Source organism: Gorilla gorilla, chromosome 3 (genome assembly GCF_029281585.2).
Source record: "Gorilla gorilla gorilla isolate KB3781 chromosome 3, NHGRI_mGorGor1-v2.1_pri, whole genome shotgun sequence".
Classification (NCBI taxonomy): Eukaryota; Metazoa; Chordata; class Mammalia; order Primates; family Hominidae; genus Gorilla; species Gorilla gorilla.
Genome location: NC_073227.2, coordinates 131,818,536 through 132,106,893, shown reverse-complemented (window position 1 = coordinate 132,106,893; position 288,358 = coordinate 131,818,536). Strand labels below are relative to the sequence as shown.

The 288,358-nt window shown below is 35.1% G+C and overlaps 1 long non-coding RNA gene across 1 annotated transcript; it reads right to left on the bottom strand.

Moving 5' to 3' along the window:
* Positions 1–107,399: 107,399 nt before the first annotated feature.
* On the bottom strand, positions 107,400–255,422 carry LOC134758259 (uncharacterized). Its single transcript, XR_010133241.1, has 3 exons — positions 255,238–255,422; positions 209,087–209,165; positions 107,400–107,428 (listed from the first exon to the last, which is right to left on the bottom strand). It is a non-coding gene; the product is annotated as an uncharacterized lncRNA (long non-coding RNA).
* Between the last annotated feature and the right edge of the window lie 32,936 nt (positions 255,423–288,358).

Below are 288,358 nucleotides of genomic sequence, written 5' to 3'. Positions count from 1 at the left end.
ACAAAATATCAGATTATAATAAATATGCTTTTAGTAAAATAATGTTCAGGAAGATGCTTGGGCAGTTGGAATTTTTTTGCTATTTAACTGCAAAAAGTGTTCTATTTTATGTTGCCTTTCATTGCTGTACTGTTTAAGAAATTTTTTTTTTACTAAAAATGAACCAAAATTTAGCATAAAAAGTGTCCCTGGCCAGCCACGGTGGCTCACCCCTGTAATCCCAGAACTTTGGGAAGCCGAGGCAGGAGGATCCCTTGAGCCAGGGAGTTTGAAACCAGCCTGGCAAACATGGCAAAACCTAATCTCTACAAAAAATACAAAAATTAGCTGAGTGTGGTGGTGTGCACCTATAATCCCAGCTACTGGGAGGATCGCTTGATCCTGGGAGACAGAGGTTGCGGTGAGCCGAGATCGCACCATTGCACTCCAGCCTGGGTGACAGAGAGAGAGAGAGAGACCCTGTCTCAAAAAAAAAAAAAAAAAAAAAAAAGCAACTCCAAAGAAAACTATCCCTAAAGCTCCTTAATTGATATGAAATTTTTGTCAACTATTTCTGTCTTCTGGGCAATAGCTTAAGGGTATACATTTTACTCAGAAACAACTGTATCAAAATCAGTTGTTTGGTTGAGCCAATTTGTACTTACAGCTGTGTGATAGGTAAACCCAAGCTACAAATTCCTCCTCTCTCAGCTAGTCCAGTGGACCAGTGGTCTCCAAAGTGGATGAGCATCCCTAGGTGTCATAAGCACACGACTCATAAGGGTGGAAGAGGATAAGATTATAAATTCTATTTATCTCAATTTTTACCTAAAATGGGAACGAATTAAAGTTAATAGTGTTTCGTATATGTTCTGACACTTTGACTGCCTATGTTTGATTTTCACATACACGGTGTGTTTTCAAGAAAGGGTGGGAGTGTGTGACAGTAGCACATTCATTCACATGTTGATTTGCTCTCAGCTTATTGTGAGGCATTGTAGTTTATGGGTTACAAGGTGTTATTGATTTTGTTATGATAAAACCAAGATTTTTAAATAGTGGTGTCTTTAGTACTATGTGTAATGGCCATAAAAATCTTTTGTGAGATTTATGGGTTATCTTGTGAATAACCATATCTTGTGAATTGTCAAAGATGAGTTACACACATTCTTTCTTAAAACAAAAATAAAAGTGATCTAATTTTCCTGACAGTTTCTGTGATATCAAGTGGGTGATAATACTATGCTGCACAATAGGTGTTATTAAAATGTTATATAAGTTAAAGTTAATGATTGAAACAGTGCTTGAGAGATTAAGTGGTGTTCAAAATAAACTTATAATTTTGGAGAAAGTATTTTGAAAATTTGACTTGGAAAATTTCCAATCATGTGATTTTTATTGTTAAAATAGTTTATCATCCATAAAAACCTTCAGAGTTGAACACTTTTTAATTTTTTTCATTTTGGAAGTAGGAATTTTTAACTTCTTTAAAAGTCTCTCAAATAACGAATTTAAGCAGGTTTTGAGTCATGTGTTTAAAAATATAAATGGGCAAAATCTTCCACATAGTTTTTAAGAATAACTCATTGACTTAAGAAAGAGAAATTTCCTAGCAAAATAATTTTTCTAAATTATATATAATCAACTATAATATTGTCCATATTATTCATAATGTTATGGATTAATATGTAATATATGTATTTTATTATACTGTAGATTATATAAAGGGGTTACAAAAATAAACATCATGATTTAGTAAATGTAGTCTATGTACTTTGGTACATGCCTTTCCTTTTGTATCAACTTATCTCTATGAGATAATCCTTCTAGCTGTGATTGCCTCTAAAATAAAATAGCTATTAAACTTAATTATAAAAAACATATTCAATGATGCTTCTATTTAAAAACACTATCATTAATCAAGATTTTTGTGAGAGCAAAAGCTTAGTACTGTGAGTTAACATAAAATGCTGTTTATTTCACCTTTGCTCATTATTTTAATTTCTATTTTATTTATGTTTAAATATGCATATTCATACAGTTTAAATGAGTATAGCTAAAATTTTCAATATTTTTAAAGGTGAAATTCATATAACACAAAACTAACCATTTCAAAGTGAACAATTCAGTGGCATTTAATACATCCACAATGTTGTGCAAACAGTACTTCTATCTGGCTCCAAACCATTTCCATCACTCCAAAGTAAAACCACCCATTAAGCAGTTTCTCCCCATTCCTCCTACCATCCAGCCCCTGGCAACCACCAGGCTGTGTTCTGTCTCTCTGGATTTATTTATTCTGGATATTTCACATAAATGGAATCATATAACATGGGACTATGCCTGGCTCCTTTCTGCATTATGTTTGTGGAAGTTCATCGATGTTGTAGTGTGTGCCGGTACTTTGTTCCTTTTTATGGCTGAACAATACTCCATTGCATATATAAACCACAATTTATTTCTTAATGGACACTTGGGCCATTTCTACTTTTTGGCTATTGTGAATAGAGCTGCTGTGAACACTCACATGCCAGTATTTGAGCATCTGTTTTAAACTCTTTTGGTCATTTATCTAGGAGTGGGATTATGGGCTTGTATGGTAACTCTATGTTGAGCTTTCTGAGGATGGCCACACTGTTTTTTCCAGTGACTGTACCATTTTACTTTCCTGTCAGTACTGTATAAGGGCTCTGATTTCAATGAGCATACTTTAATAAATATTCTTGTAGGATTGTGTCTGCCCAATGTGCTTTACTGACTAGGAATAAAAAATCTGGAAAGTCTGGAGCCTACCCCGGGAGAGTACTTTGACCCCATGTAAGGTAAGGTAAGTGCATGATCAGGTGTGTTTTGGGGATGGGATAGGGCTGAACCACTGTACTAATGGGAATCTGGGTCTGACTTCCGTTTGCCTAAGCTTCTCTATCTGTAAATGAGAAATTTCTGCAATGAGATTGTAGGGTAGCCTTCAGTAGGCCACTGGTCATTCATTATCCCTCAGGATCTGCTTGCTTAAATTTTATACCTTAGAGAAATGGAAACAAGTTACAATCTGACTTCTTATAAACTATAAGAAAATCATATGCACCATTTGCTTCCCTCCTTCTCAGCACACTGGTCTGTGTTGTGATTATCTTACTGCAGGTGCCTTTGTTGCTAATGCAATCTGTTTTTTAAAAAGTTGTCATGCAGTAACAACAATAAAAATGATATAGAGAAATTACCTTGTATAATGCACATAATGCATTATTTGCAAACATAATGTCACTTAAACCACATTAGAATCCTAAGTATGTAGACATTATGATCTCTTCTTTACAAAGAAGGGATCTAAGGTTAATAGAAGTGAACAAACTTACCTAAAGAATAAAGTGAAAGAGCTTGGATGGGGACTCAGATTCATACAAACTTAGGATAATTGCTCTTTTCATTGAGCTTTGGCTGGAAAGAAAAATAGTTTTACTGTTTTCTCTGAATGTCTCACCCAATCATTTACCCAGCAACTCTGACCTTGGCTTGATTTACCTTTATTACTCATAGGACACTTGAATTGTAAAACAGCATTAGCCGCATGACCAGGAAATTATTTTCCAAAGTTCATTAATAACAACGACTAAATTGGTTTAGGTAGGTGAAGGAGATCTAATCCCTCTGTACTCCTTCTCCCATGAGGCAGGTAGGTGAGGATTTGTTTATTGATTTCATTTAAACCTATGCTTACGTAACTTAGTACATTTACTTCTGGTCCAGGAAAACAGAATGATTTAAGCCGGTAAATCTCAGGAGCCTAAACCAAAATCCCAAGACTAATCATTCTATATTATATATATATATATATATATAAAAGCCACATTCCTAGCATAAAGCCATTCTACATTTCCTGTGCTACATTGAATCAAGATTTACAAAGATGAGGAAGTCCTATGGGGACTTTAGAAATACAAATTGAGGGAAAGAACAGTAAAACCCTGCTGCAAAATCATCTTGATAAAGAAAGGTGTCAAAGCGGTGAGAATCCCACTACTAGCTCCAGCTTTGGAATTCTAAGCACCAAGTTTTCGTATTACGGCTATATAGAACAAATATATATTGTACTTATAATAAATGTCACTATCCAAGCACTGTGTTTATTGTTTACAATATTCAAAACTAACAGAAATAAGGAGAAAATGCAAGAAGTCATGCAAGAAGTCGAGCAATGGGCTTTCAACCCATGGAACTCACTTATCTAGTAGTGGTTGTAGTAATCTACCTATTTTGCTATTGTCTCCAATTGAGTATGACAGTTCATGAAAACAAAGACCATTCTTTCTAGTCTTGTCATTTCTGATGCCCAGCGCTATACCTAGCAGATATGAATCACTCAATATAAGTATGAGGAAGTAATTGGTAAAAGAAGCAAAGATAAAATTGTCTCTTAAAGCAAAATGTTTTTGTTATATATGTTTTAATGATTTTGCCTTAGATTCTGGATTTTTAATACATAGGGAAAATTTCCAGAATGGTACAAATACGTCTACATACTTTTAACTCTAAGAAGAAGGAGGTTCTAGAAAAATAGAAGACACACATAGATGACACTTCTCCTGTCTACCTCTCTTATGTTTGTTTCTCAGGTTCACTCTGAAGCTCTCCTCCCTGCTGTCCACCTAAATTGCTGACAAAGAATGAACTGTGTTAATGGGTTCCCGGCAGGATGTGGTGGCTTACACTTGTAATCCAAACACTTTGGGAGGCTGACGGAGAATGGCTTGAGCACAGGAGTTTGAGGTTGCAGTGAGCTAAGATTGCACCACTGCACTCCAGCCTGGGTGACAGAACGAGAATGTGTCTCAAAAAATAAAAAATAAAAACAAAACAAGAATGGGTTCCCTTGCCTCTGGCTGCTGGTTGAGTCACAGGCAAGAGGAGAGTGAGGTCACGCTGCTCATTCCCTTCACGTCCTCCCTGCCTTTTTCAGGTGGATTTCATCAGACCCAGCTCTGTCTCTGGGTTTCCAAAACTGCTCGGTCTATTCACCCCTTAGGCCTAGAGGTTTTATGAGCCATGGAGGATGCATGGCTATTGTGTCTATTGTGTGTATGCCTGCTTTATCAATTTCATTAAAAATATGTCTTATTTTTGAAACATAATTCACTAGTGGCCTTTAAAATTTATTATTTGCATCTCACAGGAAAAATAACATGGTTCCTACGAATCTGAAACTCTTAAATTCACATTTCACTTTCATATTTTTACATGTCTTTACAAGGCAATTTTTAAATGTAAATTTTCTTTGGAATACAATAATCTGTTAATAGGACAAACTGCATTATTTCTTACATAACTCTGTAGTTCTGTTGTCCAAGTAAAGTGGATACATAATATAATTAGTATGAAGTCAAAGTTCATTTTAGTCAAAGATTCAAGGCAAGGAGTTCTCTAGTCAAATTGCCTGGGTTCCAAATCCTAACTCTATCACTTAGTTGAAATTTTTAGAAGTTTACTTAACTGCCTCAGTTTTCTCATCCATTGTATGTAAATTACAAAAGTGTATTTATTACTGAGTGTTGGGAAGCCAAGTGTAAAGGACTTAGCCCACTGCCTGGCCAGGGGAAAACACCAGCACATGTTCCCTGCTATTACTATTACTGTGAGTGCAGCATCCCTGATGCTATCAGGAAGTGTCAGTTATCTCTAATTTATTAAGAGCCCCAATTTTCAAAAAATTAATTATTTTAAAGGAAATCTTTCTGAAATACACCTTATTGTTCTGTTTTTTTTTAAGATAAAGACTATCTTGTCTTGGTGACCAGTCTCATCTTAATAGGCATTAATTATTATGGATTTATGATATTGTTAGTAGATATTAAGATATTCAAGAGAGAAATTGCTCTATAATCAAGACGGTGTTAAATACAAATTCTAAAAATATTTCCAGGTTGTCTGTGAATTATACAGACAATAAGTACCATGGGATTGCTATGGATTTGAATGATTAAAGGCTTCATAAATGGAATTTCAGCTGGACCTGAAAAAAATGGACTTGTTTTTACTCATCCTCCAAAGCAGTGAATCCATTGACCCGGTGGGCTCAGGCAGTTTCAGGTGAATGCTCCCCAACAGTCACCTGGGGACAAGCCTATCATTGTCGGAGAAATGGAGGATAGGAGAGCTTCCTAACAATATCGAGCACACATTATATGGCCCCAGAACTCATCTTTGGGACTTGGATAGAGTACTCTAGGTGCTATGTCCCTGTTATCAAACTTCCCCTCTGAAGAAAGCAAATCTTTTTCTCTTCTTCTATCTTGGAGGGCAGTGCTCTGATGAACCAGAGAAGGAAGCGGGGAACCCACAAAAGAAACTAATACATATTGATGTTTCAGGGATGTCAAGCCTTAAGATTAACTCACAGGATGATGTCCGAATTCTGTACTTTTTCAGAGTTTGCTGGAAGTGGATCATATGTTTAAGAGTGAACAGATGTTAAGACGACTCTGCTTTGTTAAAAACTTCTGTTTTGCAGTGAGCAGAAACAGGTTGGGCTAAAAGACTGAACATGAAATAAGCTTCACAAAGAATTTAATGACTGTTGAAGAAGGAGAGGGTACAAAAAAATAGAAGAGAGGAGAGGCCAGTGAAAGATCATTGTGGAAAGGGGAAGCAAAGAGCTGGAAGAGCAAAGGCTTCTCTTTCAATTGTTTGCATGTGCAGCCAAACAGCTCTGTACCTTGATGATGGGGGTAGTGCTAGTGCGTAAGCATTAGAAGGCTCCTGTGGTGTTTTTGGAGAAACTCTAAAAATCGTTTTTCTAAATTCAGGTTGACTGTAAGAGGATTTAACTGTGTCTGTATCAAAAAGGCTTTCAGGGATATAAGGATTTTAGAGCACTTGAAATAATCCCTGCAGAGCAGGCAAGAAAATAATATCTTTAGTAGATCTTGATCCAGTAAAAGAGATCATTAAGGAATCACATATAATAGATACAGTTCAATTTACTGCATTTATACTGAAATTATTTGCTTAGCAAAATTAAGCAATACTTCATGGAATCAGCCTTATTTACATGAATTTTTTCAAGTATTGATTTATCATTTGTCTCAGCATATTTGTTACCTTTTTTTAGAATGTAATTCTATTTTTTAAATAATCTCTCTCTTCTCCTCTCTCTCTCTCTTTTCCCTCCCTCCCTCCCTCCCCCCCTCTGGCTGTGTCTAGAAGTGGGAAAAAAATGAGTTAATAGCTTGGTCTGACAGTCTGACAGACTTAGATTCACATTTAACCTCGGGCTAATTGATTGTTCCATACGTATCTTTTGGCACACTACTAAGCTTCTTTGAGCCTCAGTTTCCTGATTAGTAAGCTGAGAATACTCACACATACCTCATAGTTTTATATGTGGTAATATATGTAAGGTGCTTAGTATATAGATATTGTGGAATATCTAAAAGCTGGTACTTTTTCATTCTCCAAATGACATTTTTATGATAATGTTGACAGTTTATATTACATATTAATTGTACAAGCAATGTTACTTTTATTTTCTCATTTCTGACCTTGCAGTTTGGTAGGACTTATTATTGTTATTCCCTGTGTACAGATAATAAAGTTTAGCCTCAGAGATTTTCAGTCATTTGCAACTACTAACTAGAATAATTGAATTGAAATTAGATCATCTAATTGTAAGTAACTGAGAATATTTCTGTCTCAGTGGTGTATAGAATGCTCATTATGGGGAATGAGAAGGAAAAGAATGACTTTTTAAAAAAAATTTACAGTGATATCTTCTTTTTTAGCTCATTCCCCTGATCCTGTAGTTCTATGGCTAAAACATCTTGTCCTCACCTCGAAAGGCTCACTGACAGCAGCAGGGAGAAATATTCGTGCATGAAGAGTGTTGGCAAGCACACCAGGGAAATGAGCCAGCCTTTTCATTGCTGTCCTACCTTAAGGAATGAGACTTTACTGTTGCTCAGATAGTTTTTAAAACTCAGGGACATACCATATAAAATATAATTTAAAGGAGCTATCCAGTCCCCCTGAGATAAGCTAATGGCTATAGGGACTTTAGCCAGCTTAGAAAATAAGGCCAGGACATCTTCAGCCTCATTTATATCCTTGAAGGAAACTGTAGGATGGGGTATTTTATTTGGCTTCCTTTCTACTGGCAGGATGAAAAAAAGAAACATTATCAGCTCAGAAGGATTTTTTCAGGTCTTAAGGATTAACCACTGAAAGGAAAGACAATTTTATTAAAAGTTCTTCACTTTAACCATCTATAAAGGATTGATTTGAACTATGGATTCCAAAAGGTTTTAAATTAGGTGACAGAATCATTTTTCTTTAAAAAATCCACCAGTCAGGGCATGAAACTGAATTCCTTGGGAAAAATAATGCCATATTACTTTTGGTTGAGTATTTTCATACTGAGAACAAGAGTAAAAGTTATACCATCACTTAGAAGAAATAAATGCCATTTTTTTTACTTCAAGCACAAAATGTCACCTATTCTTTATTTTCCCTACATCTACCTTGAGTATTTTTATTTTTTAGAAAATATAAGATAAATGCTTGATTTTAAAAAATTTAGCAGTTTTCAAAATGAGTTAGTTCCCTAGCATTCTCTGAAAGCAACCAATGCATATGAATTTAAACAGGCAATCTATTGCAGTTACTATAATTATGGATACTCACATTGTCCCATTTTTGGCCAGTGGGATCCTCTTTTGTCACCTGAGTTCTTTGAACATGTCCTCAATTGTTTTTGATAGCTTTCTGATCTTCTACCATGCCCATCCTATACATTTCCCGCTTCAGAGTTGGAATCAGCTCTTTCTTCAAGGTGTTCTGCTTCTTTCTAGCGTTCAACCATTTTACAGACTACAATCGGATGTGAGAGAAACCAACCATTTTCAACTGACCTGTCATTATAGCTTATATCAAAATTATTTAGACTATTGCAATTGATTATACTTCAAGATCAAACCAAAGTAATTTAGACCAGTGGTTTTCAATTATTTTTGTTATGTGCACTTGTAAGTAAAATGTTTTCATGATACTCTTTCATTGTAGGTACTTTATTATTATATTAATGTACATGATTGAAAGTTAGTAAGAAATAGAAATGAGATTTTATAATTTTTTTGTCATGCACCTATATTGTGTTGTAGGGTGTGAGAGGTGCGGGTGTACCCTCCAGGCCAGAGAACACTGATCTAGACTAAGAAGGTCAAACATTACATGTTTTAATTTATGAAATATCTCAATCCTTTCACCTACTTAAGATTGGTGAACAATTTCCTCTTGCCCGTTTTGAAAATTAAGTCAAGATTTAGTGATGATTCATTATGTGTTTGATAAAATTGAGAAGTACTTGAGATTTAGAAGTAGCAAATTCTGAATGTGCTTTTTCAATGTTTTCTTTTGACTCATAGGTCCATTTAAACTCTTTAGCTGTTGATTTAACTGTTTGGCTCAAGTACTTGTGGGCAAGTAATAAGAAGCTATTATCTGTTAGTCTCCATTTAATTAGTGCTGATTAATATATAAATAAAATCCTCTCATTCCTTCAAACACTAGTGCTTATGTTAAACTGAAATCAGTAGTTTTTTTATACTCCTAGGAGTTTAATAAAATGTTACTTGATCTAAATTAAATTTTGATTTTGGAGAATACTGATTTTTCACTTGTAATGATGGATAGAAGGCCTGTAGAAAATAGTTCTTGGGATTTTATTTTAAATTGGGATCCATTCCACTATAAAAATAATAATATTTAACTAATTTCATTACCTAGGTGTGTACTATACACTATTAGAGAATAAAAAACCTTTTTTCTTTACTAGATTTTGAAGCACACTAACGTATCTTAGTTCAAAACAGTATGCTCTTTATTTTGTTACTGTAGTTTTAAAGTAATTAAGTTTATGTAGTTCAAGGGTGTATACTCTGTCTCAAATATAAGACATAGTTATGGTGAAAAATTATCTTTACTGTATTTTGAAATACGAAGTATATTAGATTAATGTGCTAATAAGCATCACTCACATTTTGTCCTTGAGGTTTTGTTTTGTTTGCTCTGTAATCCATGGTTGGCAAACTGTGAAGAACAAGATAATAAATATTTTATGTTAGGCTTTGTGGACCATACGGTATCTATTTCAACTATTAAACTTTGCTGTTAAAGCATGAAAGTAGCCATAGACAATATATAAATGAATGACTTTTGTTGTGTTCAAATGAAGCTTTATCTGTGGAAACTGAAATTTGAATTTTATATAATTTTCACTATCACTAAATATTTTTCTTCTTGTAATCTTTTTCTCCAACCATTTAGAAATATAAAAACCATTCCTAGCCTGCAGGCCATAGATAAACATTTGGTGGGCTAGATTTGACCTGGGGACCATAGTTTGCCCATGCGTTGGATAGTCTACAGAACACAGTCCACAGATTGAGTTTATATTTGGTTATTACTTTAAGAGAACTCAGAGAAGTTGAAAATTTAAGTCGTTGAGAGTGAAGGAGATTGTCTCAATAGCGATCACTGATGGTCAATTTCAATTATCTAAAGATTTTAGGAAATAAGTATAAATTTGAATCCCTTCTAGCCTCAACTATAGTGTTAGTCTTTTCTCTATACTTTTCTTGTTTTTTTATTTTTATTTATTTATTTTTGAAGCAGGGTCTTGCTCTGTCACCAGGGCTAGAGTGGAGTGGTGGAACACAGCTCGCTGAAGCCTCGACTTGCCAGACTCAAGCAATGCTCCTGCTTCAGCCTCCAGAGTAGCTGGGACCCCAGGCAGGTGCCACCACGCCTGGCTAATTTTTTGTATTTTTTGTAGAGATGGGGTTTTGCCATGTTGCCCAGGCTGGTCTTGAATTCCTGGGCTCAAGCGATCTGCCCACCTTGGCCTCCCAAAGTGTGGGGATTACAGGCGTTAGCCACCCCGTCCAGCCAATTTTCTTGTTTTAAAGAGGTTATTTTTCTCTACTCACATGCATGAAGTGAATTATAAGATTAGGATTATACATGGAAATCAGCTGAAATGGTCGGCAAGACTAATTTTATTTTATTTTATTTTTTACTCCTGCAGAAAAAAACTTACACAGATAATTCCTTGGAATTTAGAGTAATAACTAACAATATACTAACACTTTGATTTTTGCTGACTTTAATTTGCCCTTGACAGCAGCTTGTGAGGCAGGTGTGATTATTATCTCATTCTAAAAAAAATTAGTGGTTAAGAAGTTCGAATCAGGGCTTGAACTACTTTGAATTCCAAAGCTTGGTCTCTGCCACTGTAAATGTATTTTATATATATATATATATGCGGGGTTATATATCTATATATATGCGGGGTTATATATAAAATATATATATTTTATATATATATGTGGGGTTGTGTGTTCATGTACATATGCACATATTAATACATATCCACGTACACATTACCAACATATGTAACAGATTTAAAATTACCTCTTATTACTCATTTGAAAATAAATTGGGAAACATTGCAGATAATTTATTATACAAGCATGAAATAGGAAATTTAAGATAGCTCCTTTCTTTAGTAATTTTTAAGAACACTTTCTCCTAAATTTATATAATTGAGAATCTTAAGCCAATATCTGAATCATCATCAATGCTGAAACTAGGATCCTCAGAGTTTACCTTAAAAAAAAGAAAGCTTTTATTTATCTTTTCTCTCCTCCTACTTTAGAAGATATTTATCTAGAGGATAATCGAGGAAAGTTGAGATAGAGACAATCAGATCAGATGAAAGGGACATCAGGAAAGGTGAGTTAAAAATATCTGATTATTTCCCTTAGGAATTCAATGGAAACACTCTAGAAAATTATTTGTTAGGGCCCAGATTCTAATTTTATATTGATTTAAGAGAATTCTGTTGAACTTTATGCTGCTATGTAATTTAATAGCACCCTTATGATGTATGCTTTATGGCAATATTTTTCAAACTGTGAGCCATGACACATAAGTGGGTCATGAAATCAATATGGCAACTGTGGTCAGCTTAAAAATGATAGAATAAAAAATGTGAGCGTGCATTGCACTAAATAAGGATAAGTATTGTTTCAAAGATGTTTGTTAAGCTGCGGATGTTTAGTTGTATTTATGTGAATGTGCTTTCAAGCTTTAATGTAAAATGGATTTCTTACTGTGGGTGGTGGGCCGGACCCTTAGAAGCCCCTGCTTTATGGTGGGGGTAACCCCCTTTTCCATCCCTGAATGCAGTTTGTTCTTTCAGTTCAAACTTAGACTACAGCTCTATTTACGGAGTAGTAAGTGATCAAGAACTTGATTTAGAGGGCATTTGATTTAAAATGTTTGCCTTCTTTTGTCATTTACATTTAGCTATACTGAGCAAGAAGATCCCAGATTCAGACGTTTGGACAGAGCTGTTTTAATGATAGTTTATGCAAATATGGGCAGATGCTTAGAAGAGTCACAGGGAGAAAAAAATGGAAATAGAGACAAAAACATATATGGATACACACAGTTAGAAACTCACAAAAAACACACTTTAGGGCTTATATACTAATGAAGGATATATAGGATGACAGAAAAAATTCTATATTTACTAAAATAATAATCTGGATTAACTATACTTTTCCATAGGCAACATGTTTATTTCCATATGAAACTTTAAACCAGTTTTTCCAAGACTTTTAGCTTTCTGAGATCAATAAAAATAAAACTGGGAAGACAGGCAGCATAGCTTCAAAATTTTCATTTTGTCAAGATAAAAAATCAAATGATTTCTTTTAATTAGCCTCTTTTATTTGTATAAAGCACATTTTTTATGTTAACTTAATTTTTATTTTTTTTTATTTTAGGGGGTACATATGCAGGATGGTTACATGGATATATTGTGTGATGATGAGGTTTGGGCTTCCACTGAACCTGTCACCCAAATAGTGAACACAGCACACAATAGATTCAACCTTTGCCCCCTACGATCCCTCCCCCTTTATGGAATCCCCAGAGTCTATTGTTCCCACCTTATAAAGGGTATTTTAAAAGTGAAAAAGTACAACTTACAAAAAAAAAATACAGTTGATTTTATTTAAAGTTCACTATGTTGTCCTTTTTTTCTTTTTTCTCGTTTCACCAAACACTGAAAGAAACTCAAGTTTCATCTGGTAATCACTGCTTTAAATTTTGTTCCAACATTGTGGAAAGGGTGTGTCTGCCAGCCTGTCTATCTAGGTTTCTATTCAAAAGAGGAAACACAAGACCTTGGGAACATGTGGAAACGTTAAATTAAAACTATACATTAACTGGCTTCCAGCATCTGAGGGAAAGGGTGGTTCTCAAGTAGATTAGCATTTGCAGAGAGAAGCACACGGTTAGTCAAACATGGTGATGGATAGCTGGTTGATTCTCTGTGTTCTTTGCTGCTCTATTCTTTTCTCCGAATTACTGCCTAGAATTTCCCAGTATCTCTCTGTTTATTGGACTATGCTTTCATTGAAATGTTAAACTCTAAAAATGACATAAATCACAGAAGGTAGCTAAAAAGGTTTAATTGATGACATATTTTATGTCCTATTAACTCCTCTATAAATTTGTCTGTCATCACCTTGAGATAACTGACATAATTGGGATTATCATCTCAACACTTTGGAAATTCTTTTTTCTAAATCATTTTTATAATCATCTTGATTACCACTCTTACATATACAAGAGGGTATAGTTCTAGAATTAGGTAATTTAAATTATTATTTGCTTTGGTATATTAAATCATTCAAAACATTTTCTTTGGTCTGCCTTCTTTCTTTACCCAATTATCTGTGGAGCCAATACCTCACACAGGGTTTTAGATCTTTCTCTTTCTATCTGGAACTTAGAATATAAGATTCTATTTAAAAAATCAAAATGCAATTCACATTCAATTATTATTGTTAAAAACAGTACATAAAACATACAACAACCACTTGTCAGCAGTAGCACTATTATTTTTCAAGTCTTTTAAGTTTTTGGATTCTATGGAAAACTGACGAGGGGGCTTACTTGACTAATATCCCGGTTTTCAGCAAAATCACATGTGTATTTTCTATAAAGATTGCATACGGATTTCATAAAACTGTGTAACTGCCTAAGGAGGACAAGGCTGTCCTTGTCAATCTGTCTCAGATATGTTGATGGATGTGCACTGAGTTCTGCTAGCATGCTAAAAATGTCCTTGTTCCAGCACTCACTGACTCACTAGATCATCCATGAGTTGGTGAGTATCTCCTCCTAGATCCTTCAAAGAACTGTACAGATCACGCAGTCAATACAGGACTTGGGGATTAGATTGGGAAAGTTTGTGTTGCAGATATTTCAATGCGACTGTCATTCTAAGAAAATCCTGCCCTAGACTTTCAGCAATTGTTCAAAACCTGTCTCAGTCATTGGTAAATTGTCACTGTCACACTGTTCTTACAATGTTGGCTTCACTGTCAGTGGCAGATTAGGAAGAAAGCCCTGGGAAGCAAACCACAGATGCATTTGTCTTTAAGCTTTAAGAGTGAATTTTAACACATAGTGTATCTTAATTTAAATCCAAGTGGGATCAGTGGCGGATCAAATTTCTTTTGCTTTCACATTCATCTTACAAAGCTGTTTTTAGAAGGAAAATGATTAGATCTAGACCTCTTCACTGGCCATCTTATGGTATTTGAAGTTGAAAAGTCACTCAGTGATTATGAATGGAAGAGCACCTGATAACCTCAGCAACTGAAAGGAAAGAGTAGTTGATGAAAGCTTATGGCTACATGCTCTTTCTTCCTCCATCCCAATTGGATAGTTGATCAATTTTCACTTATTTTTCTCATATACAATTACAGACACCATTTCTATTCTCTAAGGAATCAATATGGTCTCAATGGAGTACAGGAGTTTTGGGATATTTTAATGACTAGAAGTCTTAAATAATAAAACCATATTTAAAAATCATTATAAACACCTTGCAAAAATAATCTTTAAGATTGTTTTGAAAACATAAAGGTTAAGAATGTTAAGATGATGGGCTGGGTACAGTGGCTCATGCCTATGATCCCAGCACTTTGAGAGGCTGAGGTGGGAGGATCACTTGAGGCCAGGAGTTCCAGACCAGCCTGGCCAACATAGACTCCTATCTCTAAAAATATTAAATAATAATATAAAGAAAAAGCTGTAATATATCTACCTTAGGCAGCCACATTAACTATCCTGGCTATGTTGGCCAGGGAGATTAATGTCTTTAACTGAAGAATTTTTATTATCTAAAAATATTAAAAATAAAAAGAATATAATTAATTTACTAACTAAGCATCAAGAATTTATTGAGTGCCTATATTTACCAGATTTAATCCTTGTGATACACACAGGTGAGTAAGAAGTAGTCCCTTCTTCAAGGCCAGTAACTTCAGTGATAGAGATTGATATTAGACATTACAAAAGCATTTGATATGAAGACATAACCTGATCAAGGGAGTTCAACAATTAAGGAAGTTTATTTTACTTTTGAAATTTCCTGGGATTGCTTCCCTTTGTCAATAGCTACTCTCTATTCTTTTTTTCCAAAGTGTAGATCAAATTTTCTGCATTAAGTGTGATGAGGTACTAGTCTCAACACTACCAGAAAATCTCATCTTGTGCAAAATATAGTAGGGCAAAAAATGTACTACAGTGTAATGCAAAATACTGGCCTATGTGCCAGTCACTTAATCTTTCTATGCCAAGCTACCCATAAAATAGAGATAATACTTTCCTAATTATCAGAATTATTGTGGACATATTATATGAAAACAAATGCTATGTAGTATACAAAAAGGATTTTAAGACTATTAAGCAAGATTGTAAGAAAAATCTTAGAAAACAGAGAAGTTGGTTTGTAAAATTTTAATACTGCCAGAAAGTCATTGTTTTTCCCTTTTACTTCGAAAACAGTGTTCATGCCTATGAATTAGAAAATTGTAGCATTATTTTCGCTGTTTAAAAATCTCTCTGCTATGCATTTATCATTTAGTTCTATATGGAAAGATAGTCTAATTTTTATGCACAAGTACTGTTGACATGTAAGTGAAAGGAATTATTCTTCCAGTATATAAAATTTATCATTGCACAGCCATTCTGACATAGTGAAAGTAACACTGGACTAAGAATTTAAAACTTGGCTTAGAGTTCTTAATCCATGATTGTTTGTGTTACCCTGCCTGAGTTTTGGTTTACTCTTCTAGAGAGAATAGGGATAATAATTATTTTTCTATTTACCTTATTAACTAGTTGGGAAGAATAATTGAACAAAGCCTGAAATGCCATATAAGTTGTGTCTGGAATTGCAATAGCAGGGCATATGTTGAATTAAAATGTATGTGGTAAATGCAACTTTTCTAGAATGTGCAATTACTTCTAATAATAGAAGCTTCCCTGGCATTTTCTACACGTGAAATATTTGTGCAGGAATAAGAGCCATAATTTTCATTGCCTTTTCATGAGTCCTAGGAGGCAAGAGTCTCTCTGCAAAGTTCATAGATATGTCTGCCTGAGGACAGAACTGCTGCCAAAGAAGTTAGTATTTAGCCTTGTCCTTGGAGATGTTCAAGCTGCACAGCCCTCCATTCCTCAGAGGTCATTTATTTTAAATATATTAAATGTGAGCATGATATATTCACATGTTCTGGACAGAAACAAATGGACCTTTTTTAGCATCAAGGAAAGTTGATGAATCTAGATCATAACAATCTGACAGTCTAGAAAGTTACAGAATCTAGATATTAGGGAAGATACTTGAACAATATTTTATGAGGATCAGGAAAAGAAGAAAGCAGAAATGATCATCTATAACTAAAGCTAAGCTCCTTGCTGTGAAATAATTGCATGATGTACTTTAAGGGAAGCATCTTAGCTTATATTATAACAATGCCATAAATGTGATTAGGTAGAAGAAAGAGGCTTTGAATGGCTGATCCCTATTAAATATAAACCAAAACAATTTCTGCTCACACAGAGGGTGGTAGCTCTTAATTATCCACCAGTTCCATAGCTCTCCACAATAGGACAATAAGCTACTCTCTAGTTCTATATCTTAGTAGCACTCTTTGAAATTATTGATTGTACTTATTATTATTTGAAATAATCCTGTGAAGTTATTTATTCATTCATTGTTAGTCTTGTTCTCTCTATCCATCATACCTAGAAGAGTGGCAGGCACTTAAGAGGCAATCCTTTATTACTGTTGAATGACTGAGTGAAAAATGACCTCTGTAACAATATCAACCTCATCTATGGCAGACTTAAGTCTGTAAGCTGTGATATTTACTTGTGTGTACAGCTTCCCTGTTTGTTATGAAGTTTTTAAGGAAAGAAATGGTAATTTTATTCATCCTTATATTGCTACACAGCCTTAACCTAATGCCTTGTACTGGTAAAGCCATAAATACATGAATATAAATATATTTGTTTAAACATAATTCTGGCATTACTTTGGTATACGAACATATAAAAGAGTAATAAAATATTTTAGTAAATACAGTTTTTGGCCGGGCATGGTGGCTTACACCTGTAATCCTAGCACTCTGGGAGGCTGAGGCTGGCAGGTCCTTTGAGGTCAGGAGTTCGAGACCAGGCCGACCAACATGGTGAAAGCCTGTCTCTACTAAAAATACAAAAAATTAGCCAGGTGTGGTGGTGGGCACCTCTAGTCCCTGCCACTCAGGAGACTGAGGCCTGAGAATCACTTGAACCTGGCAGGCAGAGGTTGCAGTGAACCGAGATTGCACCACTGCACTCCAGCCTGGGCAACAGAGTGGACTCTGTCTCAAAAAAAAAAATTAATAATTAAAAAACATAAATAAATACAGTTTTTCATTATTCCTTTTTAGAAAACTCTTCTCTAAGCAAAATTCAATTTTAAATGATTTGTATTAAAATTATGTAAGTTATTTTGAGTCTCATTTTTACAAATTTAGTTCTTTTTATGAATACTTTAATATAAACATTTGCCCTTAACATCATTTAAGTTTATGAGATACTTTAAACACAGTTTAGGAGTAGATAATCTGCTGTCAGGTGACAGATAATGAAAATGATAGTCTATGACTTAGCTGGGGGTTGTACATTTCATATTCTGATTTTCCATATTTCTGCTCAGATTTCTTTAACAGTCCAGTTTCAGTTTCACATGTTCTCACACTGTCATTTGGTACTTATTGGGCATGACAGACTTTGTTGAAATGAATAATCTCAAAGGACGTCCAAATATTTCTTTTACTCTATGTAACTATCAGCTTAAATCTAAATTATTTTCTTTTTATAGGCATGTTATTCAACAAACAATTTAGTGGTCACATTTTTCCTATGATATATTTTCTAGTTTATAAGTATTTAAGCAGTGTGTATATGATTTTTAGTTTGATGGTGGTGTTTTACCACCATGATGCTATGACATAGGATAGTTAAGAGAAAAATCAACAATTCTAAATTATATCAAATGACTACATAATGGAAGAAATTATAGATTTTTAAGGCCTCCACCAGAAAAGTTGTGAAATATCAAGAGTTAGAATACTCACTTTAATGGATAACAGGGAAACTGTATGTAAATTGTGGGAAAAATACCTTTAGAATCAGAAAAATTTTAAATGTGTAGGGTAAGTATGTGTGTATATTCCTCTATGGGGGACAAAGAAGAAGCAAACAAAGAATGTGGTTAAATTTTGTAATAAATATATATACATATATATATATACAGTTGTCAACTTAAAATTTTATCTTTACTGATTTATAATTTTAAAAATTGCATTGTAAATCTAAGTGATTTTAAGCTTAGCTAACACTCTACCACTTGTGACCACTTCTTTTGAGAAGGGAAAGATGTTTCAAAATTAGAAGAATGTCATTAAATAGGTCTAAGTCCTTTAAGTGGCCAAACTTCAGAAAATTCTGTTCTAACTCTTCATATAAAGCTCAGCAGTTAAACAAAAGGTATTTTCTCTCTTACTCTCCTTTTGCTAATTCCTTATCCATTTAAGTTTTCTCTAGAAGATGGAAGATTTTACTGTTTTCTTTGGATAACTTAGAATTATCGGTATTATATACGGTAAAAGATAATAAATTACCTTGTTAAGTGACCTTTTTGATAAATTAACCCAATGTCAGTAAGTAAACACTGGGTCTTTTTTTTTTTCTTTTGAAGGCATTGTGATATGGAAGACCCCAACAAGCCCAATATCATAATTAATTTCAAAGACTGTGAGAGAGTGGTAAAACTACCAGGCAATTGATTCAGCAGGGCTGCCACACTGATGTAGCTTCTTGGCTTTATTCCAACCCTGAACATTTTTTTTCCCCCTAAACTAGAAAATAGTTCAGAAAACTTACATATATTGTATCCCTGCTTTTGCATTTACTCTAGAGAAGACTACCATTTTGTTCTACATAGCACTTATATTTCTATGTTATGTATGTTTCTATGTAATTTCTATGAAGTGAGTATTTCATTCATGATTAGTTTTTCCACTGTTTCGTTTGCACTAATTTTTTTTCTGTCTTCTTCAACCTACCGTTCATTTATTAAGTAATCTCGACTGTCTGTGTCATCTTTAGTCCTTCTTCAGTCCTACAACTTCTTTTCAATACTGCAGTCATGATGATCCTTAAAATTGAGAGGATCATATCACTCCTAAGTTAAAACTCCCTAGTGGCTTCCCTTGAGAATTCTACAAGATTCTATTTTTTCCCACTGATAAAACATTAAGCTTCCTTTATTGATTGCTACAGGATCAATTTTGAAAATAATTCATATATATTTTAAAAAATGCACGTTCTCTATTTGTTAGGTAATGGTTCTACATATATCTGTTAAATCAAGATTGTTAATTGTGTTGTTTTAACCTACATCCCTACTAATATTCTATGTATTTTCGGAAAGAAGTATATGGAAATCCAAGGTGTTACCTATTTTTTATTTTCTTCTTGTTATTTTTGTCAGGTTTTGGCCTTGATGTTTGAGACTTTATTTTAAGAAATATTCATACTTATGATTGTTATATCTTTTTAGACCATTGTTTCCTTTATGAATGAATAAGATCATGTTTTATCCTTATTCATATTTTTTGTCTTTTATTTCTATCAAAGCATTGTTTTGGTAAATATTTGCCTGGTCTTATTCCCCATCATTTTATGTTAACATTTCTGTCTCATTGTGTTATAAACTTGTCTTTGGTAAATATAGTGATGTTGTAGGTAATCCAGTATCAGAATTTTGACTTTAATGTTTAATTGATTTTCATATATTCTAATTGTTAATGTGTTTCATTATAATTCTATTACCTTATGCTATGTTTTTCCTGGATTTTTATTTGTTATTGTTGTTTAATTGTTTTATCTCTCTTTCTGTGAATTGGTCTCCTCCACTTCATGCCTGTGATTTGGAAGTTTAAAAGGTCTCTCTGTATATATCTATATCTATATCTATATATCTATATATCATTATATATAATGCATATTATAAATATAAACTGTATAAAGTATTTTCTGTATATACTGTATCTACATATATATTTAATTGAACAATGTATAAACTTCATCCTCAGTCTTCCTCCTGATTTTGTTACTTTGTTTATTCATTTAAACATTTTATTGACACTTATTTTAAAGTCATTTTTAGATTGCTTTTCTATTTTGGGTGTGAGACTTCTTGGTTTTTGAATGTATTGACTCTCTCGTGATATATTTCTGCCTCTTGCTATTACAAATTTTAATTGTATATTCTTCGGTGAAAATTGCCAAGTTGTGGGAGTCCTGTGCATGACCTAAGTTGTAGAGGCAGCAATTATCCCCCCAAGTTTATTTCTGTCTTATCCATACGGGTTTAATTGATTCTTGATCAGCTATTTTGTTTTTCTTCTTGATAAGGGGTTTATTGGGTTTCTTTACCTTATAGATAAGTGTGTACTTAGGTTCTACGCTTTCTGTGCAGGGCAGTCATTTTTTTGAACTCATGGCCCATAGTATGTGGCCTACATCTGTGCTACATCTCCATGCCAGTGTACAGATTTATTTATTTTTTTCTAATTTACTTACTCTAGTTCCCATTTCACGGAAGAGACAGCTCATTCTGGTCCCTAGATTTGTGGATAGACATTGGCTTGTAAGTTCTAGCTTCTTACCTGGTGCAAGATCTCTAGTGTTGGCTCTTACCCTCAGTTATTCATGAAAATCCCAGCCTCTGCTTGTATGTGTGGTCCTGAAACCCTGGGTGCTTAATCATATTTTGGAATGGAAATGTCTGTGTATCTATCTATAGATCTATCTTGAAAATTGTTAGAATTTTATCCTTATATATGCCAAAATACATTTTGGCCTTTTATAGCATTTTGTCAGCACAACTAAAAATCCTGATTTCCTTATTTGACTCAGATGAATACATTTTAGTTCCCATTATTTACATTTAAACTTTTTTTCTATCTATATCTCATTAAATGTTTCTTAAAAATGAAATATTACAATTTTTGTTTTTGAACTTTGCTTAAGACGCCTGTACTTATTTGTAGAGGGTGTTGATAGCTACTAATGTGGCAGGTTTTAAAATTTATAGCTGCAAGAATCGTGAGTTCCAGGTGACCAGGAAGAGATAGAGACATGCACATGTATACATACACACAGAAAGTATGAGGGTAAAAGAGTTCCCAAGTCATTTAGGTAAATATGTAAATCCTTATTGGTAGTAACAAGTTCATACAAGGTAGGAACTCATCTCAGCTGAGCTTCCCTTAACTAACACAACAATGACCGTGACTTATACGTGTCAGATCCCAGGTGCTCAGTGTTTGGCTCTTTATACTCACCAGTTGGAGTGCCTTCCACCAAAAATCCAGGTGGGTCTATTTAAGGGAATGCTTACAAACAGGATTGTCTCAATTCTTGAACCAGTGTGAGCAAGGCCACATACTCATTTCGGAAGGTGAAAAATCCGTGCACAGGTGTTTTGAATAATTTATCAGTCTTCTGCTCACTACTGTTCCAGAAAGGCAGTTTCTCCGCAGATCACCCTCTTCCTCTGAGTAACACAATTCCTTTCTGGATAGTTCTGATAATGTGTTTGGTCCAAATACATTACCGTAGTAGAATTCATTAGCAAACATTTATTGAGCACTATCTCCCAGGAAGAATGCAGATGCTAAGAAAGCAGTTGAATCAGACATCATTCCTATCTCAGGTGGAGCTCATGAACTGGTGAGTTTGCAGAATTGTGTGTTTCTTCCCTTTAGATGATGATAATGATGATGATTGTTAATGTTCTATAAATAGTTGCCATGACACTTGCTTTAATTTAAAAGAAAAAGTCATACAAAGCTTGGTAGTTTGGTATTAGACCCATTATCCTGCAACAATCACATCATGCTTAAATCATGATGCTCAATTTGGGACATTATATTTCAAAGAAGATATACACTCATTTATTCAGGAATGACCGTAATGTTGGGGAGATTTGAAAGCATGTTATGTGAAAAATGTATAAGGGGATTGGAAAAATAAAATTGCTCATAATTAAGTTGAGAAGACTTATATACACCAATCCCTACATCCCTTTTTCATGTAATATGATGTCATTCAGAATAAAAAGTCTGTAATTTCCTATTCCTATCAATGTGAAAGTCATAGTAACTATTTCATCAGAGCCATGAGATGTCGACCTAGTATATTTGCTTATTGTCACAGGCTCCCAATGCCTGGTAGAAGGAATCAAGCCCTTCTACTGTTGATTATTCAATAAACACCAATGTCAATGGCTGGCTCAAGTTTTATTTACATAAAAGAATGCTGAAGCTATCATTGTAGACTAGAGAGGGCTCTTCACATTTGTTTCTGGTCAAATCCAAAATGTGAATGGTCTTTAATTTATTTATTTACCAAGAAATAAATTATAGCTTTTCACATGGAGAATAAACTCTTTCCATCTGTCTCTTTTCAAAATTGTGTTGTGCCATGCATGGGGCTTTTGTAAGCCACAGATAGAGTCACATTTCTGTCTACTAACTGAAACAAGCTTGTATAGAGTTAACCATCAGAAAGTTAAATATTTGTTATGGGTTTTACAAATGGAAAATATGAACAGCAAATTAGTTTTTCTTTTTCTTGAAAATATGATCTATCTGTAAAATGGTAGGATAGCAATATAAAAATGATTTTGGTGCATGATAAATTCATAACTCTCTACATCAATTTTGGGAAAGGGGGTAAAAATGTTGGAACTCTGGCTTTTTATCAAATTTAAATCATTACCAGACAAGATCATGCTAAAGCCCAAATACTGTGGTTTGGAACTATCTGAATCCATTCCAAATTACTCTTGGACAACATCAGACAGGTTTAAATTCATTGACTTATATAAGAAATTACTTTTTGCCTATACTGGTTCCATCTGTTCTAAGTTGCAATGAACATATCCCAATTGTGTCTGCAGTTCCAGTAAAGGTGTCTCACAGGTGCACATGGGGCCATTTGCTGGTAAAAGGTCACTGAAATTCCTTTCTAGCTCTAATTTTAGGTTTAACTCCTTTCTCAGAGAATTGAGGAGAGAATCAGAGTGGAAAGGAAAGAATGCTTTATTTCTCAAAGTCAAAAAAAATCTTATTCATATTTCTTGTTCCCTTTTTCCCATAAAGGATTTAGACTTGCAGAGACCATTTATATTCAAGTGCTGTAGTTCAACAATAAGTTCCAGACATCTCTAGCTACATCTTGTTTTATGTCCTTCTGGCCATGTCATTTCAATAAGGTAATGTTTATGCCAGTTCTAGTGAGGAAGATGGAGAGGGGGTTTTGCACGCCAGCTGTTAAGATGGAAAGTCTGAGATTCTCCAGCATATTTTTTGGAAATTATTTCATTCAATAAAAAAATTTTCATTTTTCAATGAAAAATGTATTGAGTGAGTAGGGCACAGAATAATGTAATTGATGTTTTAAAAATTTTAAAAATGCTCATTATTCCTCAGAATCATCTCCTGGTAGGCAAATGTACTTTTACATCACTGAAAAAATCAGAATATCTTTTAAAATTTTTTATGAATTTATGTGAACGTACATTTTATTGCATGATTGTCTATTTTGCACAAAAATTTTTATTTTCAATAAGCCTCCTTTTATTGATTCATAGTCCAAGCAAAATAGGACAAATCTTCCCCCAATTTTTAAATCTCATTTGCTTTGTTGTCTTTCTCACAACAGCAGCTTCATTTCATTTTTTTCCCCTATTTTCCGTCATTTCTTTCTTCCTGTATTGACCTATGGCTTGACGGAACATAGAATGCAATTCCTGGCTTTTCTTCCAGGGAGATATGAGCATGTGGATGTTAAATGCACTGCGTAATGGGCTGCAAGCAGCATGTTCTATGGCACTTTCTAGGAAATTTTGCGAAGAGAGAAATGGACATACGCTCTGTCCTCTTATTTTCTTTTCTCATTTTGCTGTCTGAAGCACACGTGTGGATCCTCTTGGACCATAAGCATGAGGCCACACCCAAGAGTGTTGGAGTGGTGGCTGGAGGAACCCCAGAGGGCTGCACTGTTGTGCAATTCCAGTGGGCAACAATCTACATGACCTCTATGAGTAGTGCCCCACTGGAGTTTGTAATGCAGTAGCCATAGGAGATGGCTTCCTAAGGACTTTGTAGGACAGAGCCACTGCACCATGGCCTCTCTCCCTGGAATTCATATATGTGAGAAACGAACTTCTTTCTTGCTCTGACCATTGTGAATTTGGATTCTACTATTAATTGTAGTTGAATCTAATACCATCTTATGGCTCATATAAAATATGTATACTGTATATGAAATACACATAAATACACTATATATGAAATAAGTTTACAGTTAAGTTAGGAAGTGAGTATGCATACATGAGATGACATGAAACAGTTACCAGGTTATTTGACAACAAGTATAAATATTAAACTAAATTATATATTAGTGGAGGCTATCAAATCTTTCTCCGCTTAGTAAATACACACAAGGCGAGAATTTCATAACAAATGACACAAAGCTAGAAACCCAAACATGTTGGTGATGAAAAGCAGATGACGATGCTAAAATAAAAAATAGCATTGGACTAAACAAGCCACGAAGGGAGGTGACATGTGGGAAATCGTGCTACAAATGCCAGCGGTGGAAGTGACTATAATAAGAAAGTTCATAGGACTAGTATTTTGCACTGTGACGAAATGAGGTGTTATTTCATTTATATTTCAAGAGTTATTATTATATATGTCTTCTCACGATATAAGTTAAAATCACTAGCTTGTAGATGATAGGGATTTTGTCTTTTATTGTTTTATAATTTCCCAACATGGCCCTGTGTTATTTTTATAGTAAAAAGTAAATAAATAGCCCTAAAATGTCATCTTTTTTAGTGAAATTTCAAACCCATTTAGATCATGAAGAATTTAAATAATTTAGTTTGAGTCTTCAAAGAGATTTAACTTTCAGAGATTATATTATAGCCTCATAATTTCCTGTATTAATTCACGGCCACATTTTGAAGTTTTCACTGTTGGAAAGCTCTTCCATATGCTTTAGTTAAATCATGTGATTTAAGCCAACTTTCCTTGTCTCTTATTATAGATGCAGTTTCATGCCCTGTCCAAGCATCATTTTAGAAAGAAATTCAATTGCACAATAGTAAAAATACATCTTTATATTATAAAGCTTTATATATTTTAATAGACAATAGTATGTTTATTTTATTTATTTTCACAATATTATAGAGTTATGTTTATTATAACTTAATGTTATCTCTCTTGGAAATTACTGAACAGAGAATTAAATCCAGCTCCTATAATTTCAAGTCCAGAAGGCTCTGTGTATGAATCTAGATTTTATGCCATGTGAAACCTATTTGTGCAATTTTAGGGACTGTCCTTATCAAAAGTAATCCAACATTAAAAATTAAAATATAGGTTCAGAAGTGAGAATTAGAATAAGTAATCACAAAAAAGTAAAAATGTGAAAAAGCCAAAATATCTAAAAAATATTTAAAATCCATTTAAAAGTGTAGAATTTTAATTAACTGCTTACACATCCATAAGATATTTATTTTAATTTTTTCATAGGAAATATCCTGTGTACTATTTGATTATCTTCTCATATGACAATGATTTTGTAATTTCTTTAAATAGAAAGGTAATTCAATCTTTTTTATTGGCAATCTTTTTTTGTTGACAGATCTGAAAACTGTTAGATTCATGATTCATTTTAGTAATGTCAAATACATTTTTAGTCTTATTCTCAAATTTGGCAAAATTGTTAACTTTCTTTCATGTTTGGGCTATAAGATTTCATGGCTTTTGAAGGCCATTTATGCAACAATTAATTTTAAATACTCCTTGCATTAACCAGTTTTTTCTCTACTGTGTCCTAATTGTAAAGGCTAATTGTGAGATTTGTAGTTATTTTTTTCATGTCAGCATTTTGTGTCCAATCAGCAAAAAAGTCTTTACTAATATAAGATTTACTTTTCTTCATTTATTGGATTTTCAAATAATCTAAAAGTCTTTTCATTACTGCTTTTCAAAATGTATCTCTTAAGGAATTATTACTGATAGCATGGTCTAATTTTTTGTCATAATTTACTTTTCAATGTCAAGGTAAATTCCACTGCTTCCCTTGCTTTTTTATTATATTGTTTTTTATTCTACTAATTTTAATCAGAATTTTCTTAGTTTTTTCCATAAATAAATTTAATAATGACTAAAAGTTACCCTTCATTTGTTCCAAATTGGGAGTACTGAGCTTCATGATGGTGTACTCAAGCACTGATACTACATGCATTGTTTGATCAATTAATATGTGAAGAATTTCGGTGCTGAATGTTTATTTCTTCATATTGACTTGCTAGATCTGTAGCAGTTTGCATGCCTTTTATTCTGAAACCCTTAGACTTCATCAGGCCACAAGGAGTCAGATATACTTAGACATGATCCAATATGTTGGCATGGAGAAAGCAGGTGATTTTACTCACAAATTTTTAGGTGAAGCAGTACTGCTGGGTTTCTGTTCTACAAACAGGATTTCTGATCACATTCCAGTGCAATTCCCATAAATAAATAAAATGTTTAATGTGTGTATAGTTATTATGATGAACTACTGATTCTAATCCTTTACTGATGAGAGTGAATTTATGTTTTATCTAGGTATTGATGAAAAGCAAATCCCCCACTCATAACTTTACGTGTCTGTTGATTAGAAAATTATCCAAAGGCTACATTCAAGCTTCATTCATTTTCCTTCCTTCCTTCCTTCCTTCCTTTCTTCCTTCCTTCCTTTCTTCCTTCCTTTCTTCCTTTCTTCCTTCCCTCCCTGCTTCCCTCCCTGCTTCCCTCCCTCCCCCCTTCCCCACTTCCCCCTTCCCCACGTCCCCCCTCTCTCCTTCCTTCCCCCTCCCTCCTTCCTCCCCCCTCCCTCCTTTCTCCCCCCTCCCTCCCACTTCCCCCCTTCTTCCCCTTCCCTTCCCTTCCCTTCCCTTCCCTTCCCTTCCCTTCCCTTCCCTTCCCTTCCCTTCCCTTCCCTTTCCTTTTCCTGCTCCACTATGCACATACTTCCATTTCTAGGTCTTCAAGGACATATTCATATCATGGTATTATCTCTGGCTCTGCAAATGGTTGGTAGGAAGATTAGTAGGAACTATTCTTTTGACTGACAATACCTAAACTATACACAGAAATCACTGCCAGTCCCTAAAATATATTCCAGTAAATCTAAACTAAACATTTCTCCAAATAATTTCCCCTTAGCTGGATCTCAAAAATGTATTTGGCCACTCTACTGTTAGTCAAAATTAGGGGATAAATATAGAGGGAAGTTGGAGTCAAAGGAGAGAGATTTCTTAACCAAATTAAGAAAGCATATCTTACTTTAGAGTATTCTGCAAAACTATATAAACTTCAGAGTCCAGGAAGGGGTTGGTGAAAGTGAGAAATGCTTAAGTTTCAATAGCTTTGCAGTAAACATGCCTCAGTATGCAGTGGTATCATTTTAAAGACATAGATTTTGTATTTAACATGGAAATACTTGACTGTTTACTGTTAGATAGAGGAGTAAAATCAGAATTTTTACTGAGGTTATATTTAACTACAAATTTCATCTGCAATTTGTCAGCTGGTTAGCCATTTTTATGGGTGTTCTTTATGTATTCAGTTCTGTTTTGTTTCATCATGGTTGGCATGACACACACAGTTTGCTGTGCATTTGGATGATCTGTTGGTTGCTAATACTTTCCAATAGTTAATGACCATGCCATGGTGCTTAAAAGACCTCCCATAAAATTTTAGTAACTTATCCCTGCCCATCTTATTAAGTGTGCCAGAAGGGAATCTTAGTTATTTGTTTTTCTTCTTTTTGTCTCTTTGTTCTACTGAAGTTAGATTATTTTTCAGAGGGCAAACAAAAATGTCAGTGAGTGGCCTGCCTATAGTACACATTTCTATTGGTGAGTCTTCTTTAGTGTTAAAAGTATCATATAACACATTAGGGTGCACTGAAGCTGAACATGTTATATGTTGCAAGTCAATACATGCCCCTACTATATTTATGTTTTCTTTTGTCTCAAACAATGCTGCATATTTTGTCGGCAAAATTCCAAAAGAACTAATCTTGCATTCTTGATATCATGTCTTACTTATTTGTTTATTGGAGATACCAGCTGTATTACTTTTCTTAGATAGCATAGTATATGAATAAACACATATTTTCTTGATTAAGCTTTTTTTCTCAATATTTATTGCAGTCTGTGTTTAACAAGAGTATCAGTAGGTTAAAAATTCTCCTCAAAAGGCTGGTATCATGACCCGAAATTTTGCACTTTTTTTTAATGTTGGAAAAACACATGGTTTTCCTAAGGATAGTTTATAATACTTGGTGATGATATATGACAAGGACTGGGTGTTTATATTACCTCTGTCAGGATTCCCTTAGGTCTATTAATGTGCTCACCAAGCACTATAGAGTTCCCTGATGAATGTACGCAGCCTTTTAACTGAGTGACCCAAGGATATGTTGTATTTTAATCTCCACCTTCTACATTCACTTTTCCCAAACATTTTATTTGGCATTTATCACATTCAGTGCCCTCCTATTCTTTTCATCCTTCTTGTTTTATTGATGAATAATGAGAATGTTAACACTGCTTATCTTGACTTGGGCAAATGAAGAGTGACTTGCCTAAGAGCCTCTAGCCTGAATCAACTGGATGATTTCTGTGTGTTTGCTTCCAGTTTTAAGCTATGATTGCTTACACCTAACAGTAGCTATAAAATACACATTTGTGGGGAAGGCTCTAATCTCACAGTCAACGAAAGTAATCTTATTTTGTGATATGACTGTAAATGAAACCATACTTTACAATGGCTAGTCTGATGCCCGTGTAAAACCAAAAGGGTTTAAGACACAAGAAAATTGAAAGGAGATAGCTCAATAGGTGTTTTAACTGTGCTAGCCATTTTTTCCATTCAAATAACTGCTATGATGAATATTTTAAAAATATGTTCATTCTCACAATTTTAGTAGGTTAACTATCTTTGTGAAAGAATTTATTTTTTCACAGAGAGACAGATTATATGACAAAATTGGAAACATGGAAATTGAAATCATAATGATAAGATAAACCACATAAACACAGGAAAAAGGTGAGTTAGGGACGTCTCCAAATGAGTTGCGAAAAATGTTGATGTTACAAGAAGATGCCATGCACATACACAGAAGTGCCTGAGTCACTTAAAGATTTATGCTAACAACATCACGTGTGTGTGTACACACACATTCCTGCATACTATATGTATGTATGTATAGGTATACATAGAAACATTAGAATAGCATATGCGATTCTAAAGTAATTTCTATATGAAATAAACAGCCAATATTTGTTCTTTAGTTCAAACCAGCCATTATAGTCTCTTAATATGCATATACATATGGGTATATATAATATACATATGTAAGTATATATATCATATGTTACATATATATGCAAATAGTCTTCTTTCAGCAACAAAAGCCAAATTTTTATAACATGTTGTGCTGACCAAGCATAAACTCTGGCAACTTCAGCCTTTTAACGCTTTTTACGTCCAGCACATTTCTCAAATTGCTGAATTCATCTCTTACAAGAAAAATGGATTGTTCTTGCATCTTGCTTTTTTAATCTTCTTGCTGCTTTGGTTCTTCCTGAATTATATTACAGCTAAGATGCATATTTTGAGTTTTATCTTCTATTTACAGAATCAAAACTCTGTCGGTCTGCTTAGTCACATTGGATTGTGTTTTGTGATCATCAAAGATTTTACTGGAGGAGATTCAGCCACACATTCCTCTTTTCCCTTATTGCTTATAGCAGTTCACAGTAGAAGTGCTCATTGAAATGGGAAGGCATTTTTGTTTGTGAATTCATTTCCTCTTATCTTTAATACTATGTACCTTGTACTCTGCAACTGGTTTGTGTGACATTTTTTGCTTTACTATAATATTTTTATATGGGATAGAATACATATTTATGTATAAAGTTAAGAAACATTAAGAATAAATAACTGAGTAAGTGAGAAGAAGCTTCACAGTTTCCAAGAGACAATAGCTAGCTTCGGGTATGCATTTTTTGAATAACATACTTGCTCCTTGTATACTCTTGAGATCTTTCAAAGGATACCACTATAAGTAAGCAGAAGTTAGTACAACACAACTTGGGCACTATTTGTTTGTTAAAGTGGTACAATGTGTAGGGTTGGAGAGAAAATCAGCCCTCCTCCAGAAATGAAACTTTCTTATTATCTCTGGAAGCTCTGGCTGTGGCCTATGAGATTGATTTTAATCAAAGGATCTGTGTCTATCTGACATAAAGATGTCTGTAAGTGCATGAGCCCTTCTTCAATATGCAAAATCTTGAGATACTGTGTTCTTACCTTTAGATCCAATAAAAACAGTGTTTTGAGTTTAAAACAATGGAAATATCATTTCATAAAACCTTTGTGATTCTTTTAAACAAAGTTTAGTTCTTTTAAATTTTATTTCAATTAATGTTTTTGCAAAATTACAAAGTAATTTTGGTACTTCTGTGGAGGCAATTGAATTGTCATTAATTACATGAATTTCTTAAACTGCTTTTAAGTAACTGTTTTTAAAAGGTTTAAAAATTTTTATGTGTACCTTCTGAGTCTTGGTCAATGTTATAAATTGAGCTTGGGCTCAAAATTAGGATTTGTACCGTGAAAACATATGCAATCAAAATACATGGGTTGGAGTCTAGGGTTTATGACTTCCTAGCTGTTTGACTTCAGTGAGGAGTTAATTGGCTCACTGAACTTGAGCTTTTCTCAAGCTGAAAATAGATATAATAGTGTCTGATTCACAGGATGTGTGAGAAAATAAAATGATATGTGTCTATTATATACGTAACATTTCTGTTTTCCTATAGTCATATGATATTTAAGGCATCATCATTATTATAGTCAATAATTAGGTAATAACCCACATCTGGCTTCTATCTCATGTCTCTAAGAAAGTGAATCTATGTAACTGTGTGAGCAAATATCCTCCTGGACCCTGTATAAAAGAGACTGTTAACACAATGGGGAGATGTGATTATTACAGTCCAAGGAGCACCTCACATGTATTAGTGCTCACAGCTGCTGAAGAAAACAGTACTAGCAGTACCAGCACTGACAGAGATGAAGTTAAAGCTGTTATTTTAAGGGATTAAACTTGAACAGAGGTACTATGCATTTACCTCAGAAAAGGCATGCCTGCTGGAGAGGTCACAACAATCACAAATCTGGTTTTATCAGTTCATGTTGAAAATTATTATTAGTGCTAATAGGTCCATAAAAATTGTTCAAAATATTTCAAAGAGAGCAAGTGCAGCTGTTTGGCATGCCTAAGGTATTGATAATAAATATGCCTGACAGTGACTTACATAAAACAGCAGTACTGCGTTGAGCTTAAGCAGCCCACCTTACTATGTCAAGGCTGTAAATTCTCTCCTGGAAGTCATGTTATGTAACATCATGTGAAATCAAACACCAGCCACTTTTGAAAGTAATAAACTTAAAGGGTAAGTAGGTTACTTTTTTCACCTTTGTATCTCTCAGCCTAGAGCTTGTGTGATAATCTAAAATACAGAGAGACTGGCAGAATCTTTAAAATCAAATCATAATTTCAGAACAGAAACTATATAATTAATCCTATAAGTAGTACAACTTCTTGGATAACTTTGAAATATCTTTCACTTCAAAAAAATAAAAATAAAAAGAATATGACAAAAGAAAAAACACACAGAAAAAATAGTTTCATTTATTTATATGATTATGTACAGGATGATAAAATATTTCATTGAATGTTACAACTGAGGTAAAATATACACATTTAATGTTTGAAAATTTTCTTAAGGTATGTCTGTAAAAATGACAAAATGTGTTAAAACTTTTAAGTTAATTCTATCATAGAGTGATTTAAATCTATTTATAAATTTGACAAATTGTCTACTAACATTTGCTTCTTGCTTCTGATGTCCTTTACAGATACTCATTAATTATCAGACATTACACAAACAGATTCCTTTGGAAGGGATGGTGTTTTTTTTTCTTTCCACAGTATAGTATAGTATCTTTAGAGCTTGTTAGTCAATCATTTCTTCTCCCCTCCATGCTTATTCAAAGATAAGCAAATACCCTATAAGAAAAACAAGCAAAACTGTATTCCAAAAAATATTCTTGCTGATATTTATTTATATCAATAATTGCACTATTAAACAAAATTTCTTTACAAATCATTGCCTTTGGAGCTACAAGAAACATAAGTATAGATGACCATGAGCTTTATCTAGTAGAGGGATGTCACAAATATTTGGTTAAAGACAACTCTCATCTTCTGGATGCTTATAGATAGAGGGTAATTTGAAAGCTTTAGGCATGAAAAGCTTTGACATCTTTTATTTGTCTGAATATTTTAGCATGGCTCATATGGAAATCCCCATGTGTTCTAGAACAGTGATCTCCAACATTTTTGGCACTAGGGACCGGTTTCATGGAAGACAGTTTTTCAACAGACGGGAGTTGGGGATGGGAGGGGATGGTTTGGGATGAAACTGTTCCACCTCAGATTATCAGGCATTAGTTAGGTTCTCATAAGGAGCATGCAACCTAGATCACGTTCCTATGAAAATCTGTTGCCACTGCTGATCTGACAGGAGGTGGAGCTCAGGTGGTAATGCTTGCTCACCCATCACTCACCTTCTGCTGTGTGGCCCTGTTCCTAACAGGCTACAGACCAGCCCAGGGGGTTGGAGATCCCTGTCCTAGAATACTTTTCAAAAACTTTCATGTGATAAATGGCAAAAGAAAGGCAGAAAGTTTATGAGAGCTCAGAGAATCCAAAGATCACACTTTGTGGTTGATGGGGAGGGACTTAGAAATACCTCATGGCTAGAGGCTGACCTGCAGACTTCTCCATTTTACCTACTTGATGCCTTCAACTGAATGTCCATTAGTAATTTCTAACATGTTTAAAATGGAAGTCTTGGATTTTTCTCTCAAATACAGTTTTCCATCTGATGATAAATGGTACCAGTGTCTTCCTAGTTGTTGAAGCCCTAAACATAGGCGATATCCTTTACTTTTCCCTTCCCCTCTCTCCCGATTTTCACATCACCCATATCATCCAAGTCACTCCAGTTTTCATTGTCTTCACTGCTACACGTCATCCATACCAACATCATCTCACTTCCAGAGCACATATAGTCACTCACATGCTTAACATCCTTTTCTCTCATAATGCCCTTTCCTGGGCTAACTGCATGGATAGTCCTTTTTCATCCTTTAGCTGAAATGCCATCTGATGAGAGAAGTTTTTTGCCTAGTCACTCTCTCCCTGACACTACTCTATATCCTTCTTTATAGCCTTGTTTGAAACCTGTATTTATATAATGCATCTGGTTTGACACTGGACTAACAACTCCACTGAGAATAAAGAACTTGCCTGCCTTTTTTACCATTTGATATGGTTTGGCTCTATATCCCCACCCAAATCTCATCTTGTAGCTCCCATAATTCCCACATGTTGTGGGAGGGACCTGGTGGGAGATGACTGAATCATGGGGATGTGTCTTTCCCGTGCTGTTCTCATGATAGTGAATGGGTCTCATGAGATCTTACAGTTTTAAAAATGGGTGTTTCTCTGCACAAGTTCTCTTTTTGCCTGCTGCCATCAATGTAAGACATGACTTGCTCCTCCTTGCCTTCCATCATGATTGTGAGTCCAGTGAAACCACTTTCTTTTGTAAATTTCCCAGTCTGAGGTATGTCTTTATCAGCAGTGTGAAAATGGACTAATACACCATTATATGTCTAGCGACTGAATGTTGGGCATATGTTAGGTGCTGAATAATTATTGAGTGATAGAATACCTGTACATGTTTTGGGGGTTCTGGTGTTTCTAAAGGAAAACTACAGCACAGAGCATATCACGAATATATAAAAAGGAGGCCTCTTCAATTCATAAAGTATATGAAGAGACAGTAGGGCACAATGGCAAAACTTACCATCTGAGGAGCCAGAGTTTCTAGGGTGGAATCCTAACTCTGCTTCTTCATTGTCATGTGGCCTTGAAACATCACTTTATCTTTCTCTGCCTCATTTTCTTCATATGTAGAATGGAAACCATAATTTTAATATTTCATAAAGTTTTTATGAAGGTTAAATAAATTAATATGCATAAAACACTCAAAATTGTACCTCGTTTTTATTAAATATTAGTCTTATTTCACATTTAGCCACAGGCAAAAGTTCATGTGTTTTGTCCTGCGCACGTGTAAAATATCCCAACTTACAGAATAAAATAATAGAGAAAAATATAACTTGGCCAAGTTTGGTATCTTAAAGAATTTCTTTCAGTTGACAATACAGTAGTCTTTTTGGTAAACTTTGTTGTCAATGTTAATGTTGTTTATAAGTAACCAGTTTTACAGGGTTTCATCCTCATCCTTCCAACTGCCTACCCCAAGGGAAGATGCAGGTCTGATATCTGTGAAAAAAGAGAGAGAAGGAGAAATCTCAGACTGGCCAGGCCAATCAGGAGTCCTTAAGCCATTGAAAGAGTCCTGAATTTCACCGGAAAGTCCACTTTTGTGCCTCCACTATTCTTAGTCATTTGCTAGAAGTAGCCTGTAGGAAGTGTGGCCTCCATGGAAACACAGGGGGTGGATCTAGGGGCAGACCCAGCAGTGGAGGCTCTCCATCCACTGCGTTCCACACTGCAGGAGATCTGAGTGGTGCATTTTCATGACTGCCACACTAACAAAATACATATCTCTGACTTCTTCCCCTCATAACCACAGTCAAATTATTTCGGCTGAGTGCGGCAGAAGGTGGCTAAGGCTTGGGAATGATTGCAAAACTTAGTGCTATGCCAAAATCTGGAAGGTGAGGGTATGCACAGGGCTTTGTCTCCCTGTAAGCTGCACATGGTGACTTGAGGTAGCACAAAGGCTTGAGAGAGCACCAGAACACTGATGATTTTAAACAGAGCATTGCCTATGTGATCTTTGAAATGCTTGTGGAAGGCTTGTCCCTGTACTCATGGAAGGTCCTGCTAGGACCTGGGAGACACTACTGCCTATGAATGGAGAGTAGAGAATCTGCACTAATTAGCTGATATTCTTCTTATCCAGGGACTGGGAGGGGGCTAATTGTCTTCAGTTTTTTTTTTTTTTTCCTTCTTGGTGTTTTAGCATAAAACTGATGGCATGCAAATCATCAAACTTCTGGCTAATGGAGGTCAAGACAGCAACAAGTCCCATTAATAATATATTTATTGTGCCCTAAAGTACTGTAACAGCTTATTCGTAGCTTCCCTGGTGGACATTCTCATGAACAGACAGCTCTTAGAGAAGCCTATGTCAGGTGATTCTGCAGTGAAGGGGAGATGGAAACTTTTGGATTCCTTCTGTGCTGTATAAAAGATGAAGGAAACTTGATAGTGACTCAGATCTACTCTGTCTAACCACAGCCATTTAAACTTTACTGTAAGTTTCCAAACAGAAAACGCAATTCACCTAGAAGTGCACTTTATGGGTGCTCAGCATGCAGAGAAAGAATAAGAAAAATCTTTAGAAGAAAACCAGGAAGGCCTTATTTTCTCTGTGGTAACAACATTCAGTGCCAGAAAACAGGTAGAGATAGATAATTTTGACAGCAACAACAGAAAAAAAATAAGAGAATCTATGAAGATTTGAATGCAGCATTAAAAAAGACCAGGAATTAGAGTTAAAAATTTGTTTTTAAATTGTAAATTTCAGTAGATACATTCAGTGATGATTAATCACTCTTGAGCTTCCTTTCTTAAATGATTAGGTTTTGCCATTGAGTCTTTTGAAGTTTTATCCATTGATTTATGGCTGCTGCATTTCCTGAGTTTTTTTCGTGTTTAAAAATATCTGTCTCTTGCCTTTTTACTTGGATAACTTCTTGGCTGGGCATTATATTCTTGCATCACATTTGTCAACATTGTGCAACTGTTTTCTGGCACTGCCTAGTTCTGTGGAGTAGCCTGAGATGTGCTTGATTTTTCCATCCATGTAGGTGAACTGCTTTATCTAGATGCCTAAGTAATCCTTTATCCTTGAAGTTTTATGGCTAACCTAGGACCGAACATTCTGCTTCAATTTTTTCATGTGGTCTTTAATTGCAAATTCAGTTTTTTATTTCAAGTAACTTTGTGCAAAGAACATTACAGAGATATGGTCTATTTGTTGGGATTTCTATTCCATCTCATTCCATCTCATTTTGATCTATCTTTTATGTATATTTTCTTCTCTTTAGTTTCTTTAAGATTTTGGTCTTCCCCATCTGCATTTATGTGGAACATCTTAAACCTTTTATTTATGCCCATTAACTTTTGAGCAACATCTATTTTGGTCATTTCTTATTCTACAACAAATTTTTGTCTTCAGTTTGTTTTTTTTTTTTTCAATATTAAATATCTCTCTCCGGCCTATTCAGGGTTTTAATATCTCAAATCTGAGAACCTATTTGACTTATTTCATATTTTTACTATGTATTTTATAGTATAAAGAAGTTGTGAGTAATAATCTTCTGTTCTTTGATTTACATTTTTTTCCAGGTTGGGTTATCTTTGAATGATCTTGATCTTTTCCTTGTACTAACGAGAAGTGAAAAACATTGCTGGAGGGAAACTGGAAAGTAAACCATAAGGAGCTAACTCTCTCAGATTAAAATGAAGGCTCTGGGGCTACATATTTACTTAAAGAAATGTTATGAGACCTGTATTAGTCCGTTTGAGCTTCTGTAACAAAACACCCTAGACTGGGTAATTCATAAACAACAGAAATTTACTGCTTACAGTTTTGGAGGCTGGGAAGTTTAAGATCAAGATATCAGCACATTTGGTATCTAGAGAGGGTCTACCCTCTGCTCCAAAGATGGAGCTATGCGTATTATTGACAGGGTTTTTAAAAGGCTAATGAAATTAACCAGAAAATTGTGAATAGACATATAATATATTTTAAAGTGATAAAATGAGAATTGAATAAATGAAAGAACAAAATTTCTATTGAGTAGAAAACAATATCATAATTATTACCTCCATAATTAACATAGACATAAATGCAATTGAATTAGAATCAGGATGGTTATTTTGTTTGGAATTGGCCAAAATAATATCGAATTTACGGATAGGATTAGATATATGAAATTAGCTAAAAGTTATTTAAAAATTGATAGGGAACTTATTTTAAAGGAATTAAAATATAACAAAGCTAGTATGATTGTTCTAGTATAGTATTGGAATAAAATAAATCAGATGAACAAAAATTTGATATCTTATATATAAAAACTTATAATAAATGTATTTTTTGAATTCAGTGGTTTATTGAATCAGTTTAATTATGGCGTATTTAATAGTGCCTATACAACTGGTTCTCCATGTGGAAGAAAATAAAATGGAGGACCTATGTGATATTATACACAAAAATAAATTCCTAATAGATTAAAGTATTTATGTAAAAATTAAACAAGAAACAAAGTGAATATTTATATTATCCAGGTGCTTTAAAGACTTAAAACAGGTAATCTGAAATTAATGAAAAAAATTTGCATTCATACTTCTTTGAATTTATGGAAAAATATAACCTCAAAAGATGTTCTATAAAATGAAAAATAACTTCTGAATTCATGATGGGTAAAGATTTAATGTCTAGATTTTCAAAAGCTCTTCAACTTGAAAATTAACAAACTCATAACTATACTAAAACGGGCAAAAATGTTATTTTGTTGTTAGTTGATGGGCAAATCCAGATGGCTAACGAATGTATGAAAATATGTCAAGCTTCATCACTCTTCACAGAATTTTATTTTGAATTCTTCTAATGAGGTTTCTTATGATATCCATAATTTCCAACATTGCCCATAAAATATCTAGAAACAAAGACTATTGTTTTCTATCAATAGTATGATACACTGATAGAAAAAAAAAATCCAAACACTGGGTTTGAGTTTTTTTAGACAAATTCTCCACATTGATTAATTTGCTATAGTTTTATTCAAACTTTTAGGACATAGGTCGTGTGTTTCTAGTGAAGCTCTTCATGCCACATCAAAACTCCTATCAGGACTGGAGTGACCAGTCCTTTGTGGTAAAAACAATTTTTTTCTTATTTTGTTGCATTTTGTTGTTGGTATTTTTCTTATAAAATTTGATTTACCTGTTCTTTCTCTTCTTCATGAGTTTTGCTTCACTTTTTTACCTAAAGCAGTAATCCTAAGAAATAATTCAAGAGCGTATGGAAGAGGACAGAAGGATGCAGAATAAGAGGAACTTGCTCTTTGGGTCTGTCACTGCTCTTTGCGCCTGAGCAAGGCTCTTAGTGCCTTTCTGCTGTGAAGCCTCGGTCTGATGAAAGGCTGTGTGAGGGTTGTGAGGGTCCACTGTTTGCACTACAGCAGTCTTCAGTGAAGCGAACCCTTAATCTACTGACAAGGGAAATGGAGTGCAGAGGTAGTCTGAGAACTCAGATTTCCCAATTTCAGCACAGTGATTTTTTTCTATACTAGCAATATCTAAGTGTATATTTTCTTTTTTTTTCCTACTAGCAATCTATTTATACCACTACAGATTATCTTAAAAAATAAATAGGGATTTTGGAAAAAAAATTCCATGTTACATGATAAGAAACAATTTTAAGTAAACAAAAATCTTTTGGTCAGTGCATTATTAAAGATTTTATTATAGGGCTTATTTATAATTCAATTTTTAGTAGTGTTTATTATATGAAATATGTTTTTTAACAAATTAAAAAGCATTAAACTTACTTTAAATAAATTATGTAAGTAAAATATGATTGCTAACTAATACATTTGAAAATAACCTAATATTTTACATTTGGTTTGGGATCATTTAAAATAAAATGTTTACATAAAATTTAAGTATGTTATACAGAATCAAAATAGAAAAAAATTCTTAGTGGAAAGATATTAGTCTTTTTATTTGCACTTTTTGCTTAACAAAACAGGTAATTATTTCTATAATTTTTTTATATTGATAAGATAAAACATTTAGGTTTCTTTTCTTGTAAGCTTTTCTCTAATTGCATGGCATTACTGATGGGGTAAATTTTTTTTCCCATAATTGGGAATAGTTGTCACAAATATTTTAAACAGTGAATTTATTTTATAGTATAAAAGTGGCATTATTATGTATAATATAGGATTGTTGATTATAGGAAGCTAGTAAAGGTTATTCTGAAGTGAATTTGCAGTGTCATCACCTCAGGCTCTGTGTCAGAATTTTCCATTGGTTCTCTTACATTTCTTAGCCTCCTTGTAGTTAGGGAAGACATAAAACTAATTTTTGCCAGTGGACATTTTGTGAGGAGAAATGACACATGCCATTCTGGCCCAAAGCTGTGAAAAGTCCATTGTCCAGTCTTTTCTCTTCCCTTGCCGTGGTTACAAAGAAGGCCACATCTCTAGACGGTATAGTTACAAGATGGTAACACCATCATCTCCACTATCCTGGTCGTTGAGTGACTGCATTTAATGGAGTACCTCTGTCCCCTGCAACCCCACGAATCCCACATTGGGTATATCCTATAAATAAGAAAGACAAATTATTTCTGAGAATTTGGGATTGTTTGTTGCTATAGCATAACTTAGCCAACCTAAACAAATATAAGCTCTTTATTACTTTATAATCATGTTCAACTAAAGGCCCAATATGGATACAAAAAATCATTTATAGCATAATAGTCAAAAACATCACAGTGGTGACTGTTGCTCAGTTGAGCGACTAAGACATTGAATGAATGAGGCTAAACATACTCGTTTGATCTTCATTTACCCCCATACTTAGTGTGCCTGAGAAAATTTCACGTTCTAACTTATAAAGATGGAAATTGAGAAAACATGATATTTACCACTTTTAATGCCATGAATCTTTGAAACAAGTTAAGGTTCTGTAAAAAATGCTGAGAAGACAATTACAAAAATTCAGCTTCAAGGGCATTTTTGAATCAGTAGTGCTATTGGAATATGTGTATAGCATCTTAATAGTTGTAAAGGGGAAAATATAAGTTATGTAAGTAGATCAAAGTTAGTTTCATGACTTGTTGCATCTCATATTTATGTCTGAAGTTCAAAAGAATTACTTAATTTTGGTGCATTATCAAAAATATATAATACCCACTTTGATAATATACAAAGACACTATATTTGTTCAGAGTCACCTCAAACTAACTTAAAAATTAAATTTAGCAAAATTACATGAAAGTGCCAAGCTTCTGGAAAAGCATGGATGTATCTCAGCCTCAGAAATTAACAAAACAGAACATAATTTGAATGCTGACAAAACTGTCTCTGTTCTCTGTGTTTCTCTGAGTGCCCATTTTCTTTTTTCATATTGTAGATTTATTGTTTTTTCCACATAGCAAACAAAACAAAAAACACAGGAAACAAAAAGTCTGGATTTTACATAGATTTGTCTTAAGTGACTAAGGATAAACTGAACCAATTCTCTTGGTCTTATGTTCAAAAATCCCAGGAAAGGGGCTAATTTGCCCAGCTTGGGACAGGAACTTCTCCCCTCTCCTATCAATTGAAGTTCTTCAAATTGATTTGCCCATATGTCTTGTGGTTTTTGGTTGTCTGCTCATGTTTGAAAATGATGGACAAACTAATTATTTCTGCTAGCTCTTGTGAATTTTCTCCAGATGCGCTCTTCCATGATTGAGAAGTTTGACTGGGGACAAGGGTGTAATTGTCTGGCTGACAGGCTTCACTGTGTGATATAGGGTGGGGAACAAAGGAGTTGATTGAAGGACCCATAAAAAGCAGAATTGTTAAAGTTTGTGTTGAGACTCCAACATTCCGACTTAGGACTGCCCACGCAGATTAATCACTTTTTCAATTGAGATGATCACTGGGTTTCTTTTTTCTTTTCTTCTTTTCTCTTCTTCTCTCTTCTCCTCTCCTCTTCTCCTTTCCTTTTCTTTTCTTTCTTTTTTGGTTAATAAAAGCTATATGAGAGGGGATGGGCAAAAAGGCCAATTGGTACAACTATTTCATAAGTAGAGCTTCCTTGAGCCTCATGTTCCAGCCGTAATTCTTACACATGATTTTCTTTTGTTCTTTCTTTCTCTTTCTTTTTCTTTTTTTTTTTTTTTCTCCTGCAAAATGGATCCCTGGGCCTGTCTAAGATTTTTCTTGAAAGAGTAACTTAAAACATATCTACTGTCCATAAATTTCATCTAGGGTTGATTCAAAATATTTAAAACCCATAGAGCATAGGGAAACTGAGGCAAGGAACTGCTATCAGTAGGAAACAACTGTAACTGAATAAATAACAGCCTATGTCCTTACTGATGTAAAGGAGACTTGGAAGAGAGGAAGTAGGGGAAAGGTATGCTAATTTAGCTTTTGAATCATGTATATATTATTTTTTAGTCACCTTCTTCATATTTGCATTGTGAGGCAAAAACAAACAAATAAACAACAAAAGAAAACAAAACCAACCCCTGTACAATTAAAATTAGAGATGGAATTACAACAGCAAGCTTCTGGCCCTTGGTCCCATTTTCACATTAGTCCTTTCTAAATTTTTATTTTTATTTTATTTATTTATTAATTTTTGAGATGGAGTCCCGCTCTGTCACCCAGGCTGGAGTGCAGTGGCAAGATCTTGGCTCACTGCAACTTCTGCCTCCCTGGGAGGCGATTCTCCTGCCTCAGCCTCCCTAGTAGCTGGGATTACAGGCACTCACCACCATGCTTGGCTAATTTTTGTATTTTTAGTAGAGATGGGGTTTTGCCATCATGTTGGCTAGGTTGGTCTTAATCTCCTGACCTCAGATGATCTGCCTGCCTCAGCCTCCCAAAGTGCTGGGATTACAGGTGTGAGCCACCATGGCTGGCTGCCTTTTCTAAGGTTTTTAATCAGATGTAGCTGATGGAAAAAAAATAGTTTAGACTAAAGTGGCTTTAATAAAATTACAATGTAGACATGGCTAAAACTGAGGGAGGTCATTCATTACATGATGCACTGTAAGTTGTGAAGCTCATTTTTTTCATGAAAGTACATTTTAAAGGAAAATTAGTACGTATGTTTTAGACTCATTTATATTTAAATCACTGAATTAGTTTCATTTAGAAGCTCTTAGATTCTACACACATATTTACTTCGCCTCTTTCACTGTCTCTCTTAAGAGCTAGCAAATGTCTTTATACAAAAGATTCACATCCAGGGAACAATTCCAAACATATACGATTGGGCTATGACACAAACCAAAAGTAACTTCTTTTTTCCTTTGTATTGTGTTTTACCAAAATAGAATCAATTTTTTCTTTGTGTTATGATGCTTTTCTTCCCTCAGTTTATATTCTATATAAGTATATATTCTATATACTCACTGTAAGGTTATAGTTTTAAAATATAAGATAATTCAGGTGCCAAATTATGTAATTAATTGAATAATTTAGCTTAAATACATTCTTTTTTAGAATAAATTAATACTGTCTTGACTTGCCTATGGAAGAACACACAGTGATTATGATTATAGAGAACTAAAGGAGAAGTAGTAACTCATTTGACTTTTAAAAACTGTCTTCAACAAATGTTGAACATTTCTTGCTACTCTACATGCTACCAGTGATGTGGCAAAGAAATCAGTGAATTTACTCTTTCCCTCAATAGTTAGTTCTGATTAAATTGTCCTCAGCTTTTATGCCTTTTGGCCTATTTTTTTATATGCATTGTCTCATTTAAAGATGTCTTTTAGGACTCTGCTTACCTTATTACACAGTATCTTTTGAATGAAGAAATAGGAGGCATTTATTGATTGTAATACTATGGATAGTTGAGTTTCCTTGAAATATTTTATTTTTAAACTTATGGCTACAGAATCATGAACTTGATTAGGTTTCTGCTTTGAAATGGTTATGACAAAATTCAGAGTTGGTTATCTTTGTTAATTACCTTGCAGTAGACATTTTATGTACTAATCTTATTCCTGGCTTCTTCTAAGTTATACTTATCATATTTTCTTTTTACTTATTTTATATTAGCAGCTATAGCTATAACTTCTATTAGCAGTTATAACTAGCATTTTTCCTTGTGGAGAGAAATGTTTTTATTTTAGCAAAGACATTCATTAGCCTTCATGGCTAGGTGACAATCTAAAATCTTTAGTAATATTGTTACCAGAAAGGGCTCCCAATTCAGACCCCAAGAGAAGGTTCTTGGATCTTGGGCAAGAAAGAATTCAGGGTGAGTCCACAGAGTAGCGTGAAAGCAAGTTTATTAAAGAAGTAAAGGAACAAAAGAATGGCTACTCCATAAGCAGAGCAGCCCCAAGGGCTGCTGGTTGGCTATTTTTAGGGTTATTTCTTGATCTTATGCTAAACAAGGGGCGGATTGTTCATGAGTTTTCCGGGAAAGGGGTGGGGATTTCTCGGAACTGAGGGTTCCTCTTGCTTTTAAACTATATAGAGCAGGACATTGCCATGGCATTTGTAAAAGTCATGGCTCTGGTGGGAGTGTCTTTTAGCATGCTAATACATTATAGTTAGCATGTAATGAGCAGTGAAGAAGACCAGAGGTCACTTTCGTCACCATCTTGATTTTGGTGGGTTTTGACCAGCTTCTTTATTGCATTCTGTTTTATCAGTGAGGTATTTGTGACCTGAATCTTGTGACCTCCAATCTTATCCTGTGGCTAAGAATGTCTAACCTCCTGGGGGATGCAGCCCAGCAGGTGTCAGCCTCATTTTATCCAGCCCCTATTCAAGATGGAGTTGCTCTGGTTCAGATCCCTCTGACAATATCAAAAGGGATTGTTTCCTTGTTTACAAGGAGACTTTCGTGCAATGCTGGTCAGAGAGCTGGTCAGAAGGCACAAGGCCAAAGGCTGAGGACAAAAGGAACTGAGTTAATTATCAGTTAATTTCTGATAATTAACTGAAATTTGGAGAAGGACTTAGAGCTTCCATAGGTCAAAGAAAGCTGTCAAAATGCTAGCAGAGTCCCCCAGTTTATATCTCAGCTATATTTGTGTATGAAATACTTAAATGAAAATACTTTTGAAGTATACTGTGCAAGTATCTTATAGCCCCTCAGGTTATGTTATTTTATGTGTAACTCAATATTGCACATTTTAAGTTTTTAGTATTCCATATTTGTTTCAATTTATTATGTATGTCATTACAATTTTTAATTTTTTCTTCCTCAGTTTATACACATTTTATAAAACAGATGAAGTACACATAGAAATTCTAACGTTTGGGAATATTTAGCCTGCTGTATATATAGCAGTTATGTTTACAAAAATGTAGATTCTTTATTTTTCTTTAACAAAATCAATAGATTATCATCATTTTGACAGAGATTAAATAAAATCATATTTTACTTTATCTCAGGTTTTATTCCATTATTAATAATTCTATTCCAATCCAGAAAACATACCATGCCAACAAGCCAAACACAGACGACATACTCAATGACATGCAGTAGATACACATTTAGCACCACCCCCCCACCCACGTATTTATTGGGGACCTCTATGCTCCATGCACTTTCTAAGTACTAAGAATAATGCAGAAAACAAAACAGGTCAACATACCTATCCTCGTGGAACTTATATTCCAGTAAGGGGAGATAGGCAATAAACACAGTCAATAAGAAAATAGATTGTACGACAGATTGTGAAATGTTGTAAGGAGAAAAACGGAAACAGAGAAAGGGGATAGGGAGATACGTGAGGCTTAAAATTTTAAGCAGGTCATAGAAAGCATCCCAGAGAAGGCGATATTTTAATAGAGACCTGAAAAAGGTCAAGGGTGACCCAGGTGGATATTCGGCATACCAGCAAACAGCAAGTGCCAATAAATAAAATTGGATTTTCCTTTTTCTCATGTTTTATTCCATTGTTAATAATTCTAGTCCAATCAAAAAAAAGTACTGTGCCAATGAGCCAAACACAAATGACATACTCAATGATGTGTAATAGATACAGAACATTTAAACATTCCATACATATTTACCAAATAGCTCTATGCTCCAGGCACTTTCTAAGTTCCCCATGAAGTGGGGAGCATGGCCTCTGTGTTAGAGCAGTGGGAAAGTGACTTGTGTCTGTGGAGTGAGTGGGAAAAGCCTAGGGTAGGTAGGAAATGATGACCAGATTTTGCAGAGCCTGAAAGACCAGTATAATGGGTAAGGTTTTTTTTTTGTTTGTTTTTTCTCTGAGTAGGGAGGGACACCATTGGAAAGTTTTGAGTATAAAATTGCTGTAATCTAAAATACTTTAACAAGAATCACTGGCTACTCTGTTAAGAAAAGACTTAAAGAAGGAGAAGGATGAAAGCTTAAAGGCTAGTTAAGATGCTAATGCAAAAACTCATGTAAGAGCATATAGTGGCCAAAACCAGAGGAAAAGTCATGGTGAGGAGTGGTTGGATTTGAGAGTTAAACCCACGATTTGTAGAATGATTGGATGTAGAGTGAAAGAGAATCAATGAAGACCTTGGGATTGTTGTCTAAACAACTGGAAGGATGGAGTTGCTAGGAACTAGGTTGAAGAATCCTGCCAAAAGAATGAATTTTCTGGGATGATGTGAAGTTCACTTTTGCTCCTTTTGAGATGTTTATGAGATACCCAAGTGGAGATGACAAGCAGATTCAAGGTTGCCCAGTGTTTTGTGTGTGAGCAATTATGTGTTTATAAAACTCCAATGATCCGGGAAGCTTGGAAAGTCCTATTTTCAGCTGACAAGAGGTGTTTTTCTCATCACATATCTCTAGATATTTCTGCTGCCGTCATTGTCTACTGTTGTAAGAGTATTGGCTTTTACCTGATTTTAAAGTGCTTAATTCACTGTTTATACTAGAAATGCACATACGTAATGTTTTAAGGGGAAAAATAAAGCTGTGAATAAGAACAAATAATTCTTCATATCTTCACATGGCTTTCAGGAGGTCAATAAGAAATCTAAACAGAGAATGAGAGAGGTATTTGACATTAGCATATGTACACACACACACACACACACACACAAATCAAAGTAGACTGACCCTTCCACGTGAAAAAGAAATCAAGAGTAAATAAATGTTTATAACTATTAAGGGTCTTTTGTATTAAAGGAGGCCAAAACAAGCTGGCTGTATCTGGCTATATCTGACTGTATCTGGTGGCTGTATTCGCAGGACATTTCCTCTAAGGGAGCCTTGCTAGTTAAGACTGTAGAAGGAGCAACAGATAAGGTGGAGAGCTCACAACTTAGCAACAACTTGGAAAGTATTGTCAATAAATGCTCCAGGTTGAAATGGGGCCAAGTGATAGGATGTGATAATATTGTACAATTGAAGCAGCACTTCAGTATCTAATCTTGGGATTAGAGAAAAATCTGGCGTTCACACCAGGGAAACCATGTCAGTTTGGAATTCATAGCTCTTCTCCATTTATATTAAGAACAGCCACAGATTACTGGAGGCAAACTGTGATACAGCTTACTGCAACATGTCTATGATAAAGCATGGAAACTTGCTTTTTATACCAGAAAAAACAAAACAAAAAACACCCCCCAAAAGTGTTGTAATAGAAACCAAAGCATCTGGTTCCCACTATCACCATGTTTTGTATAAATGTTTCCTAAGATCTAGTTTCTTGATAACGGCCTTTGGTAAACCCATTTAAGAAAAATTTGGCCCCATGTCAACGTTTCACTAAACAACAATGACTTTACATGTGAGCTGTCCTCTAACCTGGTCTTTCACAGTTAGCATAATGTTGAGACAATTTGCATTTAGTTCATAATAGGCAAACAGGAAATCCCATGGAAGTGTGTCAGGACTTCACAAATAGCTGGCCAAGAAGCCTAGAGGAGAAGCAAGAAGGTGACTAGAGGAGGAAAAAGAGGCTGAGTTAGAAAAGGGAGTAAGGAGAGAAATGGAGTGTGAGAGAGAATACAAATTGGAAACAGAAGCTTGAATGGGAAAATGCCATTTTAGAAAGTAATCGTTTAAATTCTGTTTTTAAAGTCATGCCTAGAAGCTGTCCAAACTACAGCCAAATAATAAGATTATGTCTGATTCCCGATCCTAGCACTGTCAGGCTTGGTTAGTGTGACGCCTCTAATGTATTTGGTGTGATTACTTTTTGTTTTGTAGCAGCAGCAGAAATCCTCTACATTAGAGAAAAATTGTTTACAGGTTAAAAAATGTTTTTATTGCAAAATTTGCGTGCAAATTTCAAAGTGAACATTTTTACTTTATAATTTTTTTGGCCAACTAACAGATATAGCTACTTCAACAGAAATGAAAATCACTACACACAATCAAAAATTCTCTTTCCTGAGAATAGAGGAGACTTCATATTTTATAGTAATTTTACATAAACATGAGAGAAATCTTGTTCATTTTCCTGTTAGAAGTAAATCCCTGCATCATTTTAATGATGTTAATAATGAACAATATTGATAACAATAAAACCAATACCAAAAAGAGAATAAGATTATACTTGGAAAGTTTTATTTGATGCCTTCCTTATTTTTAAGACTATCTTTTGTCCTTTATCTTATCTCAGGAAATGTTTATTGATGGGCTCAAAATAATATTTATTAGAAGAAAAGAACAGATTTAGGACTAAAATATGTGATGTTGATATTAATTATTGAGCTAAAGATTTTGCCAATTTTACATGTTTTTCATTGTAAAAAAACTTTTGTATCTTTCCATTTCCCAGTAATTCTTACAGGACTAGTTAGCAAATGCTGTTGATTTACAAATCGTATACACTTTAAAATACTGATATTATTAATACCTCTAACAGTTGTTAGCTTGATAGGCTCACAAAGGAATGAATGATTAGCTTATTTTATGGGCATTATTCTTAGAAATGGAAATGAAGTTTAAGTCACATTTTGAACACAGTTGGATAACATCAAGTTCACACTTCTGAACTGAGAGAAGTTTTCAGATATTTGCTTTGATCTGTATCATAGGTCCTTAAGCAATTTCACTTTTAAAATTTTTCTTTAAAAATTTACACTCACATTTGGGTAAAGAGATGGCTTGCACTGCCTAACATCAGATGATGTGCCAAACAGTAGTAACGTCAGTTATTTTTGTTGTTATCCTTACTGTTGTATAGAGTACATTTGATGAAAACAGTGAGAAAAATAAAAGAATCCGGAGCTCAAAACTTCATGAGATTATTGTACTTGGTCACTCTTTTCAACACAAATTCTGATTATTGTCTGGTGAGTTCTGACAGGATTTTGTAACAAGTTAGCTTCAAATATTTAACTTTTCTGGGACAAAGACTCTTGGAACTTCGGTCTTCTTGCCCTGTAAATCTGCAGCATTTCTTATTTTTGTCAACAGGCATGCGGAAAGCCTTAAAAAGACACATTTATTTCATTTATGAGAAACTGAATCCAGATATAAAGCTCTTCTCTCACCCACTACTGTTGGCTTTCTTTAGAATGACTCCGTGGTGGTGCTGGGCCCCAGGAAGCATTGTAACATGTGTTGGCAATCTTGCAAACCAAATTTAGAGTCTCTTAGATTCAATATCAAGATATTTATTAGGAGTAAAGCTTGCCTTGAGCTCTTTCTGTAGTTGATGTTAAGCCACTGGCAGTGCTTCTAGAGTGAGTTTTCTTGTTTATCCCTGGTGATGTTTAATGCAAAGCTAATTCACTTCCTGGGACATCCTACTGGGGACAAGTCACTCTATTAATAGCTAGCAGTCTTGATTGTGATTTCCAGCTAGGTTTGGAATTAGGGTTTATAGCTTCTGGGTAGCTTTCATTTATATAAATCAAAATTATCTTGAGACAACAGGAAAAGATGACATGAAAGAGTGGAAGTTTTGTTACTTGTGACATCTCACTGCACATTGTTTTAAGTGTAACTAATTTGTTTTAAATTACTCTTTGAAACAATTCCTACTGTTTTTAGCATGGAGCCAATCATAATTCAAAAGCAGAAGACCTTTGTTGTTTAACAGTATTGGTTTACTTACCCCACTCAAGGAAGACTAGTGGTGTGCTGATAAATGTTTAAAAACTGGCTTTCCAAAGGCGAACAAAACAAAATAAAACTCAAAAACAAAAGCATTATGTGTAGCATTTGAAAAGGTATAGGGTACAAATGATCCCAGCATGATCAGTTCTAACTTCATAGCCTAACGTCAACAGGCTTTCGATACTTCTAAAAATTTAACAGTAGGCTGCACCTATGTCTGGCTCCCACATGCCACTGGAAAAATACTGTGTTACTTATATGTATTTTATGTAGGTAAGTGAATATGTAAGTAAGTGAAATTACGTAAGTAATTGAAACCGGAAAGGTTCCCTTGTCCCCCGCAGGCATGTGACAGGGGGAGTGGCTGGCCTCTTCAGTGCCCCCCTGCTCAAACCTCTAGGGGGAGCATACAGGCGAGCAGAATGAGGGGGTCTGACCCCACAGCAGTGTCTAGGGGTGAATGGTTACAGCTCCTGAAGCCCCAGTGGGCGTGTGTTACAGGGTGCTCTTTTAGTTTAACTGTCCATAGGCGGCTTGTGTTAGCTCAATTAGACCCTCTGCCTTATCGCAAAAACAGAGGGCTTTCTGTATGCTAGGGTTCTTGCCTTGGTGTACTGGAAGAATCAGATCACACGTGGGCTTGGAGAATGAGTGCAAGGTTTTATTGAATGGTAGAAGCTTTCAGCAAGGTGGATGGGGAGGACAGAAGCGGCAGGGAGTGGGAAGGTGGTTTTCCCCCGGAGTTGGGCCACTTAGCGGTCCGGGCTCCCTTCTGTCTGCCTTGACCAATCTCCACGTCATTCCGCCAGTGGATGGCCTGGTGGCCTTCCGGCCTGCCGGCCTGCCAGCGTCTATCAGTGTGTTCTTTCGCTGGCATGCTACCCTAGACGTCCTTTCGATGTCCAGCCGCTTGTGTGTTCTTCCGCTGATGTGTTTCTCTCGACGTCCAGCCTCATGTGTGTCTGCCCACTAGGGTCTCGGGGTTTTTATAGGCACAGGATGGGGTTGTGGCAGGACAGGGTGGTCTTGGGAGATGTAACATTTTGGTGTGAAGGGAGGAGTGCCTGTCCTGACCTAGGTCCTTAGGCACAGGCCCGAGGGTGGAGCCCTAGCCAGGGACCCGCCTTTCTCTACCCAGCATTTCCCTGCCCTCCTCCCATATCAGAAGAGCTGAAAATGATGCTAACCTTCAAGAGAACATAACAATTCTCTCTACAAGAGTGGATGGTTTGGAATGGCTTTTTTTTTTTTTTTTTTTGAGACGGAGTCTCGCTCTGTCGCCCAGGCTGGAGTGCAGTGGCGCGATCTCCGCTCACTGCAAGCTCCGCCTGGCGGGTTCACGCCATTCTCCTGCCTCAGCCTTCCCAGCAGCTGGGACTACAGACGCCCACCACCACGCCTGGCTAATTTTTTTGTATTTTTAGTAGAGACGGCGTTTCACAGTGTTAGCCAGAATGGTCTCAATCTCCTGACCTTGTGATCCGCCCTCCTCCGCCGCCCAAAGTGCTGGGATTACAGGTGTGAGCTACCGCACCCTGTTGGCTGGAATGGCTCTTTGAGTTATGTAATAGAATTCTGGAATTTGGGAGTTAGGAGGACTTTTTTTTTTTTTTTTTTTTTTACATTTCTAAACTTTTATTTACAGTGGACACATAATGACATATTAATGGGGTGCAGTGTGGTGTTTCAATGCATATGTGCATTGTATAATGATGAAATTGGGGTAATTAGCATATCTATCACTTTAAACATTTACCATTTCTTTGTGGTGATAAATTAAAAATTCTCTTCTAGTTATATTACTATTAATTATTTATTATTATTTGAGACTGAGTCTTGTTCTGTTGCCCAGGCTGGAGTGCAGTGACACAATCTGGACTCACTGCAACCTCCACCTCCCAGGTTTAAGTGATTCTCATGCCTCAGCCTCCTGAGTAGCAGAGATTACAGGCATGCGCCACCACGCCCAGCTAATTTTTGCATTTTTAGTGGAGACAGGATTTCATCATGTTGGCCAGGCTGGTCTTGAACTCCTGATCTCAGGTGATCTGCCCACCTTGGCCTCCCAAAGTGCTGGGATTATAGGCGTGAGCCACCGTGCCCAGCCTTCTTCTAGCTATCTTGTAGTGTATAATATACTGTGCTAAAAGAAAATACTTCAGCGAAATTAAATTTAAAAGAGTTTAATTGAACAATGAATGATTCGTGAATTGGAAAGTCTTTCGAACCAGAATAGGTCCAGAGACTCCAGTGCAGGCACGTGGTGGGAGAAGATTTATGGACAGAAAAAGGAAAGACATGCAGAACACGGAAGTGAGGTACAGAAACAACTGGATTGATTACAGCTCAGCATTTGCCTTATTCGAACATGGTTGGAGCAGTTGACCAACATGGTTGGAGTTTTGTTTGGCCAAAACTTGGTGATTGGCACAAGTGTAGGCTACCCAGTCTGTTTATACCTGCATGTGTTATATAGTTCACAATGTACAGAAAAACCTTTAGGCCGAACTTAAGTAGGTAAGAAGGCAGCTTTAGGCTAAACTTGATTTAACAACTGTTATTAGCTATAGTCACCCTAGTGTGTGAAAGAACACCAGAATTTCTTCTTCCTCTCGAACTGTAACTTTGTACCTGTTGACCACCCTCTTCCCATCTTCCCCTATCCCCCAGCCTCTGGTAACCACTATCCTATTTTCTACTTCTATGAGATCAACTAAGGAGGACTTTTGAAAACCCTGGGTTCTGTATCTTCATGTGGAAGACATTAAGACCCAGAAAAGAGTGATTTTTTTTTTCAAGGAGGCAATGGCAGCAGTAAGACTCAGACCAGATTTACTGAGCTTCCAGCTCTGTGTTCTTTCCATTAACTTATTCTTTTTTCTTATTTAATGGCTCACACAAATTGTTTTGATTTGCCTGGTTTATTCTTGCTTTTGATAGAAGTAGTTTGCTGCTCGGTTGTTATAATCAACTGTCCAATCTCAGGAGAATTAAGACATAAGTCAGTAAATGGTTTCTTATTTCTTTAGTGCATATAGATAATGACTATGAAGTCTAAAAAGCAAAAAAGGTAAAATTCCACAGGAGGAGTATGTGCCCTTTTAACTGTGATGTTCCTCTCCATTTTACTACTTCAGATCTCAGGCAAACATGCAAATGATGGGCATTCCTTTGGATCCACAGTTTTGATCTTTTATCACTCTTAACTAGAAAGTCATTCTAACATTTCTGCTATAAAGCCCCTTGTTGGTATTACCTTTAGCTGTCGCTACCCTATACAAATATTCCACTACAAGGCTAGTGAATTATTTACCTCCAAGTCAGTTTTCATCTCAATACTTCTCTGTTTAAAACCAATAAAAAGGGGCTGCCTTTCACCCAACAGATTAAATCCCAAACTTCTTAACCTAAACCCCTGAAAACAGGAATTGAATGTGCTTTGCTCCCCTATATCTTTAGTGCTCCCTTATATCACAGTGCCTGGCTCAGGCCAGTATTATTAATCATGTATTGTCTTGTGTACCCACATGTGCCTTGCGAATGGGTACTATTGGAATTCCCACTTTATACCTGAAGAAATAAGTGCAAGAAACTTCCCCCAAACTCATAGTTGATTGGCAACATCACCTAGACTTGAACCCAGCTTTTCAGATTATACTTTAAGCGGCATGCCATACTACCCTCTTGAATATTCTGATGCCCTGTCCTAGTATGAAGTGCTCTCCATAGTTTCGTACCAGCACATCTACCTAGGTTCTCTCTCTCTCAGTCTCTGAGTGAAGTCTTGATTTCAGGCACCCTGGTCCTCTCAGGATGACCTAAATAGGCTCTAGGAATCCTCTATGCCTTTTCTACAACTGTCTCTCTTGCCCTTGTCATTGGAATTCCCCTTCTTTACTTTGAAGAGCATCTTAACCTTCCTTCAAAGCTGTTCTTTAACCACTTTGACCTCAGCCTCTCCTCTTCAGACTGCTGACTTCTCCTCGGCTCCATACACTGCTTGTGTTTCTGGACTTCAGGCCTCCCCAGGCAGTTTACCACTTTGAATGAGGACAAGCATTAGGTGTCCTTCTGTTATCCATTGCAATCTGTACACTATCATAACCATTTCATAATACTTAGTATATGTTGATGATAATTTTATTTGCCAATCATTCAGGCCTTTGTAGGTATTTTGACTGTACCTCAAAAGTGAGATTCTGGAGAGGGGCATTGCATTTCAAGATGCCTTTGATGAGTGATAATTTGATAGAGACAATAAAGAACAATTCACCTGTGAAGAGAAAACTATCCTGAGGACACAAGACTGAACCTTCCAGAGTGAGGCAACAGTAGCAGAAAAATAATGGGATTAGAGTGGATAACAAGCTAAATGGGAATCAGCAGCATGTCTTTATGAACCACACATAAATAAAAGCATAGCAGGCCAGAAGTCTGTGCTAATCCTCTTATTAGATTTAGCATAGGTCTGACTTTCTTAGAAAAAAATTCACTAGCTTCTGAGTTGCTCTCTTTCTACTGAAGTGATTAGGAAAGGACTGTAACAGTAGAAATTTAGACGATATATTGGAAGGATATTTGAAAAAAGGAGCATAAAATTAATTCAACTTTCTGCCTTTTGAAAATCATCTAATCTACAGTTACGATTTTGCAAAGGCTACTATCAAAGCCAACCAGAAGAGGTTTTAGTCTTGTCTACAGTTTCCAGGCTCCTTGTCAACAATGTTTTGCCTGCGAAAATCTGATTATCAGGAACTTCTACACAAGACTCAATCTCAAACTGTATGGCTGTGATCTATGTACAGACATTCTTGCTCCATTCTCTGCAAGGGCCAGCCCTGAAGGCCAATGAAGCTCCTAATTTAAAATTCATATTTACATATTACCTTATTACATATTACCTTATGAAAATCCTTGTATCCTTACCTTTGAATTGCTAAATCAAATTTGTTTCTAGCTGCTTGAAGCTGGTACACTTAACGAAAAAGGCTTCCTATGGGAATGGTGAAGTCTTTAGTCCTATGAGGGAGCCTGTTTGGGTTACATGGTGGTGATTAATGTTAATAAATATTTTGGATGTGTTAGGAATTTCTTTACTTTCACTTGTTCAAATATGACTTGTTCCTTCATATGGTTTTATTTATTTTTATTTTTATTTTTTTTTGGGGGGGACAGAATCTCCACTGCCCAGGCTGGAGTGCAGTGGCGCTATCTTGGCTCACTGCAACAACTTCCACCTGCTGGGTTCAAGTGATTCTCCTGTCTCAGCCTCCCAAGTAGCTGGGATTACAGGTGCCTGTCACCATGTCCAGCTAATTTTTGTATTTTTAGTGGAGACAGGGTTTCGTCATGTTGGCCAGGCTGGTCTTGAACTCCTGACCTCAGGTGATCCGGCTGCCTTGGCCTCCCAAAGTGCTGGGATTACAGGCGTGAGCAACCATGCCTGGCCTTTCATATGGCTTTATAAGAAATAGACATATAATTAACCTTCAGTGATTTGGCAATGTATGAGGTATTTCACACTCATTCCATCTGATAACGTTTTGAAGTGATATTATTAGACTTTCCTTAATAGATGAGGAAGCAGAAGTTAAATATCTATTCAATGAGAAACAGCTAATAACTGCTTGACTTTATGATCTTTCTACTGTATTATGGAGCCACATGTAATCTTCTCTTTGACCAGGTCAGTGAATTTGATCTTAAGTGTTCCGATTTTTCCATAAGAGTTATAGTAGAAGTCTTCAGCAAAGAAATTTGTGTCACATGTTTACGTTGGAAAGTAGGAAGAGTCTTACTGGTCAAAAATAAAACAACTACAGTGTATCTTGTATTTTTATAACATAGAAAATGCTTGATATTAATAAAAATATGCTAAAGAAATATCTGTATTATAAAGGTGCTTATTAGGGACAAATGGTATAATGTTATAGCGAGGAATCTTTTTGGGAATTACATATAGTAACTCAGATTTGTAACCCTTTGAGTACTGTCAGCATTGTTTTTATTATTAGAATCATTACTACTGCAGGTTGTATTTTTACAATTAGCCTTGTTGCCATCATTTCCTTTCCCACTCTGGAGCTTCCAGGAAGTGTTGGTCATTTCACTCCAATAGGCTTAATGGTGGAGTAACTTTAACCCTCCTTAAATGGCTATACCTTGATGTACTAATTTTTCACAGGCTAAAACTGTAGCCTGTTAAAAGTAAATGCATTCCTTCCAGGCTCCAATGGTGAATTCATTCTCAGATGACCCCTTGACATTTCACAGGCATTGATGAGGTGCTGTCCCCTCTCTGGAAATAATCTAAACACTGATCCCAATGAATGGAAGAGAGCCCTAGATAAGCAGAGGGAAATGTGTTTATGGACATGTTCAGGTCATCCCCACTGTATTACTGAAGGCTAAATAGTTATACTTCTAGAGAGAAGGTAGAGGGTGGGAAAGGAAGCACTTCTACCTAGCCAATTAAATTTTTTTTTTTATTCTTCACATGTAAATGATCTCTTGGATACTTTATTAGGTTAGTAAAATGCAAGGCATATTTGTATTCTGTTAGGTGGTGAAAAAGCTCATACTGACAGAGGTGAGATAATGTTAGATGGTACCAAATAATATTCTTTTTTTCACTTTCTAAATATTTTGGCAAATTTTAACAAAATAAGCATTAGTTTAAAACATGTCAGAGAACATAGACTGCACTGGACATTTGCTTCGGATTTGCTTAAGAATTTTAAATCATTTTTTAAAGAGCCCTGATGATTCTTGGTGTGAATACAATGACTTAATGCTTTACAACTCATGCACTAGGAGGTATGGTTAACATTTTACGTGTCTGGCAAACTGCAGTTCTTAATCTCAGCGTCAGTGGGGGTATTTGCTTATTTTTGATAGTATTGCATGTTCAAAATTTGAGGTAAAATGTATGTTTTCTAATACAAAGAAGCAATATCTATATACATATAAGCATATATTTGTTTTATGTAATTTATTTTAAGGAGTCAAAATTTATTTAAATTTATTTTAGTAAGCCAGAAACTTTTCCTAAAATGTAACCTACACTGGGGTAAGGATTTTTGTTTGTTTAGGTTGTTGCTTTATCCCTAATGCTTGACACATGGTAAATGCTTAGCAAATATTTTAGTAAATATTTATAAATGTTTTAAATATTAATACATGTTTGAAACTAATGCTTATTTTGTCAAAATTTGCAAAACTATCTAGAAAGTAAAAAGAGAATTTTATCTGGTTCAATCTAATGTTATCCCACCTCTGTCAGTGTGAGCTTTTTCACCACCTAACAGGGTACAAATATGCTTTGCATTTTACTAACCTAATAAAGTATCCAAGACATTATTTATATGTGATGATTTAAAAGATATTTAACTGATTAGGTAGAAGTGCTTTCCACCCCTGCCCCAATAAAATTCATTTGAGGAGAATTTATTCAACACAATCTAGGACTTGCTGGGCTAGGCAGTGGATATAACCTTATTGTGCATGTGGGCTTATAAGACTCTCTTCGATTAATGTCATCAGGCACTCACATCATATAAGTAACATTTCACCCTCATCAGGCAAACTTTTGACGATAATTTGTCTGTGGCCTAGAGGTTAAAATTTCCATAATGTAAGGAAACTATTGTCTATCGTTCAGTGACCTTGCAAATAGCTGTTTTTATTATAAATTAATGAACTCATATTGATAATTTTAGTTATTTCTAGAGTTCGGTAATATTAGTCTGTCCCTGAGAGACAGTTTATATATGGAGCAGTGCCTTATACTAAACACTGCATGGGGATAGGAAACAAATTACTTCTACTCTTCAAAGAGAAAGTTTGATTGAGGCACAAATGACACAATCTTAAACCATATAAAATCAATGCATTTATGTGGTACAAAATATGTACATGTGAGCCAAGGAAGAATACAAGTAAAATTAAGGAAGGCATTCTAGAATAAGAAAATAAAAATAGATTGACCTCTAATAAAGATGATATTATCACTGGTAGTGAAAATGCTATGGATAAGAGATATAAAAATGGAAGGAAGCTTATGTAAAGGATAGGTTAAGCAGATTTGCTTAAACAAAATAGTTTGTGTTAGGAAAAATTAAGCATGAGGCAGATGTGACAGATAAACAAAAACTTATTATCAAAGGTGGAGGCAATGGGGAAATGGCCTTAAGTTTCATCAATGGTTTTGAAGATTAACATATAGTTTTGCAACTAATACTAGGTGTTTTGGTTCTCTATTGCTGCATAATGAGCCATCCCACCATTAAGTGACTTAAAATAGCAACATATAATTATTCCCTAGGTTTCTGTTGATTGACTGGCGCTCAGCTGGATGGTACTTTTGCTGTTCTAACTTGGTGTCACTCATGTAGCTGTCATCAAATGGTGGCCAATACTATAACATCCAAGATGGCTTCCAGTGTCTTGGCAGGATGGCTGCAAGGTTGGGCTGAACTTGGGTGGTAGGATGGGCAGGCCTCTTCATTTCTATCTAGTCTCCAAGGTCTCACCCTCTCTTTGTGTTCTTCCTACATCTTCTCTCTACATGATATCTCTGTATCATGTCAGCTGGACTTCTTATATGAAAACACAAGGGCTCTCAAAAGCTCAGGAGAAGCTGTCAGGCCTAAAAAGGCTTAGGCTTAAAACTGGAATGGTGTCACTACATTTCACTGGTTGAAGCCAGTCAGTCCAATGTAGAAGCAGATTACACAAAGGCATAAATACTAGGAGGTTCATTGCTAACTGGGGACCATCTTTGGAAACTCTCATAGTCAGTGATTTGAAGTCATTATCAAGTCAAGCCTCATCAACATCATCACAACTGCAGCAACAACAACAACAACAAAAACCAGCTAATATTTCTGGGGCCCTTAGTATTTACCAAGCATGATTATTAGTACTTTACATTTATTAATGTATTTAAATCTAGAGAGAAGCAATATTATTATTCAAATTTTACAGTTGTGGTAACTGAGGTCTGAGAGATTAAGTAATTTGCTCAACATTGTGTAGTTTATATTTTGAACCCAAGCAGCTGTCAGAGTTTGTGCTAGTGAGCACAATGTTATGCTGCTTCACTTGTGGAATGTAAAATTCCATGAATATCTCTCTATATCACACCTGACCATCTCTAGTAAACGAAGAATGTCAAAAATATTTTAAAATGATGTGCTGTTTCTCATTATTTGTACCATTCTCAAAATACTTCAAAATAGTGCAAAAGATTCAGCTTTATTTATTATGCAAAGGATTTGATGTGAGTCTTAGTTGAGTTTGCCAGCTGAAGGGCTGTGGTATTGTGTTCCTTGTACATGATTCAGGGTCAAGAGTTCCAGACTCTGTGCCACAGGAACGGGGCTTAAGCCTGAGAGGCCTTGTTATTAGTTGTGCTACCATACATTATCACATAATTTCTCTAAATTTAAATATAGCAGTGTTACTTTAATAACTCATCCGGTGACATAAACATACTTTCCTATCTATAGAATAGGGATGATAACCTTTAGTTCTCAGAGTTTTCTGAGCTGAAATGAATGTGCACAGTTGTGTATGCTAAAATAGTTTCATATAATTCAATTTATACAAACTACAAGGTATTATTAATGACAATTGAGATAAAAATAGAGCTGAATTTATGTTTTACAGTTATTGTTAGAAACCACTTTAATAATTCAACTGACCAGCCTAATATTCTTTCTGGTGTGGTACCTATATTAAGATATCCCCAAAAGTTTAAGATTGACTGAGACAAAGCCTTTGAATATGTAAAAAGTGAAACAAAAATTGTTTTCTCTAAAAACAAACTTTACTCATTTCATCTTGGATACTCAAAATGTCTTCACTGTTTTCTTTAATTTTCATTGGTGCCTATTACATGCCAGGCATGTATACTGGCTCAGCTCAGGCCAATTTCTGCAACAATGGAAATGCTTTGTATATGCACTATCCAGTGCAGCAGCCACTTGCCACATGTGGCTTTTCAGCACTTGAAATATGGCTATTGCAACTGATCAACAGAATCTTTAATTTAATTTTATTTAAATTAATTTGAACTTAAATTTAAGCAACCATATGTGGGTGGCAGCCACCATATTGGATGCTGCAGAATGAGACACTATCAATGTGTCCTACTGTCTTTCATATCCTGGTTCACTTTTGGGAAGCGATGCTCTTGGAGTCTTTCATCTTTTGATGGTGATTGGTATTATTCATCCATACCCTTTAACCTTGCCCTGCTTTAGTTAAAGGTATACATTTTCAAGGAAACTGACAAATGCTAAGGAGGCCATCTGGCTTAAAGAAGTGTTGGTAACTGCCTTCTCTAGGCATGTGGAGCTCATGAGTTTGAGACAGATTTTCCTTAAACATCAAACAACTTTAAAAAGCTAGAAAAACCTAACCATATGCCCATTCCCCTTATAGTTTTAGGAAAAGAAATAACATGGGCAGTAAAGGAGCCATTTTAACTAATATATACTCAGCATTAGAGTGGGAAAACTCAGTAACTTCTTAAATCCACAGTGTCTTACATGATTTAATTGTTTAGCTTTTGCAAAATTCAAAAATCATTGTTATGTTCCTGTCATTTAATTTTTAAATCTTAGAAAAATTCGTTTCATATGTTTCTGATAAATGTAGATAGAACTCATCGAAATGCGTTTGGTAAGAGTTGTTTTTAGAAGATTCCAGATATCCCGTGAATCTTTGGAATAATGAGAACGACTTCATTAGTTTTGCATAAAATTCCCATTTAGTCAGAGATCATTAAACTGAAAGCCCAGCCATCTACCACGTCAGTCGAGTGCTGAAACTATTCCCCCTTCTATAGCTGGCTGAGTATTAGTATTTAGGAATAAGTTATGTCTATACAAACAATATAGGACTAAAAATCACCTACCAATTTCCTGTCTATGTTTAGGATAAAGAAGCTATGGCTCAGAGAATAAAAGTAAGTTGTTCAAAATCTTTAATGTGGCTTAAGACAGATAAGAAATTTGAACTCAGGCTACCTGGTCGTTGGTCATTAATATTTTTCAACGGAGTACACAGTCTCATCTTCATTCTTTAAGTCAATGTAGTGATAGGTTAGAAAAATACTTTGGTGTTTTTAAGAGCATACAAGAATACCTTTAATTTTATTTAATTTTTCCTCTGATAGCACATAATTAACAATTCAATTAAATATATATGCCAAAATTACTGCCAAAAGAATATATCTTTTAATTGCCATAAACATGAAGACATTTCTTATGCAGAATATCTAATGGGAAATTCCTCTCGGTAGCTAGCTGTTTTTTGATCAAAGAAAATAAAAAGAAGATAAAAGATTTTGCCTGATTGCTTTCCAGAGAAAAATAGATGGAGTCATATTCTATATGATTTGCGAATGTAAAAGCTTGTAGAATTGTATGATATAATTCAAGGGATGAATTGTGTGTCAGTTCACACCTGATGCCCTGAGATCCCATGGCTTTTTTAGGTTTTTGTTCTAGGGATTTTAGAGAAGAGGTGTCACTTAAACTCTTAAGTGCTCTCAGTTCCTTTGGGGAATGTCTGTCTGAAGGAATCTTGGTGTCTCTAAATTCTTGTCTGTTGCTATCATCAATTCAACAGCATTGTAGCTCCCCTCTAAAAATTTATAAGCTAGCAAATGGCTGAAGCTGGGAAGATAAAAAATGCCCACTGTGCTATCTATCATTTGACTCTTTCAGAGATGTTTACACACAAAGGCTTTTTGGACAGACACTATTCAGCTCCTGACAATTTACAAATGCCTTCCTAGATAGATTTAAAAATTAATCTTAAGGAGACCAAAGGTTTGGAGCATGGAGATGGGATGTTCAGGGTATAGCCTTCTTTGTGTGCTTGATTCATGGGAAGTCTGAGGTAAAATTTTGAGTGTCTGGAGATCTTGGATCCAGTCCACAATCTTTTCCTAGTCGCTCTGCAACGCTGAACAAGTTAATTAACCTTCTTGTGCTCATTCTAGGCTCTCAGTTTAAAAAAAGGGAGATCAATTCCATGAAAATTAAGGTGCTATTAATAGTTATACAAGGTAATACATTAAAAACTCTCTATATCATTCATTAAAAATCAGATTGTTATTTAAACAGTTGGAATTTAATCTCATCTAAAAAAGCTTAGTTATTGAAAATTAAAGGACAAAGGTTTTAAATACTTTTGGAAGAGAAAAGTAGAAGAAAACAAATACTCTACAGATAGAATTAAGTTTACAAAATAGCCTCACAATGGAAATATTGAATCAGAAAGGCTATCAATAAGAAAAAAAAAAGTTAAAATAATGAAAAGCATTATTTTCTAGAATTTACAAAAATATGACATTTAAGGGAGGAAGAAAAGGCCACTATTAACATAAATATTATAGATCCTTATAGTAAATGATTACTGAACAGAATTTTCATCAAGGTACTATTTTAAGTAAAGTTTCTTTGTGATGATTACGATGAGATGTAAAAATTTTAAAAGAAATGTGCCTTTTTAGCCAGGTGCAGTGGCTCACACCTGTAATCCCAGCACTTTGGGAGCCTGAGTTGGGCAGATCACAAGGTCAGGAGTTCGAGACCAGCCTGGCCAATATGGTGAAACCCCATCTCTACTAAAAATACAAAAATTACTCGGGCGTGGTGGCGGGCGCCTGTAGTCCCAGCTACTCAGGAGGCTGAGGCAGGAGAATTGCTTGAACCTGGGAGGCAGAGGTTGCAGTGAGCTGAGATTATACCACTGCACTCCAGCCTGGCGACAGAGCAAGACTCCATCTCAAATAAAAAAAAAGGTGTCTTTTTAATTTTAATATTTTTCATCTATATTTACTACTAATCATATAATTATATTTACTACTAATAATATAATCAAACATTAGACACCAAATATGTATTTTTGTGGTTGCAATAAATCACATGCTAGAATTAATTCACAGGTTAGCAGTCCAGCTTTAATTCATATGTCTCCTTGTTTATGCATATTGCCAAATATTCATGTTTTGTTAAACACTAGAGAACTGCTTTTTCACCTCTGATAATTTTATGGCCATGATTGGATTTACTATAACCTCAATTCTAAGCAAGAGAATAAAGACTTCAATAATGTCAAATAAAATAGCATGCATAAGTGGTCTTGTAACATACTATTATTGTTTCATAGTCAACATTTAACAATAATTATTCTTTGGAGAACTTTGTGTTATGTGGTTTTTGTAGAACTACATGTGATTTAGTGACAATAGCTTTCTTTAGTGATTACAGATTTAAAGGATTACTGAACTCTTCAGATTTTAAAACAACAGAATTTCCAAGAGGATTTTATTTTCAATTCTTGTTTACTTCCTAAATCATGCATTAATGTGATGTTTGGAAAATGAACTAAATTTCTAGTGCTGAACCAAAGCCATCTAGAATGTGAATTAGAAAACTGAAAACAAATTGCTAATGTGTATTAGAAATGATGTATTATATGCAAATGCATTTACAAATAAAGCACAGTGTAAGTAGAAGTATGAGTGTGGAATGTGCACCTAGTTAGGAAATAAACCTATTTTTTGCATGCATGGTATGACCCCCCCATGGATTAAAAGGGTTTATATATGTCAAAACTGTAGATCGGTGCCTAGCACGCAGTAAGAGCAACAGTGTTTGCCTCCTGCCTCTCCTCCCCCTCCCCCTCCCCTCTCCATCCTCCTCCCCCCTCCCTCCTCCTCCCCCCTCCCCCCTCCTCCCCCCTCCCCCTCCTCCCCCCTCCCCCCTCCTCCCCCCTCCCCCCTCCCCCCTTCTCCTCCTCCTCCTTCTTCTTCTACATCATCATCATCATCATCATCATCACTGTTGTTCACCCTCTCTCTTTCTGGCTTCTTTGACTTGTATATGAGATTACATTCCTGGCTCAATTATTTTAGTTCTTTTATCCTTTTGCTATTCCACCTGAGCCAATTCCCAGCCTTGAGACAATTGAACCATTTTCTTCCTCCAGAATTTCACTTGTGCCATTTGGAGTACCAGCATTTGAAATTGAGCCTTGACATCGCTCTGCAATCCTCTTATTTAGCTCTAGTCAACTAATTTCTCTCTCTCAAACAGGAAATTTCAAACTTAAAAAAAATTGTGAAGTTTTATTTTAAATTGACACATAATAATTGTACATATTTATAAAGTATGGTGTTATCTTTTGATCCATATATACAGTGTGTAATGATCAAATTAGGGCAATTAGCATATTCATCATCTTGAACATTTATTCATTATTTCTTTGCGGTGAGAACAATAAAAATCCTTTCTTTTAGCTATTTTGAAAGAGACAATATATTATGGTTAATTACAGACACCCTACTGTGCAAGGTAACACTAAAACTTATTTCTCCTTTCTAACTATATCTTTGTACCTGTTTATCAACCTTTCCCTCACCTCTCCTCCCCTCTCTACTTCCCAGCCTCTTGTTACTATTCTACTCTTTACTTCTATGAGATCAACTTCTTTAGCTTCCACATATGCGTGAGATAGTGCAGTGTTTGTCTCTCTGAACCTGGCTTATATCACTTAACATAATGTTATCCAGGCTCATCCATGTAGCTGCAAATGACAGTATTTAATTATTTGTTATGGCTGAATAGTCTTCCATTGTCTAAATAGACCACATTTTCTTTATCCATTCATTTCTTGATGAACACTTAGGTTGATTTCATATCTTATAAAACCTTTATTGCTTCCTTGAAACCTTCACTGCAACTTGCTTTTCTCGCTCTCCTTTAGCAAATGATCTCATCTCATTCTTTGTTATAAAAGAAGCAAAGTGATTAAAATCACACCACACATACATACACACACACATATTTTAAAAACCCTTCAACTTCTCTCTTCAATGGCTCAAAATAACTCCCAGTGTCACCCAGTTTTTTTCCTTTCTTTTTTCTGCCTTGGTGATGGGGGGTTCAGATTATTTTCTGGTCTTTCTCCTGCTATTCTTTTGATCAAGGCTTATTTCATTTTCCCACAAACCTTGGTCTGTCACCTCCTATCTAAGATATTTTGAAATATAGCCTTCTTCCTTTTGCTTCCTTCTTCTTAGACATAAAAATTCTATCCTTCTCTTAGGAAAAAAAATTTCTTTAACCAATTAGTATTCTTCTTCACTGTGAACTTTTTCACAAAACATTAAAAGTCTTGATTGTGCTACTTTACCTACCATTGATCCTCAACTCACTGATTCTAAAAGACTAATGATACAGAAGAACTTTTCTAATTGCCTCATCAATGACCTGTTTTTCTTGATCATTATCCTGACTGGGGAACATCTATCGTTTCTGACTCTGTTCTCTGGAATTACAACATGAATTTCTAAACACTTGCTGACAACATGATCCGAGTCTCTTAAAGACTTCTTTCTTTACCTTACTATTGTGTTTTCACTGATGGCTGCTTCTGCTTTGTTAGAGTCTTCTCCTTAAGATTCCCTGATATTCTTTCTTGCCATGTCTCCTCCCCTCTTCTTGATTTCTCTGTTTTAATATCCTTATCTCCTTTAGTATTTCCTTTTCTTGTGTCTGTCCCTCCTATAAAGCCAATTTCCCAAAGGTCTATCTTTGGCTTTCTCTTACTACTCCATGGTCCCTTCCATTAAAGATCTTGCTTCCTTCACTTACTTATGTGGCTTTAAATTTCACACATTGTCATATGGGAAGAATATATAATTCTTCTATCTTACATACACTATGTACACTTACAACATATATCATAAATACATGATGAAAGTACTGTGAACTCTTTCCATCTTTCTGTTAATGATCTATCATCTCTCCATCCTCTATCATTATTTCTGGCTCTGTTTTCTCTCTTGAACTATAGCGCACATTCTTGAATACTTGCTGGCAACATGACTTGAATATCTTTAAGACTGCCCTCTTGACCTTAGTATTGATATTCATTTATTTGCCAAATTCTGAGTATGTCATTTCTAAGGGCCTCTTATATCTACCTCTCCTAGATCCATTCATACTCCCAGTTTAATAGTTCAAGCTTCTTCCATTTCTTACTTAAAATATTTGATTAATCTCATTGTATTAGGGTTCTCCAGAGGGACAGAACTAATAGGAGATATATATATATGAGTGTACTAGGGAGAATTGGCTCACATGATCACAAGATGAACTCCCACGATAGGCATCTGCAAGCTGAGGAAGAAAGAAGCCAGTAGTGGCTCATTATGAGTCAAAAAGCCTCAAAAGCAGGGAAGCCAACAGTGCATCTTTCATTCTGTTGCCAACGGCCCGAGAATCCCCGGCAAACCACTGTTGTATGTCCAAGAGTCGAAAACTGAAGAAGCTGGAGCCCGCTGTCCAGGGGCGGGAGGAATGGAAAGAAGAATCCAGCACGGGAGAAAGATGAAAGCCAGAAGACTCACCAAGCCAGCTTATTCCACCTTCTTCTATCTGCTTTGTTATAGCCACACTGGCAGCCAATTGGAGAGTGCTCACCCACACTGAGAGCAGGTCTTCCTCTCCCAAACCATTGACTCAAATATTAACCTCCTCTGGCAACATCCTCACAGAAACCCCTAGAAACAACACTTTACCAGCTATCTCAGCATCTTTCAATCCAATCAAGTTGACATGTGGTATTAACCATCACATTCATGTTTTTGTTTTTATTTTTGTTTACATTTAATTAGAAATCATCTCCTCCAATCCATCTTTTACCCATATAACATACATATTTTTCTAAAAATTCAAATATGATCATATAACTCCTTTGCTAAAATATCCAACCTGATAGTCTATTTTTTTCTCTAGGATAAAGTCCAAATTTCTTAGTCTCCAAAGAGTTCCCCATAAACTGCATTTCTAGTTTTATCACCATCATTCCATCAATGTACCAAACACTGGGTAGACAGGACTATTTGGAGCTTTCTTTATTGGTTCTCAATTCTGAATCAAGTCTGCTCATCCAGCCAAAACACACCCTCCCATCCTTATCTGAAAGTTGAACACATAAAGCTTTAATAATGCACCTAGTAATCATTTTTAATAGTGCATATGGATATTTTATTATCACTTGGTGATATTTTCTCTTATATTTTAATATGCGACTCCAGTGCCACCTCTTCTATTTTGCTTGATCCGATTCTGCCAAGTAGGAATTCATCACTCACTCCTCAATCTCTCATAGTACTTAATACATTCTATATTGCCTTATGAGTAGTTTGGTTTGCCTTTCTCCTTGAAGAATATGGTCTGAAGTCAAAAGAACTTTAGTTTAAATTTTACCTTTACCTTTTGCCAGCTTGGCAACTTCTCAATCTATTTGGCTAAGGCATAACGTTTAAAATACCAAGCATAATGCCTGACATCTATTTAATATTTAACAAATGTCATTTCTTGTTATTTATTTCCCTTTTCTCCCTCTCTACTTATTCTCTAATACCTAGCACAGAGCAAATAGTAAATACAATTTTTTTCTGCTGTTCAATTAAATTCAAAGAAAGTTATAGGAGGACTAACTCAGATATCTTGTCCAGTGAATTTTTAAGGTTTAAGAAATCAAAATACCCACCTGGCAGCATCTGGAATTATTAGCTCTGTCCTTACTATCACATGACAACTTCACATTGTTAACTATAATGACAAAATTTGGAGGTACTGTCAGGCACTGTGCCAAGCACTTTTTATACATTATTTCATCCCTACATTAACCTCAGGAAGCAGAGGTTATCATCACATCCAGGACTCCACAGACAGGAAGTAATAAAGTTGGAATAAAAGACTAAGTAGTCTGATTGAGTTTAATTCTTACCACTATTACATTAACTTTACTTCTGTTTCTGGCCTCAGTTCTCCTACTTTCTGTATATCAATTGATTAATTGAAAAATATTAGAGTGCTGAGATTGGGTGTTTTGCAAGACAGGAAAGAGATCCAAAGAGTTGAAGTTTGAATATTGGAATAAGTAGTTGATGGTAGAATTTGAAGGAATAATGGTATCAGAGTATAATAATAAAAAAAAAGATTTGGGTCAATGAAATGATAAACCAAATAAAACAGGAAAACTATTCAAATGACCTATATAAATACTACTCAATCAATCCAGTAGAAAGTTCCTTCATATGGTTTATGAAGAAGATACAACTCACCAGAGTTATATACCACTGTATATGACTTGATTCAGGCACTCTGAGTAGATAACCACATACAGTGATGCTAACATGCAAGAAATGTGTATCCTGTATACTCTGCCCTGAGAAGACATATATGTTCCCTTTCTTTATGCATGTAAAATGTGGTTAAATACAATTATGCACAACAATGTTTTGGTTAACAACAGACTGCATATACAATGGTGGGCCATAAGATTATAATACTGCATTTTTACTCTGCCTTTTCTATGTTTAGATATGTTTAGATACACAAATGTTCTTCATTGTGTTACAGTTGCCAACAGTATTCAATCCAGTAACACGCTGTAAAGGTTTGTAGCCTAGGATCATATAGCCTAGGTGTGCAGTAGGCTATACCATCTAGGTTTGCGTAAGTACACTCTATGATGTTCACACAATGCCAAAATCACCTGGCAACACATTTCTCTGAAAGTAAGCCCATTGTTAAGCAACACGACTGTAATTATAAAACAATTCCTAATTTTAGTATTAGTTTTTTTGAGGCTTTATTGTGTACAGTTGCACATTTATAAATTTCAGAATAACAAAAATTATTAGAAAAGCATGATCTAGGAATATGCAAACATGTCTTTGCTGAGTTCCAATAAAATGAGATTTCAGAAACAATATTTTTAATGTGATTTATTTATAATGAGAATTATATGTGCCATTTTGAAAACTAGTGTGCATTCAAAACAATTTACACTTATGTAATTTCTTGATTGCTGTGTAATTTTCCCCTAAATGAGATGTTGAGCTTAATCTACCAATAGAGTAGGTCATTCATGCTCAAAAGCCCATCTCTAGATAGTGAAGTGGAATACTTATTTAAGCACTAAAAGCACAGCACATGAAGGATCATAGGGCAAAGAAAAGATTATGAAGGCTTTAAAATGTTTGTAGGAAGAAAATAGAAGACAAAGCTTATCTCAAAATTTCAGAAAACCAGGAAGATGCCACTACATTAAAAGCTTCTGCACATAGGGTGTTTTTTGTTTCTTGGATTATATATGAAATAATTACTTTGGGATTTTAAGCATTAGTAGAGCCTTAGGATCTTTCAGTGTACTTTTATTAAATAACATTTTGCTAACTGTCCTTTGTGACTATAGGATGCCAGGTGTAACTTGAAATGATAAGTCCACTTTACTTCGCCTTTCAAGGGTTTTTCCTCTCCTGACAAAGACAGTTGGCTAATAGTTATGTGCTCTTGTTGTAAGGCATGCTAACTTACCCTTCTTTCTGAGATAAACAAGTTTAAATGTGAAAGTTTTTGTTGTTAGCATACACCTCCTACCCCAAAAAGATAAATGTGACATGAGCTGGCATTTCTCCATAAGAAAACAGATTTAGGATGATGATCAGGTTACATCAGAGAAATTAGGGAGAGGCATGACTACCTACCAAGAAATCTGTAAGTGATAATTGTTACTCGTCATTTTCTCTATCATAAAATTGTCCTATTTGGGAGAAGACTGAAAAGAGCTCTTCATATTCTTCAATTAAACTGGAGATAAGTATAGTTTGGGTTTTCTTTAAAAAATTTGTAACCATCTTTCCTTTAGTTTGTGAGGTGTGTGAAGTGACTATGATTCTATAGCTACATTTGTGTGGGTGCTACAGCTACTGCCTTGAGATCTAAAGCTAAACTTACATGCTTTGAATGCCAGGAAAATGAAGGTGTTTATGGGATTTAAAGTTTCTGAAACAAATGTTGTAAGTTTGAAATTTTAAAAAACTGCTAGATTTCCCCAGATCTCCTATTGAAATCTGTTGATTGTCTTCTACACCTTGGTTGGAAAAGTTTACAAAATATTGCACTAAGGAAATGCCACTGACACTGAGACCTTTTAGAAGACAGCCAGATAGCCCACCCTGCTGTCACAGCCTTCAGTGCCGTGATGGACCAGGGCACCATTCTGCCTGTTTGAAACGTGCACAATTAAAAATGTGTCCTTGCTGTTTTTCACATAAGCAGATTAAATTGAACAGACTTTAACAATAATATTTTGATAAAAACCAAACAGTAAACAATATCTGGCCATCTGTAATACAGTTTAATACATATTTACTATACTGATGTCTCATTTATCCAGCAGTAAAAGATGAGGTATTTCATGCACATTTTCCAAATAATTCAACCTTACCCCTTTGTGTGCCAAACCATTTTATTTATTTTTATTCTGTATTAAAATTTTATAAAATCTATTTCCATGCCATCCAACACACAAACTATAGCATTATAATTCACCTTTTCTTGATGACACAAGAGCATCATTTTGAATGAACACCCCTTCCTGTGGAGCAATTCATCTCAATGTGTGCTTTTTTCTATAACCTTTCTTGATATCAATTGTCACTTCATTGCTGTCAGAGTAACTGCCTCTCAATTTTTATTCCTACCACCCAAACTTTCATTCTGTTATTATTATAATCTTTTGAGTGTTAGGAAGTCAGGTAATCAAACTTTAAAAAATTTCTGTGTATACAATTATACATGTTCATAATAATAGAAATAAAAATAACAGTGATGGAAGTAGGAAATAGCTAAAGTTTTATTGTTAGCATTTGCTCTAATAATATCCTTTGATCCTTTCGCTATAAACACACACACACACACACACATATATGTGTGTGTGTGTGTGTGTGTATATATATATATAGTTTGCTTAAAAATAACCAAATTTGGCCGGGCGCGATGACTCACGCCTGTAATCCCAGCACTTTAGGAGGCTGAGGCGGGCGGATCACAAGGTCAGGAGATCGAGACCATCCTGGCTAACACGGTGAAACCTCGTCTCTACTAAAAATACAAAAAATTAGCCAGGCGTGGTGGCAGGCGCCTGTAGTCCCAGCTGTTGGGGCGGCTGAGGCAGGAGCATGGCGTGAACCCAGGAGGCGGAGCTTGCAGTGAGAGGAGATCGCGCCACTGCACTCCAGCCTGGGCGACAGCGAGACTCCGTCTAAAAAAAAAAAAAAAAATTTATATGTCTCTGAATGAAGGTAAGAAGAGCCAGCTGAGTGGGACCATCACTTTGACTTGGGCCAGGTTGCCAGAGTTGAGGCTGGTCTGTAGAGTGGGTAAGGCCAAACCAAGGACATTTTTAGTTTTACCCAGGAGTGTGAGCATCTTTGAGAATGAAGGTACAGTCTGGAATCAACAGCAGTAGGCAGAGAGAGAGAACTACAGCTAAATGCAAGAGTCAGGCAAAAGTAGTTTGTTTTCTTCATCATTGGAGCCAGAGATAAACACAGTAAAGAATAAAGCGTAAAATGATTTTTTTCTTTTTAAAATGCTATGTAATTTATAATTTATAATTCTTAGGAGCTGTCAGTTTTGAGGGAAAAAAGTAGATGCTTTATCCAGTGTGTAAAGGCATGAAAGTCCTATTTTTGACAGAAATAAAGCTACTAAATTTGTAAGAACATAACTCATTTGGAGAACTATATTAATGTGTCATTTTTGACAGTGTAGAATATCAGTGATAAATAGAGATCAGAAATAGAGTTTGGAATAATATATATTTCTGGATTCAAAGGCAACATTTAACAACGATAATCACATTTCTGTGCCTTTATTACTGTTAAAAAAAGATAAATACACAAATAAGATGATGTAATTAAGCCTGATAAAATTCTGGAGTTGGAAGAGTCGTTAGAAATCTCCCTGTCTAGTATTTTTATAGTTCCCTGGAACACTATTCTTCAAGATGGTATGTACACACACACACACACGCACACACACACACACAATGTTCCTTTGTTAAATAACTTAGGAAATACTGCAAACTATATCTCTCTTGCTGGAGATTCATGGTGCAAATCAGTGTTGTAAAAATTCTAAGTCCTGCGATAAACAAAATCTGTTTAACTGTGTTTAAACAAACATTGCCCAAGTATATTTGAACACAGGACACTTTGTTTGCTTCGTGTAAGTTTTAAAATCTTACGTGGAACAACTTGTGGGAAATGCTGATCTCATCCTAAACCCTTATTTTACATACAAAAAATTATGTCCAGGGAAGGTTCATGAAATTTAAAAATAGTAAATCCGGAACCCAAATCAACACACCATGTTACCTTTCCCTGCGGTCGCTCTTTCTCTGACTTGCCTAATTCTGCACTCTTATTTTACATTGCATCCAGCATCTTATTTTTCCCTGCTCCTCCAGCATCTCTACCCTGTAAAAGTTCCTCTGTATTCAGTTTTGGGACTACTCACCCACTCATAGCCTCATATATATCACCTTTACCTTTGACGCCATATTCAGCTCCAGCCCTGATTTCTCATGGAAGTATCACTGTGAAATTACTGGCAGCTGTTAGATTTATTTGTATATTTTGTCTTTATTTCAAACCGAGAATGTCTAAAATCAAATTTATCTTCCTAGCAAATTGTCTGTTTAAACTTCTCTATTTCTGGTAACAAAATCATTCAGTTTTGAAGGCCTTTGTTTTTGCAGTCAGTTTTGAAGTATTTATGCCTCACATTATTTAGATCCAGTCATATTCTAATTTCTCAGGTTATTTTTCACTTAAAGATCAGCCTAATTCACCCCCTCTCCTCCCTTCCCTATTTTAGATTTGCATTTATAGCTGCAATACTAAAAATTTCATAGCTCCTGTCTCTTAAACCAGTCTTTTTCCATTTTATTATTATTAATTTATTTAATTAAAAATGTATTTATTTAATTTAAAAGATTGTGGGTTCATAGTAGGTGTATATATTTATGGGGTACATGAGATATTTTGGTAAAGGCAATGTGTAATAATCACATCATGGAAAATTAGGTATTCATCCCCTGAAGCATCTATCTTTTGTGTTACAAATAATCCAGTTACACCCTTTGTTATTTTAAAGTGTACAGTTAAATTGTCATTGACCATAGTCCCCCCGTTGTGCTGTCAAATACTAGATCTTACTTATTCTTTTCAAGTACTTTTTGTACCCATTATTGTATTATAATTTAAATATGACTCTTAGGTTATTCACTGAAAAGCAAGTTTTATCTTGTTAATTCCCTGTGCGGGAACTCTTAATGTGTATCCATTTCCTGATGTCCCTGTCTATTTTCCAACATCCAAAACCTGGCCACACATCATTGGCTGGTAGAAATGACCTTAGGCTCCACATTCTCTTCAAAGTCACCACTCTGCTCACTGAGATAAATGCATATCTGATTGCCTCCTTTGGAAAGGCTTATCAGAAACTCAAAAGAATGCAACCATTTGTCTCTCACCTACCTGTGACCTGGAAGCCCCCTCCCTGCTTTGAGTTGTCCCCACCTTTCTGGACTGAACCAATGTTCTTGGTTCTTACATATACTGATTGATGTTTCATGTCTCCCTAAAATGTGTAAAACCAAGCTGTGCCCCAACCACCTTGGGCACATGTCATCAAGACGTCCTGAGGCTGTGTCATGGGTGTGCGTCCTCAACCTTGGCAAAATAAACTTTCTAAATTAACTGAGGCCTGTCTCAAATTTTGGGGGTTCACACCAGTTAAGGTCAGTGAGAAGTAAGGGGGTAAATAAAGGGAGAATAGATAATGTTTATTGTTTCTTTTGAGAAAACATAAGAAAATAGAGTCTGTTCAATTGACGAACAGATGAGCTGTAAGTCAGGATATGATGAGAATGAACAGCATGGCTAGATCCACACTTGGGGGTCGTCTCCTATGGTGTTCTTTCAAAGATCACTAGTGCTCCAAATGACATTATACATTACAGTCATATTAGCTCACTACAGCCCATCACTTCATTAAAATAGTCATGTGACTCATCCAAGTCTAAGAAGGAAAAAAATTCTATTTCAAGCACTTAGCTGAGGTGCAGAAATACTGCCTGAGGGAACCGTTACCCTTCACAGGGCTACCCAGGCTCGCTCTCCCTGAGGATTAAATGCCTGCTAAGAAAGTAAGCCTTAGTTCCAGAATCCTTTCTCATTGGATTTGTAATATTAGGATGTTCTATAGAACTTTTCTGTGTTTCTTGGATACACAAATTGGTTTGGCATGCTAATTGAATAAAGTATGAAATATAGAAGAATGATCAAGTACATGGGGTGCAATAACATGATGTAACTATATGGAAAGAGATTTTTCAGTATGTGAAAGAAGTGTAGAAAACCATATTGAGCTCTTTTTCTTTGTTCAGAGGCCAATACCAGAAATTCAAGAGACTCTTAGAGATCCTGTTCTGAAATATGTCAGTTGGTCCAGTTAGTCATGCTGAGATGTGAGAACAGATGATTACATCCTTTCAACCCCTTTGATTTGGGTATTCAGTTCAGTTTGATTAATTTTTCTATATGGAGATGATTTCCTTATTTAAAGAAGTTATCTCACTTTATATATTTTGATCTTTTTCTGCTATCATATTTTTTAAAAAGTCAATGAGTGCTTGATGAAAAACAGATTTCTTCTTTATGCAGTCGAGACTGAAAAGAAACCATAAACATCATTCCCTTGCTGATACAGATAACAAAAAATTGATGGTGGGAGTGGAGAAGAGACTATTTGACTCCATTTTGTGGATTTTCTGGAAAGAAGCACTTTTAAATAAATCACTTTATCAGTATTTGAGCAAAATTGTCAGACTCTAGGTTTCACGAATTTAAAAAGAGCATTTATGAAGTTATTCAGTAACAGGATTTCAGGTAAAGGCATCTGAGCTCTCAACATTTCATCCCAAATGCCAACCTTTCTCTTTTCTCCCTATCCTTCCTTCAGACTTCACTCCCTTTCTCTCTCCTTCACTTCCCTTCACGTCTTCCTTCTCACATATGCATTCAATAGATACTAGCTTTTGTGTTTTATTTTCAGTGTTTTGTGTTTGCAGAACTATCTGGGGAAAATGAAAAATGACTCTCTAAAGATTTTCTCTAAACCAGCAGTGCACACTGTCTGCACAGCAGCCCTCCCCTTACTCCCTCCAAAAAGGAGATAAAAACCAGTCCTACGTTTCTTATTGTTGGGAGTTGACACTCTAATCCACACTTATGTTAAATTGTTGCATGAAGAAAAAAGTCAGATATCGTTTGACAATAATAAAAGAAAGTTAGATGCCAGTGCAAACTATGTGTGTAAATTAAAAAAGCCTGCACAAGTTGAGACAAGAGACTGGGCTGTTGTGTGCCACCTAAATGTCCAATTAGGAGGAGAGCAAATTGCCCATAAAAGGTAGCGTGCTGTGAGAATGGGAGGGGCTGTTGGCTCCATGTGCAATAGTATAAGATTCTCTGCTGTGATAATTACTATTTTTGGCCTCCCAAGTGTAGCTGAGAGTGAAGCAGCTGATATTGGCCTGTATGCATTTAGACAGTTGGTGATACCAAATCCAATTATCCTCAGCTGCATGACCACTGAAGCTGTTTTCATCTGTGAGTGATTCCTCACAGCAAGGAGAGGGAGACAACACTAATACTCTTCTATAAGGCATGGGGTGGGGTGTGGGGAGAGACCATAACAAGAGGGCTAACATAAAGCAAAACAAAAAAGATTAGGAGGGAAGAGAACAAGGCTGATGGTGAGCTAGCATTGAATGAAAGGATTTCTAAGCTGCTATCATTTGCAAATACCTTTTACAAAAGGCCGTACCACAGCCTACCAGGCTGATCAAAAGCTTCTAGTTATCAGCTAAACATTTTCATTGGCCTCAAAATGTATTCCCACAATTTGTTTTTACATTTGTGATTCTCACCCTGACAGCACTAGAATTGCATGAGAACTTTTCGAAATGCTGATACTCAGGTCCCAGCCCAAATCAAATAAGTCGGATACTCTTTTTATGTTTAAAAAGACCCCCAGGGGAATTCTAGTGTGCAGCCAGACTTGAGGACCACTTAGTGAAGGAACACTAAAGACAATGCAGACGTCCTTAGTATGCAGGAATTCCCAGGCATTTACATTTGCAAAATTAGGGCTAAAATATGTGAGGAGCTCTCTTCTATTAAGGTGACTTCTAAGCAGTGTGGCACATTTTGCCCTGCTTTTTGTTGACATAAAGTCGTATGTGGCTCCCATAGACCAAACTGCAATCTTTAACAGCAATGCTTCCAAATATATCAACAAAGCCACTGGACAGAATTGTTTGGGAAATGCCATATTTTGGGGAGTTTTCAGAACCTTTTTTTTGAGTATTGTCACATGTGTACTTACTGTATGCTAATGTGTATTTTTAATCTCCAAAGTTTCTTAAACTTATTTGATCAAAAATGTTTTGCAGAGAGAGAGAGTATCCGTATATAGTTTCCTGTTCCACAAAATACACTTTGGAGAAGATCTGTTTAGTCTCCACACCCTTCACCTCCTACCCTCAACACTCTCCCTTCCTCATTCCTATCCCATAACTTCTGACACTGACAAGAGTTATGCTGGTTCTGATTAGAATTCTGAATATCAGTAAAACATTGCCACAATTGAGATGTATGTAAATATATATCTTTCACAGTACCTCAATGGACATGGTCCTTGCCCAGTGAGCTATTGATAAAGACCTGTCAAGCCATAGAAAAAACACCTGTTTTTTTTTATCATTAATTTCCAAAAAGTCACAAAACTGGACCACTGCTAGCTCTTTAGTGGGAGTCAGCATTTCTATTTATACTAATGTTTTGTAAGTGTCAAAAAATTGCTATCAATGTACTGTTACACCCTACTTTCTACCGAGGGAGTCTGCAATGCCTTCATTGCACTGCAGATGTCAACCTCAAAACTGGGGAAAAGTATCTGGGGACTCCCAGACCATTTCCTGTTTACTCTCTTCTCAGGCAGATTAAGCTACAGCAAAGAGGAGTTAGGATAGCATTTGTTTATTTCCAGAGAGGTCAAAATTGTTCATTGAGTAGATTAAATCCTATGAAGAAAAATACCTATGGTTAGAGAGGTTCACTCACTCCATTTCTCCGTCAATGTCTGCCTTCTTTCCTTCCTGAGGTGCTTACCAACTACTTCCCCATTTCTCTCTTTCTTCAACCGCTTTCCTTTACTCTTCTTGTTGTGTTTTTTTTTCTTTGGTTGTCATGTCATTCTCTTTTCCATTTAAATCTTTATGATTTAGTTTCATTTAATGATCCGAAAAGTTGTGTAGACATAATAGCCAAATAATTGCCTATTAATTTATCAGCACTACTCAGTGAGATAGGTTTTCTGAAATAAAACTGTATGGGTTTAAACTTAATTAAATAAGCTCAAATATTTCAAATATATGAGAGATATTTTTTCTACAAAGCAACCTAAGATGTTTAGTACATTATAATTATGTTTTAACTAGTTGTTAGGATATTTTATTAGGTTATGTTAATAATGTAGAACAAATCTGTAAACAATAACATTCTAATTCTAGATGGATTTTTCCCATGTAAAAGGATGGGCAAAGATACTTTCACTGAAGGCAAAAGAATAAAAAACAGTGGCATTTTAAGATGTATTTGGTTATTTTCCTTGGACAATATTTAAAGTTTTCTTTGAGATTACAGATCCTTTTCCAACGACCAAGATTGATAAGATAGCTTCTTGAGGCCCTCCCCCAAATGGCTCAGGGCGTTTTCATCCTTTCATCTTTGTAAGGTGAATAAATTGTTTTCTATGCAATATTCAATCTGTAGATCTTTTCTATTGAGATGCAAATCTTCTTTTGCTCTTTGCAGCTATATTTTTCAAATCTTATGATATTTTCCAGAAGAGTAGAGCTTCGAATATATCAATGGACTCAAATGTTAAGAATCTAAATGAAAATCAGGAAAAATCAAGATCTTTGCCAATCTCATTGGTTCATTGTTTGAGAGGATATTTTCTTAATATACTGCCTTGAATTCATAAAGTCCTTTATATTTCTAAAATAAGTTTTAGATTAATCATCTCATGAGACTTTTTCCTTGTGGCAAGGACATAACCACTTCTGCCAACTATTACGTACAAAGAAGGAAAACATTGTTTACGAGAGTCACACGACATAACTCCAGTCACACGGAGGATTAGGAGAGAATCACAACCAGAACCCGTATCCTGAATACTAGTTTCTTGTATTCAGATCTCCACTCTTATCCCTAGCCTAGGGGTAAAATATAAAAGAACAAAAAAGGAATAATAGTAGTAAGAAATGACAGTGGAGAAGCATCCTTGTATCTTAACCTTAGAATAAATAAACCGGTTTTTGAAAATGGAAATGTTTTGTTAATAAATAAAAAAAATATTTTAAGATAAGAAATAATAATATAAAGAAGTTCGTAATGAAATGTTTTTCAGTGATAACTCTCACAAACAATTATACTTCAGACCTATGTTTCTCTTTTTCATTTTCCTTTTCCTTCTTCTTATCCCTTCCCATTCCTTTCCCGTTTTCTTTCCTTCTTACTTTTTTTTTTTTTTTTTTTTTTCCCCGAGACAGAGTCTTGCTCTGTCACCCAGGCTGGAGTGCCTGGTGTGTTTTTAGTAGAAATGGGGTTTCACCATGGTGGCCAGGCTGGTCTCAAACTCCTCACCTCATGATCTGCCTGCCTTGGCCTCCCAAAATGCTGGGATTACTGGTGTGAGCCACCGCTCCCGGCCTCCTTCTTACTTTTTCATAATATATATATGATGTGAAGTTGGTCAAGGCAAAGTTTCAAATTGCTATTTTGATTGAGAATTAATACATTTTTAAGCCAAAATGAGGATTATTGGATCAACTTTTTACTTAACGCTATATCTTGTCAAAAAGGAATCAAGAAAGATTGTTTTTCTCTCTCTTATGTAACATTCCATAATGTCAGCAATAAGTTCAATAACCATTAGCGATTATTAGAGGATCATTCAAGAAGAAATTGACAAGTACCTAATAATTTTCCTGGGTAGCAAACTCTGTCTTCCTGTTTTGCCCTCTGGGCTGAAATAAAAGATTTTTCAAGTTCCAGACAAATGAAATAAGTAGAAAATGTCTATACTTTATTCTTGTAGACTGCAGCATGTTCCAAGGCCTCAATATCTAATTACACTTACTAGAGAGTTTTGAAATAAAGAGATAACCCCTTTGGCTATTAGGTGTTTTAAAAATTATGGGAAGAATCCCAGAGAAATTTTCCTCCCTCCTGACACACTCTCCTTCTCCTCCCCGCCCAAGCCCGTTACATCTATTAATCACAGAAGCCATATTAATCCGTGTATGTACATTTCCTCATGGTATCCAAAAATCCTTGGGTTAATTTGAGTATGGGAGAGAATGTAATTTAATCGCATAGAGTTATTTTGTTGATATTGCTGTGTCTGCTGATACTCACATCAGTGATGAAGCAGGCTTGGGTGCTTTACTTATATGAATACATTAGCAGGGATAAATTTAATGAAGCAATAAGCATAATATTTGGCAAATATGATATTTGGGACAACCTCTTTACCTCTCTCGGCAGAAAGGACTAAGTGATTTTTCATAATTTACTGACCACATCTGGATGATTCTATTCATCACATGCAGAGTGGGGATTTTAAATTACTCAATGTAGGCGTACATTTTGAGTTTAGATAGAAAGCTCCATGTCAGGACTCAAAGATTCATAGACTTAAAGAATCTCATGTTTGGGATGTTCTACCTCAGCCTGCTCTTTAATGCTTAAATCAACTCAAATTCCAACAGCTATCATCTGCTGGCTCTGTAATATGTGTCTTAAGCACATGCTCACATTTAGTGTTCCTATGAGGCATGGATTGTTGGCAAAGAAACTGCAGCCCTCGGAGGTTAAATAATTTGCCCAAAAATATGCAATTAGCTTTGTATATAGTAAGTGGTGGATTCAAGATTTGAACTTCTACCTGTATGACTTTATAACTGATGTTCTTTAAATTGCCACCAGGTTATCTAAGGCCATAACACAACTTACACGGAAGAATTCGAGAACACTGTGTTTTTGGTTAGCCAAATTCAGATATTGCATTAATCTGGTCCCTGACTATAGCTGAGAGCATTTTTTGTTTTGACATCTGCAACTGTCAAGGCCAAACCTCTATAAATACTCTCTTCTACAGATAGATGACACTGATGAGGCTAGAACTTATATCTGAATATATGTATTTGTGTATATATACACAAAAACACACAAAAATATTTGTAGATCTAAACGCACATTTCTTTCTCCCACTAAAGAAGGGGAATGAGTGGGTGGATCACGAGGTCAGGAGATCGAGACCATCCTGGCTAACACGGTGAAACCCCATCTCTACTAAAAATACAAAAAATTAGCCGGGCATGGTGGTGGGTGCCTGTAGTCCCAGCTACTCGGGAGGCTGAGGCAGGAGAATGGTGTGAACCCGGGAGGCAGAGCTTGCAGTGAGCTGAGACCACACCACTGCACTCCAGCCCGGGCGACAGAGCAAGACTCTGTCTCAAAAAAAAAAAAAAAAAAAAAAAGGAATGATTTCCACATAAGGTAATATTATCTGAATAAGGAAAAATATCAAATTATTTTTAAAAATATGGACAACTGAAGACATAGCATGTATCTCTCTCATCAAATAAAGAAAAAAAATCATTCTTTGGAAATACCCCCTAATTAGTCTGTACCTGTTGCTGGTCGTCCATAGGCCTCTACTCCCATACTGCCCAAAGTAGTATGTCCTGCCAATTACTTTGAACTTCAGTTTCTTCACCAATACAATGGAACAAGAACAAATTCTACGTCTGAAAATTTTTTTTAAAAGTTTGTATTAATATATGGATTTTTTAATTACACTGCAAATCTTGGTTCTTCCAATTTTAAAACATATTTAATATTTATTGAGTGAGCATTGCTAAATGCTGAAAACTATTTTAAGCATTTTACATGTCTACCTCACTTGACCCTTATAATAACTTTATCAAATATATACTGTTTCTACCTTTAATGTATAGATGAGGAAGCTGTTATAGGGATAGGGAGAAATTAAATACTTTCTTATGCTCATAGAACTAGTAAGTGAGAGATCCAGGATTCAAGACTGAGCAATCAGAAGCTAGAGAAAAAACTAAAGAGGTAAGCAGGAATTAGAACGTCGGTTTCATGAAAAGTCATTTGCAAAAATATTAGTGGTCTCTCCACTTTGCACTAGCCTTGGGGGAAGATTTCAAAGCAGAAATATTACTGAAAAGAAAAAAAAATAGTTTTGGAAAGAGTTAACCTGACTTAGAACTATCCAGGCCTTTCCCCTAATGGGCTGTTTCTCTCAAGTAGACTGTGGAGTTTTCCACCTTGCCCTACCTCCAAGTCCCAAGGAAAAAAACTACATGACTCACGACGGTGCAAGAGGAAAAGAGTGGCTTTATTTTCAGATTCCAGGTGAAGTTTATGATGTTGTCAGAAAGAAAGCCATTTGACTTATAGCCTCAGTAGTCTCAGTATAGATTCTTTTTTGAGACATACACTAGCTGTGGAATGCTACAGCATAAATTAGGTTTTACTATAATTTATTTACTGTGTTTTATAATTCAGAAGTTTTGAGATTAAAACTTCAATAATAGGCACTTCTTAAAAATAATTATGATGATGAAATCATAATAGAGCAAGAGCTCTAGAGTCAGACTTGGGCTTGAATACTAGTTTAGGTTATTCAACATGGCCATTTTAAAAAAAATTTGTACTTTAGTTGTCTTATCTGGAAAAAACGGGGTAATAATGGCCTTCAGGATTGTTTGGGGGTTAAATTAATTAATAAAACTAAAGCATTTAAACTGCTCAGAACATAGGAGGTAATTCAAATTAGCTCATAAATTTCTGATTTTTGTGTGTTTTTTTTTGTTTGTTTGTTGTTTTTTTTTTTTTTTTTTTTTTTTTTGAGAAGGAGTTTTGCTCTTGTTGCCCAGGCTGGAGTGCAGTGGCGCAATCTTGGCTCACTGCAACCTCTGCCTCTTGGGTTCAGGCGATTCTCCTGCCTCAGCCTCCCAAGTAGCTGGGATTACAGGCATTAACTACCATGCCCAGCTAATTTTGTATTTTTTTTTTTTTTTTTTTTTTTTAGTAGAAATGGGGTTTCACCATGTTGGTCAGGCTGGTCTTGAACTCCTGACCTCATGTGATCCACTCGTCTCAGCCTCCTAAAGTGCTGAGATTACAGGCATGAGCCACTGCTCCCGGCCAACCTCAAAAATTTTCTTTGGGTGATGCTAGGTTGGATGAAGATGAACACTGGCTTCTCTCCCTCTTTTTAAAAATGTATGGTGACTATGCTGAAATTTTTCCCATTAACTGGTCACAACTGCTGTGTTTGGTTACAGTTGTGTGTTGTATATGCCACTCCTTTGAATTTAATGTAAGATTCATTCTTTAGATAGTTCCTTTTGTTACATAAAACAATACTCCTTTCAAGGTGGGGAACTTTTTCAAATGATATATTCAAAATCAAATTAATTATTTTCTAATGGAATTAACTGTAATGGACATTTCTGTAAAATAAATTATTTCCCCACTCCTTTCAGTTGTAATGTTTGGATGTGGAAGATTTAGAAAGCAAACTCTAGTGTCAGAATGAGTTTTATCCTTGCTTACTCACAGTTAATTTGTCCTTGGCAAATTAACCATGGTTACCAAATTTTAATTCCTCATCTTTATAATCTGTACATACTATTTAATGTACATCAAAAATAAGTCTTCAATTAAAGTGGATTGTGTGATATTATTATATAATTTTATGTATTTTGCATTAATTCTTAGTTTATTGGTATTTTAACTGTTAGAAAAAGCTAAGGGTAATAAGAGGAATATAGTAATTAGATTAAATTTCTGCCCTATAATTTACAATATAAGAATCATGAAGTTTGCGAAGTATTATAAAATAAGTAGACTTTTAAATATAAATTTCAAAAATTTATAATTTATATTCTTAATATAAATTTCACAAAGCACAGAGTAATGTATGCCTAGACAAGCTCTTCTTTCTGAAATTTGAAAGAAATGTCATAAATTTAGGCTAAAAATGCTTAATACCAAAATGACCAGTCTAGTCAAAACTGGAAGCAAAATATCACATAAATTATTTGCTGCTAAATATCTGGTTTATTTCATATAAACTGATCATTTTAATAGTCATAAGATCATCATAAAATATTAATGAACAACATTATTTTTCAAGATAATTATAGTTTTAAATCAAAGTACACTAATACTTTCCTACATGGTATTTAAACGTAACAGACAGAATTAACTGACAAGCGGTTGGCAAAAGTGGACTTATTTGCAAACACATCCAACACAATATTATAAAAAGCATCTAGAAATTTGTTGGTTCTCAGTGCAAATTACAATAGATAATTTCTTATTTATAATTAGTAATTATATATTTACAGTGAAATTTAAAGTAATTTTATTACCAATCACTCTAAAATAAAAGATACTTACTTTCGAATGGTTCTTCAAAGGAATTGAAAAGCAAGTAGAAATTGAAATAATATTCAGTAATGGGATTATTGCTGAACTATCACAAGGAAAATACATTTTTTAACTGTGTCATTCAGTACAACCCTTGATTTAGAACTCTCTTAAATGAATTATTTCACTCCCTGCAAAATTATTTCACATTACAATGCTACACTTACATTATTGTCGCATGAATGGCATGGTTTGTACAGTTCATATTAGGATTCTAAATATATAGGAGTTATATAGTCATGGAGAGAAACTGATGTGACAATTCAGAATGATAGAAATTTTGGAAAAGTGGAATTTCCACAGAAATTTGATTTCTCAACCCCAAACTTCATGTAAGAAATGTAAGGCCTATATTTATTTTTAAAATCAAAAGTAATTAAAATCAATTTTATTTTGAACATACTGCTACACCCCTTATGATGACTGGTAGTAAAGTATGCTGTGATCAAGTTTGGAATTCAGTGCTTACGAATTCTTTTGAAATCAAAACTCTTTACCAGTGACTCCAGTAGAGGGCACCATGCGTAACTTCGCACCCTGAAAAGTCTCTGTTCTGCCTGCCTTCGGTTTTCTTAAGTCATGCAGGGGCTCCCTCTGCTGTCCTTTTAGACCAGAAAACAGATGTCAATGCGTTGACCCCAAATGTCACAATTGTTGTGCAATTACATCCTAATTATTATTGCATAATATTGCAGCTCCAGATCTACTTAACTTCACTACCCACAAGATTACAAGAAAAGATAGCAAACAAGTTGAGCAAGCCTTAAATGCTTCTATAGGTAGTTTCTAACAAATGTTACTTCTAAAATGTCCAGGTAGGCAAATAAAATCAAATAGTACCTGCGCATTGTACAGTAATAGGCGAGAATGACACATAGCTATTGAAACTGTAAACAATGGTGATTAGTTTAAAGAATCAAAATACTTGGGATATGAGTGCATGTGTTTTTGTGCGTGTGGGTGTGCGTGTGAGTGTGTGTACACTAGATGGGAAAGAGGGAAGGAAGAGGAAGACACTACTTGCTTGGCTTCTACAACTATCTTTCATCCAAGTTATTTTCATTATACTTTTTTTACTTCATTTTAAATGAAGACAGAGAATAGGTTTTGGCAAACTCTTAAGAGTTTGCTTAGTTATCTAACAGAATAAAAATAAATGAGGTCATGTGTTTCTGCACATGCAGAGATACATATTGAGGCAATTATCTTGATAATTATTTTTTCTAAAATTACTTTTATATTAAATAGCAGGGTAATTGCCAAAAAAGTATTTTTAGCTTGCTATGTATCTTGCTGCATACCGAATATTGTCCAATTTCTGTAGCAAAGCAGTTAGCAAATTATACAACTAGTATGCATTTTAATTTCTGGTAAATATTCTCATTCTTTACTTTCCTACCAGGGTTTGCCCTAATGCCACATATTAACAAATTGTGTTGGCCTTTATACCTTCAAGCCAAACACAAACCACAATTTCAAACAAAATTTTGGAAATTCTTGAAATGTTAAAATTTATCAGCTCCATTTTAGTAGAGTGAATATTACTAAATGGGATATTCAAGCTTTTGTAACAACAATAATAGAGCTGTTTTTATTAATTGACCAAGTGAGTTTTCTAAGTGTTAATAACTAATGATTAACTATGGAATTTTAGTTAATGGGTAAATGATGATGAGGCAGAAAAAAGAAATGTTCTATGCAGTATATACATTAAATGGATATGTTGTCTGATCCTTTGGGTTACTCCTAACATTATCAGTGGTGGGGTTTTCGTGGGAGAAAACCAATGTTCTAAGCTCTTTTTGTAACATGAGGTTTTGAATATAAGCATTCTTTGTACCACCGACATTGCTATATTTGTAAAATAGTCTGGGACCAAAATTTGGAAAAAAAATTATAAAACTATTACATTGATTTGCTTACCATTAAAACGTTATAATCCATGACCCCATAGTCAGAGAACGTTTCCAAACAAATACAATAAAAACACAATGTGAAAAAAAATAGGGCTTAAAATTTGGAGAATTAACTTTTTAATTAAGTTGGTTCATTTGCCTGATGCCTGCTCTAGACTTTGAGGGTTACTTGGCATGCAGAAGACAAAATGGTAAACTTCAGTGAGTAACGCAATTTTAGACATAGCAGACAAAAATCTTCACTAATATTTTAGAACAGATTTTTTGTTTTGGTAGATTTCAAAGGAGGGATTTTATTCCCCCAAGTTGGAATAATATTAATTAGAAACATATTTTTGAAAATTAATTTTTATTTCACACACAGTTCAGTTACAAAGCCTGTAGAAAATTTAGATCACAACATCACCTTTAACATCCTCTTAGTTGTTCTTGAAACTGATAGGACAGCCTTCTTGTCTTGGTTGCTTAATTTCTACTTCCAGTCCTTACAAATTGCTTACCTCTAAAAACAATTGACACCATAGTGAGAAAGCACAAAGCCCAAATCAAACTAAATATTTTATGTAATATTATGACTAAAATCACATTTTATTCAGAAATAAAAAAATCCTGTGTCTATAGAGTCCAATAAAGCATTGCCATACAATGATAATTACAAAAAGTTGCAAATGATTTTTAGGTGATTTTATGTTAAAATCACCTAAAGTTTTGACCAGATATAGGTATCATAAAGATAGGATTGGGCACGCTTAGTTTGTGTGAATTTTTCTTTGGAATTGCTATAAAAGAAAAAAAAAGTGACTCAGATTCACACAACAGCCTTCTTGCTGTAACTAATCCCTCTAGATCTGGCTGAGTCGCTCAGGCTGTACTTCCTGCCTGAACCCGCCTATTGAACTGAAGACAGAACAAAAACAAAATAAAATTTCGGCAAAGATCCTTTTCATTATTTTTTAAGAATGCCAAAACTTGTCGAATTATTTGAACATCAAAGTGTCTTCCTGTCTCTCGCTCATTGTCTGTGGTATAAAATTCCTACTCATTCATTGTCTTCATAAAAAGAGGGCACAGATCTTTTCAAGGAGCTTTGCAAGTAACCTGTGCATATTCCAGCAATGAAAAGGCCTTGCAGGTTCATAAAACTAGAGCAAATCAAACTCTCTTTAGAAAAGAGTTACTTACAGAAATATCTTGAAATCTCAAAGGACATTTTCTTTCTTTCTTTCTTTTTTTTTTTTTGAGAAAAGCCTCTATAAAATAATCTGCTTAAAATATGAGGATTTTTTCTTCCCCATTTTTTAAAGATAAGGATAAAGACTGTAGATAATTCATGTGGATCAAAGCGTGTTGGTTTAGTTATCTGTTGTAAGGTTTTACTTGAATCTTTTACAAAAGATTTTTGGTTAAGTCTTGTTAGGTCTCTGTTTTGCAACTCTAAGCTCTACGTTATTTATAATATTTTAACAAGGATTAGTGGAAGTGAGGTAAAGTGATGAACTTCCACATTTAAATAGTATTTCTTCTGGCAAATTTTAGTTAAAATATGATAAATTATATTTGCACAGACAAAATACACTGATAAAGCATCCGTCTGCCAGTGACTCACAAGGCCAAGTCTCCCTTGTGTACATTAGTCCATGGAAGACATTTCACAATAGAAACCCTTCTAGAAAATGGACTCATTTGGTCTGAAATGAGTGAGAAATTCAGTCTGAAATATTGGTGAGAAACAATCCTAGTTCTCACCTCACTATCATGATTTCACCACTGGTTTGATTAGAACTTTTAGAAAGTTGAACCCCAACTAATTTTATGTGGGGTTGGTTGAATCCCAACCCCACATAAAATTATGTGATTCCATCATTTAATGATTCTAAATCCCCTGGAAGACACATTATCAAACAATACATTGCTCAGGGTAATATATTACCTTTGAAGCCTTTCATTCCAGAGAGATGGGCTGAAGGGCTTACTCCCTGAATATAACCTGATTTTCGGTTCTATAATAAGCACACATATTCTGAACAACATAAATGTATTCTACATACATTTTTCCTCTCTAGCCCTCTCTAAGGAGAGTTTCTGAATTATTGAATTTTCCCTTTAATTTACCTTTCTACCTACATGTGGGTGGTACTCAAATTACTTAATTTCTAGTAAAAATTTAGGTCTTATTTTCTCTAATTTAGGAAGCTGACCCTGCTTCTTTCTGTAAGTAGTGCAGCCTGGATAGTTTTTGTTTCCCATAGAAGAATGTAATCTGTTGCTCACCTAGTGGGTTCTGATCTAGGAGAATTGGCAAAGCTCTGCAGTTTGTGAGTAGCCAGGAACCCATAATAACATAAGTCTCTTCACACTACCCACTAGCTGTCTATATATCCATGTATCCATATGCATGTCTTGATAGAATATGCTTTAATTGTTCACCCATTCACCACCCCAACCATCTTTGTATTATTTATACTTGATATTGCTCCACAAATAATTTGATTGACAAATATGGACATCTGAAAAATATGCACATACATACCAATGTTTCAGGGACTAAAGGAAAAGCGAAAATAAGAGGTGTGACATCCTGACCAAGAGCCACATCTTGGCTAGCACACAAAATGTGTTCAATAACTATTTGTTAAATCAGTGAGAAAAATTATAAGGGCAAATGCATCATTTGTATCTTGGATTCTGAGTAGCCAGCACACAGAAAATGGTAAACCTAGTAACATCTGCTTTTTAAAAAATTCTTTGAAATCTTCTCTTTAGATGAGCAACATGGTAACTGAGAGGAGAATATGAAGCAAGTTGTTCCACTTGTGCTTGGGGACATATTTTTTCTTTATTCCTGAGAAGCTACATGAATAGTACTTTCCAGAACTCAAGTGGGAGAATGTAACTATTGTGAATAATGGTTACATTATTAATTGTGAATAATAATAAATATAGTGAATAACTATTGTGAAATAGTATTGCTTACTAGTTTTCTAATGACCCAGTATATCAAATAATGTGCCAACTGTGACGTTCCTAATAATAATCTCCTATAAATGAAATATCCAGAACTTGGAAAATATTCAATTTCTGGATTGAAAATTACAAAATCCTTGACTTATGTATCATTTTAGATGTATGTGAGAATTGTCACAGTAGGTCAATCAGCACAACATTCTTCAGGTTAAAAAGGTTTGCTGTGTAGAGCAAAAGGCTGTTCATCTTCTCTGATATCAACCTCAAAATATAAAGGTAGAAGAAAGAAGACACCCTACCTTCTGTGTTTGTTATTCAGTTATTCATGAATTAATACAAACTTTAAGATTTTTACTTTCAGGACAGATATTTTTAAATACATTTGTCTTTTCAAGCCCTAGAAGAGGACTAAGATATCCCATTTGTATATATGCACTCACACACACATCAACACATAATGGATTGTGTCTCTGCTTATACATTCATATATTATTATGCCTCTTGGCATATCCAGATTAACTGAATGTATTTCTGCATGTATGTGCATGAACTCACAGGTGTATACTATCGCAGCCACACCCACACACACACTTTCCCAATTGTTATCTTCTGCTTTGCACATTACTATTTCCCAACTTCCATGGCCTCCAGCATAAACATACCTTTCCTCCCCTGTTTACTGATTTACTCTTCACCAGATAAACATTATCTTGTGACCATGACCTCCTTGCTCATCTGTCAGCCTTTGCAAACCAGGGGAACTGTGACTGCCCAAGATCCCTTACCAGGGGAAAATATTAATCAGTTGTAAAGTTTAGGACTTGCACAACGGAAGCTGACACTTCTGAGAAGTCCCCCAAATAGCTGTACCCAGCAGATGTTACACTGCATATTTTAGGCTTAACGACCTCTCCCACCATGTAAAGATTATAATGTTTCATTTCTCAGTAAATGTAAAGGAAACCTATTTAAGAAAGAATATCATTTATCCAGGGAAAACAAATCAATATCAGTTCTCTAGTTTCAATACTTACAGTAAGTGAATATTTCTCATGTTTTACTCATAAAGGCATCCCTTTAACCAATAGGTTTTGACGCTCTCTAAAATTCAGCAGGGGCAGCCTGAATCTGTAAGAACATTGAGAAGTCAAAGTTTTCACACAAGGATCATATGCACATTTTGCTTGCATTATATTAAATTAATAATCAAGAAATATGGGTTGAAAATATACCATTGATGACCACAAGTGTCTGTATTACAGCTTATGTGGTCGGCCTAAAAGTTATTGCATGCAAAGAATGCCGGGCACCAGCTTGCTTTATCTGACACCATGACAGTAGGAATTATCATATATCTATAGCAAAAAATAAAACTGTAGAATTGAAAAGGATAAATTTTACCCTTGCAATCTAAGAAATGTGTGACATGACTTTCACACCAACGACTAGAAAAAAAAATAACCATTGGCACTAGCCATATTTTCAACTTTTCTCACTAGCAGGATGTCTTCCTTGTCAGTTTGAGTTTATTCAGGACACGGTTTTATACTCCATTCTTTTGAGTATAAAACTCTCATTCATTTTTAAAAATTTTTAGTATGAATTTCTAGTGTGAAAACTCCATTGTTTCTCCAAGTTATAGTTTTTAATGTGAAACTGGTTTTTGTGCTGTAGTTATTGAAACTTGTAACAATCAACAAAAGAAAAAATTTTCAGTATCGATTTCTTTAACACCAGGGTCTCAAAACGAGTTAGATACATCATTTTTATACATAGTCTAACAAAGAGTGGCAAACCAAGGAAAGGTCACAGAGATTTCTTTTACAGAGCAGATCTGTTTGTTGTCCACATTATTAGCTTCTAGTATTGCATAGTAAAACCCCCCAAGTGGATTCCGAATATGCAGCAAATTTATATAAACTTACCATATTTTTTTTCCAGGCTGTGTTTTCCACTTCTTTCCCTTCCTGCCTGACAATATGTTGCCATGCTATAAAAGCCCTAATGCCCATTTTCAACGATTAGCTGTACATCAGCATTACCACCACAAATCCACAAGTTTCACATCAAGCATTAAATGGGATGAATATTGATCTGCTAAAGAGGATTTATTTATTTCTAGCTCTATCCAAAGATCAACTGCTAGCAGCTTTTGGGGGATCTGTGAAGCTCTCACAGCACAAAGCTACTGCATACATGACACTGGACTTGACATTTCAGTTCTGGAAGAAAACCAAACAGTAAATTCAGTGCAATAATCCTAGATAAATGAGATGATCACTGGAAAAGCTGAGATAGTTAAGTGGTCTATCAGAGAAGTCCAACGGATGGTATTGAACAGTTGCTACTTAGAATCCTCACTCATGTCAATATGGTCCAAAGCACTATCATATCAGATGCCAATATAATCACATTAAAACAATCTCTACCTCCTGCTTTCATTTCTCCGCGTGTGTATTTCTCTGGATTTACAAGTGATTGTAAATAATGCACACTGTGACAAAGCTGTAGCCTAACAATTGTTTTGAATATGTGTAAGCTGCATTGTAATATAGTATAAAATACAGACAATGCATTAAATCACCTTATGCTATGTAGCTTGTGGGGTGCAGCTTCATATTCGTACTGGTGGATCAAAGGATGATGGGGCATTGTGTTTTTAAAAAACAAGAACGGTCAAATTCTGCCTTAAATTTTCCGAGACCACTGAAGTTCCTTTCCTTCTCCCCCAATTTGTAATAGCTATCCTCCTCTATACCATTCAAGTACTATAATTACCTTAAACTTACAACTAACATTGGCTGAACCAAGTAAATACTCAGTGTTTGCAAAAATTCAGTGTTGTTGAGAGAGGTGCACTTTAACTTTGCCACAACAAAAATTTTACTTCTCCCCATACAGGCATTTGATTAACATTTTTTTCTTTTAAAATCTTTTTTTTAATCAGAAAATGTGAAAACTTGTGTACATCCAGCTTATTTAATAACATTAGACAAAATAAGAATCTATCTTTCTCTCATCAGAAATATGAAAAATAAACTTTTTTGTCTATATTAAAAATGCTTGTATTATCTTGGTGTAACTCAACAAACATTCATTTGAAAATCTGGCAACTCAGTCCTATCAATACATATAAAATAATTTATAATGAAGACTGATGTAGTAAAAATGATTGTGTTATGTGCCATTTTAATATCAGTCTATTTATATTAAAACAGGTACATAAGCATTATCTTATTAGATCACAAGCTGTGTGAAAGGCAGGCTGGTGTCTTATGCCAGTTGTACAGGTAAGGATTCAAGAGGGTAAGTTATTTATTCAGTGATGGCAAAAGGCTCCAGCTCAATTCTTCTCATGTCAGCTCCCAGGTTCTCATACACAGACTTTGTGGTCTGCAAGTGTCCAGCTTGGCTGTCCATACAAAACAAATTAGCTGGAAAACCGTCCATTTCACTTTGCTTTGTAGAGACACCATCTGAAAGGAAGTGTATCATAAATCAATAGAGGTCGAGGGAAAGTTTAACTAAGCCACTTCCTCACCAAAGAGAAAAAAAAATCTTAGATTTTCTTCCAGCCTCTACTGCATGATAATGCTTTTCTGTTTGATTGTTTACATTCATTTTAATTATACCTGTCAAACTGTGTGTGGAGTAAGACGATGTAAATAACTGAAACAGAAAAAAAGAAGTGACATAAGACTGGAAGTTTTGTAGCTCTAAAATAAAGGAAGCAATATCTCAAATCGTAACTTTACCCTTTTGGAGAAAAATATTTCTATATTAATCATGTTTCTGGAGGTAGGAATATTATGTTTTGTTGTGGACATTTGAAACTTTTGGTAGCAGATGTCCTTGGAGAGATACCACTTAACTTAATTAGGGCTTATTCACAGGCCTGTGTGTCTAGATTGCCAAGGCCAAGTGATGTTTATCAGTCTAAATAGTGTCATTGGAAGAAAGAAAAACTGGAATAAGCAGTGCATATTTATCTTCACTCTCTGATTGTGCAGTTCATTTTAATTAATGTTAGTCACCCAGAAAATAGAGATCATACACACTGATTTTTAAAAAGACACTAAAATACCCACAAACTGCGTGATGCAATAGTTTGGGGGTTGCTTCTGAGATTTTTCAGTTACTCATTTTGAAAATCATTTAAAAATTGGTAATTCTTTGGTTTTCGGGTTTTTTTCCAAAGGAAAATAAAGCCTTATAATAATATCATATGCCAATTAATAGTTTCTTTTCAGGAGATGTGTTTTCCATATCTCTGAATCATATACCCTTTGGGAAGGAAAACAATATCCCCCTTAAAGGAAAATTTCGGGGGCAGAGGGGGGATATGGGATGGTTATCACACAAAATTGTGACCCTGTATTTAGGACATTTCTCAAGCCATTGATCCAGGAAACTGGAAAAGTCTTGAGTTTCAAGGCATTGATGACATCATAGAATATGGATTTTTTTTTTTTTTTAGTATAACCTATCATTGATACTTTTCAAAGTTACCCATGCAGGAGAACAATTTACTCTCTTGGTTCATGTTGTCTGCCCTCTCCTTCTTCAAGGTCTCATTTTCCTTCTAAGCATCTCCTCTCTCTGGCAGTTTTTGTGAGATAAAACTCATTATACATGGAAAATTTCTATAAAAATCAGAGACTTGAAGACATTAAGAATCTCTAAGCTCAGCTAACAACCATTCATCTCTGTTATGCTTGAAAGTCATCAGTAGGCACACAATGGGAATCCAATAAATGGTTTTATACTAAACTATATTGAAAACTTTTTCACCATGCCATGCAATTAGTTAAGAGGAAATCAAGCTATTTAAAAATATTAGGAAATGCATTCAAGGATGACTTACACAAAATTTTTAAAACAGAAATACAAATATGTATTTATATCTACATTGTTGAGATTCTAAAGTCATTTTACATATATCTCAGTAGATGTTTCTAGTATGCCTGCAGAAGTCTTACTAAAGCTGGGAGTGCAGAATATTTGACTCATTCTTCTTAGTCATAATGCTGTTACCTAATACTAATGTCTTTCTTCAGAAACACTTAATAACATATGCCACATTGAAGTTGACAGCAATGCTTGCAGTTAGAGTAACATGGCAAAATTTCAGAAAGGAAGGAAAACAGCCCTCCTTCCCCTGCTTTAAAAAAAAAAATATGGTCAGCCATGCCTTATCCCTTTCTGCTGGGTATGTAAGACAATATCCATTCTGCCTTTTGTTGCAGGTAAACCAAGGCCATTTAGGTAATGTGTTGCTTTTGTCTTGATTGTTTATGCCAGTTATGAGCAAACATGCAAGCGAAGTGCTAAAGGCAAGCTGTCAAGTCATTGTACTGAGAGCTGGGCTAGAAATTCGAGTTGAATTACTTAGTTAATCAAATGTCTCAATGTAAAAAGAGTGTGGAAATACTGTTTTGTGGTAGCTTATTTCAGAGACAGATCTGCTTAGATCTCTGCTACCGTTTTTTCCAATTTCCTACCAAGAGTAAATTGGTTTTGCTCACATTATTGCTCTTTCTCACGTTTCAGTTGGTCTTACCAGAGAAAATGGCTCAATGCAGTAGCAGTGATTTGGAGAATACCAATCCCTTGATTTAGGTGACAGGTTTTTGTTTCTTCTCACCCATTGTTCTGGATGCTTTTTCTTCTTTTTATAAACAGAACAGAACAAAAGACTATTGTTCTTAACGTGCACTGCATGTACTAGTAACGTATAAGGGAAAATATAACAGGAGGGGTTTTCTTTTCCAGTTACATATTATACCACTGCCTAACAGAAGTGCTAGCAGCATAAAATGATGCAATAAACCTCTCTAACAGTAGCTGATTTGTATGCAACAATGACCATAAGGGTAACTCTTCAGCAAACCTGAATCTCATATATAATGCATAGCAGTTAATAAATCATAGTAAAATCAGATGGCTTAGAGCCAACAGTACCCACCTAGTAATGGAAAGGGGTGGAAAGATTTATAGAGAGACAGAGTCTGTCTGGATTTTGCTTTTAAGATGCTCAGCAACTGCAGTGAAGTATCTGACATGGTTTCTAGCTAGACTTGTATTCTGTTCATTCACTCCATCTTTTTGTCTGAAGATCTTTTGCAGAGAGCTGCTACCCTTTTTCTTCTACCACCAGGTGGAGTGTTTTCTACCATTATTTAAGGTTTTACACTTCAGACCAATACAAATCTTATGAGGAGAAAATGTTCTTTTTGAACACCTCATTTTTAAAATAAGTTTTTAGTGAGCTGCTTTCCTCGATCAAATGCATTCAGATAAATATACCTTGAAACCACTTCTCAAAACACTAATTTTGCTTTAAATGATGTCACATATCTTGACAGAGAAGCAGAATTATATTTTTTGCTTTATACTTTCAGAACGAAGTGTTCTTAGATGTGCTTATTGGATCTCACTGCCAGTGTTTTACTGGCTCTACCATGTGAATCTTAAAAATGCAGAATTTGCAAATTTGTCACATGTCAAGGAAAAGAATATTGAGGACAACATGTGCCATACAGATCTGAGAGAAGCATTTACTTCAAATCTGTTTCTGGTTATTGGTAGGTCTTGGCCAATTTCCGGTGCTGACATGGGCTATTGAGATGTGTGGCAAACATGTCACCTCAGAGTTAGAAATATTTGAACCTACTGAATTATGATCCTCTACAAATTCTTAGCATTAAAAAAATGAAGATAAATTGCTGAAGTAGGGATGGGTATAAGAAATTGTTAATGCTTCCACTTAGTTTTCTACATAATTGTCTATCCTGTGCAGACTCACATTTTTATTTTAGATTAAAACTTTACATTTTTCATTTACTGCTGGATTTTGATGAAGTGTGGAACAGGGATCATCTTCCTGAATGCTCTAATACTCATGTACATATTTTCACTAAAAAACATCGTGTATCATACTGTCTCTTTAATGAGGTATGTTGAAATTAAAATGGATAAAATAGCATATAACATCTCAATCTTTTTTTTGTTGTCTGGAGCATTCGAATTTTTTCCTTCAATTATGGTAACCACAAGATGGCAGTAATTCCTTATTAAATGGACAATCTTCTCTGCCCTGGATAGCTGGATAGTGACTGACTCCTGGTAAGAGAGGAGGAAAATAAAGAGAAGCCCCTCTTTGCATTAAGGGTGAAAATAAAATGGCGCAAAGGTTGAAAATAATAGGAGTGGCCTAAAGTAGAGTAAAATGGTTTATCCTGATGTCATTAGGTTTTCAGATGGCAAAAATTTCAGGAGAAATTGTGTCATCAATCAGACTAATCCTCTAGCAGGCAGTATTGTAAAATGAGTACTTTGATATAATCTGGGGATGTGACTAGTTTTATTTCTATGTGTAGTAATTAATTTCCTCGTGACTATAAAATCTTAGGCTTGTTTTGGCAGGTTTAATCCTTGGCTCTCATGTGATAGTGCTGCATTAATGACAGTGATTGTAGGCAATAGTTTGATAGTCAGGGATGGTTCACTGTAAACACAATCCTATGTCCCTGAAATAAATATTAATTCAAAACAAAATAACTGGTGACAAAAATACATAATGAAGTGCCCTAACATTAGATGTGCCCTAGAACTCTCTGTGCTTGAGGAACTCAGAACAGATCATATTTCAAGGGAATACTGGTGTATACAGGAGTATAGACAGCAAAGCAAATTGGAAAATAATAGAGGTTTTTTTTGTTTAGTCTCTAGAATTAGCCCCAATTGATAAAGTGATCTTTATTTTTGTGACTGTTAGCCAACATGGATAAGATATTTAGTAATTGGATTTTTATAAATACAATCCAATTGAAAATTGGAGATTCATTGTCATAAATACATATTTTAAAATTATATCAATCAGATAAAGCTGTATAATAGCAACAAAGCTAGGGGAAGCAATGGATCAGAAAGTTATTTATCACAGTGATTTGAAAGGCTAAATATGGCTATGGTCTGAAAAATACCACATAAAATCAATGTTTTTACTATTAGATAAATTGGATTAACTTTTACACATTTGATGGAAAGGAATTTTATTCATTTTTGTCTGTAGTTGCAAAATCTAGTTGGATCTCATTTTATATCAATAATTTCTAATTTCCTGCTGTGTATTATAATTCTGATTGTAGCATTTCAGAGTCGTGATAGATTTTCTTTGTGTCTACTCATGAAAAGTAAAGGGTCAAGAGAGTTATATGGATGCTTCAGCCTCAAAATATTATTACTGGGCACAATATTGTATATTTAAATTTTGCAGAGAGACTGGATCTTAAGTATTCTTGCACACACACAAAAAGGTAACTATGCAAAGAGATGAATATGTTAATTAGCTTGATTATGGTAATCATTTCACAATATGCACATATATCAAAACATCACACTGTACACCTGAAATATATACAATTTCTATTTGCCAATTATGCCTCAATAAAGCAAGAAAAAATGTTATTACTAAGAATATCTCAGTAATTAGAACAAAGGGGTATTTTGAAAACTAATCTTTATTATTTTAACTTTCTTTTTTGTATTATATATTTTGCTAGCATAAATCCAATGAGTGAAAAATATTTATTTCTTTTCTTCCTCATCTTAAATTATCCCAAATGATCATTTGTAGGAGCAATTTGATGAAATTAACTGAATTTCTCATGTTAAATATATTGGCAGAAGCCAAATTTAGTTCTTATAAATATATAATATTTAAAATATATATATGGAAAGAGAAAGAGAGGAAGAGGGTGTTCGAATGAACCTTTTTCTTTTATCTTGCCTGTTTCTAAGCTTTAATTTATTTATGATATAATATTTTAGAGTATAACTTTGAAAATTCTGGAAATACTAGAAAAGTACATTTAAGTGGACACTTCCAAAGCTATGAAACTTTCAAAAAGGAGCAAATGAAGACTCAGAATCTAAATTTTTTTCTCAAAAACCCTTCTGATCATAATCATCAAAGCCTTAAAAAATATACTTTGATTTTAACATTAAAAACTGCAGAGGTGGCTGGCAAGATGTCCAAATAGGAACAGCTCCCATCTGCAGCTCCCAGCAAGATAAATGCAGAAGGTGGGTGATTTCTGCATTTCCAACTGAGGTACCTGGCTTATCTCATTGGGACTGGTTAGACAGTGGGTGCAGCCCACAGAAGATGGGCCAAAGTAGGGTGGGGTGTCGCCTCACCCAGGAAGCGCAAGGGGTTGGGAAAGTCCCTCCCCTAGTCAAGGGAAGCCACGAGGGGCCATGCTGTGAGGACCATGCTTTGAGGAACGGTGCATTCCAGCCCAGATACTATGCTTTTCCCATGGTCTTCACAATCCGCAGACCAGGAAATTCCCTGGAGTGCCTACACCACAAGGGCCCTAAGTTTCAAGCACAAATCTGGGCAGCCGTTTGGGCACACATCCAGCTAGCAGCAGGAGTTTTTTTTTTTTTTTCATACCCCAGTGGTGCTTGGAATGCCAGCGAGAGAGAACTGTTCACTCCCCTGGAAAGGGGGCTGAAACCAGGGAGCCAAGTGGTCTAGCTTAGCAAAACCCACCCCCATGAAGCTGAGCAAGCTAAGATCCACTGGCTTGAAATTCTCGCTGCCAGCACAGCAGTCTGAAGTTGACCTGGGATGCTCCAGCTTGGTGGGGGGAGGGGCGTCAACCATTACTGAGGCTTGAGTAGGCAGCTTTCCCCTCACAGTGTAATCAAAACAACCAGAAAGTTTGAACTGGGCAGAGCCCATCGCAGCTTGGCAAAGCCACTGTAGCCAGACTGCCTCTCTAGATTCATCCTCTCTGAGCAGGGCATCTCTGAAAGAAAGGCAGCAGCCCCAGTCAGGGGCTAATAATAAAACTCCCATCTCCCTGGGACAGAGCACATGGGGGAAGGGGCAGCTGTGGGTGCAGGTTCAGCAGACTTAAACATTTCTGCCTGCCAGCTCTGAAGAGAGCAGTAGATCTCCCAGTATAGCACTCATGCTCTGCTAAGGGACAGACTGCCTCCTTGAGTGGGTTCCTGGCCCTTGTGCCTCCTGACTGGGAGACACCTCTCAGCAGGGGTTAACAGACACCTCACACAGGAGAGCTCCAGCTGGCATCTGGCAGGTGCCCCTCTGCGATGAAGCTTACAGAGGAAGGAACAGGCAGCAATCTTAGCTGTTCTGCAGCCTCCGCTGGTGATACCCAGGCAAACAGGGTTGGGAGTTGACCTCCAGCAAACTCCAGCAGACCTGCAGCAGAGGGGCCTGTTAGAAGGAAAACTAACAAACAGAGAGGAATAGCATCGATATCAACAAAAAGGACATCCACACAAAAACTCCATTCAAAGGTCGCCAACATCAAAGGCCAAAGGTAGATAAATCCACCAAGATGAGGAAAAACCAGCAAAAAAGGCTGAACATTCCAAAAACCAGAACACCCCTTGTCCTCCAAAGGATCACAGCTCCTCACTAGCAAGGGAATAAAACTGGATGAAGAATGAGTTTGATGAATTGACAGAAGTAGGCTTCAGAAGGTGGGTAATAACCAATTCCTCTGAGCTAAAGGAGCATGTTCTAACCCAATGCAAGGAAGCTAAGAACCTTGAAAAAGGGTTGGAAGAATTGCTAACTAGAATAACCAGTTTAGAGAAGAACATAAATGACCTGATGGAGCTGAAAAACACAGCACAATGACTTTGTGAAGTATACACAAGTATCAATAGCTGAATCAACCAAGCAGAAGAAAGGATATCAGAGATTGACGATCCACTTAATGAAATAAAGCGTGAAGACAAGATTTTTAGAGGAAAAAAAATGAAAAGGAACGAACAAAGCCTCCGAGAAATATGGGACTTTGTGAAAAGATCAGTCCTACGTTTCACTGGTGTACCTGAAAGTGATGGGGAGAATGGAACCAAGTTGGAAAACACTCTGCAGGATATTGTCCAGAACTTCCTTAACCTAGCAAGGCAGGCCAACATTCAAATTCAGAAAATACAGAGAATACCACAAAGATACTCCTTGAGAAGAGCAACCCCAAGACACATAATCGTCAGATTCACCAAGGTTGAAATGAAGGAAAAAATGTTAAGGGCAGCCAGAGATAAAGGTCGGGTTACCCACAAAGGGAAGCTCATCAGATTAACAGCAGATCTCTCTGCAGAAACCCTACAAGCCAGAAAAGAGTGGGTGCCAATATTCAACAGCGTTAAAGAAAAGAATTTCAACCCAGAATTTCATATCCAGCCAAACTAAGCTTCATAAGTGAAGGAGAAATAAAATCCTTTACAGACAAGCAAAGGCTGAGAGATTTTGTCACCACCAGGCCTGCCTTACAAGAACTCCTGAAGGAAGCACTAAACATGGAAAGAAAAAACAAGTGCCAGCTACTGCAAAAACATACCAAATTGTAAAGATTATCAACATTATGAAGAAACTGCATCAACTAACAGGCAAAATAACCAGCTAGCATCATAAAGACAGCATCAAATTCACACATAACTATATTAACCTTAAATGTAAATGGGCTAAATGCCCCAATTAAAACACACAGTCTGGCAAATTGGGTAAAGAATCAAGACCCATCAGTGGGCTATATTCAGCAGACCCATCTCACGTGCAAAGATACATGTAGGCTCAAAATAAAGGGATGGAGGAATATTTACCAAGCCAATGGAAAGCAAAAAAAAAAAAAAAAAAAAGAAAAAAAAAGAGCAGGGGTTGCAATCTTAGTCTCTGATAAAACAGACTTTAAACCAACAAAGATCAAAAAAAGACAAAGAAGGGCATTACATAATGGTAAAGGAATCCATGCAACAAGAAGAGCTAACTATCCTAAATATATATGCATCCAATAAAGGGGCACACAGATTTATAAAGCAAGTTCTTAGACACCACAAAGAGACTTAGACTCCCACAAAATAATAGTGGGAGACATTAACACCTCACTGTCAATATTAGACAGATAACTAAGACAGAAAATTAACAAGGATATTCAAGATTTGAACTCAGCTCTGGACCAAGTGGGACCTAATAGACATCTACAGAACTCTCCTCCCCAAATCAACAGAATATACATTCTTCTCATCACTACATCAAAATTGTTCTAAAATTGACCACATAATTGGAAGTAAAATACTCCTCAGCAAATGCCGATCTAAAATCGATACCCTAACATCACAATTAAAAGAACCAGAGAAGGAAGAGCAAACAAATTTAAAAGTGAGCAGAAGACAAGAAATAACTAAGATCAGAGCAGAACTGAAGGACACAGAGACACAAAAAACCCTTCAAAAAAAATCAGTGAATCCAGGAGTTGGTTTTTTAAAAGATTAACAAAATAGATAGACTGCTAGCCAGACTAATAAAAAAGAAAAGAGAGAAGAATCAAATAGACACAATAAAAAATGATAAAGGGGATAGCACCACTGATCCCACAGAAATAAAAACTACCGTCAGAGAATACTATAAACACCTCTACATAAATAAACTACAAAATCTAGAAGAAATGGATAAATTCCTGGACACATACACCCTCCCAAGACTAAACCAGGAAGAAGTCGAATCCCTGAATAGACCAGTAACAAGTTCTGAAGTTAAGGCAGTAATAAATAGCTTACCAACCAAAAAAAAAACTCAGGGCCAGATGGATTCACAGCCAAATGAGAGGTACAAAGAGGAGCTGGCACCATTCCTTCTGAAACTATTCCAAACAGTAGAAAAAGAGGGACTTGTCTGTAACTCATTTTATGAGGCCAACATCATGCTGATACCAAAACCTGGAAGAGACACAACAAAAAAAGAAAATTTCAGGCCAATATCCCTGATGAACATCGATGTGAAAATCCTCAATAAAATACTGGCAAACCGAATCCAGCAGCACATCAAAAAGCTGATCCACCGTGATCAAGTCGGCTGCATCCCTGGGATGCAAGGCTGGTTCAACATATGCAAATCAATAAACATAACCCATCACATAAACAGGACCAATGAAAAGGCCACATGACTATCTAAATAGATACAGAAAAGGCCTTCGATAAAATTTAACACCTCTTCATGCTAGAAACTCTCAATAAAATAGGATTGAACTTATCTCAAAATAGTAAGAGCTATTTGTGACAAACCCACCGTCAATATCATACTGAATGGGCAAAAGCTGGAAGCATTCCCTTTGAAAACTGGCACAAGACAAGGATGCCCTCTCTCACCACTCCTATTTAACATAGTATTGGAAGTTCTAGCCAGGGCAATCAGGCAAGAGAAAGAAATAAAGCGTATTCAAATAGGAAGAGAGGAAGTCAAATTGTCTCTGTTTACAGATGACATGATTGTATATTTAGAATACCCCATCGCCTCAGCCCAAAATCTCCTTAAGCTGATAAGCAGCTTCAGCAAAGTCCAGGATACAAAATCAATGTGGAAAAATCACAAGCATTCCTATACACCAATAATAGACAAACAGCCAAATCATGAGTGAACTCCCATTCACAATTGCTACAAAGATAATAAAATACCTAGGAATCCAGCTTACAAGGGATGTGAAGGACCTCTTCAAGAATTACAAACTACTGCTCAAGGAAATAAGAGAGGATACAAACAAATGGAAAAACATTCCATGCTCATGGATAGGAAGAATCAATATCATGAAAATGCCCATACTGCCCAAAGCAATTTATAGATTCAGTGCTGTCCCCATAAATCTACCATTAACTGTCTTCACAGAATTAGAAAAAAACTACTTTAAATTTCATGTGGAATCAAAAAAGAGCCCATATAGCCAAGACAATCCAAAGCAAAAAGAACAAAGCTGGAGGTATCACACTACCTGACTTCAAACTATACTACAAGGCTACGGTAACCAAAACACCATGGTACTGGTACCGAAACAGACATATAGAACAATGGAACAGAACAGAGGTCTCAAAAGTAATGCCACACATCTACAACCATCTGACATTTGACAAACCTGACAAAAACAAGCAATGGGGAGAGGATTCCCTATTTAATAAACGGTGTTGGGAAAACTGGCTAGCCATATTCAGAAAACTGAAACTTGACCCCTCCTTACACCTTATACAAAAGTTAACTCAAGATGGATTAAATACTTAAATGTAAGACCTAAAATCATAAAAACCCTAGAAGAAAACCTCGGCATTAGCGTTCAGGACATAGGCACGGGCAAAGACTTCATGACTAAAACACCGAAAGCAATGGCAACAAAAGTCAAAATTGACAAATGAGATCTAATTAAACTAAAGAGCTTCTGCACAGCAAAATAAACTATCATCAGAGTGAGCAGGCAACCTACAGAATGGGAGAAAATTGTTACAGTCTATCCATCTGACAAAGGGCTAATATCCAGAGTCTACAAATAACTTAAACAAATTTACAAGAAAAAAAACACCCCCATCAAAAAGTGGGCAAAGGATATGAACAGACACTTATCAAAAGAAGACATTTATGCGGCCAACAAACATATGAAAAAAATCTCATCATCACTGGTCATGAGTGAAATGCAAATCAAAACCACAATGAGATACCATCTCATGCCAGTTAGAATGGCAATCATTAAAAAGTCAGACAACAGCAGATGCTGGAGAGGATGTGGAGAAATAGGAACACTTTTACACTCTTAGTGGGAATGTAAATTAATTCAACCATTGTGGAAGACAGTGTGGCAATTCCTCAACGATCTACAACCAGAAATACCATTTGACCCAGTAATCCCAATTCTGGGTATATACCCAAAGGATTGTAAATCATTCTACTATAAAGACACGTGCACACTTATGTTTATTGCAGCACTGTTCACAATAGCAAAGACTTGGAACCAACCTAAATGCCCATCAATGATAGACTGCATAAAGAAAACATGGCATATGTACACCACGGAATACTATGCAGCCATAAAAATGGATGAGTTCATGTCCTTTGCAGGAACATGGATGAAGCTGGTAACCATCATTCTCAGCAAACTAACACAGGAACAGAAAACCAAACATCACATATTTTCACTCATAAGTGGGAGTTGAACAATGAAAACACATGGACACAGGGAGGGGAACATCACACATCAGGGCCTTTTGGCAGGTGGGGGGCTAGGGGAGGGATAGCATTAGGAGAAATACCTAATGTAGATGACAGGTTGATGGGTGCAGCAAACCACCATGGCAAGTGTATACCTATGTAATAAACCTGCACATTCTGCACATGTATCCCAGAACTTAAAGTATAATAAAAAAACAAAACAAAACTATGGATATTTTCTAATAAACTAGGATATTAATTAGAATATTAATTAATATACTTTTTTATTATGGCACAAAAAACTGCATAGTATGTAGCTATACATAGCCAACACTTGAGTAATAGTAACAAAATGCAATACTGTTAAGCAACCATTATTTGAATAAAATAGGCATTAATAAAGAGTATTAATTTCAATAGCTCACAGATGGGAGAATTTTGAAGGAATTTATTCTTTCTTTCTTTTTTTTTTTTTTTTTGAGACGGAGTCTCACTCTTCTTCTCAGGCTGGAGTGTAGCAGCATGATCTCGACTCACTGCAACCTCCGCCTCCCGGGTTCGAGTGATTCTCTGCCTCAACCTCCGGAGTAGCTGGGATTACAGGCACCCACTACCACACCCGGCTAATTTTTTGTATTTTTAGTAGAGATGGGGTTTCACCATCTTGGCCAGGCTGGTCTTGAACTCCTGACCTCGTGATCCACCCGCCTCAGCCTCCCAAAGTGCTGAGATTACAGTTGTGAGCCACCACGCCCGGCCGGATATATCCTTTTGTTAATGATATAGATAGAGAGAATGACTAGACTTTTAGTTTTAATGTGCTTATTTCAGTTTGAAAATTCACTTTGCAGGTGGAAAGTAGGAATTACCTGTGAACATGATGGCAATTTTACTTGACAAGAAAACCAGTAACATTCAGTTATATGTTTTAGTTGAACTAATTCTAACCATACCAAATGATATGGTTTGGCTCTGTGTCTCCACCCAAATCTCCTCTCATATTGTAATCCCCACAGGTTAAGGGAGGGACCTGTAATCCCCACATGTTGAGGGAGAAAGGTAGTTAGATCATGGGCATGGTTTCCTCCATGCTGTTCTCATGATAGTGAGCGAGTTCTCACAAAATCTGGTAGTTGAATAAGTGTTTGACAGTTCCTCCTTCACACCACCCTCTCTCTCACCTGCCACCATGGAAGATGTGCCTGCTTCCCCTTCGGCCATGATTGTAAGTTTCCTGAGGCCTCCTTAGCCATGTGGAACTATGAGTCAATTAAACCTCTTTTCTTTATAAATTATGCAGTTTTGGGCAGTTCTTTGTAGCAGTGTGAGAATGGCCTAATATGCCAATTTTTTTTAAGATCTATATTAATGACCTGATTGAAAGCTGATGTTGTTGTCCCAGTAATTCAGGCTTTAAACATTTATGCTACAATAATCTGAATATTTAAATTAAATTATGATTTTTACTTAAATTATCTTCATGATTGTATTGCTGCTTCACATACCTGTAAGTGCTAGACACATGAATGTTTAACATGGTGCCCAGTCAGCCATTCACTTGATTTTCCATGGCTCATAGATCATGGCTCAGTTGCAACCTAGAAACACAAACCCTTGCAAAGACTTGCTGTGGAAATGAACTTAGGAGAATATTATTAACTCAGCCCTGGAGAATAAAGAAGAAGGCTTCCTTCATTCCAATTATCATTTTGCTTACTCTATTTTTAGTCTTTTACAGACAAAAGGATCTTATTTCAATCTCATAATTTTAAGCAAACTACAGGACATAATTGTAATATTGTCATTAAATGCATCTAAACTAGCTTTAAATGCAAGGTGTAGGTAGGCATATGTTTGAAACATTTGATATTTCTTCTGCTTCAGCATATATACCACAATGCTTAAAAAAAATTTTAAACATAAGACACATGACTAATGAAGTCATAATCTCTATTCTGAATTCTATCCTTTGATTAGTAACATGTAATCTTAAGAGGAGATTTTATGATTGCAATCTATTATTGACCTTAGAACTATCCCAGATACTCTCATATTGAAGACACTTGATTGTATGTACAATGGGCAGTGTCCTGGAGGCCTCAGAGGATGTCACAAGCTCATGCAGTGTCTAGGACTGCAATCTCACTCTAAAAGGAATATTTGCCAAAATATTTATACTAATGAATGGCTCTCAGTTATCAATGGAAAATGTATACTTCTTTGGCTATGAAAAGTAACAAAAGCAAAAGAGAAATACAAGAGTCTCAACAAAGGTGAATATTATTTCATATTGGGTAAGATCCTCTAAAAGTATATTATTGGAGAAAACATATATTTGGGAAATATTCTCATAGAAAGTTATTTTTTTACCTGAAAAAATTGTCAAATTATTTGTTATTTTAATAGTGAAATTATGTAATTTTCCTGTCAAATTAAGTGTCCACATAAACATACACTAACCAGAATATATGCTAATACCTATACACACATGATATTAAAACTTTTATATGACTTCTTTCTTTATATGACATGCCTTTTAAGAAATTCTCATCCAAATGAAGAAATAAAATAAAACCAAAGATGTCAATAAACCATGCAAAATTATTATTATGCTTTGACTCACTTGAGATTTCATTTTTCCTAATTCTCTATGCTGACTGTGACACAGAAAAACTGTAACCACTTGGAGTTCACACATGCAAGCACACACATACTCATTCACATGAACAAAGAGAATTGTGTAGATTAGATGTGGCTTACATGACTTAGGGATCTCTAATAATGACTTATTTTACACTTATAGAATAAACTCAATAAAGTTAATCTGTTTTATGGTAGGTTATGTTCTGAAGAATTTAGTTATGGCTAGTTAATCCAATGATTTTAAATAATTTCCATCTTTTGTTTTTTTCCTTTCTTGTACTCACTAATGTTCAGACTAGTAGGTATTGAATGAGAAATTCTGGGCAGATAATCAACCAGGCATTGAGGATGTGAGGAGTATCAGACAGATCTCTGCCTTCTTTCCTATTTATTCACTCAATAAGTATTTATCAAACACATTCTATATACTCTTCTAGGAATTTAGAATATACCAGTGAAGAACACAAAATACTTTGTAGAATATACATTCTAATTGAGAAAAATAAACAATAGGAAACATGATTGATAAGTAAATTATATACTATGATAGGTGATAAGAGACAAGAAAAAAATGAGCAAAGTGAAGGGCATTTGGAATATGAGTGTGATAGTGCAGTCTGCAGTATTAAATAAGATGTCAAGGCAGACTTTATTAATTCAGGAATTGAGCAAAGCATTAACATAATTGTAGAAATAATAATTACGGTTATTATATAATAACTAATATGTGGGCCAAGTACAGGGCACTGTGAGAGTGTTCATAGAGTAGAAGGTCAGGGAATGTTTCCCTAGGTAATTGACATTTAAGCTGAGGCTTGAAGGATGAGACCTGAGATGACCTTGAGTTTTATTGTTCTGCACTCTGGTCTTCCACCCCTAAGTTGGAGTACTCTGGGGCATTAAGTAATAGCTATTGAAAGTATTACCAAACTGCTTGCTGCTTTAAAGAAGTCAGCATTATAGTTTTAATTCTGCAACCACAAAAGAAAAAACAATCTGAAATCCCAAATCTTCCAATGCAGTTCCCCCAATACGATTTAATTTAGTCTGCACAACTTTGAGGCTTACATTTTTGTTGGATTATTGCCAGGCAAGTGTGGGAGAAGTTTTCTGCTTGCCAGATAAAGGGTGCTTTATCCCTGTTCTCATTGGTCTGACATCGAGGGAGGGAGGATTTGTAAACACTACATGGGCTCCAAAGGGGAAAGCCAAGACGGAAGGAAGCTGGTGAACTACAGGAATCCTTAGTAACATGAATCATCCTCTTCTCTCGAACTCTGGGTTTTATCAGGTGGAGACTAATGATGAGGTGGATCATCAGTCTCTGTAACCCTTTTTCATCCTTGAACTGCCCCCCGCCTGCCCTACTTAGGGTATGCTATTTAAAGGACAGAAATGGAAACATATTCTATACCCTGAAACAAGGCATATGTCCATTTCCTTGAAGATAATGGATAGAACTGAGTGAAGGAGTGATGGATTCACAAGGTTATGGGTTCTGTGTATAAATAAAATGTTTGGAAATGAGACTGCACATCGACAGAAAGAGATTACAGTTTTCTACCCAAATAAGTGAGAAAACTATCCAGAAGAAGTTTAAAATTCTAAGTACCAGGAAGTACTTAGAATTTTACAGGGATTTAGTATAGAAGTTCTTATGAGTAAGGTCATCAAAATGTAGACAAAGAGGTTGGAGAATACCTGCAAAGGGCCCAAGTTGAAGAAGGAGATTCTGTAACTCCCACAGCAGCAGTCAGATATAAATGGCTTCTTTCTGCTCTTTTCCTCTATTATCCTTTTCTCCTCGCTGTTCTCTTTTTCCTGATAGGAGAGAGTAAGAAGAGGCTGGAAAGATATTTGCTGATTTGGGTGAATTATGTGGAAGAGACTAGGAACATCAAAATTGGGTGAGATTGCCAGCTACCTAACAAATCTGCATTCAAGCCAGAGGGCCAACAACTTGCAGAACCCACAGGAGAGAAAGCGGACTAGTTCCAGTCAGCCTAGATCATACCGTGAAACACAGTTCCTCCTTAGCCTTGCATACCTTCTTTTCTGAACCCTTCTTCTATACCCTGTGTCCTTACTTCTAACTCTTCATGCACCCAGACACTTTCTGATTTAAGTGATGGGACACCATCCACTAGCTCTCTGACCTTGGATATGTTATTAATTTCTCTGTACCTCTGTTTTGTTATTTGTAAATTGTGAATAATAATTGTATGTAAGTAATAGAGTTATGCAAATTAAATAAATCTAAATAATGCCTTTGCATTATTTACTAATATAAATACTAAATGCTTCCAAAACATTAACTGTTAATTATTATTACTATTATCATTAGTATTTATTCTTGGTACATTTTATCTATATGAAATTCAAAACATTCATATTACTGTGTATCAAGCATAATGTTAGGTTTCAGGGATTTTGAGAATAGAGGGGTGACCAAGACACAAACTCTAACTTCACCGATCTCTTAGTATAATATAGATAAGTTGTCATAGAATGTAATAATTGCTTTAAAAGATATAATCAAAAGACTCTGGGGACTAAAGAGCAGAAACTCCTAATTAGGTCTCATTCATTCCATGTCAATCTTGTTACCTATTCAATTTCTTCTGGAGCTAATCTTCAAGATTTCCCCCTTTTTCCATTTCTCTTCTAGTACCTTTAAATAGATCTCTCTTTTGTTAAAATTCCCTTTTTGTTATCCCCGTAATCCTCCTCGCCTCCCCATACACATATATTGCAAACTGATTTCATACTTCAAGTCCCCATTCAGAGGTTTTCTCCTCACTGATCAACCACAGTTGATCATTTCCATATTTGCACCACAATAAGTCTGCTACTATTCTATCTCACAAATTAAACTGCAATCACTTGCTTACCTTGTTGTGTCTCCCTACTATACAGAAACCTCCTTGAGGATGGAACTTATGCTTTATTTATTCATACATACTTAGAACATAGCACAAAGCCTGTTACACAGTAGGCTTTTAATAATGGTTCAAAGTGAACTAAAAGTCAAAATTTCTTTCTTGAAATGCTTCATAAGTGACTTTTCTTATCCCTTTGCCCTACACTCAGAACTCTTATTTATTAATAATATCTCATATTATTAATTACTCCTAAGGTAAGACAACTAATAGGGTTACTCTTTCTGGAGAATATAGATTCCCAAATCATTCCTGAAAATGTACTCAGAGAGCAGGAACTCATATGCCATTGTATCCGATGAAAAAATATCAATCCACTTAAAACCCTAAAACATTCAAATCCTTATATAACAGTCTTTTGTAAATTTCTGAATAATACATAGCATTTTAAAAGACCAACTACCAAAATTATGCAACACTTTATAAACTCATTAGTGGGTATGTTTTTGTGTAATATGCAGTGATACTATACAGTATTGGATATGAATTGTTTTACCACTACACTATAATAAAACAGTAATATTATTTAAATAAATAATTTAATCACCACCATCCAATCCCCTTTTCATTTCCATCTTTTTTTTTTTAAGAAGGGCATTTATGGCTTTCTTAAGTTCACCTTGTTTTCAGCTGTAGTGAGTCCTTTATTTGTGCTGTGCCTGCATCCCCTTGGCTAGTGAGAATATCTGCTGCTGATAGTCACAACCGTGCACCTCACTAGCAGTTTCCAGAGGTCATAGGGACTGCCTCTCACAAGGTTATGCCTCCCTTCCATGACTCAGCCTGTGGACCAATCACTGGCTGATGTGGGGATAAAAAAACTGAGACAACCTGCTTCGATTTGAGATGATAGTAAAAGCGCAGCCTGGCTCCAGGGGCTGCAGGATTAGTTGAAACCTCAGTTGTAACCACATGCAGGTCAAGCTCCTCCTTTGCCCACCATTGCCTTCCTCAATTTCTTCCAGGTATGTCTTCTGAGAGTACTCAGCCAGAAACCTTTCTATGCAATTCTCTGTCTCAGGCTCTGTATCTAAGAAACCCAATCAAGAACTTTTGGTACCAGGAATGGTTCTAGGAAGAAGAACCTAAGATAGCATTTTTGAGGTGGATTACTTATTGACTTATTGGCATTAAGAATTTCAACACTGGTGGTAGGCAGAGGATGGCTAGCCCCTGAAATTGTTAGAATTTGTCTTGGTGGCGAACTGAGGTGGGGTACTGAGGAAGATACTGCACTAGCAGGATGCAGTATGTTTGATGATGCTTGAGAGGTATGAGAAAAATGAGAGAAAAGTATTATTAGGAATACAGAATTGTGAAGCTGTTACAGAGCACTGAGAGAGATAATGATAAGCTTGGGCTGATGAATTACCAATTTGTGAAAGCCTGAGGGCCTCCTTGGAAGCATTGAAGGAAACTTTCATCTCATAGCTGAGGGCAGAAAGAAGGAAGAGTCAGGCTCAGGATTTAATCGTAAGAGTAATGCAGCTTCAGAGAAAGTTGAATTCTTACTGCCAGCATACCTCTTATGCCAAAATCAGGGAAAGAATGGAATCCTGAGACTGTGAATGGGGAATTCTGGGTAGATGCAGTTGAGAAACTTGAACTCCCCAATTCCTCTAAACCTCCTGGGCCTGCAGATGTGGCCCTCTATTGGAAGAGTGTTCCCTTGTTAGAAGACTGCTTGCTTGAAGACCAGAGAAGTCGTCTTGTGTGAGGTAGGTAGCTTATAAGACAATACATTCCCCTTTCAGCCTCTAGCACCTCCGTTCTGGCCAACCAATGCAACAGCAAGCATCAAATCCCAGCATAGCCCAACTGAAGATTGCTGGGCTTCCTAAGGCAGGAGTGGGACTATTGCCAAAGGAGCTGCAATGTGTGGCTAACATACTGGCTGGAATCTAAGGAGTATGCAAGAGACGTGATCCTAAGGGCACTGGATCAAGTGGACAGAGATTGAATAAGGAGAGTTATTACCAAGTTGAATAAGGAAGAATTTTTCAATATGGAAACACTTTCCTGTGATACAGAATTTAAAACACTGATGTCAATCCCAAATATGGTGTTAGCAAACAGCTAAGATGCTTATTGAAGACTAAGAGGGAAAAAACAGAACAAAGTCTTGTAATAAATGAAGAAATAATGCTGGCACTGCATTAGAAGATAGTAGAGAATAGGATCAATAGGCTCATAGAAGTGGGCATGGTATCTACTTCAGAGAAGTAGTACCATATAGTTCCATATAAGACTGGAAAACCTAGTATCTGGATATATTGTCCAAAAGGGCCCAGAAGACTTTTTAAAATGTAAGTAATAAATGAACTGGTGACAGAGGTATCAGTATCATTGAAATCTTAGTGTGACTCTCTTTCGTAGGCCATGGCTGATAATAGGAGATGCTGTTGCAGAACTGGATTCCTTGATAGCAATGGGGATAATAATATCTTGAAATAATAGAATTCATGATGGTGGCTGAGATGGTGGTGATTAACAATTTGAAAAAATGGGCATTATTATCTCAATGAATGGCAAAAGTGGAGTGGTAGCTGGAGGGAGGAGTTGAAATAGAGTTATAGAGAAGGTTAATAGAGCACAGTATTTCCAGAGGCGTTTTTAGTTTTTCCTTTAGGAGATTTCAACAAACATTAAGAGGTTCCCTTACCCCCAATACACACACAGCATTTCAGTATATCTCAGGTACTTTTATACCTCCACTATAAAATCATAAATATGCATGCAGTATAATTTGCTCAGTAGCTTTCTTTGTATATATTTCTGATAATGAGAATACTTTCCTTCCCTCTCTGATTACATAAAAACCAGAAAAGAATAATTTTAATTTCTTGCATATTTTCAGTAAAACTAGCCACATTTCACTACATTCCACCATTAGCAGAAAATATTAATATTTATATTCCATTTTCAGATTATTTTATTAAAATACTGATAGACCAATCCTAGGCATATTCTGAGCTCTCTGCAACTTTCCTGTGTTGTCCCTTTTTACTTTCTTATATTGGCAACTAACCACTTATGAATACTGTAAGAACGTATTACAGAAAATTTTATGAGCCGGTTTTAATGTAAATCATAAGAGATCTTTAGGATAAAATCAGAAATGTTTCTAATGCTGAAATGAATAGTGTCACAGTGTCTCTTAGCAAAAATGCTTGGGACCAAAAGTGTTTTGGATTTTGGATTTTTTTTTCATATTTTGGAATATTTGCATTATACTTACTCAACTGAGCATTCCTAATTCAAAAATCTTAAATCTACAATACTCTAATAAGTATTTCCTTTGAATGTAATGTTGACACCCAAAAAGTTTCAGATTTTGGAGCATTTGGGATTTTGGATTTTTCAGACGAGGGACACTGCACCTGTACAAATATTATTTTCCAAATTTTGTACCTAGTACTTCTACATACATACAAATTAAATTGAGCCAATATAATATGTTCTTTTTTTCATGTTGAAATGATTGGTTTATTTATTTATTTATTTTAATTATACTTTAAGTTCTGGGGTACATGTGCACAACGTGCAGGTTTGTTACATAAGTATACATGTGCGCTGTTGGTGTGCTGCACTCATCAACTCGTCATTTACATTAGGTATTTCTCCTAATGCTATCTCTTTCCCAGCTCCCCACCACTGACAGGCCTGGGTGTGTGATGTTTCCCTCCCTGTGCCCATGTGAAACTGGAAACCATCATTCCCAGCAAAGTAATGCAAGAAGAGAAAACCAAACATCGCATGTTCTCACTCATAAGTGGCAGTTGAACAATGAGAACACATGGAAACATGTTCTTTAAATTGTCAGTTTAATTATCATACAGATATTTATCATCTTTTGGGCATAGCTTTTGAAAACCTTGGTTAGTTTGTTTCAGTATTTTTCCAGATCTTACAAGATCTAGATGAAGCTGACTGACACATAGTGTCTTATGTTGTCCTGCCCATTAGAATAGCAAGAAGTGTTATAAAAATATAACAAATTTATCTCCCTGATAAAATGTCAATGATATATAAATATTACTTCAATAATTTGTATTTCCTTGAGAGGAAAGCAAATAATTACTACTGTAATCCCTGTGTATTATATAATTCTAAATACTCTTGTAGATTATATTCAATGAAGCTATGTTTACTGACTTATCTACTTCTATATTATATAGTTACATTTCAATTACTAACTAATGCTCTTCTTATTGCAACACTTGACAAAGTCATTAATATGAAATATGATTTCTGGTTCTCAAGGATTCTCTGCATCATTTGTATTTCTACAAAGAATTTTAAGTAATTGCAAGGTACACTTATACCACATTAAATTATTTTATTGGCATGTGAATACTCTTTAATGCTTAATAGTATGACATAATTTTTACATTGATTTTTGTTGAAATGCTTAATTCATTCTGAAATATGATTAGATTCTTAGTTAAGCAAAGTGACAAGGCTGATTCATTCATTGATTTGTTCAACAAATATTTATTTCCTCCTAACTGTGTACTAGGACCCTGTGCTACATACTGGTAAAGAGAGACAGAGTCCTTGTACTCATAGAGCTTATCAGGTAGGGCTAGAGGGCTCATAGACAATTAAGCAATAAGAATGAAATCTAGTACATGTTTGACAGGATGATATAATAACTACTACTCATATATTCTTGTATAATAAAATATGAAAATAAATTGTTGGCTTTTCTGACTTGTTCGTGGCTCAAAAAGAGAGAAGCCTAATGTAAACTGTGGACTTTAGGTGATAATCATGTGTCAATATAGGCTCGTCAATTGTAGCGAATGTACCACTCTGGTGGGAAATGTTGATAATGGGGGAAGCTGTGCATGTGTGGGGCAGGAGATACAAAGTGACTATACCTTTCACTGAATTTTGCTGTGAACCCAAAACTGCTCTAAAAATAAAGACCGTAAAAAAAATGCTGGGTTAAAACAGTAATAAAACCCATAGATATTACTGGAACAGACAAAAAATTATTAGGCCATCCCATGGTAAGAAAACATTACAAATAAATAAAAATATGTGCATTTTAGAATTTTTGATTGTAAGAGCCATTTTATTTTACTCGTTTTTGTCACTTCAGAAAATTTATTTTCAACCATTTTGTTTTCAGCTGATTTCTGTGGAGCCAGATGGTCATGTGTTTTGGGAATGAGATTAGACTGATTTGCTAGAATCAGGTATTAAGTGACATTAAAAAATAGTCTTATTTCCAATGTTAAGAAAATGAAGATTTTTGAGAGACTGTAAAAATCAAATCATTTTATTTAAATCAATAATTTTCTAGGAGATGATTTAATTTCAATTAACGTCAGTTATGTAATTCATACAATACACCATAAACTTTTCTAAGGATCATCAAATATATTTTTATTTTTCACAACAACTGAGGCATGGAGGACTTTCAAAAATTTCTTTATTTCATATATGAAAATATTGAGACATAAAGAGATGGTTTAAGTGGTAGAGACATCTCAAACACCAGTCTCTTGTGCTTCTCTTTCTAGCCATCTATTTTACTTCTCTGAAGAATTACCACATGTGTGCTTTATGCTAAGTACCCTTTAACATATTTCACTCTATGTTCTTAGATGTCTTCTGAGGCTTGCTGTTTTATATTGGATTCTACTATAATTGTGAAGAATATTAAATTTTTATAAAAAGAGTTGCCACACTATTTTCCCAAACACTATTATTGTCACAAGTACATTTAAGCACCCACTAGATTTCATTGCAAATGGCAAAAATTCATGCCGGGTGCCTCAATATAAGGTAAAACTAGGAAATGATTAAAACTAGAATTTTTTAAATATAGGATTATCTGCTTTTTTTTAGAATTGCTTACAGAAAGTAATGGATTTGAATGTACATCAAGAGACTATGCAATACATTTATTTCCTAAGCAAATTTTTAAAAATTTAAATATAAGAAATCATTTCTATGTGTCACCAGATTAGTAAAATAAATGGTGTTCAATTTCATAATTTATTAATCAGCCCATATTGTTAGCAGTTTGTGTTGTCATCTTTAATATACAAAATTTTATCTTTCAAAAGATTAACATTTCAAATAAATAATGATTTAATGTGCCTTTAATTATTCTTTTGTTGTTGTTGCTTCCAGAATTTTATATAAGTATTACATACAGGTTTTTTTTTTATACAACTTATTCTGCTCTGAAATTGAAAGAAAAAAATTGACACAAAGAGAACAAGATAGGGAGAAAAAGAAAAGATAAAATATACTCAGAGTGCTTAGACATAGGGGACAGTATTTAAGAGCCCACACATGAAGCAACTTGTTGGTTCACAGAATAAGCAAGTAAATGACTAGAAGATTGGGACCTTTCATGGAAGAACAATGCTCGGATGAGCTGAAGGCATAATCTCTGAAAGAAAGCTGGTCCCATTACTAGTAATTATAGTTAATCAGCAACAATTGTCTTGACCAAGATACAGATCAACATTGAGCACTAACCTAACAGGACTAATGAGGGTAATGGAGGATGAAGAGAGCCTGACTGAACTCAGCAAGGCATTGAATAACCTGAGCAGATGATACATTTTCAGTCTCGGCTCACTTGCAACCTGTTGTTTTAATGCGGAAGGCAATAGCTTTCTTCAAATCACGGGACCTTGGTTGTGACTCTCAGCATAGATATTGGAAAAAAATAGGTAATGTTTAGCACGGTGGGTAATATTTTTTGCATGGCCTACATCATATTAGCATGGTGACACTGCCTTATATAATCTTTGCCTCTCAAAATGATTTGAGATTCAACTAAATAGGCATTCCCTGGGAGCTCGTTAGATATACAGACTCTCAGGCTCTAATTCCAGACCTACGAAACTAGAATCTGCAAGATCCCCAAGGGATTCTTATGCACTTTAAAGTTTGTGAAATGGTAGTAGTCTAAATCCAGGGATGCCTTGGATCTAATTGTTATATTGTCTCACTCTATCTAGGTACAGTTTCTTAGAGAGACTCAAACTCTAATAATTTGTACTCCATGCTATAATAAAAGTAATGTATTTGAGAAGAAAAAGCCATTTTTGTGTGATATTCCTTTAATCTAAGACAGCATTAATGCTCAGAAAAGAAGAGGTGAAAGATCTCTGGGAAGGAAGAACTAGATTTGGTCCATGTAAACAGTCCATACAGCACAAAGCCTTCCATTAAATTAAAAAATACTTTCATGTTGCAACACTCTTTTTCAAGAAGCCAGTGCACTTTGCACAGATAATACTTCATTTTTATGGCTCCAAATAGGTAACCAGCATCACTCTCTTTTATCCATATGGAGAAAACATCGTAATCATGAGAAAGTTAGGTAATTTGGGTAACTCATTCAGTGAAATTTCTGAGAACAAAAAAATGTAATTGTTAATTTTCTGCCATTTCATGTAATACATTATCTTCAGTGAATGGCAAGATCTATTCTAATACGTTGAACACCTTCACTGGATGAATGTAATACAAGATTGTTGAATTACATATATTTTAGATTTGGTCTTGTAGATGTCAGATATCTATGGTGTAAATTTAAGTTAATTTTGGTGATCTTTCTTAAAGAGTACAAGATATTCACATATTTCTTCACATAGCTGCAAACACAAAAGGCAGGGAGAAAGTGAGCTCACACATTAAGACTTCTATATTCTAGTTTCTTTATCATCATTATCTTGTTTATTTCTCACAACATGAACATATTATCCTCATTTTTTTCCATATGGAAACTGAGGCTAAGAAAGGCTAAATAAATAATTTACCTAGCACAGTCAGTGGAAGAGGCTGAATGCAAATGATGTCTGCTTGACAGGAAAACTAGCTCTCTGTTTACCACGCTAAATTTGCTTACTCGTATTGCTTGATTAGGATTTCTGTGCGTACTGTATATCTTTGGAATGTGTTATCCAGTAAAACTAAAAGAATACTAGAAGATTTTATTATGAATACAATAATCCCTTTCCTCAGACCTTCTATATACTCTTCTTTTCTTCTCCCATAGCCAAATACTATTAATTTTCAATCTGCATGTTCTTCCTATTATATCCATGTGTCTATATGTTATTACTTATTAAATCAACTTTTGATATTACCTATTGACTTTATGTTTTGATAGTGGAATACTTGTCCCTTGTTATATTTGCTGCCTTTTCCAATATTTTTTATTACTTCTGAGGTTAATAATCACTTTGTTTGTTTAGTTTCATATTTGCCTATCAACATTTGTTCCAAAGGCTACAGTGGATCTGTCAAATATTTACTACTAATAATTATTCAAGGTGCTCAAACTCTCTATAATTTAATATTTTTGTCTTAGAGACCTTCTTTCCATGGCCCTCCATGCTCTTGATGAAGTTTGATCATTTGCCCGGAAGTTCTGGTACAGAGTTTGTAATCCCTGGGCCTTCCTTCCTGGAGTCCAGTGCTGGATTCCCTGCTTTATGGATCCGATGTTTCTCTTTCTTGGCTCACCCATCATGTTGCCAGAGTAATTTCCTATGGTAATTTCCTACAAAATTATGTTTGGAAAATAAATACAGTAATTCATGGCTTAACAATAGGGACACTTTCTAAGAAATGTGTCAGGTGATTTCATCCTTGTGTGAACATCATGGATCATACTTACCCAAACTAGATGACACAGCCTACCACACACCTAGCCTATATGGTATATCCTGTTCCTCCTAGGCTACAAACCTGTACAGCATGTTACTGTACTGAACACTATAGGATATTGTAACATAATGGGTGGTATTTTTATACCTAAACATATCTACACATAGAAAAGGCACGGTAAAAATATGGTATTATAATCTTTGTTTTATATGTGTGTATGTTGTATATGTATATATATACATTGTTGTATGTATATATATATATACTCTTGTATATGAGATTCATCATTGCAATGTTATGAGACTGTATTATGATTCTTCAGATGTCTGAAAATGTCACCATTCAGTTGATGGGTTAGCTGCTGTTCTTGCTATTTATTGCTGTGTAACACATCACCCTGAAATTTAGTGGCAATAACAACCACTTTATTATGCTCACAAAGTTTGTTGGGCAGGAATTGGCGCATGGCACAGTGGAATGTCATGTCTCAACTCTACAGTGTCTAGAACTTGATCTGGGAAGGTTCAGAAGGCCAAGAAAGTGAAATGGCTGTGCTGAGATCATTTGGAACTTCTTCACTCACAGATCTGGCCTTAGATTGGGTTTGGTGGAAATGATAGACCGGCATGCCTACATGTGACCTCTCCCTGTGGCTTGGGCTTTCTTACAGCATGGGGTTTTTAAACAACTACCATAGCCAGATGTAAAACTCTAGGCTGAATATCATTTTTACCTTCTTAGGAATTTGAATCCACTCAGTGAGAATATCCAACTTGAATGATTTTCTGTTTTATCTTTTTTTGATTTTGTTTTGTAATTTTCACTTTCTAAATTTTCTCTTTGCTTAATTTCTACTGGTTACATAGTGGCTTTTTGAGCTTGATCTTCTAAATCTTTCTATTTTTATTATTTTGTTCAACTTTGTAGATTTTTTCAACTTTATGCCAGAACTCTTTGCTTGTGGTCTGAATATTTGTGTCCCCTCAAAATTCATACAAAGATACATATGAAATTCATACCTACCTAATGTGACAATACTAAAAGATGGGGCTTTTGGAAGGTGATTAGGTCATGATAAAGGATATCCCAGAAAGCTAATTCGCCCCTTCTGCAATGCGAGGAGACAGCTACAAGTCAGTACCTATGAGGACGAGGACCCTCACCAAGCACTGGCCAAATCTGCTGACGCTGATCCTCCCAAACTGGGATACGTGAATTTCCCTTGCATATATTACTCAGTTTGTGGTACTTTTATTATGGCATCCTTAACAGACTAAGACTCTCTTCAATTTTTAAAATAATCCTATTTTAACTATGCAGGAGCTCACTTTTGTTCTTTGATTAATTTTGTACATAATATTCTATTTCTGATTATGAATTTAGTATTTTTCTCACTTATCTGGCAAAATTACAATGATGATGATGATTAGTTTTCATATGCTACCTGTGTTACCTTTGTTACCCTTGTTTCATCTAAATTATTATTTTTTCACTTGTTTTATTCTCTGTGTTTGACCTTGAAGAATTTTCTCAAAACCGTGGTACTCCTTGACTTTTGAGAGGGAAACCTAAAAAAATGATGAAAAACATTGGTGAATGTGTGTGTGGTAGTGGTTGTAGATGAAAAGGTTCTTAATTCTGGAGGCATTCTAAAGAAAACTTCCAGAATTTCCACAGAAAGAGCCTATTAGTATCCTATGTATCCAATCCTATTAGTATCTATGTAGGACTTTTCTCAATCATTTAGTTTCTCTAATGAAGAATCCATTACTCTTGTATTAGTGGGTATGTCTAGATGTCAATGCTCTGGGGGCAGTGTGGAGTGAGCTTTCTGGGAAGGCCTCACCACTCTTGTGCAGGCTTTATTTAATTACACTGTTTTAATTTTGATACCTGACTTCTCCTCTCCACTGGCTCTGGTATGTCCTAATTCAATTTGTCCAGCAAATATAGTTATGTTATATTCCTGAGATTTAGGGAATAAAGCTCTATGGTGTGACTTCTCCTAATTAAGACTTTCAATCAACTCCCTCTTTTGAACGCCTGCCTAACTGCGGCCTTTTATGTTAGTACCTCCAGGAACTAAGAAATTCAGGAATTCAGATAAACCTGGCTCAGCTTCTCCTTATTATTGCCATCTCCTTAACTCTCAGCCTCAACTCCTCTGCTTTATGTTCTCTCTCCTCGGTTCACTTTTCAGCTTCAGAATAATGAGCTTTTAAAAACATGTTCCTGTTTTCTTTGCCTTTTTGGAATTTTTTTCTTTTCATTAACATTTCAATATATTTTATGGAGGCATTGGAATATAAGCACATTCTGCTCCTTAGAGCAGTCTAAATATAGCAAATGTCCCCAGATCTCATGGACTTAACACAATGGACATTCAATCCTACCAACATCACAGTCTAATCAAGAGACATGCAGTGTAAGGGGGCAACTTCTCACTATGTGGTCATTTCGGAATCCAGCCCCCTTCCAGCTTGATGTTCTACCATCCTTTAGGACCTCTGTGGCCTCCTGTGTACCCTGTAGATTTTGGAAAGAGAGCGGATAGGATGGAAGGCAACTCCAGACCAAGGAGCTGCATACATATCATATTTGTACATGTGGCTATCACAAAATTCAAGGGAGGCTCAGAAATACAGTTGAGCTGTGTCTCTGTACAGAAGAAATAAGTCTGGTGCATGTCTAATTCATCTCTGCTAAAAGATATATTTGGTTTTCTATCTGTCATTGAATCAGAAGTCTCCAATACATGCTTTTCCCAAAATGTGCTCATCAGGTAAATACATAGGAAAAGATAGTTTAATTTTTCATTTCTTCATGTCATTTGTTATTTAGGATATACATTTAAAATTTAATTTATGACAACTGACTTATTATAAAACTTAGGATAAGACCTAAGAAATATTTCCTTGAGATAATTGGAAGAGAGGAATCTAATTTTAATTTTGGTCACCTGACAATACTTTCCCCATCTATAAAACGAGAGTGGTTCTTGTACCCTTCTACTTGCATACTCTTTTGGATGAATATTGAAATAATTTTCTATCAAGGATATATTCTGCATATCTTAGAAGAAAGGCACTGTGGAAATGCAAATGGAAAGACAAAACACTTATTAAAGAGAGAAACTGAAAAGGCTAAATTTGTCCTTTTCCTTTTTCACTTATTTAATTTTAAATTATTGGTTCTACTACTCAAACTTTGGACTGCATTATCTAAATGGTTAGTTCTCCTGCCATTTCAGGAGCTGGTCCTCCAGCTTTACTTGATTGTCAATTTTAATGTTAAGTCTGTTAATCTTTAATTTTTCCTTGGTAAGTGGGTATGACTGACTGTGTATCTTATTGAGTAGTTGGTTCTGAAAACACTGTAGACTCATTCTATAAAACCCGTGTTTATACATGTCCAGCTACAGAAGTTTTGTGTTATGTAACTAAAATTAGTAATCTGTTCATATGAACAACTCTCTTAAGTGACAAGTTTTTCTTGTACATGAAAAGCTTGGTGCTAATATTATCCCTGATAGTATGTTGAATGTTTAGTTGAGCAAGAACCTTTTTTATTTCCACTTAGCAGTTCTCAGATTGATCCAAGAAAGAAAGCCCAATGCCCGAGGAGAACAAATAATGTGGAGAACTTGTACTATTCCCCAGAGGACGCATAGACACAAGCAGGCAGCTGAATATAAATATTTTAAAGTCCTTATCATTAAAGCTTATATACAATTGTATAATACTCCATAATGTTTTTGCTTATTTTGATTTTAAATATGATTTTCCTTCTGAAATTTTCCAATTAAATTTATGTTTAAGGACATGCCATATTTATTACTGTAACAATACTTTGAGAGTATTTCTAATTGAGGTTGGAAATAAACAGAACAAATATGAGGGGAACGTTTTCTTCCTTTGGGTAGGAGAAATAGTAAAAACCTATGGCTTTTTGCTTGAAATTTTATACAGCTGCTACTTATTTACTGTGTCAGAATTTCATCCATATTTAGTAACTGTTAGTAAAGAATTTAGATAATCCAGTTATTTGTGTTATCTTCCCATCATATCAACTGGAAAAGCATTTTTTCAGATTATTTCCTCTATACTAGTTGAGGTCACAATTACTGTGTGAACTTGGGAATCCTGCTGAGATTTGTAAGCAGATAGGGAAATGTTGATAGGCTAATTGCATAGACTTTGCATTATGTGAAATGTTGAAAAATGCCTTGTATTTTTAATATTACAATATCATCACCTTCTTTACAAAAAAATTATAAAGTTGCAATCTTATATCTTTTACTCTTTTAAAACTGTAGGTCATACTCTTTTAGATAAGATACTATGAAATTAAATATCAGCTCTCAGAGTAATAAAATATTAGAATTAGAGTCCATACTAAAGAAATATTTGCAGAAATTTGTCAAACACTTATGAAATATATAGACATAGAGACTGCCATTTAAAATTTTTTGACAGTTCAAAATTTGAGCCCATCTGATCATGGTTTATCCATTACCCTTTTTATAAACTTCCCTCCTAATTGAAAATGATTTTCATTCTAAAAGGTTTTTCAAGGCCTGGAGCAGTGGCTCATGCCTGTAATCTCAGCACTTTGGGAGGCCAAGGTGGGTGGATTACCTGAGGTCAGGAGTTTGAGACCAGCCTGACCAACATGGTGAAACCCTCTCTCTACTAAAAATGCAAAATTAGCCGGGCGTGGTGGTGCATGCCTGTAATCCCAGCTACTTCGGAGGCTGACGCAGGAGAGTCGCTTGAACCCAGGAGGCAGAGGTTGCAGTGAGCAGAAATTGTACCATTGTACTCCAGCCTGGGCAACAAGAGTGAAACTCCGTCTCAAGAAAAAAAAAAAAGATTTTTCATTGTTGTTGTTGGTTTTTTTTCCAATATCTTGTTTCTCCTCAAACTTCTCAACTCCTTGCTTCTTCAATATCTCCTTTCCCAAGAATTCCTTACCACTCCCTTATATATTTCGGAACTTTCTTGAAAACAGAAAGTTTTTTAGATTGAACCATATGAAATTGCTGATAATTGATTATTTTTCGGCCTACAAAAATAACAGATTTATGTGGTTCAACCTCAACTTTGTTAACTGCATCCTAAAAGTTATTTTCTTCTTTTTAATGCCAGATTTCTCAAACATGGAATTTAGTTTCTTACAATTAAATGTAAATTCCTAATCTTTTATACTCTATCTCCAATCCACTTTACCCGTTTCCCAAAGGCAACCAATATTCCTGAACTGTCAGTTTAAGTTACCTCTTCTGAATTCTTTTCTCTTTTGCTTATTACAGCTTTTGAACATATTGACATTGCATTGGAGACTTTTAGAAACTGATTCTTTACTTTAGTGTCCTGGCAGCGCTTCTACTTTTCTGACATCTTTTCGTGGCTTCTTCTTGCTATATTTTAACTGTGGGTCTCCTCTACGTCAGCCTTGGGACCCAGTTTCTTTTGGCTTTAATTTTTCTTCTTTGGAGACTCTCACACGTGCTGATTGTACTGATGGTTGTTTTGGGCCAGACTGTGTTCCCCTCAAATTCATATGTTGAAGCTCTAATCCCCACCTAAGAATGTGACTGTCTGTGGAGAAAGGGTCGTTAAAGAGGTGAGCAAGTTAAAATGAAGTTAAAATGAGGCCACTAGGGTGAGCCCTAATTCAATCTGGCTGGTGTTTTTATAATACAAGAAAATTTGCACATACACAGATACACCAGGAATATGCTTTCAGAGAGGAAAAAGCCACGTGAGGACACTGAGAAGGTAGCCACCTGACAGTCGAGAAGAGAGGCCTCTAAAGAAAATGCTGATACCTTGATCTTGGACTTCCAGCCTCCAGAACTGTGACAAAATAAATTTCTGTTGTAAAAGCCACCTAGTCTGTGCCATAGCAGTCCTAGCAAACCAACACAATGATCTGTGCCTTCCCCACTTTTATTTCTGTAAAACAAGAGTCATAGTAAATGTTTTGTAATAAACAAAATGATGCTTAAATGTTTGGGGAACTTTATGAATCTACTATATTGAGATTTATGATGCACATGGAAGATTAAAGACTCAGATATTCTACAGTAGGGAAATATTTGACTCAGTGCTTCTCAATCTCATACTTATTTGGCCATGACAACTTTTCCTTTTCTTTTTATATATTGCTCAGTATCTCCTAACATCCTGTGGAACATACTTGGAAAATGTTAGCCTATCTCCCACTTTAACCTCTAAATGTATTTACAGTTATATGTGTCTATCTGCCTAATAGCCATTTCATAGTGAACTAGGTAAACAGACATGTCAGTTTAGTATATATTGACTTTTTGGTCTCATTTTTGAACAGGAGTTTGTTATGGTATGTGGTATGCTTGGTGTACTGCAATTGGTCCTCAAGAAATCTTCTTGTCTTTAGTTTCTCTTTCTCTAAGGCTAACCATACCACATGATGTTATCAGACTCAAATTCCATATTTTTTTATTCCCCAAACTACTTTTATTATAATGCCTTACTGCTCAAAAACCTTTAATTATTCTCTATTATCACAAGTTTATCACAAAATTCTTAGGTTAACATTTAAGGTCCCTTCAAAATCTGACTCCAACCTATATGTAATTTTTCTATGTTATTCCTTTATCAGAGCTCTCCATTCTATCTGAGATTATCTGAAAATTTATTAATTCAGGTGAGTTCAACAAACATTTACTGAGTATCAACTGGATTGAGAGTCTATGAATATCTACTGTGAATCAAATATTGTGCTAGTTCTGCAAATGCTATGGGCTGTCCACCTCCCCTCCCCTTTGGACATTTCATTCTCAATAATGCGATATAATTTAACAGTCATTGTGACTCATTCATCTTACAATTTCTGAGTATTTGCTACTTGGTCAAGCCCGTGGGAATACAGCAATAAATAAAAGCTCCCAATACGAGAAAAGGACAAAAAGAAAAAAATGAATACTTTAGACATTCATATATTCTATGAAAAAATACACTAAAGTGATAGGGACAGCTGGAGAGAAAAAATGATCAGGACGATTTGCTGAAACAGAAGTAGAGGAGGAGTCATCTGAGAAAATCTGGGTTAAGAGAATTGCTGGCAGAGGGAAAAATTGCAGAGGTCCGGAGGCATGGCAGAGCTGTGATGTTTGTAAAATAAACAAAATTGTTAAAAATTGTGTTTGATTATTCTAGTATTAACAACTAATTATTATGTCTATATTCCCAGTTATCATGATTGTTATTTCTCACTGTCTTTGTTTAAATCCTCCTGTTAACCCGAAGGTAAGTCTAAGTCTCCTCTGCAAAGTCTGCATGTCCACTACCATCTTTCATGGCAAACTATTTCTCTTTTGAGTCTCAGCTTGTGTGTGACTACACCCATTGTGTACTGATATAAACACATTTTTGCAGTGATATCTAATCTGTGTACTATTTAACATTCTTAATAATATATATCTTTGCTTTGCTATTAGATTATAAACTCTAAACGATGCATGATACAATTTTTGCACACCCAATATCTCTCGAGTGGGATTGAGCATAAAAGCTGTCTTTGTAGAGCTTACATTGAATTACACAGAAAAATAACACTAAAACATACAGTATTGTTTAAGAAGATATGGAATGATTAAGGGTACAACCACATCATCTAAGTCTTGAAGCTTTTGAGCAATAAGACAGATCATGTGGTATTCTGCTAATTCACCCTGCTACTGTGGTAGGTACAATGTCAGAATGAGACCACACATGAAGCTATCAAAGAAAATAGTTACTATAGGCCTGATGGGTACTTATGGTGATGACATGGTGAAAAAGATAGGCAGATAGTTAAAATCTCAAGCCTGCCCATGAATCCTGAACCCAAATTCTGCCCTGTCTTCAGCCACTTCCAAAATGATTCTCAGAAGACGTGTGCACAGAGCAGATCAGAAAGAACTTTTAATTTTCAACTGGGCTTTGATATCAAATCCTGTGTAATTTTCAGGTAAATTGTCCCTGACCAGCAGTGGGCCACAGGTGCCTCTTGTCCCCTTAGCACAGTACAAAATGTAGGTGTTTGTCACTGACATTTGACCTTCTAATTTTGGTATGAAAAGGATTAACACCATTAGTTTTGACTGGGTTCAAGGAGTGACGAAAATAAAACCTGTGGGAGAAAAAGTAGCATGTGGAAGACAGGAGCTTTTCTAAATTCTGGAGCAGAGTTTATCAAAACTTCCAAATCCAACACATCCCAAAGAAAGGGAGGGAGGTTGGGGAGAGACAAGTGTAGAATGGTCCTCTTTTAATAGGAAGGTAGCACAGGTTTCATTTATTGAATGACATGATCACAGGGTAGTATTTAAGAGAAGAAATTATTCATAAAAGACTCACAAAAGTGAGAGAGGAAACCATGAAGGCGGAGAAGACATTAATCCCTTGTACGTGGCTCACCTAGAACCATGCCCTACTTCAAGGCTTCTCTCTTCACTTCTGGCCCAGTAGAGTATGGGGCCAGCCAGCAATGAGGCTGTGGAACAGACTGCACTCTCTCAGATGCAATCATTCCTCCTGTGTATAGTGTAAGTCAATTTCTGGTACTTCAGAGTGTAACAATATGGGTTTAATCTTCACTCCTTTACTCACTAGCTGAGGATGCTGGACTGGTTACCTCACATTGTATAGTGAGAATCACAGTTGTGTGGCACTAAGTCATAGAGTTCACATGATTATTATTTGAAAATGACATTTAATATATAGTGAGTGTTCAACAGATTATTTACTATCAATATTATCATTGTATATTACTTATTTGAATACAATGTATAACAAAATGTATATTATGAAATGACATAATTTAACATTTATCTCTCAAGTACTAAATACAACAGCTTTAGCTTGTTGTGATTTAAATGCCCTGTATTTGTAAAGATATTTGCACCTGTTTAGAAATTAATATTTTCTTCAATGACAAAGTGCTGTTAGATTCCTGCAGCACATTTCAAAAGGATATGATAAAACATCTAGACTTATAATGTGATAGGAAAAATGAGCTAATATTTACCCTCAATTCAATATGATGGCATCATTTAACATCTATTACCAAGAATAAATATTACAAAGAGCTACTGATTAAAATATTTTTTAAAAAGAGATGCTCCTAAAATGTAAGTGCCATTGCTGGTATACTAGTTTTTTAGTTTAGGAAATTTTAGTGTGCTCCTTTGAAATATTGGCTAAGAAGTGCTCATTTTGCAGAACAAGAAAAATTAGGAACACAAAGGGGCTTTATTTGTATTCAGTTTTAAAATTTTTATAGTAACCTTATGAGGATGCTGAAAAAGTGTGAGACGTGCCCAATAATATTTGATCAGTGAGAAGTAAATCTAAAATTTGAACCTGGTACTCTGGTTTCTGAATCTGTAGCCAGTTAAGCTCTAGAATTTCAAGCATATGGAATTTTGATAGCTTTGAAAGAAAATTTATCTAAGAGATTAAAAAATGTCCATAAGTGGATCACCTGAGATCAGGAGTCTGAGACCAACCTGACCAACATGGTGAAACCCCGTGTCTATTAAAAATACAAAATTAGGCCGGGCATGGTGGCTCATGCTTGTAATCCCAGCACTTTGGGAGGCCAAGGTGGGAGGATCACCTGAGGTCAGGAGTTTGAGACCAGCCTGGCCAACATGGTGAAACCCCGTCTCTACTAAAAATACAAAAAATCAGCCAGGCGTGGTGGCAGGTGCCTGTAATCTCAGCTACTCAGGAGGCTGAGGCAGGAGAATTGCTTGAACCTGGGAGGTGAAGGTTGTAGTGAGCTGAGATCACATCATTGCACTGTGGCCTGGGCAACAAGAGTGAAACTCCATCTCAAAAAAGAAAAAAAAAAAAGAAAAAGTCCGTAAGATAGGGAAAGGAAGATGCAGTTTTCCCCAATTAAGGAATACTTACGACATAGAGTAACATAGCTATTATCGTGAGCACAAGAGTTAGTGAAAATGCCGTCGACTAGTTTCATGAGACACATTGTAGAAAGATTAAGTGATTTTGATACGGAGGTTATTTTAAACTGAGGTGCCATAAGCTTGGTACTTTGAATATGATTTGAAAAAGGGCTCTTTCTTTTTAGATGGTCAAGGTTATTTGAAAAATTAATAAGAAGGAAACTGAGAAGTCGATGTTATAACATTTGTGCCCCCAAAAGACTTTTAATTCTCTGCAAATGCTACACATATTACCTTTCCTAGGTTTGAATTCAGTGATTTTTTTTCTCTTTTTGGCACTAATATGCCTCATGATAGCACAGATGGGTTTTTATGAATACAAAGTCTCTAGGTAAGGACATGCTCAGTATCTATGAATATCCACTTTAACATATATACAAAAGGCAATATATCATTTAGAAATGAAAATTAGGTGACTTTAAGCAATAATTTCACATAATCATTCCACATTTTAAGAATGACGCAAATTATTTTTCCTGCTAAGCAGAAGCTAATTAGGTTAAATAAGCTAGTTTCTTAATACCTACTTATGGGTATAATGCACACTGTATACTACTCATAGTTTCTAAAAGGAACATTGTGTCCCTTTTAATTGGCATAAAAGAACTGTGGCAAGGAGTAGTTACATAAGTCAAAGAACCAGCAGATATGTGGTGGCTAAGGGAGGAGAAGGCTCCAAGAATGAAGGTGTGGTTCAAACTGCCAAGCAGCAGACCAAACAGATGAAAGTATGGGTGACGGTAGGTACAGCCAGCACTCCTCTTTTCCCTGGATGTCATTTAAGTAATTGATAAATTGTTTACTGATAATGGCTATGACACTGCCCTTCACAAGGGTTATTTTTACTTTAAAATGTGGTTCTCATCAGTGAAACAGTTTAAGACTCAAAACACACAAAGTTGTAATGGAAGTAAAATTGCTATTTTTATGGAAAGGAGACATCCACTTGGTCAGCCTATCATCTTAGAGACCCTCGGCCAGGCGCGGTGGCTCAAGCCTGTAATCCCAGCACTTTGGGAGGCTGAGGCAGGCGGATCATGAGGTCAAGAGATCAAGACCAGCCTGGCTAACACGGTGAAACCCGTCTCTACCAAAAAATACAAAAAATTAGCTGGGCGTGGTGGTGGGCACCTGTAGTCCCAGCTACTCAGGAGGCTGAGACAGGAGAATGGCGTGAACCCGCCAGGCGGAGCTTGCAGTGAGTCCAGATTGTGCCACTGCACTCCAGCCAGGAGGACAGAGCGAGACTCTGTCTCAAAAAACAAAAACAAACAAACAAAAAAAACCCTCAAGTGTTGCAGTGTAGTTTGATATAAACATATTTGATAGATGAGGCAAATGAATCCCAGAATGTTAGCTGATTTTCTTTTAGCTACAGCACTCAGGGTTATGTCTGTTGTTAATTGTGGTGGTGGTGTGAAAGCACATGTGTGTCTTAGTTGTTGGGCTACTGTAACAAAATAGATTTGGTGGCTTAAATAATATTTATTTCTCACAGTTCTGAGGCTGGGAAGACCAAGGTCAAGGCACAGGCATATGTGATATCTGGTGAGGGCCCTCTTCTAAATTTGCAGACGGCTGTCTTCCCATCGGATCCTCACATGGGAGAGGACAATCATCTCTGTCCTGTCTCTTCTTATTAGGACACTAATCCTATTCATGAGGACTCCATCCTCATGACCTAATTACCTCTGGAAGTCCCCACCTCCTAATATCATAACACTGGACATTAGGATTTTAAGGTATGAATTTTGGGGGAGCACAAACATTGAGTGTATCTGGCTATGTAAAGTGTATGTGTCTATGTGAATTGGGGTAATAAACTGTTCTTCATCTCCGTCATCTCTCACTTTCCTCATCTTCTGATTGCCTATTTGCATAATCACTAAAACATTGGCGTGGGAGAACTTTTCCCACAGTATCTCTAGAAAACTCTCAGCTGCCTGACTTGGTCAGGTCGCTTCACTTATTTATTAAGTAAACATTTTTCATGAGCTAGAATAGAGAAGTGAGAAAAAAGGGGTGACCAGAACACATTTCTAGTCTTTATGGAGGTTACAGATTACTGGGAGGTACAGAAATTAAAGAGTTGCATAAGCACATATAAAGACCTTGACCATAAGAACTGATTTTTAAAAAGTGTGAGGTATTATGAGAACATAATGTTATATGTAGGATGAGAGATTAGAGAAGGCCTTTTTTAGTATGTAATATTTAAGTTGAAAGAGGAGTACAAATGCATGGTAAAAAGTAGACAAAAAAGCATTGTAGGGGATGAGTGCGGTGGCTCACGCCTGTAGTCCCAACAGTTTGGGAGGCCGAGGAAGGGGGATCATCTGAGGTCAGGAGTTTGAGACTAGCTGGCCAACGTGGTGAAATCCCGTCCCTACTGCAAATACAAAAATTAGCCGAGTGTGGTGGTGTGTGCCTATAATCCCAGCTACTTGGAAGGCTGAAGCAGGAGAATCACCTGAACCCTGGAGGCAGAGGTTGCGGTGAGCCAAAATCACGCCATTGCACTCCAGCCTGGGTGACAAGAGCGAAACTCCATCTAAAAGAAAGCATTTTAGGCTGAGGGAACAGACAGCACATAAGGCTGAGGCACCAGAAAGGCTGGAGTCAGTGTTGAGTTGGGTGAGCTTAGTGTGATGTGAGGCTTGAGAGGTCTGCACATGCTAAAGGAAGGGACTCTGGATGCTTAGTATTTTAGTTCTGATGGGGAAGCTTTGAAAAGTTTTAAGTAAGGGTGTGACAAGATACAGTTAATATATTAAGAATATTTATTTAACGCTGTGAGGAGAGTTGATGGGGGAGATATCAAAAATGGAATTGAGCAAATGATTGGATAGTTTTTAGTTCAATGGAAAAATGAAGGAAGCCGATGGTTTGGGGAGAAATGGAAGGAGGCTTGGATGGGGAAGTTTGCAGTGGCAATGGAGAGATGTGAACAAATGTAAGGTGTATCTTCCCTGTGGAGTCAACAAGTATATATTCGATGTCTGGGGACAAAAGCATGCCGTGGATGGATTCCTAGCTCCTGCCATGTGCAGCTGTTGGGATAAGGTGCTGCCACTTATACGAACACTGGAAGAGAAGCTGCTCAGGAAGGGATTAAAGTGGATTGTAGCTACTTAGTGAGATGAAAACAAAGAAAACACTTCTGATGTTTAATTCCTTCCAGTAATATTTATTGAATAAGCTCCACTATAGATAAAACCCTGTGATAGGTGCTGTGGCTGACGAAAACAGGTTCAACCCATAATTACTGCTCTTCAAGATCTTCCAATAAGGAAAGTATACATACTAAGGAAGGTATAACCTCAGGATATAATGTTTTGTTTATGGTAGACTTCTCTTCATTTAAATATCAAGGCCAGGTTTGAAAATTTAGACTTTTCAGGACTCAGTTTTCTCGTTTGTAAAATAAAATGGTGTAGACAAAGTCTGGTCAAGGGGTCAATAGCATCTGCATTTCTTTGGAGCTTGTTAAAAATGCAGAACCACAAGCCCCATGTCAGATCTACTGAATCAGAATGCACATTCTGTAAGTTCTCCAGATAATTTGTATGCCCATTAGCTTCTGAGAATTGCTGCTTTAGATGATCTCCCAAGTCCCAGACACTGGACTTCTAGAGCTAAGTCACATCCTCTCCATGTGGGAGGCTTGTATGCATTTGACTCGTCTGTGCAAATACACGTTAGTGACAGAGGGCTGAAGCACTATTGGTATAATCAACAGCAAGCTGACTCTAAAAATTAGTTTAAATATATAGAGGAGAGCTAGTATTATCTATCTAAAAAAAATATATACATATACGAAGACTTGCTAACAGTAAAAATGTATATTCAAGAATTACTCTCAAGGGCCTTAATTAGGCTCCATATTTCACTTACCTTCTTTAAGACAAAACTTTTAAATCTCAGTAAATTAGACATGTAATCCATTTTATGCCAATAATCCAGAGGAAGTAGTAGGACAATTTGGTAGATATTAGATAACTAACCATCCATAATTCATAGTAGTTCAATATTAAAATAAAGTGTATTGTTTATGAGGATACAGTGGTGACAATTATATTTACAAGTGAAAATTGATTCACTTGTCTTTTGTGACAATAAAACAAAAGATACAAATCAAAGAAAAATTTATAAGGCCTTTGAGTGTTAGAAGGCAAAATCATGTTATTGAATTGATGGCTTCCTTTATCACGAATTTATTACATATTTTTGATAGAGTAAACCAACTGGATTATTGCATTTTAAAATTATAGATGCAATGGCTTTATTTTATTTTTAATCACATGTAGATTTCATTTATCACCTATTTGCTTTTAATTAGATGTATATTAGAAAATTGATAAAAATACACAGTTAAAAATCATTCATAGATAATAATTGTCTATGTAAAAGAATTTTTACAATATATAAATAATAAATTGAGTGCATTTAGATGCTAGTCTCATATCCTGCTTTTAGAACATTATTTAATTTAGATAAATTTATATGAGTATTTTAAAAGCGTATCTGTTGTGAAAAGTGAGACTCATAGGTAGTATACAAGACTTAGAAAATTTACAAATTTGCTCTCTACAGAAGAAAGCTATTTTTTTACATATTTATATGGGCATGTGAATAACTTACCCAAATAAATGGTAAATTCCTAAAAAATAAGAAGTACACTTTTTATCTCTTTTGTTTTAACAGAACACACCACTGATTGAAATGTAATAGACACCAATTAACTACATTAACCAACTATACTGTAAATAAATAGGCTTCCTTAATTTTGCCCTAATTTTTATGTTGATTATTTGGAGATATTTTGAAATTATAAAACATTTGAGTAATTATTCTTTAATTTTTTCTTTCAAGGCAGAGTCTTGCTCTGTTGCCCAGGCTGGAGTGCAATGGCACGATGTCGGCTCACTGCAACCTCCACCTCCTGTGTTCGAGCAATTCTCCTGCCTCAGCCTCTGAAGTAGCTGGGATAACAGGCACATGCTACCATGCCTAGATAATTTTTTTGTGTGTTTTAGTAGAGACAGGGTTTCATCGGGTTGCCCAGACTGGTCTCCAACTCCTGAACTCAGGCAATCCACCCGCCTCAGCCTCCCAAAGTGCTAGGATTACAGGCGTGAGCCACCGCACCCGGCCTATTACTCTTTAATATTAAGGCTCTGTAAAGCTGGCAGGTTTTGTGTACATTATTGCAAAAGAAAAATTTCAAATGTAATTTTAAAATTTTTAAGTTTCATTTACTTGAAACAGAGACAAAAGCAAAATATTAATAGTTCAACAATGAATGCAGCATTTCTTAACACAATCTTTATAAAGTTATTCATTGTCTTCTACTTTTTTTTGCCTAAATAAGTAATTGGAGATACTTTAATCAATTTTTATGTGTTCATGCATGCCTAATACTTCTCTCCTTTATTAACGTGCTAATAAGTCTTATGATCCTTAAGATGGATTGTGGGCTCAAACTGTCTCTGTTTATACTTGAACTCTCCTTGACAACCCCAGATACAAACTTATAAGGCTCAATATGAATTAGGATGCCACAGAGTACAGTTAATAATTGTTTTCATATCAGTATGTCTCAATCTCTTTTTCTCTCTTCCCCCCTCCTCTTAATACCACACTCTACATATGCTGAATCAAATTTTTCCAATTCAAAAGATATACAATGCTACTTTCTAGAACAAATATTTAAAACATGTTAACTACATAAAACATTAAGTCCCATTATTTTAATCTCCATCACAGAACAAAGAAAAATCTATGAATCTATAGGAAGGTAGAAGAAGGGATGGTGAAGTGTAGCAGCCAGGGCACCAAGATAAATAATAAAAGAAGAAGCAAAATAGAGCTATGGCTTGGAAAATTGTTCAAACGTTTTAATTAATTTGATATTTTAGCCAATCATTGTAGAGTCAGAGAATCCCTAATTGAAAAGAATTATTACAATAGTAAACTTTCAGGGGATGTACCTTTTATTTTAAAAATATACTTGCAAAATATTAAATATCTCTTCTCAAAGTTTTCCAGAGTATTTAGTTTTTTAAATTAAATTTAAAATTAAAAATTATATTTAATTTTTAAAATTAAATTTAAATTTAAAAACTTATACTCTTACTTGGTATAGTGTTCTAACTCAGGACTAAGAGGAATTTTGAAAACACTTAGTTATAAGAAAAAGGGGTAGAAATATCCTTGTTCATATTTTCCTTGATGAGCCTTTATGGTTTAGTAGGTAATTTGAAGTGACACTATCTTCTTACTCCTGAAAGTTTATAGTTTAGTTTGAAATCTAAAAACATTGATTTTTTTCTGAGTTTATTAAAAAACAGAAAGATTTATAATTTGACACAGAACTGAAGTTTCTAAGTTTATTTTTCCTTCTTTATAGATCCAAATTAACATCAAAATGTTGAATGTACCTCTTGAGTAATAAATTTATAATTCTACATTATGACCATATGCAGTATACATAAACATTTATGGCTGTATATGTGCAAAATATGTATGTCTGAAAAACCCCAATATTTAATTACAATATCAGTAAACCAATTTGGGCATAAAGTTTAAACTACACCTAAAAATATTTGATACCTAAGGAAAAAAATCCAATAACTAACTTTGGAACTAGACCTACAGAATGATTCCTTGAATGGGATGTTAATAGAAAGCTTACTGTACTTACTACAAATGTATCTCTAAAAAAAGGAAACAATAAATTATTAAAAGTGCATTTTACTTGACATGTATGTTATTCCATTATGATGCTGACATTGTATATTTGGAGGAATGCCTCAGAATACTTACTGCTTAAAAACCATGTAACTGTAAAAGCTGCTAAGGAAGCCACTGAACTGGGAATTGAATACCTAAGAGGGAATCTTTTGGAAAGCTCTTCACTTTTCCATCACTTGGGTTTTCCAGTAGAAAATTTCCCCTGTGCTCAAAATATACTGTTGAATTAGATATAATTAACATACAAATGTCAGGTAGGTGAGATATATTTAATGGAGGCAGTCTAGCAGATTTTCAATCTTGAAAAGAAAAAATATGTACAGTATTAAGGTTTCACAATATATTTTTCTCTTATTTTTAACATTTTTGAATATATTCTTCTTTACTTGATGTGCTGCTTAATGAGAGAAAGACTTTCAAAAACTTTCCAAAGTATCAAAGAATTTCTGTTTTGCTGTTTTTGTCCTCCCCGTGCTGTATTTTACTTGGAACTTCTTTCAGAAAGCATGGATCTTATCTGTGTTTATTTTTTCCCAAATAATAATGATAAAAGGAAGTGGGTAAAATGTTAGGAACTAATTAACTATCTCATTGCAGTTAGTGGTTCTGAATTTGAAGAACTTTGCATTTGAAAATAAGGTACAATAATCTCCTAAAGAATTTTCTCAAAGCTAAAAGTTTTCTAAGACAGACTTTATATTGAATATGACTGCAGTGTTAGCACAATATTTTCTCATCCTATTAGGGAAAAGGTTTGCATTTCCACCTGGAGTTTTATTTACTTCTCATCATGAAATCTTCCATTTTGATATTATCCTGCTGCATGTTACTGGTATGTTCTCTGGAGCACAATGTCTATGAGAACTGTTGGTAATTTGAAACAGATTTAGAAATACTAATTATCACAGAATAAAGCCATAGTATCAAATAATATATGTATGAAACTGGGATTTCAGTCTTCGTGCATTTGTGAGTAGAAATCTAAAGCATTTGTAGTAGTGGCAAGATTTGAGGAAGACATGCGAGTACCAGGTAAGTTTACCATTTTGTTTTTAAATTTTGTCATTGAGTTATTTATATTACACATTTTCATTGATGTATTTCAATATATTTTATTAGGAACAGAATCACAAGAATCAAGAAAAATATTAAGTTAATTCTATATGACCTACTTTTAAGGATTCATATATGCATATTATACACACACACACACACACACACACACACACGTACATATATACTCTGGCTAGCTTTCAATTGTTTTTAAAGCATGATCCACAGTTTTCAACATCTTTTGGGTGGGGACATATGTGAGGTGGGGAAGGGGTGGGGATGTTTTGGTTTGCATTCTGTACAGTATCTGGATTTTCCAACATATCGAGACAAGTTTTCCAAATCATTTCACATTCCTGTAACAACTCACCATCACATATTTTCTCTTATTAAAGTCCTGATGATAAGTCCTTGAAATCCTAGGCAAGAATTTTCTTTAGAAGTGAGACATTTTATGTTTCTAACTCTCAAAAAAAAGACCTGTTTTATACGTTGTGTCCTTGGATTAATAAATTATTTCAAAGTTATCATGATAAACAGAGATGTTTTATTCCAGATATAATGCCCAAGTAATTATACACCATAATAAAATTAATCCAGCAAAATGATATAAGAAAAGCCAAGAGTAATGAGGTCAGTTTCGCTTTTACAATTATAAAGGAGCATTCATTTTAAATTAACTTCAGCCATTTAATGAAAAGCTATTCATGTACACGTTAACTTGTTCAATACAACAGTAGTAAATAGAGAAAGTGATCACCAACATTATTCCCTGAAGTCTATCTAATGAATTCTCTTTTAACCTGGTGACCCACACAACTCCACACCATGATTCAGATGACAGAAACATTCACTTTAATACTCTTAACTATAGGTTTGGAGAGCAGTCTGTAATTAAGGGTCAGGTGATTGAGAATCATTGATAAATCCAGTCAACCCCCATCATTCAGAATCTGGTGGTATGGAAGCCATTTACACAAATAACCTTTAACTGCTCTTAATTAATGTGCAAGTGTATAATTTATACTATTTTCCTCTGGACCGGCTTAACCAAAGCACTCATTTCCTGTCCAGTAATGGCATTTGGTGCTAGATATCGGACATTCGTGAAACATATCCTGATATTGATATTGAATATATTGTTTGGCATTTCATAACTGATCCTATGCAGCATTGAGCAAAAAGAAAAACAAAACAAAACTCAGTTTTTTAGATAAAGTTTTTCATATCCAGCTCTAAGTATATCTATCTGAAATGATTTGTAAAACAAGGTGGGAATAAATAAATGGTTGAATAAATACATATTTTTATTTGGCCTAATACTAGTTGTCTTTCTCTGTCTAACAGAAAAATTAAGCTAAAACTTCTTTGTGTCCTAGACTTTTATCTACTTGTGACATCACAATTCATACCACGTGAAAGTACTTATAGAAATATACTTTATTTTAATCACTTTATTCCTTTTCTGATTTTTCTTCTTTATTTCACTTTTTTTGTTGCTTGACAAAAGAATCTCAATGATTAAAAATTTGCAATGATTTTTGTGGGCAATTCATAAATTAAATTTATGAATTTTGAAATGTGGCATTACATGCCACAGTGAATATTTTTGCAGACAGGCAGCACTATTTTTAGCATACAAAAGGATGATTCTGTATCACTCTCAAGAGAACATAGTCTGTGCAGAGGTGTTTGGGGCTGGCCATTTCCTCACAAAATTGGAATGACAAGAAAAATAAATGAGTGGACAAGTACAAGACTTGTATTATTCACTACCATTGTACTGACGTTAAAAAGAATAAAAGGGAAAACTAAAAAGAAACTGAATTTCTATAGTTTGACAAAAAAGGTCAACAATGAATAATAGAAACAATATTAAATAAGAAGGCAATAGCAGTGTTAAGAATCTCCTTTTTTCCCATTTCCTTGCTTGTCTCACTATGGAGAACCGTTAGTTCCACAGTTGTTAAAGACAACATTCCTACTTTTAAAAGAGATGTTTTTGTTTTTAATCAGCTTACAGTTTTACGTTTACCACACCCTGGGAAGGAAAAGTTGCTTCTAGTTCCCACCAGCCTGAAGGAATTAGGACATTATTGTGGCAGGAAAGTTTTTAATACACATTTTGGTAAAACTCTCACATGAGGATGAACTTACCTAGTCAATTAGCAAATGAAGCCATACTGTTTGCTTTCATTTCATGTCATTTCACCAGAAATTCTACTTGTCTTATATTAATTAGCATATTCTATTTTGGTTTTTGGTTATAACTGCGTGTGTTTCTAAGTTAATTTATAAAGTATAGGCATATGAATAAGAAAAATACAATAACAAAATATATGAGGACAAAACTACAGGTCAGTTAAGATTTAAAATAAGTAATTGTGTTAAACAGGTATGTAAAAACATTGTGCATCATATATGAAAATTCATAAACAAAGGCTGTATAATTTCTATTCCTAAGGTCATTATATTTTTGTGACTTCCCCATCCTCATCAAACACACATTTGCTTATTATCATAATAAAATACTTTTGTCCATGAATGTAAATATTTACATAATCTTATAAAAGAGAAGTTTAAATATAATTGGGACATAATTTATTTCTACTTACATAAGTATACCAAGGGCAGCATTCTCTGACTTCATTACAGAAAAAAATAAGAAATTTTATAAAAATAAGTCTCAAAAAGCAAACTATTTCTAATATCTATTATTTGAGATAGTACTGTGTCAGTAGCTTTCTGTACCCTTGGGGATCAAATCTGGATGTCATATTTACCTAGTAGCTGTACAGTATATTGAATAGTATACCAACTATACTATACCAAAAAAAAAAAAAACACAAGACCTTTTTTTTTTTTTTGAGACGAAGTCTCACTCTGTCACCCAGGCTGGAGTACAATGGCACCATCTCGGCTCACTGCAACCTCTGCCTCCCGGGTTCAACAGATTATCCTGCCTCAGCCACCTGAGTAGCTGAGATTACAGGCACACGCCACCACACCAGGCTAATTTTTGTATTTTTACTAGAGATGGGGTTTCACCATTTTGGTCAGGATGGTCTTGAACTCCTGACCTCGTGATCCACCTGCCTCAGCCTACCAAAATGCTGGGATTACAGGTGTTAGCCACCATGCTCGGCCAACAAGACCATTTTGACAAGGGAGCTACACACAAGTCAATGCATTAACTTTTTACCTCACAGGCACCTAAGTTTAAAATGTGCTTTAAATGAAAGATTAAATTATTGTGGTATCTCAGTTTCAAACGAGCTGATATTTGTCTACATCTATGAAAACTAACAATTGAAATATCACACATTATGGCTTGTATGAGTTGTGCATTAGAAAGAACAGCGATGATAGTTTACTCACTGGGCACGTGGCTCTTGGGAGAAAAGAAGAGGAGATGTACAGGAGGAGCAATTAACAGGGAAGAAGCTTTAATTAGGATGGAATGTCAAATGACTGATTCAATCACTATAAAAAATCAGGAGTTCAGACCCTTATTGTAGAGTACTCTAAAAACCCTGTCTGCTCTGGTCTGAATGTTTATGTCCACTTAAGATTTATATGTCTAAACCCAATCACCAATGCAATGATATTAGGAGGTAGGACATCTCAGATGTGATTAAGTTATGAGGGTGGAGCACTCATAAATGGGATTAGTGTTCTTATAAAAGAGGCCCTAGAGAGTTGCCTTCACCCTTCCACCACGTGAGGACACAGCTGGAAAGTGCCCTCCAGGAACAGACCTTCACTGGATACCAAATCTACTTGATCTTAGGCTTCACACCCTCCAGAACGGTGAGGCATAATTTTCTGTACTTCATAAATTAACTATCCAGTCTATGGTTTTTGCTTTAGCAGCTGAAATGGACTGAGACACTGTCTTATGTATACTTTTTTAGTTGCATTTATTTTTTTGGGGGTACTTCTCTAGTTCCATTAATAATAGAATAAACGTTATTTTTGAAAGATTTCTCTTGAAAACTTGAGAGTACTTGTCTGGAGGAGCAGGAGACAAGGTCCCTGCCTTGGTAATGGCAGAAACTATATCATGAGTATCAGCTACCTCACCTGTTAAATGGGCATATAAATATTTTACTTCAATAAGAAGAAATCTGCTGTTTAGGTCAGATGAAGTGCTTCAGATTCACTCTGGCAGATCCATCTTCCATGATTCTTGTGATTCAGACCAAGTTAGTATTTGATATAAATGGCAAACTGTAATTTCTTTCAGAAGCAGTTAAGCATATAAAAACTTTCATTCTAAAAATTCAGATTTAAAAAATCTTGAAATCAGAATGATTCATCTGGGTTCCAGATCTTGTATACCAAAATATTTCAGCTATCGTAAGTTTTAAAAATAATTGCTTATATATATAAATAACATTGTTCAATAAACAGTTTATATGAATAATATATCAAATGCTAATATTTCCTATAGTATCAGAAAATATTGCACATTGTAATGAATGTGTTTTAATTTGTGCATAATTAGTAAAATAAACCTTAATTTAGCCTTACTTTTTTCTTAAATCAACTAATGCTTAAAATATCTCCACTTTCCCTGTATTTAGTGTGTGCCAATTCACTTCACAGTCAAAACTGTAGAAGAAATATTGAAAAATAAAACAGAGATGAAAGAAGAGCTCCAGATTTAGTATTGACTGGTTTGTAATATAATTTATCAAAATACAACTCTTGGACCTCATTTTCTTCACTCCTCTTGGGCCTAGTAATGGAGAAATATTTTTTTACCTGCTTTTATATTTATTCTTATTGGATTGTATTTTATATCTTTCCTGCAAAACGTGTTGAAGACTATTTCTTCATAAGCACAATAGATTGAACATATGTATTTATTTTCTCTCTCTCTCAGCATCAAAAGATAGTAAATTAGAAAAAAAAGATTAATCACCAAGAATAATAGAATGATAGAACATCGTAGAACAAATTTTTAAACATTTTGGAAAAATATAAAGCTGACAGCGGAATTGCAATTGATTCATGAAAACAAAGGAAGTTACAACCTAAGTGCATAGAGAGGGTTGATGCCTATGAAACAGCACCAGTTTGTCTGGTAGAACACCTCAAGTTCCTAGCACCAGGAGAAATCAAGTAGTCTGCAAGTGTGGTGATGTGGTTTGGCTCTGTGTCCCTGCTCAAATCTTATCTCAAATTGTAATCTTCATGTGTTGGGGGAGGGGTCTGGTGGGAGGTGGTTTGTTCATGGGGGTGGTTTCTCCCATGCTGTTCTACTAATAGTGAGTGAGTTTTCATGAGATTTGATGGCTTAAAACGGTGTCACAGTTCTCCCTTGCTCTCTCTCTCTCTGTCCTGCCTCCATGTAAGACATGTCTTGCTTTACCTTTGCCTTCCACCATGATTGTAAGTTTCCAGTCACTTCACCAGCCATGCAGAACTGTGAGTCAATTAAACCTCTTTTCTTTATAAATTACCCAGTCTCAGATAGTATCTTTATAGCAGTGTGAAAATGGACTAATGCAGAAAATTGGTACCAAGGGTGAAGCACTGGTATAAAGATACCTGAAAATGTGGAAGCAACTTTTGAACTGTGTAACAAACAGAGGTGGGAAGAGTTTGGAGGGCTGAGAAGAAGATAGGAAAATTTGGGAAAGTTTGGAACTTCTTAGAGACTTGTTGAATAGTTTTGACCAAAATGCTGATAATGATATGAACAATGAAATCCAGGCTGGGGTGGTCTCAGATGGAGATGAGAAACTCATTGGGAACTGGAACAAAGGTCACTCTCACTATGCTTTAGCAAAGAGACTGGTAGTATTTTGCCCCTGGCCTAGAGATCTGTGGAACTTTGAACTTGAGAGAGATGATTTAGGGTACCTGGAAGAAAAATTTTCTAAGCAGTAAAGCATTCCAGATGTTACTTGGCTGTTTCTGAAAGTATACATTCATATGTATTCACAAAGAGATGGTCTGGAATTAGAACTTATGTTTAAAAGGAAAGCAGAGCATAAAATTTTGGAAAATTTGCAGTCTGACCGTGTGATAGAAAAGGAAATATGATTTTCTGGTGAGAAATTCAAGTTGGGTGAGAAATTCAAGATGGCTGGAGAAATTTGCACGATTAAAGAGGACCTGAATGTTAATGGTCAAGACCATGGGGAAAATGTCTCCAGGGCATGTCAGAGACCTTCACGATAGGCCCTTTCATAGGACTGGGGGTCTAGGATGGAAAAATAGTTTGTAGGACGGGCCCAAGACTCCGTTGCTCTGTGCAACTTCAGGATATGGTGCCCTGCTTCAGCTCCAGCTGTGGCTAAAAAGGGCCAATGTACAGTTCAGGCCGTTGCTTCAGAGAGTGCAAGCCTCAAGTCTTGGCAGCTTCCATGTGATGTTGGGCCTGTGAGTGTGCAGAAGGCAAGAGTTTGGGAACCTCTGCCTAGATTTCAGAGGATGTATGGAAATACCTGGATGTCCAGACAGATGTCTGCTATAGGGGTGGAGCCCTCACGGAGAACCTCTACTAGGGCAGTGCAGACGGCAAATGTGGAGTTGGAGACTCCACACACAATTTCCACTGGGACACTGCCTAGTGGAGCTGTGATAAGAGGACCACCATCCTCCATATCCCAGAATGGTAGATCCACTGACAGCTTGCACCATGTGTCTGGAAAAGCCATAGGCACTCATGTCAGCCCATGAAAGTAGCTTTGAGGGCTGTACCCTACAGAGCCACAGGGGCAGAGCTGCCTAAGGCCTTGGGAGCCCACCCCTTGCATCAGCATTCCCTGGATTTGAGACATGGAGATGAAGGTGGTTATTTGGAAGCTTTAAGATTTAATGACTGTCCTGCTGAGTTTCAAACTTGCATGGGGCCTGTAGCCCCTTGGTTTGGCCAATTTATCCCTTTTTGAATGGGAGCATTTACCCAATGACTATACCCCCAATGTATCTTGGAAGTAACTAACTTGCTTTTGATTTTACAGGCTCATAGGTAGAAGGGACTTGCCTCATCTTAGATGAGAATTTGGACTTGGACTTCTAGGTTAATGCTGGAATGAGTTAAGACTTCTGGGGACTGTTGGGAAGGCATGATTGTGTTTTGAAATGTGAGAATGACATGAGGTTTGGAAGGGGCCGGGGCAGAATAATATGGTTTTGCTCTGTATCCCTGCCCAAATCTCATCTTGAATTGTAATCTCCATGTGTCAGAGGAGGGACCTGGTGGGAGGTGATTGGATCATGGGTGTGGTTTTCCTTATGCTGTTCTAATGATAGTCAGTGAGTTCTCATGAGATTTGATGGTTTAAAAGTGCGCTGCAATACCCTCCTCACTCTCTTTCTGTCTCTCCTGCTGCCATGTAAGACATGCCTTACTTCAACTTTGCCTTCTGCCATGACTGTAAGTTTCTTGAAACCTCCCCAGTCATGTGAAACTGTGAGTCAATTAAACCTCTTTTCTTTATAAATTACCCAGTCTCAGGTAGTTCTTTATAGCAGTGTGAAAACAGACTAATATAGCTGGTAAAAGCTTCAGGTTAGAAATAGGCAATCAGGTTCACAGCAGCCTCTGAGAAGTAGGCCTGGGAAGAGGTATCTAAACCGGAATAGGAAGAGAGGCTGGGATGGTAGTCTCTAGGTTGCAAAGAGATATAAATTGATACTTACATGATGTAACTGAACATTGGAAAATTATTGCAAGGAATATCATGTGTTATTGGCATATAAATGGAAAACCAAGTAAATTATGAAAAATGACCCAAGAAAAATAATCATAGGAAAAAGAAAATATGAAAATAGCATGCCACTTGACTCCATATTAGACAATAGTAATCTTTCAAAATTTAAGCAAAAATTATAAAAATTTGACAACGTAGATAGAAAGTAGCAGAAAGAGATGACGAAGGGTAAGACTTTTAAAATCTCAACTATTATAGCTAGTGTCACTGAATCCAGTCTAAAATTAATGAATACATACACACCACACACACAGATCTGCTACACAAATGGCAAATGCAGGTGTCGAACTCAGTTGGCATCCTCCCATGACTCCTGTACAGATTTTGTGTTATCTGCTGTCATGATGGACTATCTATGATGCAGGATAATAACCAATATAGATATGGTTACCTATTTTTGTTTGTGGGGTTTACTCTTAGGGGGAAGTTGTTCTCCAAGTAAGACGTACTCTGCAGTAGTCCCATTTTCCTCATTTTATGTCAAAACATACTACCTGAAATTTCTATGCTTTTTAAAAATTACTATTTTTTTTTTTTTAGAGATGGGATATCCCTATGTTCTCCAGGCTGGTCTCAAACTCCTGGGCTCAAGTGATCCCTTCAGCCTCCCAAAGTGCTGAGATTACAGGTGTGAGCCACCACACCCAGTTATGCTTATACTTATTTTTGAAATGGAGTTTCACTCTTGTTGCCCAGGCTGGAGTGCAGTGGTGTGATCTTGGCTCACTGCAACCTCCCTCTCCTGGGTTCAAGTGATTCTCCTGCCTCAGCCTCCTGAGTAGCTGGGATTACAGGCATGCACAACCATGCCTGGCTAACATTTTGTATTTTTAGTAGAGATGGGGTTTCACCATGTTGGGCAGGCTGGTCTCGAGCTCCTGACCTCAACCTCAGGTGATCCTCCCGCCTCGGCCTCCCAAAGTGTTGGAATTACTGGTGTGAGCCACTGCACCCAGCTGCTTATACTTTTTAAAGAGGAAAACTATTACAATGTTTTTCACAGAATAAACTCTGATACATATGATGAGGTTTGCTTTGCTCATCTAAACCAAATAAAATTCATATAATCATAAATGGAACTTTCACAAGTCTCCTTAACTCAGTGAAGACTTTCTGTCTGCTCTCGTGGAATTTTGCATATTTGCATTATGACATTTATCCTATTGATTATATTCATTAGGTAAGAACAATTTTATTCACTTTTGTATTTTCAGAATCTGTTGCAATGGTTGAATGTAACAGGAATTTTTAGATAAAAGTATGATGATTAAAATGAACTACATTTATGTGTTTGTTACAAGAAGATTTTAAAATATTAAAAGTATAATTTACATATTAAAATAAAAATTTTATGGGACCACATATAAAGAATTACAGATTCTGATCTTGGTAATGTCCTTTAGGCACCTAAAATGTTTTCTTTGTTTTAAACTCATGTCTTAGTCAAGGATAATGCTTATACTACATAACATACCTGATATTAAGTATCAAAGAATGTGGATACTCTTTAAAGTTAAAATATTACATGAGAATGCAAAATGTGATTATCCCATTGCCATCAATATTGGGCTAATGGATTTAGATATAGGGGATCAGTTAATAGATATAAGAATGCACACAAAATTTATGAAAAAAATAGAGATTTTAATATTTGGAAAATATGAAATATGTAATGTAAAACATAGTGTGAGATTATTGTTGTTGGAAAGGAAATATGGATGAAAATAATTACCTGTCTAGGTTTATTATAAGTATCAAATACATTCATTATATGGCAAATTTTAAAATGACCATAAATTAGATAATTTCTTATTGCAGCAGTATTGTTGCTTAACTGTAAAACAGCATGTTTTTATATATATAGAAATATTTCATATTTCTATATATTGAAATATATAGAAATATATATGTAGAAATATTTTATGTTCAGAAATATGTTGTTATGTGTTTTATGGTCAGAAATATTTTGTTATGTTTAACATGTCTGATTACTGTTCTGCCTATAGTAATATGTATGTATAGTTACATATGTACACACATATATACTTGTATATGATATTTATATAGGAGTTATTACTGTGAATAGAGTGAAATCACCTTCCAATATTGCCTCTGAGCAGAAAATTGGGTATTGAGAAACTATAGAAACATGCTACATTGTTGTTTTAAATTACTCATCCTTATAATAGAGCTCAATGATAATTTAACATTTTATAATCAGCTGAAATCTGCTTCATCTTGATTGTTGAAATTTAAGTTAAATGTTTTATTTCTTAAATAGAAAAAATTGCAACTGTAGGCTGTCTAATTAGTCATAAGTCAAAAATTTGGATTCACATTTAATATATAGTGCCAGATATACAAAATTCACAACTTTTATCATTCTTTTTGAAATATAGTTGGGACTTACCCTAGAAATGAAGATCAGAATACATTTCTTTAATGTGAATAAAAGCTTGTGCCACATCACACTAAAAACACCCAAATAGCAAGATGATAAATATTATATACTCTTGGTGAAACATATATTATTGTCACATGAGTTACCATCTTTGGCCTAAGAGAAATATTAACCCCAGGCTTCAGTTGGGAAAATACACATAGGACATCTTGAACAAAATGACTCATAATGTGTGTTACTTTCTTGCCATCAAATTTTTTTTCTACAGAATTCAATTTTTTCCATGTGAAAGTAAGGAACAGAGATGGACATAAGATAGCAAGATTCACAAGGAAAATAAAACTCTATTTATAGTGTTCACTATTGTTCGTAGTGGTGATTATTGCTTCTAGTACATTGTAGGTATATAATCAAATATGAATAGATTATAATGCAAATAAACAACTTCATATTTGCAATGGGGTCTAGTTCTATTTCTTACCAGTCTCTTTATGTTGGGTATGTAACAAAAGTTCAACTAGTTGCATCAACTGTAAAATGAAGATAATCAGTTTTCTCTCTAAACTTCCAAGAACATAAATTAAACTAGTATTTTAAAACTTATTTGTAAACTATAAAAGAGCATGCATAAAATACAAGCAGCTTTCACTTTGGACAGACAGTGTGGACTGTAAATGTCACTGTGCTACCTGATATGTTGAAAGTGATTTTTACTAATAGGAAAAAATTTAAAAAAACATTATCTTTAAAAATTTGTGTAACAAAATGTGAAAAACATTAAAAAAATCTTTTACTGTTATTTATAAATATATAAGGAAATAAAAATAGTAAAGTCAACATTTTTAGTACACTGTAATTCAAAACTTTAGAAACAATGAGAACTAAAATGTTTTATTTCTTTACAAATAACTTATCAAAATATATTGAATATTGCTTGCCTTCTCATAAAGCTGACAATACCTATTGAATGGTCATTTTTATATTCATTGGTGAATTGTCATATTTCTTTCTAAGTTTGGATCAGCTTCCAACATTTTATTTTTTGTACTTACAATGTCATAAAATATTTGAGAGTTCCTTTAATGTGAAGTTGTTTTGTAGCATAGCTTCTGCTGGGACCTTGTCATCCTTTTTGTCACAACCATTTTCTTATTTATGTTGATAAATTTGCCTTCCCTGAGTTCCTCTGGCTGTGTATCTAGAGTATCAAATGTCAAATACCAACATTCTTACATTCAACTGGCTCTTCTATGATTCCATTTATATTTGATTCAAGTTTCTCTTCTAGCATTATCATTTTTGCCCTTGCTGTACTTTCATCTTTGTTGACCTATTCTTTCTTTTAATTACCCATTTTTGTAAAGTGGCATATTGGTGGGTTTTTCCCTGAGAAACAAAGAGGCAACAGAGAGATGTATGCTTAGCTGAGAATGAACTGAACATAGTGACCAAGCCCTGGAACACTGTAAAAGCAGTGACATACTTGGTCACTGATCATGATGGGTATCTGTTATCACATAGTAGGGATTTGTGATCTGAAGAGCTAGCAACCAAGTTTGTACTTTCTGCAGTTGTTCTCAGTTAATACAATAATGGTAACTGAAAAGTGAACTGTGTTGTTGATTGGCTAGTGTTATTTAACTAATCTGTGTAATTGAAATTTACGTATATCGGAACCAAGCACGGTGGGGATTGCATTTTTATTATGCCCATACCTCTATGAAGTCATTTTGCTAGTTTTCCGTAGAAAAATATAACTCTTACAGCAAATCAGGCTTATTTATTATTTGTGTGAGAGGCAATGGTTTATAACTGAAGGGGTTAACAGTTTTTATTAATATGAGGAATGATTTGCATGGTAAATAGGTTTTGACTATATTTTAGAGAATCAAAACATGATAATTTTCCTTCATAACAGCAAAGTTTATTCTAATCTCTTTTAATCTATCGCAATACAAAAAATTGTATTTAGCAAATCAGATTTTGATAGAAAAACATTTCCATTTTAAATAAATGCTGTACCTATAATTTCACTACTGTCCCAGTAGAGACAATTTTCCCTTGTGAAATTTTTAAAAATAATGATAGGAAGTCACTTAAAATTAGAGCTTCAGTTCTTTATTCAGAAAAAGTGACAAATGATTTTTTTTGGTGTTTGGTTCAAATTGTGCTATATACACAGGTTTTAAGGAAGAATCTGAGGTTACACAATGGAATGAGAATGGTATGTTGCTCTTTAATAGAATATTATTTCCTAGTGTTTGGAGGGAACTTGATATAGTCTTCCTTTTAGAGTTACAACATCGTTGAGAAAGAAGAAAGAACTTAATTTGAAAAGCACCTCTCTAAATTTTCCTTCAATATACTTTGCATTAAAGAGGACAATGAAAATGATTACATCTAACTATAGCTGAATTCACTTCCGTTTGCTAGCTATTTGCATTATACGTTATCATACAAACAGTATCTGAATATTTGTACTGACCCAGTAAAATTTCCTTTTGTCTCTTCATTAAGTGAGTTTTTTAATAAACAGAATATTTTGTATACTTTTTGCTTTAATGGTAATCAATTATTATATCAGAGAGCTAGTTGCAATCAAAACATTACAGAAGAGCAAGACTTGAATGATTAATATTTATGTAGCAACCAGATTGTAATCTATCAAACATGTACTAGTTTTGACTTTTGTTTCTTCTTGGGAAATTACTGCATGCAAATATGTAGCCATATCCTAGCTTTTTAAAAAAATTCAAAGAATGCAAAAAAAGCAGGCGAGCAACAAGTTATGTACTCTACACCTTATGGTATATTATCATCATTTTTGTGAAAGTTTCTTTCTCTTTTTTCTTATATTTCATTCCACTTCATCCTTATTCTTCACTTCTCTATTGGCAACATTCAAATACATTTGAAGTATGTCTTTTTACTAATATGCTATTGTTTTGTTTCACATACTTTGGAGCAAAAAATGATATGCAATAGGTGTCTTGATGTGGCTTCATATATATTTCATTCATTGCATCTAATTGTTTTATTACATAGTGGTTCACCAAATTTTACTTATCCATACCTCCATTGATGAGCATCTAATTTGCTTCTCTCTCTCTCTGCTACAACAATGTTACCAGGAAGAATATTTTCATATATGTCTCTACTGTAGACCTGTGTGACAATTTCTCTAGGATATTATCCCAGGAGCAGAATTTGGATTATGTAGCTGTGGATTCTTAGTTTGATTAAGTGCTACCATCAAAATAGTACTTCAACATGGCCACACAAACCTATACCTCCACTCCACTTGTATTTTTTTTTGGTGCTTTTAGCTTTTCATTTTCGTTTTTTGAAGATCAACGATATCTTTTCTCATTTTACTAATAGAGTTGCTATCTTACTCCTGTGGATTTGTGCATTCTAGATAGGAGAGTTTCTTGTCAGTTTTAAACATTGAAAATTTCTTCTCGCTCGCATCTGGTAATTGTATATTAATTCTATCTATATCATTCTTTGTTTGATATCTCAATTCATTTTAATCAAATTCATAACTTTTTGGCCTTAAGGTTTGTTTTGTTTTCTATTTTATAATAGGAAATTTCCAACCCTGTAAAACAACATATCCTGAGTTAAGCATTTGTCTTATTTTGCAAGTGCTGGGTAGCATTTGTTCTATTTATATTTTTGTAACAACTTGTATAAAACTATAATTAAATTTCTCCTTGAACATTTGTATAAGCACACACTTAAGCAACCCAAAGCTGTTTTAGTATTATGAAATCTACCAGGATATATGATCTCAAAATTGATTTTATAAAAACACATGATAAAATTCATTATAGTACTTCTTTAAAACACTAGGAATAAAAGGCTATTCTGTATCAACGTCATGTTTACTGGCATAAGACTAAGAGGATGTGGTGCCTAGTCTCCAAAGATGGCTCCCAACAATCCCTTCCCTTCTTGCATGCACAAGTCATACCTCACATGGAGGTAAAGCTTAATTGCCCGTCCCTTGAAGCTCATCTGCTTTTGTGCTCATTTGGCTTTGAATGCAGTCAGTGAGGAGAGTAAAATCAGTGACAACTCATCTCTTAGCTGGTGACCAGTAGCACCTGCCAACCATGGGAATGAGGCCATAATGGAGCTTCCAGCCATCCAGAACCTTAGTGAACTTTATGTGAGTTAAAAAGATTGTCCAGTCACTTCCTTGAATTGTGAACATTTATAGGCTGTAGTTTCAAGCCAAGATATTTTGGAATAATTTGCTATGCAACAACAGGTAACCAGAACAAGGGTTAAAAACAAAACCTAAACAAATATGTTTAATAGCACAATTTTTACTTGAAATTTTAGTCACCTCAATAAAGATAAAACATATAAGAAATAAAATATTAAGAGGGAGAAAAATTGTCAGTATTTGGAGATGATGTTTTTTACACATCTAATAAATATAGGATAATAAAATCTAAAATGAAAATCTATATAACATTATTCATCTTATCTTCAAGAAATAAAAAGCATTAAATATGGTAATTATAAAAGACTATTTTTCTTCATAATTTTATTAAATATAACAGTGTCTTGTGGGCTTTATAATCAATTTATGGGTAATATGTATGAAAAATAGAGCAATATGCTGATAACATGTAATAGATGAAACTCCAAAATATTACAGTGAAAAAAGTCATATGCAAAAGAATATCTACCGTACAACTTCATTTACATTAGGATCCAGAACAAGAAAAACTAATCTGTGATGGAAAAAATCAGAATAGTTGTTGCCTCAGGTGGTTGTGGGAACTGACCAGGAAGGGGCACAAGGAATATTTTGGGAGTAATGGCAATGCCCTATATCTCGGGAGAGATTTTGGTTACACAGTATATACATTTGTCAAGGGCACATGATTAAGATTTGGGTGTTTTGCATGTTCTTATTTATAATTGGGAGTTGAACAATGAGAACACATGGAGAACACATGGACACAGGGAGGGGAACATTACACACCTGGGCCTGTCGGGGATTAGGGGCTGGGGGAGGGATAGCATAGCAGAAATAATTAATGTAAATGACAAGTTGATGGGTGCAGCAAACCAACATGGCACATATATACCTATGTAACAAACTTGCACATTGTGCACATGTACCCCAGAACTTAAAGTATAATAATAATAAAAAAGATTTGGGTGTTTTATTGTACATTTTATATGAAAATATTCTAAATTTTAAACTGATTAATGATATACATGCTGAGGCATTTATTGGAAAGTGAACAGAAGTCTGCAATTTATTTGAAATGCATAAAAATATGAGGAATTAATAGATGGATAGAGGCATAGACATAGCATATGCAGTACAATGGGAGAATCTAGGAGGTGGCTATACGGTGTTCAGGATAATGTTATTTCTATTTTGTGGTACATTGAAAATTTTTCGTAATAAATTGTTGGGGAAAATACAGGATGAAGGACAATCTTATACACTGATGGTGAGAATATAAACCTATACAACTTTTCTCTAAAATATGTATATAATATTCATACCTTGATATAATAACTAAAAATCAAGAAATAATACAGGCTGGGCCCTGTGGCTCACACCTGTAATCCCAGCACTTTGGGAGGTCAAGGCAGATGGATCACATGAGGTCATGAGTTCAAGACCAGCCTGGCCAACACGGTGAAACCCCTTCTTTACTAAAAATACAAAAATTAGCCAGGTGTGGTGCTGTGTAATCCCAGCTATTTGGGAGACTGAGGAACTAGAATCACTTCACCCCAGGAGGCTTAGGTTGCAGTGAGCTGAGATCACACCACTATATTCCAGCCTCGGCGATAGAGCAAGTCTCTCTCTCTCTCTCTCTCTCTCTCTCTCTCTCTCTCTCTCTCTCTCTATATATATATATATATATATAAAATAATCCAATAGGAAGTGATAAAAAACAGTAAACAAAACTTCCGTTCATAAAGATGCATTAAAAAATAAATGCCTAGTTTTAAGAATAGTTAAGTAGTTTTTGGATAAACTTTTAATTTTAGAATTGTTCTTTGGCAGGCTGAGGCAGGCAGATCACTTGTGGTCAAGAGTTCGAGAGCAGCCTGGCCAACATGGTGAAACCCTGTCTCTACTAAGAATACAAAAATTAGCAGGGCGTGGTGGTGCACGCATGTAATCCCAGCTACTCAGGAGGCTGAGGCAGGAGAATTACTTGAAATTGGGAGGCAGAGATTGCAGTGAGCCAAGATCGTGCCACTGTACTCCAGCCTGGGTGACAGAGTGAGATGCTGTCTCAAAAAAAAAAAAAAAAAAGAATTGTTTTAGATATACAGAAATGTTGCAATGACAGTAGAATTCCAATTTATCCTGTGGTAAGTTTCCCTTATTGTTAATATCTTACATTATTATGGTACATTTATCATAACGAATAAACCAATACGCTTAAATATATACTTTATTTAGATTTTCTTAATTTTTACCTAATTTGTGGGTTAAATATTATGCAGCCATTAAGCTGATTTTAAAGTTTTTAACAACATAATAAAATGTGATTCAATTTAAGGAAGCAACATAATTCTTTCTTCCTGTATTTCTTTTCCATTGAATTAAATATTTGGTGTTCAAATATATATATTTATTGTTTGAATGGGATGAAAATATAAAGTTCTATTTAAATCACATTTAGTGAGGGATGGCTTTTTAACTGATATTGAGCTACAGACTTTGAAACAGATATCTCAACAAAATATCAACAACCTATTTCCAGAAGAAAATATTTAATGTAAAATAACTGTTGTATATGTTTTCTCAACCCACTGATACTAGTACATAATATTGTAATGGAGTTCATCTGGTACAAAAACTCATACAATGTTTTACAACATTGGAAAACAGAATGCAAGCTGACACATAAGGACGCCCATCAAAATGTAGGAGGAAACTGGAAACAGATACTGTGTTGGGGAGTAATGGCTGTTCTAATGTTATATGGTGTGATTTGAAGAGGTTACCTAAAATGGGATGTGTAGCTCTTTTGCTCCAGGATCATGACTGCTATACTCATGATTTATTTAAACATATGGCATTCTACAATGCTCTCCCTCCATAAAAATCATCTTTAGGCAGCTGGGTGATGTTAACTAGGAACTAATCATAAACATCTGGTTAGTTTACATACAAGTTTTGTTTTTTTCCATATTTTCCTTAAATGAAGTATCTGTTCACTTTCATACAAATTATTCTAGTTTAAAAAATTGTCTCATAAAGAAAAAAGAAAGGAAAATGTTTCTTTCCAGTGCTTTTGGTACCAATATTTTTTGTTTATTTCTTGGACTAACAATTTAACAAAACTTGATCTGCTTAAAATATATAGTCTCTTATTATATCATGATCTCTGCCATTTTCTCTTTAATTTAGCAATACATTTTTTTACTTATAAATAATGTCTCGACAAAGTATTGTATTAGAAAAGCAATAAAAAGTTTTTCAAATTAATCTTATATAAACTTATTTTTTCAGAAAAAATATATATAACATTTAGGTTATATATATGTTATATATAACATTTAATATATAACATTTAGGTATTCAATTATAAATGTTAGTGAAGACTCCTCACCTAATCATTTATTAGCTATATTCTCCCCTCTTCTCTTTCCCCCCTGCATTTTTCCCCCTTTCCCACTTTTTTGAATTAATCTATAGATTCTTGCTAAGCACTATATCCTTTACGTTATGCTTGTAGTACTAAGCTTCTTTCTAGAATTTACAAAAATCTAATTGAATTATTCATCTTTTTTGTCTGTCTTCACCACACTTTTGTACAGGGAAACTACTACCATGAAAAGCTGGAATTGTATGAACATCAAAAATATTTTATCTTTTAAATTCTTAAATTCTGATTTAATCCATATTGTTGAACACAAATTCCTAAACGAAAAGTACATACCAGAGGGATAAGTTAGCTGTTAGCTTAAGCTTCAGGATCTTCATGATCCACAAATGTTGACATTATCCTTTAGAAAAAATTTTAACATGATCTCCCATGTGATATTTTCACTCACTTCCATTCTCTCCTCTGTGTTTTTCAATTAATCTTAAATATTTTGCATCAGACCTATTTCCATCAGAAAACTACCTAAACTTCTGCTTAGTTTGTTTCTCCACATATGTCAAAAGCCTAGATGAATGTTTGTGGTTTTTGTTTTGCTTTTGTGTGTACTCTGTGTTTTAAATCTCTAGCTAGATTTTAAATAAATTGAGGGCATAGGGTGTTTTCTACTGATAAAATACTCTGCAGAAAGTAGCTATTTCATAAAAAATGGGCCAGGGTTACAATGTGCTCCATATAGAGACATAAAGGTCTTGTTTTTTTCTATCGAATTCACTAGTTAAACTAATATTTTTTATTATATTTTATTTACAGAATTGGATAATTGAGCTTAATATTTTCACAAAGCATGACAATAAGAGCCCTTTAAAGTTATATGTTGAATTTTATTTTAAAGAATTACAAATTATTTCAGAAATGTAATATATGCCACAGGTATTCTAAGATAATTTGCAACTATATTCCCTGCAGTATTTAGAAAAATAAAAGGTGGAAACCTTGATTAAGAATAATGCATAAAGAGAATTTTAAAAAAACTTAAAATGTAAATTCCAAATATCTATATGGTAGTTGAATATGAATTTCCATTCTTTTTCTGTTACCACTGTGGTTTCTTTATACTGACAATATAGTGTTTGATCTCTAGAATCTCTTACCAACCTGAAAGTTTTGTTAGAATATTTCTACGCATTTTTATTAGACTTATTTCTCAATAAATTTCCTAAGGCTGTGGTTTATAGATTAATGCCTAATAATAGACAAATTTAAAAACTACATTGACAAGTGCCATGCATCCTTCAAGATTATACAGAACAGCTGCCTAGGAACACTTTGGCAACCTTAAATTCAACAGACCTTGATATTTTCTTCTTAAGCCTGAGAAAGACTGCTTCAGTTCTGAATTCATCTAAGAGAATTTGGAGGACCTCTGAATACATGTTTCCAAAAGGGAATCCATAAGAACTATGAAAATATGGGATGAATTTGTCTTGCACTATTTTCCCAAAGTAACACTTTATATTCATGGTGGCTAAGTATTTAGACGGAAGCTAAGGTTTAGATATGTGTATATTGCTGATGTTATACATAAAGAGAAAAACAGCCAATGATTCAGGATTCAAACTAAGGTTGTACTACAAATAAAAAAATTGAGTTCAAGATAGGCAGAACCTTGGAGTAAGGATGGGGGAGGAAGGTGGGTATTTGATACAGGTCTTGCTGCATTTTACATATTGGCAGTGCAGCCTGGTGGATATGCCTAGCAAACAACTATAAATGTGATTGATTCTTCTTTTCATTTTTTTTTTATTATACTTTAAGTTCTAGGGTACATGTGCACAATGTGCAGGTTTGTTACATATGTATACATATGCTATGTTAGTGTGCTGCACCCATAAACTCGTCATTTTCATTAGGTATATCTCCTAATGCTATCCCTCCCCCATCCCCCTACCCCACAACAGGCCCCAGTGTGTGATGTTCCCCTTCCTGTGTCCAAGTGTTCTCCTTGTTCAATTCCCACCTATGAGTGAGAACATGCGGTGTTTGGTTTTTTGTCCTTGCGATAGTTTGCTGAGAATGATGGTTTCCAGCTTCATCCATGTCCCTACAAAGGACATGAACTCATCCTTTCTTATGGCTGCATAGTGTTCCATGGTGTATATGTGCCACATTTTCTTAATCCAGTCTATCATTGATGGACATTTGAGTTAGTCCCAAGTCTTTGCTATTGTGAATAGTGCCACAATAAACATATGTGTGCATGTGTCTTTATAGAAGCATGATTTATAATCCTTTGGGTATATACCCAGTAATGAGATGGCTGGGTCAAATGGTATTTCTAGTTCTAGATCCTTGAGGAATCGCCACACTGTCTCCCACAATAGTTGAACTAGTTTACAGTCCCACCAACAGTGTAAAAGTGTTCCTATTTCTCCACATCTTCTCCAGCACCTGTTGTTTCCTGACTTTTTAATGATCGTCATTCTAACAGGTGTGAGATGGTATCTTATTGTGGTTTTGATTTGCATTTCTCTGATGTCCAGTGATGATGAGCATTTTCTCATGTGTCATTTGGCTGCATAAATGTCTTCCTTTGAGAAGTGTCTGTTCATATCCTTCGGCCAATTTTGATGGTGTTGTTTTTTTCTTGTAAGTTTGTTTGAGTTCTTTGTAGATTCTGGATATTAGCCCTTTGTCAGATAAGTAGATTGCAAAAATTTTCTCCCATTCTGTAGGTTGCCTATTCACTCTGATGGTAGTTTCTTTTTCTGTGCAGAAGCTCTTTAGTTTAATTAGATCCCATTTGTCAATTTTGGCTTTCGTTGCCATTGGTTTTGGTGTTTTAGACATGAAGTCGTTGCCCATGCCTATGTCCTGAATGGTAATGCCTAGGTTTTCTTCTAGGGTTTTTAAGATTTTAGGACTAACATTTAAGTCTTCAATCCATCTTGAATTAATTTTTGTGTAAGGTGTAAGGAAGGGATCCAGTTTCAGCTTTCTCCACATGGCTAGCCAGTTTTCCCAGCACCATTTATTAAATAGGGAATCCTTTCCCCATTTCCTGTTTTTGTCAGGTTTGTCAAAGATCAGATGGTTGTAGATGTGTGGTATTATTTCTGAGCCCTCTGTCCTGTTCCATTGGTCTATATCTCTGTTTTGGTACCAGTACCACAGTGTTTTGGTTACTGTAGCCTTGTAGTATAGTTTGAAGTCAGGTAGCGTGATGCCTCCAGCTTTGTTCTTTTGGCTTAGGATTGTCTTGGCGATGCGGGCTCTTTTTTGGTTCCATATGAACTTTAAAGTAGTTTTTTCCAATTCTGTGAAGAAAGTCATTGGTAGCTTGATGGGGATGGCATTGAATCTAGAAATTAGCTTGGGCAGTGTGGCCATTTGCATGATATTGATTCTTCCTACCCATGAGCATGGAATGTTCTTCCATTTGTTTGTATTCTCCTTTATTTTGTTGAACAGTGGTTTGTAGTTCTCCTTGAAGAGGTCCTTCACATCCCTTGTAAGTTGGATTCCTAGGTATTTTATTGTCTTTGAAGCAATTGTGAATGGGAGTTCACTCATGATTTGGCTCTCTGTTTGTCTGTTATTGGTGTATAAGAATGCTTGTGATTTTTGTACATTGATTTTGTATCCTGAGATTTTGCTGAAGTTGCTTATCAGCTTAAGGAGATTTGGGGCTGAAACAATGGGGTTTTCTAAATATACAATCATGTCATCTGCAAACAGGGACAATTTGACTTCCTCTTTTCCTAATTGAATACCCTTTATTTCCTTCTCCTGCCTAATTGCGCTGGCCAGAACTTCCAACACTATGTTGAATAGGAGTGGTGAGAGAGGGCATCCCTTTCTTGTGCCAGTTTTCAAAGGGATTGTTTCCAGTTTTTGCCCATTCAGCGTGATATTGGCTGTGGGTTTGTCATAGATAGCTCTTATTATTTTGAGATACATCCCATCAGTACCTAATTTATTGAGAGTTTTTAGCATGAAGGGCTGAATTTTGTCAAAGGCCTTTTCTTCATTTATTGAGATAATCGTGTGGTTTTTGTCTTTGGTTCTGTTTATATGCTGGATTATGTTTATTGATTTGTGTATGTTGAACCAGCCTTGCACCCCAGGGATGAGGCCCACTTGATCATGGCGGATAAGCTTTTTGATGTGCTGCTGGATTCAGTTTGCCAGTATTTTATTGAGGATTTTTGCATCGATGTTCATTAGGGATATTGGTCTAAAATTCTCTTTTTTTGTTGTGTCTTTGCCAAGCTTTGGTATCAGGGTGATGCTGGCCTCATAAAATGATTTAGGGAGGATTCTCTCTTTTTCTACTGATTGGAATAGTTTCAGAAGGAATTGTACCACCTCCTCCTTGTACCTCTGGTAGAATTCGGCTGTGAATCCCTCTGGTCCTGGACTTTTTTTGATTGGTAAGCTATTAATTATTGCCTCAATTTCAGAGCCTGTTATTGGTCTATTCAGAGATTCAACTTCTTCCTGGTTTAGCCTTGGGAGGGCGTATGTGTCGAGGAATTTATCCATTTCTTCTAGATGTTCTAGTATATTTGCATGGAGGTGTTTACAGTATTCTCTGATGGTAGTTTGTATTTCTGTGGGATCGGTGGTGATATCCCCTTTATCATTTTTTACTGTGTCTATTTGATTCTTCTCTCTTTTCTTCTTTATTAGTCTTGCTAGTGGTCTATCAATTTTGTTGATCTTTTCCAAAAACCAGCTCCTGGATTTATTGTTTTTTTTGAAGGGATTTTTGTGTCTCGATTTCCTTCAGTTCTGCTCTGATCTTAGTTATTTCTTGCCTTCTGCTAGCTTTTGAATGTGTTTGCTCTTGCTTCTTTAGTTCTTTTAATTGTGATGTTAGGGTGTCAATTTTAGATCTTTCCTGCTTTCTCTTGTGGGAATTTAGTGCTATAAATTTCCCTCTACACCCTGCTTTAAATGTGTCCCAGGGATTCCGGTATGTTGTGTCTTTGCTCTCATTGGTTTCAAAGAACATCTTTATTTCTGCCTTCATTTCGTTATGTACCCAGTAGTCATTCAGGAGCAAGTTGTTCAGTTTCCATGGAGTTGAGCGGTTTTGAGTGAGTTTCTTAATCCTGAGTTCTAGTTTGATTGTACTGTGGTCTGAGAGACAGTTTTTTATGACTTCTGTTCTTTTACATTTGCTGAGGAATGCTTTACTTCCAACTATGTGGTCAATTTTGGAATAAGTGTGATGTGGTGCTGAGAAGAGTGTATATTCTGTTGATTTGGGGTGGAGAGTTCTGTAGATGTCTATTAGGTCCACTTGGTGCAGAGCTGAGTTCAATTCCTGGATATCCTTGTTAACTTTCTGTCTCATTGATCTGTCTTATGTTGACAGTGGGGTGTTAAAGTCTCTCATTATTATTGTCTGGGAGTCTAAGTCTCTTTGTAGGTCACTCAGGACTTGCTTTATGAATCTGGGTGCTCCTGTATTGGGTGCATATATATGTAGGATAGTTAGCTCTTCTTATTGAATTGATTCTCTATGTAATGGCCTTCTTTGTCTCTTTTGATCTTTGTTGGTTTAAAGTCTGTTTTATCAGAGACTAGGATTGCAACCCCTGCCTTTTTTTGTTTTCCATTTGCTTGGTAGATCTTCCTCCATCCCTTTATTTTGTGCCTATGTGTGTCTTTGCACATGAGATGGGTCTCCTGCATACAGCACACTGATGGGTCTTGACTCTTTATCCAATTTGCCAGTCTGTGTCTTTTAATTGGAGCATTTAGTCCATTTACATTTAAGGTTAATATTGTTATGTGTGAATTTGGTCCTGTCATTATGATGTTAGCTGGTTATTTTGCTCATTAGTTGATGCAGTTTCTTCCTAGCACCGATGGTCTTTACAATTTGTCATGTTTTTGCAGTGGCTGGTACCAGTTGTTCCTTTCCATGTTTAGTGCTTCCTTCAGGAGCTCTTTTAGGGCAGGTCTGGTGGTGACAAAATCTCTCAGCATTTGCTTGTCTGTAAAGGATTTTATTTGTCCTTCACTTATAAAGCTTAGTTTGGCTGGATATGAAATTCTGGGTTGAAAATTCTTTTCTTTAGGAATGTTGAATGTTGGACCACACTCTCTTCTGGCTTGTAGAGTTTCTGCTGAGAGATCCGCTGTTAGTCTGATGGGCTTCCCTTTGTGGGTAACCCGACCTTTCTCGGTGGCTGCACTTAACATTTTTTCCTTCATTTCAACTTTGGTGAATCTGACAATTATGTGTCTTGGAGGTCCTCTTCTCGAGGAGTATGTTTGTGGCATTCTCTGTATTTCCTGAATTTGAATGTTGGCCTGCCTTGCTAGATTGGGGAAGTTCTCCTGGATAATACCCTGCAGAGTGTTTTCCAACTTGGTTCCATTCTCCCCATCCCTTTCAGGTAAACCAGTCAGATGTAGATTTGGTCTTTTCACATAGTTTCATATTTCTTGGAGGCTTTGTTTGTTTCTTTTTACTCTTTTTTCTCTAAACTTCTCTTCTTGCTTCATTTCATTCATTTGATCTTCAATCAATGATACCCTTTCTTCCAGTTGATCGAATTGGCTACTGAAGCTTGTGCATTTGTCACGTAGTTCTCATGCCATGGTTTTCAGCTCCATCAGGTCATTTAAGGGCTTCTCTACACTGGTTATTCTAGTTAGCCATTCGTCTAATCTTTTTTCAAGGTTTTTAGCTTCTTTGCAATGGGTTTGAACTTCCTCCTTTAGCTCGGAGTAGTTTGATTATCTGAAGCCTTCTTCTCTCAACTTGTCAAAGTCATTCTCCATCCAGCTTTGTTCCATTGCCGGTGAGGAGCTGTGTTCCTTTGGAGGGGGAGAGGCACTCTGATTTTTATAATTTTCAGCTTTTCTGCTCTGTCTTTTCCCCATCTTTGTGGTTTTATCGACCTTTGGTCTTTGATGATGGTGATGTACAGATGGGGTTTTGGTGTCGATGTCCTTTCTCTTTGTTAGTTTTCCTTCTAATAGTCAGGACCCTCAGCTGCAGGCCTATTGGAATTTGCTGGAGGTCCACTCCAGACCCTGTTTGCCTGGGTATCAGCAGCAGAGGCTGCAGAACAGTGAATATTGCTGAACAGCAAATGTTGCTGCCTGATTGTTCCTCTGGAAGCTTCATCTCAGAGGGGTACCTGGCTGTGTGAGGTGTCAGTCTGCCCCTACTGGGAGGTACCTCCCAGTTAGGCTACTCAGGGGTCAGGGACCCACTTCATGAGGTAGTCTGTCCATTCTCAGATGTCAAACTCCATGCTGGGAGAACCACTACTCTCTTCAAAGCTGTCAGACAGGGATATTTAAGTCTGCAGAGGTTTCTGCTGCCTTTTGTTCGGCTATGCCCTGCCCAGAGGTGGCCTCTGGCCTCTGGCTCCACCCAGTTCAAGCTTCCTGGCCACTTTGTTTACCTATTCAAGCCTCAGCAATGGTGTACAGCCCTCCCCCAGCCTTGCTGCTGCCTTGCAGTTTGATCTCAGACTGCTGTGCTAGCAATGAGCTAGGCTCCATGGGCGTGGGATCCTTCGAGCCAGACACAGGATATAATCTCCTGGTGTGCTGTTTGCTAAGACCATTGGAAAAGCACAGTATTAGGGTGGGAGTGATCCAATTTTCCAGTTACCATCTGTCACAGCTTCCCTTGGCTAGAAAAGGGAATTCCCTGACCCCTTGTGCTTCCCGGGTGAGGTGATGCCTCGCCCTGCTTCGGCTCACGCTTGGTGGGCTGCACCCACTGTCCTGAACCCACTATGTGACAAGCCCCAGTGAGATGAACCCGGTACCTCAGTTGGAAATGCAGAAATCACCCGTCTTCTGCGTCGCTCACGCTGGGAGCTGTAGACTGGAGCTGTTCCTATTCGGCCATCTTGGAACCACCCCATGATTGATTCTGAATTTGAGAAAGTCTAAATATAATGTGAGTTTTTAGAGAATTGATAAAGAGATAAGAAAATGTGTCTAAGCACAAAGTGAGTTCAGAAGAAAGAAGACAAATTTTGAAAAAGAGATAAAGGAAAGCCAGCCAAATAAGTATCAAAATGATGATAAAAACAAAGAGAAATGAAATTTTAAAAGAGGAAATAGGTTTTAAAATGTCTCATGGAGCTATAAAAAAATGAGATCCTGGCAGTTGCAGCAACATGGATGGAGCTGGAGGCCATGAGCTAAGTGAATTCATGCAGAAACAGAAAAGCAAATACTGCACAGTCTCACTTATAAGTGGGAGCTAAACATGGAGAACACATGGACATAAGGAAGGGAACAATAGTCACTGTGGCCTATTTGAGGGTGGAGGGTGGATGAAGGGCAAGGACTGAAAAACTACCTATTGGGTACAATGCTGATTACCTTGGTGACAAAATTATCTGTACACCAAACTCTTGTGACATAAAATTTACCTATGTAACAAACCTGTGCATGTACCCTTGAACCTAAAAGTTTGAAAGAAAAAAATAATAAAGGCTTAAAAATCCTGCATGGAAATAAAGTTAAAACAGGAATAAAACTGAAACAGACCTACAATTTGTCAAGTAAGTTTAAAAAAATAATTTATTAAATTAAAAAACCTCAGGGCTACAAAGCTGTTTATGTAAAATCAGTTTTAAGAATTAGGGTGAAGTAGGGAACAGACACTTGTAAACATTGGATCACCACTCAGGCCTCTTTTTAGAAATTCATTAAAAATTTCCCAAATTCAGAAATATGTCACCTCTGCCTCTTTTATAATTCACATGAATTCCAATTATTGTGGAGGTAGATTTGGAGGGCTGCCTACTGAAAACTGATTTATATAATCATTCAGTGATTTTGAACTGATTTCTGTCTCTGACTTAACTGAGTTGAACAGATTTTAATTTTTAATTCAATTCAATTTTCATTTCATTTCAATTTTCAATGTTTAATATTGAATAAGTAATCACTAGAACTGAATCTTGCCTTCAAGGAACTTTTAAAGAGCTTGAAATCTAACTGGGGAGTCAGATACATCAAGAGATAATTTCCATATGATAAATAAGTCCATGATTGATAGATGAATGGGATGTATGGGATACTGTGGGAGTGCCTAGGCTGTGCATTCAGTTCAGCCTGAGATTTCTTAAAGAAAGTGATGTCTAGTTTAATCATAAAAGATGTGTAAGAGTTTGCCAGATAAAGAAAGGTGAAGGGATGTTCCTAATCCATGGGACAGAATGAGTCTAGTCTCAAACATGTGGAACAGTGTATATTGTGAGGAGAGCTAAGAGTTAAAGTCCAACACTTTCTTGTCAGATAATAATAACCAAAAGCTTAATTGACTCAGAACTTTTTGTCAAGGAACACATTTGGTTTGCATTTTTTTAACCAATAAATCCTAGTTTTGGGAATTGGGTATGCATTTCTACAAAGCAAATTTCTTTTTAAGAAGGATATCAAGGTCTCTTGCTTTTAATAAGGTATCACATTCTTCATAACTTCTGGATATGATTTAAAATTATATTTCAAGTATAATATTTACAAACTTCTCTTAGAAGAAATAAAGATCATAAACTGTATGTAATGGTTGTGTACAGGCAGAGAAATATAAGCCAATTAAAACTCAGTAGAGAAAAAAGATTTTTCAATGTAGCATGAGAGTGTCATCAGCCACCCAAATTTGTTTAACCAGAACATAATTTCTTCATGTGTACCACTTGATTATAAATGTTAATAATATAAACTTTCTTAAGAAAGTTTTACATTTTCTGATTGCAAATTATTGGAAAGAAGAAAATGATGAGAATCTGTATTTGGTAATGTGATGATTATATATATTTTTCATGATTCCTGTCCTATTTGTATACAAGCATTAAATATTTTAGCAGTAGAGGAAAGCACGAGTATTGACCTATCTGCATTTTTGAGGGTAAATAAATTAATTTACTCATCTATATGATTCACTCAACAAATAGTTATAGAATTTTGTGCTCAATAGAGATGCAGAGAAAGAAGAGAGATGTTTTTCATTTTCCTGGTGAGTCAATGCCCTGTAATTACCCAAACCTTTCTATTTCCTCCTGGAGAACCTCAGGGTTGGTGTGCATCATAGTTTATTAGGGAAAGAATAGGTCTTCAACATACTTCTCTAGGACTAAGGGACCTCCAGAAACATCAGTGACTACAATCAAACTATTAAGTCAGGTAGGGTTGTGCTAGAGTTTTTCTCCATTTCACAAAGCTCATAAATCCCAATCAGGTAGCAAGGAACCCCTTCCCAGACTAAAACCAAAAGAATACTCTAAAGCAACATTGGCAAACTTTTTCTGTAAAGGGTCAGGCAATATTATTGGTTTTGTGATCATAAGGTCTCTATAGAAATTATTTGACTCTGCTGTTTAGCACAAACACAGCTATAGATAGTATGTAAACAAATGAGTATGACCACATTCTAATAAAAGTTATTTATGTATGAACACTGTGAACCACATGAGATTTTTCAAATTAAAATCTAAAACAATTAATTCAGGTTTATAATAAAATAATAAATATAAATTAAATTACTTACATTTTATAATTTATTTTACATTTACTTATCTTATAATAAATAATTAAATTCATTATTAGATATAATAAAAGCTGAGTTTCTCAGCCCCACTAACCATATTTACATGCTCAATGGCAACACATGACTCATGGCTACCATATTGGAGAGTGTGTAGAATATTGGTATCATTGCAGAAAGTACTATTGGATAACACTGCTCTCGAATTTCCTTGTGGCACCTGACTATTCTATTCTAGGCATAGTAAGATGAGGAAAGCGTGGTTAAGTGTGATCTTTCTGAACCTCTGAAGAGAAATAATGCAAAAAATGTGGCTAGGAAGTTCTAAGAAAATATATAAGGCCTGTTCTTTATTTCTATTATGTTCTGGTTAAACAAATTTGGGTGGCTGATGCCACTCTGATGCTACATTGAAAAATCTTTTTCCTCTAATGAGTTTTAATTGGCTTATCTTCCTCTGCCCATACACGACCATTACATACAGTTTATTATCTTTATTTCTTCGAAAAGAAGAAATGAAGAAGGTAAGACCAGTTACCTTCACCATATTTTTAATTAAAAAATTAAATTTTAAATTAAATTTATAATTTATAGTTGACAAATAGTGATTGTACATATTTATGGTGTACAATGTGATGTTTAAATGTTTGTATATATTTAAATATCCACATGCCTGCTGAAAACTGATTTACATTATCAATAATATAAATCATATTGATCAAATGAGGATAAGTAACATACCTATCACTTTACATATTTATCATTTATTTATAGTGGCAACAATAAATATCTCCTAGCTATCTTGAAATATATAGTACATTGATATTCGCTATATTATGTATAGTATTCACTATATATATTTAATAGAACTCCAAAACTTTTCTTCCTATCTAACTGTAACTTTATATCCATTGACCAACCTCTCGTAATTCCTGCCTCTAACCTCCCCTCCTCAGCATGTGGTAACCACTATTCTACTCTCTACTTTTATAAAGTCAACTTTTTTTAGAGTCTATATATGAGTGAGATCATATATTCTTTGTCTTTCTGTATTTGGCTTAATTTACTTCATATAAAGTCTTCCAGATTTATTCTTGTTGCCACAGAAAATATTATTTCATTGTTTTATGGCTGAAAAGTATTCCATTGTATATTATAGATACCACGGTTTCTTTATTCATTAATCTGTAGAAGTGCATTTAGTTTGATTCCATATCTTGACTGGTGAATAGCTCTGCAATAAACGTGGGTGTGCAGATACCTCTTCAACATACTGACTTCATTTTCTTTGGATATATGCCAAAGAAAGAAATTGCTGGATTATACAGTACTTCAATTTTTAATTTTTAAATTATACTTTAAGTTTTGGGATACATGTGTGGAATGTGCAGGTTTGTTACATAGGTATACACATGCCATGGTGGTTTGCTGCACCGATCAACTTGTCATCTACATTAGGTGTTTCTCCTGATGCTCTCCCTCCCATAGCCCCCCCACCCCTGACAGGCCCCAGTATATGATGTTCCCCTTCCTTTGTCCATGTGTTCTCATTGTTCAACTCCCACTTATAAGTGAGAACATATGGTGTTTGGTTTTCTGTTCCTGTATTAGTTTGCTGGGAATGATGGTTTCTAGCTTCATCTGTGTCCCTGCAAAGGACATGAACTCATCCTTTTTTAATGGCTGTGTTGTATTCCATGTTGTATATGTGACACATTTTCTTTATCCACTCTATCATTGATGGGCATTTGGCTTAGATCCAAGTTTTTGCTATTGTGAACAGTGCTGCAATAAACATATGTGTGCCTGTGTCTTTATAGTAGAACGATTTATAATCTTTTGGGCATATACCCAGTAATGGGATTGCTGGGTCAAATGGTATTTCTGGTTCTAGATCCTTGAGGAATCAATCGCCACACTGTCTTCCACAATGGTTGAGCTAATTTACACCTCCCACCAACAGTGTAAAAGCATTCCTATTTCTCCACATCCTCGCCAGCATCTGTTGTTTCCTGACTTTTTAATGATTGTCCTTCTAACTGGCATGAGATGGTGTGTCATTGTGGTTTCGATTTGCATTTCTCTAATTACCAGTGATAATCAGCTTTTTCCATATGTTTATGGGCCGCATAAATGTCTTCTTTTGATAAGTGTCTGTTCATATCCTTCGCCCACTTTTTGATGGGGTTGTTTGTTGTTTTCTTGTAAATTTTTTTAAGTTTCTTGTAGATTCTGGATACTAGCCCTTTGACAGATGGATAGATTGCAACAATTTTCTCCCATTTTGTAGGTTGCCTGTTCACTCTGATGATAGTTTCTTTTGCTGTGCAAAAGCTCTTTAGTTTAATTATATCCCATTTATCAATTTTGGTTTTTGTTGCAATCGCTTTTGGTGTTTTAGTCATGAAGTCTTTGTCCATGCCTATGTTCTGAATGGTATTGCCTAGGGTTCCTTCTACGGTTTTTATGGTTTTAGGTCTTAACATTTAAGTCTTTAATCCATCTTGAGTTAATTTTTGTAAAAGATGTAAGGAAGGGGTCTAGTTTCAGTTTACTGCATATGCCTAGCCAGTTTTCCCAGCACCATTTATTAAGTAGGGAATCCTTTCCCCATTGCCTGTTTTTGTCAGGTTTGTCAAAGAGCAGATGGTTGTAGATGTGTTGAATTATTTCTGAGGCCTCTGTTTTCCACGCAGTAATAATGAGAGACTTTATCACCCCACGGTCAATATTAGACAGATCAACGAGACAGAAAATTAATAAGGCTATTCAGGACTTGAACTCAGTTCTGTACCAAGTGCACCTAATAGACATCTACAGAACTCCTCACCCCAAATCAACAGAATATACATTTTTCTCAGCACCACATTGCACTTATTCTAAAATACTCCTCAGCAAATGCAAAAGAATGGAAATCATAACAAACTGTCTCTCAGACCACAGTGCAATCAAATTAGAACTCAGGATTGAGAAACTCACTCAAAACCACACAACTACATGGAAACTGAACAACTTGCTCCTGAATGACTATTGGGTAAATAACGAAATTAAGACAGAAATAAATGAGTTCATTGAAACCAATGAGAAGAAAAACACAATGTACCAGAATCTCTGGGACACAGCTAAAGCAGTGTTTAGAGGGAAATTTATAGCACTAAATGCCCACAGGAGAAAGCAGAAAAGATCTAAAATTGACACCCTAACATCACAATTAAAAGAACTAAAGAAGCAACAGCAAACAAATTCAAAAGCTAGCAGAAGGCAAGAAATAACTAAGATCAGAGCAGAACTGAAGGAGATAGAGACAAGAAAAACTCTTCAAAAAAATCAGTGAATCCAGGAGTTGGTTTTTGAAAAGATCAACAAAATTGATATACCATTAGCCAGACTAAAAAAGAACAAAAATGAGAAGAATCAAATAGACACAATAAAAAATGATAAAGGGGATATCACCACTGACCCCACAGAAATACAAACTACCATCAGAGAATAAACACCTCTATGCAAATAAACTAGAAAATCTAGAAGAAATGAAAAAATTCCTGGACACATACACCCTCCCAAGACTAAACCAGGAAGAAGTTGAACAATAACAAATTCTGAAATTGAGGCAGTAATTAATAGCTTATTAACCAAAAAAAAAAAAAAAAAGCGCAGGATCAGATGGATTCACAGCTGAATTCTACCAGAGATACAAAGAGGAGTTGGTACCATTCCTTCTGAAATTATTCCAAGCAATAGAAAAAGAGGGACTTCTCCATAACTCATTTTATGAAGCCAGCATCATCCTGATACCAAAACCTGGAAGACAACAAAAAAAGAAAATTTTAGGCCAATATCCCTCATAAACATCAATGTAAAAATCCTCAATAAAATACTGGCAAACTGAATCCAGCAGCACATCAAAAAGCTTATCCACTACAATCAAGTTGGCTTCATCTCTGGGATGCAAGGATGGTTCAACATATGCAAATCAATAAATGTAATCCATCAAATAAACAGAACCAATGACAAAAACCACCTGATTATCTCAACAGATGCAGAAAAGGCCTTTGATAAAATTCAACACCCCTTCTTGCTAAAAACTCTCAGTAAACTAGGTATCGATGGAACGTATCTCAAAATAATAAGAGCTATTTATGACAAATCCACAGTTATCACACTGAATAGGCAAAAGCTGGAAGCATTCCCTTTGAAAACCGGCACAAGACAAAGATGCCCTCTCTCACCACTCCTATCCAACATAGTACTGGAAGTTCTGGCCAGGGCAGTTAGGCAAGAGAAAGAAATAAAGGGTATTCAAATTAGAAAGAGAGGAAATCAAATTGTCTCTGTTTGCAGATGAAATGATTGTATATTTAAAATCACCATCATCTTAGCCCAAAATCTCTTTAAGCTGATAAGCAATTCAGCAAAGTCTCAGGATACAAAATCAATGTGCAAAAACCACAAGCATTCCTACACACCAGTAATAGACAAACAGCCAAATCATGAGTGAACCCCCATTCACAATTGCTACAAAAAGAATAAAATGCCTAGGAATACAACTTACAAGGGATGTGAAGGGCCTCTTCAAGGAAAACTACAAACCACTGCTCAAGGAAATAAGAAAGGACACAAACAAATGGAAAAACATTCCATGCTCATGGATAGGAAGAATAAATATCGTGAAAATGGCCACACTGCCCAAAGTAATTTATAGATTCAATGCTATCCCCATCAAGCTACCATTGACTTTCTTCACAGAATTAGAAAAAACTACTTTAAATTTATATGGATCCAAAAAAGAGCCTGTATAGCCAAGACAATCCTAAGCAAAAAGAACAGCTGGAGGCATCAGGCTACCTGATTTCAAACTATACTACAAGTCCACAGTAACCAAAACATCATGGTGCTGGTACCAAAACAGATATATAACCCTATTTTTAATTTTTTAAGGAACTTTGATGCTGTTTCCATAATAATGCCTTTACTAATTTACATTCCCACCAACAATGTACAAGAGTTCCCTTTTTTTCCACATCCTTGCCAACATTTTTTTTTTTTTTTGGTCTTTTTGCTAATAGCTATTCTATCTGGGGTGAGGTGCCATCTCATTGTGGTTTTTATTTTTATTTCTCTGGTTAGTACTGTTGACTATTTTTCCACATAATCTCAACACAGGCATTTACAATGAGCTTCAATTTATTAAAACATTTAAACTCTTACCAACTTTAGCGTATTAATCCATATGGTATTACATTAATAAAATTTAAAATCAAGTGACTAAGTAGTTAGAAATTCTATAGAACTTTGTATACCACTGAAAATGTCATTTTTCATTGTACATTTTTTTTCTTATTTAAGATTATTGAAGAAAGCCTGAACCTTAATATTTTCATTTCTCTCTGCTGGCTCTTATTAGTCAATGAGAAAAGACCTACAGAAAATTGTTTTCTTTCCCCTAAGTTTAAGCTTTTGTCATGACAGCATTATAAAAAAGCTGAAGTCTTCTAGACAAATAGATAAATCTCCTAGATAAATATAAGTTAAGGAAAGAGTACACTTAGCTGTAAAGCTGGTAAGAAATCAAAGACCAATCTAATAGAGCAGTGAAAGAGAGTGAATAAGTATTAGATTACATTTTAATGTAAACTGTACTTGAAGAATTCCAATTGTTAGGTTAAGTTAATCAAGTTGCGAAATTTAAATACAAGAACAATTTAAATATATGTTATTGATAATAATGATTCAAATATTAACCATCTTTAGTCATTTCTGAGTAACTTGGAAATTACCACATATGATGATAATTTGGCAAGCATCTTGACTCTACCTCTGATATTTCATAATCACAGTTTCTTTCAGAAGTGTTAATAACTAAAGCATTTTTTGGCAAAGATTTATATGTTCAGGCCACCAGCATTCTATGGTAGCTAGTTTGTTTTACATCTTTCTTCTGTATTTTGCAAATTTTGACCCTTTGCATCATCTAAGGACTAAATGAAAGAAGTCCTTCTAACAGTAGGTACTTCACTATTGGTTGCTCCTACTTTCATTAATTATATGTTAATTTGCAGTTTAAAGTTTTAAAGAAATAATCAGGAACTCCTCTTTGATATCTAGATGTCATTAAATATTAAGGAGCACTAGAAAAATAAATCATATTTCAACAAAATCATTTGTGTTGATAGTTTTGAATATAAAAAATGAAACTTTCTACTTTTATTTTCTATGGATAGAAACCGGTTCTGTGGAACACTTTGTCTTGTCTGTGGGTTTCAACTTGAAGGTAGATGGGTAAGAACATTGGCATTTCTTCCTATTGCTGTTACTAAAAGATACAGGTACATACAGGACTTTCTTGTACTACCGAAGTAGAGCCGGGAGGCACAGAACAGCAAATCATAAAGGGAAAAACACAGTTCATTGCAAAAATTGAGTTTATCTACCACTGAAAGTCTGTCCTAACCACCAGGGAATTTAAACCAAATGTCCAAAGGAGTCTCAAAATGTCGAACCTGATACTTAAACCATGAGCCATTCTCTGGTGTTTATCCAATGTGATTCTTACACTGACCCCTGGATATTAGAAGGACCCCATGCCCTTGTGGAAGCCTTTCCACATGCTTTCATTATTAAATGAGTTTGTTTAGCTCTGACTTCAATTGTGATAGTAAATAGTATTTCCTACGTTAAAAAGTGAGGATGAACTCTGGGTGGAAATAGTCAGCACATGAATGTCTCCAGTGATTTTCCAGTTTGAGAAGGGAGCGTGAATATTAAAAGAACTTACAGATGTGTTGGGCCTAATTTTTAAAAACTCCTTGCTCATCATTTCAAGAGCACATTTTATTTTACTAGTGCCCTTTGATTTTAACAAATTCTATGGAGTCTATTTCATTAGTTTTCTCTTTAAGAATCATTTCTTCCAGGAGAAATCCTCAAACACATGGAAAATTTGTATTCAATTCAAGCTCCAAGCTTTGTGTGGAACAACACTTCAGAGACCACTCGGAAGCATCCGAAGCTTCAGACCCTGAAAATGCTGTGGTCCGCTTGCTTAACTAGATTGGCTACAGGAAGCGTGTTACACCTGTGCTCTGCTGTCTGCGCTGATTGCCTTTTAGCTTCTGAGTGCAATTCAAGGTGATCATTTTAATCTCTAAGGCCCTGTATGGCTTGGGACCCAGTTATCCGATAAATTGCCTCTTTCCCTGGGCATGGCAATTAATATCAGCCAGAGTGCTGCTACTCACAGTTCCCTGTTCTTAAACTAAGGAACTGAAGGCAGGAGAGTGAGTGTGTGTACAGGAGGCACACCCCTGAATGTGGAAGACCCACATCATTGGCACTTCCTTTCAGGTGAACAAGCATATATATTGTGCATATGGACTTTGCCATCAAAGTTTCTAACTGGCAGTCTAATTTTTGATAATCATTACACACAATGTGTATACATTATTATCTTTGACACAATGTCAAATAAGTCCATTATTACCAGTGTTTAGATTTATATGCTTGTGTGACTAGACAATATTATTAATTTTTGTCAAATGCCATTTCTAATTTTGTATTAGAGGATAGTAGTAAACATTAACTTTGTATGCCAGTTATTCTGAACAGTATTTTTTTCATATAAATGTGTTTTATATCTGTGTCTTTGTGCTTAAAAATGCTTGACACACAGTGAGACTTAGTTATTTCTTGCCTTCACCACTCTAAAAGTATTCTCAGAGCACTTCCATTATTTGCCTGATTCATCTCTACTAGTTGATTATCTTACTTTTGATCGAAAGGACGTGGGCATTGAGTTTTGGTTTGACTTTGGTTAATAGTACTTAACACTCCTGTTCTCTTCTCTCTGCCCACTTTTTTCCTTGGACTTTCTTCTGGTTAAAAATCCAGTTCGTGGATGCTTACTGGTGGATACATTTTTAAAAACCTAGTTTTCATTGGTATATATATTCTTCTCTTTTGATTTTGTTTTGTAAATGTGGCCATCTAATCACCCAAAGCTTTATTAGTCCCTGGGGGTCTTCCTCCAGATGTTTTCCCCCCAGTATAGCTTTCTCTTTTCTCCCCATGTACCAGTTATGATACTTCTAAAATTAATTAACTCATACCCACTGATTAAATCAACAAGTTCTTATTGAGTATCTCTACATAGATATATACCTGTTAATGAAAAGGATGAATTCAAACTTTTAAATTGCTTATGGTTAAGTGAAGAAATGACACAGAGTGAATGCAGGACTTAAAAAACAGTGCAAAGTTATTCTACCTAATTTAGTGCCAAAATAAGAGATATAGACACAAATACTACAGGGATTCAGAGAAGAGAGAATGTTATATGGACGTGCTTAGATAGGGAAGGAAAAGACGAGATTGGATCTTGAAGCTAAAGTGAGGATTGAACCTGGGCAAATAAGTTGAAGGTAGATGAGGGAGGGATACCTGAAAAAAATATTTATAGTATAGAGTTTATTGGATTTGTTCAGTCAGAGAACAATGTTAAAATTGTTTGAAGCCAAGAGCTAAATCACTGGAAGAACAACTGGGGGATACATTTGCAAATGGAAAGTGGCATCATTGTGAAGGCCATGGCCTTTCAATTTCTGTCTAGTTACTGCATCTTTCCGAACAAGGTGAAATTATGATATATTACATAATTCTGTTTTTGAAAAGGTTTACGTGGCGAGTGGAAGGAAAATGAAAACAAAGTAATTTTTTTTTGTAAGACTGATGAGACTGCACATTTTAGTATTTTTTTCTGATTATTAAAAGAGGTGGATCAATGTAGAAAATATAGCAAAGTTGAAAAAATATCTAAAACCCTTTTGTTCTTACAGCTGAGAAATAGGCGTTGTTAATATTTAAACAAAGGCATTCCAGTTTTTAAAAATATTTCTTTATATAAAGTTGTTTGTCATTATCATTATATCATAAGCATCTTCTCATTTTTTAGGACGTTGAGATATATAAGTACTTAATCTGTCCATCTCCTCTATGAATATACAACTTCTCTCAATAACTGAGAATCTCTTTACTGCATATATTCATCACCCAGAGTTCTGCTTTCCTTCTCGTTTTTTAAAAATATTTGCACAATTTAAAACCACGTGCAATATTGCAATTTACCAGTAACTATTAAAATCTAATAAGAACACTGAATTATCAACTTTAAAATGATACATTTTATGGTATATGAATCACATCCCAATAAAGCTGTTGGAAAAAAATCCAGTAAACTCTCTTCCTGTTTCAAATATATTCCTGTTGTAGCAATTTCTGTAAAATAGTTAAAAATGCAAAAATTCTATAAACATTTTCGAGTTGCATTGGAGCAGTTAAAATTTGAGCTTTACTCAGATTTATGTCTTTTTGTTTTTCAGTGTAAATGGAGGAGATTTTTAAGTGGTTTCTGAAAACTTTTTCTTTTGGGATCATGGAATTTAAGTGTGTATTCTCATAATATGACATGTTCTAAGGTTGACATCAGAAGAGAACAATTCTAGTTACATGCTGTGTGACTCTGAAATATCATTTAGTCTTCTGACCTTCAGTTCTTTAAACTGCAGAGAGAACTTTATAAAGCATTCTCTGATTTTTACCAATCCTCTACTTTGAATTTGCATTGCTTCAGAAGTACCTGCCTAATGAATGACAGCTACTCATGAATATGATTAAGCCAGTGTTAAAGTCAAAACTAGACATAAAAAAATGAAGAGACACTAGGTTTATAAATGACTTCTAGAAAAATAAAATGGAATATATAAATCTATATCTTGTGGAATAATTTTCTAAAATTATATAGTTTCTTAACTGTTATTACTTTCTCTTTTTAAATACAAACTCAACATTTTATTTTCTTCATAATAAAACAAAAGATGATGGCCTAACTGGATTACTTGGCCCTTTCTCTCCTTATCTCCTCCCAGTTCAAAATACTTGCATCATTTAATAGCCAGCATTCTCTTAGATCGGCAGTTGGGCTCAATGCACTCAAGCCTTGGCCCAATCTTCTTTGTAGTTTTAGTCTTTTTCTGGAAAATTGGCTTAGTCTGCCCACCATAGCCACTCTGCTTCCTGTCATAACGCTGCTTTCCCTGGGCATACGGAAAATCCTTGCTCTTCTTGTACCATGTCATTTTCTGGGGTTGGTGCTTGCACACTTCGTACAGAAAGTCTGGCGGGTTTTTGGAATGTTCGCCATGTTTGTGGAGTACTATCAGCACTGTTATTACTCTCAATTGTATAATTTATAGTTTAAAACATTTGAAGTTCATTTAATATCAGGATGTACATTTATTTTTCTATAGAGTAGCTACTTTTTAATTCTTTTGACATCATAGCAAGGAACAAAATATTTCCCCTGGACTTTCAAAGAGAACTGAGACCAGATGACACCCTGATTTGCCTTCCCATTCTTTAAAAACAACAGAATGATGTTTCATGAGTTCTAAGAGACTAAAAATCACACAGTATAGAAACTTAGGGTCCACACTTCCACTATTACATCTTCCACTATATTGTGCTTCTTAAAACCTAGATTTAAAATTAATTTAGTGGAATGGTCCATGACATGGATTAATTTCCAAACATGAATCCTCATAAAAGGAATGCATGCTCTTGAAAATAGTGCTGTTAAAAGAATGTAAGTTTTCAAAAAAAGGTTTTATAAAGTTCTGAAGACACTGAAACGATATCAGGTCTGTAGGCACCTGTTCCCGTCTTACACACTGCATGCGTGTCATAATTGGGTAGTCTCAGTCATCCAATGTCAGGAATGTCAGGACTGTCAGGACAAAAGAGAACATCAGTAAACAATGGTAATTTTTGATTATTAACACTCGTTATGTTTATAAGACAAGTTACCAAGTGCTAACTATTGGTAATTATTAAATTTTTATAAATATAAAGTAAAAATGAGGTCTTGTCTACTTCAGTGACAGAGTAGCAGTATCTTATTTTGTTCCAAATTATGGTTGGTTGCTGTTCGCTACATTTAATTGATACCCAGACTACATATATTTATATACATATATTTACATGCCACAGATGCACGCATATATGTATGAATAGATGAATAATACTGGTAGTACTGGCATTTGAAGAGAGATGTAGGATATTTTAAGATTGGAATTCCTAACTTAACCTATAGAGATCCAATTTCCCAGCATAATTCATGTATGACTGTGGCATAAAATTATGAAAAATTCTTCTGGTTAACTAAAATGTACTAATTGCCATAAATTTGAGCATTTATGCATTCATTTAGGAGAGTTTATTTAGAAGCTTAGAAGTCAGTTGGATCTGCTAATAATTACCTTAAGTAATTTTTTAGGACATTTTAAATTAATTCAGAAGTGTTAAAACATGTGGTTACTACTTAATTTTATTTTAATTTAATGTCTCTCCTCTAGAACTTCTCTTTTCTAAAATAAATTATATTTAATATTTTAGAAAATTTATTTTAGTTTTGGGGGTACATGTGCATGTTGGTTCTATAGATAAATTGCGTGTCTTGGGGTTTTGGTGTACAGATTATTTCATCACGCAGATAATAAGCATATAATACTTGACAAGTAGTTTTTTAATCCTCACCCTCCTCCTACTCTCCATCCTCAAGTAGGCCCCAGTGTCTATTGTTCTCTTCTTGGTGTCCATGTGTACTTAATGTTTAGCTCTCCCTTATAAGTAAGAACACGTGGTGTTTGGTTTTCTGTTCCTGTGTTAGTTTGCTTAGGATAATGGTCTCTAGCTCCATCCATGTTGCTAAAAAGAACATGATCTTGTTCTTTTTTATGGCTGCATAGTAGTCTGTGGTGTGTTATGTACCACATTTTCTTTATCCAGTCTACCATTGATGGACATTTAGGTTGATATGGTGTCTGTGCTATTGTAAATAGTGCTGCTATGAACATATGTGTGCATGTCTATTTATAGCAGAACAATTTATATTCCTTTGGGTATATACACAATAATAAAATTGCTGGGTTGAATGGTAGTTCTAAGTTCTTTGAAAAATTGCCAAACTGCTTTCCACAGTAGCTGAACTAATTTACATTTCCATCAGCAATGTATAAGTGTTTCCCTTTATTTGCAACCTTGCCAGCATCTGTAATTTTTTGACTTTTTAATAATAGACATACTGAATGGTGTGAGATGATATCTTATTGTGGTTTTGATTTGCATTTCTCTAATTATTAGTGATGTTGAGCATTTTTCATATGCTTGTTGGCCATATATCTGTCTTCTTATGAAAAGTGTCTGTTTATGTCCTTTGCCTACTTTTTAATGGTTTTTTTTTTTTTTTTGCTTGTTGATTTGTTTAAGTTCCTTATAGATTTTGGACATCAGACTTTTGTCATATGCATTGTTTGCAAACATTTTCTCCCTTTCTGTGGGCCATCTATTTGTTGATAGCTTCTTCTGCTGCGCAGAAGCTCTTTAGTTTAATTAGATTCCGTTTGTCAATTTTTGTTTTTGTTGCAATTGCTTTTGGCATCTTCGTCATACAATCTCTGCCAGGGTGTATGTCTAGAATGGTATTTCCTAGGTGGTTTTCTTCAAGGGTTTTTATAGTTTTAGGTTTTACACTTAAGTCTTTAATCCATCTTGAGTTGATTTTTGTATATGGTGTAAGGAAGGGGTCCAGCTTTAATCTTCTGCATATGACTAGTCAGCTATCAAAGCAACATTTATTAAATAGGGAGTCCTTTCCCCACTGATTGTCTTTGTCACCTTTGTTGAAGATCAGATGGTTGTAAGTGTACAGCTATGCTTAACTGAAAGTATATCAATCACTTATAATATTCTGGCAATAAATTTGTAAAAATATATGTATTGACTCTGAATCTTAATTAAAGGTTTAAGTTACAACGAAAATTCTTTTAAAAAAAGAAACAGTTAACATGAACTATCACTTACAAAGCTTCCCACTATATTCCTACCTAGCTGTATGTAGTTAATATCATATGATGTATGTAATTTAGTTGTGTTTTTGTCCCAATGAAGTCTGAAAGAATTTAATGCATTAACATTTATGGTTTAGATTATGTCCTTGTTATGGGTTACTAAGAATAAAATGTGTTTATCCATACATATTTTGAAATTACACCCCATAAATATTGTACTAAGTATGCAAATTCCATCAGTGGATGAGACATCCTTTCTTCACAATCTTGTTAAAGTATTAACTCCTAAAAATCTTTCCAAATCTATTTGTTGAAAATTGATTTAATTTTTAATTAAAATGTCTTTTACTACTCTTGATAAAAATTTTTACCGCTGTCCCTCTTCTTCTCTATTTCTCCTTGTCTTGGTTCCTTCTTTCTGACATAGCATTGCCTTTATATTATAATTTGATATTCTAAGTGGTATCACTTTTCATATTGCAAATATTTATGAGATGATGCCAAAAATAATCAGTTTAAAAAAATCATTATAAAGATGTATTTATATTAGAACTAAGTTTATTTGGTCAGACCCATTGATTAGGAAACGTATATTTGGCACTTGATGTTAGTAGACATTTTTTTCTTCTGAAATTTCTAATTGTCTTTGTTTTATCCCATTTACAAAAAGAAGTATATAGCTATACTCTATCAAACACATTATTCCTTAATTATATCAGTTGCTAATTGAATCTACTTGTTTCTGAGAATATTCATTTCAGAGCTTCTGACTTTCTGCTTTAATACTGATAGAATTTTGCCTTTTAGAACTGATATAATCTGTCATTTACATCTTATGTATTAGAAAGTCAGGACATATCTGAAATAATATCAAGAAATAGAGGTTTTAATACATTATTTAAGATTATAAATACTGAAGTAAAAATGAAAAGTAAAAAGTGTCTGCATACTTTTTTTAGAAGGAATGTAGTAGTGTAAGGGAGTAAAATTCATCACTTTTTAATACAGGTGAAACTACTGATAATATTTAAATTGAAATATTTGGAAATGAAGGCATAAGCATACTATTTTGAATTATTTAAATAACTACTAAGAGAAAAAAAACCAAAAGTGGTTAAATGTGTTTCTCTCCAGGAAAAAGACTGAGGATGTATAAGAGAAACTTTTACTTGCTATTGTCTAAATATTTATATTTTCAGAATGTTGTCACAATCTCTTTAAAACTATAATATTAATAAAGGCCACTTTGGAAAAGAAAAATATAATCTTTGTCATAAAGTAATTTTATTATAGGACAAAATATCTAAAATGATTTTTTTTTAGCAAAGGGCAAATTAAAGAATATATATTTTACCAGGGAAAGTCTACATCACATCACAGTAACAATTATTTATAGAAGGCCACTTATGTAACTGGAAGTATAATTAGGGTTCAAGATTTAGCAGTGAACAAGACACACATGTATCTTCCCCTCATAAGCATCATAGTCTAGAAGAGTCTACAGACAAGAAAAGAAGTATACAGGCTACCTTAGGGAATAAAGAGGACCATACTCTGAAAAGAAATACTTGAGAGGACTATAAATCTAGATTTGAAAAGGCAGGAACACTTCACAAGAACAGGCATTTAATCTAAAGGCTGTAAAAAGACAAATGATACCCAAAATGACACTTTTCACATACTTCCATCCTTACCTCAATGCACTGTCCTTTATGTCGAATTTTTCAACTAAGTATCAGAAAACTATCCCTCCTCCCCATGAAATGAAACCAACAGAACACATACACAAGGAAACACATTTTAAAAGCTTTCTGCGTTTACACTGAAGACCAATCCGATTTAGCATCCTAAAGCCTCACATTAAGATCCCTTGGAGCCCTAGACAGTGAAAATGTCATGGTCCTACACCCATAACCCATTATGCAATTTCCAATAAGAACAATATCATTGATCATGCTCTGTAGGAAACTACCATAAAACCTCATCAGCCAGCCACATTCAGTATTTATTTAGATGTTTATCCAGACAGCTGGAGGTCAGCTGATTTAAGCCTGGTGCAGCTGCATGGCTCTGCCAATTTCAGCTGGCACTGCTCAAGTGTGTTAAGTTGAACCCAGATGATCTAGATAGGGCTCCATGTGACCAGTTCGGCTAGGCTCCATGTATTTCTCATGCTTCTTCTGGGACCAGCAGGCTAGCCCAAGCTTCTTATTTTTAAGTTGATGGCAGAAACCTAAGAAGGAGCCATGGAACAAGAAAGGACTCTTAAGGCCTGGCCCATCAGTCTTGTCTCATTCATTTGACCAAAGCAAGCCTGGTGGCTAAATCTGAAGCCAAAAAGTAGAAAAATATACTCTGCCCCCTCAGTGGGAGAATCTGAAAAGTCACAGAGTATGGAGACAGTGAAGAATGAAGAATTGAGACATTCAATGCAAGTATACAAATACTAAAACACATGTTAGTTATAAGAAGGGTCAGGCACCATGGCTCACGAGTGTAATTCAAGCACTTTGGGAGGCTGAGGCCAGTGGATCATTTGAGCTCAGGAGTTCGAGACCAGCCTGGGCAACATAGCGAGACCATGTCTCTTAATAATAGTAATAGTAGTAATAATAATACTACTAATAATAGTAAAGATTAGGGCCAAGCGTGGTGGCTTATGCCTGTATTCCCAGCATTTTGGGAGGCCAAGGGGGGCGGATCACCTGAGGTCAGTAGTTCAAAACCAGCCTGGCCAATATGGCGAAACCCTGTCTCTACTAAAAATGCAAAAATTAGCCAGGTGTGGTGGCATGCGCCTATAATCCCAGCTACTCGGGAGGCTGAGGCAGGAGAATTGCTTGAACTCAGGAGGCAGAGGTTGCAGTGAGCTGGGATCGTGACATTGCACTCTAGCCTGGGCGACAGTGAGACTCCATCTCAAAAAAAAAAAAAAAAAAAGATTATTTGTGAGAATGTCCTATATATATATATTTATTATATCCATGCCATACCTTTTTTGAAATAACAAACATCAAAATATTTTTGGAAGATCTTGTTTCCCTGGTGGTCCTAAACATACGCTGTCAGTCTTGTGGGTTACCCTACACTGCAACCCTTAGATTTTATTTTCAGCTGGTTTTATGGAGTTAAATGCATTGATAATCATAAATATGACCTGACTACCAAACAAACCTGATAAAAGAAAATGATACTATATCACAGGTATACTTATAAGAAGAGTGTTTAGTGGCTTTGTATCAAAAGTATCACATAAACTACCAATTTATGTCTATAAATAAAATATGCTAATACCTATTAGTATGACATTGAAAAATAAAGCCACCTGAGGAATTCCTGGCAGATGATAGATAAGAAGTAAATGTTTGTGACTGTTGTTGACCTCTAGTTCTGTGGAATCTGAAGCAAATTATTTAGCCTCTCTTAGCTTTAGTTTTCTCTTCTGTAAAACTGAGATATTGGTAATGTCTATTTTATGAGGTGTTATGAGAATTATATTAGTGAATCCATAAGACAATTAGAAGGGTGCCTAGAACATACTAAGCACTCATTCAATGCTAGTTCTTATTATTAAAATTATTATTACTTATGTTATTATTGAAGTAGACTTAAAATAGTATATGATGAACATATAATGAGCAAGAACAATTAGCAATCTCTTGGATTATAGATCTTTAAAAAATTTCATGCCTAATGTTTAATTTCCTTTATGACAGTTATTAAAATATGCAAAATCAGTTATTGTTTTATTATCCAAAAGAAATTATTCAGCATGAATTACATACAGTGTCCATGCCAGGAAATGAATTGCTTAATTTTAAAAAGTTAATATATAGTCTGTAAATGTTACATGCTTACAATCTAGATACAGATAAAATAGGTATGTGTTTGAAACATTAACTAACAAAACAGACATGCAATTAATTATAAAATTATATTTTATTTAGTATATTTTCTAAAAATTAAAATGAGAGAAGATAAATAGAGAAGTAAGTAGCTAGATGGGGATAAAGCAGAAATGTAAATCTGAATTGGGATAAATGGTTTTGAGTGTAAAGGGAACTCCAGAAGGGGACTACAGGCTTGAGTTCAAGAGGCAGTGAGGAAACTGGACTGGAAATAGGACTTTTGTTTAGGTTATGATGATAGATTAATTGAGAAGGATAAGGTAGGGCCAGATTCAGAAAAATTTTGACTGTGAAGAATTTGAATATCATGATTAAACCCAAAAGTTAACCATTAGTCAATTTACTATTAGTTTTTAAAATATTTCAATTATTATTTTTATATTTACAAACCTAATTAATTATGTATACAACTAAAGTAACCAATACAGACAGCAATAACTTTCTCACACTCATATAACACTATGAAACCATGGGGAATCTTGAATATTAATGGGAAATTAAGACACTAATTTTTTTTTGAAGTTACCCATTCGAACTGGATTTTCACTCCAAGTGATGACTACTTGAACTCTTCTTGACTTCAGAATAACCACAAAGATGGCCAAATCTGACATTTCACTTTCATTATTGTATTAATGCCTTGTATTATCTTTACAAGTCTGTATTATGATACTAAAAAGGAAAGAGAACAGTTGACTGAGACCATGTATGAAAACCAATACAGAATCACTGGTTCCAAATGTCTGGGCTGGTGGTATAGAGAACATAAACTGGAATAAAGAAAAACTATTTGAAGTATATGATGAGGACCTGGTAAGACTGAGTAAAGAAACTGCTAGAGAGTTGTTTACTAAATTTGCTTCATAAGTGTGAAATTTAAATGCTAGCATTTATAAAGTTATTTATAAAATCATGTACATTTTAAATTACCAATCAATTAATCTTGTAATAAATGCTTCTTGCCTAGGCATTATATGCCCAGGGCTCTGATGAGCAATGTGTGGATTGTGTCAGGCCTCAAGAGGATATGGTCTAGTTCTTGATTTCTGGGTAAAGTAACTGACACATTACAAAATATTAAATTCTTAGCATTGATGCTAAGTGCCATAGTAACTCCTAGAAGGGAAAGATCAGAGTGGTCAGAATGGTTAAAAACAATTTCTGGAGAGAGTGGAAACTTGATATATACCTTAAAATATTTAAGATGTAAATGTATGGAAATGAAATGCGAGAGAGTCATATTGGGATAGAAAAATCAACAAAAATGTAGGAATGAGTAGGATGTGTTCTGCTGTTAGAAGAAACAGATCTCAATTCAAGAAGCATAAACATATTGAATGAGTTTACTGGATTCAGATAATAGAGACACTGAAAACTGGTCAAAAGACTTTGAACCTAGTATTGAAGAATACAGAGAGCAGTGATCAAATAAGGAAGACAGTGTTATAAGGAGGTAAGTCTGGCAGTGGTGGACAGACTAATTTGAAAGAGAGGATTGGATGGCAGGGAGAGAATTAAGAGGATATTTGCATAAGCTAGATAAAGGGAATGTCTAGACCACAGAGGAAGAAGAGAAATAGATATTTTCAATGAAAAAAAATGGGAGAAATTAATGAAGGCCAAAAGAAAAAAATCATATCAACATGAAAAGAACTCAGATAATTGGAAAGTGGCACAAACTTGGGGAATACGAATGTGAGGGTCACAGAAAATAAGCAGCACTGGAGGGAACTGTTGGACATTTACATAAATAAAAAACTATTGTAAATCACGACTTAAGGTGGAGATGAGCGACCAGTGCTGGAATTAGAAAGTGCAGAACCAACTGAAAAAGATTGGAAAGCCAACACCATAAAACCTGTTATATTTATGTTTAAATCTGCTTCTTTTGTTAATCAGTTTTAGATGATAAAATCCTAATTTTCAGGTCACATTAAGTACATAGTACTTCTTTTTGACTTTAAAATAGACATTCCATATTACGTATTAGGAAATGCACACAAAAAGGCATAGGGAAAGAAAATTGTCAAATGTCAAATTCAAACAATTGATTTTTCCTGTTAAATAGGATAAGAGCTAATGTTTATATCGCTAGAGTTCTAACTACTTTATAGATATTAATCCATTTAGTCCTCACAACAACCCTGAGACATACATATTGTCTCCATTTTTATGGATATAGAAACAGGCACAAATAATTTAAGTAACTTGCCCAAAGTCACCCTGCAATTAATTAAGTGGCAGAGCTGGATTCAAAGGCAAGTAGTCTGGCACCATTTTGTTGTCTTAATGACTCCACCATACTTTTTCTGGAGCAATGATTGTTAATTATGAAACTTATCTAATTTCTTAATATGTTAACATTACCTTAGTTGTGTCAACACAAAACAAGATTAATCATAAAAGTTTCAATTATGCAGGATTTAGATTGTATCAAAAACATCAGAATAATTCTTTTTGATTTTATTATTTTTATTCTATGTATGGCTCATACAATGACCAGTTTATTCCAAGATATCATATAACTTCAACAATGTAAAAATCAGCACTCTCAAATGGTTATCAAATCAAATATCATTTTGCATTAAGATTCTGTTCTAAATTAATTTTTCAAAGAAACTAGAAATGCGTATTTGTTATTTCATGTTATAAATGTTGACAAAATAGATAATAACATTATATTCTGTCTAATTTGACAACAAGAACAAAACAAAGCCCTACAATAGAATCTTACATCAAAGTCATCTGCTGATGTTTATGTTTCCAGATTAGTTTTGAGGGGAAGTTTTAGGTCTTTTTCCACATTTGTTTTTAAGATTACCATCATTACTACATTTCACTTCATTTATATCTAATGTTAGCAACATTCATTGAAGAAGAAATAAAAAGTCTAGGAAGATTATTTCAATCCATTGTTTTATACATTCCTTAGTCATGGAGGGCTGTTTTGTCTCAGAACAAGTACAGTGCACTGTTTGTAATTATGGAGGCATCTCAGTGGAATTACAAGCACCAAGAGAGAGAAAGCACAGTGATCTGGCTATGATTGAGAAAGATAGACTACTTCAGTGAAAATTCATTCCCCTTAGAAACTAAAAATATTCTGAGTTTTGAACTAACAGTAAAAATGTAGAGTTAGAGAGGAATTGCTTAATCTTGAAATGACATTCTCTTTCTGAAAAGTACAGATTTCAAGCATTTTTATAAAGAGGACTTTCTTAACATCAAATAACTCCTACAAACACTTATTTTGATGAGTTAAGTGTAAATGAATCAGCCTATGCGGATTACATTTTCTTTGACATGCTTAAAGATTTACATAGCTAGGGGGTGTGTGATGGCCTAAATCATCTGGGGTTTTATTGACCCCAAAGCATTCAAAAGTCAAATTGAGCTTCTCAGGCCACTGGAACTCAACTGCTCTTCCAATGATTATATCTGATGTGAAACCTCAAGAAAATATTTCTATGTTTTCTTAACATAACATAATTATTTTGGAATCAGTTAATGATAGTCATATAAGCCAAAGTAAGCAAACATTTTTTTTCTTGATTTTTTAAAATAAAATCTCGTGCTGTTTATCTGGTTATGAACAAGGCTAGTTTCATTTTGCATGTATTGTTAAACTCTGATTCTCAATGAGAACTTACTTGCTTTTTCAGAATGTAGTTAGAGTCAAGGGTGATGAGGTCCACAGGGAAGTGTGCAGGTGGAGAACCAGGAAATTATACCCTTGAGAAGCTTTGGGGTTTTTAATCATTGAGATCTGACCCATAATGACTGATGAAAACATTCTGCTCCTCACTAGTGACTTGCAGATGGTGGAGCTAGTTTAAACTCATTTTAACTTCTTTCTTCCTTAAGTTATCAAACATGTGCATGTATGGATATGTGTATATGGATATAGGATTTAAACAGTGAGAAAAAAACCTCATTTCTGCTGTTCATGACATCTAAGATGCTAGGTGAGATTTTCCATGCGAAAAGCTATCCTACAAAAGCGTTTCACCATTCAGATGAAATCAAAAGCTTATGCTGTATCATTTACCACTATCCCAATTGCCTGTACACACACACATGCACATACACACACATACACACATTTCCCAATACTTTTGGCAGTGTTCATTAATATTGGCTTGGTGACTGAAACAACTAACTTTTCCTCACCTGTAATATGTACATGTAATACATATATTACAGTGTGAATGTCAGTATACACACATATATTCGGTTGGTGCAAAAGTATTGTAGTTTTTTCCATTCCTTTCAATGACTGAGAAAGGATATCAGACCAAAAAATTATGTAATTATGAATCATAAATGGCATTTACTCTGTTATCTTATTATGATTTGTAAGGTGCTTTGTGCATAAAGCTGATGATAGAAGAGACACAGACCTGGCAAGCTGAGAAAAGTCAGAGATATCTTTCCTATATTCTCCCACACTAAGTAATCTGTGTTTACATAATTCATTTTTGTTTGATACGGGCAGTGACTCCCATCCTCCCTCCTCTTATCCCCATTGGCTTAAAAAATTCTTAAGGTCTTTTGAATTAACCAGAAAATTTAGCTCAGTTGAAATTAAAACTGTATGATCATATTAACAGTGAGATCACTATCACTATCATAATGCTTAAATATAAATTGTGCTCATAAAATTTTAATTTTTGTTTCATTACAAAATAATAAGCTTCATATTAATAAATGTGTTATTGTTTGGTCTGTCCTCTAGAATAAAGAATCTTGCTGTGGAAGAAAACACTTGAATGTAGTTTTAAAATCTTGTTAGTATATTTGTAGAAAACCCTTAAATTATTTATCTTAACAGGAGAAAAATTGCTTTTAATGAAGTTAGCATGGTTATTAAGGAAGATTTGGGACTGGCATATCTTGTAAGGACAGCATAAATAGATGTGATTGTTATATAATTTGTGACATTAATACTTTTCTTAGGTCGGGCGCGGTGGCTCACGCCTGTAATCCCAGCACTTTGGGAGGCCGAGGCGGGCGGATCACGAGGTCAGGAGATGGAGACCATCCTGGCTAACATGGTGAAACCCCGTCTCTACTAAAAATACAAAAAATTAGCCGGGTGTGGTGGTGGGTGCCTGTAGTCCCAGCTACTCGGGAGGCTGAAGCAGGAGAATGGCATGAACCCGGGAGGCGGAGCTTGCAGTGAGCCGAGATCGCGCCACTGCACTCCAGCCTGGGAGACAGCGAGACTCCGTCTCAAAAAAAAAATACTTTGCTTAAATCTTTTTAAAATTATACTCTATGTTAAATGCATACAGTAATACAGGTATAAGTAATTTAATGAAAATTCTTTTCTCTATTATGACAATTCATATTCTTACATAAATTTTTTAAGCAATTCTGTTAATATGTTTTATACAGGTGAAATATGTATCTATGTGTATGTTTATATATGTGTCTGTGTATATATGACACTTGGAATGTTCACAGGTAAAAGACAAGTTCTATAAAGATAAATCATAATTTTCCATAAGTGTATCTGTATTATGAAGGAAAAATATATATTTCACTTATATATTAAGTATTGACATTTATTAATAATATAGATGTTTAACCCTAGAAATATGCCAATAGCGTTTGCAAATTACTTATCTCAGAAATTGCCATCTGGCCATAGGTCTCTAAAATTATAAATATGTTAGTTTGTATGAATGGATAAATTCATTTTAGCCACCTTACTTCATTGTTTTCAATATTTTTAATTAAAATTTTAAATACCTGGTGGTTTTATTATATTTTTACATATGTTAACACTTTTAATATTCTTTATGTCATTGAAGAAGTAGAGTTACTCTCTCTTAAGAAATACAACCCATGCTAAAGTATATCATATTTGAGCTATAACTGTTCCACTTACTTTTCTCCTCTCTCCCCTCTTTCTGAATATACATTTATTTAAAATCTACAAGTTTTATTTTTTAATATTTGAGTCAAGCAAATTGCAGTCTATCCACACTCAATATAGTAGGGTAAAGGTGGGAAGGGGTTATCCTAAAATGACAGCCTAGTAGTCCTGGACATGTCCTGGGATTGCTAATGGTCCAGGCTGATCTGACACATAGCAGTATTTACCTATTTTCCATTCTTTTCTTATAGTCCATGTTAATCTAGCACAACCAGGGCCTGTTGATCAACCAGATAACATTATCTTGATACTTAATATTGTGTAGCGAGGGAAACCTCTGACTTATTCTCTTGTATTTTCAGGAAAGAAGGTCAGATGTGTTATGTTTGAGTGGAGGACTAGATTCAGTACTTTTGAATCTCTGTAGATTTTGAATATTGAAGGCCCTGGCAAATTCTGAGCATTGCCCCAAACCAAAGGGTGAATTATATTGTTAAGAAAATGCATCCTTTAAGCAGACATATTTTAAAAGAGGAATGGGCTCTGAAATTGCTGATACATTTCTTTTCTAATAGTAGTTAGTGCTAAGCCTTGAGAATGAAAGGGCATCAGTTATAACCAGATTTCTGTGGTGTAGATGGAAGAGAGGCAAAATCACAAAATTCAGTGAGTTTGCCTGGGGATCTAATAATATTGAATCATCCTCACTTCTCAAACAGTCTGGATTGCTTTAACTTCTTGTGCCTGGTCTTTCCATGTCACAGCAGACCAATGGGAAGGCCAATAATGCAGCAGCCATGGCCAATTTCTTTTTTTTTTAAAAATTTTAAATTTTTATTTATTTATTTTTTATTATTATACTTTAAGTTCTAGGGTACATGTGCACAACGTGCAGGTTTGTTACATATGTATACGTGTGCCGTGTTGGTGTGCTGCGCCTATTAACTTGTCATTTACATTAGGTATATCTCTTAATGCTGTCCTTCCTCCCTCCCCCGACCCCACCACAGGAACTGTGGCCAATTTCTTTGTTTAGAGTCCCATCTGGTTATAAAACCTTGCTTATTCCTTGGAGATAGACCAGAACCATGGGTCCAATTTACATGGGTTAGGTGGCACAAGTGCCTCTTCAGCTGCATGGTCTTTACAAGCTGCAACTGATTAATGTTGTGATTTATTTACTTTGCGACAACCTTGTAACAGCAGTAGCAGCCCTCACAATCACATGGCTTGACTGCTATTATGACCTCCTAAGAAGACTCTCAGCAGATTGTGTGGGATGCAGCAGTACAACCCCTAAGTGGTGTGAGTAACCAAGATAAAATTTTATGTGTCTCTTTTCCAGCTTGGTTTAGGCTCTGTGTGGTCAGTTGGCTTTGCAGATTTTTAATGAGGAGCAAACATTGTTTTGGAGCAGCACAGCTGAGGAGCAGGGGACTGGTAGAAGGTGTTGTTTTTGGCAGAAATGGTGGCATGATAAGGCATAACAGTTGGTAGGAGTACACTTACTGTGAAAAAAATGTGTCTACTAACTGGAAAACTCATAATTGTGTTGGTGAAGCTTCAGTCAACAGCTCTGATTTGAAAGCCATTGATCTTGCAAATTACTTAGTCTGGAGTTATTGCTTCTAAGAATCTAAAAAATTCCTGTGCAGAAAATAATAATATTAGCATTTCCTTAGCATCTCTATTGAATTTTTGCTTTTTGTCACCAAAGTAAACTTTATCACTAAAGTAAACTGTTTATTTATGCATCCATTTCTTTGTTCATATTTCAACCCTGAGTATTTGTTAAGGACTTTCTATTTGCCCTTCTGATGATAAAAAAGTTAGTTAAACATATCTCCTATCCTTTAACACTTTACAGTCTTGCCAGTGAAGGAAAACACCTGTAAATAACTATGCAAATGAGATGCATATATAAGGTATTAAGAGAGTTTAGATGAGAAAAGGGATTTTTTTTAAATCTATCTAGAAGGATTAAGAAAAGCTTCAGTATTGAGAGATAACACCTGATTTTAGCCTTGAATGATGAGTCAAATTTAGAAACTGAAACATGGGAAAAATACATATCAATTGGAAAAAACAGCCTGAGTAAAGGCAAGGATAGTGTACCAAAGCTTGATAGTTCTTCACTTTTACTAGAATGTCTAAGGTGAACATTGGGAGGTAAGATCCAGGAAGTGATTTGGAGCTTTATCTTGGTGGATCTTAAAAGCTAGTTGAAAAAATAGTTAGGTTTTACTTTAGGAAGTAAGAAGTTTCAAAAATTTTTAAACAAATACATTTAGGGAGCTCAATCTTGTAAAAGCACTTTAGACTATTCTTTAATTGTTTATTAGTAGTATTTATACTCTGCCTATTACTGAATATATTTTGATTTTTGTCCTTACATATATGGGCATATAATGTAATAAACTATTCTTTTAAAGAAGTTACCACTGAAAAGGAATTTGAGATAACATGGGCAGAAATGGTAATGAAATTTATATTTTTCTTGTATTTATACATAGTTTTTGCTAAGAAAATTAATAACTACAAGAAAGATGTGGTGAGGTAGACAATAATAAGGTAATAAGAACATATGTTCTGTTATTAAATAAAAGGCTTTTGTTTTCTTGATGGTAAAGTGATGGCTTGTGTGGGTGTGTGTATGCATATGTGTGTAGATATGTATGTGTGTAATATATGTATATATAGAGAGAATATATAAACTTGGAAGAATTATATATGTATGTGTGTATATAGACACATATACACACACACATACACACATATCCTTACAAGTTTGAATCAGAATTTCAGAGAAATATTGAAACTTTGTAAGCAAATATGAAATTTTTAAGCATTTTAAAGTTCTTCAGAAATATTCAGTTATTCATATATTAAGGATAGGTCATTTGGAAATCATTTTCATTTTTTTGTCTATCAGAGCCTACAAGAATCACCCAGGTAATGCTTTGCTACTCCATATCCAGTCAACAGTTCTTTAGAGTAAATCACTGCATTTGTCTAAGAAATTTGCTATAATTCACAACTGTCATTATTCAGGCCAGAATTCTTGCTAATCCATGTGAGTCCACTTTATGTTTTTCCCCTAAAGTGAAGGCAATATTTACTAAAACTTAAAACACTCACAGAATTAAGAAAATGTCATAAAACCACTTAATAGTTTTTATGAAGGCAGGAACTTAATCTTACATTTATCAGAAAAAGGAACAGGTCATGAAACACCCTGACCCTTAGCCTAGCATTCTACTTGTAAACTTACTCATTTAAATGTGATTGAGAAGAAAGAATGTAATCTCTTAAAGAGTATTTTCCTTATCAGCTCACATTGCTAGAGTGCAGTCGACTATTTCCTGTCCAACTTTTGAACATGATAAAGTATCTTTAGGAACCACATTGCTGAATTCCTTTTACACTTTACTTTTCTATTGATAAGTGCATGATGAGCATCCTGAAAAATACCTTTTGTGCCAACTCATTGTAATTACTCTAAAATGAAACAAAGAGTATTTAAATTATTTAATAAGAAGAATTATTCACTAAGAAAAAGAATGATTTAACAAGAAAGCCTATCAGCTATTATTGTAGCAACTGAAGGGTACCAGGAAAAAAACAAAAATATGTGCTTTAAATCTTTTTGCCATATCTTATTTTCTTCTTCCAGATGAGCCTTGAAACAATTACCTTTGAATAGATGTAAAACTCAATTAAAAAATTAGTAACTTTTTGGATATTGCCACTGATCCCACAGAAATACAAACTACCACCAGAGAATACTATAAACACCTCTAAACAAATGAACTAGAAAATCTAGAGGAAATGGGTAAATTCCTGGACGCATACACACTCCTAAGACTAAACCAGGAAGAAGTCGAATTCCTGAATAGACCAATAACAAGTTCTGAAACTGAGGCAGTAATTAATAGCCTGCCAACCAAAAAAAGCCCAGGACTGGATGGATTCACAGCTGAATTCTACTAGAGGTACAAAGAGGAGGTGGTACCATTTTTTCTGAAAGTATTATGAACAATAGAAAAATAGGGACTCCTCCATAACTCATTTTATGAAGCCAGCATCATCCTGATACCAAAACCTGGAAGAGACACGACAAAAAAAGAAAATTTCAGGCCAATATCCCTGATGAACATCGATGTGAAAATCCTCAATAAAATACTGGCAAACCAAATCCAGCAGCACATCAAAAAACTTATCCACCATGATCAAGCCAGCTTCATACCTAGGAGGCAAGGCTGGTTCAACATACACAAATCAATAAATGTAATCCATCACATACACAGAACCAATGACAAAAACCACATGATTATCTCAATAGATGCAGAAAAGGCCTTTGATAAAATTCAACACCTCTTCTTGCTAAAAACTCTCAATAAACTAGGTGTTGATGGAATGTATCTCAAAATAATAAGAGGTATTTATGACAAATCCACAGTCAATATCATACTGAATGGGCAAAAGCTGGAAGCATTCCCTTTGAAAACTGGCACAAGACAACGATGCCCTTTCTCACCACTCTTATTCAACATAGTATTGGAAGTTCTGGCCAGGGCAATCAGACAAGAGAAAGAAATAAAGGGTATTCAAATAGGAAGAGAGGAAGTCAAATTGTCTCTGTTTGCAGATGACATGATTGTATATTTAGAAAACCCCATTGTCTCAGCCCAAAATTTCCTTAAGCTGATAAGCAACTTCAGCAAAGTCTCAGGATACAAGATCAGTGTGCAAAAATCACAAGCATTACTATACACCAATAATAGACAAACAGAGCAAAATCATGAGTGAAATCCCATTCAGAATTGCTAAAAAGAAAATAAAATACCTTGAAATACAACTTACAAGAGACGTGAAGGAACTCTTCAAGGAGAACTACAAGCCACTGCTCAAGAAAATAAGAGAGGACACAAACAAATGGAAAAACATTCCATGCTCATGGATAGAAAGAATAAAATATCGTGAAGATGGCTATACTGCCCAAAGTAATTTATAGATTCAATGCTATCTCCATCAAGCTACCATTGACTTTCTTCACAGAACTAGAAAAAAACTACTTTAAATTTCATATGGTACCAAAATGAGCTCATATAATGAAGACAATCCTAAAGAAAAAGAACAAAATTGGAGGCATCATGCTACCTGACTTCAAACTATATACTACAAGTCTACAGTAACCAAAAGAGCATGGTACTGGTACCAAAACAGATATATAGACCAATGGAACAGAACAGAGGCCTCAGAAATAACACTACACATCTACAACCATCTGTTCTTTGACAAACGTGACAAAAACAAGCAATGGGGAAAGGACTCCCTATTTAATAAATGGTGCTGGGACAACTGGCTAGCCATAAGCAGAAAACAGAAATTGGACCCCTTCCTTATACCATATACAAAAATTAACTCAAGATGAATTAAAGACTTAAATGTAAAACCTAAAACCATAAAAACCCTAGAAGAAAACCTAGGCAATACCATTCAGGGTATAGGCATGAGCAAAGACTTCATGCCTAAAACACCAGAAGCAATGGCAAGAAAAGCCAAAACAGACAAATGGGATCTAATTAAACTGAAGAGCTTCTGTGCAGCAAAAGAAACTATTGTCAGAGTGAACAGGCAACGTACAGAATAGGAGAAAATTTTTGCAATCTATCCATCTGACAAAGGGCTAATATCCAGAATCTATAAGGAACTTAAATTTACAAGAAAAAAACAACCCCATCAGAAAGTGGGCAAAGGATATGAACAGATACTTCTCAAAAAGTTTGTGCAGCCAACAAACATATGAAAAAAATCTCATCATTACTGGTCATCAGAGAAATGCAAATCAAAACCACAATGAAATACTATCTCACACCAGTTAGAATGGTGATAATTAAAAAGTCAGGAAACAACAGATGCTGGAGATGATGTGGAGAAATAGGAACACTTTTACACTGTTGGTGGGAGTGTAAATTAGTGCAATCATTGTGGAAGACAGTGTGGCGATTGATTCCTCAAGGATCTAGAACCAGAAATACCAGAAATGACCCAGCAATCCCATTACTGGGTATATACCCAAAGGATTATAAATCATTCTAGTATAAAGACACATGAACACATACGTTTACTGCAGCACAATTCACAATAGCAAAGACTTTGAACCATCCCAAATGCCCATCAATGACAGACTGGATAAAGAAAACGTGGCACATAAACACCATGGAATACTATGCAGCCATAAAAAAGATGAGTTCATGCCTTTTGCGGGGACACGGATGAAGATGGAAACCGTCGTTCTTAGCAAACTAACACAGGAACAGAAAACCAAACACCACAAATTCTCACTCATAAGTGGGAGGTGAACAATGAGAACACTTGGACACAGGGAGGGGAACATTACACACTGAGGCCTGTCAGGGAGTGGGGGGCAAGGGGAGGGAGAGCATTAGGGCAAACACCTAATGTGTGAGGGGCTTAAAACCTAGATAACAGGTTGATGGGCGCAGCAAACCACCATGGCACATACATACCTATGTAACAAACCGCACATTCTGCACACATATCCCTGAACTTAAAGTATAATAAATAAAAAATAGAAAAATATTAGTAACTTTTAAAATTTAATAAGTATTTAAAATATCTCTGATATTTTGATTTAAAATAGCCTCTCATTATTTCATTTGGTGCAAGTTGTTTTTTCTCCAAAATATCTATAAAAACACAGAACAATACAAAAATTTACAATATTCTAAATTAGAGTAGGAAGTCAACTTAATGTGAACATGTAGAAGAAGTTATTCCCAACCATAAGGTCCTTTGTATTAGAGCAGCAGTGCCGCCTGCCCCTCCACCTTGCCCCCCACCTCATTAGCAAACACAGGATTTTTGGCAATATCTGGAGACATTGTTTTTTTACAACTGTGATGGAGATATTTACTGGCATCTAGTGAATAGAGGCCAGAGATGCTGCTAAACATGTTAAATGCACAGGAAGCCTCCAACATAAAAAACAATTAGCTGGTTCAAAATGTCAGCCGTGCTGGGATTGAGAAACCTTGTATTAGAGCAAAAATGAAAATAACTGGACTATCCTTATAATGCCCATAGTGACTTTGTCATCCTGAAGTGATAGTTTTGTTTCGCTCTCCACTGATGGTTCACTGATTCAGGAATATAAGACTATATGAAGATGAGAGAAAGAAAAATACTCCAAGAATTGCAGTAGTAATCTAGAAGCCAGAAAAAAGGATTATTATCTTTAGTGTGGTGAGCAAAAATAACTTTCAACTTAGAATTCATTACATAGTACATATTTCTTTGGACAGGACAAGGGTGACTTAAAGATAGCTTTGAATCAACAAGATTGAGACTTTACAACCAAGGGTATCTCATTAAGAAAAAAATTTAAAGATATATTTAATATAATACATGTTTAATGTTACCAGATGACAGTCTGAATGCAAGGAGAAATAATTTTAAAAAAAGTAAGAAAAGTATTAGTCAGCTTTGACTTTTTAAACTAATAATATTAATTTTAAGGTTAAACTTAAATTATGAGAAGAGTGAATATACATATAGAATTGTGTTTGATTATTCACAAGGAGGGTAATACACTGATTAATTTTAGATCTTGATAACTAAAATCAGCATTTTCACTGATTACAAAACTACTAAAAAAATAATGGAGGGCATGGCTTCTAGTAAGCTGATGAAGCCATATTAGTAAGAGTTTAAAAAGATGTTTAAAATTTTCAAAGCATGTCTGGTAATAAAGAGAGCAAAGAATAATTATTAAAAGATGTATTTACCAGGGAAATATAAGTTTTAATCTCCAATGCAATAAGTAACGTAGCCTTAAAACAATAAAGCAAAAATAATAGCACTACAAAGAAAAATATAAAAGTTCATAATCATTGTGGAGAAATTTAAAAATGCCTATCTCAAAATTAGATAGATAAAGCAAACAAAAGTTTCAAGTAATAGCACAGAAGTTTCAGTCAACAAAACAAGTTAGATCTAAGTAAGTCACATAAAACTTTTCATTCAAAAACTGCAAAGTGCGTATTATTTTTAAACACATACTGTACTAAACTTTGAACATATACTGGGCTATAAAGTAAAACTCAGCAATCATCATGGCAATAATGTTCTCTAACAACAAACAAATTAAGCTGAAACTAAACAACAAAAAACACATAAAACTAAGCAGAAACAAGCCAAGTTAAAAAATTTAGGAAGACATTATAAACTAACAAATAGCTTTAAAAAATCATACTGGTGAAAAATGCTTAGAATGAAACAATAATGAAAGCCCTACATTTAAAAACTTGTGATACACAGGTGAAAATTTTTAGAACTTGGTAGAATAAAACATATATAGCATGAATCCTTATAAGAGAAAGAAAAACATTAGTTTTCTAAGTAACCATCTTACGAAGTTCAGAACAGGAAAACAGAGGAAAACAGAAGAATTATCATCCAAAATAAATTAGGAGGAAATAAATTATAGATATAAAATAATAAGTAAAAGAAATTAATGATAAGCTAATGTATGGCGAAAAAGATGAAAAAAGCAAATATGGATGCTTGAAAAAAATCTAATAAAATTGACAAACCACTAGCAAGGTTGATCAAGACACGAAGGATGGAGACATAAATAAATGATTTTAGCAAAGAAAAAGAGAACATAACTACAACTGCATTTGTAGTGAGTAAGAGGTCTTGTAATGTATACAGTTATGAGTCCAGATCCCCTGATCAGATTGGGTGTGTTTATATCTAAACTCCACAACTTATTAACAGTGACTTCATAGTCAAGTTAGTTGATCTTTCTCTGGTTCATTTACACCACCTATAAAAAAGGGAAAATGACAGAATCTGTATCAATAAATAGTGTTGAGATTAAATAAGTTAATATATGGTAATGGTAGCAGTTAGAATAGCATTAGCACATAGTAAATGGTATATAAGTATTTTGTTATATATATATTATATGTGCATTATATCATCAGTAACATTAATTTTTGAATAGCTTTGTGCAAATAAAATTCAAAACTTGAATAAAATGGGGAAATTCCTAGAAAAAAGATGACATAAAAACTTCAAAAGACATAGAAAACCAATTAAATAAATCAAATAACAGTTAATCAAATAAGAGTTAAAAAGCATCATCTCAAAAAACTTTCCATAAAGATGCTTTCACCAATAAAAGATACTTCTACCAATAAAATATGTCAATTATTCAATCAGCAAATTTATCAAATCTTACACAAAATGTTCTACATTGTAGAAAATGTAGAAACACTCCTTAACTCATTTTATGAACATAGTCTAACTTTGGTCCTCAGAACTGATATGGATAGTACAGACAAGGAAAATTAGAGACTACATTCACTTGGAAACAGAAAAAGAAATTTAAAAGAAAATCAACTAATTGAAACTAGCATTATATAAAAATAATAAATCATGATCAAGATGATGTCACTTCAGGGTTTCTAACAATAGAAAATTCTCCTAGTGTAATCTACCATAATGCTAAATGAGACAAAAAGCTTTCCTTGTGGCTCTCAACCACATTGTGGTCTGGATAGACTACAATGTGCATCTGAACTAGGAATCACAAGCCCTGGAACAAGGGTGTGATAGAGTAACAGGTTGTGTGCCTATCTATCTATGATGGGGAGCTAGTAGAGCCCCCTCACCTCCCTCCCACCACAGACACCTCAGTACACTTCACCAGGAGTTCCTCCCAGACACCCTCATCAGGACTGGTGTGTGGACTTGCCATTGGGATATTTGTGGCTAAGCCAGGGATTCTAGCTCTACCCAGCCATGTCCTCTCCCACAGAAAAGGGAGGTCAGGCTACCAGGCACCCCACTGTCCAACCCTTCACCTGAAACAACAGAGAGCACCTCATAGTAAACAAAGATCAAGTCCACACACACCTGCTTGTGCAGCAGCTGGCTCTTACCTATAAACACCATCTTTTGGCCCATAGGCCGAACCACACAGCTCAATAGAAAACCTGTTGACAGAAATACACAGGACTATAGAAACAAAGCAAAAAAATCCCTGCCCAACACAACCTTCTCGAGATAAGAAGGAATCAGAAAAGAATTCTGCCATAATGAAGAATAAATGTTGTGACATCACGCTTACTCTGACTCCCATCAAAGGTCTGTAGCCAAAATGGAGGCATAGATATGACAGATGGAGAATTCAATGCATGGATTGCAGGAAAACTCAATAAGATCCAAGATAAGATTGAAAATCAACACAAAGAAATAAGCTGTAAAGCAATCCAGGAAATAAAAGAAGTAAACATCTTTAAAAGATCTATCAGAGCTACTGAAACTGAAAAGCTCCATTAAGGAATTTCAAAATACAATTGAAAGCTTTATTAATAGACTAGACCAAGCAGAAGAAAGAATTTCAGAGTTTGAAGATTGTCTTTTGAACTAATCCAGTCAGACAAAAAAAAAACATAATTTTTTAAGAAATGAACAAAGTCTCAGAGAAATATGGGATTATGCAAAGTGACCAAAGCTATGAATTATTGGCATTCCTGAGAGAGAACGAGAAAAAAAATAAACAACCTGGAAAGTGTATTTGAGTAAATAATTCCAGAAAATCTCTAATATTGCTAGAGAGGTAGACATCCAGATAAAAGTAATCCAGAGAACACCTGCCAGATACTATACAAAACGAACATCACCAAGGCATATAGTCACCAGACTGTGTAAGGTCAATGGTAAACAATACATCTGAAAGGCAGCTAGAGTAAAAGGTCAGATCACATACAAAGAGAACCCCATCAGGTTAACAGTGGGCTTATCAGCAGAAATCTACAAGTCAGAAGACACTGGTAGCCTATTTTCAGCATTCTCAAAGAAAAGGAACTCCAACAAAGAATTTCCTACCCTGCCAAACTAAGCTTCATAAGTGAAGGAGAAATAAAATCTTTTTTAGACAAATAATCACTAAGGAAATTTATTACCACTAAACTAGCCTTACAAGAGATCCTTAAGGGAGTTCTAAACATGACGATGGAAGAGCAATATCTGCTACCACAAAACCACAACTAAGTGCATAGCCCACAGATCCTTTAAAGCAACTACCCAATAGGAAGTGCAAAATAACAAGCTTAACAATTATATGATAGAATCAAAGCCTCACATATCAATATTAACCCTGAATGTAAATGGCCTTAATGCCCACTTTAAAGAATTGAGTAGCAAGTTGGATTAAAACAAAACAAAACAAAACACAAAAAATACCATGACCCATCCCTCTATTGTCTTCAAGAAAACCATCTCACGTGTAACAATACCTGTAGGCTCAAAGTAAAGTATTGGAGAAAAATCTGTCACTCAAATGGAAAACAAAAACGAGCAGAGGTCGCTCTTCTTATGTCAGATAAAGCACACTTTAAATCAAGAATAAAGGGACAAAAAATAGTACTAAATAATGATAAAGGCTTCAACCCAACAAAATGATTTCGCTATACTAAATACATATAGACCTAACAGTGGAGCACCCAGATTCATAAAACAAGTATTCCTAGACCTATGGAAAGACTTAGTCACAAAATAATAGTGGGGGACTGCAAAACCCCCTGACAGTATTAGACAAATTATCAAGGCAGAAAACTTATAAGCCCTGGACCTAAATTTGACTGCTGATCAACTGGATCTAATAAATATCTCCAGAATACTCCACCCATTAACCACAGAATACACATTCTTCTCATCTGCACATGGAATATACTCTAAGATTGACCATATGCTCAGCCATAAAGCAAGTCTTAATCAATTCAAATTAATCAAAATCATACCAACCATACCTTCAGACCACTGTACAATAAAATTATAAATCAGTACCAAGAAAATTCCTCAAAACCACAAAATACATGGAAATTAAACAACTTACTCCTGAATGACTTTTGAGTAAACAACAAAATTAAGCAGAAGTTTAAAAAATTCTTTAAAATAAATGAAAACCAAAATCTCTGGGATATAGTTAAAGCAGTGTTAAGAGGAAAGTTTATAGCATTAAGTGCCTACATCAAGAAGTTAGAAACTGGGAAACTTACTGGAATGCAAATAAACAAACAAAAAAAAACCTCAGAACGATCTCAAATTAACTATGTAATACCACACCTAGAGGAACTAGAAAAACAAGAACAAACTAACCCCAAAACAGGCAGAAAGAAAGAAACAACCAAAATTAGAGTAGAACTGAATGAAATTGAGACCCCCCAAATCCATAAAATGATCATCAAAAACAAAAACTGGTTATTTAAAAAAATCAAGACTGATAACTGCCATCTAGATTAGCAACAACAAAAAAGAACAAAATAAGCACAATCAGAAATGACAAAGTTAACATTACAACTGATCCCACAGAAATATAAAGATCCTCAGAGCCCATTAGGTGAACATGTCTATGCACACAAACTAGAAAATCTATAGGAAATGGATAAATTCTTGGAAACCCACAACTTCCCAAGAGTAAGCAGGAAGAAATCAAAACCCTGAGCAGACCAATATCAGGATCTGAAATTGAATCAGTAAAAAAACTACCAGCAGGAAAGAATCCTGAATCAGTTGTATTCACAGCCAAATTGCACCAGACAAAGAAGAGCTTGTATCAATCCTACTGAAACTATTTTTAAAAATAGAGAAGGGACTCCTCCCTAACCTGTTCTATGAAGCCAGCATCACTCTGATACCAAAATCTGGCAAAGACTCAACAAAAAAAGAGAACTACTGGTCAATATCTCTGCTCAACATAGATGCAAAAATCCTCAACAAAATATAAGCAAACCAAATCCAGCAGTACATCAAAAAGTTAATTCACCGTAATCAATTAAGCTTCTGGGATTCAAGGCTGGTTCATCATACACAAATCAATAAACATGTTTCACCAAATAAACAGAATTAGAAGCCAAAATCATATTATCATTTCAATAGATGCAGAAAAACTTTTTATAACATCCACATCCCTTCGTAATAAAAACCCTCATCAAACTAGGCATCAAAGGAACATAAAACAATATGAATCATCTAGGATAAACTCACAGCCAACGTTATACAGAATAGGCAAAAACTGGAAGCATTCTCCTTAAGAACTAGAATAAGATAAGGATGTCCACTTCCACCACTCCTATTCAACATAGTAATAGAATTCGTATCCAAAGCAACCAGGCAAGAGAAAAAAATATAAAGCATTCAAATAGGAAAAGAAGTCAAATTATTTTTATGTTGATGATATGACACTATACCTAGAAATCCCTAAAGACTCCATGGAAAGGCTTCTAGAGCTGATAAACGACTTCAAAAAAGTTTCAGTATACAAAATCAGTGTTCAAAAATTAGTAGCATTTCTATACATCAATAACATTCAAGCTGAGAACCAAATCAAAACACAATCCTATTTTCAGTAGCCACAATAGTAATAAAATATTTTGGAATACATCTAACCAAGAACGTGAAGGGTCTCTACAAGGAGAGCTATAAGATTCTGGTGAAATAAATGATAGATCATACAAACAAATAGAAAAACATCCCATGCTCACGGATCAGAGTAATCAATATCATTAAAATGGCCATAATGCCCAAAGCAATCTACAATTCAACACTATTCCTATGAAACCAACAATGTTATTTTTCACAGAATTAGGAAAAAACTATTCTAAAATTCACATGGAGGCAAAAAAGATAACAAATAGCCAAAGCAATTCTAAGCAAAAAGAACAAAGCTGGGGGCACTACACTAACTGACTTCAAACTAAACTATAAGGTTACTGTGATGGTTAATATTAGGTGTCAACCTGATTGGATTGAAGGACGCATGGATGGCTGGTAAAGTATTGTTTCTAGTGTGTCTGTAAGAATGTTGCTAGAGGAGGTTGACATTTGGGTTGGCAGACTGGGAAGGGATGACTCACCCTCAATGTGTATGGGCACCATGCAATCTGCTGCCAGCGCGGCTAGAACAGAGCAGGTGGAGAAGGTGGGATAACCTTGCTAGCTAAATTTTCTGGTTTCCTTCTTTTTCCTGTGCTGGATGCTTCCTTCCGCTCCTCCTGCCCTTGAACATCAGACTTCTGGTTCTTCAGCCTTTGGACTCAGACTTGCCAGAGTCTTACCTGGTCCTTTTGGGCCTTCTGTCACAGACTGAAGGCTGCACCCTCAACTTCCCTGGTTTTGAGGCTTTCAGATTCCGACTGAGCCACTACAGGCTTCTCTCTTCCCCAGCTTGCAGGCAGCCTATTGTGGAACTTCACCTAGTAATCATGTGAGCCAATTCTCTCTAATAAACTCCCTTTCATATATACATGTATTCTATTACTTTCATCCCTCTGGAGAACCTTAATACAGTTACTGTAACCAAAACAGCATGGTACTGGTACAAAAACAGACACATAGAACAAAGGAACAAGATGGAAAACCCAGAAATAAAGCCACACAACTATAACCATCTGATCTTTGACAAGGGTGACAAAAACAAGCAATGGGAAAAGGACTCCCTATTCAATAATTGGTGCTGAGAAAACAGGCTACTCATATGGGGAAGAATCAAGCTGTATCCTTACATTTTACTATAGACAAAAATTAACTCAAGATGGATTAAAAATTTAACTATAAAATCTCAAACTATAAACATTTTAGAAAAAAACCCTAGAAAATACCCTTCTTGACATTGGCCTTGACAAAGAATTTTTGGCTAAGTCGTCAAAAGCAATTGCAACAAAAACAAAAATTGACAGCTGGAAACTAAAGAGCTTCTGCACATCAAAAGAAACTATCCACAGAGTAAATACACAACCTACAGAATGAGAGAAAATATTTGAAACTATGCATTTGACCAAGGTCTAGTATTCAGAATTTATAAGGAATTTAAACAATTAAACAGAAAAATAAATCAACTCATTAAAATTGGGCAAAAGACATGAACAGACACTTCTCAAAGGAGGCATATATGCGGCCAACAAATATATTTAAAAAATGCTCAACATCACTAGTCATTAGAGAAATGCAAATCAAAACTACAAGGAGATAATATCTCACAACAGTCAGAATGGCTATTATTCAAATGACAATAAATAACCAATATTGTCAAGGTTGTGGAGAAAAGGGGATGCTTATATACTGTTGGTGGGAATGTAAATTAGTTCAGCCATTGTGGAAAGCAGTTTGGGTATTTCTCAAAGAACTTAAAACCAGAGCTACCATTTGACCCAGCAACCCTATTACTGGGTATGCCCGCCCCCTGCCACAAAATAAATTGTTCCACCAAAAAGACACATGCACTCACACTCATATATTTATATCAGCACTATTCACAATAGCAAAGACATGGAATCAACCTCGATGTCCATCAACAATGGACTGGATAAAGAAAATGTGGTACATATACACCATGGAATACTATGGAGCCATAAAAAAGAATGAAGTAATGTCCTTTGCAGCAAATGGATGCGGCTGGAGGCCAATATCCTAAGCAAATTAACACAGGGAAAGGAAACCAAATACCACATGTTCTCGCTTATAAGTGGGAGCTAAACATGGACTACACATGGACATAAACATGGGAACAATAGACACTGGACACTGGGGGGTACCCAGGGGAAGGGAGGAAAGGGGCAAAAGTTGAAAAACTACCTATTGGGTACTATGCTCACTACCAAAGTGATAGGGTCATTTGTGCACCAAACCTCAGTGCACCAAACATCAGTTACACACAATTTGCCCATGTAACAAACCTGCCCATGTACCCCCTGAATCCTGAACCTTCCTCTGAGAAGGGGGGAAGCCACTTCTCTTCATTGAAACACACAAACCGCAACTGTATGTGGTGGCGGGAGGCAGGGAAAAAGGGGAGGAAGCCACAAATCGAAATTTGGGAGAAGGTATTTGCAACATCCAATTCCAATAAGGTTTAATATCCTAAAAATTTAAAAAATACTATGAATCAAGAAGAATAACAAAAAGAAGCAAGCAGGAAAATAGGCAAAATAAATGATTGGGGGTTTTATAGAAAAGGAAATAAAAGTGGCTCATGAAGAGTTGAGAAAGTGCTCAACTTCATTTGTAATCAAGGCACAGTGAGGATAAATCAAAGGGTTGATTTTTTTTTTTAAATTCACAAATTCTGCCATAGAAGAAATTATCTCAGACAAGGGGTGAACTTGGGACTGGAAATCCTAGAGCATTTCAGTAGATATGAGGAATTATGAAGAAATGGAAGAAAACAATCCTGAGTCATTGAATAGAAGAGGGAATAAAATTTCCTATGACCATTAGACCCTCCATAAGAGTATCAATCACTCTTCATTACTGTATAAACTGATTACAAATATAAGTTGAAAATTGCAAGTTGGGCAGTTGCAGCTGTTTTTCCTATAATTCTTTATAGTTGCAGTCTTTAAAAAAGACAGTATTTCTTCATTTTCTCTAAATATTGATCATCTTTTAGCTGACCAATTTTATTTTACTCAATAACCTCGATGAAAATATTCCTGACAATGAATTTCACAGGCTTAGCCAGTCTCCCTTAGCTGATTCACTATACGTCTGTCTGCTTCTTAAAACTTCGTAGTGATTTCACATGCTTCTCAAGGCCATAACTTAGATTTCTGCTCAAAGACCTCATACACAAAATAATTTCTCTTTTATTGACTACTTTTTAAAATTCATTTAGTTAACTAATGTTTATTGATACCCTAATATATACTCTAGGTTAAAGGAAATAAAGACAAATAATACTTGCTTCAGCTCCATGATGTAGCTTATATAATAGAGCTGGGAAGAGAGTTACACCAGGGATTATGGGAAAATGTGTTGAGTGAAAGGGTAAAGCTACCTCAGGGATTTTGTATACATACATAGCATTTTTATAAGTGCTTTCAATTTTGTAAATTTTTTTTGGATTCTTAGCAAAAGTTTTTGCTTCCATTTTGTTTTTTTGTTTGTGTTTCAGATGGCTGACATTATTAGATAAGTGAGCTCTGCTGAAATTAGTCTTATTGATCATATGAAACTGATCCTTAAATTTGGATCTTTTCTCAAATTATAAATGGCTCATTAACTTGGGAAATTTTTTCACTCTGACTCCTTGATTTTCATAACTTTGTGAATTCCTCATTAAAATACAATTTCACATCCCAAGAATGTTTTATATTGGGAATTTTTTCTTTAGTTCCATGAATTTGCTTTTGCAGGAGATTTCAGGTATTTAAAAGGTAGTAAGTTTATATTAAATAGCACATTATCTTCCAATAAAAAACAATCTGAAACTCTAGAACTACTTTTGCCAATAAATAAGAAAATTTTGGGCCTGCTAAGGTCGCAGGTCAAATTTCTTGATTTTATTTTTAAGAAAGAATCTAACTTGGCTCCATATAGGTTAATTTGCTGGCCAAAGCAGTTTTTCCTGAGATAATGTCAACCAGAGAGAAATTTCGAGAATATCAGAACTGACATTTTATCAGATTAAAGTAAGCTCACTCAACCACTTAATTTTTAAAAAATTTAAACACTTTAAACATGTAAGTTGACACAAGGGATTAAATTATAATTAATAAAATTTATATCAATGTTTTATAAAATAAATTTAAATTAAAAAATGTCCTCAATCTAAAATTCTAGTTTAAGTGAAGATGCACATCAAAAGGGAATATTTCATATGTTCATTATCTTTAACATACATAATTGTAATTTTGACTCTTGCATTAATCTGTTTCCTTGTCCGATAATAAAATTTGTGAATGTGGTTCCAAAATCAAGTAGGAAAATTTGAAAAAAAATACTACACAACTTTTCGTTTGGATTTTAACATAATATCTGTGTCTAGTGATCACATGAAGACCAGCCAATTTAGGTTTTCAAGAACATAACTTTAAGAACTGAAAATCAATTACATAGCCAAGCTGTAGAAATTCTTATATAGCAATGTAGTTTTTAAAGCTTAACTGTAAAAGTTCAATGATGTGTAGACAGAGACTTATAGAAGATTACTGCTATCAGCTTCTGAAATGTGTATAACAAAATCTGATGCTGCGTTGAGGATCAATGTCTCTGTCCATTTTGCATATGAGTCCTGCTGGAAAGAAAGCAACTGTCAGACTAGTGGAGAGATCACAGTTGGTGAGCAACGGTTCCATCATGAATATGTTCTTTGCTTTGAATTGGTGCAAAGATAAAAAACATATACATTTTTATCCATGATAAAACAAGTCTACCATTGAATAGAAGTCTATCAAGAGCAAAAAACCCCATGAAAATAACTAATGTTAAGGTTACTAGTATTGATCTTTAGATAAACTAAATTTAGTAGTATCAATGTGAAAGGAGAAAAATATTTCAGGCATTTTACAAACACTGTGCATCAGTAAATGATTGTTTTGTGTGTGGAAAGGGACCAAAATTAGACTCCTAAAATATTTCCTTAGGATCTTAGTGATTATATTTTCTCCAGCATCAGACTGCTCATCAGACTGCATGCAGTGACACAGGTGGTAGTTATTGGAATGATTCAAATCACTTTTCAATTTGAAAGCACATTATGGTTCCTGTTAAATAGAGACATGGATAGTTGGGAATACTTTGGATTAATGTCTAATTTACTCTATTTGCCTTTCTCCTTATAACTGGACAACTACTTGTAGTCTCATAATTTTTGAATCATCATCCATGAGTCTTAGGTCTTTAGAATGAGCTTCCTGAGTCCTTGTTATTAGTTAGCAAAGTTAAAGAACAAGGTGTATTGGTCAAATCTCCATATGCAAACCAAATGAAATGTGGAAATTAAATGATCTAATGTAACAAAGGAACAAAATGAAATTATTTCTGTCAGTATCCTTTGTTTGTCTATTCTTAACCACCATCCTAGAGAAGTGTAAATTAAAAGTCGAAATGATTTATTTCAGAAACTAAATAAATAGAGCACACTGCTGCTTTTTCATTTCACTGTGTACCTTCACTTCTGGTATTTTTTTCCTCCCTCTGAAAGTGCTATTTCGACAAGACCATGTAAATGTCTATAATTGCGAGAGAAAATGTTAATATAACATTTACACAGTTCAACAGCTTCAAAGCTATTTCATTGACTATGCTTAAAAGGAAACTTACACACAGAGGTCCCAAGCCCACATAAATGCTAGTTTAGTGGGACATTTGGTGACAGAGCCTTAAAAACAGAAACAAAAAGGAAAGGAAATCAAACAGCCCCATCTTCCAGCCTAATTCAAGCCATTTAGAAGCTCTGTGCTTAAGCCAAGGATTACTAGTGATACTATCTACATCAGCTTTGCTGTTCAGGAAGGGACGCCTCTCCTAATAAAGAAAAAAAGAGAGAGAAAAAGGAAAAAAAATAGTTTAAAGCCAAGTAATTTGGGCTTGCGTAAATCTTTAATGGGTTCTGCCTTCGTGTGATTGGCTATGTGTTCTTTCCTCTGCCCGGGGAAACACTATATGTCTTAGAGGAGAATAATAGTAACTCCATCTTGTGTGTTATATGATATCTTCAAGTAATCCCCAGGATTTTGGCTTTGTCTGTGGTAAACAAAAGGCCACCCATACATAATGTGTCTGGGCTATTCCAGACTCTTCACCTTAGCGGGTGACACCCGCAAGATGGACGTGGGCAACTAAGCCCATTTGTAGCTGGAGGCAGTTTTGCTCCCAAGACAACTCAGAAAATGTAAAAACAAAAAGCATATTTCTCTTCTCATAAGAACAAAGTGTAACCAGCACCATGCAGTTGTGTCAGTTTTCTGAGCTTTTCTCAGGCGTAATAATGAAATGCCAAAACACCAAATAATATATTTTGCTTTGTGAGTTAATGCTGTAGATTCATTTGTTGAAAATATATGGATGATTCCAAGCTCTCTAGGTCAAATCACAAAACAAAAGAAAAGTAGAGGAATAAAAGAATCTATCATTTACATGTTAATGACTTCACACAAGATGAATAAAAATTATGTAGGAAATTCTGTCTTATTATAACTCTCTCCTTTCCCCTGGGAGATGGAAGGAAGCTGTGCTTACTGAACTGGGTTCTGAGCAGTTAAGCTTCCTAACTGTTGGATTTATTCACTCAACAAATGTACATCTACTATCTGGTAGGGACTTTCTTCAACTCTGAAAACACGAGAACACGAGAAAGCTTTGTCTTTCAATGCACTGCAGGCTAACTTTGTAAAATTTTAAATCTGAAAGAGAGTCAGACTTGCATCTGCTCTATTTCTTTCTTTTTTTTAAATTTTTACTTTTATGGTTTTTTTTTTGTTTTTTTTTTTTTGAGACGGAGTCTCGCTCTGTCGCTCAGGATGCGCGATCTCGGCTCACTGCAAGTTCCGCCTCTTGGGTTGAAGCCATTCTCCTGCCTCAGCCTCCCAGCAGCAGCTGGAACTACAGGCGTCCGCCACCACGCCCGGCTAATTGTTTTTGTATTTTTTAGTAAAGACAGGGTTTCACCATGTTAGCCAGGATGGTCTCGATTTCCTGACCTCGTGATCCGCCCGCCTCGGCCTCCCAAAGTGCTGGGATTACAGGCGCGAGCCACCACGCCCAGCCCATCTGCTCTGGTATAGCAATTCTGGCTATATCAAAGTAAGGCATGCTCTTTATGTTGCAATGCAATCAGTAAGCATAGACTTGCAATATAAAAAGCATGCCTTTATGTCATTACTCACTAATATGGTACCAACAAACGGAGATAAATTTCTAAGTTGATTGACTAAAATGAACTTTAAAAAGCTAAGTCTTATAACAAAGAGTGACTTGAATTTAAGACAAAAAATAAAATGCAGTTTCTGTTCTTCTTCCATAAAAATCACAAATTGTCTTTAAGACACATTTAATTGGCCGGGCACGGTGGCTCAAGCCTGTAATCCCAGCACTTTGGAGGCCGAGGCGGGAGGATCACGAGGTCAGGAGTTCGAGACCAGCCTGGCCAATATGGTGAAGCCCTGTCTCTACTAAAAATACAAAAAGTAGCCGGGCATGGTGGTGCGTGCCTGTAGTCCCAGCTATTTGGGAAGCTGAGGCAGGAGAATCGCTTGAGCCCAGGAGGCGGAGGTTGCAGTGAGCCGAGATCATGCCACTGCACACCAGCCTGGGCAACAGAGTGAGACTCTGTCTCTTAAAAAAAAAAAAAATACACATTTAATTTTATGCATGAGCACATGTTTATTTTTATTTCAAATTTCCAGGAAAAGTTTGTGTGTAAGGTAAAAGAAAAAAAGAGTATGCTTTCCCAAATACTAATTTTGAGCAAAAAGGTAAATTACAATTCTGAGTTAATGAATTTCTATATTGTAATAAAAGGCAAGATGCTCATCAATAAACACATATAATCTAGTATCACAAGTTTGCTTCAATCTGTAATATATAGTGGCAAGTATAGTAAATGAAAAAGCAAGAGTGGTCGGTGAAATAAAAAATTCGTAGATACACTATAGTATTATTTAACATAAGTTTAACACATCCATTTCACAACATATTTCCAAACAGAGTTGATATATTTGTAGGATGCTTTCTTAGTTAACAGAATTTTATTTAAAATTTATTCTTAGCCTACACATCATGAACTAACAAGAGGGAAAACCAATTAATTATTCAACAGATCAGGTTGTTGCCTAATTTTGCTCAATGTGTTATCTGTGAATTTCTTGAAAACAAATTTTTAAAATCCAAAAATGGGAAGGAAACATCAAAATGGCCTATTGGTATTACACTTCCATGGCTAACATGATAATGTATTTTACATGACTCATAATTAGATGTGAACATGTATAGAAACCTTCTTTTGTTAATCATTCTGTGAATGAAATGCACCAAATTTGATCATAAAACTCACTATTTCATGAGATATTGAAACAATTAGGAATTCAGTATATACCCTAGATCTTAACTTTTAAAATTGATCATTAACTTCTTAAAAACAATGTGATAAGTATTATCTGATTAACTGAGCTTATTAATGTCTTAATCCATCAAAATTTTATATTCTGGCCAGTCGCGGTGGCTCACACCTGGCGACAGAACGAACTCTATCTCAAAAAAAAAAAAATTCTAAGTTATCATCTTTGCTTAATTAAGATGAACTGGCCTTAACATTCACTGTGTACAATTTCAGCATAAGAAGAAAGAATTTGCCATATGTAGTCACTTCTACAGTGAATGTGCCAGTCTTCTGAGTAAGAAACATGTCTCTTAAAGATGTATTTTTGGAGGCACAAGGCATGGCCTTATGCCTCTCTTAAAGTTTGATCACAACCAATATTTCTCCAGACAATGCTGTGCCTTCCTTGTCCATACCATTGCATAAATCATCTCTGAATTCACTTATATTTTTTGTCTATGTTGCTTTCTGAAACTCTTAGTTTTATACAGTTCACAAATATGTAGTCTTCCTTTTATGTGTCTTAATTTTATGTCACTCAACTTACAAAGGGTGCTCTCTTATCCAAGTTCAGTTTATAAATATATTTTAAGCATTATTTTTATGGCTTTTATCATAAAAAACAATGAGATGATATTGAAACCCGAACACTTACTTGCTCTACATACACATTATATAAAATATATAAAATTGAATTAATATGATATTAAAGAAGGAAAATTTGATCAGTTAAGAAATTGTTTTCACTTTGTAAAGTAGATCTAGTGGATGCTAAACAGAAAGTAGAGATGTAATTCTATTTTGTAAATATGATAATGCTTTATTGTTAGTTACTTCAATTAAAAAGTTAATATAAAATAGTAAAATCAAATGGAACCAGTATTATTATCTTTGATATTAGTACAAAATTTGGAATATAATTCACATCTTTTTCTTCATACTCCTGTATATCATTCTTTCACTGAGATGCATTAAAAGAATAATGTCTACTACTCCTTAAGAACCTCATATTTTCCAGACAGTTTCTCAGACACTTTGATTAAAATAAATATTATGTATTCAACACTTACTACTTTTAATGAATATTAACAAGAGTAACTTTAACTGCCATAACAAATGAAACTCCAAATGTCAAGGGCATGGCATAGTAAGAATTTTTTTTTCTCACATAGAATTTCAATATAGATAGGTCTGGTTAGTGGGTGGCTTTCTTACCTGTGGTAATGATCTCAAACTGCTAACAACATGGCTCCATGATTCTCCAGGCTAGGATCTCTTAGGGCTTTTCCTCTAGCTGGGGAGAAAGAGACAGAGGACATGAGAAAGGTTATTAGTCTTAAAAGCCCACATCACTTTGCACTTTCTCTGTTGCAAGATCTAGTGCTGGGATCTCACTGGATGTGAATCTCTAAATTATAGTCTCTCTCTGAATAGCTGCTTCCAAAAGACAGTTTCACAATATGAATATTTGAGCCAGACAGCTATCTGTCTCTGACACATAAGATACAGTACTGGGAACCCTGTATTCATTATATATTGTATGCTCTCACAAATGATTTCATGATATTATTCACTGTTTTACAAATGAGAAAACAGGCTCAGGAATTTATTTGCACAAGTAATATTTGAACCGAGGTCAGTCTAATGTAGAAAAATTAAGCTCTTAATAATTATGATATACAATATTAAATGATAATGGATGTAATTCCCAATAATAACAATAATAACTAATATTAATTGAATCTGAACTCATATTGTGTATTTGACAGTATTCTAAGTGCTTTTCATGTATTAGCTTATGTTATCCTCATTATAAATTTTTATGACTTTGCAGATAGAAATGAGACACCTGTTGCAAGTACAATGGAAATTCAAGTATGAGACTTTTATCTTCCTTTGGTACTGAAGCATGCTTAGCATACTTGGTGTTAGTTCAACACATATTCCTTAGCATCTTCACAGACACATCATCTTTCCCATAGAGGCAGAAATCTTTATCCACAGCTTGATAACTAGTTTGAGAGCTAGAGAAGACCTCAAAGGTAATTTGTTATGAATATTCATCAAGTATAGGTTCCCTATAATATTTTCTGGGTAAATATTTCCAATAACAGAACCATAGAACCATAGAAATTAGAACAGTCCAAGTGTAGTTTACACATTCTTTCACAATACTGTTCTTACATGGTGAGATCATCTGCTTTTACTCCCATATTTTATTTGTGAAAGTGGAGGCCATTAGGGTTTAGGAGACCAATTTGCCAAAGATCACATAGCTAGTCTCTCTGTAACTTCAATCCATTGATTCTGGCTCTGCTGTTGGAATTACTCAAAGTAATTTCAACTCCAATTTCTTGCCTACAGATTTTCATATATTTGAAAACAACTGTCTTGTTTTCCTTTATTCTTCTTTTCTCCAAAATAGGCAGTTGAATGTTTTTCAATTATTTTGAATATTCAGGCATTGATGACTTTTAAAGTCTCTTGTTTCTCACAGTTCTGGAAGCTGTAAAGTCTAAAATCAAGTCACCAAAGATTCAGTGTCTCTGGTAAGGGCTTGGTCTTCTCTTCCAAAATTGCACCTTGAACACTGCAACCTCTAAAGGAGAAGAATGCTGCTCATCACATGGCAGAAGAGTAGAAGATTAAAGAAAGTGAGAGAGAAAGAGCACCAAAAAGGGGAGCCATACTTACTTTTTTTTTTTTTTTTTTTCTGAGACAGAGTCTTGCTCTGTCACCCAGGCTGGAATGCAGTGGTGCGATTTCAGCTCACTGCAACTTCTACCTCATGGGTTCAAGCAATTTTCCTGCCTCAGCCTCCTAAATAGTTGGGATTACAGGTGCCTGCCACCATACCTGGTTAATTTTTTTTTTTTTTTTTTTTTTTTAGTAGAGACGGGTTTCACCATGTTGACCAGCATGGTTTTGAACTCCTGACCTCAAGTGATCCACCCAGAACCCACTCATGCAATTAAGGCATTAATCCATTCATAAGGACAGAGCCCTCACAGCCCCATTACCTCTCAAAGGTTTTACCTCCTAATACTGTCGCAATGGTAATCAAATTCCAACATGAGTTTTGAAGGCAACATTTAAAACATAGCACACGTGATCCAGCAATTTTACTTCTAGGTATATACACAAAATAATTGAAAGCAGAGACTTGAAGAGCTATTTGTACACCCATGTTCATAGCGGCACTATTCACAAAACCAAAAAGATGGAAAAGACTCAAGTGTCCATCGACAGATAAATGGATAAAGAAAATTTAGTATACACATACAATGGAAGAAAATTCTAACATGTGCTACAACATAGATAAACCTTTAGGACTTTATGTTAAGTGAAATAAGCCAGTCACAAAATGAAAAATACTGCATGATTCTACTTATATGAAGTGCCTATATTTGTCAGATTTATGGAGACAGAAAGTAGAAAGACGGCTTCCGGGGCTGGCAGGGAGGAGGAATAGAAAGTTATTGTTACATGGGCATAAAGTTTAAGTTTGAGAAGATAAAAAAGTTATGGCGATGGATGGTTGTGATTGTAGAATAATATGAATGTACTTAATGCCACTGAGCTATATACTTAAAAATAGTTAGGATGGTAAATATTATGTTATATGTATGTTATCACTATTTAAAAAAAGACCAAAGTTACCAACATAGCCTGCAAGCTCATAATAATTTGGTACCAACCGTGCATTTCTCCATCTCCCTTACAAATCTCCATCTATACTAGCTCTTTGCTGAATGTACCAGATGGTTTCACATTTCTATGCTGTTATTTAAGTAGTTTCTTTTCCTTAGATTTCTTATACATTTTCTCCAACTTTCCATATTTGTCTCATTCTTCAAAATCCACCTTTCCACATTAATTTTTTTTCAAGGCCTGTATCTCATAAATAATATCTCTTTTTGTGCTTCTTTAGCAATTTATTTTACTTTCATAATAAAATTCCTGATAATCTTACTAGAATTATTTGGGTATACTCTATTATATTTTTAGCATGATAGTATCCTAGCTCTTAGTGTAATAGGCATTCAAAATTCCATAGAACAAAATGGAATAGAACAGAAGAGAATGGAATGAATATAAAAATATGTAATTTTAAATAAGCCAAGGATTTAAAAATTCCCTTTGGAAATGTAGAATTTTAATATTTATCACTCAAAGAAAATAGATAGTGTATTATTCACACCCAGAACTAAAATGTAGGTTTTAAACTTTTTTTTAAAATTCATCAATATATTGGAGACTTTTGAGTTTATAATTAAAATTATGACATTTCACTGTACAGTTGCATCTTCATCTGTTAAATAAAATCCTCATTGATGAAAATTTTATATTGATTGTAACTGTTGATACAATAGAACTATAAAGAACATCTTTGCATATTTGTCTTTGTAAGAATTTTTAGGATAAAATTTTAAAATTAAAATTGCTAGATTAAGGAAAATACATATATCAAAGATTTTGTTAAATATTTTAAAATACTTAATTTTGGGGGGGAGCCCTTGAAACTGGGTTGCTAGTGTATTTCTTCTTCATATCAAAGTTGTCTGTATAATTACAACTTTCTAATTGGATAATATGTACACAGTTCCTTATTACAATTGACACTATGACTGTGGTCTCAAGACTTTAAAAATACTATTTTTCTCCAGAAAAGAGACCATGTTTATTACCTGTTTTATCACCAATGCCTAGTAATTTGTCAAAAATAGAGTGAACTCTCAATAAATTCAAATAAAACTATTTGCAAATTCAAAACATCCTTGAGATTTGATTGGAATAGTTTTAAATCACACAAAGACAACCTAACGAAGTGCTGAAGCGCATGAATTCTAAGGATGGGTCAGATTCTGGAGCCAGATTGCTCCGCCTATGCCCCATCCTAATCACAGCCTTATCTCCAAAACTGTCTTATACTAACCCAATTTTTGTGGTATTTCACTGTGTCTAGGGATACACAGATATGTTTTACCCATTTTTAACTTGCTACTGTTGTTTAAAGTATTTTTAAATCCATGAATATTTTCTCCATTTTGTTTTTCCCTTTACTATCTATCTGTTAAAGAGCCCAGATGATTTGATGTATGGAGTTTCCAAAAGTCTAAATTTTGCTGATTGCCGACTCATGCTGTACTACTGAATGTATTACAGAATGCTGACTCATTCTGTGCTACTTTTTCTCTGTCTTTTGCATTTCCTGAAAAATGCAAGCTGGATCCAGACGCATAATCTGACTCATGTTAGATTCTTTTGATGAGAAATATCGGCGGTGGTATGTTCTTTCATAAGGAGGAATATAACGTCTGTTTTTTTACTTTTTTGAAGTTAATATTTATTGATGCTCAATGCCTAGTCCATTAATTTATTAGGGCCTACAAAATGGTTATTTTCTAATTCAATCATTTTGCTTCCATGTATTAGCCAGAATACTTTTACAAGGAGATGTGTTCCTCATCTACTCTTTGGTTAAACAGTGATAAAATTCATATACGGAAAATAAATGTAGGATAAATGTTTGATGTTTGCTTTGGTTTGGGTTTACTCTATTTTAAAGATAATTATGGCTAGGCATGGTGCCTCATGCCTGTAATCCCGACACTTCCTGACAGGCCAAGACAGAAGGATTGCTTGAGCCCAAGTGTTCAAGACCAGCCTGGACAAAATAATGAAACTCTGTCTCCGCAAAAAATAAAAAATTAGCTGGTGTAGTAGTGCAAGCCTTAGTCCCAGCTACTCAGGAGCTTGAGATGGGAGAATCACTTGAGCCTGGGAGGTTGAGACTGCTGCAATAAGCCATGATAGTGCCACTGCACTCCAGCCTGGGTGACAGAAGGACACCTGGTCTTTAAAAAAAAAATCAATCAATAAAAAGAGAATTGCTTCCCTGTCATCCTCAGAAGACGACAAGTTCGTTTTTATTTTAATAATATTTTAAATGTAATGTTTACTAATTTATTTTAATACTAATTGGTTTTTAGTAATATTTTAAGAATAAATTAGTTATTATTTAATAATCATAATCAATTTTTAATGGATTTTACTCCATTGCAATTTTTTATCCATATTAAAGCTCAAACAATTCTATTTTTGGCCAGCGACAGCATCTTTAGGTTGTCTCTTGACTCCTTTTGACACAAACTTATTGGACTTTGATACTTGCCTTGCTATCTGATATGCCAAAATATGGAACTCTCATCTTGCATATTTCGTATTCTAGATCTGTAATCAACCATTACTCCAAAAAGCCTTGGTTTATTTCAATGAGTCATGATGCTTAGACACATTATGGGTACTAGAAATGCTCATGGCTACTGGATTGTTGTATTATTTCTAGGCCTTTCTGGTGGACAGAAGTATATATATACATATTTATTTGTAGTGGTATGTTTAAAGACTAAATACTTATATTCCAGTTCAAATTCAAGCCTATAGGGATTTTATTTAAAATGTTTTTTTTTACATCCTCATTTCCTTTTGTCCACATCAAGAACCCTGGGATTATTATACGGTTAATCCTAAAATTATTTATTTGATTTATCCCACATTACTATTCAGAATACAATTTCAGAATAATATTCATACCAGCATTACCAAATTAAAATTTTTTATGTGCTAGTTCCTTTCTTCTCCATTCTTTTTGTTTGGATTCAATCTGCATTTTCAGATTATTTATCCCTTACATTCCATAATTCCTGCCTTTTAACCTCATTTAGGTTAGTTCTATGAGTAACTACATAGCTAATCACAGGTAGTCATCACTGAGACTTGGGTCTATGTCTCTCTGGACATTTTGGTTGTCTGAAGCACACTTTTAAATAGATTCCTTAAGAAGTACACATGAGAATAGTAGTCTTTGATTCTTGTATATTGTACTGAAGGTCAGTTTTGAAGGATGTAAAATACTTGACTCATTATTTTTCCTTCTGCATCTTAAATATGTTTTCCCAATCTTCTAGCAACCTGCTGAAAAATAAGTTATCTAATTTTCTTTCTCATATAGGTCTCATGTTCTTTTTGTCTTCATGACAAATGATTTTTTTCTTTATGATGTCCTGTCATTTTAGTAGAATATGACTTGCCTTTGGCCATTTTGAGTCTGTATTCTCAGAAAAATAAATGTGTGATTTTTCAATATAGGCAGGGTCTCAGTTAAAAAGAAATTAGTACATTTTTCTTTAATAATAAATTTTAATATATTTTCTGTTCTTTTGTTTAGTTGTTGTTGATGTTGTTTTCAGGGTCTCTGATGATTCTTACGTTGGATTTTCATTGCCCATCTTCAATGTATGTCACTAGCTCATAAATTCTTTTACTCTTTTTATTTTTAAAATTAAAAATGTTATTCTTCACTGTATATTTCTCCTAAGGCATTATTTGCTTTGTTTATATGTAGCTGTGTTTCTTCTTGTTTATTCTTCATTTTCAAAGAACTTGTCTTCTCATTTTATTTGAGTTTTATCAATTATTCTTGATAAAACTTCTAATTTGATTTGAGCTTCATCAGATCATACCTGAATTATTGTAATTATGTTTTATGTTTCATTTTCATGTATTTTACTATTTTCTTAACGTCTACAGCACACTAAAGAGGGATAGAAATTCCTTGCTATGCCTCCTGTGGATTATAAGACTGATGGTAGGGTTTATGTTTTCTCTTTTTTATTCTAGGCTGGTCAGTACCTGCTTTGATGAACAGATTATACCTAAGGTGATACCACTATGAGTTAAAAAAATAAGATAGGATATTTTTCTTCAAGCAATCCACAGATGGAAAAGTGAAATTAACATTAATGTAATTAACAATAATATGGTAGGGAGTGACTGCAGTTTTAACTTTGTTCATTGTTTATAAAACATCTCCCTCAAATACAGGACAACTACATGACCTTCACAAAGCATAGAAAAAGAATTAAAATTTCACATTTAGGCTAATCTAAATTTATTTAATAAATGCATGAGCTTTGGAAAAAAACATCAAAACATATAAATACCCTATGTCTGTATTTTTATCTGTAAAACACAAGTTTTCACTTTTGAAGAGAGATCATTTATACTTCTATGACTTCTTGTCAAATAACTAAGACACATATGTATACTCTGACCATTCTCAAGTTATTGATTTTCTGTGGACAGTAATTGGCAGTATAATTGTGCAAAGTAAAATCTAGGCTTCTTAATATACATTAGTGCATCTACATATGTACAAAAGCACACATTTTGTACTTAGATTATAAGTGGATCTTATAGCTTTCTAGCACTTTTATAGTGAACAAAAGTCCATTTGTATCATATCATCATTTTGGAAACTAATCTTGTTTGAATTTACAAATTCCTTTTTGTAATCCTTCCTCTTGATTTTTATTCCATTAATTATTGAGTCATTTGACTTTATTTAGTCACCTTATTATCCAAGTACACTATATCCAAAGGACCTAGAATTCTTTACATACTAACAATATCTTTTGCCATGAGTGCCTCAATCTGTGACCTGACCAGTGATCTTGGAAGCATAAGGGATAAAAAAGAGAGCATCCTTGATTAAATCAATCATTTAATCAACAAGTATTAAGAGCTGTGAGGGAGATAAAAAAACACAGAAGATAATTATCTCTGCTATCAAAGAGCTTACAGTCTTGTTAGAAATGTAATATGTGCAAGAGGCAATTAGAGAGTAAGACAGTATCTAATGAAGTGTTTAATCGGGGTGGGGGTGCAGCATCAGCTTCTATTCTTGTGAACTGAAGGGTTAGTCAGGATGGACTCTTAGATCCCTTTCAGAAGTATGATCTCTATAAAAGTGGCATGAGTAGACTACTATGAAGGTTAGGCCTTAAAGAAGTAATTTATCTCTTTGCCAACTGTGTTTACTTTTTCCATTTCACTCATATCTCTGAATATTGAAGAAGTCTTCTCTTTATAAGATCCTAAGAAGTGCAATTTAATTGATCATACTTCATGCCCATAAATCTAAACTTTCTTTAGCCAACAAATGTTATCAACTAAAATAGAATAAGCCACTAAAAATACCAATGCCTAAAATTTTTAAACTACTTTTGCAGAAAGTAGACATACACCTTTTCAATGAAAGCAAATATTCTAAAATACTAAAAACAATGACTGCTATGCATGCATGTATCAAACTCCACTTGTATACCCTAAATTTACTCAAAAAAACCCAGCAATGCCTGGGTGGGTTTGAAGCTCATCAGCATTAGAAGACAAGAGGCTACTCATGTCATGCAGAGATAAAGCAGTTACTAAAATTATCATCTGAGACCACCCAGAAAGAAGTGTACACTGAAGGCAAGGCATACAACATGACTCCTTCAGTGGACCATTATGGAAATAATGGGGAATACAGAAACTGGTGTAGAGTAGCTGCTTCTAAATATTCTTGTGAGTTTTTAAAAGAAATGAATATTTAGAGTTATAAATTATCACATCAAAATGACCTCAGATGACCAGGATCATCCATGGACTTCCTAAAACAATCATCACTTTATCAACTCTAACTGAAATTGCCTAAATAGATGACGACCAAGTCTGACTCTGAGTGCTGAATTACAACGTAGGTTATGCTCTGAACCTCTCCAAGATTCTTGTAAATTTGGGAGTGTTTATTGGGAAAGAGTGACCCCAAGATTAGAAGAATATTACAAGGATTCAGGTAATTGTGAGTATTCCACACCACAACCCAGCCACAAGGCCAGTCTTTGTCTGAATACCTGGCAAATGCCTCACCTGATGAAAAAAGTTTTTCTGAAATATTTTTCAAGGTCTCTGGACTTGAAAAATTGTGGCTGAATCTGATGGAGAGGGATAAGCAAGGTGGGGCAAAAGCAGAAGGTCAACTCTTGAAGGCCCCCTCCTACTTCTGGGTCATCAGTTTTTTAGCTGCTACCCCAGGTCTGTGTGTACTAATGTGGTCATTAGATAACTGCCCCTCCCCCTGCTCAGCAATGGATGATTACACATTTAGTGATGTGTTAGCTCCACTGTCAACAACTGACCCAGAAATTGTTTCTTTACTGAAGCACATCAAACCAATTTCTGGCACCAGGCATGTTAATTTATCTAGTAAATGTAGTTTTTCTGTTCCAAGAAACAGGACTCCAGAGGTAATTTGCTTTTATCTTTCAGTGATGGTAGTAAAACTCCACTGTATTACTTTATTACATTATTTCTCTGGTTTAATTTGTTCTGCAGGAACCTCAGTCAATTCACCATTACATGGGATGTCATGTGGGCCCAATTTATTGAGGTCAGTATGCAGGACATAACTATGATCTACATGTGTAGGTAAGATACATGCATGAGGGTGAGAATTGCGCCCCATAGTAATTTAATGATGATTATAGAGATCCAATCGTGTGCAGCATGCAAGGTAATCACCTCTAAAGTTAAGGAAAACTTGCAAGCCATGTCAACTAACGTCAAAAAAAGTCATAATGCTTGTGGGTTCCTATAGACTGAGAGGCAACTTAAATCATACTTGTGAGTCTTTTTGTGACTCATTTACTGAGGATCCCTTAAGACTGCCAACTTCGAGCTGAGCCTCACAGAAAGAAAATACTCTCCAGCTGGTCTAGGCTTCTGTAGAAGTAGCTTTGTAACTTAGGCCCAGTGGATATAAAGGTTCTTAAAGATTAGAAAAACATTAGAATACTCTGACAATGCTGGGTAGCAGAATCACAGCCTAGGCCATTATAGGTCTGGAGTAAAGATTTCTGTGATAATTACTGTCTTGGCATGCTACTGGAATATTTTGACCATGATACACGAATAAACAAGTGTCATAGGCTACCTATCATAAAACAATGTTCTTATAAAAAAGCCATCAAGTTAGAAGTATGTAGCAATATTCCATCATCAAGTTGAAGTTGTTTTTGTAAGATCAATCTGGAGCACTTTTTAAAATCACAAATAAGATAATTGAGAAGGTGTCTTATACTCACATTGTACCTATTTTTTCCCCATTGCTATCCTTTCCTTCATTTATACCTATGGCCTCATAGAGAATTCCCATAAAACCAATCTGCTGGTTTACAGATCATTGAGCATGGTATGCTTTCCAGATAGAAGTGGATAATTTCAGCATTATGGCTGTGTTCAGAAGTGGGCTTGAAGTGCAACTCTTACTAGTAGGCAGAACCTTGAGCTACAGTTTTCTAGAAGAATACATAGACAGAATAAGGACTCCTCACTGGCCAATGCTTTGACCAGGTGAACAGGTAGAAGACTGGTGACAAGAAAAGTGCAAGGGCATTTTTTTTTCTATTGGCAACTTTTTTTTTTTATACTTTAAGTTTTAGGGTACATGTGCACAACATGCATTCTTAATTAGATTTCCGCTATAAATCATGCGCAGGGAAGAGACTGTCTTCATCCTAGGATTCTTCTGGTGTGCCAGCTAGTGTTACCATGCCTATGGAGGACTACACATCACTCCACATAGGCAAGTGTATTGTGTTACTCTGCTGTCTAAAAAACAGTGATATGCTAGGGGTTCTGACTGAGAAAAAAAGGGAATTTGGATTGCTGTAAAAGGAAGAAATTTGCTGTATCCTGACTCTGACTTCATTGCCATTTACGCAAATGACTATGGTTTGTATCCATGTTGTATACATTTATGCAGAAAAAAACCCATACGATAATATCCCCTCCAATAAAAGCATTTCACACATACCAAGATTGGCTATGACTCCCATCTTTCATTCAGTCCCTGTTTTCAAATGGTGTGGATATAGTTTTTTCTTCTGTGTGTGTAGAGGAATGAGATACAAGAGGTGCAGCCTAGCAAAGATGCAAAAAGCAACTTCAACTTAGTAAGCCTGTGGGTAGAAAGTGGATCCCTCCATCCTTGGCATTCTGGCCCTCTCCTGGCCCAACCTGCCTATATTAGGGTGACTGGAATCACTGCTTATCCTAAAAGTCACAGTCAGGGCCACGGCACAAAATTCTCCCTGTTGATATTTAAGCCCAAACAGATAGAGATTCACTACCAGGTAGTCCCAAACCACAGTGGGGCCAGAATATATTTGGCTTGCACAATTGGATCACTAGCTAGCTTGCAGTACTGGCTCACTCCAGTGAATTCATTAATTTCACCTGGACCCACATGTCATGTGACTGGGTTTTTTTTGAGTTCCCCTCATTCCTCCTGTCTCCACCCCTTTTATATCATATATGATGATTGTTGTTAAATATATTATGTAGTCCATGGGTTTTAAGATAATAATAAAGGACTCTGATCAGTTAGAAAAGAATAAAATGATCAGAAATAAATGCAGTAATGGATAGGCTTTGTTTTCACCCTTGAGGGAGTAAGTGAATTTTTTTTTCCTATTCACCATAGTCTTATGATAGGTATGACAATGTTTTTCTCCTTGTTACTAAGATTACGTTTAATAAGATGTGTATATACAGATATGAGGAGTCAAAAGGATGAACTATGTATCTCTCTTTTCTTGAAGAGGCCAAAGAGCTAAAAGCCATATTCCCAGGCTCCTTTCATGGTACACACTGGATATGACTAGGTTCTGCCATTCCAATGCAATCACTTGAGACTGGAAGCCAAAGTGAGACAGATAGCATCCTTCTGAGATATCTTTTGTCTTTGCTGGCAGACACTATCAGAAAGGCCTTTGATTTCTCTTCTAAACATGAGTGTTGTGCTAGTGTCTAGTAAACTTGGTAGGTATTGAGAAGCAGGGCACAGGGAAGCCACTGGTAGGTGTATTAGGCTGTTATTGCATTCCTATAAATACCTGAAACTGGGTAGTTTATAAAGAAAAGAGGTTTAATTAGCTAATGTTTCTGCAGGATGTACAGGAAGCATAGTGGCTTCTGTTCCTGTGGAGGCCTCAGGAAACATGCTATCATGGTGGAAGGCAAAGGGGGAGCAAAGTGTCTCACATGGTGGGAGCAGGAGCAAGAGAGAGAGGAGGGAGGTGCTACACACTTTTAAACAACCAGATGTTGTCAGAACTCACCCACTATCATGAGAGCAGCACCAATGGGATGGTGCTAAACCACTCATGAAGGATCCACGCCTGTGATCCAATCACTTTCCACTAGGTCTCACTTCTAACACTGGGGATTACAATTCAACATAAGATTTGGGTGGGGACATATATCCAAAACATATCGGTGGAGTGAATTTTATTAGGCATTGGATCGTTCTGGAACAGGTAAAGTTAGCAGTTCACTTATTCAATGAACTCAACAAATATTGATTGAGCACCTGCCATATGCCAGACACTCTTCAAGGTCCTTGGGATATATCAATGAACAAAACACATCATGAACTCTCCCCATGTGGGGCTTACATGCCAACAGTGGTTTCCTGGTCTGGTGGCTTATGCATTATGTCCCTAATTGGAGCAGCAACTATACATTATTGGCCAGGTTTTCCTGATTGTAGAAGAAATAGTAGTTCCCTTGTGGTCTGGCTCTGAAGTATGACTTTGGGAGTAATTTCTGAAAGCCCAAATGAGAGCCTTTTTCAGCCCTCCCAAAGATAAGTTAAATAGCACCCTGTTTTAAATTTCATTCTGCTTAAATTATTTAGAGATAATTATGCTGTCAGCAAAGGGACACTGACCAATAAAAAATATCTTCTTAAAGTACTCATTCATTTTCACTTCAACCACATTGAAAATCTGAGACATTCTTTAATGTCTGCCCAGCTGAAATGACACCTCTGGGTCTCTGACCTTTTCTTATTACCCACACAGTTAATTGCTACCTCCTCTGAGTGCTATAGAATTTGCCTCTTATAGGGCTTATCAAACTGGGTGACTTAGTCGACTCTCCTGCTCTCTTACTGTTGTGCACAGAAACACACAGGACCGGGACTTGGTCTTATTAACCTGTATGCCTCTGAGTCCTAACAGTAAAAAATTATGGTCACCAATATTTTACTTACTTACATATTAATAAATAAGTCACAAATTTCCTTATTTCAAAAGTTTTTTCCCTTGCATTTACACTCTTCAGTTCCCTATATCATTTACTGGTATATTTTAAAGCATTTTATGTGAAATTTTCATTGAATTTTAGGTTTAGGAATAATGTCAGAAATTAGGTAGTACAAACTCTTTTTCCAGGTCAGGCATTTCAGGTCAGAATGATTTGGCTTCTTGTTTCAAGTTCAGTGTTTCTTGCTTTATTTTATATTTACTGCTTGACGTTGGACTAGTTTGTAATTTCAGTGAAAATATGTATTGTCTTTAAAATCTATCAGGGCTCCTCATGCTATTCAGACGAGAGGGTAATTGACAACTGAAGCGCTTCCTTATACTTCCACCAGAAATGAATGTATGGAGACGTGTCATGCAAAAGTGTGGCATTCTCCATTCAGAGCAAGTGCTTTTGTCAACAAATAGGTTCGTGGAGAGACACTAGATAGGCTGTCAAATATTTGATTCTGATTCCATAAATTATATATCAGTCTCTTCTGCATTATAACTTTCCTCTGTGAAGTACAAAATGATACTAAACTATGAATGTATGTGGTTTTATTTACAAAATTGGAGTGCAAACCAGTTAGGTCATCGATGTATTAAAAGAGCATTTTTTGTACAGCTTTTTCCCTTCAGAACTTAACCTATTTTATTGCAAGTATATTGTTCCATCTCTCTCCCGGGGGACTGTGGACTCCATGAGAGCAAGCCTCATGTCTTCATGCTAGTAGATTCAATTCCTAAGAAAATGCTTGGCTGAGGGCTACAGGATTTATGTTTGCTCAGTGAATTTTTTTTTTTAACAGAAATAGGTCATCTGTAAGATAATAAGCTACAAACTTTCCCAAATTGAATGAAGTGAAACCAACTTATTTTATTTTCTTAGACTAAGAGTTTCTTTTGAATATTTTTTTGTAGAAATTGGTAGGAGCTTACCTCTTGTTCATGGTTCATCCACTTAACTTTAGCAAGTTTCTGGAATCTTTATGATAATTCAAGGAAGAAGAAAGTTTTGTTTGCTCTACATATTTATTTTTTATTTATTTATTTATTTATTTATTTTGCAAAAGCTGTTCAATTCTTCTTCCAAAATTGCTCCATATGACATAAAGTATTTAGAGCACAGGCAGGCATGTTAGCAGTTTGAAATGACCCCAATTAACAAACTTGACAATTCCTTCCACAAATGTAGTCAAAAGTGGAAAAGGTCCATTTTTAAGTGGTACTTCTGAGAAGTGTGAACTCATAATGGAAAACATACTCACATAATCACTTATGAACGAATCATCTTGAAAATTAGTCCTACACAAGTTAGATATAAAACACTGGTTTTTACAGAGCACACACATGTGAACTCTGGAGTGTAATATGATTCAGCTCCATGTTGACAGCTGTGGTTGATGAGCAGGTGCTGTGGATGAAGACCAATGAATAAGAGATACAGTTGTTCAGGAGCCTCTGCATCAAGTGAAGTTCAGACACAATGATTCCTATATACTTTAGAACCGAAAGAATGAACTGTAATGATATTTCCTGATCAAAATTCAAAGACATTGCAAACCTAAGTGACATAATGAAAGACAAATTTAGTACTTAGATATTTAGCTCACTTAATCTTTTTGCCATATTTCTCAAGTGAGTTGGAGAGTAGATAGTAGGCCATTTTTGGATTAATTTTATATATCCCAGGGAATAATACAACTTTTCATGTCTCAGACTAGCAAAAGCAAAATGAATAAGAATTTTTTTTCTTCTCTAGAACCTCACTTGGTTACAAATCTGTGTTGACCATAAATCAGAGCCTCCCTATCCTTTAATGCTGTCATTGGAGAACTCGGTTCTATAAGCAATTAAAGTGTTAACTTGGTTCATTAATGCAGGGAATATTCACGATTTTCCACCTTGGAAGAGACAGATTCTCTCATCCCTTTAATAGAACTCTGCTGGAAATCAAACACAATTTTTATTCTGGGGAATGATTATTGTGTCTTGTTTAATTCTCCCTAACAAATGTCAGCACTAATGTATTACAGATTATTCAGTCAATTTGATGGTTCCAGGTGAAAGAAAGGAACACAAATCTCTTCTTTTAGTGTAAAAAGGGTCAGCCGGATGACTTCCCCTGCAGGAGCCGAGATGAGGCTTGACATGAATCAATCAAGAAGGCTCAATTTTACAGTTATAGTGCCTAATGCCTAAACATGAGCGTACTGGTGGAAATTAGCACCCGATTATGAGCATACATGATCTTCCCCTGGAAGACAATAATATTGGCATTAAGCTTCTCAAGAGGGAAGATGCTGCTGGTTTTTAATATGTCTTAAATTATGTCAGGAAAAACACTGGAACATCACACAAAAGCCACAGTCAGTGTCTATTGCTATCTCATAAAGCTGGAGATCTTTACAACAATATTGACACAGGAGCAGGCAAGCAAATGTCAGCCAATATAACATATGAAATACTTAACGTAACCAATTTTCACCTGTCAATCAGCAGGGAATAATGACTGATGCAAGGAATCAATACGCCACAATTGAATTCCAGCTCACAAACTTGTTTCGTTCTGTGCTATAAAAGACTGTCAAATGTCACACCCCAAGAGATGCAACAGGATTCCAAAGATTTATTTATTTCAAGCTCTGAAGTCTATTAGCAATAGTGCTCCTTTGCTATTGGAAATAGAGCTTCAATGACATTAAATTTTCAGAAATGACAACTCTCTTTTCTGACAAATTAATGATAGAACATCCTTAGTCCCATAGTTATTTATTTTGCTAACATTAAGTACAATTATATTCAACCAATTCTCGAGATTTCAGAAAGCAAATATTTGACATAATTTGTCAAGTAAACTGCTCACAGTGCCAAATATTTCGTTAAACAAGTTGTCCTATACATGGTAAATAAATGAAAATTGCATGTAACAAATCTTAAGCTTATGTTAAATCCAAACCTTAACATTATGCAGATGCTTGATAGCAAATTAGATTTATAAAATTTTGTCCTCTTCACATAATAATACGCAACACTACTCTTTGTACAGTATGATGAACTTTTAGAAAAAAATGAATCTGTAAAAACGTTTGTGCTATCTAGAACAAAAGAAACTTATTTTATCTTTTTTCATGACAGCATAATTTTTAGGATTGATAGTCTGAACCTATTTTTAAATAAAACAATTTGATATTGATTAAACATTTTTTAAAATGTAACTTTGATGTGCTGTAGTAACTAGAGATGTTTTTTATAAATCAAGAGAAAAATAAAACATAGAAAATTGCTATAAACCCTTCCCTAGATATTTCTACAGGAAAATATACTGTCAACTCAATTATTTTATATTTTGCTTAATATTCTTCCTAACCAAATAGGGAAAACATAAAATATTAGTTTTATGAAATAAAGAAAAATATCTCAATGGTGATTTCCTAAAAAAAAAAAATTCCTTTGTTTCCCCCTTTTGGGCCAAGAAAAATACAAGTTACATACTTTTCTATGCAAAACAAAGTAACAAGCTAATTATCCCTCAAGATCTAATTGTGTGTGGCAGAAATATTGGAGCTTTGCACCATCCCCAATGGCTGTAATGGCAGAACGATGTCAAAGCCTACTATGTTTTTGGCAAGAGCTCACAGAGGCATCTGCTGAATGAGCACAGTTATCATCAACATTATTATTTGCCCAAGCCCTTGCCTGTAGCCCTTTACAGGACTTTTTTTTTACATGGATTTTTACACAGTGCCAATATAGTGGGACCATATATTAGAGAGACTCTGCACTTTACCTGGGCTGATTTCTTCTGTAGGTTTTATGATCTCATGACAACTCCTATTACAAGGTTGATCTGACCTAATATGAAATGTTTAAAAGGAAATTTTTTTCTTTAGATGTATTTGGCATAGAAATAGATAAAACCCAAATAAAGCATGTTGAGAATCTGTTGTTTGTTTATGAACAGACCAGCAAAACGTCTGCATTGTTTATAAATGGGAATAAAATACTGTTAAGGCAGAGTTACTCATGTGGTTGAGTGGACTGATTAAACCCAGAGAGAGCATCTTGGCAGTGCTGCTGTATCCTTCATTTGTTCTTCACTGAAAATGATAACATCGAACTGTAAAAGTTAAGATTGAAAAGCCACTAGTGTGTTGTCTAATTTCAACTGCAGAAGCTGCTGTGCTCTCTTGGTGACTTTATGAGGGAATAAGATTATAGGTCGCAAGAGCTTCTTTATTTCCCACCTGTAGCTTCTAACAACATTTTATTAAGGATTTTCCTATCTTCTTTCTCTGACCTACAGGGGTTGAAATCCTAACAGCTATAACAAGACCCTGACCAAAATGGTATTAACATAGACTAGTGATTCTGAAATGAAGTATTCTTTTATCAGAGCTCCATTTATGAATGGTTACTAATGTTTTTAGAGTGTGAATAAGATAAACATGATATATCATTATGTAAATAGAAAAGCAGCCCTTAACATGGTTAAACACTTAGAGCTTCATGTTTGCTTCACAGAAAATCACACCAACCTATTTTTATTTGAAGATTTAATGTTAATTTGTAAAACAAACATGTTGGAGAATAATTCACAAATAACTTCTTGACATGCAGTTACTTCCTGACTTGTTTAGATGGTTTCTTAATTGCTCATTTATAGACTATATCTCCAAAATAAAAACTTGGGGGAAGGGAGATTTTAAATGCATATATAGTATACATACTTATTGGACAATATAAATTCTCATTGTTGAGGATCACTTTTGAGATGAGATTCATGATTTCTTGCCTGAATAGTTTTGAAGGGTAATGAGATGATATTTGCAGTCCACTTGGAAAGCAAGGAAAGGTGCTAAGTACCCAGTATGTCATTGGTCTTCATTCAGAGATATACTCTAAGTATATCTTAGAATAAAGGTAAATGCAGTAGAATAATAACACCCTATTCACCCCTCTAGTAGACTAAAAATTAGAGGCAACACATCGGTCATGGAATGTGTCTGAAGTTTATACTTTCCTAATATTGCTTTATGCTGAAGCCAATACTGCTTCTCTTTTTTTTAAAGAAACTAAGTGTATTTTCCAGACATTATGTCATTAATCCTAAATCAACCTAGCTCCAGATACTGTCAAGTCAGACCATCTTGAGGATTTTGTGGCTCTTAAGTTCAATTCCTAAAATTGTTAACTCAAACTTTTACTACTATTAGGCAAATCGATTATAGAGTCCACTTTATTTTTTCCTGTAAAATTTGTAAAAAGTAAAGTTTCATTTGTTCTGTAGTCAGAGGATTTGAGAACACTTTGACAATAATTGCGTTTATATGAAACAGATAAAAAAAGAGTCAATCTTGTGCTTTCAGCTGTCTTAATGACAAAATTGGATTGTCTGCAGAGCTGATTCAATCAATAGTGGAGAAATCAGTTGATATGGCAAAGAGGGATTGGAGAAAAGACCAGCAGATTCAGTATAGTCATGGCCTGTTTACCTAAGAACCAAATAGCCAATGTATTGTTTCCTTTGAGAGGTATTTCTCTACTTTGCATTTGTCCTTATGAATATGAATGAACATGTAATAGAGAAACACACTCCTATTAGAGGCTGTCTTTGATTATTAAAATGAATCAGATATTGGGCAGCCACCAAAACTGTGTCTAACTTTTTTTTATAATTTGGATTATGTGTTGGTAGGAAGATTCATTAGATGAGAAAGGAAAGAAATAATGAACATTAGAAACATATTTCAAAGGCACATATTTAACTAAAAAGAGGCAAAACTAAGTTGATATTATTTTAGATGCATTCTTTAACCTTCCTTAATCTGTCATATTCTTGTTTTATATAATATAGTCCTTACAAGGAAATCCCAATGTTCTAGTCTGTGTTATCTTAGAGTTTAACAGGATGCAAATACAAATGTCAAACTGGATAGACTCCGTGTTATAAGTTGAATTATGTCCCCCAAAAGATGCTGAAATCGTAACTCCCAGTTCTTGTGAATGTGACCTTATTTGGAAATAGGGTTTTTGCAGATTATCAATTTAAAATAAGGTCATTAGGGTGGGATCTAATCAAAATGATTGTGACCTTGTAAAAAGGGGCAATTTGGACACAGGTTGAATGCCACATAAATATGAAGAGATCAGGGTGATCTCTTTTCCCTGGTGTCTACAAGCCAAAGAAAGCCAAAGATTCCCAGAAGCTAGAAGAGAGGCATGAAACAGTTTCTCCCTCCCAGCCTGTATTAGTCTGTTCTCTCACTGCTGTAAAGAACTACCTGAGACTGGGTAATTTATAAAGAAAAGAGGTTTAATTGGCTCATGGTTCCACAGGCTATACAGGAAGCGTGGCTGGAAAGGCCTCAGGAAACTTCTTACTATGTCCAGGAGGCTAATGGGAAGCAGGCACGTCCGACATGGGTGGAGCAGGAGGAAGAGAGAATGAAAGGGGAGGTGCTACACACTTTTAAAACAACCAGATCTCATGAGAACTCACTATCACCAGAACAGCAAAGGAGAAATCCAACCCCACGATCCAATCACCTCCCACTAGGCCTCTTCTCCAATATTGGGGATTACTATTTGACATGAGATTTGGGTGGGGACACAGATCCAAACCATGTTACAGCCCTTACGAGGAACCAACCCTGACAACACCTCAATCTCAGACTTGTAGCCCCCAGAACTGTGAAACAATACTTTGTTGTTGTTTAAGCCACCGAGTTGGTAGTACTTTGCTACAGCAATCTAAAATAGTCTAGTTTATAGCAAACTAATACACCCAGTAATCACAAACTAATTCATATCATCAAATTTTTACTTTTCTTTCTTTCATTTATATATGAAAACAATAAAATCATGAGGACCTCAAGAAACTAGTTAACTGAATCTTTTTTGTGAATATGTGTCTGGCGTGAGGAAGTGACTTCAATTGTGCTGGAGAGTCTGACATACAAGGCACAACTTCAGGAACTTTTAGAATGCTCTGGGTCTTATTGCTGAGTAGGATCTTATATATTCTTGGGCAGTATCATACTGGTATTCTTTGAGGAAAATAAAAAGTTTCTTCTTTGTAACTTGACACTATGGAAATATATTTTATTTGCGTTTTATCAATAAATTTAGAGCAAAAATTCCCACCAAAATGCAGTGACACTCCTAACTGAGTCAGATAGCATGTGTAAGATACATATAGCCCCAGTTTAGTCCTTTCTTTAAGGAAACCAAGTCATTGGATTGAGAATAACTTTAGGTAAGATAGCTCCTGGTTTTGTTTTGAGTCAAATACGCTCTCCATAAGCACAAACACAAAGCCATTGAGTTATCTTGTCTAATAGAGAGCCTATTTGACTATTAAGTACCTGATGGCAGTGGCTTGATATAAGTGATCTATTCTTCCCCCAAAATAATTTCTCTCTAGCACTTTCTATATAATCTATGTATATATTTATAAACAAGGCATATGTATACATATACCTTAATTGAATACAATCTATTCCTCTTCAAAAAATATTTTCCTCCAAGATTAAATAAAATTAAACTGACAAAAAAATACAGTGAACAGCCTACATTTTATTGGTTAATATTGTTTAATTTTACCATTTGAAAATAATATAAGCACAGATTTATTTAATGTGTCCATTTCTGTCATATTTGTTTATTAATATTTTGAGATCATTACCAATATAGACAGACCTCCCAATGCACTGTATATCATTAAATACTAGGGAAAATGTGGAGCCTACTGTTATGCACACGAAATTCTAAAACCTGTCTATTCTCTCCCCTCTCTCTTTCTCTTTGCTTTGGCCTAAGTAGTCCCCTTTCATAGGTGAGAAACCTTGGCATAGCACAATAAACTTGGAAAAAGAATGAAGTCAGTGAAAGAATGAGGATCAGCACATTCAGCCTTCTGATTGGAAGCTTAATATAATTATTCTCCAATAATTATATTCCTGTCCATGTACTTAGCATGAAATATATATTGGGTTGAAAATGATATTTTCAAATCCTCTTTACAATGCCAAAAGTACCATTATACAGCCTATCCTTTTTATTAAAAGATAATACTAAAAGGTTATGTAAAGGCAAAAGATTAAATCATTTAAAGTAAAAATAAGGGTCCTTTACAATTGAATTATTGCCTACATTTTATAAAACCAAAATGAGTTTATTTTGTTAAGTCAACCAGTGAAAAGAAGGAAATACTTTGCTTTTATGGTCATGCACCTCTAAAATCACTGTCCAGGAATTTTCCGGCACTAACATTTTTCATCTACAGAGACCAAAAATATGCAGATAAAGTTAGTTTCAGAAAAGATTCCACAATGTAACCAAGCTTTACATACACAGGGGAAAAACAAGCTCGTGGATTCAATGCAATTTTTAAAAAATGTGGCCTTATAAAACTGTCATTCACAAGCTAGTAAGAACTCCACTCTATCCACTTAGTGCTGGACATTAAAACTCTTCTGGGCAGATTTGGTCAAAACAAGCAAGATCTTTCACAGTAATCAGCCAGAAAGCTGTGATAACTTGCAGTGAGTCCTTTTTCCTATGAAAATATTTACAATGCTACGCAAGGGTTCATATGATGCCAGCATCTTACTAGCTCGAAGAAATCCAAAAAATTTTGGAAATTGGGATGTGTAACAAAAATAGAGACTTCTTCCAACCTGTATTTTTTAAGCATCTAGAAGGTATCCAGAATTTTTCTACCAGCCACAAAGTTTATCTTCCTCTACCAAAAACGAAATTATCATAAAGAACTGGTATGTCTGATTTTGAAATGTCTCACCCCCAAAACAGCATCTGTATGTTTGGAAAATACTTTAGTCAACTATTCTGTGGTCTGGGCTTTGGGTTCCTCAGCTGACAGTGGTCAGATAACATGGGTGGACTGTCTGGGTTGGTTTGGCTTATTGGGAGAAATTGCTGATTAATTTACATCATCACATTTATTTGTTGTCCCCAAATAATCTTTTTTTATCTCATGTATTTTTAATAAAATCTTGTCATACCAATCATAGGTTATGTATGAAACAAAGCAATCATAATTCTTTTACAGAAAAAGGCATCAATTTTACATATCGTGTATCAAATTTGCTCATTTAAAAGTCCTCTTTAGGAATATTACATATAATATAAACAGCATTTATTTTTCATATTAATGTATATTTTAGTGGATAATAAATTTTTTCTAAGTTAATGACTTCTCTAAGTCATTAACTTTCAGATAATATTGACTTTCACACTAAAAGTAGTGGCAAAAACCACAATTAAGTTTGCACCAACTTAATATATAATGATATTATACATCTTGCTTTCTTAAGCTATCTGAAGCTATTATATAATATTTAAAACAAAGAGTTTTGGACTTGGATTTTAGTGATGAATATATTTTCTTAAAAAAGTGGTAGTGTGAAGGAACCAGGAACAACATAGTTTTTCTAACTTTTAACTTTGCTAAGTAAGGACATTATTTTAAAAATTTACTCTATCACCACTATTTTATAAAAGAAAGTAACTCCATCACAAAATAATTTAAAAGGGCAGATTCTTGGACTCAAAGGTATATTTTATAAAGCAGGATAATTGACAATTTTACCTTCACATACATAAAAATTTTGTCTTATTTTTCTCATCTTGTCCAAAACCATCTCTGGTCTGAGAACTGGTACATGGAAACCACAGCATTATATTGCCCCAAGAGGAGAAAAAATATAATTAAACCCAAATTTTGCTTTTTATAAATTACCTCCTCTAAATTAAGGATCCCTGTGTAATTTATTTGGCTATCTGACTATCCAGTCACAGTTACAATACTAGATTGTGGTTTAAGAGACAAACTCCTTGTATCTTCTTGCAGGAGCCTGAATTTCTGTTGCCATTCATTTCAAGTGCCTCTATCTACATCCATACAGACCTGGGGGTAGAGGCTGGTTGGCAAACTAGGAAGGAACAAAGAAGGACATGTTGGCATCTAGGTGATAATCTTAAAAATCTCTCCATTTTACTTTTATGTATTACTTTCATTTTGGGAAATCGAAGAAATGAATCCTTTGTCAGTGATAGTCCTTGGATAGATGGTGCCCAAAAATATCTAAAATTATTTTGGAATTTTTTTTCTGTAAACTTTCAGATAATATTGACTTTCACTTGTATTTACTTTGAACTAAAACCATAATAGATAATTTCACTGATTTCCATAATCAGGAAAAAAAACATAAGAGTACTATGCCTCCAGGCTTTTTGGATAGTTTCTTTTTCCTGTCCAGAGAGAAATCAAAAGTGCAAAATATATGTATTTTTAATTTTTTCCTTTAAGTTTTTCATATATGTGTGTGTGTGTGTGTGTGTGTGTGTGTATAGTTTGAATATATGGTGCAATGGGAATTTTTAAAATATTTTAAAGTAAACTGAAAAACTGTAATTTTAAAAAAGTTTATTCTATAACTTGATATCTTTCTAAAATTCCAAGATAAACTCATTTAATGGCATAAAAATTATATGATTTTCTTGCTCAAATTTAAAAACTATATATATATGTAAATACTATGAAATTAATTAAAATCCATGAAACATAGAATTTGTTACCCTTCATCTAAAGTCCAGGATCCAGACAAATTTGTGCTATTAAAAGTTTCCTTATCTCAAGCAGAGCTTTGGCAAAACTGTTTCAAAAAGTGCAAAGTAACAGCACAGATTTTCCACTTATATGAAATCATCTTACTTTTGTGGGTTTCAGTTAAGATCTTGATCTTAACATTTTTCATTCATTGTGGCATTATATAAGAAGCACATTTGTTCAGAGGAGAAGCTTTTTTTTCCTGTTAATATTTAGCTTATAAAACTATGCCAAGAAATGATAGGGTCTTGAGAAACTGGTTAGAACTAAAGTATTTTAAGTTGAAGTTGGAAACAGCTGTCAAACGTGCATATGTTATTGGGGGTGCAATGTGTTCAGACTCTAATAATATGAGTTACGTGAATCCAGTACAGAAGCAGTGATGCTGATGCTTTTCTTACCCCTATGATAACATGATAAATATGGGATGGTGCCACTAGAAGCATTTTACCGCATATTTTATAATATAATATCATGAATTTTTAAAAAGATTTAGTGGAGTTTTAAGAAGAAAAAAATTGCAGTGACACTTAGTAATCTTCAAAAATCTTTCAATCCAGAAAGAAAAAGCACTTTATAAACTCTGAAGCTCATTAACCTTCACAAAATACTGGCAAGTTAGGTGGCAAATGTTACTCTCCTCAGTTCATAGATGAGTGAACTGAAGCACCGAGAGGTTAACTGATTTTTCCAATTCACGAAGCAAGTCACGGCAAAAAGGGAGGTTACACAGAATTCTTGACTATTGGTTCACATGGGGCTCTACTCTCTGGACAAAATGATTTGTTGAATAAGCACCTATTGATTATAACTTCCTGGATAATGTCATTTGACATTTGTCCAAATAATTTGCTGATGATACAATCATACTATACAACCTCTAAAAGGACAAAATTGTCTGTTTGACCCAAATACTACAATAATTTGGATCGATGCAAGTGAATAATTGGTGGAAAAATTTTAGTCTGCTTTTCTATTAATTAAGGTATAAAATATATGAATATTTGAAGGAATTAATATTTTGTGTTCAGCAATAAGTAAAATGAACTCCACCTTAATGTGCCTTCTTTAAGGGGTTTTCCAATATCCTGAAGAAAGGAAAGTTATATGTTATATTATTCCGCTATTGTAATGCAAAACCAAAAAGATATCTGATTTTTTAAAATTAGGGATTTCAAAAAGGTAGGAATTTAGCTCTACTTAAAAATTATTTGCTATGATATTGGTAAAGTTAGGTGAACAGTTCCTTTGATTATTTTGTCTCCCATTGTATCTATTTTAAACTCTACATAATAAAATATTAAAGTATTTAGCACTGTGCTTGCCACATATAAAATAATTATTAAAAGCAAAATGTAAAATAAAAAATAAATGAAAAAATACATATTTGAAAGTGTATGTAAATTTGACCTGTTTTTCAAGTGATCTGGAATGTTATTGCATACCAAAAGCTATTCAGATAAAGTATTCCCAAGCTGCAAAATGTTAAAAGATGATCTCATATGTCAGTTTCCTTTTTAAATGACAAAGCAGATAGAAGTAAAATAATTTGCTCAGTACTAAATAGGCAATGCCTAGAAAATCTTACACCAATGTTTCTGGAAATTTGGGGATCCTATTGGTCAAATAGTTTCAGACAGCAACAGGCTATCAGAACAGATCCCAATAACTTTGCTTATCTTGATTAAGGTGAAATTGTCATCAGTTTAATTATAGCCAAAAGAATGAGAATATAGAAAAAAGAAAGGGACACAAGAAGGAGAAATGAAGGAATGAAGAAAATAAGGAAGAAATAGAGGAGGGGAAAGAGGGAGGGAGAAAGGAATCCAGTGAATAACAGTGGACAACACAGAGAGTTCATTAAACTTAGGGATTTATCTCTCTCTTTTTTTCATTTTTACAAGCTAGCTTGTTTCTAGTTTTTAGGACTGGATATGAATATGTTCCTATAAGGATTCAATAGGCTCAGATGTCACTTCTTAGATTCTACAAAAACAGTGTTTCGAACTTGTCAAATAAAAGCACAGGTTCCATTCTGTGATATAAAACAGCACATCACAAAGCGTTTTCACACATTGCATGTTTCTAGGGTTTTTTTTATTTGTTTGTTTATTTCTTTTTAAAACATTTTATTTTACTTTAAGTTCCAGATACATGTGCAGAATGTGCAGGTTTGTTTCATAGATATATGTGTACCATGGTTATTTGCTGCACCTATTGACCCGTCCTCTAAGTTTCCTCCTCTTGTCCCCTATACCCAACAGGCCCTGGTGTGTGATGTTCCCCTGTGTCCATGTGTTCTCATTGTTCAACTCCTACTTATGAGTGAGAACATGTGGTATTTGGGTGTCTGTTCCTGTGTTAGTTTGCTGAGGATGATGGCTTCCAGCTTCATCTTTGTCCCTGCAAATCAGATGATCTCATTTCTTTTTATGGCTCTGTAGTATTCCATGGTGTATTTGTACCACATTTTCTTTATCCAGTCTATCATTGATGAGTATTTGTGTTGGTTCCATGACTTTGCTATTGTAAATAGTACTGCAGTAAACATATGTGTACATGTGTCTTCATAGTAGAATGATTTATCATCCTTTGGGTATATACCCAGTAATGGGATCACTACCGAGTCACACGGTATTTCTGGTTCTAGATCCTTGAGGAATCACCATATGGTCTTCCACAATGGTTGAACTAACTTACTTTCCCACCAACAGTGTAAAAGCATTCCTATTTCTTCACAGCCTATTGTTTCTTGACTTTTAATAATCGCCATTCTGACTGGCATTTCTTCTAGATTTTCTAGTTTGTATCTCATTGTGGTTTTGATTTGCATTTTTTAATGATCAGTAATGTTGAGCTTTTTTTCATGTTTATTGGCCACGTAAATGTCTTCTTATGAGAAGTGTCTGTTCATATCCTTTTCCCATTTTCTGACTGGGTGGTTTTTTTTTCTGTTGTAAATTTGTTTAAGTTCCTTGTAGATTCTGGATATTAGACCTTTGTCAGATGGGTGGCATGGTACTGGTACCAAAACAGACATATAGACCAATGGAACAGAACAGAGACCCAGAAATAACACCACACATCTACAACTATCTGATATTCATGAAACCTGACAAAAACAAGCAATTGGGAAAGGATCTCCTATTCAATAAATGGTACTGGGAAAACTGGCTCGCCATGTGCAGAAAACTGAAACTGGACCCCTTCTTTACACCTTATAAAAAAATTAACTTAAAATGGATTAAAGACTTAAATGAAAAATCCCAAACCTTAAGAAATGTAGAATAAAACCTAGGCAATACCATTCAGGACATAGGCATGGGAAAGCCTTCATGATGAAAATGACTAAAGCAATTGCAATGGAAGCCAAAATTCACAAATGGAATCTCATTAAACTAAAGAGCTTCTGCACAGCAAAAGAAACTATCATCAGAGTGAACAGGCAACCTACAGAATGGGATGTCAAATATATCTTTTTTCTCCTGTCCTTCTTTCCATTACTTTAAGTATGTTTCTCATGATTTATCACTTGAGCTATTGTTAACTATATCTGTTTTTTTTAACTTTTATTTTAAGTTCAGGGGTACACGTGTAGGTTTGTTACATACATAAACTTGTGTCATGGGGGCTTGTTGTACAGATTATTTTGTCACCCAGGTATTAAGGCTAGTCATCATTAGTTATTTTTCTTGATCCTCTCCCTCCTCCTACCCTCTACCCTCTCATAGGCCTCTGTGTCTGTTGTTCTCAATGCATCCGTGTGTTCTTATCATTTAACTCAAAATTATAAATAAGAATATGTGGTATTTCTTTTTCTGTTCCTGTGTAGTTTGCTAAGGATAATGGCCTCCAGCTTTATCCATGATGCTGCAAGAAACATGATCTCAGTTTTTAATGGCTGCGTAGTATTCATTGGTGTATATGTGTCACATTTTCTTTATCCAGTCTACCATTGATGGTTATGTAGATTGATTCTATGTCTTTGCTATTATGAATACTGTTTCAATGAACAAACGTGTGCATGTGTCTTTACAATGGCAAACAGAGACAGTTTGATTTCTTCTCTATTTCAATGGCCTTTATTTCTTTATCTTGCTTGATTGCTCTGGCTAGGACTTTCAGTACTATGTTGAATGTTGGGCATTCTTGTCTTGTGCTGGTTTTCATGGTGAATGCAACCAGCTTTTGCCCATCATGTATAATGGCTGTGGGTTTGTCATAAATGGCTCTTATTATTTTGAGGTATATTCTTTCAGTTCCTAGTTTATTGAGTTTTTAACATAATGGGGTGTTGAATTTTATTAAAAGTCTTTTATTCATCTATTGAGATAATCATGTAGTTTTTGTCTTTAGTTCTGTTTATGTGATGAATCACATTTATTGATGTGTGGGGATAAAGCCTACTTGATCATAGTGGATTAGCCTTTTGATGTGCTGCTGCACTTGGTTTGCAAGTATTTTGTTGAGAATTTTTGCACTGATGTTCATCAAAGATATTGGCCTGAAGTCTTCTTTTTGGTTGTGTCTCTGCCAGGTTTTGGTATAAAGATGAACCCGGCCTCATAGAATGAGTTAGAGAGGAGTCCTTCTTCCTCAGTTTTATGGAATACTTTCTATAGAAATGGTACCAACTCTTTCTTGTTCATCTGGTAGAATTTGACTATGAATCTCTCTGGTCCTGGGCTTTTTCTTGCTGTTTTTGGTAAGCTATTTATTTCTGATTTAATTTGGGGGCTCATTATTAGTCTGCTCAGGGATTCAATTTCTTCCTGGCTCAATCTTGGGAGCAGCATGAGTCCAGAAATTTATCCATTTCTTCTAGATTTTCTAGTTTGTGTACACAAATGTATTCATAGTAGTTTCTGATGGTTATTTTTATTTTTGTGGGGTCACTGGTAACATCCTCTTCATCATTTCTAATTTTGTTTATTTAGATCTTCTTTCTTATTTATTAGCCTAGCTAGTAGTCTATATATTTTATTTTATTACTATTATTTTTTTTTTGAGAAAAAGTCTCACTCTGTTGCCTAGGCTGGAGTGCAGTGGCTCAGTCTCAGCTCACTGCAGCCTCCGCCTTCTGGGTTCAGTTGATTCTCCTGCCGCAGCCTCCGAAGTAGCTGGGATTACAGGCATCTGCTACCACATCGGACTAATTTTTGTATTTTTAGTAGAGATAGGGTTTCACCACATTGGACAGGCTAGTCTTGGACTCCTGACCTCAGGTGATATGCCTACCTTGGCCTCCCAAAGTGCTGGGATACACGTGTGAGTCACCTTACCTGGCCTATATATTTTATTATTTCTTTCAAAAAACCAACTCCTGGATTCACTTACTTTTTGATTTTTTTTTTTTTTTTTTGGGTGACTCAATCTCCTTCAGTTCAGCTCTGATCGTGGTTATTTCTTGTCTTTTTCTAGAGTTGGTTTGCTCTTGGTTCTCTAGTTATTTTAGTTGTGATGTTACATTGTTAAATTGAGATCTTTCTAACTTTTGATGTAGACATTTAGTGCTATAAATTTCCCTTTTTTTTTTTTTGAGACGGAGTCTCACTCTGTCGCCCAGGCTGGAGTGCAGTGGTGCAATCTCGGCTCACTGCAAGCTCCGCCTCCTGGGTTCATGCCATTCTCCCACCTCAGCTTCCTGAGTAGCTGGGACTACAGGTGCCTGCCACCATGCCCAGCTAATTTTTTTGTATTTTTAGAAGAGACTGGGTTTCACCATGTTGGCCAGGAGGGTCTCGATCTCCTGACCTCATGATCTGACTGCCTTGGCCTCCCAAAGTGCTGGGATTACAGGCATGAGCCACCGCGCCCGGCCATAAATTTCCCTCTTAACACTTATCTGTATCCCAGAGATTCTGCTATGTTTTATCTTTGTTCTTATTAGTTCCAAAGAGCTTCTTGATTTTTGCCTTAATTTCATTATTTACCCAAAAGTCATTCAGGAGCAGGATATTCAATTTCCATGTAATTGTTTGGGTCTGAGTGAATTTCTTAGTGTTGACTTCTAATTTGATTGTTCTGTGGCTCAATGGAGTGGTTATGATTTCAGTTCTTGTGCATTTGCTGAAGAGTGTTTCTTATGCTTGATTATGTGGTCAATTTTAGAGTATTTACCATGTGTCACTGAGAAGAATGTATATTCCATTGTTTTTGGGTGAAGAGTTTGGTAGATGTCTAAAAGCGTTCATTTGATCCAGTGCTGAGTCGGGTCCTGAATATCTTGGTTAATTTTCTGTCTCCATGATCTGTCTAATACTGTCAGTGGGGTGTTAACATCTCCCACTATTATTGTGTGAATATCTAAGTCTCTTCATTGGTCTCTAAGAATTTATAAATCTGGGTGCTCCTGTTTTGGGTGCATATGTATTTAGAATAGGTAGGTCTTCTTGTTGAATTGAACCCTTTACCATTATTCAATGCCCTTGTCTCTTTTGATCTTTGTTGGTTTAAAGTGTGTTTTGTCTTAAATTAGGATTGCAACCCCTGCTTTTTCTATTTTCCATTTGCTTGGTAGATTTTTCTTCATTCCTTTATTTTGAGCTTATAGGTGTCATTGTGTCTGAGATGGGTCTCTTGCAGAGAGCATACGAATGCATCTTGGTTCTTCATCTTGTTTGCCACTCTGTGCCTTTTCACTGGGATGTTTAGCCCATTTATATTTAAGTTTAGTATTGATATATGTGGATTTGATCCTGTCATCATGATGGTAGCTGATTATTATGTGGACTTGTTAGTGTAGGTGCTTAACAGTGTCACTGGTTTGTGTACTTAAGTGTGTTTTTGTAGTGGCTGGTAATGGTCTTTTTTCCCCATATTTAGTGCTTCCTTCAAGAGCTCTTGTAAGCACATCAGGTAGTAATGAATTCCCTCAGCATTTGCTTGTCTGAAAACGATCTTATTTCTCCTTCACTTATGAAGCTTAGTTTGGCTAGATATAGAATTCTGGATTGAAATTTATTTTCTTTAAGAGTTGAATATACCCCTCTAATGTCTTCTGGCTTGTAGGGTTTCAGCTGACAGGTCTGCTGTTAGTCCGATGGGCTTCCCTTTGTAGGTGACCTGACCCTTCTCTCCAGCTACTTTTAACATTTTTTTTTTTTCATTTCAACTTTGGAGAATCTAATGATTATGTGTCTTAGGGCTGACCTTCTTGTGAAGTATCTTACTGGGATTCTCTCCATTTCCTGAATTTGAATGTTGGACTCTCTACCTATGTTGGGAAATTTCTCATGGATGATATCCTGAAGTATGCTTTCCAAGTTGGTTCCATTCTCCCTGTCTCTTTTAGGGATACCAATGAGTTGTAGATTCAGTCTCTTTACATAATACTATATTTCTAGGAGGTTTTGTTTATTCCCTTTCATTCTTTTTTCTCTATTTTTGTCTGATTGCCTTATTTTAGAAAGCTAGTCTTCAAGCCCTGAGAGTCTTTCCTTTGCTTGGCCTGTTCTGCTATTAATACTAGTGATTGCATTATTAAATTCTTTTTTTTTTTTTTTTTTTTTTTTTTTTTTGAGACGGAGTCTCGCTCTGTCACCCAGGCTGGAGTGCAGTGGTGCGATCTCGGCTTACTGCAAGCTGTACCTCCCAGGTTCACGCCATTCTCCTGCCTCAGCCTCCCAAGTAGCTGGGACTACAGGTGCCCACCGCCACACCCGGCTAATTTTTTGTATTTTTAGAAGAGACACGGTTTCACTGTGTTAGCCAGGATGGTCTCGATCCCCTGACCTCGTGATCCACCTGCCTCGGCCTCCCAGAGTGCTGGGATTACAGGCATGAGCCACCGTGCCTGGCCTGTATTAAATTATTGTTATGTGTTTTTCAGTGCTTTCAGGTCAGTTACATTCTTTCAATACTAGCTATTTTTTTTCTGTCAGCTCCTGTATGATTTTATTGTGATTCTTAGCTTCCTTGACTTGGGTTTCAGTGTACTCCTGCATCTCAATAATCTTCATTATTATCCGTATTCTGAATTATATTTCTGTAATTCAGCCTTCTTAGCCTGGTTCAGGACCCTTGCAAGAGAGGCGGTATGGTCTTTTGGAGGAAAGAATGTACTCTGCTTTTTGAATTGTCAGAGTTCTTGTGTTTGTTCTTTCTCATATTTGTGGGATGATGTTTCTTCAGTCTTTGAGGTTGCTGACCTTTGGATTTTTTTTTTAAATCCTATTGATGTCTTTAGGGGTTTGATTGTGATATAAAGTGGATTCAGCTGACTGGATTTATTTCTAGAAGGTTTTAAGCTTCCAAGTCCTGACTGTGTACTATAACTCTGGAGGACTTGTATTGGGCCTGAACTTTTTTCTCTGGCTTTTCGAGGTTAGGAATCCACTGCACTGGGGTGCCCAAGGTACTCTCAGGCCTCTGGTCACTACAATACAGTGGGTGGTTTAGGGAAAGCCTTTGACAGTGTGGTGGAAATAGGTTTGGTCCTTGGTAGCATGTGCCAGCAGCAGCACGAGCAGCAGCATGGCAGGGTGCAGGCTCATTTGTTGCAGCAGGATGCTAATGGGTGCCAGGGCCAGGGTGCCTGATTCCATGCAGGTATTCACCACAGTGGCCGAGACAGCACAGCTGTGGGGGTGGCTCTTTGGTGACTATGTGTGCCACCGTGCTGGTGGTGGTGTTAGCAAAAGGGCAGGATGCTGGCAGGCACAGATTTCTTTGCCCTTTCTGTGGGCCATAGGCAGGGGTGGTTACTCAGGGTGGGAACAAGTCCACTGTTCTCTATGCAGAGTTTCATTCTGGCAGCAGTGTTGGTTCAAGGGCAGGGCACTGGTGAAAGCAGGGCTAGCTTGCCCTGTACCTGCCAAGGCTCCAGCTGCAATGGCAGTCATACAGGAGGTGCAGGGCAGACTATACTCCCACAGCATCAGTGGCGGGGCAGGGTACATGTACACACATTCATGCACTGGTGGGGCAAGGAAAGCAAAATCTGCCTTGCACAAACATGCAGGCAAAGCAATGTGGGGGTATGTCGTGGTCTTAGGGAAAGCTGAAATGTGAGGAGCGAACAAATGACTTGGTGTGTGGCCATGGGGGCTGCCCCATTGGAGCTCTCTGCAGGTGAAGGCATGGTCCACCAGTGCAATAGCTATCATGCAGGCCTCCAGGGAACCCAAGGCTGCCCTGCAAGCAGGTATGGCCAGTCCTGGCCCCGGGAGAGGCCAGGAGACCAAGGGGTGCTCAGATTGTACTGACCCCATTTGATGAGCAAGACCACCCGCAGAGTTTAGTCTGACAGTTCTCCCAGGGCTAAAGTCTCCTGTGAGAGCAAGTCAAGATTAGGAGTTACCCTTTCCTGGCCATGTTCTGCTACACATGCTCTTGCACCAAAGCCTCTGAGTTCTGCATCAGCTGGCTTGCTGCCCCTACCGCCTGCCTAAGCAGCTCTCTTTGCCACCTTGAGTGTTGTGGCTGAAGATCTCCTCCTGTTAGGATTACAGAGGCCTGTGGCAAGAGTGGATTGCTCCTTGCCTGTTCACCTCACTCGCTCCCCTGGACTCATTAGGGGCCAGGACTGAATCCCAGTGCTCAGTAGTCTCAGGCGGGGTTCCCAGCTTCCTCCCCCTTCAGCCAAGCTTCTGTGTCTTCCCTCTGTCCACTCTTGGTGCATTCCTTCTGAAGATCTGTTAGGAGTGTGCCAGTCATTTCAGTCCCTTGGTGGCAGCTGTTCCACCTGGCCACATTTGGTTGGCCATCTTTCACCTTTCCTTTAATTATGTGCGTGACTCTTTTCACCTTCTATTTCCTCCAGCTTCAGTCTACCCATATGCCATGACTAGAGTCATCTTTCTTTATTTTTTTTATTTTTTTTTAATGGAATTTCGCTCTTGTTGCCCAGGCTGGAGTGCAGTGGCACAATCTCGGCTCACTGCAACCTCTGCCTCCCGGATTCAAGTGATTCTCCTGCTTCAGCCTCCCAAGTAGCCGGGATTACAGGCGTGTGCCACCACGTCTGGCTAATATTCTTGTATTTTTAGTAGAGACGGAGTTTCGCCATGTTGGCTACGCTGGTCTCGAACGCCTGACCTCAGGTGATCCACCTGCCTCGGCCTTCCAAAGTGCTGGGATTACTTCTATAGTTCATTACTAGAGTCATCTTTCAATAGATAATTCTGACTATATTAAGTCTCCTAATCACAAACTTTCAAAGGTTCTATGTTTTCCCCCAAATTAAGAAAGAAATTCTCACCTGAGAATCAAAAATCCTTTCCAGTATGACCACTACCTACTTTTCTAGCTGCATTTCTAATAATTCTACTTCTCTGCATTGTAAGTTTTAATCAGACTTGCCTCTTCCCTTTTTGTGAACATGCCTCTGCTCTCTAGTCATGCATATATGCACACACACACATTCATACTTGGCATTTACCATTGTGAGTGCCTGGCATAAGATGGAAAAGATTTTTTTTTTTTTTTTTGCCTTCTTTCCTGGCTTCTTTTCTTTTTTGTACTTTTGGTCAGTTCTGCTTCTCAGTCCACAGAAGTGCTGGGGAATTGTTTCATTAGCAAACATAGAACCAGGAACTATCTCTTTTACTGGTAATTTTGACTCTGTGTTTTCTGCTAGTCCTACTCCCGAAATAACTAGTGGCAGTGTTGCTCAGACTCTCTTTGCTTCCAGAAGTAGATGTAAGAGTTACATTATAACCTCTGGGTTGCTTTATTTCAGTAGAGAAGAAATTGAATCTTGTGCTTGGTCTAAGGATGATCCTGACTGTCAACATGCTAGTCCTTAAGAAATTATAAAAGAGACCCAAACACAAGCAATTGGTCAGTGTTCTTGGAACTAAGACCATAGATAGCTCTATGTGGTAACCCTCTATGTTAGGGCACATGATTTGAGAAGCCCTTAATATTGATGTTTAAATAATAGTGTATTAAAGATAAAAAGATGAGATATGTAGGAAGACTGGCTCTAAGAGTTGATCAAGACTTTCACAGTTGTGAACTGCTTGAGATATACAATATTCCTCTTATAAAATGTCTTGTTAGTTAAAAGTGATGAATATCTTCTTGTTTAAGGAAAGTATAATGCAAATTTTGCCTTTGTTTTCGGAATACCCATAAAGAATAGAGCTGATCTACTTGCCTTAGAGAGGCAAACGTATGACAAATATTTTTAAAGACACTGATTTATTGTCAGCTGAAAAGGAGTTAGAATAGGTGACCTGTGATTTTTGAACAAAGACCAGGAGACACAATTGGATATAAAGATGCCCTTATAGTTTTCTACCTTTTCATATTGTCTTTGCAGTCTGTAGGGCCTTTTCTATCATTACAATACTTTCAAAAGGCTGCACAATTTTGCAAGTATTCTCAAATGCTTTTATTGATATAACGTCATTGTAATTCTCTCCAATCACTGTTTACCTCCTCTACTGTCACTTTTCTTAAGACATTCACCTTACTTTGCCTTGTAAAATTCTGATGTTTTGTGGATCCTCCCTTTCCTCTGCTCTCCTCACACAGACACTGGACTGAAGATTCTTTTTTGAAGTGACTGTATTATTTTTCCTTCTTTTGTCACACTGTCTTAACATAGTAGTTGCTTATATTGGGAAGCCATCATTTTTGTCTGTCCAGAATTGAGTCACTCTCTTCAAGTAATAGTATTTCAGATTTGTTTTATGGGGGAACCAATTCTCCCTTATGGGGCTCAGTTCATGGAGTATAAGACAGTAGGGTATATAATGTAAAACTGACTGAGTCAGCTTATATAGAGGACAATGAGTATCCCTCCATTCTAGGCTAGGAATTCTGCAATGCTGATTATGTGGTAGCAAAACATCCATTAAATGTCAGCTGTATCTTGGAACCTAGACAATGTGATAATCAGGGCTGGAGTTTTAGGAACTTGGTAGAAAAACTTTCAGAGGCTTCTTCTCTTTGTGAACAAGCAAATCTATATGGATTAGAATCCAATAACATTAATCCTTGGAAAATTGAAAAAAAAAACCCCTGAAATCCATGTCCCAGCTCTAGTTAGTTCCAGCAAAGGCAGAAAGATGAGAGTGAAAGTGTGGTAATATGCTGGGACATGGAGAAAGCCTTCCAAATATTTCCTGATATTTTTCCTCTTCCAGTCAAAGAACAATTGCCATCATTGTAGAGTCATAAATTTAAATGCACCATGGTATAATGAAGCAGATTGACTATACCACTATATACTATGTTATATTTGCATATTGCTCTGAGAATAGTGGAAAGCAGAAAAAACTTAGTCCTTAGACACTACTGGGATCTAGATTCAAGGACCATGATTCTGCAAGATCCCTGTCTTTAGTCACTAGCTCATGGAACTCAATGAATCCAAATAGAAAGTAAGCCCACAAATGTTTAGTAAATTGCGTTTGCCAAGAAACTCTACTTTTATTTTCCTTTTCAAAATTATCTCCATGTGCTGTACTTCATGTGTTTTGAGTGAGACTGGCTCAGTTCTTGGTTTTCAGCTTGGATGCCCTGATTGACCCAGAACTGGTCAAAGTTCCACATAACCTTGATCACAGAAATTGGTTCACAGATGGACACATGACTCAAAGAGGCCAGTGATCTCAGAGGCAAAAGCTTATTTTATTATGTGGCTGGCATAGGAGAAGAATTTAAATGTAGTTTCTGAGTGCCACTCATAGAAAATTCTGCTTGAAACAAAATCAACAGAGGAAAGTAGATATGAAAGACTGGGAAATGGAAAATATTCAAGAACTGAATACATCATTTGAGCTCATACATGAAAATAACTCCATGCATGAACTTCTATATTATGTGAGGTAATATATATCCTTTTTTGCTTATGCCAGCTTGGGATGAAAAATTAATGGTAGAGTAGATCTAATTTAAGATGGTTATTATCTCCTGATGTAATTTTTTCCAATTCCTACTATAATGTTTAAGAAGGCACCAAAATTAGTAAACTCAAAATGATACTGAAAGCCAGTGCTGAATGTTATTCTAATGCCAGAATTAGGGAAGAATTTCCACTAGCAGCAAGGCTGATAGAACTGGATTGAAAACACCAATCATGCTGCACTACAGGATAGAAACAAACCTCCTTACCTGAAAGTGAATGGAAATATTCTTCACTATTCCCACAATCTATTCTCTGTTCCCAAAATGCAAGTTCTGAACCAACTTGAAAACTCCAGAAGCCCCTTCTACAGCCTTCTGCCTCTATTTCTCTTTTCTCTTATTCCTCAACTCCATGTCTCTCTGCTGGTGTATTATCTGTGAGTACATGCCCTATAGACAAAATTTATGATGAAAAACTAGGAATTGGTTGTCAAATACAGGGTTCTAAGAAATTGGGTGAAAGAAGCTCATTTCAGGACATGGAAATTTCACTAGACGCATGCCTCCGAAGATTGGATTTGGAATGAGTTGTGTGTTTCTGCCTCACTTACAGCCTTACATCTAAGAAAGTTAAATATGTGCATAGAGAATGGATGCAAGTCCATCTCCATATTCTATTGACTAACATATTTATGTGTATTTGGATTTGATTATTTTTGAGGATTGAGCCAATTTCTTTAAAGAGAGCTATCATAGTTTCAGAATAAGTAAAAAAGAAATAATCCAGCATGAAAATATTTATTTTACACATACATGATTATAAGAATAAGGCACTGACATTTGGAAAACTCACAGGAGAAACAGACCTCATAAAATGAAATAACATGGGGATTGTAGAAAGATTTTATAAAATTGTTATAAAATCTATAAAATATAAAACAAGGGTTTGTGTGATATGGTTTGGCTCTGTGTCCCCACACAAATTTCATCTCAAACTGTAATTCCCACGTGTAGAGAGAGGGACCTGTAATTCCCACATATTGAGGGAGAGAGGGAGGTGACTGGATCATGGGGGCAATTTCCCCATGCTGTTCTCATGATAGTGAGTGAGTTCTCACGACTTCTGATGATTTTATAAGTGTTTGAAAGTGCCTTCTTAGTTTTCTGTCTCCTGCTGGCTTGCAAAGAAGGTGCCTTACTTCCCCTTCAACTTCTGCCATGATTGTAACTTTCTTGAGGCCTCCTCAGCCATGCAGAACTATGAGTCAATTAAACCTCTTTTCTTTATAAATTACCCAGTCTCAGGTAGTATCTTTATAGCAGTATAAAAACTAACTAATACACTGTGGTTCTTTGAAATAGAAAAAAAATACGTTAAATAAAAAGTTAGCAGAGATTAAAAACAACCTCATGGTATAAAAACAATGTGTACTGAAGTTAAGTAGGATTACATATAAACTAAAATTTTAATAGGAATATAATAGTATTATTGGAGCATTAAGTAAGATTTCTGTTTTTGTAAGTTTTGGCTGACCTTTCAATCATTGAAATCAGATTTTTTTTCTAAAACTTTCTTTTTATCTTTTAAATGCAGAGCTAATAAATAGTGGCTCATAAAGGAAAAGAGAGAAGCAGGAATTTGCTAAGCATGGGGAGAGGAAAATGACATCTCTGTGTTGCATATGAACCAATTTCTACTGGCTTGAAGAGTCTTAGCCCAGTCTTAGTGGGTTATACATTCCCCTGAGGGTTAATTAAAGATGTCACACAGAAATAAATGAAAGTTGATTCCTGCTGTATTGTCTCTGAATTCCTCTTGGGAAAGAAAGGTCATCAATAACAACAATACAAATACCTGAAACAGAAGGACTGACCAGCTACACAATTGAAGATATTGCAATTGAGTTTGTAGATAGAATGGGGAAAAAAAACTCAGTCAATCCCAATCACAAAAATGCTTACCATCAAAAACGCAGGAGAAAACCTTAAAGGTACATTCAAACATTAAGAAGCTAAATCTAAATTAGGAAACCAAAGGAGGTAAACTTATAGTAAAAGTTATGATGGCATTCATTTAAATTAGTCAAGTAGGGTTAAGGTGGGATACTTCTTCTAAATTTATTCTTAAATATATTTGCAAATTTTAAAATATATATTTAAAAATAGAAAATAGATAATCAAAAATAAAATTTTAATAATGATAATCTTTTTAATCATTTCCTTAAAGTAATCAAACCAGGAAAATGAGGAGAGATGGTGACGAGAGGTAGGAAGGGCTGAAAATAGGTTAGTATAGTTTCAAATAATATAAATAATTCATGATTTTGGTAACTAGATAAATATGTTTAAAATATTTTTTAAAAATAAAGTACCACCAGTAGAATTTATAAAAATTAAAAGCATATTCACTAATGCACTCAATACTTAAAAAATTAGAAAAACAAAAGAAGTTAAAGCCAACAAGAAAGCATTAAAACAAAAGTATCAAGATATCAAAATGTTACAAAGTAGTCCCTTCTTATCCACAATTTTGCTTTCTGTGGTTTCAGTTGCCACCATCTGAAAATATTACATACAACAAGATATTCTGAGAGGGAGAGAGAGAGACAGAGAGAGGGAGAGGGAGAGGGAGAGGGAGTAGGGGAGAGAGAGAGAGAGAGGGGCCACACTCACATAACTTTTGCTATATTGGTCTAATTGTTTTATTATTAATTATTGCTGTTAATCTCTTACAGTGCCTAATTCATAAATTAAACTTTTTCACAGGCATGTGTAAGAAAAGACATAATATATCCAGTGTTCTGTACTATCTGTGGCATCGGGCATCCACTAGGAGTCTTAAAACATATCCCATAGATAAGGGAAAAGTATTGTATTATGTGAGAAAAGCAAACTTAGAAAAGAAATATATAGTATAGGCTATTAAATCCAAGAATGAAATTTATAAAATGTTAGTAGTAGTTTTCTTTGGTAGTAGAATTAGGAATTATTTTTTCTGTATAATTGTCTTTGTTTTATACCTGGAGCATAAAATTACTTTTATAATCAGAAAATAAGCTTTTTTTTTCTCAAGAAAGAGAAGAAATGAATGTGACTGTCATTGTAGACTAATTCTAAACTTATGTGAACAGAGAAGGTAAGAATTGAGGAGATTTGAAGAGTTAAGAGTTTGAAGCAAAAATTTAGAGGTATATAAAAAGATAGACTACATATTTGTGGGGCAAGAAAGATGAGAAGTTTAGCTTAGATTTGCAGTTGAGTTTTTCTCAACTTAAAGACTTCTCCCTAGAGCATAACTTAAATGGAGAGAAAGCATGATTGGTTCTAATAAGATAATGAAATTTGTAAAGTCTTATCTACTCCTTTTTTTAATGCTATAACACTAGACACAAGGGCACACTCATGAGCTCATAAGAGACCTTAAGCAGCAAAGAAAAATACAGAGCCCTACCCACAATATAGTTTCAAATGGTGTTAAAACAAAAGAAAATAAATAAAGTAAAATAAAAAATATTTTTTAACTAACTTCATCCTTTTGGGGGGATATCATATATTGAATTATTAGGGGAAAACATTCTGCCTTTGCTTTGCTAAAGCCTTGACAAGTATTTAGTAATCAAAACTACAATAACTTTGTGTTCTTTCCACAACCAAAATTTCTCTTACATGATTCACTTATTAGCATTAAGGTTCAAGTAACTGATCAAATAATAATTAAACTATGACTTACCACAGGTAATGTCAATTAACAATATTTAATATCTTAGATTAGCTTGAGTCATTGGTCAATGGGGAGTAATCTTGGAGAAGCTAAAGTTTTCTCATCATGACTGTGTTTTGGCCTAAAACTTATGAGCCACACAGAGCAAGCAGTACCTCCCCCACCCCTTCCCTTTTCGTGTTGATATGAAGCCAGTGAAGTTTATGGATTCCTTCTGAAAAGAATCATCAAAGCCATTCCAAAGATAGAAAAGTGGGGGGCAGTGATTGAGGGCTGACATAAAATAACTACAGCTACTCTCTGTTCCATGGTGCTGCTTCTGACTCTCCTCTCAGGCTGAATGTTTTTAAACTTTCATCCTGCCCATATTGTTTTTGATGGATGTTCAGCCAACATTCATGTCTTCTGCTAAGTATAGGACCCTTGTGCAATTTACTTAATCTTTGTAAAATAATTAGATGAAATTTATTAAATTGTTCATTTAATCCTTCTACAGACTTTTATTTAGTGCTAAGTGCAAGGCACTTCACCAAGAGATGAGGTTATAAAGATAAATAGAACAAATCTCTGCCCTCATGGAGTTTACGGTCCAGTAGCACATGATTTAAAAAATATTTATATTCTACCACCTATTGTTTCATTACCTTGTCTTCAAATATTTTAGAGAATGTGGAGAGAGAAGGTAGGGAGGCAAGTGAGGTACACATTGGAATTTCCCATGGATCTCATCCTCTCTTGTCAGAGTTCTTTACCTGATATCTGGGAATAACGAAAGCCAGGTCTGGCCAAAAGAGAGCTCTGTCCACCTCCAGGGGTCAGTCTCTCCTTGAGAATCCTTCCAAGAATTGCCTAAAGCCATTTCCAAGGATTGCAGATGTTCAAGTAGGAAGAAGCCTTCAAAAATTTTACTTGCGTAGGGAAACCAGTTCTAAGTTTTCTTTCAGATCTGAATTGGATCTCAAGCAAGTACTTTCCTTTGATTGAGGTAGAGGGGCTTTTGAAGGCGTGTGTGATTTCTATGTTTACATGCACTTTCATATGTCTTTGAAACCTAGACAAAGATTTTTGCCGTAGGCCACTAAGGGAGTGAATATCACAAAAGGGATTAGAATGCTGTACTTTAAAACATCAGGTCTTGTATTGGGTTATTAGATCATACTTTTAATTCAAATAACATCACATATGTCCAATTCAAGTCAGAATCATGAAGGCGTATGACTGAAGGGGGAAAATAATTGTCTTTAATGTAAACTGAGTCTATTAGTATGGATTGAGAGATAACTGCAAGCATGTACACTCAATGTGGTAACATTCCAGCCCTACTAAGATACTGCTCAACAGTCACAGGTGTGTGCCTTCTAAGAGGTGCCTACTGATTAGAAACCCCTTCCTTCATTCTACCTTGTTCTGGAAACTCATTTAGCAATTAGCAAAATGAAAGCATTCTCTTTCTGGAATTTTGACTTCAGAAGAGGGAATTTAATTTACAAAACTGCCTGTAACTAATTAAAATGAGTAGTCACTGTTGGTTTGAAATGGATTACCTCTGGGAAAATCACACTTCAGATTGTCAAAAGAGGGTTTATATCCTGATTCTGAAAAAACATCTCTCCGTTGTTCAGTAGACTGATGCTCTTTCAAATTAATGGAATCTGAAACCTGAAGCCACACACAGAAGATGATTGATACTGGAAGGTTAGTTTCACACAGAGATGTTTTACTTTAGAATATTTAAAGGCTCTTATTTCTTCTTCCATTCTCTCCCCAAGTCTTTTGATTTTGAAAAATTATTTTCATTGTGTAATTGTGTATTAATTAATTAATTAATTAAATTGTGTAATAGTCAATGAAATGAAATGCTGTTTTATATTTAAATTAGTTCCAGATGTAAAATATTTTTTAGCTCACCAAATATTTATGTGTACTGAACATTTTCACGAAGACTCTACACACTTAATCAATTTTGTGTTAGTTTCAACCTGATATTACTGTGTGTGTCATAATCAGAGGATGCACAGCAATAATGCTCCCAGGTTTCAAGCAAATCTCTATATGCCTGAATGCTATAGTATTTTAAAGCAACCAATTTCATTTAATTTGGAATTTCATTTTTATGACATGGAAATATTCTATGGACTCCATTTTCTTTCATTAACTAACTTGAATTAATTTAGTCTAATTATAGTAAAATAGGCCTATTACCATTATCTTCAGAGAGTTGATAACAAGAAGTGTTCACAACATGTCTGTTTATGTAACTAGTACTCAATTTTTTAAGGAAGTCAATTAACTTCTGAATAAATAGGATTAAGAAATAATAAAAATTAAAGGAATTCTATGTTCAAATATAAATATCATTAACCTACTGCTCATAAATATAATGGCAATCTAAACAAAAAAGTTCCCTCAAATTTGAATGGGGATAGATGACATAAAATTAAGTGAATCTCAACAATGCAAGAAAATGAACAAGGGCAGCATGTCATATTTTGGACTTATCACGTCAGTAGATTCAGAAAGAAATTTCTAATTTAATTCTTCTCTTGGGAATACTACGTTATACTATATGACCAAATTTATAAACTTTACACAAAATTTTGAATTTCTGAAGAGACTTGAACTCTTGGAACCATAGAAAAGAGATACTACTGCTTAACTTTCTTAAATGATCAGAAATTTAATTTCTAATCACAAATGGTCAGTGCTTTTAAACAAGATTTCATTACATAATGATGTTTTAAAATCTCTAAAAATACTCTGAAGTGAAGGTAAAATATTTATTTTTAATCTATATATTTATTTGCATATATATATTTTATTATGCCTTGTTTACAATGGATTGGAGCTGGTTAGGAATTGTATTATAAGAAAGATATAAAGAAACTATAAGTAGTATTAACATTTTGGAAACATTTACTATGATTCTTCTATTTAGATTATGCCACAAGGTATATATAGTTTAAAAGAAAAATAAATGCACATCATATAGGAGTATGCCTGAAATAAAATATTATGCTAAGAAATAAAAAGTATTCAGAGAGAATGGATGTTGATAAAATGCATAGCAATATATGTTAGAAGTATAGGAGAAGAAATGTGAAGTATATCAGGAAGATAATTTAAAACTCCAATCCATTTTGAACATACAGAAATGGTCCTACAAATCAAAACTGAAATTTTGTTTTCTGGCTCTGTGTTGCCCCCATGAAAAACATTGACAGTTGACTTAGCTAATTTATGGGTTAACCTGGGTCATTCTTATTAATTTATCAAAAGCTTTAAAGCCCTTACCAGTGCTTCTCTTTAATAATTTCTTAAGTTTGCCCCAGGATTCTTTTCTGAAAACGGATAGTTTACCTACCCCATTTTTTTATGATATAATCCTCAATCTTTCACTCACTTGTGTGTTCCTAAGGTGGTGATCTGTGCCCCACTAAATCACTTCAATTTTCCTTAATGGATAAGGATTAAGAGTTTCCAACTTGAACACACATTTAGATGCTTTTTAATGTATATTCTCTATCGCTTTCTATGCCAAGGGCAATGTGGAGCAAATGACAGCCTTAACAATTAATATATTTTATGTCTTTGGAAATCACTATTAGGATAATTGGGAAAAGAGTTACAGTTGCTTGAGGCATAACCTATTAGAAGAAGCAAAATACCCACATCTGCCCCATAAAAAAAATCCCACAGATAATGCTATCAGACTACCAGATAAAGAGAGCACAGCTAATTCTTCTTGCTAGAAGTTTATCAGAACAAAGTTATACATCTTAGAATATGTACCTGACTCAGAAGACAGCATGGTCAATAATTTCACTGAGCAACAAAACATATGCTACCATTCCTGGGAAAATATTAGAGTCACTTTACACAAACTATGCTTGATGACAACCATTCTGTTTGCTGTAGCTCAATCCTAAAAATTAACACGTCTAATATAAGATCTTTAACTTCATACTAAGACATATACCATAATCTTTTAAAATTTTTTTCTGTAGCAATCAGAAATCAAAATAGAAAGGCCAGCTAATGAAGTGGACTGGCTATGAATGTGGGGTCAAGAGAGATCTGTGTTCAGATTCTGGTTTTACCACTGTACTTATTTTTGTCTTAGTTTGTTCATCTATAAGAAGGGGTTGATAGTATCTGTTTTGCATATTAAGTCAAGTTTATCTGAAATAATGTATAAATCTGCCTAACACAATTTCTAGAACTTAAGGAATATTCTTTCATTTCCACAACTCCTTATACAGCAGCTCATCTTTGTATCTAAGAGTAAGGTAAAGTTAAAAAAAAAAGCAGGTAGACATGCATTTTAATATTTCTAATCCTGATGGACCATTGGCAACCTTGAGAGATGCAGTTACAGTTACAGATAGTAAGAGGTCATTCTAGATCTGATTACTCTTGCATGGATCTACACTTGTCATGGTTAAGAACCATGGGCTCATCTAATCTAGGATAACCTTAGTGGGGTTATATCAGGGAGGCCTACACTGGGAATACAGATAGCTTTTCATAAAGTATTGTGTAAACATTTTCTTTATTGGAGCATCTTGGTTTTAACTTTATATATATATATATATTATATATATATACACACACATATGTATATACATATATATATATTTAGATAGATAGATCATATTCCAATGGTAGTTTCCTAAAGTGTTTCATCATCTGCTTTTTCCTCTATACATGGGTTCACAATGGTGTTTGCTAGACACTCAGTTTCTTCTTGGAATGAAAATAGAAAGTTTTAAAGGACTCAGTACAATCTAGAGTCTCAGGGAATTTCAGATTTCACTGAGGTTTATATCAAATAATTAATATGCTGAAGTGTAAAAAGTTTTTGGAACTATCCCTGGCAAGTGGGACTGCTCTGTATTTCAAGAATATCTTGGGTACTGCTACTATCCTGACTTGAAACACAGGGATAGCCCAGAACCTACAATTGAGCAAAAGTAGGAGTTCTGGACACCTCACTAAAATCTCTTATCTGTAACTGAGAAGGCTTTGACCAAAACACAATTCCTCAATTTTGTTTTTCTAAAATGTATGACAACAAAAATGTAAATGGTAGAAGAGAACACTTAAATGTTTCTAAGACTCAAGTATTACTATTTAGGTAATGAGAAAATAATTTATATTATGCTGTTGTTAGGAATGCATAGGACAATCTCTAGGGTAACCACTACAAGAATATAAACAAATTATTAGAAGCCACTGAAAACTTGGATGCTTTGTTACAGAGCATAGGAAGGCCTGATACACAGATATACAAAAGAAAAGTATGAAATGTGTAGGACAAGAAATTGTAAAGAAATTAGAAGACTGACTTGAATAACATCTGTCAATAGGAAATTCTATGTGTGACACAAAGTTTAAGAAGACGTTGAGTATAAGCTCTTTAGTTTTATAATTATTATAAAGGCAGGATAAAATAAAATTGGGTGGGCTGTGTTGCACAGGAGAAAAAGCAGATATGCTGTGATAAAGTAACTATAACTTAGTTTTATAGTCATAGAAACAAAAGGTTGAAGAGTGCGTTGAAAATCATTTGACCCAAAGTTAAATCTACAAGATGACTATTTGGTCTCTGCTTAAATATCTTTAGTGCCAGGAAGCTCATCATGCTTGAGAGATCTCATACCATCATCCAATGTTCTGATGCTCACAAAATACTTTCTTGTTTTGCTTTTCTGAAACATTCTCTCTTTGATTTTATTTATAGTGCACACACCTATTCAGAAGTATAATGTCTTCCATATGACTCAGGATATAACCTTCCAGGTTCTATCATCCTGTCATTTCTCCTTTCAATTCAGTATGCAATATGCCTCCACCAGAACATAACAGAATGTATTATAATGTCCTGCTTATATTTTATCTGTGTAAGTAGGGTTTAATTTGATGGGGGCTAGGATCGGGTCTACATCCATATTGTTTGCTGTATATCCCTAGTACCTGACACAAATATAATACACAGTAAACACTTAGTGAAAAATTTGCTCAGTACAGCAGCTGGAAGCCTTTTTCTAATAGCCAACTAATTGGAAGGTGTATGAGTTTGGGGCCAACCAAGATAGATAAAACATAAGGTAATTATAACAAGAAAGCTTAATATAAAGGATTATTAGCTATTAATATAACAAGCGATTGAAGCAACAAGGAATTGGTTATTATTAATAAAAGGGAACTGAAAAAATACAGAATTAGTAGTAAGAAGCACCTGAGATGGAACATCCAAGAAAGGTCCTCCTGGTTTGCCTCTCAGAGCTGCAGTTCAGACCTGTGAGCACAGCCATGCTCACTGGGTGACAGAGAAGTCTTGCGGTGCCATGCCGGCAGAACTTGCAGGAAATTCTCCCTCTGGGGTGCTGAGGAAAGCTGATCACAAGATGTCTTTACCTTAGGCACCCTGAATAAAAAAACATACAAAATCAGGAGGGAATGCTGGAAGATGCTACTGGGTTTCTGAGTGCTGTTGGCTGATATGCACCTACACCACAGGAGCTAGGCACTGAAGAAGCTGCGAGTGCTGCAGGATCCTGGTGTTGAAGTGACCAAGCATGTTGTAGAAGCCTGCAGAGAGAGAAAGAAAATCAGAACTGGGAAACAAAACCTTTACCTCCTGCAATGACTCTTCAGAGCCCTGTATTGACAAAGCTTCCATGCCAGATGAAAAAGGAAAGCATAATTAAAGGGCCCAGATTCATTCTCACTGAGCAGTCAAAAAGGGCCCAGATTCATTCTCACTGAGCAGAATTTGGGGCTGAGAAAAAATAAACCAATAAGTGGCATATCAAGCAAAAGTATTGCTGTCACTGCAGGATGCACTTCACCTGCTAATCAAAAGGTAGTCCTTCAGGTATTGTGAAGCATAGCCAGATATCTACCCAATTCTTTTATACTGTCTTAGTTCTCGGTCATTTACATCGATGATCCCTGGTTCTCTTCATAAAGTTACAACATTCTTACTCAAACAATAATTTAGAACATTCAGTGCTCCCAAGTTCTTCACATTTCTTCCCACTTTTTCATTGTCCTTGGAGATTATTCCTAGATCTCTTCTGATAGAGAATCTAACCAATTAATGGTCACTGAGATTCGTAAGGATTTCCAGAATTTACCCCACAACACATACAGAATGGTATAGAAAGATAGAACAATTCCATACAAGTCAACATGCAGTGCTTCTATGCCAATTAGCAGGATGTGTCTGCCACCCTAATGCATATCTGCCACTCAAGGACAGTGACAAGTAATCATTTACCTGCTCTTGCTAAAACATCCTTTATGCTTTTCTATACTTCTCCTGGAGATCTGGCTTTGCCTTCTGTGAGACAAACTACATGTAATTAATCAAAAGTTGGTCCAGGGATAGAGAATTTTGTCTTTGTTTTCTCTATCTAGTTTCTCCCATCAATATTAATTTGGCATTTGTTTTAATTTTCTTCAATTTTGTGATTGCTTTTGAATAAGATTTTCTCTATTCTACATAGATAAATATCACATTCACAAAAATTCTGTTACAGATCGGGGCTTGACTATGTCCTCTTGCTTTAATTCAAGATATGCATAACTGATGCTTGCCTCTTCCATCACTAAGAATAACATAGAATAGCATATCCAATATGAAATATAAGAACATTTGCCTCTTCTTCTAAATCACCCTTATAAGAATGAGACATTAGATATTTTACATAGTTTAAAATGCTTCAGTATGGTCAGTTTAATATATGTATATGTTTTCACTTACAGTCTAGTGACAATTCTTAAAATTCGAAGAATCCCAATCAGAAAGAAACATTTGAAAGCCCTATTAAAAAGTCACATTGCATAGAAGTTAATAGGTGCTTTAATTATTGTCTGTTTCAGTTTAAGTATGGTTTACATCACCTATCTATCCATCTATGTATCATCTATCTATTAGATATCATCTATCTATCTATGTATCATCTATCTATCTATTATCTACTGTCTGTATTACCACAGGAAATGTGAAAAATAGTTTTTCAGTGGTAAAATGAGTAATTCTTATGAAAATTATATTGGCTAACAATGTTATATAGGCAATACTTCAACCATATGCATAATAATGTATAGCAAATTATTATATCATTTTACCATTTGAAATAACAGTAAAATTTTTCTTTTTTATTTATGTTCATGAAAATCATTTTTAAAATGTTTCAGAAACATGAGGTAGTAGGCAGAATTCTAAAATATCCTCCAAGATTCCAACTCCTTGTATACACACCCCATATATCTCTTCCCCATATGTAGGAATGAGACCTGTAAATACGATAGAATATCATTCCTGTGATTAGTTTATAAGGCAAAAGTGAATGGATTTTTAAGGTGTAATTAATGTCCATAATAAGTTGACTTCAAGTTAATTAAAAAGGAAATCCTGGGTGGGTCTTACCCAATCCAGCAAGCCCTTTAAAATAGTTTTCAAAGCACCAGAGACATTCTCTCCTTCACCACGAAGAAGCAAATTTCTATGTTGTGAGAGCATTCTATGACAGGGAACAGCAGGCAGTCTCTGGGACCTCAGGACCTCAGTCCTACAACCACAAGAAGTTGAACTCTGTCCAAACAACCAGTGAGCCTGTGAGAGGCGCTTGAGCCTCAGATGAGACTGCAGCCTTGTTAATTGATTTCAGCCTTGTGAGACCCTGAGCAGAGGACCTCATTAACTTATTCCAGTACTCCTGACTCAAACGCTGAGGTAATAAATTTTAGTTTTTTTAAGTCCCTAAGTATGTTGTAATTGGTTACACAGCCATAGAATACTAACATAGATCATGTTGCCAAATTTCCCATGTAAATTTCCTCCTTTCTTACATGAGATCATTAGTTTTGTCTTTGCTGAACAAACTGAAAATTATTAAATTGATGCTCTATAAAAACTCATGTAAAGACTTATGCAGACATAATTTGCTGGCATTTCATTCATTGCTGTACAACTATGTTTTTCAAATTAGGAATGTGTCTGGCACAAAAGTGAAAGCTGGTAGCCACATATGTGTACAGGAGTAGAAAGAAAAATTGGCACAAATTCTAAAAATAAAACATTTGGTCTTTAAAGAACTTTCTCACTGGTAGAAAGAATTGGGCCATGAGCCTCCTTCCTTGCCTTTCAAGGAAGTTAAGTTTCTTAAAAAAAAAAAAAAAAAAACTTTTCTGTGGATTTAAATAGTGCAAAAGAGATTAAACTTCATAGATGTTCATGTTAAATGCATTTTAAAAATACTTTAAATAATTTCACCCTGTCGCTTTGTATGTTAAAAGCTGCCCAATTATCCTGATAATCAGCAAAATGAAGCACTAAAAACTTTAGTGTTGATGAAAGACAAGTGACCAATTAAAACATTGGACGTGGTGGAGAAAAGGCTTATTTTGCATGGTCAGTTCATGAACGTGTAAGACAGAATTTATGTTGTTCTGAACATAGGCATAATTTGTAAAATCTTTTATGTCTTTGAGCTAAGACCCAGAGAATGTTTGCTACTCACCAAAAATTTCAAGTTGTATATTTGAGGACATACAATAACTTTTGAAACATACTTTTTGCACGTGAGAGGTAAAAATTTATGAATTATATGATGGGGCATTCTTACCAATTTGTTGCTTGCTATCTTTTTAAACAAGTTTTTATGTGTATACTATTAAATTCTTTCATATTCCTATTTGTCATTCTTTCATTTTCATTTTTTGTCATTTGTTACCAAAGGTAAGGTAGTTTAATTTTGTTTTGCTATGTTTTTTGTCAACATGCAGAGTTCTGTTGTCCTGAGAACAGCTGCTGTAGAGTGAGACAGTTAAAAAATATTCAACGAATTAAGATTGTTTTAAAAATTGTTGTATTGTTAAAGTCTTTTAATTTATAATTTATATTCTTTGAAACTTAACCAGGCCTCTCAGCCAGTCTCTGAGGATAATAGTTTCATTCAGGGTAGCCTAACATACTTATTGTCAGGTATATGTTTTGCTAATCAAATTTGCACTTCTCATCTAGAGGATTCTAGGGATAAATTTCTTACCCTCTATTTTACTTAGCTTACAACCCCATGGGTAAGAACAATTTTCATTATCTGAATTTTGCTCATCATTAAACTACAGCAGAAATGGTGAAGGGCAAGAAAGGAAATACTGTTTTGCTTATGCAAACATTATAACAAAGAGTTACATTTAAGAAATCATAGTATGCTGGATATTACACATGGAATGCATGCATTCTAAAAATAATTTATCCTATAGTTTAACATAGAAATCTAGAATGTAATTATTTTCTGTTTATAGCCATTTTTAAACAGAAGACATGTCTTCCTAATTTGTGCATTTTCCATTAAACATGCGTTATTTCCTGATTAAAATTTTTAATTAAATCATGTATGATCTAATTAATCTATTGTACTATTCCTGTTTTGAGTGCTAATGTTCAAACTGATGTGGTAATGACATCAAATTATTTTATAAACAATACCAAGGGCATTATAGATAATGTTTTTATAGACAAACTTCATGTCTATTGAATGCTCTCACTAGTCAAAGATAATGCCCATGCAAAGTGGTTCTTGTCAATCATATTCTATAAATGCTTATGAGAATTTAGGGATAAAAATTCTAAACACATAATAATTAATTTTCCCTTCATTTTTACTTATTAAACATGTGTAAACATACTTTGTTTAATGTGTAAGAACATTTAATGTGTAAGAACACAGCAGAATTTATACAATCTTGATTCCTAGTCTAATTACTTAAGCCTTACATAATTTATTTCATTTTACTTTTACCTTAATTGCTATGCTTTTATAATTTTCCACAGCAGTTTTTCTCTTCCAACTTTTTAATAATTTTCTAATTTTGACATTTCTTTTTCCTTCCTTCCTTTCTCTCTTCCGTTTTCTTTTCTTTTCTTTTCCTTCCTTCCTTCCTTCCTTCCTCTTTCTCTTTTCTTTTCTTTTTCCTTTTCCTTTCTTTTCTTTCTTTTTTGAAGGAGTCTCATTCTGTCACCCAGGCTGGAGTGCAGTAGTGGATCTCCACTCACTGCAACCTCCACCTCCTGGCTTTAAGTGATTTTCCGGCCTCAGCCTCCCAAGTAGCTGGGAGCTGGGATTACAGGCATGCAACCACTAAACCCAGCTAATTTTTCTTTTTTCTAGTAAAGATGAGGTTTCATCATGTTAGCCAGGCTGGTCTCCATCTCCTGACCTCAAGTGATCCACTCTCCTCGGCCTCCCAAATCTCCATTCTTTTTTCTTTCTTTGCTGCTTTTTAAGTTTATTGAAAGTAGTGCACTCTGTGGTCCTCAGCAATTTTTAATGCCTCTGCTTATTTCTAGATGTTCGTTTTGGCTGTTAAATTGCATTATATTGCTCTAGGACAGATAATTTTTCTTTGATGACACTAAATAAGGTTCTTTGTTTATTTTTTCAGCTGTTCTTTTATAATAATTTTAATAAAGATTGTGAAACAATTTCAGTCCAAGGAGGCAGCTGACCCAATGAGAGAACAATAGTGTGCCAAAAATGCTTTTGTCTGACCTCTCAGATGGGTGCTATCACTGCGAAGAGCTTTCATTTCAGTCAACGTGACAGTGATAAAGTATGAGCGCTGTGGCTGTGAACTCCCTTTGGATAATGCTTCATGACATATGGAAAATGTTTCCTGACTTATGAAAACTAATATGGGGACAGAATTTACTAAAAGGTTCAGGTCACTTGGGTGAAGGAAGCATTAACACAATCCTTAACTACAATCTTTAAGTCATAAATATCTGACTCATGAAAGAAATATATTTATTTCACCCTTTCTGAGTTTTAAGAACCTGTAGGGAAAATAAAGATATGATCGTATACCTAATAGTGAGTGGGGAAACGCTTTAGTGAGTATCTAAATGAAATGTTTTATTTTCTTTAAAATAAGTGCACATACTTAATATGACAATACATTTAATACTCTTGATAATTTTGGGGTTTTGTACAGTAAATGAAAAACTTTAATTCGGTTATCTTATTAGGTAAAAGTGTAGTATGTTTTAAAATAAATGCCAGTTGAAAAAATGAAATGGCTATTTGATTTGATAAATGCTGTACCTCTAGTGTTGTTTAAAACAAGCTAATTAGCAACTCTAGGTGCCTACAGTATGTCAGAAATTCAAGGCAGCTGCCACTAGAGAGTTGTAGTGCCTTATTTACCAACAAAGTGATCATTGTACAAAATATGTTCCTCCAGTCAGGAAAATTGACATGTTGAGAAACAAAACTAAATTTAAATTTATGTTACCAGTTTGCAGATACAAACCTTATCACTAAATTAATTGACTCTCATCACTGTCTGTAACTAACTTTATGCAAACTTCTCCCCAAATCATTGAGAATTAAATCCAAAGTTCCCTCAGAATGACATTCCCCAGTATTGGCTTAGCTACAAAATTGTATTACTGAGGGCAACTTCAAGGCAGCAACAATGTGGCTAAAGCTCCAAACACTTTTTGAACATGGAGCCTTTTATTTTTTAAAGAAAAACAACTTAATTCTTTTAGTTATTTCTAATTTTATTTTATGTGTTTCCTCAGATACCCACCCTAGCCAGCATTAGCACTGATAGAATTTTGTACACATTAATGAACAATGTTCAGGCTGTTGACCCCTGATCTTCTTGATCAGGCTTTCTTAGATGGTGAACATATTCTGTCTCTACTATGGGTAAAGTTCCCCAGGTACATGCATCAATAAAATCTTTAATAGAAGATCATCTAAGTCATCTAAGAGGCCAAAAGAGAAACATCTCCTAATGAGTACTGGACCCCAGAATGTCCCTAAACTTTATAATTCTTCTCAAATGAAAAGCCCCAGATCACTCTATGCAACAGCTGCTTATAAACAGGACAACCCTTGACACTACTCTGGTAGGATGGCAATCTTGATCCCAGACTGGGGCAAACCAATACAGGGGAATTCAATATCTATCTTCAGCACTGCATTGCCATGCCGGCTTTTAATTGATGATCATTAAAATAAAGGCTCAAAAATTGGTCATATCAATTTTTTATTTCTCCTTCTTGTTTAAAAACTGTTTTACTCATTACACATATACACATATATATGTTTATATGTGCAGTATAAGTGTGTATATTATATAAGTGTGTGTGTATATTATATATTTATACAACATGCACACTAATGTATATATATGTATATGTGTATGTGTATATATGTACACCATATATATATTCCACCTTTTATATGCATATGTATATGTGTAGGTGTAATACATATGCATATAAAAGGTGGAATATACCTTATATGTATGTAAGTAATCTTTAGTAGAAAATCATCTAAGTCATCATATCTTAGAAGATCATCTAAGTTAGGAGCATATACATATACACACATATATATGTATATATGTATATAAGTGTGTATGTCTATATCTACACACATACATATAAGATATATATATTCCACCTCTTCTTCCTTCTTATACTCTCATAAAATATTTTGACTTTAAACTTTGTTTCCTTCTCTCCTATATTTAGCCAATTTTTAAGTTTTCCTTTTGAAGTCTGTCTTCAGATAAATAAATAGATAAACAGATGGATAGATGATGTAATCTTCTGAATGTTTCTCCCTACATTGCTATTAACTAACCAAAATTAGTCTTATCAGGTAAATTGATTTTAAGCATGGGGTATTACTTTCTCTGATAGTGTGTGATATCAGGGAAAGTGCATAAAACATGGAGTAATAAACTTGGAATTTCATTCCAACATTTCCTTGCTCTGTGACCTTAACTACATTATGTAATCCCTCAGAGATGTATATGTTCAGTATGTGAGTTGGGTGGTAGAATCCCTTCTGTATGCCTAATAGGGCCACTGCAGAGAATAAATTAGAACAGTGCTTCTCACACTGAGGGGAAGTTCAGGAACTTATATATGTATGTATGTATATTTTTATTCCAGTACATTTATAGACTATACTTTTGTAAAATACAATCAATAAAAGTTAGTTACTACAAAACTGAAGTGAAAAATCAAAAAAGAAAACTAGAAATATATAAAATACGTGTCATATTTTATCATTAGATTTGATTGGCCTAAAATTACTCTGTCAAATAACCTTAACAATTTGTAAGCATTTACTCAGTTTTTCTAACAATTTAATTGGGAACTAAAAGCAAACTGTTATAATTTTTTTTCTTTTTTAACCATTTTATATTTATTTTATAAGGTTATTTTCTTAAGCAAGTCTGTAGTTGCTTTTTATTTCTAAACAGGATTTCTTTCTTCCACAAATAAAACTTTTAAAACATATAAATAGACACAACATAAAACAGTTTTACTCTAAAGACTACTATATTAGACTGTTAACTTTATTTCACATGCCAATTTGTTCTTAAATTTATCTGCCATGCAAGTGCTACATAAATAGAATATTAAAAAAACAGCAAAGACAAACATTATCTATGAAATGGAACTCCTAAAAATTCAATATATTTGTATTAGTCCATTCTCATGCTGCGAATAAAGACATACCCTAGACTGGGTAGTTTGTAAAGGAAAGAGATTCAATTGACTCACACTTCTACATGGCTGGGGAGGCCTCAGGAAACTTAGAATCATGCCAGAAGGGGAAGCAAACACATCCTTCTTCACTTGGCAGCAGGAGAGAGAATGAGTGTCCAGCAAAGGGGGGAAGCCCCTTATAAAACCATCGGATCTCCTGAGAATTCACTATGATGAGAACTGGATGGGAGAAACCACCCCCATGATTCAATTATCTGTACCTGGTCTCTCCCACAACACATGGGGATTAGGAGGACTACAATCCAAGATGAGATTTCTATGGGGACACAGCCAAATCATGCCAATATTCAATATGATAAAAGATCTTACTGTAAAGTAAATTCTTTCCATTATCTTACTGCCCCCAAAATGTCACCTTTTTAACTTTGTCACTACCTTGTATCTTCTACTTCTGGTTTTCTATACAAGACTCCAATACACCTGGCTGTTTTCAATTAGTATGATGATATATGAGAAAATTTAATCCACAAGTTTTATTTTAAGCCTCTGGATCTGAGTATGAATCTGGATTTTAGATAATGCTTACATGCAAAATATTTTTTAGGGGCATATGAGTGCCTTATTGCAACAATACAATACAAATTGTTACAGAAGTGAAGTGTGGGAAATTTTAATAGTACTGAAAGAAATCTAGGCAAAAGAATAATGCTTCTTTCTTAGGAAATACAACATGATGTGTTAATAATAATAGTCTAAAGGAAATCTATGCCTTCAGTTAATTTTTTTAAAAACAGATATTTTGAAAAGTATGGCCTGCTTCTATAAACCCAAATGCTACGTAGTAAGGTAGGTTAACAGACAAACTGTGTTTGTCTTTTATAAGTCTGTTTTGTGCTTCTTTTCACCTATGTGTATGATGCTTTTGCAGTAAACTCAGATGAAGCACCAAAAAATAGTATTTACTTAGCACTTGAAATAACTCATAGAAATGAAATTACATTTTTTAATACTCTAATAGTTTTAAATGTGAGGAAACTGAGGTACTCAAAAGTCAAGTACAGTGCCTCAAGTCTTCCGGTTTGTCCAGAGCAGGGCAGAATACTGAGCCAAGCTGTCTGTCCAAAGAGATTTTCTTTAATGCTACGCCATATTGTGTTTTATGTAATTAAAATGCTAACTTGGATCTATACAACTCATTTTCTCTAAAGAGTTCAGAGCACATTTCTATTATTCTCATCATCCTTTTTGTTAAGATTTCAAGCAGCTTGAATTTTCTATTAGGTAAGCAATAAAAACTAAAATTAGGCTTACATCGAAAATGAAAAAATAGGGATAGAGATATGTAAAGTGATTTGTTCAAGGTCACACAGCAAACTAAGAACTAAAATTAAAATATGTTTTATACTTTTCTTGTTTTAAACTTTTTCATAAAATACCTCTTACTGGTTCTTTTCTCTTATGAAATCTGAACTATTACACAGAAATGAAGAGATGACTTTTAAAGGAATTGTTATATAATATCCTAGGAAAGTTAAAATATGTAAAGAATAGTTCAGGGAAAGAAACACTCTTTCACATCATTTGAAAATCTAGGTTAGAGAATGTTTTAAACTTCCAGTTAGGATATCTCCAGGACCACACACAATCTGCCATGCATTACACATAGCAGATTGTTAATCAGTGCGTATAGAGTAAATACATACATAAATGAGTCTAGTAATAAAAATGATATTTACACAAAATAAAATAAATTATCACATGTAAAAGAACTCTTTCATTCATTTGTTTGTGTACAATACATAGCAGGCAATAAATTAGTTACTCTGACTACAAGGCTCATTTTATGATCTCTATGAGCTTATAATCATGCCAAGGAAACACAAGTAAAAAGCTAAAAAGCCAAAAAGCCAGTTTCGCAGAAGGTAAAATAATGTGACTTAGGTGAGCATGGGTGCCATAGTGGGCATCTATCTACAGGGTCTTGAAGTAAGCCAAGCTTGGTGTATGTTATGAATTCCAGACAGAAGTAAGCACATACATGTCCCAGAAGAAGCAGTTAGTGGCAGCAATTCATTGTGAAGGAAACACAAAGTTCAAGGAAAGAAGAAAATGTAAATTTAGGACTCGTGGATACCCACAATTTAATATTTTTCTACTTTAATTAAAAGATTTGAAGAAAATTTTTGAAATGTCAGCGGTAGCTCAGTTTGTGGCAGATGCAGTGTGCTGGCATAGGGCACCATCCCTTTCATTTTCAGGTGGATAGCTCTAGAATCCAAGGGCTGGAAGGCTGAAAAGTTTATTAACTAGATTTCTTTAAAGGTGGAACTTAGGATGCAAATCAGATTTCACCAATTTGAAGTTTGCACTTGTGTGAGATTTTGAAGACAAAAGGACCATCTTCCAGCTGCATCTTCTTGTGCAGCTAATAGCTATGATTTTAAAGATACTATTTTTTTGTCTGTTTTGTTCTGTTTTATTTTGCTGGGCATTTGTATTCTAGTCTTTGGGTTCTTTTTTTTTTTTTTTTTCACACCAGGTCTTGCTCTGTCATCCAGCAGCAGGCTGGAATGTGGTGGTGCAATAACTGTTCACTGCAGCCTTGACCTTCTGGACTCAAGTGATCCTCCCACTTGCCCAGAATGATCTCAAACTCCTGAGCTCAAGGGATCCTCCCACCTCGGCCTCCCAAATTGTTGGGATTACAGGTGTTAGCCACCGTGCCCAGTCCCAGCTCAGTGGGTTTAGGAGGCATTTAGAGCAGGAATGTTAGGAACTTCCTGCGACTGGAGAGCAGCTAAGGCCAAGCACTCTTGAACACAACAGCTTGCCTGGCAGCTTCTCTGATTCCCACCTTCCCCATACTGCAGAATGGCAGTGGTGTTCTGGGACCCTGGCAAAATTCCACTCCTCCAGCAATTGTAAGGGTACCCAATTCCCTGTACTAAATCTCTTTCCCATTTAAGTAGCTGTAATTGTTTATTTCTTACAGCAGAATCAGGCATATATTTGGTCATATGGTTTTATGAAAATAAGAAATAAATGAATTTGTTACATTCTAAAGGAAATTTCGATGTATACATCTTAAATGTTGCTAGACATACTGCATTCTGGGCCAATTAGATGAGTCAAACTATGGGCTCCAAGAGGGACAGGTTGGGGTCTTATTTACCTCTCGTATACCTCATTTTATGTGACATCTAACACAGAATAATAGCTTCTCAGGAAATGACTGCTTATTGAATGAAATCAATCAAATGTGATTTCATCAATTTATACTAATTTATTCTTTTTTCTATAGTTTCATTTAAAAGTATCCTGTTAGGTATAAGTTAACTGTGACTGAGATTATCTAGGGGTTTTCATTTTAATATTCAAGTTAACAGATGTACCTCTAGAACATTTTGGCGATCTGTGTAACAAATTGACTAGTTAATTCTGTCATTTTAAGTTGTGGTATAGACACTAAACAACAATTTCCACCCTACCTAAGGCAGCCATTCCAGCCAAACCCTGAAGGGGACTAAACTTTAATAAGACACTTTTGGGACACTTTCATGTTAATTTACATATAGTTAAATTTGACTTCCAGGAACACCTAATAATTATTATAAAGTCATTTTATCAGAATGTTGGTGAAAAATGATGGCATTTTTGTCTTCCCTAGTTCTCCTTATTAACAAAATGAAGTAAAACTGCTTAATAGGTTTTAATTTTGTTGTGTTATACATCCAAAATAAAGAGGCTTTAACTCACTGCTAAATAGTCCAGCTGAAGTACAAACAGTTCAAGACAGTCATTCAGAATTATTTTTATTATTTCTTTATTGATTATATCATACATAAAATATAACAACAATGTAATGCACACAACATAGCAAAGATTACATTATAATGAATGCAGTATCATAAATGGATAGCAAGCATGTAATTTTCTGTCAAAACCAGACTTCTCTACATGATCCAAGATATAAATATCAAATTAAGGTCTAAATGATATCTGCAAATTTACTCTCTGAGCTTCAAACTCTTTATACATTTACTCGTAAGCAAAGTAATATAAATAGAAACAAGCCACTGCAGACTTTCCATGAGAAAGGGGCCTAAAAAGATCTCCTCCAGTGTCCACTTTTTCTCTTTATAGCTCTCCCTCTATTTTCCTCAAAAATCCCAACTGATACCTAGGATAGTCTCGACATTTGTTTCCTCTGGGCATGTAACTATAAGCAGCAGCAAAGCCACATCCCCTGGTAGGAGCTTCGCATTTGCTCTTCTGATTATGGCAGGCTCAAGAAATCAACTTTATCCTAGTCACAGCCAGTGGGTTGTTTTTATCTGCACCTCCAGAGCGTTTTGGCCTAGTACAATCTGTCTGATGGGAGGAAAAATATGTTGAAATATGTGGACACTTTTGGTGAAAAAGCACATTTGGCAGTAATATGAAGGGAATTTAGAAAGTAGAAATTACTCATGCTCTCTATTCCTTTGATGTTTCTGACAGATTGAGACAGTGAGAGCAGACATTCCCATAGAGAATGGGTATGTTCTGGGATACTTCTTGAAGACTTGGGAACAATTGTTTGCGTCTTGCTTATTGGTTGGGGAGAATTATTTTATGATTCTGCATTTTTATTGTTCTACCAATTCTGTTACTTACACTGTCTTTCAACAACATCTCTACCTCATATACCTTATTAATATTAACACATTACAGAATGACTCAAATTAATAAAAAGAAGTTTAAGCAGGGCATTTCCAAGATGATATGATATAGCAATTCTATTGAGTCAACGGAAGATTTTGGTTCATGGAGTGATTTTTTTGTTTGTTTTTAAATTTGTACACGTGTAGGGGGCACAAGTGCAGATTTAACACATGAACATATTGCTTAGTGGTGGTCTGGGGTTTTAGTATAACCATGTCCCAAAGAGTGTATATTGTGCCTATTAAGTAATTTCTCATCCCTCAACTCCCTCCCACCCTCCCACCTTTTGGAGTGTACCATTCTTTCTGTCCATGTTATTTAGCTCCCATTTTCAAGTGAGAACATGTGTTATTTGAATTTCTGTTTCTAAGTTATTTCACTTAAGATAATGGCCTCAGGGAGTGATGTTACAGTCCAGGATCTCTCTCTAAATAGAGAAAAAATGAGATTAACAACCAAATAGTAAAAGTGTGTGTGTGTGTGTGTGTGTATATATATATATATATATATAGTGAGAAGAAGAACAGTGAGAGTGAACCATAAATTCAGCCTAGAGCCAAAAGACTGGTTTAGCATGTTAGAAGGAAGTCGGTGGTCAAAGACAAGAAGGCTTCCTTTAGTCAAATAAAACCCGAAGACATAGAGGCATAGCAGGTAAGGAAACAGATCACAAAGTACCAACAGGCCCTTGCGGAAAGCTACAACTGCATGTCGAATGGCTACTACAGATTGCCAGTAAGATAGTCCTACATCAGTACAGTTAGCTGAAAGGTAAAAAATGCATTTGCTTTGTCTCCACAATATCAAAATGTCTCTTTGTGAGTTTCCTATAAATTACAGTAAATGCCTTTTTAAACTACAGTTTTCCCAGATTGTTTCATATAAGTAAAATTTTAAAGGCTGAAAAAGTCTTGAAATTATGCCATCTTCTTAAAAAATCCCCCGGGTATTTTTTTGGTCCATAAATATTCATAGACACATAATTGTTTGGTCTGCTAGTTAATCATTCATGTTTGGTATAAGATGAAAATGCACATGAATAAACCAAAAATATCCCCTATTATGTCTTTAATATTTAGTGTTTGCTGTATGCTTCAACCATACTTTAACACAAAATTAAGGTTTCTCTAATAAAGGGTTCAGATCTTATAGCAGGCCCACCTGTTTGTCAGATATTTTCATTTTATTTTCCTGATTCAGATGAAATGCTGTTTATGAGATTCAATTTCTAAAATAGCCTTTTGGCAAAAGGTTGGAACCATTTTTATATCTTATCTTCTGTCCATTGCAACATGTGTTATTACACTGTATATGCAATTTATATATGCATTTGTTAGGTAGAATCCAGCAAAAGGAGGAAAAAAAGAGAAAGCTTTAAATGGGCGATTTTCAGGTCCATACTTTCCTCAGAAAGCAATATGGGGAGGAATGCCAGCCTCTTGGTGAGATTGCATTATGATCTAGTGACCCTGAAAATAGGGTCAGAAGGAGGTCTCCCTGCTAACTGGAAAACTAATCAATATAATTCAATATAAGGACTGGATGCCCCATATCACGTAACTTCTCTCCCTTTCTGTTCCTCTTCACTATCAACCCTGAGACTCTAGCCTCTGCCACTTCATGCTTCTCCCACCATTACCCACACACTCATGGTCCTGCATTTAGGCAAGGGCTAACAGAAAAAACGTTGTATTATTGTCGTTTTTGTGTAAAAATAAAGAACTTTCAATGGAATGTCATTTAAATATTCAACTTGTTTGAAGTGAGATGTGTTTGTTTGAAGTAAGATAAAATTTATTTCACTTAAAACAACAACTTGGGAATGTAGCCTTTTGTATCTGGTAAAATAAATGTATTAAATTATATTTTTCCTAATAGATACATTTTATTGATTATACCAAAACCCAGTTATTTCAATTTGTAGGAGGTTAGCCCAGAAACTTCTCTGTGGACTGGTCTGCATTTGATTCAGTTCAGGTCCAGTGACTGAGGAGGAAAGCAAGACAAAGGGTAAAAGGTCACTGGTGACTAATTTTCTGAAAACTAGCAGCTTGTGTAAGTAATAGAACATTTATTGCCTTTCTATGTTGTCCCAGCAATGAGCTAGAAAATCCATAAGAATTCCCAGCCCTCGCCTTTATTAAGGCATAGCCCTGGATTAGTTTAATGTGCAATTTAAAGTCACTGCCTGCCAATACTTTGCTTACTTTTCTTAAGTAGGGCCATTTTCCACCCTTTCCCCCCCAATCAAGTTGTCAAAAAGAAAAAAAAAAAAAGGTGTGCTTTCCTTAATCATTTAGAATGAGTCTTATTCCAATCTCAGTGATACATTTATTTTTTACATAGCACAGATCCTGATAAAATTACCAACCCCCAGTGAAGCTCTTTAATTTTCCAGATAAATTTTTTGAGGTGTGAAAAGTAAGGCTTGTTCCCTGGTGCCCATCCAGCTTCCTACTGAGATGTTCCTGGCCACAATATTTCAGTGCTTATGAGACAATGAGGAATCCAAGGACCGTTTTATTAAATATTCTAAAATACAATCACAACACCGAAGTAACTTTTAAGACTCAAAATATTTGTCAACTAAGAAAGACTTTCAAGTATTTAGAAAAAAATCAATCTTGATATAGTAACACTATCAGATAAGCAGATAAGGAAGGGAACTAACATTATTTAGTGTTAAGCATTTTGTATATTTTATCAACTAAACATCTTCATAAAATACACTGCAGCATAATCTTTTTAAGAATGAGGAAACTGTAATTCAGAATAGTAAACTAACCAAAGTTACAGAACTAAAAGGGTTGGTGAGTTTTGCCATAACGGAAACATCCTTAATTCTTTTTATACAATTCTACACTGCCTTCCAGAAGCATGTTGTGAGATAAAAAATCCTTCGGGGCTTCTGATACTATGTTTTATATGTTATAAACTGGATCTTTTGAAACCTCTTAAACATGTTTGAAAGTGACAACTACGTTTTTTTTTTCTCTTTGCATTCTTAAACCAAGGATATGCTCTCCAAATAATTTGTCTAGTAAATAGTTTTAAAGAATATTTTAGTCCAGACTCAGTAGAGTTTAATAATACACTCTGGTTAGCAGCTCCATCATGCCTTTCAGGAGGAACCCTGGCGGGTACAGGTTAGTATTGCTCACTTGTGCTTTCTCAGAGGCTGGCAGGAAGGGAAGCAGGTTGAGGCAAAGGCATCTCTCTTCTCTTTAAGGACATGATGTGGATGTTGCAGAGAACACACCCCTTCACATAGCTTAGGCCATAATTTGACCACAAAGCCCCACCCAGCCAGAAGAAAAGCTGAGTAAATGTATATGCAATCTGGAAAGCCATTTTTCCTGCTACACTTCTATTACTCTAGACAATGAGAAGAACAAATCTGAGTCTCTGCCACCAATATATTCTGAAGGAATGAAAAATAAAACTCAAATATTCACAAAAAAGGAAACTTGATTCAATGAATAGATGGCAATACTTATACATAAAGCCAAATGACTTTCTTTAAATAGGAAATCTCGCTTTTCAAAGCAAGTATATTGAAGTATTTATTTAGCATATATTATCTGAAGAAACAAAACAAAATAAGTGATGCTAGACACAAATATTTGCTAATGGACCTCAACTTCCCTCTTGTACTGTAAAGGCAGGGACAGTCCAACATATGACCAAAGGCTCCAGAGCAAAGTAAAAGCAGCTGGTTCTAACTGGGAAGTGGATTGATGTTTCCTGCTTAACATTGATCTTCATACAAATTTTGCATACTGGAACATAATACATTTATTTTAATATAAAATAATGTTTTCAGTTACTTAAACATCAGATAAAACACAAAAAAATTTCCATTTTGAGGAACAATATATAAATTCGAAAAGGCAAATATAAGGTAATACACGTGGCAGAAAGGTAATTATTATGTATTTTGATGACTGACAAATTTCTGATCTTTGAGGCAATCACACAGAAGTAGACTAACAGATTACCAAAGATAAAATTCTAGAATTTCAATACAGTGAAAACAAATAAAAAACGATAAACTGAGGAAAATATTTGCATGAACTGTGTCAGAAGACTACTGTAGAAAGACCATATTTAAATATATTAGAAAAATACTGTTTCTAATAGATAAATGGGTATATCAAAGAATAGAAAATTCAATGAAATATAAATGGTAAACAAATATATTTTAAAGGCTTATTCTCAATAATAATAAAATACAGGTATGCTTTGTTTTATTGTGCTTTGCTTTATTGCACTTTGCAAATATTTCATTTCCTTCAAATTAAAAGTTTGTGGCAGTCCTGCATCAAGCAGGTCTATTGATGTCATTTTTCATAACAGCTTCATGTGTCTGTGTCACATCTTGATAATTCTCACAATATTTCATACTTTCTCATTATTATTATATCTGTTATGGTGATTTGTGATTAGTGATCTCTGATGTTACTGTTGTAATTGTTTTTGGGTATCAAAACTGTGCCCATGTAAGACAGTAAACTTAATTGATAAATATTGTGTTTGTTCTGACACCATGCCACACATGGTTAAAACATGGTGGACACGGAATACTGGCCTTAATTGATAAATATTGTGTTTGTACTGGCCTTCATTCAGCTTCTTGATCGTACCAAACTCTTTGGTTTCAGGGCCTTTGCACATGTCATTTCAATCCCTGGAAAGTTCTCCCTTTTTGTACACCTCCCTTAAATTGCTCTTTAGCTGGTAATCCCTGTTCTTCTTTATGCCTTGACTTAGGCATTATTTTCTAAAGAGGGACTTTCCAATCCCCTAAACTAGGCCAGTTTCCTCTATCATACTCTCTTGGTTCACTGTGACCCTTTTCGTCATGGCACTTATCTCAACTTATAATAATATAGTTCTTTGTGTGATTATTTGATTTATAGCTGTCTCCTCAACTGTACCATAAACTCCAGGAGAGGTTTCTGTGTTTTCCTCACCAGCATATCCCAGTGACTTAGTACAATGTCTCTCATATAGTGGGGACTCAGTAATTATTTGTGGAAAAAAGATTCAATTGACCCTTGAACAGCATGTGGATTAGGGGTGCTAAACCCCTGTGCAGGAAATCTGCATGTAACTTTTGACTTCCTAAAAACTTAACTACTAACAGCGTACTATTGACTAGAAGCTTACTGACAATGTAAGCTGTTGATTAACATATGTTTTGTATGTTATATATATTATATAATATATTCTTACAATAAAGTTAGAGAAAAGAAAATGTTATTAAGAAAGTCATAAGGAAGAGAAAATAGTACTGTACCGTATTTATCGATCCTGTAAGTTTATGTTGTTTGTTTACAAGATAAATCATATGTCTGAAATGCTGAGAGATCACTTTTTCTGTGATAGGAAATTTACTGGAGAGATAAACTGCTGAGGGGCAGATTATTAGTGTCACATACATTTTAAGTGGATACTTGCCACACTTGAACTCACCACAATAGCAACAAGAGGTGATCACTAAGTTATTACAGTAGTACATGTACTACAGTTGATTTTATGCACTTATGATTTCATACTGCATCTTCACATTTGTTTACATTTCTTTCTACCATGAATGGTGCTGTACATAATCTGTATTTGTGTGCATAAGCTTTGATAAATTTTAACTTTTTATAATAGATTTTTTGTACATTTTATGGTAGTGATAAAATAGACCAGTATGTACATATATTTTATGTTTTTATGACTTACCTATCTTTACCCTATTTTTTTTGTATCTCTAGGCTACGCAGTTTGTTTTCCAATTTTTTTAAATTATTGCAAATCTCCAAAAATTTTCCAATATAGTCATTGAAAAAAATTCATGTGTAAGTGGACCTGTCCAGGTCAAACTTGTGTTGTTCAAAGGTCAACTGAAAATCTGTGTTGCTCAGATTTTCTGACTGTCCTAGATCCAGTCTGAGATAATGTGATCTTCTAAGTAGAATACGCAATGCAATAATTTGCATTTGATTTTGTATTACAAAATACTCCTTTGTTTCAATGAGGAAATAAAGTGAAAGTTGGCATCAGAATAGGATGGAATAAAAACTGATATCAGAAGGATCACCCACAAAAGTAAAACACTTTGTTTACAACTTACTCAACTTTCCAGGGCTGTTTGAGATGATGACTAAAAACAATATATTCTGAGGTTCACCAATATTTCACTAAACTTCCTGACCTTGACATTGGCTGTTACATCTTAGTTGAAGGATCAGGATACCATGTACATATACCATGGAAGCCAGACAGAGAAACTTTTTTCTAAATGTTTTTTATTAGCAAATATGTTTATACACCATGATGACATGGTGAGAAGGTTGGTTTGTTGGAGAAGAAGAATGTGGCTGGGTCGTACTGTGCAAGGCATACAGTTGCTTGGTCAGAGTGCAGAGGCAGGGAATTCTAGCCCCCACAGAGCCAGGCAGCCCATGGTAAGGATTTTGAATTTTACCCAAAGGTCCAAAAGACTATTGAAGGTTTTGAAGTAGGAAAGTATGATGAAAAAATTGACATTTAAAAAGATCTTTGGCTGCTGTATGATAATAAGCAAGGATTAATTCAAGCAGACATGTTGGGAGGCTTTTTTAGCAATTACGGTGAAAGATGATGGTAGCTAGGGCTGGTGTGGCCACAGTGAAAATGGAGAGAATTGGACAAAGTTAATAGGGAGATATCAAGAATAAATCTCAGATGTCTACCTTGAGCCAGTGAGTAGATTAAGCAACTGACACCAGGTGCTGCAATGAAGCCAACTGGGGATGATCAGTATTGTGAAAAAATTAAGAGTAGATTTTGGGACAAGACACCCGTTAGACATCCAAGCAGATGGAAGTGGGAAGCACCGATATAAGTGAGAGGGGAAGAGCAATCTAGGTTGAAGATACAAAGGTGAGTAACACCCATATATGAGCACGATTCAGAGTGGCAGAGCTGCCAAAGAGACTGGGAAGAAACGTCAATGTATTAGGAGGGAAGGTAAGAAAGTATAGTGTTACAAGCAGGGGATGGTCATGTTTGGCAAATGTTGCTGAGTAAAAAGTAAAAAAGACAGAAAAAAATTATATCCTTCTTATATCTGGTAAGCTAGAAGTCATGGCTCATTTTCACTCAAATGACAATGTTTGGGAAGGGATGGATTAATTATTCTCAATAGAGTATGTGGAATATTCCAAGCACACACTATAAAGTTATGGTTTTAAAACTGTCAGCCTATGTGAAATATTCAGCCTGCAATCACGTTTTCCTTGACATTTAATTTTTAAAATTTGTTGTCAATAGTTGAAAACCATATTTCACATAAAAATGCTTTTCAAAAAAACCACAAGATGTGGTAACAATGAGTCTGTATTCCTGCATGGCAATAAGCCGGAGCTGAACAGCTCACCTCTTACCCTTTTGGAAGGCTGCCTCTCCTCTCCAACTTACCACGGTCCCAACCACGCCCTGTTGTTTTTCACCCCCACCTGCTTCATTTTCCCTTCCTGGCTCAAGGACATTTATGTTCGCTGCTGCTGCTTTAAAGATTCATATGCGGCAAGCTCATTAAGGGAGGAAGTATAAGTCCCCCTTTTTATGCTTCAAAATGCGTAACGCAGGTTGTTGTGTAGAATATGTGTGCAGTAAAGTTCTGCTAAATTGCATTGACTCAGGTTTATAAAATTGAGGAGCATCAAAGAGGTGTTGTAAACCTAACATAAAGAATTTTTAAGAAAGCATGGAAGATAGACTAACTTTACAATCTAGTCAAGATTTGAGCTAGCCCTTTTAACTCTTACGTAAAGCTTTGTTAATGACATTTGAATAGTACATTTTATTTGTTTATTGTTTTAATTTGCGCTCACAGCTGATATGATTCATTATTTTTAAATAAGTTCAGCTTTTAAATAGTACCCAGTTTGTAAAATTTGTCATTGGTATATAATACTGGTCAATAATATTTTCAAATAGTTTATCAAATACTCCTTATTATCCTGATGTGCAACAGGGGTAAATGTAGTTACTTGAGGGAGTGAGATGGATTGTATCCTGGAGGACCAGAAGAACATGTGGCGCCAACATGCATCAGGGTAAAAGAGGGGACTTTTGTGCAGCTCATCTTAGTAATGTAATTGATGGGAAGAAGACAGATTCCCTCTGCCAGCCTCCCACCACATATGTCCTGCATTTGTTCTTGCATGGTGGAAAAAATATGTATATTTATATCTCTTTCTCAAGTTCTTAGAGCACTAAAAGTTAAGCCCCATAATACTAGCTTAGTTCCTAGCACTATTTTAATACAAATTATGTTCTCTTTTAATTTTTACCAATCAGTCCTTGTCATTCTTTTATAAAACATAGTCTTGGATGGCATCAGTAATTCCTACACTCATGTGAATCACATTGCCTTCTTTCTGACACCTAATAGAGATATACCACAACACTGACTAGAGTGAAGAGCTCAGGGCAAATCCAGAAAACTAAGCCTCGATACAGCAGGAAAGATGAGATTCCAGAAGACTTCAAATTGCAGAGCAGCAGAGAAAGAGACAGATGGGCAGTAAAGACAAAAGTGATTATTTCACATTCCTGTCTGGGTTTGTATGCCCTCAGGCTAGAAAACCATCATCTAAAGTCTCTCCTGCTTTGTATTATTCATGATTAATCTGTTTCTTTCGCATTGGAAAATTCAGATATATTTGTTTCCTTACTAGATCTGTTGTGGATTACAGCCTGTGTAAATGAACTAATTTCCTATTTTCTATAGAGACACCTACATTCTCCGATGTGATCTGAGAAGTGTGTGTGTGAGTTGTGTGTGTGTGCGATTTCACCTGAAATACATGAAGAATAGGTGGAATTTTGACAACCTACTCATGCTTCACTGAAAATTGCTTTGAGTTCACTTTTCTGCACATGTGTGCTATCAATTGTTCAGCCCTTACATTGAGAGAGATTTAAGAAACGTACTAAACAGACAACTAAAACATTGCTCCAGAACCACCATCCAACACAAATGTTATGACTTCATCACATATTAGGCTCCTAGAAAGCTGTACTGCATTCTAGACTGAACTAAAAAAGAATCCAGGAGTATAACAAGAAAATATTATTAATTATATTTATTTTTATGTTCAAACTGATTTATTCCTGCTGATTCAAAGACTCAGACTGAAGACATTTCAAGTACTCTTTCTAAATGCAATGATACCTTTGACCCTCTTTCTTTTAATTAAGCACTCAATTATCCAAAATAATTTGTGGGAATTATTTAGCAACCAAAAAATATGAAAAAAGATCTTAGTTATTTTAATGAACAGAGCCAGTAGGTGTCATCCTCCTGGAGCCACTTATTTTTTGAATTTCCCTTTGAGAAATTAAGCAAAAAGAAGACATGATTCAGCAAACAGAACCAGTGCACCCAGTTAAGACATTACACATTAGCCATGAAGAATAAGGGTATTAGAAATACTGAAAGGTAATTGTCAATAAAGAGAAAAATAATTTTCTACTATATTCTACTAATGTATTTCTACAATATTCTAATATATTTCTACTATATTACAAAAATATAATCCAGATTGAAAACCATAAATGTGAAAAATTCAAAACTTTAACAAAATTTGTAAGAAAAATATGTTGATATATTTATCATATTAAGTTCAAGAAAAATTTCTTGAGACAAAATGCAATCATAAAGAGAGATTGATAAACTTAACTACATTAAAATTGAAATCTTCCTTTGAAAAAAATATAAACAAAGTTCAAAGATAAAATAGAGTGAAAGATGTTTTTAATCCATATAATCAACAAAGTTTAACTGAAAAATATATAGATAATCTCGACAAACCAAAGAGAAATACCCATATAATTATTTAAAAATGGAAAAAGAATATAAGCAGGTAATTCATGGAAGAGGAATCCTAAGTAGCTAATAAATATATCAATCAACTCATTAATAGATTAAAAAGTGAAATTTAATCAACATGATAGCTACTAGACTCAAAAGTCTGACCATATGAAATATCATTGAAGATGTAGAAAAATGTACCTTCTCATACTCACCCAGTGGAATAAAAATGGTTACAACAAATTTGTAGAATTGTTTTATAATATCTGGTAAAGCTAAAGATTGCATCTCTTAAGATACAGCAATGCCACACTTAAATATATACACTATAGTTTCACTCTTTTAACTATACACAAGGAAACACACACAAAAATGTTTGTAGTGACCTAACCTAAAATTGTGAGAAACTAAATCAGCTGGAAAACTGATTAATAAATATTGGTATATTTACATGACTAAATGCTTTTCAGTAGTAAAAATGAGTGGATTCTAAGAATCAAATAGATTAATTTCACAAACATAATGTTGAATGATTTAAAAAGTTGTGAATGTTTTAAAAAATACTAAATAGTAGATATTATTTATGGATTTAAACATCCACAGTCAAAATTTCAAAAGCATTCAGGGAGCTAATACAACTTTATTATACTAATTATCTTCAGAGAAAAGGGTGAAGAAGGAGTACAAAAGGGAGTTCAAGTTTTCTGTAATATTTTATTTATTAAAAATTTAAATAAAATATTAACAATTTGTAATAGTAATAAGGCATAGGTAAAGAGTGTTAGTACTATATTATCTCTATAACTTTCTTTATGTTTATGTACCACACAATACAAATATTAACAAATGTATTACACATACAAAGTCAATGTTTCTGGAATATGACGTGAGAGTCTGTGACAGTACTCACCATATTTCACTCATACATATCTTCTTACGATATTATCAAATCCACTAGCTTAGGACTGTTTCTTGTTCAGTCTTTTTCACAATGTCTGTGAACTTATTGCCTCATTAATTGCTATTGAATAACTATCACAATTTTATTATAAATATAAGTAATAAAATTACATATAAAATTAATTTAGTGATCAAGATTAAATCATTTACAAAATAGAATTGTTTCTTTACATGCAGCTTTCCCTCTTCCCTCAGCCCCCACCTCAAATGTAGGATGTTATTTCATTATGCTGACTTTCTGATTGTATGAGAAGACCTCAGAAAATATGTATTCATTATACACATGTAAATGAGTTATGCAATGCATTTTATAGTCATGGATGTAAATGAATAAGTAAGCATTTAAGTTGCATTTTATATTTTATTTATATTATCTTCAGCATGGATATAAAGAAGCCCTGAAATCATTTTATTCTTTATTTCTACATGTAAATAATAGTGAGTTGTGGCTGTGTGCTCTGCTCTGAATGACAACATTCACCCCAAGTTCATGTCAAAACCTACTCACCAGTGTGATGGTGGTAGATGAAGAAGACTTATGAAACTGACTAGGTCATGAGGCTGGAACCCTCATGAAGGGGATTAGGAATTTTACAAAATAGGCTGAAGGGAGCTCATTTGTCTCATTCACTATGTGAGGGCAAATATGTTTATTGCAGCACTATTTACGATAGCAAAGATGTGGAACCAACCCAAATGCCCATCAATGATAGACTAGGTAAAGAAAATATAGCACCTTGGAATACTATGCAGCCATAAAAAAGAATGAGTTCATTTCCTCTGCAGGGACATGGATGAAGCTGGAAACCAACATCCTCAGCAAACTAACAGAGGAACAGAAAACCAAATACTGCATGTTCTTACTCGAAAGTGGGAGTTGAACAATGAGAACACATGGACACAGGGAGGGGAACATCATACACCTGGGACCTGTTGAGGGGTAGGGGGCAAGGGGAGGGAGAGCATTAGAACAAATACCTAATGCATGCGGGGCTTAAAACCTAGATGATGCGTTGATAAGTGCAGCAAACCACCATAGCCCATGTATACCTATGTAACAGACCTGCACGTTCTGCACATGTATCCCCAAATTTAAGTAAAATTAAAAAACGAAACAAAAAGCAAGGAACCATCTATAAGTTAGGAAATGGGCCTCAGCAGACACTGACTGTTGATGCTTTGATTTTGAGCTTCCCAGCCTCCAAAACTGTTTGAGACATAAATTTTTGTTGCTAATAAGTCAATCAGTTTATATTTTATTATAGCAGACAGAAAAGACTAAGACACAACAAAAAAATCACTTATAGCAGATACCACTTTCATATTTTACATTTCATGTGCTATTCTTGTGAAAAGCACCTCTACTTATATCTCAATTTTTATTACAATCAGACAAGCATTTTGTTACGTCTTCAGAAGCTAGTTTTAAAAATTTTAATAAGAAGAGATTGGCCTTGATTACCAAGACGTAAAACACAAACAACATCATTCCAGAAAATAAAAAATTAAAAAAGTTCTTACGTAAATATTTGATTCTCTGCTATACACACATCGAGAATTTAAACTGTCTGATAAAGTCATTCTACAGTTTGAAGTATACTCCCACCCACCACTCCGTGTGGCTCACTGTGAATTTTTGTCATTGGCCTTGATAACTCCAAGATGTTCTAATAAGGCTCTAGCATTTAGATCCAAGCATGGATCACCAACATTGTTGGATAGCTTAAGTGTAGAGTGAGTGAGCAATGTTCTCACAGTTTGTGTCATAATATGACCTTTATAAACACACTTAAATAGAAAAATCAGATTTTAAAAAATAATATTGTCACGAGATTGGAAATGTGACTTCCAAGTAGTGAACTATTTTCTTCAAGTAAAGTATTAAAATAAATTACAAATATGTGAAATTGTTTCATTTAAAGCTACACATATATAAATAGAAAGAAGAACACCCTCTTCTCAGACAGTGACATAGCTTTTCTGCATCCTTGTGATTCACAGGAGCAGGTTTATAAATCATTGGCCCATGTTTAGTTTCCGGTAGTGATAGAAAAGCTTTTACTGGACTAATATTCCCACAAATAAAAAGCTCTGGGAAAACTATTTATTAAAATACTCTGAAGGTATCAAAATCAGGCAGAAACTGTTCTATCAGGCAGAAACTGTTCTATCTACCCCTTATAAAAACAAAATCACATTAGATAAGACACAGGATGTCTATGGCTTTTTCTCTGAGAGCACTTCGTAATGCACAAAGAACAAAGCAGATGGAACTTAAAAAGACACAGTTTTTTATTTTTAATTTTTGTTGGTACATAGTAGGTATACATATTTATGAGGTACATGAGATATTTTGATACAGCTATCCAATGTGTAATAATCACCTCAGTGTAAATGAGGTATCCATCATCTCAAGCATTTATCCTTTGTGTTATAAATAATCCAATTATACAGTTTATTTTTGGATGTAAAATTAAATTATAATTGACTATAGTTGCTTTGTTATGCAACCAAATACTACTTCTTATTTATTATTCTACTTCTTATTCTTATTCTAATTATTTTTTGTACCAGTTAAATATCCCCACATCCCCTCTGACCTGATCACTACCCTTCCCACCTCTAGTAATTATCCTTCTACTCTCTACCTCCATGAGTTCAATTGTTTTAATTTTTAGCTCCCACAAATAACTGAGAATAGCAGCTTGTATTTTTGTTCCTGGCTTATTTCACATAACATAATGATCTCCAGTTTTATCCATGTTGTTGCAAATGACAGGATCTCATTATTTTTATGGGTGAATAGTGCTCCATGGTGTATATGTACCACATTTTCCTTATCCAATCATCTGCGGATGCACACTTAGGTTGCTTCCAAATCGTGGCTACTGTGAATAGTGCTGTAATAAACATGGGAGTGCAGAAAGCTCTTTTATATGCTGATTTCCTTTCTTTTGAGTATATACCTAGCAGTGGGATTGTGGATTGTATGGTAGTTCTATTTTTAGTTTTTTGAGGAGCTTTCATAATATTCTTCATAGTGGTTGTATTAATTTAATTTCCCACTAAAAAATTGTTGTGTACAAGGGTTTCCTTTTCTCCAGTCCTTGCCAGCATTTGCTATTGCCTGTCTTTTGGATATAAGCCATTTTAACTGGGGGTGATATGATATCTCAGTGTAGTTTTGATTTGCATTTCTCTGATGATCAATGATGCTGAGCACCTTTTCAAAATTTTTTTCCATTTGTTTGTATTCTTTTAAGATATGTCTATTCAGATCTTTTGCCCATTATATAATCAGACTATTAGATGTTTTCCTATAGAGTTGTTTAAGCTCCTTATAAATTCTGGTTATTAATCCCTTGTCAGATGTGTAGTTTACAAATATTTTCTCTCATTCTGTGGGTTGTCTCTTCACTTTGTTGATTGTATCTTTTGCTGTGCAGAAGCTTTTCAACTTGACGTGATCCTATGTGTCCAGTTTTGCTTTGGTTGCCTGTGCTTGTAAGGTATTACTTAAGAAATCTTTGCCCAGACCAATGTCCTGGAGAGTTTCTCCAATGTTTTCTTGTAGTCATTTCATAGTTTGAGGACTAATAGTTTTCTTGTGGAGTCCTTAGGTTTTTCTAGATATAAGATCATATCATCAGCAAACAAGTATAAATTGAATTCTTCCTTTCCATTTTGTATGCCCTTTATAGCTTTCTCTTGTCTGATTGCTCTAGCTATGACTCCCAGTACTATGTTAAATAACAGTAGTGACAGTGGGCATTCTTGTCATGTTCCAGATCTTAGAGAAAAGGTTTTTCAATTTTCCCACATTCTGTATAATACTAGCTGTGGGCCTGTCATATATGGCTTTTATTATGTTGAGGCATGATCCTTCTATACTGTTTTTTTTGAGTATCAAAAACATCAAGGGATGTTGAATGTCATCAAATGGTTTCCAGCATCACTTGAAATATGATTATTTTTCAATAATCATATTCAAAAATAATATTATTTCAAGTGATGCTGAAAAGTTTTATCCTTCATTCTGTTCATATGTTGTATCACGTTGATTGATTTGCATATGTTGAACCATCTGCATGTCAGAGAAAAATCCAACTTGGTCAAGATGAATGATCTTTCTAATGTTTTGATGGATTTGGTTTGCTATAATTTTGTTGATAATTTTTGCATCGATATTCATTGGAGAGATTGGCCTGAGGTTTGCTTTCTTTGATGTGTCCTTATGTGGTTTTGGTATTAGGGTAATACCAGCCTTATAGGATGAGTTTGGAAGTATTCTCCCTTCTCTATTTTTCTGAATAATGTGAGTAGGATTGGTACTAGTTCTTCTTGAAATATTTGGTAGAATTTGGAAGTGAAGTCATTGAGTCTTGGGCTTCTTTTTACTGGGAATTTTTTTTATTATGGCATTGATCTGATTAGTTGTTATTTTTCTGTTTAGGTTTCAGATTTCTTCCTGGTTCAATCTTGGTAGGTCTTATGTATTCAGGAATTTGTCCATTTCTTCTAGATTTTCTAATTTATTGGCATGTAGTTACTCATAGTAGCCACTAATGATTCTTTAAATTTCTTTTTTTTCTTTTCTTTTTTTTTTTTTTATTTTTGAGATGGAGTTTCTCTCTTGTTGTTCAGGCTGGAGTGCAATGGTGCGATCTCGGCTCATTGCAACTTCTGCTTCTTGGGTTCAAGTGATTCTCCCGCCTCAGCCTCCCGAGTAGCTGCGATCATAGGCACCCACCACCAGGCCTGGCTAATTTTGTATTTTTAGTAGAGATGGGGTTTCACCATGTTGGTCAGGCTGGTTTCGAATTCCTGACCTCAGGTGATTCACCTGCCTCGGCCTCCCAAGGTGCTGGGATTACAGGCATGAGCCACTATACCTGGCCTGATCCTTTGAATTTCTGCAGTATCAGTTTTAATGTCTCCTTTTTTATTTCTGATTTTATGTATTTGCATCTTTTCCTTTCTTTCAATTGCATTTGTTCCTGCTCTGATTTCATTTTTTCTTTTCTTCTGCTAATTTGGGGGTTGCTTGGCTCTTGTTTTTCTAGTTGTTTAGGATACATCATTAGATTATTCATTTGAAGTTTTTCCTCTTCTTTGATGTAGGCTCTTATACCTGTAAACTTCTTAGTACTGCTTTTGGTGTATCTGATAGGTTTTGGTATGTCATGTTTCCATTATGATTTGTTTCAAGAAAATTTTCAATTTTTTAAAAATGTTTTCATTAACTCACTGGTCATTTGGGAGCGCATTCTTTAATTTCCATGCATTTGTATAGTTTTCAAAATTTCTCTTGTTATTAATTTCCAGTTTTACTTCATTGTGGTTAGAGAAAATGCTTGATATTATTTCATTTTTTGTGTGTTTTATGTCTTGTTTTGTGACCTAACATATGGTCTATCCTTGAGAATGATTCACATGTGTTCTGCAGCTCTTGGATGAAATATTCTGTAAATATCTATGAGGCCTATTTTTGTCTATAGTGCAGATTAAGTCTGATGTTGCTTTGTTGATTCTCTGTCTAGAAAATCTGTCCAATGCTGAAAGTGGGGTGTTGAAGTCTCCACCTATTATTTTACTGGGGCCTATCTCTGTCTTTAGCTCTAATAATATTCTATATTATTAATATTTTATATATATATAAAATTATATATAGGTGCTCCAGTTTTGGGTGCATATATATCTAAAATTGTTATTTCCTCTGGCTGAATTGACCCCTTTTCATTATCATTTGTCTGTTCTGGTAATTTTTGCCTTGAGATCTATTTTGTCTGAAATAATTATAGTGACTCCTGCTCTTTTTTTGGTTTCCATTGGCATGGTATATCTTTTTTCATCTCTTTATTTTTAATCTATATGTGTCTTTATAGGTGAATTGTGTTTACTGTAGGCAACAGATCAATGAGTCTTGTTATTTCATCCATTCAGCCAGTCTATGCCTTTTGATTGGAGAGTTTAGTGAGCTTACATTCAATGTTATTATTGATAAGTAAGAATTTACTCTTGCCAATTTGCTATTTGTCTTCTGTTGTTTTGTGGTCTTCTCTTTCTTGTTTCTTTCCATCCTCTCTTCCTCTAGTGAAGGTGATTTTATCTTGTGATATAATTTAGTTTCTTGATGTTTATTTTTTGTGTATCCATTGAATATTTTTTGGTTTGAAGTTACCACGAGGCTTGCAAATACTATTTTATAACCTGTTATTTTAACCTGATAATAAGTTAACACTATTTACATAAACAAACAAGCAAAAAGAAAACTAATAAAAACTCTGTCTTAACTTTGTTCCCTCATTTTTTAACTTTTTGATGTTTCTATTTATATCTTATTATACTTTCTATGTCAAGCTGTTGTAGTTATTATTTTTAATTGGTTTATTGTTTAGCCTTTTTACTTAGAATAAAAACAGTTTACACAGTCACAGTGTCACAATATTCTGTGTTTTTCTGTGTTCACAATACTATTACCTGCAAGTTTTCTCCCTTCATTTGATTATTTATTGCTGATTAATGTCTTTTTCTTTTTGATTGAAGTACTTCTTTTAGCATTTTTTTGTAAGACAGGTCTGGTATTGATGAAATCTCTCAGCTTTTGTTTGTCTGGGAAAGGCTTTATTTCTCCTTCAAGTTTGAAAGATATTTTCACTAAATAATACTATTACAGGGTAAAAGTTCTTTTCTTTCAGCACTTTGAGTATGTCATGCTACTCTCTCCTGGCCTGTAATGTTTCCACTCAGAAGTCTGCTACCAGATGTATTGGAGCTCCTTTGTATCATGAATCATTCTCTTGGTTAAATTTATCTGATAGAATTCTGAATTCTTTCTCTGTGTTATCTTGAATTGCAGGGATGGAGAACAGGTGGCATAAGCAATTTAAGACTGTCTTTCCCACTCTCTTCAGTGCTTCTTTCAATGACGCAAGGTTAAAACCAAATACTGTGATTGCTCACCTGATTTTTGGTTCTTATAAAGGTGGTTTTTCATGTAGATAGTTGTTTAGTTGATGTTCCTGTGGGGGGAACAATTGGTGAAGGCTTCTATTCAGTCATCTTTCTTCACCCTCTCTCAAAATTAAGTTTTATTGGCCACATAAGTGAGAAGAAATGTTTGTAGCTGCAAAATGCAGTTAGAAATTGAGGAAATAATTTTTGGGTAGCAGGGAGTAACAGATGAGAGAGCCCCAAAATGTAAGTATAACTCTGGTATGGTTTGAATGTATCCCCAGATCAATGTATTGAAGAGTTATATTGGAAACCAGTGCAACAGTGTTGAAAGGTGACACCTTTGAGGTGACTAGGTCATAAGGGCCTACAAATAGATTAATGCCATTATTTGGGCAGTGGGTTTATTATCATGGCAGTGGGTTTCTGATATAGGAATGAATTTGATCTTCTTCCCACCCTCCAGGGTGTGCTCTTTTCAACTTCTGCTTTCCACTGTAGGATGATGCAGCAAGAAGCCCTTTACCAGTAAGAGGTGCCAGGTCCTTGATCTTGGACTTTGCAGAATATAGAATTGTAAGAAGTAGATCTCTCTTCTTTACAGATATGCAGTCTTGGGACTGGACCTAAATAGTCTTCCTCAAACTCATGGCTGACTCCTAAATCATGCACGCTTGGGCAAGAATCTAAGAAGTCCAGGGGAACTAACCAGATTTTTCAGCAACTTTACACTCCAGGAAACAGAGTTTGAAGTTGGAATTCTGCCAAGTGAGGGATTTGTTAAGCACATTGGACTGTCTGTTGAAAGCTCAGAAGTGCTACCCTAGTCTAGTTTACCCTAGAAATAGACTAAATCCTAGGAATAGAAAATTTCCCCCAGGACTATGTTCAAAACCAAAAGACCCAGATTAGTAAAGCATAAAACCAAGCTATCAACTAGTTTAAGGCTATGTGCCAGTAATTTAACTGCCCATTAAGGCAAAATTCTTTAGAGAAAGAGAACATAATCAAGATTCTCTACAATATGTCACACAAAGTCTCATGTACACCACGTCAAAAATTTTGCTAGATATGGGAAGAAACACAAATACCAGTATAGCTCTTTTGAAGCATAGTCAAAAAAGGTCGGTTAACAAAAAGAGACCTACAGACATCTTAATTGCTGTAATAGACATATAAATATTTTCAAATATATTTGATGAATATTCTATAAAATCTAGAGGACAGAATGAGTAAAATTTGTTAAAAGATGGGAGGATGGTCAGGATATGTTTGGAAACTATAATGATAAATCAAATGAAAATTATTAAGCTGAAAAATACAATATGTGAAACAAGAAAATCATTATATGAGATTGACAGCAGATTGAAAGAAAAGAACAGAGGAAATAATCAACTTGAGGACATATTAACAAATATCATGCAAACTAAGCCAAGGAGAGATAAGAGACTATTAAACTCTGACTTATAGAGTAATGTAAAATTTTTTTCTAGTATTTTGTGTAATTGGTATACTAGAAGGTGGAAAGAAAAAGAATGAGGCAGAAAATACATTCTCACAAATATTGACCAAAATTTTCACATTTGATGAAAGCACCATTTAAAAGATCCAAGGAGCTAGATAAGCCACTGAAGAATGAATGCAAAGAAAATCATATACATGTCAGTGAAGATGCTAAAAAGGAAAGATATATAAATAAATCTTAATAGCAGCCAAAATAAAATAACAAATTACATTTAGAAAAACAAAGAATGCAATTATTGCTGACCTCTCATCAGAAACAATGGAGGTCATAAGATATCGAATGGTATATTTTTTTAACTGGTATTTTTTTAAATGGTATCTTTTTTTAATTTTATTATTATTATACTTTAAGTTTTAGGGTACATGTGCACAATGTGCAGGTTTGTTACATATGTATACATGTGCCACGTTGGTGTGCTGCTCCCATTAACTTGTCATTTAGCATTAGGTATATCGCCTAATGCTATCCCTCCCCCCTCCCCCCACCCCAAAACAGGACCCAGTGTGTGATGTTCCGCTTCCTGTGTCCATGTGTTCTCACTGTTCAATTCTCACCTATGAGTGAGAACATGCGGTGTTTCTTTTTTTGTACTTGCGATAGTTTGCTGAGAATGATGGTTTCCAGTTTCATCCATGTCCCTACAAAGGACATGAACTCATCATTTTTTTTACGGCTGCACACTATTCCATGGTGTATATGTGTCGCATTTTCTTAATCCAGTCTATCACTGTTGGACATTTGGGTTGGTTCCAAGTCTTTGCTATTGTGAATAGTGCTGCAATAAACATACGTGTGCATGTGTCTTTATAGCC